The following is a 285,970-nucleotide window of genomic DNA, read 5'->3' as shown; positions in this document are numbered from 1 at the left end:
AATTCAGCTAATTCATGCTGAAGATGTTCCCAGGCGCTTTTTAATTCATATTATGTAAACAATCCCAGCAGCAGCTTTTTTCCTTTGTTCCTATTAATTTGCTGGGGGTGTGCATGCGCAAGAGGCAAGGATTTCTGTCACAAGTATTCATGTAGTCTCCTTGTAAGCTCTTTGGCTTCTCCCTTTCTATTTTAAAAGGTATCCCTGGCCTAGCCCAGATGCAGACCAATGCTGCCTGGGAACAAAGGAATGGCTGGGTGCTGGATCAGGCCATTGTTCTGCCACTCTCAGTGCCCATCCCTGCCAGTGACCCAGACCAGCTGCCCCTCAGGACAGTGCTAGAAACCCCCTATGAACCATCATGGGATGATCTGCCCACAGAAGTATTTTCTTACTCCTCACCAGTTAGCTGTTTCACAATGCCATGAAGAATGAGAGTTTGCATCCCTCATAGAGTTTTTACTCTTGTCTCATTTAATTCTTCTTATCCATACAAATGCCTACCTAGTCCATTTGGGATCCTGTTAATCTTTTGGACTCAGTGATGTTTTGTCTCAGTGAGTTCCCGGGGTCAATTGAGTGTTACATAAAAATATTTCCTTATCAGTTTCAAATCTTTTTTCCTCTTATGCTTCCTTATTGAGTGGCTCTTATTAATGAAATTTAAAAATATGGCTGAGATAATCTTTTATAGCCTTTCCAATACTTCTCACTGTCTGCCCAGTTTCTCTCCTTTTACTGATATCATCCATGAACAGAAGCAGGAAGTGCCTTTTTGCCTCTTGTGAAGAGCACTTTTCAGGAATGGGTCGCACCCCTTTTTTATGTACAACACTAACAACCATCCAGCCCATTCATACAGCCTGACCCCAAGAGCCTCAGAAAGTTTACATTGCCCTAAAAATAGACCAGAGAGTCTCCAAAGGCAAAAGCTTACAGAGCTGAGCCACTCAAAAGCAATACACCAGGCTGGACAACATCCACTAAAAGACAGATCGTCGTTCATTTTGGATCAATTAGCTCAAACCCATCAGAATCAACAAGTTTGCAGGGAACTTGCAAATCCAGCAGCCAGAAAGGTAAAGCCACCTATGCCCATCAATAAATCCAGTGGGCTGGTTCACCCAGCTTTCCTTTGGTCATGCAGCCTCACTGGGCCGTGTAATTGCTGCCTTATTGGAGAGACGTGAGCCTGCCCGTCGAACAGATGCAAGTTTCCCCTGCTCTCATTCAGCTGGGAACCCGCTCGGCAAAGCAGAAATAAATCAATGGGAACTTGCTGTCATTTCCCCACCTTCCCGCACACCCTCTGCCGCTGCCGCCTGACTGGCTCGAGCTGGCATAGTTTTTAAATGAAATCTGTGAGATTGGCATCAACAGCCTTGCCTAATTTTTAGCTAATACCTTGGTGGGTTCTGCATTCGCATCTGGCCGGCGCCGTCACGCTGAGCCTGATGATAACAGGCTGCTGCTCTTTCCGAGCAGAGCCCTGTCGGGGTACCGACAGCCCGAACAGGGGCTCGTTCCAAGCACAACAGCACATCGCAGCCAGCCAAGGGGCTGCAGCACAGGACTTCTCCCAGGGCATTAAAAAAAAAAAAAAATAAAAATAAAGGGGAGGGGGAGGAAGAGAGAGAGGGAGAGAGAGAGAAATGTGTTAACTGTGCTAACAGTGCCAAGTAATATGCTTCGTTAAAAATTTAATCACCTGCAAGTGCAAAACAAGTGCAAAGCAATCATGTTGTAATTAGCACAGCAATTAACACCTCCCTTTTCGATAGCACATGCATCCTAGGAAGTGCATGATTGCAAGTGTTTATGCTGCTGACAGACTAAGTTCCTATAGAGAGGGAAAAATTGCTTAAATAGATTTTTTTTTTCCCTTCGTCTTTTTGGCATTTGGGCTGTTATGTGTCCACGAAACCCCAGCACCAGCTGCCATGTTGGTTTTGTGTGAGTGTTGCTCTGGTGCACAGCATAACTAACAACTCCAGCTTGAACTGGAGCCTCCTGAAAGATGGCTGCAAGCCTCTAGAGCCCAACTCTGAAACAAAGATGTGAGTGTGAAAATTACAAGATGATTTTTTTGCAGACTAACACTTGCCAAAAGGGAGGCACCGGGCCTGAGCTGAGATTGTAGGTTTTGGAATGCGACAGCAAAGGGGACAGGACAAACAAGAGCTGTGGCTTCGGGATGGGTCTGCAGCTAGAATACACCAAGTCCCATAGTACTGAGGTCTCTCTTTGACACATGCCCCCATTCAAACAGCTAGTTCTCCCCATAGGCTGTGCTGGAAACAATTTGATGCAGTGTGATAAAGTGGCAGATGCAGACCTGGCCTGAGAAAAGCCCCTGCTGCCAGCTGTGTCCATGTGACTGCTGCTCTTTTACCCACGCACTGGGGTGTCCATGCTTATCCATGATCTTCTGTTCCTTGTCACCCCTAAAAACCCTGAGTTCGACTGTTCCACTCACTGTCCCTGTCCTAGGGCTTATTGCCAGCTCCTTGTGAGATCACATGAGGAAGGAAAACTGGCTCTCAACATTGGCTTAGGGAAGTTATATAGACTTAAATACTCACATCCCATGAAATACTCCTATTTAGAGGCCATTCAGCTTTAATAAATGGACTATGCTTTTACTGGGACAGCACAGTCAGCATCCTGGCAGAAACTCAATGATTCTCATGGTTGCTCAGTAACTGACAAAGAGCTGTTTTGGGAACTTGGCATCCAAAAGCTGAGCACCAAAAGGTAAAAGTCACCTTCAGAAAAATAAACCATGAGGCCAGTCTTGAAGTTCCTTCCCTTGCAGACACTGAGATTGTTGAAAGGTATTTTCATCACATAGTTCAGTTTTGGGATTCCTATTTGCCAGGTTAAAAGCCACAAACAACATTACTATCAGGCCTGCACCAAGCAAATAACCCTTTAATAATGGCAGCTCCTGAAAAAGTTACTTCCTTGCTGCATGTCCTCAGAAATTCACATTTTACACACCATTAATTCCATGAATTAAGACAAAATTGGAGCACAAATTCAGCAATTACTGTAGAGACAAGTAGAAGGCAAGTGAAAACAAAGCTGGGAAAGAGCTGTGGTACCTTTGCTATCCCAATGTATTTTGCTATTTCTCAAGCTTCTTCTGAATTAAGGCAGAAGCCAAGTCTGACATGATAGCAGTTTAACTATAATTTCAGCACAATTTCTGACAACACTAGGGCCCTACATTAATTCCTCTCCCTCCAGCCAATTGACTTGTGTTTCATTACAGACCTATGGGTGTCCCATTTTTATTTTATTTGAGGTTTTGTTCCCAGCTCCCACAGGCCTGCTTGAACCATTTTCTGCCTCCAGTGAGCAATTCCTTGTAGCTACAGGACTTGGAGATGGTTTCATCCTCATCTCTGTTAGGGGGTGAGCACATATTTGTGGGCTTTTGGCACAGTCCCCCTATTGCCTTCCTGTTGTTCAGATGAAACAAGAACCTGCCTAGTCCTCCTGAATGCAGTTCAGGTATCCAGGTTTTGACACTTTCCATTGGCAGCAATGAGCACTTACCTCTAGCACACAACACATTTTATGCTACTTTTATAGTGTTATGGTGTGGGCTGTAGCGTCCTGAAGTGCATCCCCTAGTCCTGCCTGAGGCTGTGCTGGAGACGAGTGAGAGGTTCTCAGGACCTGCATTAAAAGGTCTGCCACCACCTTGGTGAGAGGTTTGGGGTGATTTCCCTGCCTCTGCTGGAGTTCACCTCCTCAAAGGCGTCCTGTTAAATCTTCCCTGCCAGAGATGACTTACCCTCGAGGCTCATAAAAGTACTTCAGAAAAGCAGTCCAGTTTGTACTTGAAATGCACTGAAATAAGCCATGTGTGAGGGTTGGGGGGAGCAGGGGTCCTGAGGAGAATTCCCCCTGGGATACCGACCCAGGGTCCTCATCTCAGATGGCAGCACATTTCCAGTGACACAAGCACAACATCATGTGTAATCATATCTACACACAGCATGTTTTGCAAGAAGATCTCGTACAGTGTGCAGTCCACACCTACACTAATTAGGCATGGTTGGGTTCTGTGGTGTCAAGGCCCCCTCTGAACACTAAAATGGGGTCCATCAAGTTGAGGGAAAAAGGTTTGCACAAGTTCCTTATTAAAGTGTTTGCAGCACAGAAGAAAGTTTAAATAATGGGAGCCCCTGCTCTCTTCAAACCATGAAAAGCTGATAGTTATCACCAATAAAAGTTAGGAAAACCACGGGGGGAGAGGAGAACCTTGAACTCATAGGAAACCACAAGTTTGTGTAACTGTACGAAAGCTCATGGTTCAACATGTATGCAAAATACATCAGAAATTTCTCATCCTGGGAACAAGCAAAACAATCTGTGCCCATGGGAGGCAAACATAGGGGGAGAAATCCTCTCACGAGCAAGGGCCACAGAAGACTGGGACCTATGATCTGCTCAAGGACATGATTATCAGGAAATTTCCAGGTCCAGGTGTTGCTACATTGAGTATGGAACCACCCAATGGTTTTGTTTGAGTCTAAAAATTTTTTAAAAGGGAAAAAAAATTAAGAAAGAAGAAAAAAAGAAAATGGTGGCTTTATCAACTAGGAACAGAACAGCCTACAGCCCTGGACCAACCTCCCGTGAGTACTTCCTCACAAGATTGGTCTTTTTAAGGCAGAAAGGTTCCTCAAACAATTCTTTACAAATGGACAAGCACCATGGCCAAGCTTCACCAGCAGGATTCAGCTGTTTCCAGTGCCCCTGTTCCCTGAACTGTCCAGCCAAGTCAAGAGCACCACTGTGTCCCTTGAGGATGAGGGGGTCATAGTTCTCAGTGTCATGTTATAGATGTTGTGCTCATGGCTTTCAGAGAGGTGAATGTGGGTGGTGAAAACTCACAGGGAGTTGTAAAGCTTTTTCAATTAGCAAGGCATACGCCTTAAAAATAACACATGACATGGAGAGGAAAGTATCAAAGCACTGAAAGGAGACAGGAAACCCAAGTGTACCTGAACTGCAGATACAGAAGCCTTGGGAGGTATTTAGGAAGGATAAAATCCTGCTTCACTGAGCTACAGAGAAAACTTTACAGGGTTTTTTTGTGCTATGATGATGAAAACAACCTCAAAATCTGTGGCTTTTCTCCCACTTAGTGGGAGTTTGGAGAGAATAAGAATCCCACCCCTCACTAATAACCCACCTAAACTTGACAGGCACTCCTCTCCCACAGTTGGGGAAGATAACCTTTCTCACTGATATTTCTGAGTCTGGAATAAAAGAGAGTGGAAAACACAGAGAAAGAAAAAAAATCTGAATTCCCACTCATTTTGCATATCCAGGTTCCCAGGCACCCATCCCTTTTTTACTAAAGCAGGGGGAGAAATATATTTAATAAAGATCTGGCAGGAGTATGATGAAATAATGAGTAGGATGAGACCATGTTACATAAATTGGCAAAGCTCCAGCTTGTAAATTATTAAAACAAAAGAAAAAGGGAGTTTCCATGAAGACTAACGTAAAAAGCATTTTATAATCAAAAGGCCTGAAACTATGGGGGCTGATGGGAATGTCTAGCAAAACAAGCCTGTTCTGAAGCTTCCAGATGATACATGGAAACTTAATCAGCTCATCTCAGTCGACCTTAAATCAAAGAAAAGACTGATTGGAGGTTCAAAGGGAAAAGTTGGTTTGTGGCTTAAGAACAAGAGAAGGACACTTTCCTGATTCTGCCACAGATTTCCTTTGAGATCTTGGGTAAGTTACTTGTGTGATATTAAATTTCATAGTTATTGAGTACAGTAGTTTTCCTTATATGCATATTACAGTTTGTTTCAGAAAGTGGACTATTTCATTTATATGCCTGGCTCTTTACACCTGCCCATACCATCCACTGTTGCTAACAGGCAGACCTTCAAATTTCTTTCAACAATTTTTTCCTCTCTAAAATGTGGAGAAGCCCCATATACCTTTATAGCAGTGCTGTCATGCTGAATTAGTGGATAATATTTCTAAAGATCTTTGAGTAGAAAATAGTATGGAAGTGAGTTCAAATTCTCTGTAATTTACTGCTGTAAGATTAACAGGAAGTACTTTTCTCTGAGGTAGACACCAAAAAACAAGAAAGAAAGAAAAAAAAAAGCTTAAATGGTTGCAATCTCTCTGCTGTCTGCTATTAAGAAAAGCATCCCTTTGCAGTTGTCCAACTCTTGCTTCTTCTTTAACCAAAGTCAGAATTCAGTGACATTAAACCTGAAAATTATAACATCAAGAAAGGCACAGATCTAATATATGTTGGAAAAGAAAATTTGTTACTCAAAATCAAATGCTAATTGGCTGCAGCCCTTTAAACTACTCAGGCTAAGAGGCTGTGGAGGACATACAGGTCTTCAAGGGGAGTTTGCTAACTAGATGCAGTCAGAGCCCAGCCTTAGTGTCTTTTTATCTTCCAGGTTCTCAAGTGTATGTGTACGTGTGTGCACATTTCTGAAAGTCTGTTCTTCTGTACACTGAGAATTCAGATGAAAGTCAAGAAGAGGAAAGTTAGATCAGGGGATGAAGACTTCTTTATACTGTTTCCAAGCTCTGCCCTGATGCATTGTGTAACCTTGGGCAAGTCATTTAACTTGTCTTGCTCATCCATCAGATAGAAAGATGATGCTTATCTGTTGCATGAAAATGAGTTAATTGCTGTTTGCCAACTGCTTTCATCTCTTTGGATGAATCAGATTGAGGCCATATATGTGAGTGTATATAATTTTGCATGTGTATTTTTATTTGGAGCTTGCTTATGTCTTGGAGCATAGCTTCTTCAGGTCAACACTGGTTATCTGCTTGGCAGGGAGCCCCTATTGTACATTTCTGATGTAATGCAAATCATAGCAATGAGAAATACATAAGTGAAAGGTATTACACTTATCATCATCATTAGCTGTTGTTGTTGTTGTTATTGCTGTTGTTATTATTATTATTATAGTCTCACACTTGGATGCAGAGATAGGACCACTTTAAAAAAATATGGCCCCAAGAAAGAAGTCTTCTGTTCTTTAGGGAATAAGTCTCTAAAAATAAAAGGAATGGGAGAGGCCTGGGCCTGGAGCTGCCTTTACACAAATGTGTTGATGCAAAGTTTCCCAGGGGCATCACCAAATCTCTAAATTCATTTATTTATAAGCTTTACCACTCAGGAACTGACCTATGCAAGTGCTTGGCCACTAGGTGGTTCTCACCAAAACAATAAATCTCCTCCCTCGGGGAGGAGTCATAGCACTCATGACTTGTTTGATTTTGGGAAACAGAAGGAAATTGGTGTGAGAGGGAAATAATGAGAAATTCTCTAAACCATATATGCAGCTCTTGAAAGAAGTCCAAGGGCTGTACAATGCCTGGGAGCAAAGTCTGTTTCTCAGCCAGCCGTGGAGGTACTACGGACTGTGCCTTGTCTGTGACACGTGGAGCTGACTCTGCTGCTGAAGGATGTGGAGTTGCCTACAGAGGCCAAAGGGGTCACCATTGCTTTGGGAAGCAGGGCTGGAGCAAGCAGCAGTCAACAGCAATCTGGTGTGCTTGAAAGGTATCTAAGTGTTAATTATAAAACCTTGTAATTCTTTTGTTCAAGGCACTCCACCACCAGAGTTTCTTCAAATGAGGCCAGATTACCCAGTCCTGTCTGGCCCATGCCTTCACTACCCGTGCTGCTGCCTTTGTTGTGTGGTAGCAGTCACCTTTGCCTCCCTGGAGTGGTAGCACCAAAACCACTACCCCTGCAGCTCTCAAAAAAGCTTTACCCTTGTGGCAATTCTCATCAAAAAGAGACTCAAAGAGTTAATGGAATGAAATCCAGATTTGCTGGTGTCTCATTCTCTGCTCCAAGTACCAGGTTTTCTTTTCTCGCAGTTGATGTCTGAGTAGCACTGCAGAGATGTTCCTCCCCATGGACAGGCTGCAAAGCTTTGGAACTTCTGCTCTTTCAGCTGCAAAGCTTTGGAACTTCTGCTCTTTCAGTCTCATGGACTGCAAGGACAACACAGCATCCTCCATATCAAGGTGTTGACACTTGTGTCTGGATTCATTCCCAGGCCCCATGGTTCTGCCATACCTCTTTGCCTTGGAGAAACACACATTTCCTACCCAGTGGCTCTTCTAGTTCCTCCTTCCATAGGACTGAAAGGATAGGGGAGATTTTATCCAGGCTTTCCATGCGTGGTTGAATTTTGCCCGTAAGGACTTGTTTTTACTCGTTCCACACTTTCGTCACACCAAGTATGAAAGATCTAATAGACTGGGATGCAAATGCTGTTAAAGTGTTAGCTTGTGTGATTTTTTTGTTCTAGATTGCAGTGCTTGTCATTATTTAAGTTAGATTGGTTATCTCATTTTGTTGTTTCACTCTGCTTGCTTTACTTGCTATTTATTGGTTGACTTATATAATGACTATGATTAAATTAATAGATTTTAGAATGTAAATTAGTTTCCAGTAGTGTTTATTAGATACATCTACAGATAGGGTTTAAATAAAAACACTGAAATCAGAATTACAGTACATTCTAATCTTTATGGGTGGCATGGACCTAACCTGCTCTTTGCTAGGTTTGGTTTTCTGGAACAACTCTCTTCAGTCCACCTCTGAAAACCACTAAGGGCAGATGTTGGCACAAATTAATTTTTTTTTCTCTTTCTTACAGGGGCCCAACTTTGTTCAGACACCACAGTGATCAAGTTTTGCAGGCCAAAGAGGACGAATTCACTGTTCTAACAGCTCCATAGGAATGCTAATCAAAGACAAACTTTCAGCACAAATCAGAATGTCCAGAGGCTAGCAGCAGAATTTCCCCATCCTTCCTGTGCCTTCAAATGCCTTTTTACTTGCTAGTACACTTTTCTCCTGCTTCTTTTTTACAAAAGATCTTTATTAACTGACTGTCACACACATTTTGGTCTAAGCTATTTTTGGCAGCAAACAGGTTAGTAATATTAAAACTGCACCAGGTGAAGGGCATCTGAATGTCTCCACATCTGCATGTAGTCCTCCATGATTACTGGTGATGATTCTTGACTCCGTGGAGCTCTTGAGAGTCACATTCACCTGGCACTTTGTGCTGGAACGCATCAGGAAGAAGCAGTCTTCCCAAAGCATATTGCAATTATTCTCAGTTATTGGTATGATACCAGATCTGCTGGGATTTTGAGAAGGATCGTCCTGGCTTGCCATACAGGACCCAGTCCTCCACAGAATCAGCTCACCAGCTCAGAGGGCAGCTACCATCATTGAACTCAAAACCATGATGTCTTTCTTGTGCTGCCCTGCTCGTGAGGAAGTAAGTCCTTGCTCTCGACTCTTCCTGTCCCTGCCATCCTTGCCTTTTGCACAGCCACATGTGCCCACATGGTTCTTGTTTCACAGCTTCTTGTGCTCCTTTAAAAGCAATTACATGGGGAATGTTAGTGATGGAAACTTGTTTAAACCTGAGCGCACAGTTAAGTCAGTTTTGTAATTAATTGCCTCATCACTGCAGTCATCCATCAGGAATGCTGTGCTGCTGGTTCAGGATCAAGCAAGAAAGGGCCAGATCCCCAGTAGAGATCCCTCAAAGTGAATGAAATAATGAAAGAGGTCAGGAGGTCAGGTGTGACCCCCCAGAAATTATGAAGAGGGAGTGGCATCATCATGGACCCAACAACGCAGCATGCAGAGGTGGGCATGGGTGGGCTGTGAGAACCCCCAATGCACACTGGGTTTGTCTTGGGGAAAGGACTTGTTTCCCCAAGGCATGGCCTGTGCAGTCATCCCCCTGGGGTGCTGTGTGGTGGCAGGACTGCCTTCCACTGGGTCAGCTGCCACAGAGCCCTCTGGGGCTCACACCCAGGAGAGAGTAAGCAAGGAGCACAGCAGCATGTGAGAGCTAGTGGCAACAGCGTGGCACTGAAAACAAGTCACTGGAGCCTGTCTAGAGACACAGATGGATGATGTGGAGGGATGGTGGCAGCACCTTCTCCCTCATGTACCTGCGGTAAGAACTAACAAAGGTGAAGCCCATTGAAGCCATAAAACTCCAATTACTATTATCAGCTCTCCTCTCACATCTAAATGTGCCAAGGTAGAGTATGTTCAGAAGGGGGTTCCACTGACACAGTTTCTCGTTGACACTGGGCTCTCCTGTACATATAAGTGAGGAGAAGGAAGAAAAAGGAGAACCAGCTTCTCAAAGAGTGACAAGAAAGTGAAGAGAGGGAGAAGAAGAAAACTAGTAAGTGAGAAAACATAGGATGGAGGGAGCTGTGCCTACAAGGAGAGAGCAGTGAGTGATGAGGACAAGGGGTACCGAACTGAGAAGCAACCTGGACAACTTCTGGATCAGTTAATGGTCATCTCTTCAGCCCTTGTACCTCTTAGAAGGCTGCTGTCCATTATGGGGGGGGGGAAAGGGCTGAAAGATAGCTATTTCAGATAAGAGCTATTCTTAATATTTGTGGCAACTTTTAAATTGCTTGTTACATTCCAATTAAACAACTACATAAAGGAAAAGACCAGGGTTTGAATTGAAGGTGAGAAGAGTGGTGTGGGTAGCAGAAACTTGAGCACAAGTCCTGCTGAGAGAGCAGCCCAGGACACACAACAGCCCTCATCCCTACGTCTGCCAGTGACCAATGCAGCCCCTAGATTTGATGCCTCTTGTGAAAAGAAGACAGCTCTACATGTATTTCTGGGCAGACTTCCCACTGCTAGGGGTAAAGTGAGTGCTTTTGCCAGTTCTCCTGCAATGTTGTCAGCTACTGCAGAGATTAGGTTCACAGTCCCTCTCCCACACCATCAAGCAGCTCTTCTGCAGGGTTCTTGGGGAATTCTAACACGAGAAGATAGAAAGGGCAATCAACGCCTATAATAAGATGCACTTCAGCAAACTGTTTATAATTTTTCTCACTGGGTTGCAGATGACCTAATAGGCTCTTTTCCCATCTCTAATTTCTATGAATCTGCAATCCTATTATTTATATTGTATCTTGAGGGTTTCTTCCAGAGTAAATGATGTAATTATACCCTGCACCATAACATTTCAGGTTCTGGTGTAATAGAACTAAATATGCAATTATGTGGTTAGTAAATGTAACAGTACAGAACTCAAAATCTGTATCCATGTACTGTAGCTTCATAAGAAGAATTTGTTTCCTGTTCTGTACACAGCAGATGTAATGTAATTATTGCTAACTGAAAAGTATCACCAGACATTCATATGATACCAGCAAAAAATGCCCCTCCAGCCAATTCTTCATTCAAACATATGAAAATGAGAGAAATCCCACAATTCTATCTTATCAGTGAAGTCTAGGCACATACATCTGATACTTTGCAAAATCAATACTTTCCAGGCTTTTAGATACATAAAACCCTCAAATAATATACATCTATACACAAAGGGAAATATCAGATCCATCCCTGATGTTAATCCAGCCACTTCATCTGGATTACAAGACAGCAGAAGACAATTCATTATGCAACTTGTGTGGATTATGGTTGGAAAAAATAAAACTGGCCTCCAACATTTATACAACACTGTGTGACAAAAAGAAAACAACATGAAAGGAACCACAGCCTTGTGGCTAAGGAGCTAATCCTGGACTTGGGAGATACAGTTTCTACTCAGAGGTTTGCCACAAGTTTCACATATGAAAAGAAAAAAAAACCTAAAAAGGAAAAGAAAAAGGAGAAGGAGAAGGACTCGGAGAAAGAGAAGGAGAGGGAGACCTTTACTGTGGGCCTTGCCTGCAAGAGGACACCTTCCCAGTAAAAAGTGTGATTTCACACAGGGTACAAATGCCCTGTAAGTTCCCCTTAAATCCAAATGTGAAATTGGCCTAGCTATACCAGGGAAAAGTGCCTTCACTAAATAATAATAATTTTAAAAAATTGTTTGAAGAGTTGGGACAGCTCTAGCTTTAGAAATCGTGGGATTCCCATTTGCTTAAGACAGCTACCTGCTGGTTGGATGGGTATGGTGGAAACCCTCTAGACAGGGCCTTCAGCTGCAAAATTAGGCATGAAGTGGGAGTCACCACTGAGCCACGTGTCCCACTGCAGCAGCCTCACTCCCTCTTGGTGGAGGTGTGTCATCTCACCAGGTTTGTCAGGTCCAATATGACAGAACCTGAAGAAGCACAAATGTTGTTTTCCTGTAGAAACTGCACTTCAAATATACAAGTGTAAAAAAACTGATGATACTTCAAAAGAGTGTTCTGTTGCCAGGCAAATATCCATCAGGTTTTCAGCGTTGCATGTTACCTTGCTCCTCAGAAGCAATCTGCACCGTTTGCCAAAGGTGCTCAGCCACTATACTCGCTAAACCAAAATACCATAACAGAGCTCCAAACTCTGTTGTGTTCTACTTTCATCTACACTTCTTTAAAAACTTCCCATTTGCCAGGAGAATAAATACCACACCATCCCCACTGCTGAGTGACAGGTCTGTGCCTGGATGCCTTACAGAATTGCACAGTTCTTTCTTGCCTTCTCTACAATCAGTTGTGTATTCTACATCATGTGACTGAACAATTAAGATAAAAATTAACATGGTGCTCTGTAATGATGTGTGGTTGCTTTCCTTTGAGCTGAAATAGTTGATCATATTCTCCCACCCTGTATTTGTGTCATGTTATTGGTAGTGGAAGCGTTAGCTTTGTAGTCACAATTACATGAGAACTAAGTAAACTGCAGAAATTTGTAAACTGTTGCATTGCTAAATTAAATGCTGTTTTAACTAACAGTTAATAGTGTTTACTGCTGTGTAATAGTAATTTTCATTTTTTACTGTATCTAATGACTTTCTGATGACTCAAATTCTCTGTAGGGATACCAAATCATTACATTAAGGATGAGTGATTTTAGTATGCAATGACTGATCAGTACAATAATATGTAGACTCATGCTTCAGCTAGTAAATTAAATCATTTACACCAGAGTGTTTGTCAACCAGAAGAGTTCTATTACATTGCTGCATTATAATGTAGAGTCTGCTCAAAATAAAACACATGCTATATTAAATCTGTGCCACTTTACAAACAAAACCCTTAAGGAGCAACAATTCAGCATATAGTAAGGCCATGGAGAAAGACTGTTTTTCACACAGAGTGGATAAATCCAGAAATTTTGTCATTCATTTGGAAAAGTCCCGTGGCAACATATAGGTATGAGCCTACTAGTTGCATTAAGCATCCCAAATATCACTTGAAGACTTAATTTGATACTAATGGGACCTGTGGAAGGGAAAATGGCCACAGCCAGAATTTGTGAGCTTTCAGTCAAACATACAGTTGAGCCAGCCTCAGAAGTTGATGGAATCACCACATCATCCTGAGCCATGAAGAATAAAACAGCAATTTATTTTGGGATGCAAACACTCAACATGTCTGCCGAAATTGGGTGGTAGAATGTCACTGTGGTCAATAGTTCATGATTATTGTATTTTAAGAAACTAGATAAATTCTTTCTTTGAATAGGACTTAAAATGCAGCCTCTTACAGCATTTAGGAATTTCCTAGTGAAGGCTTTGGTTTGAGCCCATTTTGATGTCAAAATATTCAGAAGAACAGGAGATGCTTTAGTGCTTTAGTGTTTTAGGAACTTTTTGTTTCAGTGTTTTGTTTGAGACACCAAGGAGCCTAATTTCCAGTAACATGAAAGCATTGGAGTTTCCATTCACCACAATTAGAACAGAAGGTTCTCTACTATTTGGAAAAAATCAGACCCCACAGTCTCAAGGTTATCTCCCAAAGGCCACACACCAATGTTAAACCACTAACTCCACTGACTTTGACCCACTCATGCTCATGTAAATACATGCAATGATTCAGAACTCTAGCTTCCACCAACACGTAATTATGCCATCCAGAAAATACTTGTAGGGACATAATGTTACCTTGGATTAATTTTCCCTGTTGTTTTGGGACACATCCTGAGACACATTCAGTATAAAGCCTTGGAGGACAGTAGGAATTGCTTCATCATGTTTGCTAAGTTCATCCCCCAGAAGTGGCAGCTTTACTGTCAGAGAAGGACTCTGAACTTCTCATAAGGGGAGAGAGTTGTGACAGGGGGAAAAGCTTGTTTTGCGAACTACTTAAACCCACATGAATTTATTGCTTTTCAGGAACTTAATGACTCATTCAATTTTTTACCCTTGGGATATCAAGAGTCACGAAAACAGTGGTATTTTGACTTGTGAAATCTTCATCATAAAAATGTTTTCTGTGCTACTGTGTGGGAATTAGGTTTCTCTGGCAAGAGCTAAAAAGGCAGGTTTACCATGACTAGTTTATTACTCGGCATGCTTCACTGAAAGCCACTTAAAGGATGAAATTGGTAGCAAGTCAGCAGTGTTCAGTGGTGCCTTAACACCTGATTCAAGGGGGCATCTCCTGTGCAGAGCAGACCACATCTGAAACTTTACGTGACACATCTAAGTATAACATACACTTTCTCCTCAGCAAAACATCCCACATGAGCCAACTCAATCAAGATCGGCCCCTTGCATTTTTTGTTGCTGTTGTCTGCTTAAGTAGACTTAAAAAAAAAAATCACAGCAAATGCTTTAGATCTTTTGGTTAAAATATGAGTGTCCTAATAATCTGGAAGCTTGCCAGCTTGTAGTCAGGCACTAAGTGAGGTTTAATTTCTGCACAGAAATCGAATATTAGCAAGGGGAACATGAACATATACAAAAAGACTGCTCATCCGGCCAACATCTGGTTTGATGTGGCCATTATTTCAACAACTACTTATAGGCAGGTTTTTTTGTTGTTGTTGCTTCCTCCCAGAGCAGCAACAAACTAGTAGAAGAGATTAAAATTTCCATATCATTCCCACACACAGAGTCATGTTGTACAAGTTGCCTAGAATGCCTAATTCTTGCCTTTCCCTTTTCATTTAGTTTAAAAAAACACTATTATATTTAAATACATGGGAGGGAAAAGTGAGAGTAGCAGTTAAAATTGTTACTTTCCAGTACATTCTTGCATGGCAAGTTATGACAGTGTTTATAACACATGTTTAATGAAAGAGCTAGAATGCAAACCTGAAAGCAGGTTTGGATTGGGAAGTGAAATCTGTCTTCTTAAGACTTGGTAGCTCTCAGTTGCTCAAACACACGTGCATTTGGAAGATCATGTCTCACTACTCATGATGAGCCTATTGATCTCCATCTGGAAAGGTGTGTCCTCCTTTACCCCATCGGAAGAGAGGCATTCTTCCTGGAATCATTAAAGATAGTAGGCAGACATAATTGCACATACAGCATTTATGGCTATACATGCAGATGTACCTGTGCTTGTTTCCAGAACCCCTCTTCTGTGTCACGGCAGTGCTGTGTACCTTTCAAGGTAAGATGGGAGTCATCACCAGTCCTGTGGTTAAGTGATGGCCCCATGTGCTCTGCTGGATGGTATCTCCCAGGCCTTCCAGTGCTGCAAAACTTCCAGCAGCTTCAAACAATAGCCATGCTCTTGAAGTCAGTCTACTATGGGGAAGCAACCCTCCACATAAGGAAAAAATATAGAACCCAAGAATAAACCTGCCTTATAGATTGCAACCTAGTGACAGAAAGGCAGCCAACGCTGGAGCACATCTGTATGCAAAAACAGAAATGAGGGATTTATCTCCACCACTGCCTTGCTTAATCTGCTTTTCACAGTAATAACATTCCTTCTGCTTGTAGCACCACCTGTCTTTATGTCGCTTTTTCTCTCTGGCATGGCTGTGACCATCTCTGAGGTTTCCCGAAAGCATAAGTCAAAGTTATGGTTAGACTGCCCCGGAAGCAGTTGCATGGTAAGTATGAGCATCTATTTACTGCAATCAAGCCAGTCCACAAAACTTATAGACAAGAAGGGTGATGAAAGCTGGTCTGCGTTGCCACAAAAGATCAGGATTCTAGTTTACACTTGAACTGAAGCTCTCACTTTCTGTCTCAAACTTTCATCTCACCCAGAGTGAACCCCTCAGAATGTGTTGCACTCCCTGCACGTGGTGCAGCCTGGCCATCAGGCCTCTGAGGGTCTCCTTGCCCCTGGGCTCAATTCTGCTGGCTGCCTGCAAATGGCTTTCTCCAAAACAGTAGCGATTAAGGTTCCAGCATGGTTTTTGGGTGGGGAGAAAGGAGACAGAACAAAACTGCACAGCAATCCTTGTCCATTGGTTCGAGATCATACATAAGCTTTCCTTCTGAAGGTGTTGCTACATCTCTAACAGGTAATAAGTAGTCTCAGGTTTGGGGGAATACCTGGCAGGTGCATGTTTATATGGAGAGGCTTGGGAAGGAGACAATATGCTGCTGCCAAATAACATGAGCAAATAGTGCCTTCTTCCCCCTCCAACCAGAGCAGTCATGGAGTCAACCAGGAACACAAAACCAAGTCACTATGTGGCAAATCACACCAGCAGCAGGAAGGGGATAGTGCTAAAGCAGGGCTGAAGTTTAGAAATTAACTTAGTGGCTCTCTGTGCAGGCCTGGGTAGGGATCTCTGCTGCAGGAAAGTCTTCTTTCGGCCTCTTCTTGCATAAATAAATTGCTGACACAAGTGGTCCAGAGCACACCCGGGAATCAGCTTTTCTTCAACTGCCTTCACACAACTTGCTGCCCTTCACTCCCTCCCTGTGCTTTCAGCAGGCTGCCTCTGTGCTCACAGCAGCTGTGGCAGCTCCATCAGCGGCCAGCTCTGTTTTCTGTTCATGCCAGGCAATAATTAGTTGGTTATTTCTTGTCTCTGATTGACATAGCTCCTACTCCAGCACAACACAGAACTTGTTTTCGTCACTTTGCGACTTTCTCAAGATGCCATTAGTGGGCAAGGTGACACAATGTGAGGTAAATCACACAACAACACAAACACAAGGGCAGGGCCAGACTCACAGCTCTGTCCTTGCAGTTTCACTCTATAGGAACTCTGTTGAAATGTATCTGTCACACGTAAGACCAGAGTTGCATATTCAGCCCACAGTGTGGCCATGAGACAGTGCAAAGGAAGAACACTCATCTGTTACTAGAGAGCACTTGTGCCATATGATTGTTTTATGTTCTGTGAACAAGTAAAGATAAGGCAGAAATACATGCACAAAGAGGAACAAAGATGGGGTTTCTATGGAAACACAGAATTTCCTGACTTGTATAATTAAAATTAACCATATCCCTCGTTAATGGAGTTGTGGGGAGAAAGAAATGTAGATTTTTTAAGTTTTTTTTTTTTTTACTTTATTATATGTGAACACTTTCAGTTATCCTTGTCCTTTTACTTCATCCCTCTGACACGTACATGTTCATGCACAGCTTTTTACTTTTATATATGTTTTATACACAATGTGCACTCTGTAGGTTCCCTAACTCCCAGTAATATTAACAAGAGTTACTCATGTAAATCTCCCATTCATTGTTGGGACAATAAACCTCAACGAGTGTGAAAGCATTGCACTAAACTCATTTTTCTCAGTATTGATATGCCTGCAGGATGCTAACATCCGGATGAAATGGCACACATAAACCTAAGGATCCACTATTGTTGGATATTGTGCATCATACACTTATCTCTCTGTCTTGTGCAATACTGAGGGAGAATGTTCTCAACAAAATACATCTGTATTTCCCACAGCAGCATCTCTTGCTAGGACAATTGCAGCAGCACCAGTACTTAAAAGCTTTCCACACTGAAACAGAGGATGACTGCTTTGGTTCAGATTGTGACATATATCACATGATAAGTAGGAGTGGGACTGATCAGAGCTTGGATAGAGGACCTCCAAGGAAAGCTTTAATCTGGCAGAACATGGTATCAGCAACCCTCTACATGGTGTGTATCCCTAAGACTTAATATTGAAGCAGCACTCCAGCTGTGACCTGCTGGTACTGATGGAGGTGTTTGTTTTTAAAAGGAAAATTTAATCACAGCTCTAACCCTTTTTGAGGAGAAATAATAATATATTGCCTCCATTTTGCCCAGTTTGGCCTGAATGTCAGTGCCATGTGTAAGTCACAGAAACAGTCCACAAAAAGTCTTATTACTAGCTGCAAAGTACTGTCAGGTAAGAAGTGAACTTAGGGACACCATTGTTTCCACCCACAAATAACTGACAACTAAAATAATAAAAATTAAGAATTGGGAAGATTTTGATGCCTTGGAGTTGGGAAGGAGAAAATTCTTCCCAGTATAGTTACAATCATGATCCTATTATCATAATAAGGCAGGATGATAGCCTTATTTCAACCTCAAATGGTTTATTTCAGCAACGGGTATAAAGCGAGCCCTTGTTGTACCATCTGCCAAGTACCTTTGGGATCTGACAGCATGGAAAGATCATTAAAAATGTAAGAAGTTGCTGTTTGCATTAATAAAAACACGGGATCAAAAATTAGGTTGAAAAAGCAACAACATTGTAAACGTGCCTTTAAAATGAAAGTAATTTCCTCTTTGTAGTGAAAGGCATGTTTTATTTTCATTTGTTACTTAGGATGTGACTAAGCCAGAATCCAGCTTCAGTGTGCTCACTGTGCCACTCTCCAGTGGAATTTACACTCACAGAAATTAAGTGCACTGTATGTGGGACTGTCTCTGCTCTTTCACCTGGACAGAAATAACTGCGTTTCAATCCCTACACCATTACCTCCAGAATTCTTCTAATGAGGGTTGGGTAAAATTGAAGCCTATAATAATAGTATACAATTCCTTTTTTAAAGGCTGACCTGCAGTTCTGGTTTACAAACCAAATGACTGTAGTCAGGCATATTAGTGCTTTAACCTTTTTATTACATTACATACATGAAAACAATTAAGGCTGGGATTCTTTCCAATGTATTATCATTTTCTGTTCCCTCTGGCCTTTTTCCATCCATTTCAAAGAATGTACATAGCATCCACTGAACATTCTCTCATGTTTTATTTTTTTGTTTCTTTTCTGCTTAACAACTGTCATGCTTTCAAGATCAGCCAACTACAGAGTATCATGCAACAGCAACAGCCGACAGCAGCGGCAGCAAAAACAACAACAAAAAGTTTGGGAGTTTAAAACTCCTCATAAAATTAAATCTGAGATTTAAATTCTCCCTCATATTTTATTGTCTTTTCTTTTCTTTTTCCTGTGGTAAATGGTAATTAGAGTCAATAATCTTTTGCTGAGAGAGCACCTTGTCCTCACAGTGTTTATATCATCATCATCAAAGATCTGCCTTAAGGCCCTGGCGTGTTAATAATTTAAGGTGTGCACAGCCTAGTTATAGCAGGAAGCCTAGTTATTGAGTTTGTAAACCAGCTGATGATTTATGGGAACACCTTGCATGAGTCATGCTCATTAAATAAAATACTTCAGTTTAATAAGGAACATGGGGTAAACAGTTCTTCCCGTTACAGGGTGACTGTGCAATTGGAAATTGCTGAGTTTTGTCACCAGCTTTGCCACTACTATTTTGTCTTAATTTTAAAGTCAGGGTCAGCTTGTCTGTGTGTGTGTGCAGGCATGTGCATGTGCACACACACATCCCCTTGAAGTACAGATAAAATGTCTTTCACCAATGCTTTTTTTTCCCCCACCCTGTGTCTCTCCCTCTCTCTCTGTACAGCTGTTTCATAAGTTACCCTCTGATAATGAAGATGTTAAATCTCTCTTTAAAAGGCTACTAATTAAGAAAACAGAAATGTTCACAGAAATAAAATTACACAGGAAAAAAATCAATATATGGTTGTTAAATGTAGCTTGCATCTGAGAGCCATAATCATATTTTACTTTTAAACACTGGAGTTAACTCAGACTCATTAGAAATTCCTTGGGAAATTGAGGCAGTAAAAGCCCTACACATTGGCCTCTTCTGTTTAAGCAGAAGCAACCATGCTTTGCCCACTGCTTTAGAAATCCACTGTCTCTCCAAGAGATTTCTGTGGGATAAGGTAGTGCCAGCATCTATCCTCAAGGCTGCAAGCATGCAGACAATAACCTCCTCAGGATCGACTACATTGCTGCCATTTTTCACCCTTTTAGGAACAGGGGAATGTTCCCTGAAATCACCCCCCATTCCCACCAAAAGCAGTGGCACTTGAGCACTGGGAGTGGAAGGAACCAATGCAGCTGTGGCTGGAGTCTTCACTAGGCTGGAGGCTGTTCCAGGGCAAAATTACCTTTGTCTTCACTGGGAGGAAGTTGGGACTCATGGAGTTACAGCATGTCTGTGGAATAAGGGGAGAAACAAATTGAGTAATAACATAAAAACTCCCATATACTTTTCTTGATGGATTTCAGTCTTACCATCCCAAACCAAAGGCAACTCAACTGGGTTTACTTAAACTCTTAAACAAACAATAAGAAATTAGTTTCCAAAAAACCCGGCTAAGTTTTCTCAGCAACTGAGTATTAGAAAACATGCCATTACCCCTGCAATATTGATTTTTGTGTTCTTTATGGTTCCTTTTAGATGTACTTTTCTGTATTCTTTTCACATGGGTGATACAGCTGTAAGTTTAATTTTCTGACTAATAACTGAACATCCCCAGATAAAGACAGCCTGTCAGGCATCATTAATAAATTTGTTAGAGAACATTGGGCCAGGCCCACTTGTGGTGTAACTTTTGGATTTAACAGCACCACACAAATGAGTGATCTGACTGCCAATTTGTAAACAATAGCTTGAGTCCTCCCTTTTTTTCCTGGAAAAATGATGCCTGACATAACAGGGTGTACATAATACGTGGGCCATCTCTTTGAGGCATCTAATATTTGTATTTTGCAACCTTTTGATTGACACTTGTGACAAGGTAGGTGCTCTTGTGATCTTGTTTTGCAGAGAGAAGGCAACATGGATACCATATGCTTCTGGTGAGACCCACAAATAAAACAAGGCATCCCAGTGGTGTCTCTTTTTTTTGGGGGGGTGGTTGTTTTGGTTTTTTTGTTCTTCTTATTGCACAGTCCCCTGGTTTAGTCCAGAGGGTGCTCTCAGCCCTGTTCTCCTCAGCACATTACCTTGCATGCACTGAGGTGTCCAGCCTGCAGCAGCTGCACCTAAACATATCCTTGGGTGCTTTCAGATTTCAGTTGTCTCCAGGCAGCTCAGAGGTATTTGAGAAGTATGCATTTTACAAGTAATGGGAGTGGGGCATGTCTTCCTCACCAAAAATGTCCAAGTCACTGAGACAGAGGCACACAAAGATCCTGGGGCAGACCAGAGTGAAAAAAAAAACAAAACAAACCAAAAAAAAAAAACCAAAAAAAAAAACCCGTTTCTTCAAGGCCCAGAATAAGTGCCCTAATTCATAAATTTGTCTTCTAAATGGGAGAAATCTTTGCAATGTCTCAACTATGACACTCCTTACTCCTGGAGGCTATAGCAAAGGTGATGTGGGAAGGAAAGACACTGGACTGGGGGAGGGGTATCATTCTAGAGAACTGTTTGGTTGTTTTTCTTCAGCTTTATATAGTACAGGTTGTGGCTGCCTCTTCATAACCACACGGAAGGCAAGAAACGAAATGTATTTCCTTCTTATCTTTATGATGTGCTTAGTGAATGCAAGAATTGCATCAAATTCACCTCCATTGGAGTGACCACCTCCCTCCAGAAAGTCCCCATCTGATTGCACTTAATTGCCTTCTGTGCTGGGAAGGTCCTAGCAAAACACATTGCTGATGCTACTGTGGAGTCCCATAGAAACTACCACCAAATTCAGAAAAGCAGTTTTATGGAGCTGTTCCTACCAGTGCACTGATACAAGGGCTTAATAAGTTATGCGAGTTCGCTCAGAAAAGGGACCAGGAAATGCTCCCAAAATCTGGTAATACTAACCCAGACTGAAATATGATGCTCTTGACTCCATGACCACTCCTTGTGCACCCCCTGTCTCCTCACTGGGGGTGTGTGAGGAGCAGAAAAGGCCTTGACACTGTGCAAGCCCTGCTCAGCACTAATGAAAACATCCTTGTGTTATCAACACTGTTTTCAGCACAAATCCAAAACACAATCCCATACTAGCTAATGTGAAGAAAGCTTGCTCTATCCCACTTCTGTTGCAAAATTCGGGGCTCCACTTCCCTCTTTTTAGCTAGACTCAATGGCCACAAGTTTGGATGATCTAATTGTCAGTGTCAGCCAGAAAGAATGGTCATATATGAAATAATTGCCACCCTCTAGAACTTTGGTCCCTGCTGCTGTGCGCTCTTCACCCATGTCATGGGATAGAATATAATCTCTGATCCTGCCCCATATCAGGAGATCAGAGGCATGATTAGTTCCTGGTCTCTCTACAGACTGTCACCCATTCTGGTCTTGTACCCAAAATAAGCTCATTTTTTTGCAAAAGTAGGCCAAATTAAACAATTTGCATCCATCTATGTAGAACTGGTAAAGAGCAGCAGAGGATCCCATGCTGAAGCTGCACTAAAGAGGAATGCTTCCAGTTCTGGAGGCCAGGAAATGTCTTCAGCCAATCTGATGTGCCACAGGAAAAACACACCATTGCTTCTACCCCTTATGGTAGGTGGGCAAGTGGCTTCTTTTTGGAGATGGGCAAAGTGGCAGTTATGATTCATTCACATTGGAATAGTACCTAGAGACTAGATCTCTACTGTTCTAAACTATATACCAAACTATCTATTCAGCCAAGGTAAAGGATTTTCAGACTAAGTGTAGAAACATGGAGTTTCAGGTCTTGGAGGTTTCAGATGAGCTGATACAATTTTGGATGATCCTTTGAATTGAGGTCAAAAATAGTCACAAAGCATAGAAAAAGGAACAAGCATGAATATGGAGTTGAAAACATAAGGAGAGGAAAAGCTAAATTAGGCTATTAACTTATAAAAGAGGTATTAAGTGGAAAAGGAATTTGGTTGGCAGGATTTTAGATTATATAATGGAAAGATACCAAAACAAGGCAGTCTCCTATACATTTGCAGGCAGGTTAACATACCTAAGCGAATTCATCCTGTAATTGGCTTCAGTTAAGTGCTCTATTCAGAGTATCTTTGGGATAATTCTGACTGCCACTAGGATGCCTGGCAAATGAAAAGCTTCTGGGAATTAAGCAAAAGAGTCTCAGAAACACCACTAATGAAACAATTGCAGAGTAACAAAGAATGCAATGCAACCTCACCTGGTTTTTGAAGGTTGTTTGCCATCAAGGCACAATGGGACTCTACTCCAACTGAAAACTGGAAAAATAAAAAAAATAAAAATAGCTTGCTGATGAAACTCTTGCATTCATGAATGTGGGTAGAAATAAATCATGGTGAACATGAGTGAGTCCATACAGCACTAGAAATCAGAAATCATATTAAGGATACCATTTATCATATTCTGGCCAAACTGCACAAGTCTGTCCAGAAAATTGCAAAATAAGCTCATGCTCAATATAAAGGGAGCAAGGAATTTCAAAAGACTAATATGAAGCAAATGTTAGCCCTGCATTTCCTCATGTCCTATTTGAACTAAAGTCAAACTGAGTTTGCATCTGTGTTGAGGCACACTCAGAACTTGACCCAGCCTGACTGGATTTTGAAAGCATGGCTCCAGATGAGCAGCCAGCACATGGGGTCTGGGTACCTCCAGATAAGCATCTTTCCTTGGATAACAGAAGATAAAGACGCTGGATAGCACATCATCCTAAAACAGTCAGAAATCTTAGTCATAGCCTTCAGTGTTCAGCTGAGGCACAAGAACAGAGCTGGAAATATTCCTTTGTAGATAGAAGTGCGCCCACCAGAGATGAGATAAGATAACCGAGTGATTCTGTAAAAAACAGCAGGAGCAACACCCAATAGAACTGGAGAAACAACAAGATATTTCTGAAAGTTTTTGTAACTGACAGAATGATACCTATGTGATTTAAACCAGAAAGGTCACTGAGTAAGCTGCCCCTTATTTGCTGTCTTCTGGCTCAGTTTTGAGCGTTTTGATAAGGTGTTGCCCAGCATATACTACTGGATTAACCAATTATAAATCCTAGCTTGCTGCACATGCATTTTTATTTAAGTTAGAAACAACTACCATGGCTTATAAGAAGCTCATCTGACCAAATTATCTTTGAAATTCAGTCAGAAACACCATGCCAAGCCTACACGATGCAATGTCAAACAGCTTGGCAGATGGCTAATGATAAAGGACTTGATAACAAAAAGTATTGGTTGAGTAAAAAGGTTGATATTTGTCATCATTACAATATCATAACACACCTCACAATGTTTTATTAGGCTCATCATTTTGGGGCAAAGAGGCAGAAGGCAAATCACAATCCTGCCAACTTCTTGAGCAAATACAATTAATTGAGGTATAGTTACAGAAGAAGGTTATGCCAGGACAAGAGCAACATCCAAAGTTGCCAAATAGCTACTATCTAAATAAAAGAGATTTCAGCAAGTAAGTATTTGGGAACCTGACATACTTACAAATGTTGTGTCTGTGCCAAAGTCAAATATGAGGAGCCTGCATTACAGGAAGGCCTGCAGGAGGACCTGGAGCTGCCGGCTGTACCTTGAGGACATCCAAAAGCAGTTGGCATGGTTCTTGTGCTGGCAGAAAGCAGCACATGCTCACCCTGCCACTGACGACAAAAAAACAGAATGTGAAAGCGACACAGATGCCAGGTGCTGCTGAACAGATGCTGGAGATGAGGAACAAGAACATGACGGGAAAGTCCCAAGAGGTGCTCAGGATGTGGCTGTTAACCCAAGCCCTGTGCAGCTCAAAAGCCTCATGGAATCAAGTGGGTGCTGGTCTTCCCCTCCACCCCATCCCCACATGCACAATATGTGCATTCACCTGAGTGTGTGTTTGGGGGGCAATAGGAAGAGGTTGCTGCTATTTTGTCATATTTGCTTTCAAATTCTTTTTTACTCTTTTAGGGGTATGGTTTAATAGCAGTCACCAAAATAAAGATACTGACATCTGCCCTGTGGAAAGGACATAGTTCTCTTTTCCCTGGCCCAGTGCAGGAGCTCAGGGCCAAGCTTAGCAAAGCTCCTCTCTATCAAAGCTACAAACAGTGGCATCCTCCAAAGCCTGGTGAAAAAGCTCAGCTGGCAGAAGTGGCAGTGCAATGTTTCAAAGCCTAGAAAGGTTCTTGCATCATTTCCAGATAAAAGGGACAGCAGTAGTCATCAGCAGCCAGGGAATTTAGCTTTCAATTAATGTTATTTTAAAGGACTTGCTTATAATATGACATATGATGTAATGAAAAGCAAAATATATGGAGTTGTTTAGAAAAAGGACTCTAAACAGGAAACACAATGGCATGCAATTGGATGTGGCTTGCTGCTGGGCAAGCCTCTGTCACCCAAGCAGTGACAGAAGAGAGTGTCATCATATTGGCCATGTCATGGACAGGGACATGTCATGGACGTGTCTCTTCACGTCTAGAGAGACACACACTGAAGTGAGTCTGCACAGCCGCACCCACAGAAACACCAACTGTGTTGTAAATCCCTTTGATTTATCTGCCTGGAGATTTCTGAAGAATTGAATTTTTCTGGGAAGGATGAGCAGAGACACAGTTAGCTCAGAGTCCTGCAGGAAGAGCAGCCACAGGGCATTGCAGGGGGGAAGCTTTTAGAGGAATCCAGATGGCGGAGCACACCAAAAACCTGACACAGGAACTGTGCAGGGACTGCCCTTGCTGTGATCAGAATACAGAAGAGAGAAGCGAGAACCCCAGTAGGTGCAGAGCATGTGGTTGGGAGGATGATGCCCTCACTGCTGCCATGCCTGAGTAGCTAGGGACACTCCAGATCACTAGATTAAAACCTAACACACAGTACTTGTGCTGAGGTCAGACTCCTCATTGCAATGCAGATAGACTCAGGCTGGGGAAATAATTGACATGGGAACAATAATGAGAAAATCAATTGCTAAGTCAGATATCATTGACTGCAATGAAAATTTTGTGCATGGAGGATTTGCAGGATAAAGACCCAGTTTTTCTTTTAGGCTAGGCAAGTTGGTAGAGATGTGAGGAAAGGTAATGTTGTTAATAGCACTATCCTTGTTACCCTACGCTTCCAGATGGAATTCAAAAGGAGTATGATGGCAGGGGGATTCTTCAGCCAAAGTTTCAGGCTGTGCTTCTGTAGGTGTTCAAGCATGTGCGTGATTAAGACCTTGCGAGGCTACAGCATTTCACTAATGGGATGGGCCACTGCACAATTTCATCAAATTTAATATTAGTGCAAATGTATCACCAAAAAATATAGCCCATATTTTATCACCCTGCATATCTCTGCATGTGTGTGGGATACTTCACTGGGTAAGGCCCACAGTGCTTTTGCTGTTATTTGCAGCAGTTTGCAGCTCTACTCAGTGCTTTAATCAGTGCTCCACTAATGCAGGCAGTGTTCGAAGTGTAAAAAAATCCACAATGCTATCTGAGAATACTTAATACCATCATGAGCCATCCGCTGTTTGGCATGATGTTATCTCCACCTTCTGTCAACAGTATCTGCTGAAAGATCGATAGCAATCGTAAAGTAATGTTTATTATCACCTTGCCCCTCACACCTGCCCCTCCGAATCGTCACTCTTTGTCTCAGAGGCTGTAAAAGAGCAGCAAACTAAAGCAGAGACATGCCTTCATCTTACAATGATGCATGTTTTTCTTGTAGGATTACAGTGCTAATTAAAGACCACATGTACATCACTACCATTACTTCTTGATCGGAAGAGTGGAGCACTTTTCCTTCAAGAGCCCTCTCCAGAAATACGTTCATAGGTACTTCTGCACCAGGCACGCTTCTAGCCTGGTTGTATGAAATGCTCGGATTAAAATCTTCCCCGTGAAACGAAACGGCAAAAAAATTTCAGGTGTGAAGGTGGCAAAAGCAGGCTGTGTGCGGCTACTCTGGACGGCGTTAGCAACCGGCCCATGTGGATGCTCCCTTCCTTGCCCCATCTCTCCCTCCAGAGACGGGTCCAGCCCCGTTTGGCAGCGGCTTCCTGCCGGCGGGTGGCCGTGCCGAGGGCGATGGTCCCCGGGCGGCTCCCGGCACGGCGGCGAGGAGTCGGGAACGTGTCGCGACAGGACCGCTCTCCCCAGGGCGGGCGGCGGAGCTGGCGGCACCGGAGAACAAAGCGGGGCCAGGCGGGGAGGGCGATGGGCACCGCGGTGATCGTCCCTCGGGGAACAAACCCCTGCCCGGCCGCGGGAGGGTGATGGGCTCCTCCCTTGGCGGCGGGGGGGGCTGCAGGGGGGTGGGGAGATGGAGGGAGGGGCGGGCTGCGATTTAACCTGCTGTCGCGATTTCGTGGTTGTCACGACGCGTGACGGGACGGCAACCCGCTCATGGACCTACAGGCAGGGGGGAGTTTGTTGTCTCCTGCAGGGCCGAAGGGGAGCAGCGGGCAGGGCGCCCCAGATCACAGGCACCGCTGTCCCTCCGGTCAGCAGCGGGGCGAGCCGCGCCCCCGACATCGGCAAATTCTGCCGCTGACGTCATCTTATCGCCGGTATATTTTTTTAATTAGGTGGCAGCTAAATGAAGAGTGATGTAGAACATTGTGAATGTAATTATCCATTGTGCTTCAGAGAGACGCCTATAGATCTTTTTTCTTACCCCCCTCCCCTCTGAAAACTATCAAAAACCTGGGGAATTCAAATAATCTTCCGATCCCTGTGCATGGATGGAGCCTGTCAGACCCTGTGCAAGGGCTACTGACAAACACAAAGGAGCAACAATAACTGCACACCACTTACAGCACTGCTAGACTTATTCATTCATTGTAACATAATAATTTTAGATGGTCATTGAAGAGAAGCATATGTTTCGGGCAGACATCAAAAGAACAACCAGACATTTAGATAAGACAACTAAAACTCAGTTTTAAAGTTTCAGATCTAATCCTGGGTAAAGACCGAACAAAGAGTCAGAGAGCAGAAATTACGTTATTTAAACTGACACCACCTAAATCGGATCCTTTCTTCTGCGATCCCACATAAACACAGTGCGTTCATCACATCCAGCCGGCTTCATTACTATTTATATTACCGTACGCTGGCTGTGTGCAGTCGATTCATAATTGTCCAGTTTTTCTAATTAATCACAAAAGATTTTTGTTTTGCCTACAGCTACTTCTGGGGTGACTCACAATGGCAAGCCAAAGCTCATACATCAAACGCAGCCCTCCTTTACTCCAGCCTGCTGCCGGAGGAGCTGCTGGGCTCCCCTCGCCTCGCCGCTGCTCAGCAGGCATGCGCGGCCCCGGGCGAGAGAGGAGCCCTGCGCTCTGTCCTCTGCCGTGTGACTTGTTATTTTTATCTGATGCTCGCATTCTCAGCCCAAACTCGACCCAGAGATTTTTTGGCAAGATTTCTCAATTCAGAGCGTTTGATTTCCCTCTCTCTATGTGCATGCGCATGCTCCCCGCTCCTGCTCCGGCAATCTGTTGGGGATCTGTGCGGCTTCAAAGGAAGCGAGCTGCATCAAACATTGCTCAAACTTCTGCCTGATCAATATTTTCTTAATGAGCTCAACGTAACCAGTGTAACCCAGCCGAGGCTGAGGCAGCTGCTGGATCTCTCGGATAGCGACAAAGCTGGTTGGTGACATTTGCAGCAGGCCAGGTTGCTCATGGCTCCTCTGCCCACACCATGAAGAGGACCTACTCACAGAAGTAATAATTTTTGGCTGCAAGATAGCTACCTTCGAAAGTCACAGCTTGCCAACCTGAGTCAGGGGACAGTGATTTGACCTCTATTTCTTGTGCTGCCAGAGGTGTAAGTGTACAGAAGCTATTCCATGAACAAAGAAATGGGGCAATTTGGCTGACAGCTGCATGACAGTATGTTCTTTCTCCACACGTTAAAAAACCCAAACAAAAAAGCCCAAACAAAAACACCCCCACGCACACAAGCCTTGCCCCCCCCCCAAAAAAAAACCCAAAAAGAAAAAAAACCCACTTTTTTTTATCATTGATGACACTGTAATACTGAAAGTCAGCCCAATTAGGATCAGTTGAATTCACATGAAGAGCAGAAAGCGATAGACACACACTGCCTCTAAAGTCCACTGTAACGTAAGGCTGCAAATGTTGTTAATTATGTGGAAGCTTTCTGGTAAGATGCATCTATCAATGCATCTTCCTTGATCACATTCTGCCCACTGCTGGGTTTCCAAGGAGTCAGCACAGTGGTGGGAGAGGGGTGTTTTATTAATAAACCCTGCACAGAACCCTGCACTCACCCTGTGCATTTTGGAGTGAAAATGGTAGTGAAGCCAAAGCTGGTTTCTGTATGAGGAAGCACGGGCAAACAAATAGCTACTGAGAGCAAAATAAATTGGGGTTTTAACAGCACAGAAGAGAAAAACGTGTTTTCCTATCTGATGGCATAGAGGAAAGGGTATCTCTGATTTATTGCAGGAGATTTCAAGTGGAGTTGTTTGGAGAAAAAATATATTTAGAAAGGCTGAAAAAATATGAATTAGGAAAAAATAATGTTTTCATAAACTTCTGTCATGTTGATTATTTAGCTGACAGCAGACCGCTTTCTCTGCAGACTAAGGAGTTCAGAAAAAAGGGGAGTGGGGTGAAGGCTGCTTTTCTCAGGTCACCTGGGACATAAACTGCAATGTACAATCTCCGAATGTACAGCTGTAGCTCCCAGTGTGTTCCAGTTGAAGACGTGCTGGTATCCTTGCTTGGGAAGTTAGAGCATCCCCAGTGACACACTGCCACTTTTTAAGTCATCCAGGAGAAGAATCCTCCACAGAAACTCCTGCAGGACCAGAGTGAAGTTTACACCTCTGCAGATAAGATAATCTGTCAAAGAACAGGTTCAAAGGATAGTCCATGAGAAATATTTTGAGGGATCAAGCCATACATTCATTCCAGTGCCCAGCCCTAGTTTTCCATCTCACTGTGTGCTGCTCCACATGAACATGCACAGCCCTGTGCGTGACAGGAGCACACACATCCCATCACAGTGACTCTCAGATACTCTGCTCTGACGCCAGGGATGGCCTTTCGGGAGCCACCACTGGCCCTGACAGTACGCTTTGCCTTCCCTGTTCCTGCCCTCCAGTGCATAAATTAGCAATAGCAAGGTCCCCTGTCCTTGCTGTCAGCCCCTCGCTGGGACTCACCTTTGCTGCGGCATGTTGGCCACAATCACAAGTGACACTAGCAACCCTGTCTGAGGCTGCTGAAGCCTTGGCCATAGCAAGGCTGAAGATCCTGTGCTCCCTTCTGGCTCTTTTCAGTTGCAGGGAGCCAGATTCAAAGCTCATTGAGCCCAGGGGAATATTTTTCAACTGGCTTTGTCAAGCAGGTGAGGCTCCCCTGGTCTATTGCCACCTTGCTGTAAAGACCATAATTTTGCTGGGACAAACTGCTTATTACCCACTTGCAAGCTTAATAATAACCAAGGGCTGTGATTCCTCCTAAGGAACTGAGGACCTGAATTAAGTGTTATTAATACCAACAATATTGTGCTAACACTGGAAAAATAGCAGAATTAATAATAATGTTATCTTAATGACAGTGTAAATATAAGGTAAGTAGTGTACCTGGCTTCTGAGGAGTGTGAAACCAAATGATGATTTCCTCTCAGGGCAGTGATAAACAACTCAGTCATACTGAGTTTACAGTTTTAGTAATAATTGGCTTGGAGGGAAAAAAATTATATAAAGCACAGTCACAGGTTAACTACATTATAATTACATGGTATAATTTCAGCCCCTTCTCCCAGAGTGGAAGGCACAGTTGTTATCTGATCAGCCTCAGTGTGTAATTCCCTACTAGGTTTGGGGCTAAGCATTGTTGTGCTGGTTTTTAAAATGACTAAGCGGATATGCAGAGACTGCAACGTGCCCCAGGTAACAGCGAGCTTGCAATAGGCTCAGTCAGGAGTGCAACCTCCAGCCACAGCCATGTGGGACTGGAGCAAGACATGGTGACAGCAGCTGCATGGCCATCAGTGTGTGCAGTTCCCCGTGCCACCTAGGCAGGGGTTTGGAGCTAAGCCTGGTGGTGGTGTTCAGGTTCACTCTGAGAGTGCCCAGGATCTCTGTGGGTATGGTGGTCTTGAGCAGCAGCAATAACAGCTCCTCATCATGCTGGAGCTGGAACAGGATGTCTCCCAACAGCTTAGCAAACCCTGATGCCTGTTCACCTTCCCACTCTGCCAGATTTCTCCCAAAACCAAATAATAACTGGTCACACCACATGATTGGAAAAGGGACCTCCAAAAAAGACTTGCTTATGAGTAGCTGCAACAGACAAAACTGGAAGCTGAGAGCAGCATCAGGTACCAGTTGTGACTTGAGTGGCGTCTTCTGGGGAAAGACAGGGACAACCAGAATCATTAGGTGGCTTTTCTTACTGTCCTGTATACAAAGCCTCAGTTAATTTACCCAGGCTCTCATGGCTTGCTTGCAGGTGACAGTAGATGCTGAGCCCAGGACACTGGAATATCTGATTATGCTCCACTTTCATGAGATTGTCCCATGAGTTAACTCAATACACTGAGCAAGAGTGCTGCACATTTTCTCCATGCACAGCTAATGCTTCTTCTAGGGGAAACAGAAATGTCACAAATCTGTGCAGTGCTGCACCTCTCCCATCCAACCTGAGACCCTTGTGCAAGCAAAGTCCCCTTGTTCCTCACTACTGGTGCCTCACACAGACTGCAAGGCGGGTAGGAATAACTTTCAGCTTTGCTTTCCAAGAGGTTGAAAGGCACAACCAACTCCCTAATGAGTGGAAATGTGGATCCCATGTTGCTCACTATGCAATACAAGAAACATGAGAAGGGTTGAGGGGGGGAAAAGGGAGCCCAAAAAGGCAGAGCTGTCTTTTGGCCCTTATTAAAGTGAAAGCATCTCTATCCTAAAATGTACTTCACTGCAGATGGAAAGCTTACTTGGGAACCAGTGTAATTGCTTCCCAGTGGCATCATAGCAGCTGCAACATCAAGCTATTCTCTCCCAGCCTCCATGAATTGGCTCAGCACCCTTCTCTGGGATGCCTTGGCTCCCCTCTTGCTTGGCCAAGGCATGTCCAGGCATGGAGGAGCTCTTCTGGAAGTGTCAAAAGGTCCTGCTTGCTGAATGCTTGGAGATGGCTGTATTGGGTTTGCATGGCAAGGTCTGGGGGAGGGATGCCACGCTGGAGCAGGGGAAGAGGCTGAGAAATTCTGCCCCTGAGGAGGAAGGAGTGGCAGAGAGCACAGTGTGATGAACTGACTGCAACCCCCATTTCCCATCCTCCTGTGCTGCTGTGGGGAGGAAGTATGGGAATGAAGTTAAGCTTGGGAAGAAGAGAAGGGGGGGCTGTAGGTGTTTTAAGATTTGTTTATATTTTCTCATTATGCTATTCTGATTTGATTCGTAAAAAACTAAATTAATTAATTTTCCCCAAGTTGAGTCTGTTTTGCCTGTGACAGTAATTGGTGAATGATCTCTCCCTGCCCTTATCTCAATCCAGAAGCCTTTCATTGAATTTTCTCTCCCCTGCACAGCTCAGGAGGGGAGTGATAGAGCAGCTGGATGGCCACCTGGCAACCAGCCAGGGTCAAGCCACCACATATACAATGAAGGAAAAAGTTTCTCCAAGAAAGTCATAAAAGCAACTCTACACATCCAGGCTAGCTCTGGCGAGGGAGCACACTGGGAGTTGGAGCAGGGACAGGAGTGGAACACAAGCAGCAGCAGGAGAGAGCCCCACAGGTGAGCAGAGCTGTCCCCCAGCCAGGGGAGAAGACTGCCCAGAGCTTGCAGAAGGACCTTTGTGTAATTTGGGAATTTCTGCCACAGAGTCACATGAAGCCCACCTTCTTACATTCTTGACTAAAGCATTCTTGGTTTGTGCTCTTTAACTGGGAGCAACTCAGTATATACAAGCTGATAATAAGTGCACTTGGTCTCTAACATCTGTGCCTGTAAATTTTTTTTAACTCCTTCTTGTACATGGGTAAGTCTCCAGGCATTTCCTTACCTCCTCTTTTCTTAAAATAATTTTTCTCTCATTCATCATTTCTGCTACAGAGACTCTCCATGAAAGGGATATCTGTGCCCTGGTTATCATTACCCTTGTTAGCCTGTTTAGTAAAAGGGCTTCGAAGAATGACATAAGGACAGCATTTTTTTGAACAAGCCGAGGCTGGGTGAGAGCAAGGAAGCCTACAAAAAATGTCGGTATTTGCCCTCTTGCAAAAGGCTCTCAGGCACCAGTGGAGCCCCACTCTGCCATAATGCCGCCAGAACCGAGGGTTTCCTCATATTTCTGTGAAAACCTTTCACAGGAATCCAGGTAGTACAAGCAGCAGGGGAGGTCGCTGGAAGTGACTTTCTGTCGCTGGTGTATTAATGGAGTAGTAAGGCAAATGTAACATCCTGACATGCTGAATGTTTTTGCCTGCTGATGCTAAGCTGGCTGCTCTTGAAGTTGTGCAGGGATTCCTGCTGTGCTGTGTTTCTGCCCCCATGCCCTCAACCCCTCCCTAGATAGTTGTCCAGCTCCTCTTAACTGATTCTTTAAAATCCAGCACTTCAGGAGACCCTTGGTCACACCTGGAGCAGATTTGTGTTGCCAAACATAAATAATTGCGTATAGGTGGGGTGACTCAGGAAAAAGCCAGGAAGGACTTCAGATGGACTCCAGAATATTGCTCCCATTATGGAGCAATGGGGCAGGAAAGCCTCTTTCCTCAGGATGCTCAAGAATAGACCAAGACTGATGCGTTGCCCACAGAGAGCTGATTTCTGCCCTAGATGCACCCCATGAGCAATGGGGCATAATTCTGGTTGACACCACTTGCAGTGCACACAGGAGGATCCTTGCTGCATTTAGTGTCCTTCCTTGGAGAGTAGGCCCTCTGCTGTGGATTTCTGTTGATTTTTTTTTATCAGGCTAAAGAGGATATATTTTATCATAATGGTTTCAAATCCAATGTGTACAGGCCAACGCAAATAGGGTATTACAAGTTGAAGAACTGTACCTCAGGCACCATTTTATTAGAACTAGTGTTTACATCAAACAATACATCCTAAGTACTTCATATTAAGCTTGGACAAATCATTTGCCTGAGGATTACGGTGTTGTGCCACTGAAATGTAATCCTTCTGTGGATTTTTTTTCAAGCTGCCAAACCAAACATGGTAAAATCAGTAACTGTTAAAAAATCAGAAGGGTGAAAACCTTAACCTCAATTAGACATGTTAAATGAAACAAAGGAAAAATTGTCAAGGTGGGTTTGCAGACAAGTATCCAAACAGCAAGTCAGATTTTCACCAGCACAGATCAGCAAACCTCTGCGGGGTTATAAAAAAATGTAATTTTAGGGTTCATTGTTCCCCCATGAGGACTGAGGAGGGAAGAGAGGGCAGGTCTGGCTGCCTCTTATAAGGTGTAGATGACCCTCGCATGTGTAACTGAGTGGAAAATTTGGGGAGCGGAGGCAGGAGCAGTGTCCAGAACAGGCTGTGTCCCACAAGGCAGTGCCCTCTGCCCCTGTGCAGCCCAGCCAGCATGCCCTGCCCCAGGAGAAGGGCAGGATGGCATGAGGGAGAGCCTCACTCTTCTGGCCTCTGCTCCCAAAAAAGGAGGAGCGGGTGCTGAGACATGACACACAGATGTGTAACGCCAGCTGTGAGGGGTAGTGGGTCACAGGGCCACAGCCAAAATTTGTAATGTTATGTGAATTGGAACCAGGCGAATCCCTCCTGGCTCCACAAAAGCAACCTGTGCTCCACAAAAATACCTCATGTGTGGCTAGCACAGGTCTTTCTCGTGAGAACACCCTTCTGTGTTTTATAAACAAAGATAAAGTTTGGATGTTTTTTAAACAGTGTCTCGAGATTTGGACAGTTCAGGCTTGGCCAGTCAGGCCTAGGGGGAGGTTTCTGGCTGACCAATCTGGGCGACCTCTGAAAAGTCTATATATATTGAAATCAAAATAATAAATTTCCTCTTTCTTGCCACACTGAGAACTCAGGTCTTTGCTAGCGGCTCAACAGCGACACTCATGCCTTTCCACTGCCCAGGAAAGCACATTTCTCCCTGTGTCTTACACAAACATGACATTTGTTTTTACATGCTTGGGCCCCTTTTAATAAAAAACACCCCCAAAAGATGAGTACTAACAAGGCACACAGGACACCCCTGATGGGAGCTGCCATTGTGAACTGAAAGGACAAGGTGGATATCGAGGTGAACACAAAATACCTCCTGTCTCCTCAAAGGGATTTAAGCTCAAGTCAGAGGCAATAGGAGTATTACAGAGATGCCATTCCTGAACCAAAAGCCATAGTAATGCCCTGGAGACTGTTCTTGATAGAAGTCCATAGCAATGGCTGTGGAGGATACATTTCCATCCTAGGTAAGAAAATACCTAGATATAATCTTTTGGTTGTATTGAGAGCAAGGAGTGGGACTCAGTCTCCAAATGAGGCAAAGAGAAAACTTTCCTAGGCTTCTACAGGACCAGCATTTCACCTGTGATTTCTCTCACCTCCAGCAATGTGGTGGTTCTCATGTGATCATGTGCACCTGGGGCACCTCCTCGCTGCTGTTTCTCCCTTCCCTCCTTCCAGAGCCAAGTCTCACTTCCCCTGTGGGTGCCCTCTATCCTCCTCCATGCTTTTTCCCTGGCTGGGCAACCCCAGACATTATTATCAAGCTTCTGGCTGGCTGAAGCTTCAGGAATCAAGAGGGAGCAAAGGGGGTTACCAATGCTCTCTACCCACCTCTTTTACTCCTTTGCCCAGAAGAATCAGGCTACTTAATTCCCCAGTTTCTCTAGAAAATCAAGAAGGTGGAATAGGTGCAATGTCAGAAGTCAATACCTTAGTTTGGGTACAAGCTTGTTGATAATGACTTTTGGTAATAATTCCAGAGGAATCTGTATTTGAAACATCTAGCCCTCAATACCTTTGAGGAGTATGAGATAAAAAAGAAATGAACTGGGTTGTGCAACCACCAATGAATGGCAGTAGCAGCATGTGGTGCACTGGTCCCTGGCCCTCATCTCTAAGCACTACTACAACTAAGGAAGGCAAAGTCCTGCTCAGAGGGAACTGAGCCCGGTCTGATTTTGCTACACTACTAAAGGCACTAACCTGCACTGTTGGGCAGTCAGAGACAGTGAAGTGGATAGCAATCCACAGAATATGCCTTGGGAGACACTGATACTTGGCATTTAAGAATATGTGGGTTTCTGTAAGACTTTACAGCCAGAATTCTCCAACAAAGTGTATTTCTATGCTTTGATTTTATGTGTGTGTCTGTGCCTATTAATTTATCTACATCTGTATAATACTGCATCTTTGGGAATGACACACAGTAGATCTACATCTTGAGAGAGATGTAGATACAGATATAGATATGAGAGATATCTGTGAAGAGGTTACCCAACACTGTGACAAGTGGTGGTATGCAAGCACATGCGTAATCCATGGGTCTGACCTGACAGTCAAACAGGTAACTCCCAAATTTAAAGCTAAGGACAATATTAAGTGTTTGTGAATAAAGAATTAGGCCATCACTGGAGCAATCACCTCCATTCATTGGGAAAGAAGAGTCACTGAAAACAGCATAAAAAACCCCACAAAGACTTGTGCACTTGCATCACTGGGAAGAAAAACAGGTATTATATCTAAGAAACTAACTAGTAATTTGCTAATATGCTCCCAAACTTGTGTGCACACACATGAAACTTACTGCTTGTTTTACCACAGTTAAAAAAAAAATTAAACTAATTGGTATTCTTTTACCAGCCATGGGTTACTTGCTAAGTAAACTCAGCATCAGTTCTTTGCCTTTTGCGGCTGCTGAGATGTGTCACAGACTTGTGAGGGAGCTCAGCAGCTCAAGCCAGCTGTGAGAGCCACAAAGGTGTGTCCCACCCTGCAGCCCATCTATCCTCTCATCAGCCTGATGGGAAGCTCGTGCCTTGCCAAAGGTGGGTGGAACACTCAAAGTTGTGTCCATTGCTGAGAGTCCATGGTCACCTACTGCATTCCCGTGCTTCTGTCTAAGACTTCTGGAATCACCAGATTTCGTGCAGGGGCAGAAAGCTGAGAGTTTGATTGAAAGTTTAAAAGGTTCTTCCCAGGCAATTCTCCCCTAGGACATCGAGGTTCCCAGGCATTTGAAAGTCTTGTGAGGATCATGCTTGCAGGGTGTCCATCCATGTGCCTGGTTTGAGGGGTATCCACAGGATGTGCCATAGATGATGCCCCATCCCTGCCCATAAACAAAAATTCATTGCTGAGTATCAGGGCATAAAAGAACTGCAGCAGTGGGAAGTGTTATGTTTTTCTTGGAAACAGCACCATTAATACTTTTGCAAACAAGTATTTGGCTCAAAATTACACTCTCAGACTTCAAACATTCTTCTGCCAAGCCGGAGCTGCTGTGCATTTTGTTAAACCAAGCCACGTACTGAGAGGTGTCTTGATATTTCCTCTCCTTATGGGCCCATTCTAGAAAGCCATGGTTCCTGAATCAGCAGAGGAGAAGGGGAGTGCTGACTTGCTGCAGCAGTTGTAGTAATTGAATGTCCCGGTAGGTCCCATCCTATCTGCAGTCTCCATGTAGCACCCCTGAACAAGGCACTGCTTTAAAAGCTCTGCTCTGCCAAGGCTCCAGGTAGCACTGATGAATGTTGCTGCCTTGGCTTCAAGCAGAAATTTCACAGAGATCAACATGTGTGAGCAGGTTAAAAAAAAAAAATTCACAAGAAGCAGAACCTGAAAAATTAGGAAATTATAAGCAAACAGGGAACACAGGCAGGAGTATTGCACACAAAGGTCAATAAACATATGGAATAAATTAGGGGAGTAGGCAATGCAAGCAAAGCATGTAAATGAGTTCCACAGACACCTAGGTTTGTTGCTACAGAAGCAGGGGATGGGGGAGAAGGACAGAAAAGCAGAAAAGTGGAATTAAAAGGCCATTCTCCGGTTCCCATGGCCTTTTCTTATGATTCCTAAACTCTCTGCTTATCAAGGTATTGCTGAGACCCCAGATTAATAAGCATGTGGTATTTGTTGGTACCATGTGTACAAGCATAACTGGACATAGTTTCTCTTGGTTTACATCAAACACCCAGCCTGCCCTCAAAGAATAGTGTGAGGGTTTTTACTGCAAATTGAAATACAAGTGTCTTGATTTCCCTGAACATTTGAACTCTCATATGTACTGTCCTTCTAAGAGGACAGGTGAGAGGATTGAAATATTAAAAAAAAAAAAAAAGCAGAACAGAAAGAAATTCATGAAAGCATGTTCTGACTTGAAAGAGCAAAACACAGTATGCCTACACATGAGAGAGGAACAACGGATTTTATAATATTAAAAGTAGCTTGGTCACGAGCTGGAGCTGCTAGAGTTAATCCTATTGCACTGGTTTTACTGGCATTTTAATGTGTTACCCAGGACTTAACACTATATTATTCACTAGGAGGATTGTTCCCACCGCAGGACGTAGAAACATCACTGCTATTAGCACAAAAAGGGGAGCCACATAAACACAGCAAAGAGAATAGCCCCTTGTGCACATATCCTTTTAATGGTAATGCTGTGGAGTTAACTCTCGGGGGTTTTTCCCCTTGATTCCCAGTGTGCTCACTCGTGTTGACGGGATTGTAGCTGCACCAGATTTGGCGCCCAGCCCTGGGCTCTTGTGCCAGGACCAAGGGGCTATTGCCCCACCAGCAGGGCAGGGCAGAGCAGAGGCAAGAGAGAGCTGCTTGCTGCAACAGAGGAGATGTTAAATACAAGCTTTCTCCTGGGTTGTGCAGGCTTTTTAATTTATCAGCTTTATCCTGGTGCTAATAAAGCACCTACTGCAGCTGAAGAAGTAAACAGGTCTGGGGAATGGAGGTGGTGGCTACTGCAGGCAGGAAGAGTCAGCCCAGACTGCATAAATTGAAGGTTTCACATGCTCTGCAAAGAGTCTCCTTGAGAGGTACAAAGAGGTAGGAGACCATCACAGACAACCTGATCCACAACTTGCACAGGAGGGCTGAGGTTGTCCAATGCCCTGCCAGCCTTTCCCAAGAGAGAAACACTTCACTCAGCATACAGGAGGCTCCTTGCCTGCAGCACTTACAGGGGCAGCTCTGACACTGACCACAAGGTTGGACCCTTCCCTTCTGCAGCACCAGCCACCAGTGCTTCAATGCTGCAGCTAACACAAGCCTGCAGGTGGTACCTCTTCCCGTGCATATTCTTAGTTTCTTTTGCTACTTGATGGATTTGGGATAAAACACAGGCGATTATACAATCTCATTTGAAATGGACCTTTCAGAGGCAAACAGGACAAAAGAAAAACCCACTACCACCATTTAGGTGCTTCAAATTCACATATCAAGAGTGAATTAAAAGTTGAATGGGAAACATCTATTCTCAGCTTCTGCATTTGCACTATCCTTATATTTAAGTCCTGCATGTATTGAGCAGTGAGTTTATAAATATAGCCTACCTCCTGATGTCAGTACTACAAGCACACAAGATTGGCATGTGGGTGAGATTTAGTTAAAACAAATTTTGTTCATGTTTCCATCCATGGATACAGGATAAATCTTTTTTTGCACCCAATAATCTAAAAAAATAATTACAAGGCACCTGTTTGTTTCCTGAAAAGCCACATCCTAGTACAAACTTTTTCATGTCTTCCTTTCATTGTGTATGTCTATACAATGCTTATTTCCTCCAGTACACTGGAAACTCTATACCACTCTACAGGGGGAGTAGAGAAAAATTATTTACACAAAATTTTGAAAGGCAAGAGGCTTGCATATCTTTCCAGTACTGTGTGGGGTGAGATGTTTGGCCTTGAACAATGTCCTGTAACAACTTAGTGCTTCAAATCCCCTCTCACTAAAGGACTAACATCACACTGTCCTTCAAGTCCACAACAGAGGTGTTGTGCAGTGTAAATGCACAACACTTATACGGCTTTTGCTCCTACTGAAACTGCTCTACTGACAAGTGAAACAGCAAAAGTTCCTGCTCCCTCTGTTCAAGGCTGCTCTTTGCCCCACAGCCCAGACAGCCTGATCCCACGGCCTTTTCCTGCTAACAAGAACTGCCCAAATAGAGGCTAAGTTAGGGTATGTCATCTGAGTGAGGGCTGCGGGCCATGCATTTCCCAGAAAAATTGCTTCTGTCTTTGTAAGCCCCAGCATGGGTGAAGATCATCAGTTCTCCTGTCTAAGATGCATTATTCCAGTGGCAGAAGGATGAATGGCATGCTGAGTCATAGCCAGGGTTAATCAACTATTATGGTGGACACTTAACCACTTAAAACCTCTGCCCAATCACTACGCAAAATGCCTAGCTGGAGGATTTTTTTTTTAATTTGTTTTAGGAGAGGATAAGATATGTGTGTCTTCTGCTGCATCAAAAGCAAATAGTCAGGAAAACCTCATCCTTTTTTCTCTGACTTGTTTTCATAAAATATCCTGGCCTGTGCTTAACAGACAATAAAATAAAACCCAGTCTTAATAGGATTCCTGTTGAAATGTTAATTGATATATTAAAACAAACAAAAAAAACACCAGTGGAAAAAATAATTCCTTTTTTTAGAAAGGCCACTTCATAGTACTGGCAGAGGAGTCACTTCTGGATTTTGTCATTCTGTATCTCCAGATATTGGCACTGTTTTAGAAGGTACAGATAGATGCAACCACTGTTGTACTTTTACAGTCAAGGGACCCATAAAAATCGCTAAATTCAGAGCCTACCTATCTTCTAGCCCCAGGATGTCAAAAGTACTAGGGACAGGAACACTGGACTATAACCCTAGACCAGCACAGAGAGGTCTAGATAGCCACGTCTAAAAGAGGACAGATACTTGTAGTACTCATTCTTCAATTCATTTTAGGTAAACCCAGAAAGTAGCAAAGTCTCCTGGCAGCAAGGCCCCCCTGACATCTGTGGGGCCATCTAGCTAATTTCCTGGGACACACACTGGAAAGGAAACAGGAGCAGTTACAGAGCCTGACCACCTTATTCTCCACAAGCTATGATCTCAGATGCTGGGGTGGTGGCAATGCCTTCCTGCACCCCAGAAGCACAGGGGCTCCTTGGGTGCATGGCTCCAGAACTGATTTTCCCTCTCCAAGCACAGCCATGAGGGGCACATGAACACTGCAAGCCATTGCTGTCCCCTGGCTCGCAGAGCCTCTCCTTGCCTAGATGACTTATCTGACTCACTCAGAACAAAATTTGGAGAAGAAGGACTGATCATGCCCTCACTTGCCTGGGAGGCATTGCTGAACCATCATCAGAGATGGCCTGATTGCTATGAACAAGGGGAAGCACATTTTGAAGAGGCCTAGGCAGGGATGCCAAGACATATCACGCTGCTCAGCTATGTTCAGAGTCCTTTTGTGGAAGTTCACGGGAGGCACTTAGGGACAGGACGAAGGGCAGCGGTTGGGGAGCCACAGGTCTGCCTGTCATTCAGAGACCCTACGGAAAAGGCCGCCAGGATGCGTCCTGCCAGCAGAATTCATGTCGAATACCAGAGACTGGGTCTGGGGGAGGCCATCGAGTTTAGGGACAAACAACCCCTTTGAGGAGCAGCCACAGAAATGTGACACAGCAGCGGAAGAAACGCAGCAGTGGATGCATGCAACTGTTCCCACCCTGGACACTGCCAGGGCAACAGCGAGGAGGGAATCGGAAGTGACAGTACTACTTTCTAGTTCAACAGGGTGAATCCAGGACACAGGCACAGCTTAAAATGTGACTTCCTCATCACTTTGGGTTCAAACCTTGGTGTTATTTATAAGCAGGGTTGTGGAGTTTGCATCCTTTCCATGAGAATTTTTCCTTCTCAATAATTTTATGGGTAAAACTAAAAGAGAAGTATCAGTAAGGGTATGAGGGGTGACACGATGCTATAGCATCTCAACCTCTTTGTCCAGATCTCCGAATACCAAGGCCTGGGAGCAGCTTTTCCAAAGTGACAAGACCCCCTGAACCCAATGGGTGCAGACTGTCCCATGTAGATGTCCCATCTGCAGGATACAGTTTTCCATATGGCTGTATTAGATGCTCCCCTGACATACGTAAACTTGAAAGGCATAGACCTACAGTATCCTTTTTGCCTTTATTTTCTAACTTATTCTTAGAAACAGGCCAGCAAGTATTTTTAGTAAAATATTCACCTGCTTCCAAGTCAGTTAGGCTGATCTTAAGATAAGGACATAGACACAAAGCACACAGGGATCAGATTTTTAAAGCACTGAAGTACCTGAAAGTGCAGAGAGACACCTAGCTGTTTCCCATTGCTCTCAGTGCAGAAGAACTGGGCATGGCCTAGTGCATGTAATCCCAGTACCTCTATACTGGAAAATGTGAAGAGCAAATGGCAGATTACAGAAGGGACACAGTGCCTTTCATTACTCTCAAGTGTCAGCATCTTGCGAGTCATATCTTACAAATTAATCCACAGCTGACAGCCACGTGTGTTGGGGAAAATCATAGTACAGGAGCCTGTGCTAATCAGTTGTAGTCAATTATATTCCTCAAAAAGACAACAAAAGCATAGTACTTGTGTACTGTGTTACAATCCCACCTCCTCCTACCTATTTCCTATGACAGAAGTAATAAAAAAGAATGTAATTCCCTCAGGTCCCAGTCTGGTTCCCAGTCTCCCCATCATCATCGCCTACATCCCCAAGCCAGCACACCATCAAGAGACGAATAAGCAGCCTCACTAAAAATGTGCCCATGGAGACTATGCTGTGATTGTTCACACTATTAGAAGTGAAAGACAAGTTTGGGCCCTATATGTTGTCAGTGTTTATTCTTGTGGCTTAGCCAATTACTGTGTGTAATGCTGGTTAAAAAATTTACACTTCGCAGTGAGTAATGTATAAACCAAGACTCACATGAGGGCAAACTTTTACCAAAAGAAATTAAATGCTTCAAAATTATATTGTTGTTTGGACTGCAACCAGCATGGTAATTAGACACAATGTTAATCAGATATGAGCAATATGAACTAGATTATTTTATTAGCCTGGGAAATATGGTCATGCTTCTTCCAGCTCTCATTTACCTTTTCCTTTAAGATGATGATGATGATGATGATGACGACAATGATAATTTTATTGTTAGAATAAAATTTCTCCTGTTGTTTTCATCTAAAGAATCCAGCTGACTTTACAACAGGGCTGTTATTTAAGTCCATCTCTCAAGGAATTGCTGCTCTCTCACTGCTACCCTTGCACTGAATTGTTCTTATTTTCAAATCCATCCATCTGTTGCTATTTTTAATGTACTCATCCTGATGAGAACTGCACTCACACCACCACACTGAGCCTCATGCAAAGGGGACTAAGGAAACATACCTCATCTTTTCCAAAATCAGTGGTTTGGGCTGTGATCTTTACTTTAATCCTGTCTACAGAAGACGGGCAGAGCACTGTGGGCATGCTCATAGCTTCCTACTCAGCTCCTAAATCTCTTGGGCACCATGCCACAAAGTAAACTACCATAGCGTCAGGGCTGTGCCCAGCACAAGGATGCTTGGAGCCCTGTCTGAAGCAGGACTTCTTCCCTTGTCAGACCTGATAGCATTTCTTCGATCGGCCCTGTGCAGGAGCCCGCAGTCCCGGAGGGATGCAGAGCAGTATCCATTCCAGGGAGTGCATGGGAAGCACTCCTGCAGTGCCAAATGGGGTTCAGCTCCCACGGGTGCACTAGCCAAAGACCACTATGGGATTAAGTAGCATAAACTTACACCTGCAGGTGTGAAAATGAGCTACAGCATCCCTTCCTGTCCTGTCCTGCCAGCGTTCCCTGCAAGTGCAGTGGGATCACTCTCCAGGTGTTCACTGAAAACAGCACATAAATGTTTCAAACACCACTTCATAGGCGTCAATCCAAAGCCATAAAGAAAACAGAAGGCAGAAAGCCTCACCACAAACCCTTAAATAACAAATATTCTTCTACCCTCTACATGATTTTACAGGCTGAGGAGCAACATTAGCTGAAACCTCTATTTTACAGCTTTTCCTCAGAAACTCAGCATACAACTCAGAAGTGTTAGTGATGTTGGCTGGAGAAGACCTCTTGGATTTACGAGCAATAATTAATACTTAATCTTTAGGTCCAGCGAGGCATCTGTGCTGCAGGGCTAGTAGGAGTCACCATGTTGGTAAACGATGATTGCACTGCATATACAGCCCTGAGCTGAATACCCTGCAATTACGGGGAAAGGTTTCCTGAGCCTCTTGCAAAGGCCCTCAGGTTAGGAAGGTCTCACCAGACAAGCTGGAAAGACCCTTCTTCTCTGTGCAAGACAGACTTTAGGGCAGACCAGGGTGGTCTGGGCAGATGAAACCTCTGAGGACAAGGCATAGACAGAACCTAAGAAAGAGGGATTCATCAGTTCACCCATGTCTTGCTGGCAGCAAGAGTCAAGGTTGCTCTCTGCTATGTCTTTATTCATTGAATTGATACATTTATGCTTTCAGTCACTCTGAATTGATCCATTTGACCAGTTGAGGAGGGATAAATGGAACATTTGAGCTCAGGTGTATTTTGTTCCCTGCAGTGGCCATGGGATGAGAGCAGCACTGTTCCACTCCCTCTCTGTTTTGATTTCTACCTCAATTATGTCCCTTCTCTGGTGTGGGAGTGCCACTCTTAGATCTCAGCTGTTTTGGCTGAAGGAACTGCTGCCCATCACTTGCCACGGGTGTGTATGGGAATGCCTTGAGTGCAGCCCAAGATGCCTGCAGGCACCAAGGAAGTCTCATTTGTAAAGGACAAATGGAGAGTGGTGACACTAGTGACTGTAGACCCACGTTCACTGTAGACCCCTCTTCCTGACATCTGGCCAAGCCTGGCTCCTCTGGAAACAAAAAAGGCAAGCGTTTAAAGAGGTTAGCTTTCATACAAGCCAATGAAAAGACAGTTTCCCTACTGTTACATGTAAGTAACACCAGCCCAACATCAATACCTGAAAATAGCACTATGGATATTTGTAAGGGGCCAGATCACAAAATCTTACTTATTATTCATAGCTTCGAGGGCTTCATCAGACCTCTGTCATTCGATATGCTATGTGCTATAATGAGCCCAACCACTTGGATTAGACTCAGTCACATCATCTGTGGGGACATCCACACCTCTGACAAAATACAGAGGGGAATAGGACCGGTGCTGCCCTCAGTAGCTTACTCAAGTGGTGAATTGCCTGCCTATGCCTTATCTTGCATTTGAATTTGTCTGGCTTCAGTTTCTGGCCTTCTGTTTTGGAGAAGATCCCTTCTCTGCAAGGTATTTTCTCCCCAGGAAGGTATTGTCATGCAGGACACTTGTTGCTCACCACAGGATTCCCCTCGCAGTTGGCAGCACCAGCCCCAAAGGCAGAAGCCAGAGTTATACAATCTGACACTAAGTAAACACCCCGGCTCCATTTGAATGGAAGGGCTATCCAAGTGGCCTCAAAGAAAAAAAAAATCCACAAAAAACGCTTGCGGGGCTCTGCTGTATTTGTTTTAGTCCCCCTTTGCTGTTTGGGGGAAGGGGAAAGGAGAGAATAAGTGTCCCTCAGCCCCCTTCTCCAAGCCCTTTCAGTCCCGGTCGGGTGCATATGTCCCCCTCACTCCTGCACTGGCTTTTGGCTCCCCTGGAGCTGAAGAGTGAATAAGACCTCTAGGACATTGTCTCTAAGCTGATAATTGCAGCCTCTTCACTGGCACAAGGCATCTCTCATGCCATTTTGACCCAAACTATGTCTTTTTTCTGTATATTTTTAATTAGACTCAAGAATGCAGAAAACCCAGCGTGAGATCCTTTCATTCCCCTTTGTTTAATATCTGTTATTATGACATTAAGTGTAGGCTTTTGTTGTGGTGGAGAGTTCAAAATCCCCCTCGGTTCTGCTGCTGTAGCCATGGGTTCATGTACATTAAAGTGGTCATTTTCGGATTAGCTCTTGCCTTCCCTTTGATGCATGTGAAATGCTGAGCCAGTTAGTTGGAGAAGGCATTTTACCTCTTTTGTTGCCCTTCCTCACAACCAACGGCAGGGAGACGACGAAAGCCCCCTGGCTCTCTTAAACCAGAAAGGAATTTCCAAAGGGTTTAAAGCTTTTTTGCCACTTCTGTCTGGGGTTGCCTGACGAAAAATAGAGCGGGTTTGCTTCCAAATAGAGCAGGCAGTGAGGAGGCTCCCCTTTGCTGCTGTTGTTGTCATCATCGTTTGTGTGCCTGTTTCCTGGGAATCTGGGAGTCCTGAGGGCAGTACCAAGGCTGAAGAGCTGCACAACTCAAAACTTTTCTCTGGGATAAACGTTTTAGTGGTGGGAATCAGAATTTTGCGGCTAAGGTTTTTTTTTTCTTCTTTTTTCCTTTTTTCTTTTCCCTTCCCCCCCCCTCTTTTTGATTTGGCAGTTAATGGGAAGCAGAACAAAGGTCTGATTGAACAAATGCTAGATTTCACGTACACTTCACATTACACCGGCAACCCTATGATTTCTATCCATTTACATAAGACCTACGCTCTGCACCGCTGTTTCTGTGGGATGTCTGATATTTTCTTCCAAGGAGAGAGCATTCTTGAGCCTTTAGCTCTTCCCACTTTAACCATTCATATCATAACAACTAATCCTAAGGGCTCTTGATTAAAATAAAACTGAGTCAATTGAAAAAAAAATTGAAAAAAATTGTAATTACACAAAAAAAAAAAAGAAAATACACATGCACAACTTTGCTGCTGCCCTAGAGATCATCCCAAATATTCGTGTGAAAGTCGGGCAAATGGGGGAGAGGGAGTAGAAGGTCGGGGTGGGGGGCAGGGAGTGTTTATGTCAACACGGCTCAGTGATGGAATAATGTGCTCCAACGTGAAGTCAGAGCCGCGGGGCATGTGAAGTCACAACTTCTCCAGGTGACAGGTGCTGCAGCAGTTCAGATGCGAGGCAGCCGCTCCTGCTCCCCTCCCTCCCCCGCCCCGGGCATCGGGAACCGGGGAGCAGGGGCTGCCCCTCCAAACGCAGCTCCTCTGCTTGACATACGGATGGGAAACGGGGCTCATGAAATATTCCCGATCCACCAGAATCATTTTTACCTTGAGAAACCTGCTTCCTTGTTTTGGGTGTTTGTGGGTTTTTTAGACCCTAATACGTGCCTAATCAGCGAGATATGTTTTAATTTAAAAACCAGTAGACTGCAGCTGAACTGCTCTACAGAAATCCGATGTAAGGATAATTTGGAGTATTCAAAACCGCTGAGTCAGCGGTGGAGCCCATCTCCATGGCTAGAATATTGTTTTTAACTCCCGCTGCTGTGTTTCACTTACTGTTATACCGATTGTATCGTGTAATTATTGTTTGTTTTCCAAAAATGTAATTACTTCTTTTTCTTTGTTTCCTTTGTAACGTTAAATCTGCCAAATGCCTGACTAAGGCAGCTGCAGAAAACTAAAAAAAAAAAAAAAAAATTAATAAATAAAGTGCAAGCTACTGAAAGAGAAGGGGGTCATTTTCTCTAGGGGGACCTTCTTGCATCGACTGTTTAGTAAAGATACCGACACGTGTAGAGCCCCAGCCTGGTTTGAGGACGACATCAGCTCCGGGGCTGTCCCACGCTTTGCTCGGGTGGCTTTCCCTCCTGGCCGCGGGCGTGGGATGCGGTCGTTCTTCACACAGCGATCTGCCGGGGGGTTAATAGCAATAATACCAATAATAACGATAATAACAATAAAACTGTGGAGGTGTTTCCAGCCTGGTGCTGGGGCTAAGCTTCACGACGAGCCCAAGAGGCCCGGAGCTAGAGGGTGGTCTGGGAGAGCCGGTGGAGTCTCTCCGCGGGCAGACAGCGGGGCTCGGAGATCTGCCCGCCGGCGGTCTCCGTCCCCAGGTGGGAAGCGGCGGGGATGCTTCCCAGCAGCCGGGAAAGAGGGTCCTCGCCCCGGCACCGGCCGTTTGGTGGCAGGTTTGGCCCTGGGGCCGAAAAGAAGAGATGATGGAGAATGCTGGCCTCCCGCTGAAATGTCGCGTTGCTCTTCTTAGGGCAACTTTAAAGGTTCGGCCCGGAGCGGTGGGGGGCAGCCCGGGCGGAGAGGGCTGGCGTGCTAAAATGCGGGTCACGCTTCAGCTTTCACGGTGCCGGAGGTGTCCAGGCCAGAGCCGGAGGAGTCAAATGCTCAGCCTTGTGCTCAGCATCGCGCCAGGAGAGGTTACTCGACTTTCCCCTCCTTTTTAATGTAGGATTCGGGAAGAGTGACACCGTGTGAGATCGGCTCCCCCGATAAATTATACCTGCTTTAGTCAAAACGGTGCAGAAGGGTCAGATCCCCCACACGCCAGCAAACCTCCTCCTGCCTGCCCTGGCACGTCCCCCCGAGCAAGAGCTTGCGGGCAGCACCGGGGAGGGAGCGGGCAGCTGAAGACACTTTTCACCGCGCCAGCGTCAGACATTGCTGCCGGGCTGCTTCTGGAAAAACGATGGATGGGAAGGGTGGGAAACCTCGCCTTGCCTGTGTAGGAGGATCAGCCGCCCAACTCATGTCCTCAGGAGCGGGGGTCTGGGGTTTCTCAGCACAGAGAAACAGATAGTCCCTGAAACCGCAGATTTTATTTCTGGCAAACAATGCTCCCCCAGCCAGCGTTTGTGTGCGAGACAAGTAATTGTGCTCCCTTGCTTAAATAAATCATTGATGGGTGAAATTACACATGCTCACTTAAAATGTAATGTGATTAAGAGATTATGGGATCGCAGTTAATATGTTGCCTCACAGCTTCTGGACCCAATTCCTGACACCAGAAATCCATCAGCCACAACTGTCCCTCCTTGCGGGGAGGCAGCTCCTCCTGCCACCGGCAGCCGTGAGGGCTGGCCGGGAGGGGAGACCGGGGCTCTCCCGCCTCTGTTCCCTGCGGGGGGTCGGAGAAGGTGCGAGAGAGCGTCAGGTTTGCGTTCAAATGAATAATAACTTCTTGCCGTTGTTGTATGGGGGGAGGAGGGGAAAAAAAAGTTAAATGGAAAGGCAGGAGACGGGTGGGGGGGCGGGAAGCGAAAGGCTGGGGCTGCGCCTGCAAGCTGATTACCTCTCATCTGAAAGCTGCTCCATTTCCTCACACATAGGGTAAGTCCTTTATCATGAGGTGGCACAAGCCCTGCCGGGGGCTATTGGTCGCCCCGAGGAAGAAGCCGGGATGGCAAGCGGGATCCTATCATCAGGCTGCATAATAACCCCGGGCTCGCCACAGCTGCGCTGTGACCCTTTGTGATGGAGCTGATAGCGCTCCCGTGAAATAATGTCCTCCTTTTGGGTGTGAAATCACCATGTTTATTAATTGAGCTAGACATGAGGGTTACCTTTTTCTTTCCAAGCCATGAAAATTTGTGATTCAGGGCAAATGGTTCCCCCTTCCCCCCAAGTTGTGTTGCCAAGGGGTCGAGAGAGAAGGAGCAGCTGGGAAGAAGAACTGTTTTGGAGGGTCGAGAGGGACTGAGCTCTACGGCAAGTTCAGAGTAGATTCATGCACAGACACCCCACACCTCGCTCAAACGCAAAAGCAGCCCCCCACTCCGGGCAAGCACCGCGGGGAAATACCAAACTCATTCCCAAAGGATGGAAGCCGGGGTGGGGAGGGATGCGCAGCCTGCCCTGGCCGTCCCGCGTGGGGATGAGCGGCGCCCCAAGCCGCGGTTACCGCGCGTCCCCACGCACGCAATTTAGGAGGTAGGGGCGTCGTGCCGAAAGAGCACGGCTTCTCTCTCCACACGAATTTTTCTTTCTTTTCTTTCCCCATTTTTTCCTTTTTTTTTTTTTTTCTTTGCAATTAGGCTTGTAACGAGCTTACTGCAGTATGTGCTTCTGGGCCAATAATACTTGTATTTAACCTAATTAAAGCCGACCTTTAAAAATATCTGAAATATAAACACGCCTTTTTTTTTCCTTTTTTTTTTTTTTTTTTTTCTTTTTTTTCCCCCTTCCCTCTCCCCCCTCCTTTCCTACTCTGGTTTAACAATTTAACGTTTGACTCTCTGGGCTGGAACATGCAACCTTTCACCAGAGCACGGAGAGAGAGAGGGAGGGGGAAAGTAGCAAAAACCTGCGAATGAGGCGGAGGGACTGACTGTGCCCGAGCATCCGCGACACGCTTCCAGGTAGGCAGCTACCCCCAGCCTCCCCCGCCTCCCGGGGCGAGATTCCTTCTCCCCTCACCCCCCCACTTCCTCACCCTCCTCCGGTGGGCAGGGGGCGGGAGGCAGGGAGCGAGCTGGGTACCGCCCAGGAGCCGGGGTGACAACCTCTGCCCTGCTGGGGGCCGGGACCCACGCGGGGACAAGCAGCTCCCGGGGAGGGGTGCGGAGGAGCGGGAAGCGCTTCTCCCTGCGCGCCGAGCAGCCGCGCGATTTTCAGCCGAGCGCTGCCTGCCGGGGGGCGGGCGCAGCTGCGTGGGGCCAGACACGAGCCTCCCACTGGAGGCAGCGGCACTCCCGCCTGCCTGCCGCTTCCCGGCCGAGGTGGGGCTGCCAGGCTCAGGCAAAGCCCCTAAAATAACTCGGTAACGAGCGTGTGCATTAATGCCCTCTATGCCCATCACACAGGAACTGAACGAGTCTATTTCCCGTGAAAGCCCACCCTCGCACAATCTCAGCGAGTTTTTTCCAATCAATGGGAAATTTAAACCGGTTTTTTTTCCCAGGGCCAACCCGAATATGCTAATTTTAATATTTTTTATTTTAGGTTTGGTTTTTTTTAAACTGTGTAATCAGAATTATCCTGGGATTATTTTTTTCCGCTGAATGACATTACAAAGAATTTTATTAAAGAAAACCAGACTAATTGCTGCCAGAAGAGTCTTTTCATAGAAAAGTCTGGTTTTCATAAGGCAGTTTCTGTGGATGTTGCACTTAAATCCAAACGCAGTGGAATAGTGGAAAGGGGATTTTTTTTTTTTTTTTAATATAGATAAGGCAATTTTTCTCAGCAGCAGTAAAGACCCACGCTTTAGTAAAAAAAGAACTATTCAAGGCTTCACGAGGCACACACTGAGAGGAGCAAACGCCGGCACACTCTCGAGCGGCCGCCTGTTTGCTGGGCAGCTCTGCCCCCGCAGCTCTCCCCAGTGCCCTCGCACGGCCCGTGAGTCGCGGCAAAGCCCCTCGCATCTCCCGGGGCAGGTTCGCCTGGGTCGGGGCTCTGCGGGTTCTCGGGGAGCGCAGGGTGGGAAAGGTAGAGGGACGGCAGGGTGTGAAATGCGGCCACCCCGTCGGTGGTCCGATACCCCGTTCTCTTGTGAAAAGTCTCGGTCCTCACCTGCTGCGAACCCAGCAGCGCTGACGGGGGAGGCAGGAACCCCACCTCGAGCCCCCTGCTCCTGCCTCCCAGCAGCAGCAAGGCGGGCAGGACAACGGGCAGCCTTGGGGAACGCAGCGGCCTTCCCGGGAAAGGTGGGCCCGGGGTCGGCAGTGAGGCTAGCCCGGGGAGACGGGAGGACTGCCCCCCATCAGCCAGCCCAAGCAGCTGCGCAAAAGCAAGAAGTAAGAAAGACTTTAACAGTCCCGCAAGGACGTAAAGATCGCACACATTTGTTTTCTCTAGGGTTTGGTTTTTTTTTTTCCATTCCTCTTTAATTTTAAATCTCCCTCTGTTAACCATCCTGCCTTCCTCTTCTTTTCCTCTCTCAGCTCGGGGGACCTAGGAATAATTTTTAACACCCTTCGCAGCATCCAGGATCCCCTCGTCTGAAGGAGAAGAGAGTCAAAACGAGTAAAAGACGGAGCCTTTCCCTGCCGCGGGGCAGAGCCTGCCCCACCGTGCCCCTCCAGGCTCCCGAGCCGGCGGGGGAGGGCAGGAGCATCCCGGCTTCTCTCCCATGCCCAGCCGCTCTGTCCCACCGGGTTGTGGCTGACCCCGCTGGGGAAAAGGGGAAAATAGGGATGAAGGCAGATTTCTGCAAAAATCTCCCATTCCGTTGGCCACAGAGACTCGCGGGAGTTTTCCAGCCGCAAATTCCCAGACCTTCCCCTACCACCAGCAGCACAACCACAGAGAGGTGGGGGTTCCGCACACCTCTGCATAACCTAGTGCCCGCTTTGACTACCGGAGCTCTTGAGCTCTTCACCGTATCAGGGAACAGAGTTCAACCACCCCGCGGGATGGCTTTCCTTTTTTTTTTTTTTTTTCACCACCAACAAAAACATCATACTCCAACGCCTTTGCAGACAGAGCAACCTCAACCCGGTGCTGCTCGCCGACTCTTTTGTTCCCGGTGGGGAGACCTGGTCTGGCTCGGCTCGGCCCGCCGGGGCTGCGGGGAGCCCGGTCCTCCCCTCCCTCCTCTCGCCGGAGCGGGGACGTGATAAAAGGAGACAGGGCTCTGAAAGGATTTGATTGAAATGGCGTGTGCCAAGCTGATGGGAGCCAGCGAGGGACAAAGCGCCGAGGAGCCATGGACACTCGAGCAATTATTCCTCCACGCTGAAGGTGGATTAGTGCAATGGAAAGAAGCATATGTTCGGCCTGGGGCGACACTCCCCCTGGCTGGGTTTAGAGAATGAGAGCGGAGAAAGAGGCTGAACCTGGAATATCAACTATCCGGGAGACAGCCCTCCCCACCCCCTCTTATCCCAGCCTCTCCAAAAGTCTCAGGGATGGAGACATAAATATACACGCCCATAAAGATAAACAGATAGATACGAACAAACACACAAACACCCAAAAATATAGATGCACACACAGCTCTAGGTACAGCCGCACACACACAGAGCGCTGCACACCAGCTCTGCACAGACAGGCAGGAGCAAGAGGCGCCCTAGGTGGAAAACCTCCCTGTGTATGACAATACGAACAAATAAACAGCCAGCCTCCAAGAAGGTCACAGCAGCAGCCAGTTCTGCTGGAGGCTCCAGTTTCCCCAGACCTTTCCCAGGAAACTTTCCAAAAGCAGCTGCAGGAAGGGATGGGGTGATCTCCATACCCCCTACCACAGCCGTGTCCAGGCCCTGTAGAAACACAAAGCAAAACCTCGATTGCCCCTTTTCCATCTGATTTTCTTCTAAGTCACATCCACCTCCTGTTCTCTCCCCCTTTCCCCAGCTTCCTGCAAAACCCCATCCTTTCCAGCAGGATAGCTGCAAGCACTCACAAGGGCATTGGGTTGGGAAGAAGCCCCAACAGCCAGCCTGCCAGCCCCCATCCCAAACATCGGCATGCCAGGAACAGTGTGTATCAAGGCTCTGTGGTGATGGGACACCCATCAACTACTGTCCTGGATCATCTACATGCCTACACAGGCTCTAAAACCCAGTCAGGATAGCAGGAGCACCTCTTTAGCACTAATATAGTGTAGCTCATTAGGCCTAGTGAGGAAAGAGAACACTGAGGCCAGGCACAGCCCCTGCTTTCCTCCCAGCACAGCCCCACTTGTCTTCCCCTGCCTGGGTGCACCACCACGTGCTGCAGAGTGGGGTGTCTCCCCAGCTGTTGTCCAAGCTGTCCTGCTTGCAGGGCAGAGAAAGAAACTCCACCACAGGAGAGGAGGAGACAGGACAAGCACAGGGAGCAGCAACCAGCAGCAAGGTAGAGGGCAAGGAGAACAAGCTGGAGGGACGGGTACCTACCAGCAAACTCTAAAGGGAGGGAGAGAGGGAAGGAGAAAGAGGGAAGAAAAGGGAATGCAGCTCTCTCCTCCTGGGAGCCCCGAAAAATGTGCTGCTCTACAACCAGAAATGTGCCCCTAATATTTCACGTCTGCTTCTTTATCCTTAGCTTTGGGGAGCAGGATGGAACATATGCGGAAAGGAGGGGGTCGGCTCTGCCCAAAGCAGTGCTGAGGCAGGAAGTTTTGCAGGATGAACGAGTGCGTAGGAACCAAAAGCACTGCATAAAAGTAATATACATCCCTCAACCTGCAAGTGTAACTGCACAGCTCACACTCCCGCTAGAAAACAACTCTCTGTTCAGAGTCCCTGCATCTGCTTTCAATCAAATATTACAAAGGGAATTAACTATACCACAGGCAACAACAGCAGTGGGGCTTGAGAGTATCTCTGGACAGAAAAGGTCTTCATGTAGATGCTGCAGATCGCCTATAGATACTAGGATGTGTGTGTGTGTGCACAATATGCTCGAGGAACATGGTGAAATGGCTTGCACCTCACACCCGACAGTCCTCCACCTTCCTGCTGAACACAAGACAATTTCTTTGTCACCTAGGCTATGCTTTCCCAGTTTACCCTCCTTGCCCCGGTTTGAGGATTTCCTGTGTAAATGAGCTCTGTGACCACAAGCAGGACAATAACCATGGAGCTTGGAGTAACCTAAGGGCCCTGGCTTTGAGAGGGAGGGACTCGTGGGGAACCCACAGGCTTTGGGCGCAAGCATGTGCCTTGCAAAATCAGAGCCTGAAAGAAAAGTGCCACAGGGAGCCAGCGGATCCCTCCTACACTGCCAGAAAGCTCTCAGTAGTCTTATCCTGATTTCCACACTTCATTCACAAAGTGAAGATGCTCTAACCACTCTGTTGGTATGATAAAAATTTTGGCCCTTTGGGCCACCAAACTTGAACTCAGCATCAGAGAGACATGACTACAGTGGTTGTATGAGGGAGTAAAAAACCACAGATTTGTCACCTTCATATCTACAGCACCAGAAAGGAATAACAGTTCAAGGATTATAAATCTTCACCACCATCATAAGTTATATATCTGTTTACCCTGCCTGAAATATCAGCTGTTTCATCCACCCAAGAAAGCCTAGAAACTTCAACTAGAGGAAGAAGAAGAAAAGCAAAGCTATTTTGATATTCTGTAGTCAGTAAGGCTCCACTAGTAATGGGTCATAAAAGACTTTCACTTTTCCTCTATTTCCAAATGCTTGTTTTAAACTATTTCTTTTCAGGAGTTTGGGGTTACTGAACTAAATACTGCAAATGGAGAGGCTGCAGCCTATGCAGAATAAATGATTTAAATACTGGTCTTGGCTGATTTATTTTTCGCTCCGTATTGGAGATAAAATGAAGGAACACATTCTAGTAATCCCTACTCATTTTCATGGCCGTTCTTGCACCTGTAACTCAAATAATGAAGCCATTTGTTATTTATATTGCACTTTCCCCTCCATTCTAGATTTCTAACGATCTGACCCTGCTTTATGGCCCTGACAAAGTCTGAAACCGGTGTGGACTTCCAATAATTGAACGATATAAGGAAAAATCTTTAACTGGAATGAAGCAGATGTTAGCTTCATGCAGTCCTCTAACTTGATTATTCTTTGGACACGTTAGACAAGCATTAGTGATTGATAATGATGCTAATTAACCCCTTTCCTTTCCAAAACAGTAAACCAATGCCAGCAGGATTCTGCAAACAACACACACAGAGTGTATACCAGTATCTGTTCAAAGTGGATCAGGGACACAACTTCCTTGCCCAGTGCTCGACAAAACCTTATCCTGCTGACACCAGGCTTGCTCCAAATTCTCTCTAAGAGTTAACAGCTCCAGCTGCTTGCAAGGCAGGGAGCAGAGACATAGTTCTTTCATGCAGAAAAGGTGCGTGGGACAAAATCGAAGGCACCATTTATTTTTTATACTCCCAACCCTTCACGTTTGATTATGGAACCGGTTTAAATCACTCTGCCCTCACTAGCTGGGATGGGCTTCACGCTGCTTGCCGTCAGAAGTGCGCTTGTTATTTTAGCTACACTTTCCTAACATGAGGGCTGAGGCTCTGGGAATCTGGTCTGGGCTGAGACATGCACATACCAAGGAGGGAAAGGGAAGTGCGTGTTCTGGAATTTAAATGGGAGGTAGAAGATGAGTAAACAAACAAGGAGCTGATCTGATTATGCAGTTGAATTTATCATGGACAATAAAGAAATTGCCTTTAAATGTAAGGGTTTGGATAAATGAATACTCCTAGCAAGTGAATAAAATGTATTCAATTAGCTAAAAACCTTGTGCACTTCTGAACTGAAGTGGAATCGACTGTAATTGATTTATTTGAAACCAGAGGTTAAGGACTGAATTAGCTAAGTACAACTGGGTATTTCAAGCCACTGACTTCTCAAATGTCAAATCTCTTCTATTTTAAATATTATTTCAGCTGCGGGGCATTGCTGTCCTGATGGCTGTTCCACCAGTTAAATCTCAAATTATATTAATATTTGATTTTTGGAGGGTGGGGTAAAATACGGTACAAAGAGGAGGGCTGTCCTTATTCACGGTGAAAGAGCACCAAGCTGCATTTTAGTTCACATGTAGGAATTAGCTTAGCGTGGCAGCAACAGTCTAACATTCAGCCACCACTCACCCTCATTTCAACAGATCTGGAGAAAAAAAATAACAACAGATTTTTGTTTAGTGTATAAAAGCACAACCTAGAATTTCACTGCTGCACCTCGATCATAACGTTAAAAACACATCCAAAGAATGCTGAAGTAATTAGCACATTTTAGTAACTGCATATTGGTCACAGCAGAAGAGACTGAACCAAACCTAGTCTGATTTCCATTATCGCCTGTAAAATCCTTCCTTAGAAATAATAGTAATAAAGAAATCTATGCAAGGTCATTTAATTTCTGGTTTTTGGTGGCTTGCTAATGCAGCAGCAGGATACTTAAAATGCACTCTCCTAGCATGAAGTAGCTAATTATATCTTTAAAACATTATTTATTATGACCTTATAATGTTCTAGCATAAGACTGCTTTATTCATTGACCAGTATAAAACGATTATATTGGGTACAGGTTTCAAAAAGTAACAAGCATCTGTAAATCCAGATATGAATGAATGGTATTTAATAAGATTGTTTTCGTTTAAAAATGAGTATTTATGTGTTGCTGTAGAAAAGAGCAGCAATGTATTGCTGTTTATGAATGCTATTGTGCCTGAGGTTAGGATCCCACACACAATCTGAGATGCAGCCAAGAAAAACAGCCCTGATAGACAATGCTTCACTTCACCTGCTACAATACTGTGCATTTCATTTATGTCAAGAATATGTACAGTTAGGGTTCATTCACCTCATTATTTTGTTACATCTACTTTACGGTTAACCAGTCTCTCTTGGAAATAATAAATAACTGTTTTTAAAACAATTGCAGCTTTGCATTCAAAAGATCCACTTTCAATTTATAGAAAAAAATATTCACCATTTTTATAAACTAGCTGGCTCTCGAAAATAGAATTTAGACTCCACCAACTCTCTTTCTGCTTGGCAAGATTGATTTTACACTGCCTTCCATAAGTAGATTACCAAAGCAAAATGAAACATCTTGGGCTTTATCTAATGCTTTGCTTCACCAGCTCTACCAAACGTGAAAATATATGAGTAAACGTTAATTCTCTATGCAGCTTTATTGTAAACACCTCCTTCTTAACCTCCTCAATTTCTGCCTGAGCAAAAAGGGAAAAAAAGGGAGAGAGAGAGAGAGAGAGAGAATGTCAGGGAGGGAGGGAAAGAGAGAGAAAAATCAGCCTCCACTACCAAAATACCATCAGCACTTAAAGGAGACCCTCTCTTTAAAATGCCTCTACATTCTAAACTGCATTAAGTCTCCCTTCCTATGATATAACATAATCCAGCCTGATCCTGACTTCACCTACCCCCCGGGCCAAAGAAAATAGATTCAAAATCTGAATTCTCACATGTTTTTATAGCCCATCTTCAAGACATACACTCCATTTTTTTAAAGTGAACTTCCATATTTCACAACTGGTTTCCACAAGAAGAAACTCAAAATAAAAATTTCAGTCCCTTATAAACTGACACAGCCATCTCAAAATGTCAGTCTGTGCATTCCACTAAAACATGAACCATCAATCAGAAATAATCTGTCTCCTGCAAGATTTCACTAAAGTTCACAACCGTAAGATGATTTTGTTGGCATGGACTATGGAGCTTTTTTTTTCTTGAGGGGGAGGGAGCACCCAGCTCTGATTTATCAGTATATAATTTTTTCATAGCATTAATTTTCAATATTTTCTCAGTAATGCTTTTTTAAATGTCCTTCTTGAGATGTGTTTCTTAATCTCTGCTCTCCGTTAGGACAAGTACATGTACAAAATTTTATAGGCTTATAATTCTCTATGCTATATATAAACATAAATAAAAACCTAGAGGTCAACATAAATAAAATAAAACTTTTATTTTTAAATAAAATTATGTTTTGGTTAAAGAAAAGATAGTGTGTCATCTTTGTTAGTAGTACAGACAATTTTTTATCCAAAAGAATACATTGTGCTTTATTGTGTCATTTGTCTGAATACAGACTCAGTGGAATATCTAAATGATACCCTGCTCTGAACTCCAAGTTGAAAGTAAGTTTTTATTATACTTGAGGGAAACAATGGGTTCAGCTGCTTATTGCAAGGAGCAATTGTCAAGGGAGAGTTAAACTCAATTACTGTAACCATACTGAATAAAAAATACTGCCAAGAACAAAAATACGCCTGGGTAAAGACAGCTACTGAATAAAAAAATCGACATAAAGCGTATCAAATATTTATTTATCTGGGCAACAAAGGACTATGATACATTGATAGGCATGGAAACTACTGCCGGCACAACTCAATACAATACAACTATAACTGCTTCCAATATGGCCAGTGGAAATACAGGATACCAGGTGGTCCCAAATGTTTGAAGTTCTTTGGGAAAAAAAAAAAAAGAAAAAAAAAGGAGAAAAATAAAAACAAAAGAAAGGGAGAAAGAAAAAATAAGGGGAAAAAAAAAGGAAAGTAAAGCTAAATGTTGTTTTAAAAGACAATATTAATTTATTGCTCTGTTGGTGCTTTCGGGAGAAGAACAGTGGATGAAAATAAGTTTTTTCATTTTCCACAACATATAAGGGTTGTAAAACCACTAACGTTTAAAAACCTTGCCAGGGTCCAACATCACTTTATTTTATCTTCAATGAGAAACTAAATGTCATACTAATTATATATAAAAATTAATGGTTTTTTATTTGTTCAGCTGCTTCATTGTCGCTTTTAACATGCTACAACAGGGCTAAAAATGATGAATCCCAGAGAAAAACCCCCAAAAAACCTCTGATATCTAAATAAGTACCATGAACCACATGATGAACTAAGAGGGGAAGATTTAAAACCCACTAAACAAGAGGTAAACGAGATCACCAGATAAATAAAAAAGGCTTAAAACAGACTCACCATATTTACAATTCCCATTAAATTACACATAAATAAATATATACATACATGAACACTGATTCCCTTATATAATAACCGTGAATCGTGTTGCAATAGAAAGTTCAAGTTGGTCGCTTTACCTTGGACAGGAAAAAGTTCTACAACTGAAGATATGACATGGAACCGCTTGTGTTTTGTGTTCAAGTTTATTCACAATACTGATAAAATGTCATCAGTCCTTTTTACCTTTTGTATGTCTGCTGTTGCTGTTGTATTTTTTCACTTTTTTTTTCATTTTTATTATGGCTACAATCTTAACTGAAGTTTATGTAAGGGAAGGTGGTGATTCAGTCCGGTGAAGCTCATAGAATTTTTAAGTATTATTTATTTCTTTTTGTTTGGTTTTTTTTTTTTAATTTTTAATATATTTTTAGAAAAAAAAAGTCCTTTTCTTTTTTGTTTTATTTTTTGTTGGTTTTTTTTTCTCCTTTTGTTTTATTTTAAAAAAAGTTCACAAACTCAAGACAGAACTTTTTTCTTTGCTGGCTCCGTCCCCCTGTTCTGTTCTCTTAGGCTCCAAACTGGGGTAAAACGATGGTGGCAGCGGGAAGAGGGGGGGAATTTAAACGGGAACAAATGGAAATGTGGATGGCTGGGAAAGGGTGTGGAGAGAGGGCAGAGCAGTCCTGCAGAGTCAGAGAACAGGACTGGCAGAAGGACGCTCATTCTGTTGCTGTAGCCTGGGGTGCTGGGTGCCGGGAGAGGGAGGAGGGAGATGAATGGATCGATGGGCTATGAGGGGGAAGGGAGAGGAGTGTGTGTTGGGGGGGATCCTCACTTTCGGTGCTTCTCCTCTTTGTCGCCGCTTTTGGTGCTGTTGTCTGTGTGGCTGTTGGGGTTGTTGCTGAGGTACATTTTGTCCATGGCCTTGAGCGCCTCGGTGAGATAGTTCTGCAGGGCGGTGACGGCAGCACACACCGCCGGGCTCCCAAAGCCGTGCGAGATGAGGTTGAAGTGGGTCAGGCAGCTCTGGATGCCCGGCTCCAAAATGGGGTTGGGCCGCGAGTTCCCCAGGGGAGATCGGTCCTGAGCCAGCAGGTCGGTGAACTCTTTACAGATCTGTCTGTAGCACAAATGGAGCAGAGAGACAGAGGAGGGAGGGAAGGGAAGAGAGAGGGAGAGAAATGAACCATCAGTGGCGGCAGCAAAGCCTGTGCATTCTCCCTGCTGGATTGTTGCACAAGCCCCAGGATCAAGGGGGCTCCTGCTCCTAAGCGCACACACACCGTCTCACTTCTCCCTCTCCTCTCTATGCATCCTTACCCCTAATTCCCACACTTCCCCAGCACACACAAACCTCTTCCCTTCACCTTGCATGCACACATGACTGCACACCATACACCACACCCCAGCCCCATCTAACACACAGGCAGACAACAGGAACACAGAGACACATGCCTCTTGCCCCACTGATCTCCTTAGCTCAGCCTCCAACATTCTCCATAAACACTCATCCCTGCCCAGCTGGGGTTTGGAGCACAAACGTAGTTTAAAGTTCCTAAGCAGGCTTAATAGATGAGTTGCAATATCCAAAGTTTGGTTAGGGCATTTATCCACATCTTGGAAGATCCCTTTTTTGTGGGGGAACCGGAGAGACCCGTGGGCCTCTTCCTTCACAAGGCTAAAACACACCTGTGTGTCATGCAGAATGAGTGAGGGCAGAGCAGGGAATTGATGATTTAAATTAGGGTATCCTGAAACATTTCTGTATGTAAATCTCTTATCTCCAAATCCAAAGGGACCTTTCCACAGAGGGGAAGGCTGACGTTAACCAGTGCCTGGAAATTTCCTTCCAGGGAGGTGAAAAGGGAGGATACGAGGGCATGGTGTAGAAGATAGGTTATATCACCCACTCACTGCACAAATGGTTGGAGAAATAACACACCTTATAGCAAGAGAGCTCAGAGGCGTGTTGAAACACTTGGTATTCTAAAACCCACTTTAATGTCTTCCAGCCATAAAGCGGCTCCCATCTTCTGTCTGTGTCCTCTGGCACTGTGCCCTTTGGTGACACCTCCATTGGTAATTAAGGGCCACTAAACAACCCTTTTAATTTCCAGCAAACATATCAAAACAATAATTTTCTTTTCATGCACCACCTGGAAGTCTAGGCAGCCCCACCAATGATAAACTCTGCTAGCATTTTAACTGCGTACAGATTGTAATTTCAAATATATTTTTAATATCCCTGTATTTGCTAAGTAACAGAGCTGCTTAGGCAGGAAGAACCATTGCCGATTTTAATGAACTGAAATCAGTTTAACGTGCTAGTTTTATTTTACTGTCAATGGAAAGCCTTCCGTTCTACTTAAATTGATAAGCTAAGTGAATAGGCCCAGAAAATGTTTTGCTTTGAAGAATTACTGCTTTTTCTGTAACTAAACATCCACCCTCAATTTGTACAACTCACATTCAAGGTAATCTGAGCAAACTGATTTGATGGAAACCACACTGGGTTGTAGAGTTCTCCTACACCAGGAGGGCCAACACACCCCCATCACAACTTGCAAAATCATCAACCACTGGTTATATGGCAAACAAATACGTTCACAAATAAAAGCCCCAAGCCCGAGTTTGTCCCCCTCCCTCATTTCTAAGCAACATGCCAGAAAGTTAAATGTCTCACTTTGTAGCTAGAAGCATGTTTTTTCTTGTGACTTGCTCGTTTGGATCGGAATGTTGTCGGTTGAGAAATTCAGCTACTGCTTTGGCAGGAAATTCTGTCTCACAAACGTACCCAAAATCTCTAGCTAGATGTACTGCTTCTCCTGAATAGGGAGGCACGGGTGGGGATGGAAAGAAACACACAGCTCATCAGTACACATTTCACAGAGGCAAAAATCCATTTGAAACAAAAAGAACAAAAAACCCCACTACATTCTACTTGAGCTTTTCTTCTCAAAGGCTTGGACTTTTTCTCTTTGAAAAAGTTACGGCAAGAAATGCTAATTACATCTTATCTTGCAGTTTTCTTTGCTTCAGTTCAAGGCAATGCAAATGTGTATTTTCATGACAATTGTTTTAAGTGAAATCTCGCATAAGGATTTTTAAAAGTTCCCATTGACTAACAGATACTTTTAGACAGACTGGCTCCATCCACCTAGAATGTGTGCTTCGATTTACATCTCCATACCTTATAGAGAACCATTTATGTACATTTTATTCACAGCTATTTACTCTGAAAATGTGTTTGCCTCAGCCACATCTCTATATTCTTTTGCAATGCATCAATGATTAATATTGATCATAATTACTCCTAGAGCTCTTCTAAATAAAATGCATTAAACAGCTAAGTGTTTAAAATTTAACTTGATCGCATATAATTATATGTTCACCCCCAAACGATTAACCATGAGAATTTTAGGGTCATTCCACCGAGTCTGTCTGTTTTGTTGATTTTCAAATCTTTGGTTTTAATTTCCTGAACCAGTTGGTTTTTACTGCAGGGCTTCCTGCCATTAGCTCTAGCTCCGGAAGAACGCATGCGCCAATTAGAGCTTCAAAGCCCCAGTCCAGTGAGCTTGTTTCCATAAAATGGAGCGGATCATAAACAATAACAGTACTCTAGAAACTGCCTCATCGCTACAGGACTCAAAGCCCCGGCAATGTTTATACTATCATCTCCCCCAAAATTAGCCACCATCACTAAGTTATCTGAAGATCGGGCCTCTGGTTTTATTTTTTTTTTTAATCATTCTTTTCAAAGCCATTGTATGTGAAAGCCAAACAGAACAATAGATTACCATAAAACCTTCTCCATATTCATTAAGATCACAAATAATGTTAAGTATCTACCAGATCTAGACTTTTTACAAGTTTTCCCGTCGTGATTTTTTCCTACAAAATGTCAATACAATTGCAAAGCCTTTTCAGAAACATGAAGACGCGGTAATTTTCATGCAGTATAAATATAGTTTGTTCACTAATCCCGATGTTTAAAAAAAATGACACCTGGCATCATCGCACAGCGCTTCTTTCCCCGTCTCTTTGAACGTGAAACATTTCTCACAGAATGCAAAGCGACAACAAAACAAATTCCCGCCTACATAACCAAACTTAAGCTAAACTGGACAGCTCAGGCTGAGCTTAAAAGTGCTTTACAAACTGAACCAGCCAAAAACGCAGTCGAACCTTTAAGTAAGGGGAAAGGAGAGGGATCTATTGGCAGGCCTCGGGCATATTTTGTGTCAGCCAGTGTGACACAGCCACTGCTTCAAAACTAAACAATTGCTAACTCTTGAGCTTCCCACCTCCTAGTACAGACAGCATAGGACATCCCAAGGCATAAAAGTAAGTTGCACCTTTTCTGGCCAAAGCAAAGCAGAGGAGAATGATATAGCCAAGGGAACACATGTTCTGAAAATGAGAACCAAAAGGGAGTGGGGGCTGGTGGTGGTGCAACTTTGAGGCTTTCAGGACACCATTAATTCATGGTTGAGGTCAAGGATTCCCAAATTAATTCAGGAAGTAATGGTCACGCATTTCTCAAATGCAGATGTCAGAAAAGTTAAATGATTTACTGTTATGTGACTGCAGTCTGGGAGGGAGAACAAACTTAAAGTAGCTGCAGATTCTGACAGTTAAAATTGCTTTGCTGTCCACCTGTGGCAGAAGAACAACAGTGAAGTATTAAAGGCTCTGCTGCCCATAACTTCCAACTTGATACTCAGGGGTCTCTTATGGGGCTAAGCCCGCAATCCCCCTTCACAGGGATCCTTCCCATGCTGCTCCCAATGAGATCTGCTTACTCCGTAAGAGGGATTATTCATTTGAATGAGTGAACAAGATGGGGCCCTGAAAACATCTAACTCGGAAACTTAAAAGCAAATAAATGGTAGAACGCTTTGCTGAGTCTGCAGGACTCGCACAAACCCGTTTCAGGTTATAACAAAAAGCAAAGGCACACAATTAACCTGATCTTTTTTTAAGACATAGAAAATAACGCCCTGCCAAATGCCAACGAGCAGCACTGACTCTGGGAAAGGAGAAAAAAACCCACATGACCCAACACCAAGTCTTCTCCCGTTTGGCAAAAGCAACAGGCACATTTTCCAAACAAGCCCTCCCAGCTCTTTGAGTCACTTACCCTCCACGAGTGATGTGAGCAAGGTAACGTTAGCAGCTTTACGCCTCCCGGCTGGCAGGTTTAGTCCTATTTTGTCCAGTTTCTCCCTCAGAGATCGCCCTCCGTTTTTAGACTTTGCCCTGCTCCGCACAGAAAAGCATTGAGAAATGGCGCTTGAGGGAACACCTGCTCCTACTTTGGCTCCTGCCCACACATGCCCCCAACACATTGCCTTCCCAGGGAGGGGAATAAAGGGTTTTGGCACAAGGGATGGGATACGTGGCTGTGGGTGGCTTTCGACCAACTGTTGCTGAAAGCTGAATCCCAGATAAGGGACGGTGCTTTGGATGTTTCCACGTCTAGAGAGCAGGGGCCCTCGCTAAGCTCTGGATCACCCCCAGGGCCAACGGGGAGCTCTGAGGTGGCTGCCTGAGCTCCCAAGGTGCCATGGACATGGGGCAGCTTCTCCCCAGGTGGTGACAGGAGGAAGTCGATTTGTATAGCCAGCAGCCCCAGAGCATCACCACCCTCACACCAAACTCTACATGGCCCATCCATGACTTCTCAGCAGAGCTGGGCTAAGCGCGGCTGCAGAGATGGGAGCTGCCTTAATTAATCCTGGATGTTACTCCCTGCCCGGGCACTGCCTAATTGCCTGGGTGAGGTCACAGGGTTGGGATCCATGGCAGGATGCCCACCACTAAGGCGCTCCTGGGGGGGGGGGTGTGTGCCCGCGGGGGTGTTGGTGGCCGCGACAGGGACAGGGACACGCGGGGCCCCCGTGGCGGGGCTCGGGGATGGCGCAAGGCCGCGCGTTGCCATGGCGACCGCGCCCGGGTCCCCTCCCGCTGCCCGGCCGCTCTGCCCCGCCAGCCGCGCACGCCCCGCCCCCTAGCGGCGGCCGCCGCACTCCCCCCGCGCCGCCGCCCCGCGTGGGCGCGCGTCCTCCTCCTTCCCTGCCTCCATCCCTCCCTCCCGCACGGCACGGCCGGCATCCCGCCTCCCGCGTCCCCCCGCCCCTCACCTCCGGAGCACTCCGCCCAGCAGGGAGGCGTTGAGGCACTCGGGCGGCGACAGGCGTCTCTGCACTTCCGCCACCGTGACCTTGTACTTGGAGGTGGAGCTGAGCAGCGAGAGGCGGCCCGGCACCGAGCAGAAGACCTCGTTGGGGTTCACCACCCCGCCGAAGAGCGCGTCCTTGTTGATGGGGATGGAGGAGACGGCGTTGTTGTTAGACTTGGAGAGGGACACGGGGCCTGCAGGGAGGGAGGAGCAGGGAAGTGAGGGTGAGGAGCGGGCGGGGAGCCGGGGAGGGAGGGGGAAGCACCCGAGCCGCTCGCCGCGGCCAGCCCCGGCCCCGCAGCGCCTGCGGAGCAGCGGGGACGCAGCGGGGGCACCCCTCCCCTCTCTCGTGGGGAGGCGCAGGGAGAGAGCCGGACAACCCTCGAGTGGCAGCAGGGACATTGAAAAGACCTCGCAGCGGCCCCCCGCAGCCCCTGTCGGGTGCTGTGGCTGCCGGGTGCCGCACGTCCGTCCCGCCCGTGTCCGGCGGGCAGTGCCCGGGCAGCGGCACAGCCGGCAGCATGTGCGGCAACCCCGCGGCCCCGCCAGCGAACAAATTTAGACGTGGAAAACCCGTAACGCAGCGAAGAATTAGCACCCCAAAATATAGCCCGATCCCTGCCCGGCGGCGGCTGGCGGGGAGGTGCCGGGCCGTGCCGCAGCTCGGTGCCTCGGGTCGCGGCCGCCTTCCCTTTCTCCTCTGCCTCAGCCCGCTCCGCTTGGCGGGCGCGGTCCAACCAAGCGGGGGGCTCTCTCCGTTTTGGATAGATCACTTGTGACATTAATAGCTCTGGGAAGGCTAATAGATACAACAGGAGTTAAACGAACTCTTGAGATTACTAATAAAAGAGCCAATTATCATGTCGACTTGGAAAGAGCATCTCTTAAGATTTATCCCTTGCACATCTAATTTGACGTGACAAAGGCTTTACAGGCGGGGGGTGGGGGGGTATGAAACTTCAGGTTCGCTGGCTGTACAGCAATTAGGGTTAGAGAGGAGAGTGCCTCTACTCAGCACCTCTCTCCAGTGTGTGGCCAGGCTACCCAAATTCCAGGCGGACATTCAGCCATGGCACCCCTCAGAGCAGGCAGGAGTTAGCTACACCTTCAACCCTGCCAGTTTTACTCCAACAGCAGCTCACTACACAGCATAGCATCCAAACGCAAAACTCATCACTTTCCACCGAGAACCTGCTTTGCAAAATGCCCCGTGCCACCTTTCCCAATCCATTGGTTGTCCAAAATAAGACGGGAAATGAAAACCGAGTGAAAATTTGCAATACGTATTTTGCACGATTTGGGTACCAGCTTCCAAGCAATTCAATTCCTAGTGAAGCAAGCGCACAAAGCCAACGAAAACCAAGCCACCCTAACCACCGACAGACACCAGTATCCAGAAACTCGCCCCTTGTTCTCCACCAGTCCACCTCATCACCACCGTGATTTAAATAAGAAAACCCGAAGGAGGGGGAACAACGATTTCACTTTCACAGCCCCATTTACCAACAACGATTCAAGCCCTACACTCAGCCAGATGCATGGGGCAAACCATGAAACCCAATTGTTCGCTAATGCACTAAAAGACGGGCTCGGATTTTCTAGATCATCTGCTAACATTTTTCCTCGTTAACGACAACAATAATTAAAATACCCGGCAAACGTGGTCATTTAAGGGGGCTGATTTCAACCCCATCGCCCGTTTTTCTTATCTTCCAACCTTTCGGCCAACAGTACATGCCAGAGGAAGGAGCCCGGGGCCGGGGGACTGGAGGGGAGGGGGGGAGGCCGGGTAAGTCCTCCCTGCGAGCAGTCCCCAGCCTGTGACGACATGTTTGGTATGCGCAAGGAAACGGCTTACCTTTCTTAATTACAGTTTGATCTGGGATGTTAATACCGGGGTCTTCTACGTGCTGCAACAAAAGGAACAGGCAGGGATGTCAATGTACAGCCACAACAAAAGGCAGAGAAGGCTGAGGTGGGATGGGGTGCGGAATAAGTTGTGTCTCCCCCACTTCCCGGGCACGGTGTGGGGAGGCAAAACAACAGATCCTGCATGGAGGGGGGAAGAAGGGAGGAAGGAGATTTGGGGGAGATTTCCTTTATCGAGAGGAATCCTGCATCCCTCCCAGCTCTTCCCCCGATCCCCAAGAAAAATACAATAAATCACTCACACACCCCCGAGGCCCGAGTGGCCTTAAGCTCCTGACTGCTCCCTCCTGCCGTCCCTTCCCTCCTCCCCGGCAAGCAGCCCCGGCCCGGCCCAGCCCTTCCCCGCCGCTGCGCCCGCTCCCGCGCCCGCGGGAGGGAAAGCACAAAGGAGCGCGGAGCGGTGCGGGGCTGGGGGGGGCCCACGCACCCCGCGCGGCCCCGGGCTCCCCCACTATTGTCCCCTCGCAGGTTCCGCGGTCGCGGCTACAGCTGGGGTTCGCGCGGCGGAGTCACGACGTGATTAGAAAGTCAAATGAAATCATGTTTTCTAATTCCAAAAACTGACAGGCAATATAATGTCTGGCTGTGTTTACAAATTAACACCAGTGCTGCTGAGATAGAAGATTTCGCAATCGTTACAAAACCCAGGCATTACCATTTAAAAAACTATTACTTCCTTCTCTAGTCTTTGTCCAACAATAATACTGATTCTAACATTTTCCATTCTGTCTTGGATTTATGCTCCTGTTAATTGTGCCTGATCTCAATGATTCCGGGTGGATGGTACTAAGTTGCTTTATTACAGGTTTTATTATACTCAATGCTCTCATTTGTAACTTGCCTAAAGTGCTTCTGGATTTAAGTATAATTAAATTGAGAAATGTTCAGAAATGACTACTGCTGCAGTTCTTGTGTTTTAACTATATGGGGAAATATGATCCCTTTATGCATGCACCCTAAACCCATAAAGTAAATGTAGTGTGGCATAATACTTTTATTTGTGTTATTTCTACACATATTCCGTACAGGGAGGACTGTTAAGTTTAAAATCCCACAGAGATATTTATGATTAAATAATTTTCACCGTCTACTTGACTTTCTTAAATATTAAGCAGTCTTTTTTATTAAAGGTTAACTGTTGCAGCAACGGGAAAATTCAAAAATTACCCTCCCGACTCAGATTTCTCTAAAGGGTTATTTTTTTTTAACTAGATAAAATACGCTTTAAAAGATGCACCCTATTATTTTATACTTTCCTTGATGAAGCCTGCTGATTCAGTCTTACAGAAAAAAAATGGCTAGCCTGGCTCAAGGATTTAAACCAGATGGCATTTGGTTTTCACGAAGTATAGCAATGCTATTAATTCATAGATCTGCAGAGGAGGCTTCCTGAATCAGCCCACTGCCATGGAGCACAACTGAGAGGGAGAATTCAAGAGAACATTTTAGGTCATGCTCTTCCTACAGCAATCAGGCACTTGCAGTCAACAAATTAGTTTATTCTTACGATTGCCTCCATGTTATTTTATATCAAGTTTAAAGAATCGACCTGCTTTTAACGGATCCAAATTGCTTACTAAATCCTCCACTTTGGAAAACGTATGCGTTTATTGCAAAACTGCTAAACACAACCAGCAATTTTCTGTGGCTAATTTAGCCAGATGAGGGCTGTAATAAATTCACTATTTTCCCTGAGTATAATTTACAAAAGATTTCAAAATGACCCCCAAAAATAGGTAAGTTCATCTGAACATTATCCTTGCAACACGAAACTGTACTCATTAAACTGTCAGCGAATATATTGTTGTAATATTTGATCCTGTAATTTGGGATGGCATTTCAGCAAAAATCACATCCAGATACCACAGTTCCCTCCTCCTCCTTCCTCCTGCAAGTCGAGCAGCTTCAGTCCCTCAGCATGAGCTCTGTGGGCTTTAATAAATTTATTGCCATGTTCTAATTCCATTTTCAGGGAGAAACCCAGAAAGATGAACTTTGATCACGACCTATCATGTTGCATAAGGCCACTTCCCTAACTGAACAATAGCCCTGCCTTGCTTTGTAAGTAGCCTGTGCACTAATGTCATGCTTAATTAGAAATCATTTTCAAAGTCTGTACTCATCGATAACAGAATTATGTCCCCCAAATAATACATCCTCCAATAGGCTCCCAACATTTAATTTAATATAGGGTGTAGCAAGTCTGACTCGAATTCGATAACCTATAGGTAATGATTTATGAGGTCATCCCTTAGCACCACTACTAAAGGAAGGCAGCAGCATTTTAGTGTACCTCTTCCTTGATTTGTCAATTAATTCCTTTAGAGAAGAGGATCTGCTCCTACCCTCTTATAACTTTGGATGTGGTTATCCCATATGCGAATCCTCTAATCATGGGAAACCAATTTTTCCTTCTTAGGCCACTTTCACCCACTTCCCCCCTCCTTACATTTTCGAGATCTCGTTAAATGTCCTCACAGGCATTTCAGACTCGTGTCTTTCCCAAGGCAGTAAGAAATCCCCAAATGCACGGCCCTGTGGTGATATTATATATTCTTCCAATCGTAACAGCTTATTGTCATTGAGAAGGAAAGATATTGTTAACGATGACAGTAATTTGATTTATTTATATTTTAGTGGGCGAGTTAGCAGAGAGGCAGCGCGCAGGGACGAGCTGTGAGAACCTTTTGTTCTAGGTGGGGGCTTCACTTTTCCCTGGGGGGGGGGAACCTTATCTTCTTCGCTCCCCCTTTTTATTTCTTTTTTTTTGGGGGGGTGGGGTGTGTCTCCTCGCTCTCTCTACTCCCGACGTTGAGCTCCCGTGGGAAGAGGGGATGAGTGGGCCCCGGGGCAGCCCCTTGGCTTACCGGCACGTCCTCGATTGCGTGGGGGATGGAGTGGAGGGGCAGGTCGGCCAGTCCCGAGCCCAGCCCGTGCGGGGCGTGCAGCAGGTCGTCGTGCCGCCGGTAGTCCCTGCGTGGGTCGAGCCCCGAGAGCTGGTGGGGCAAACCCCGGTGCGTGTGGAGCAGCCCCGTCTCCTGGCTCTGCCTCTGTCCCGGCCATCCTGGGTGCTGGGGCTGTGGCTGGGCATGGAGCGGGTTGAGGCTGTACGGGTCGTTCACGTGGGAGTAGGGGTCCTGAGACTGGGGGTAGATGGGCTGGTAAGGGGGGGGGAAGTAAGGGGGCTGGAAGTCGGCGTTGGGGGTGTGGGAGAGCGGTGGGGCGCTGGTGTAGGGAGACTGACCCACGGTCCCCAACTGGGGTAGCCGGGCTGTCCCATTGCTGGTACTGTCGTGGCGCTCCTGAGGTGGGGAGCGGGGGGGGGCGGGGGGGTGGAGGGGGGTAGAGGAGGGGGAAGAGGGGGAGGGGAAAGGAGAAAAGAAAAACAAAGATAATATCAAACTGATTCTCTTTAAAATCGGCTTGAAAATTTCATCTACAGTGCAATGATGGGCAAATCATCGTCTCCGAGGCGGAGAAAAGCAGATCTGGAGATCTCTCTGCCTCTGATTTCCCTTCCCAAATAATTAGGAGGCAGTCTCCCTTTTTAGAAAACAATAATAACGGCAATAATGATAACAGCAATAATAGCAATAATTACAACAGGACTGCTTATAATAATTAATAAAACATTGCGGCGATACACCGTGGATTCAGAACAGATCGCGCCCCGGCATTTCAGGAGCAGGTATTTCCCACAAATAAAAAGAATAATTCACAAGCGGGCATTATGGAAGTAATAATTCTGCCACAACGTAAAATCCTTCCTCTGGCCCTCAACAGAACAGAGATAAATGCTGTCGCTGAGATTACCGATAACGCGTCCCAAGAAAACCCTGGAAAATCCAAGCCCACTGCCATTTTGTTACCAGAAGACTCCGAAATAGGCTCCAAACAAACCGGTCGTTCCCCCCAAGAGTTTTAGAAATGTTTCCGGGCGAAAGCACTGCCATGGTCCCCAATGTACGGGGAGAGCCGTCCCGATGCCCGGCCGAACTCCGGGCTCGCCAGAGTGCGATTTCGGAGCGCAGCGGGCAGCGGCGGCACGGCCGCCGGGGAAGCGGAGGAATGCAGCAGGCAGCCGGGGGAAGCGCCGCGGCCCCGACGGGCGAGCGGCACGGAAATACGACCGGGCGTTTCGGCACGGCTCTGCCGGCTCTCGAGGCCGGGCAGATGAGCTCACATGTACGTCTGGGGAAAAAGGAATGGCCTCCACGGAGGAGGATTCGAAGGAAAGAACCACGATCCCGAAAAAGGGAAACTAGGAAGCGAAAATATTACGTTTGCAGGTGGCAAGGTGAAGGAATCGAAGCGGTAAAGGTCCAACCAAAGCCTTTTGCCGTTCGCTCGTAGCAGATTAAAAAAAAAATAAAAGAAAGAAAGAAAAATAAGAGGGGGGAGGGGGAGGGAAGAAAAGGAAAATAAAGAGAGAAATGGAAAAATGTAAACCACCGAATTTCTAAAAATGAAGCAAAGGAAAAAAAGCCCTCTCCGGAAAGCTGGGTGCGAAACCCCCACTGCCACCGCCGACAACAATAGCAACACCCAGCGCGCACCGAACCCCCTCCGAGAGAAACGTGAAGCAACTCACCATAGCCGAAAAACTGTGCACTAACATCTGCGAAGAGTCGGGGGTTACAAGTCAAGGTAGAAAAAATAACAAAAAGGCAGAGGAAAGGGACCGGCGAAGCGCGCAGCCCCCGGCGGAGCCCTGCGGGTGCGGGCGCGGCGCGGGCGCGGAGGGTGCGCGGCCGGAGCCCGGCGCTAGGCGCGGGCGGCAGGACCGGGGCGCCGGGGCTGCTCCTGCACCGCGGGCGCGCCACGATAATCCATCAGAACTTGCACCGATCTCTGCTGCCCTTCATCGGGTGTTCCCAAGGCGAGCTCTCTATCCTGGCGCGGTGTGAGGAGTCAAAGTTGGTTGCTTTTTTCTTTTTTTTTTTTGTTTTGTTTTGTTATTTTGTTTGTTTGTTTTGCGCTTTTTTCCTTTTTTTTGTTTTGTTTTTTTTAGCGTGTGTGTGTTTCTTAATCCTTTTTTTCCTCTGACTCTTTCTTTCTTTTTCTCCTTTGACTTAGCCGCTGCTTCACTTGAGCTCCTAATAACAGATCTGCTGCCTTCCTGGAGACTCCTAATAGCAGATATTCATGACTATTAATATTACACGAACACTTAATAAGGGAAGAATGGCTGGAAATCGAGCGTGAAGCGAGAAGGCAACTCAAGGCAGAGCCTGTTCTAAATGACGTCCATTGAATGAAGAATCAGTGTATCTAATCAGAGATGGGGGAGAGGGAGAGAGAGACAAAAAGGGAGAGAGAGGGAGCGGGAGAGAGAGAGGGGGCACATGCTGCTGCGTCTGACGAATCACAGGAAAGGGGCAACATTTTAAAAGGTTGCAGGGCATGCAAAAGTGAAAGAGAAAGAGATCCGGAGAGAGGGAGAGGGTGGGAGCCTGAAGGGGGGTGCAGAAGGGGGGGTGGGGAGGGAGTGGGAGAAACGGGCAGGAGAGAGGGGAGGGGGCGCGGGATCCCCCCCCCCCCCTTCCTTCCTCACCTCCGCTTCGCTTCGCTTCCATTCCCCTCCCTTCCCCCCCCGGCTGCCGCCTCCCCGTGTCCCCAGCCCCGCGGTCCTTAGCGGGCGCACCTCGGGCTGCGGCTCCTGCACGTAGCCGGCCTCAAAGCCCAGGGAGAAGAGCGGCTGCTGGCCTCCCGCTTGGCTCTTGCCGCCCTCGGCCGCACCGCCGCCGCCTTTGCGCGGGGTGGGCTCCGCGGGACCGCCCGCCGCCGACGCCCCGTCCATGCCTCGACGGCGCCCCGCCGAGGGGCTCCCCTCGCCGCTGCCCCCGCGGCGGCCGCCCCGCGCCGCCGAGCCGGCTCGCCTCCGTGCCCAGCGTCCCGGAAACCGGCTGGGAAAGTTTTTTTGGGTGTCTCCCCCTCTGGGTGTCAGCCCTCCTACTCCTCCTCCTCCTCCTCCGGTTCGAGCCCAACGCCGAGACCAGCGGGCGCCCGGGGCGGGGGGGCTGGGGAGCCCAAGGAGCATCCGCCGGGCTCCCCGCGGCCCCCCTCTCGGAGGATCCGGGAAAAGACGGGGAAAAAGGCAGGAGGCGGCAAGGCGGGGAGGGAAGGAGGGCGGGAAGGACGCAGGGGGGAGCGGGAGTCGGGAAAAGAGGCAAGGCGAGGATTTCTCCCGGCCCAGACAAGCCGGGGCTCCGGCGCAACCCGTCGGACTGGCTGTGCAACTCCCAAACAACTCCCTTAAAACAGGCACCGCTCCGCTCGCCGCCGCCGCTGCCCCGCCGCAGCCGCCGCGCCGCCGGCGCCCGGCCCCACGCTCCGCCCGCCCGCCCCGACCCCCCGGCGCTCCGGCCGCCCCGGGCGCTGAGCGCGGCTGGCCGGGCTTTCATGCCCCTTTTCTGGTTTTTTTCTGTTTCCTTTTTTTCTTTTTCTCTCTTTTTTTTTTTCTTTAATTTCTATTTTCCTTAAAGGCAGGTTCTACCCCCAGCAGGGTACAGCCACCGTCTTTTCCATCCTCTCAAAGTGTCCTCGTACCCGTTTCCGAGACAAACACGGAGAGCCAACCCCACACGTAAGCACAAAATCCGGCGGGTTCGCGGAGCGGCTGGTGCTCCCTCCGTGTTTGCTAACACCTCAGTGCGAAGTTCCATTAACGCAAGGCAACAAAAGCCATTTGCGATGAAATCCACGCGTTCGCACGTGTGCAAACTGGAAGACCGGTCCTGAGGGGAGGGGGGGGGAAGAGGCACGCTTTCCACCCGAAATGCAGCTGAGGAATATGTGCCTTTTTTTTCCGGGTTGAAAAAAAACAAACAACCTCCCCCCAACACGCACAAAGGAAAAAAAAAACCAAAAAACAACCACCCAACCAAAAACAAGAATTAAAAAACCCCTAAACAACCCACAAACCTAGGGTGTGTTTCTCAACACCCCTGACACCTCGTTCATGGAAATCAAGCACCCGCAAACGGGTGGATCTAAAAGCTCAGCTCCCGCATCGGGAGACAGCTTCAGCCCGAACTCCTCGATCTGGGACTAGTCACCAAAACAGTGGGTCGGTGCTGAGCCTGCCGAGTCCTTGGTCCCTTTCCTAAACTACTGCATCGCTCAAAACAGCGTCAGGGTCGGACGGGAGAGTGCCCCCTTCGACCCAGGGATGCATGTCGGCAAGGCTCCGCCGAGGCTGAGGGGATCTTCCCGCGTGGGTCACGACCAAATAACAGCGTTCACTTGCAATGTAGTCTTTTATTGCGCGGTTTGAACGCACTGCACAGGCAACTTTATCGAAACGGGTGACAATAGTATTCGTTGGTTTGAGACTAGGCATGGGTCCTGGGCATCGCTCTTCATTTTCCTCTTCTTCTCCTTATTGTCAGATTTAGAGACACTCACCTCTTTCTAAAATATGGATGCACACACAGACACATAGAGAGATGCGCGCACACAGTCTGTGCTGAACGGCTCCAAACCAGAATGAAGTGGATTTAATTTTTTTTTCCAAGCGGTAAAATTACTATGCCTCAAACCCATGGGAATGTGGCCCTGAAAATTAGGAGGATGGGGGAACACTGCTCCCAAACCCACGATTTCAGTTAGACAGCTGACCCCTGTAAATTTGTGCAGCTCGGTAAAAGGAACCCGCAGATATCTCGAAAAGGCTGAATTTGAGTGTCGGTCTTGAGCCAATTTATTGGGATGCCTCGGGTGCCTAGAGTGCAAGAATAATTCTCTTCCCTTTGTCTCTTTGCTCTTTCATTCATTCATCTGTCCATTCATTCAGCCAGCCGCCTATCCATCCATCCATCCATCCATATGGATGAGTGTAGCATCCTACAAGAGCCTTATCTACGGAGGATCTACCTATAGACCAGGCTGCTTCTGGATCCTGTTTGCCTTTCCTCACACACTTCCGACAAAGCCGTGTTTCCACAAGCCCCGAAGTTCCTGGGGAAGGACCCCAGCCCCTCTCCGGCTGCAGGACCGCAAGGAAGCCTGACGACGGAGCAGAAGTTTTCCTAAACGAAATTGAGAGACGGAGGGATGCTGAAGGCTCCCGCTTGCAGCTGCGGGGCCGGGGCTCTGCCCGGGCCCGGGGGAAGAGCTTACCTCACATTCCTCATACTTGATATTATCCGTCAGTTTCCAAAGCATTTTCATGGATTGGCGTGAGAGAGGATTTGGTTCTCCCTGCCTTGCCTCTCCCTACGGTGGCGGTGCCGGGCGGCGTGGGGAGCGCGGCTGGCGGAGGCTCGGCAGCGCTCCCGTCCGCGCTCGGAGATCTCCCTCTAATGGTGGAAACTTTTCCCTTTTCCAGCTCTTTACCCACAGTCTAATCGCCTCATTAGCATATCAACAACAGCCCAATTGCTCGCCAGCACAACAACCTGCAGCGATGGACACAGGTAGAAGGCACCCACGAGCAAGAAAAGAAAAAAAATAATAAATTAGCGACAAAAAAAGCTTTCTCCGACCTGCCAAGCCCCGGCGCGGGGGGGCAGCGGGCCCTGCCTGTCTGCCTGCGGGCCGCTGCTCCCCCCGTGCCTCTGCCTGCCAGCGGGGAGGAAAGTGGCCAGCGAAATCAAAGAGGCTACCGTCCGATCTGCAGAGAGTTTGGGGCTAGCCATGAAGCCACCCCATGGGATTTATCTCTCCCCCCCACCCACTTTTTTTCCCCTTTATTTTTTTTCCACGGGAGTTAAAGAAAGGAAAGCAAGGAGAAACGAGACTCGAGTCCTGCTCGAACGAGGTTATTGTCTGCGGAAGCTTCTGTTGCCCTCTGGATTTAGCCTTTTTTAGTGGATATTTGAAAACCTTCTTTCCTTCGCAAAACTATTTTTTTTTCCTTCCCGGCTCTGTCGACTATTGCTCCTCAAAAAAAAAAATATTATCCCAAACAAATCCAACATAACCTCCCAAACAGAAGTGGGCGAGCAGTAAATTGAATGTAGCAGGAGCCAAAAAGTCTTTTGCAAGCACTTGAGCAAAAGGACAAAACAATGACCACCATAAAACTTTGGTACTTTCTTAGGTGGAGCGCTTCGTTTGCTTAACAATGTGCCGCTAAGAGAGCGCTCAGGCCGCCCTCCTGGGGGGGCTGCTTCTCCACCCTTCTCCTCTTTTATTTCCCCGAGTGCCCAGATTTGATACATCCACAGAAAACCTTCGCTTTCCTCGTTTTTCTTCTTTTTTTTTTTTTTTTTTCTTCCCCTCTCTGGGTGATCCCTCACTGCTCCAAAGGGCGAGGCATTCCCCTTTCCGTGGGGCTGGCGTGTCGGGCCTGGCGCAGCTCCCCACGCTAGCCGTGTCCCCAGGCGTCCTCAGGAGCCGGGCATCCCCATGGCTGCCCGTGCACCTGGCTGCCCTGCTGCTCACCGAAACTTCCTTTTGCCGACGGCAAAATCCGCCTGGTCGGCTTGGAAGACCCTCCCGGGGCCACCCTCCCCCGCCCTCAACGTCGGAGGAAAATTTACTGCCTCCAGGAGCAAATGGCCCCTGCACTCCGATGGGGAGCCGCAGTGCGCCCTCGGGGGCCTGGCCCACGTGTCGCCACGCCGGGAAGGGTGGCAAAGCCTCCGGGCTCCCGGTACTGCTCCTTCACACACACAAACATCCATGTCTCCCAAACGGATTTAATTTTATTTTTTTTTCTTTCTCCTTTCCCCCTCCTCCACCATACTCCCACCCCCGATGCTCTTTTTCACCAGCGCTTTTGTCTGCCACTGGCAGGAGAGTAAATTGTTGTTTTTACTCCCATTGAGGTTCAAATGGAGCTGGCAGATTAAGCCTAGTTAATGCCCCGGGGGGGTGGGGAGGGGGGGCGTTGGAGATGAGAAAAAGAGAAGGGAAGGGGGTTGACGAAGGGGCCCATGGTCCCTTAGCGCCGTGCTGTCTGAACCGGGCCGGTCGGGAAAGCCCAGCCGGGACAACCTCCCACCTGCGGCTGCTCGGGACTCCCGTGGGCCAAAGGCCCGACCCTTTTGCCTTCTCTCCGCCGGCCCGGGCCGGCGGAGTGCAGGGCTGCGAGGGGAGGGGGTGGCTGTCCCCGAGAGATGCACACGGGGCAGCGGGAGGCGGGTCCGCTCGGCCCGGCCCCTCCGGCCAGGCACGGTGAGGGGCCCCGCAGCGCCCGGGAGAAGAAGCAAAGAAGGCCGGGGTGTAAAGGAAAAGTCGGGAATAGATTTCAAAGCAGATATCCCGTAAATACCATTGCGCAAGAATTGATTTCAGTAAAAGAAAAGAAAATAAAATCCTCTTTTGATCGCTTTTTCGCACCAATAAAAATATGTTAGCAGATGTAAAAATAATTTAAAATTATTTAAAATATATTTTTTTTACTTATTTTGTTCCCCCACTTTTTTTTTTTTTTGACGACTTGCTGCTACCCTAAAGAAATTGAAAAATAAGGTAGTCTGGAAAGTCGAGAGATTTGAAAAGTTGGGAGCAGAAAAAGAAACTAGGCTCCCATCTGGAACTGGACTGAATTGTCCTGGGGAAGAAATAATCTTTTATAAAGTCCTTTTCTCTAAGAAAATCCCGTGTGCTTGAGCAGGACAGAACGGTACATCATCCCTTTCATCAGCCGGCAAACCGCGGCCATCCGGCCCGAGCGGACGGGTATCAGGGAGCTCCAGGGTTTTTCAAGTGTCTCCCGGTTTGGGAGCCTCCGTTACTCTACACGTGTAGAGTCGCCCGTGGTGCGTGAGGGTCCCTCGGGTCCGTGGGGCCGGGCGAGGCCCGGGCGGGCCGCGTGCTCCCCGCCTGGCCTCTCGCTGGTGGGTTCTGCTTTTCCCTTCAGCTCATCCCCGCGGGAGTGCTTTCCACGGGCGCCCCCGGCGCATCTGCTGCCGGGTGGGACCCGCCAGTGTTATTTTTCTACAGGACAGGCTGGGGCGGGAGCTCGTCGAGAGCTTTCAGCTCCCGCGGCACGTCCCCGATGCGCGGCGGGTTACGCCGGCGGGCGCGGGCCCTGCTCCGCATGGGGACCGCCGCGTTCCGTGGGCAGCCCCAGGGCTCCGCGGCGGGCCGGCCGCTGCCAGCCCCGGGCACAGGGACGGCGGGCGGGCACACGCCGCCCTCGGCCGGCCCACGCTGTCGGGCAGCTCGCCCTCGGGTCGTGACACTCTCTGCGGCGGCGGAGGAGCCCTCGCCCCTCTCGACCCTAGCCCACCGCTCTCTACCTGTTGCAGTAGGGCCTCACGAGTGGCCGCGGGCAGCCCCCAGTGCCGAGAGCCGCAGAACACCCAACCCCAGCGTCAGGTTTGCCCCGGCTCCCTCCGGGCCCGTCACCTTTCCCACCCCAGCCCTGCCTCCCGTCCCAAAATAACAATAACCCCCCCCCAGGGCAGAGGGTCACCTTACCTGCCAGTCCCCCATTTTGGCAAGGATAGACATCCTGGCTGCGGGCTCCGAGTCCCCAGGTCCCTGCTGGTCATGGACTGCGAGGGCAAGCCACTCGCCTGGGACGCCTGTGGGTAAATCCTCCCCTTACCTGCGCCGGGACTCTCTCACCTGGCCATAAAGAGCTGGGTGCTCCCTGCCCGCGCCTGCGCGCTGCCTCCGCGCTGCCTGCGCGCTGCCCCCCGCCACCGCGCTCCCACCGCGCCCGCCCGGCCCCGCCGCTCCCGGGGGGCCGGCGGCGGTGCCCCCCGGGAGGCTCCCCAGCGTCCTGCAGCCGCCGGACTCCTGCCCGCTTCGCCATGTTATCCTCGCCATCCCGGTCCTCCCGCAGCCTGGGTGAGCGTCCCGGTGCTCCCCCACCCGCGAGCTGAGGGCAGCTCTGTCCGCCCCGCTGGCCGCCGGCTGCCGGAGTGGGGTCGGGCGAGCCCCTAGTCTTCACTTTCCCCCGGGGGCCCGGTAGGTTGCTTCGGGGGCAAGTTGCCAGGGAGTACGTGGTCATAATAATAATAATAATAATAACAACAATAATAATAACAACATCAGTAGCCCAAAAAGGCAAAGCACCGACAGGGCTGAACTAGCCCACATGGGGATGGAGGAACTGCAAATGGCCAGGGGAGTCCAGGGAGAAACACAGACACCCCCAAAGTGCAGACTACCTTCCCAGCCCTTGGTACGCGGGCCAGGGGGGCTGGCGGCAGCGGCCGGAATGATGCGAATTCGGCTGGCCGGGATCTGGCCCGCTGGGCTTCACGGGAGCGGCGTGGGATGAGGGATGCTGTGTTTCCCCCGGGGGAACCTGGCCTGCGACAGGCCGTGGCCCCTGGACCTCTTCGCGTCCGTATCTCTTGTCCCCGCCCACCTTTTGTTGGTTTTTTTTCCCTCCGGGACTCAAGTGCCGAAATGCCCTGGAAGCTCGCAAGTGCGTCGGGCTGCCCTGACTTCACACCACGAAAAAGTGAGGGAGCACGGACCCTGCCTCATCTCCAGGGGCTGGGCACTGGGAGCGTGGGCAGAGGCAGTACTCCAGCTAAAGGAGTTTGGGGAGGGATGCAAACAATTTCCACTTCGCAGTTGCACAGCAAGTCCTTAGCGTTTCAGAGGCAGGTGAATGGGGCATCATGTCCCAGGTATGGGTCGGTTTGAGTCTTCCTGGATGCCGGGGTGCATTGTTACCCACCAATGAGGCCATGTTGAACCCAACATGGTGAGGTGACCCTCTGCCCTGGGGGAGGTCCTGGGCTGATCCCAGTCTCCAGCAGAAGAAAGGGAATCACTCCTTGCCCCACCATAAGAGCTTGGGTACAAGGACCTTATAGATGGGAGTTCGAGCCCTGTCTCCAGGCAGGTGGGAAGAGGGAAGCGAAAGCCGGCACCCGTAGCCATTGGACTCGAGGGGAACCCCGGGGCCGCAGGTATTTGAATCGTCAGCTCCTGTGGGTCTTCGCGTCTCATCCGCCGCCCCGCAGAGCCGGGGTCGGCGGAGTCCGGCGTCTCCTGCGCGTCGGCGGGGCGGGGCGCGGGCAATGGGCCGTGCGAGGCGCACTTCGCACCGCCGCTCCCAGCGCCGGTCCGCGGTGGACAGTTAGCGTCAAATTACAGCAATTAACCGGGCACCGGAATTTAATTACACGGCCCTGCCTCTTTCCCACCCCCCTCGGTCCTGGGGAGGCTCCTGCTCGGAGACGACAAGGAGCAAAGACAGCCCCGTGCAAAACGAGAAAGGGATGGGGAAGATATACGGAGATTTCGTGGCTCCGCAAGGCTGCCGCCTCTCCTTTCCCCTCTTGTTCTTCGTCCTGCCCCTTCGAACCCTTTCCAGGGGGCGGCAATTTTGGCTCTTGTAACGATTATTTAAAATGCTGGCTTTTATTACTACTTTGCGGAGGGGGGTGGGGAATTAATTCTATTTTAAGTTGGCCTTCAGCGAAATGTTTCCAGTAAACTTGGGTGCCACCTTTCTCCCGGCAGGATCTTTCCCTTCTCCCTTACTCCGGGGCTCCCCACGCAGGATTAAATCTCCGGTCTCAGGACCCAGCTACCGCAGCCCTGCTCTGCCCCGCGGTACTTGGCAGAGGGGCGGCCCGGACGCATCCCGCCCGCGGGGCGGGAACCGGGCTTTCGGGACTATGGGCAGCCTGGCTCTCACCGCGCTCATCCGTGCTCTTTTTCTTTAGCCTAGGGGTGGAGGACACGGGCTGGGCGCGCTGCAGAGCCCGGGGTTGTGGGGCGCTCCTTTTCCCGTCCCTGGGGCATATGGTGACCGCACTTCGGAGGTGAGTTCGACTTCCCTGACCCGGGCGTTTAGAGGACGCTTTTCCCTCGCAGCCTTGAGGGCACACTCGGCCCGTGTAGGGGACTGAAAGCGCCGCACCCTGAGCTACTGTCATCCCTGAAGTGCCAGCTCTGTCTCGCCCTGCCGCCTGCCTCCTCCCTGTGCACAGGGAAGCTGAAGCTGAGGCACCTTCTCTCCTCAGACAAAACTGTCTTTTGGCGCAAAGACGTGCAGCTTTTTTTTTTTTCCCCTCTTTTCCTCTCCCTTCTATGTCACACTGTCTGGTTCACAGCTTGGTAGCAATTTTGGCAGGTGCCTCCGCGGGAGTCATCGCGGAGCTCTATGCCCTCTGTGTTATTTCCGATGCGCCGGGTCCCTCCCCGTGTGTCACTGAGCGGGTAACACATGGGGCAAAGCCCTACCCGCTTTCCTTTCCCTCCACCGGCACCATCCTTATGGCTAAGCCCCGCCACGGATCTCTTCCCAATGAGAAAGAAGGGAAGAGGTGCTCTTGGGGAGCGTTCTCCTTCCCGGGGTCGAGGTTCCCCAGCCTGTCTGTGTTACCGACCTCACCCCTGGGTATCCCCACCAGCCCGGCCCCCAGATGCCGGACAGATATTTCCCACTCCCTCCTGCCTGCTCTGTCTGCCCCCGGGGCGAGCCGCAAGAACGTTTAGATAAATCTGGCTCCTGATCTTCTGCGGGGAGTTTAGGCTTGGGTTATTCTTCTCACTGTTGTTTTTCACTTCTCGCTGCCCCAGTGCCGCCGGGTTGGGGAGAGGCTCAACGCGGCTCATTTCCGCCAGCTCACTGACACATAAATAGGGTTTTTTTGATTTGTTTTTTTTTTTTTTTTTTCTACTCTAAAGTAATTTTTGGCAGTGGCCGGTCTGCGGCGGGGGGACACTCGCAGCCCCAGGGCGTGCAGAGGCGTCGCTCCGCGCCGTGCAGGACGGATGCTTCACGGTGGACGAGTGGCTGCGGCCGGCAGCGGGGTGGGCTGGCCTCCCGGCGGGGTCGGAGGGAAGCATCCCCCGCCCTGCCCTCTGCCCAGGCTGAACTCACGGCGTCGGTATTTTCGGAGAGAGAGAGGAGAGGTTCAGGTTGGTGTGGGTATACCTCGGTTTTACGGGGCTGGGGGGAAGCGGGACGGCCGCTGTCCCTGGGATGAGGGTTGCCTTCATTCTGGGCACGGGCAGTCTTCCCGGGCTCACCTTATAGCAGAGATGGGAGCAGAAGGAAAGAGGAAAAAGCCGGCAGGACATAAAAACACCCCAAACACCGCAAACCCATGACAAAAAAGTGGGGGAAAGGAGAATACAGATACTCCCCGCCCTTTCTCACTAGCACTTTGCGGTCCGACATGATTCAATTACTTTTGGGAGGCCGCTGCCGGAGAAGGGGAGGTGCTTTGTCTCGAGTGTTAGCGGAGAAGTTTTTCCTCGGTTGATTTGGGGTTTTATGTCTTGGTTCTATGCCCTGCCGTGGGGTAGACGAGCCAACCCTGCGGCCAGTGGATCCAGGGGGAGCCTTTCCGACGAGCCACTTGGGATGTGGCAAAGGAGAGAAAACAGAAGAGGAAATGCGTACGCGTCCACCTGTGACTGCCTTGTCCACTCTGCTGGCTCCCGGCTATTCAGTTTAGTAGAGTTTGGGTTTTTTTCAAGTCCATTTCCCACAGGAGAGAAGCTCACCGAGTGCAACAGGTCGCTTCAGCTGCTCCCGGGACCTCACGAAACCAAGTGGCCTTTCCCTGTCCTTCTTCCTCCGGCTCCCCCCGTCGCGACTTTGCTCCGGGATACGTTTTGAAGGGGGATGCGGGACGTTCCGCTTGGACACGACGCGGAGCCGGCGCCCCTGCGCAGCCTCTGCGGAGGAGCAGGAGGAAAAGGATGAGGATGCTGTGTCCCTGAGTTACGACACTGTGGTACCTTTCCGCGCGTCTCTGCCAGTCCCCCTCACACCCCCTTCCGAGACCCCTTTTGTCCCCGGCCCGGTGTTTGGATCCCCAGAGTGTTGTTAGGAGGCTGATCAGTTTGGAAATCAGCATATAAATAGTTATAAATGCATATAAATAGCAACTTATTTTCAATGCCAAATGACGGTGTAGGTGAGGTGTCTGAGTGCAATTTTTTTGGAAGCGAGATGAAAACTTTCTTTTGGAGGAGAGAGAAAAAGCGAATTTTCTTTTCAAGGAGCACGTGGGTCTCATCTGCTCCTTTAATATTTGTTTGCTAAACTAACTACACTAAACCAACTAAACAAGCAAAACCGGCAAGTAATCGGGAATTAAAACTGAGCACACACTGCGGTGTCAGTGCAATCCAGCTACCGACGACTGGCCGGTGTTTGCATGAGCAACCACATGGTACAAATTCCCATGCTGTAGATCTCAGCAGGGAAAGGCAACAGGTACATTCTGCTTCACCACATACCTTTCTCAATCTGGGCCCTTAAGGGCTAGCTACTGTCATTGCCATCTCCAGAAAACGAGCTCCTAAAAAGATTATGCCTATGAATAAAGCATTGGTGGGGTATAACTCTGCGCTTCATCTTTTTTTGGATTCGTCAGGGAGTAGTTTCATGGTCTCAAGTACAAATGTAATGAGGATTTTTTTTCCCCTTGCAAAGCATAATAAATTCACGCTAGATACCAAGCACTTTTTTCTTCAGAGAATTTGAACTATCCACTACATGCACGTCAAGATCTGATTATTTGTTCACTCCAACCCAGATGTTTTTTTTCTGTTGTATATTTCATTTTCTAAACAGACAAAACACACCCGGTGTTAAGAAAAAAATTGCATTTGCAGCTTAGATATAAAATTGAAGTATTTTCTGGGCAATTCTGACTGCTCACATGTCCTTCAAAAAGCTTTTGCATTTGAAACACAGGCAACTATTTTGCCAACAACCTCATAGCTGCAATAGATAGCAGTTTTACTGACCATGCCACCCCAAAATAATTACAAATAACTTTTATTTTACATTTCTTTTCAATTTTTCATCAATAACATTGTCAGATGAAATCGAGAAAAGGGTATGCTGCCTAAGGTCCTTCAACATGCCCTGTTTGATCAAAGGGTTAATACTAACTATAAATGTTCTAGGAAGGGCTGCTTTTCTCTAGGCAAACCTTCATTGCATTTTCTACCCCCTTGCCCTGAAATCCACTGATGCAACTGCACATATCCTGAGTACAAAACAAAAAGTTACGCTCCAGCATTAAGTCTTCACATGGGGAGTTTTGCTTGGATTAAGATTTCGAAACTGAGCCCATAATGAGATATGCCATAAAACCTCAAACAACCCTCCTCCCCCAGGGATATTTATCTTACACATTTAATTGCCCAGTAAAATAAATTCTGTATGTGTACACTTATATGGGAAGGATTTTGGTCTGGTAATGTCAGTGTATCTTCTGATCTGTAGCAGCTTAGAATGACATCCTTGAAAACTGTGGAGAAGCAGAAACTGTGCCCTGCTAAATAATGCCTATTCAGCTGCTAAATATTTACACATAGGCAGGAATGAGCTTTCCTTGTAATGCTATCTCTTAACTCTATATTAGCATTCAAGAAGAAAAACAAATGCAAGTCATTTAAGCATAGGCCAAATCCCTGCTTCTGTTAAAGCAAATAACAGAGCTCCACTGACTTGCATGGAGCAGAATGGGGCTCCTTCATTTTGCCTCCACGTCATATTAACACTGTCTTTTTTGTAATGAGTTCCCTCTTAAAGCACTCACTGCTGTATTATAAGCTTCAACAAACCCTTGTGAAGTGCAGTGTTATTAGTTTATCTGCTTTACAGATAAGTAAACTGATGCAAGAGGAAGATAAGGAATTTCCCCAAGGTCTTGCAGCTGGTTTGCTTGAGATCAAGAGAAGGAAAGGAAACCAAGAACTGGGACGGAACTAACCACCAGAACAGTATCCTCTTCTCCTGTTGCTGGTGGCAACATAGCCCATAGCCAGGAAAGTGATATTAAGAGGAGTAGGAGCAGGCAGTCAGAATCCCCATAAAACAGGCTAATTCCAGTCAGATACCTTGCTGTACTTTTTGGCAGCTAAATTTGGGCTCTCACATTTGAAACTCTCGGCTTCTCCAATGATACTTTGGTGTTGTATCCATCCTGGCACGACATGATATAATGGAAGTGGAATTTCATTCTTTAGTGCATTGAATAAAACACCCTAATAAGACATGTTTAGAAAACAAAGCCTGGTATTACCCACAGCAGAGTTTTAATAAAATCTACTTTGATATTTCTATACTAACACTGGAACTGCTGTCTGCAAGGCATATATTTTAAAGTGTCAAATAATTACAATAAGACATATTACTGGAAAATGACTGTTGGAGGCTCTGACGTCCAAACCAAAATTAATCTGCACCAAAAAATGTCTTAAGTGATTTTTTTTTAACAAGAAATTTCCAAAGCTCTAGTCTTTAATCTAGCCCAGCTTGTATGCAGCTGCAATACATTTAGCCTTTAACATTAGTTCTAGCCATTGTCCTAGGACATGTCTACACCCCATGACACTTTATGGTATTAAAAGCAGTGCTGTGTGGCTACAGCAACTTGTCACTAAGATATATTGCTCAGAGGAGAGCAAGACAAAACAAAACAGTGAACAACATGGCTTTTTTTTCCATGGTAGCTCTTACTATGCATATAGTTTGCTCGGCTCTGCTGTGTTTTTGTGGTATTTTATACCAAAATGTCCTGCCTCCCTCCCTGACAACTATGGAGTAAAAGTTCTGGAGGAGAGTGAAAGAGCAGGCTGTGCACTGGATAATCTGGTATAATCGTTCCAAATAGACATTGAAGCGATACCAACCCGCTATATGTATAATCTATCTGCAGTCAGGGGCTGATGAAATCGCTCTTGCGCCAGCCTCCTCCCTTTGTCAAAGGGAAACGAGGGTGCGGTTGGAGGTTATGGCTGAGGAGCACCCACTTTACAGCTGTCCTGGGGATTTTCACCTCGGTGTCCATTCCAGCAGCTGCAGCCACCACCACACCAGGTTCAGCTCATGGGGACAAACTGACCAGACAGAGGTGTAGACCATCATCTTCACACGCACGAAGGCAAACAGTTCATTGGACACTGGATAAACTTTTCATTTTCCACTGATACAATGGCACCTTTCCAAATTCATCTGGGAAGTTTGTGCAGAACAAATTTGAGGCCGTGCTTGCAGGTGCCGTGCAAGAAGGACGAAGCGATGCACCAGCTTCCCACAGGAATGAAACCCCCCCTACACACACCTGGGAGCATCCCAGCTCTCCTCAGGACTCCCCCTGGGAGAGGCACAGAGCTATTAGCAGCCAGCAGCCACCCAGCCTGTTTACACCAGGCAAGTGCAAGCGATTGCGAAGCCCTGGTGAGTTTGCAAGTGAAATCAGTCTTAAGCTGATGAGCTGCTCCCTTAACGCTGCTCTCGCCGGAGCAGGAGCGAAGCCCTCCGACTGCACCGGCTGAGGAGCCTGCCCCGAGAGAAGCGATGCAGGAAAAGGCTTAGGCTTGCGGTTCTTTTCCTAAGACTTTGGCGCCCCTGTGTGTCTCCTTTTTGGGAAATTCGGTTGAAGAACAACCGCAGGCTTTTCTCCCTTTAACTTAGCACCAGCAACTCTATGCTCCAAAGGGGAAGAGCTCTGTCAGGACAGCCTGGACAACACCACCCAGCAGCCTGACTCTAATTTGAGCTGTGCCATTTCCACTCCTTAACCCTCCTCCTTTAGACGCTGAAATTGCCTCTGTGCCAACTCTTTTCAAAGTGACTAATGTCCTTAGAATACCACTTCCTGGAGTCAGGACATTTATCATTAGCTTTTCTACATCCCTATATCTCCCAGAACGTGTGAGGTCCAGACAGGAAAGAGCCTTAAAGACAAAATGTTAAAAAAAAAAATTAATTGTGTGTACCTTAAGTATCAAAGTGTCAGATTTATAAATTAGACAGGCAATACTTGTGAAATACTTGTCTATATCTTTGCATCAGGGTTGCAATAGAATCAATTTTTCTTCAAAGGTGAAGCCAAAAGCAGAGGAAATTCGACACAAAAATTTAGCAAGATCCTAAAATGAAGTGTAAATATTTTTTTTCTGTGAAGTAGTTGGCATTATTTATTCCGTATATTCAAAATAACTGTGACACAGAGGAATGAAGCGAGTTGCCTAAGGGTACAGAGATGTGGCAAGACAGCTGGACATAGAGAAAGGAAATCCAACTAGCCTGAGTTCTGGCAAGATTTACTCTGGTGGAGGTCCTGGTACAAATGGGCTCTGCAGAAATGAGTCTCCTAAGTCTTTGTTCCCTTTCGTGCCTTCCAGCTGTCGGTCCTTATTTCAAAACATGTAAGAGATGTGCATGTCTGAAGGGCGCGGTGTTTATTTGGGGCTATTTAGAAAACACACACACACACATACTCTACAAAGTGTCACTGGAAAAAATATGGCATGCAAAGACAGGCAGGCTATCACTTGCCCCAGAGTCAGCATCACCTGCTTTGCACTCAACCTCGTTAACCTGGAACAGGCCCTCCTTTCCTGACACCCTTGCCTGCCTTTAGACAGATGCCTCTAGCTGTAGGAAATGTAGAAGTAGGCCTGCCCTGGCTATATTTATGGGCGGGTGGTTCCTGCGCCTTTGTTTCCCACCTGGAGTGCTTATTACTCCTTTCACCAGCTTTTCCACGATAGCCTTCCTTGTCAGAAGCAAATCTGGCCCCTAAGGCAACAGCTCCCCACACCAGGGCAAGCTATCCCAAAAGACTTCTCCCACCTGCTTCCCCCCTCATTTCTTTTTTTATTTCTGCGCTTCCTTCACACAGTATGAAGTTGCCCCACCAAAGCTTTTGGTAATGCACACTGCCGAATTCAGGTAACCAGCCTAAAAATAACCCCAAGAAAAAATTAGGGAGTTGCCTTATTCACGGGGCTTGTCCTGTGTTAGGACCCAGGATATCTACCTCAGTGCCTGCTCCCTTGCTGGATTTTGGCATGTCTTAACCCCTGTCTGGTCTTGCATGCTGTGGGCTGCATTTCAAAACCTAAGAACAAGATGCTACTTAATCTTCTTTCAGACCCATTAAGGAACCCGAGCTTTGTTAACAGTCTAGTGCTTATGTGGAACTTTCCCAACAGTAAAAGCCTTCCCCGTATTCCTGGGAATCCTGCTCCTGGCAACACAACCAGTGGGGTGATGGTCTTTATCTCAGTGGGGTGATGCTCTTTTGCTTACCTCAATTTTCTTCTCTTCCCTCATGGAGAAAAGGTGGTGCTTCTTCATTTTGGAAGGCTGGCGTTGGTCACAAAAGCTACTGGGTGAGTGTGAGGTCAGACTCATCCTGGGATTGTATGAAATTTATTTCTGGAGCAGGAAAAGTGTTTCTCTGTTTTTCCCCTACAACAGGGCCCATTAACTTAATAGGGGATATATCCCACTTGTGAGGGAGCACAGCACAAATGCTGCTCCTAAGGGCTGTAAGCCCCAACTGCCTTCACTAATGGGTCATGTGTTGGTTTGACCAGGTTTACAGGCTGTTGATTGCACATAAGAATTTAGAGCATGAACAAAAAATTGTCCCATAAACAGGCTGGCTGCGTTTTAAACTAAATTAGCCCCATAGTGAATGGCCTCCTCTACTGTATTACACCATGACTGAGCTTGCATTGGGGATTGAAAGAGATTCATGTGGCTGGTTAAGAGCAACATTATTAAGATTATTACTGGAGGCTGGATCAGTCCCAATAGGAATGCAATTATTCAGGACCTTTGAGCTACAATTATGTGTGACAGAAGGAACCAAAGTATGATGGCAGAGAGTATTTGGGCCTTTATGGTTCTGAAACTCACAAGCAGACAGGGCTTAGGGCTCTGACAGATGAGTTGTGGTGAAGCTTGCTGTACTGGTTGTAGATGTTTCCATCTCCAGCCACTCACTCCAATAAAAGAGCTGGCAGAAGGGAATTGGTTCCTCAGCTGCTCTTGGTAGAAGCTCAGCACCTCAGGCTGTGGTTTCACACCACGGAGAGTTCAATGACAATAGCAGCCTTAAGGGATTCACACCCTCTTCCTCAGCCTCCTGTCAACTTTTTGCAGACCTGCTGGACTGATTCAGTTTGCTACAGGGAAAAAAAAAAAAAAGGAAAAACAAAAGAGGGAAGGCTTACCTTTCCCTCCAAATTTAAGCAGATCAATGCCTGAAACTACTTATAGTCTGCTCCAATCTATCCAGTCAGCTGAAGGCATAGGATTGGAACAGTCACCAGTTTGGAAAAGAGGGCCTTACCTTAAAGTGCTGCCAAGGATGGCTTTTTTCCTGCCTCCCTTACATTCCTGTGTCCGGAAAGTGGCTTGGCTGCTGCTGGAGGGGCTGCTTGCAGCCTTTTGGAGGACGGGAATACTAACCCTTGCAGGCAATCTCTTCTGGTTGGACCTTGCCCTGCAAACAAGGAGACAGAAAGCATGTATGATATTGGAATGGAAGCAGCGTGGACAAGAGTGTTTGGAACAGCATGAAATTTTGCTAATGTTTTCATCTCCGAGTTCGTCCCAACCGATTTACACGCGGCAGAAAAAAACTACCTCTTTGTAATGGGTGACTACCTACAATTTATTGGAACGGAGCTGTTGCTAAACACATGGAGTAGCGATGTATTAACACATTGTAAAAGGCTGTTTGATCACCATGGGATTCCAGATGAGCTAACAACAGAAAATAAGCCGTGATTCACAAATGACTCATTTCAGCATTTCTCTTTGATGCAGCAGTTCAAGCAAGCCCTGTCTATGCACATTCAAATGAGTTCACTGAATAGTCATTGAGCCCAGCCATGCCGTGCTTGCAAAGTCATTTTTTTACAAAGTGTAAGTACAGTTTTTAAGTATAAAAGTTGGGCAATTTCTAGCAAGTCGCGCCAATGTGTAATGCTCACTCACTCCTGCAGACAACCCCGTCCGACGCTTAAAACCTCGACACAAATACTAGTTTTCCGTGATTCGAGCCCTCCAAGTGCGGGGGTCCTGAGAAATCCCGCCCCGTGGTTCGGGCATCTCCTTTCAGGTTGAAAAATTGCAGCAAAGGGTGCGATGTCCCAGCGGGACGCTTTTCCCACGGGCTCTCCACGGCGGCTCCCGCTCCTGCCTTGTGCTGTCCGTACCCTGAGCTCTTCCTCCTCCTCGTCCCTCTCCCGGCTGCGATACTTTAGCCAGCATTGCCATCCAGTGGCACAGGTGACAAATGACAGCGCAGGCTTGCGGAGGAGAGCGGGGACTTTCTGCAGTTTAACTGCTCTCTCTACCCGGCGGGGATGCGGCTCGACTGGTTGGCCTGATGGCTGGATGGAACAAGTCATTTCCTGACAGCCTGCAACACTGCTGGTTTGTACCAGCTGGCTGCTGACCGGGATGTTGTGGAAAAGGTGGTGGAAGTTTAACGTAGGAAGGGAATGGAGTACTAACTGCAAGGTACCCAGCCCCTTTCAGGGAATGCCTGCCAGTGGATCCTGCTTATATTTGAAGTTTTGTGTCGTGTTCCTTTTGGATTTCTTCCCTGGTGTAAATTCACTGTGTTTTAACAGTCAGAAGTGTGCTTCAGTAATCCTCTACAGATTGCAGAACTGAGTAAATTATAAATAATCACTCTAATACACTCATCTAGCCATAATTTATTTCTTTTTCCAAGATGTTGCTAGCCAGGTTGCTCCCCAAAACCTCGTGTTAAGTAACAGTGCAGAAGACTATTGATAAAAATTACCTGCAAAAATATAGGATCATTCTTTTCCCAAGAAGACTTTGCAATATTTACATTGATTTAGTCTGAGCTTTGTAACACATCTATCACCCACCCACTCTTCAGGGCTTAGCCATGTGCCATTTCTTGCCAGAGAGAAATCATTCTGAGTCAGCAGGGTTACAAAGAACAAAAGCCCAACCCAAAAGAGCCATTGACAGCCATTTTTCACCACTCTTTGGATTAAAAAACCTGAAAACCAACTGCTTATATTTAAATTATATCACATATCATCAGTCTTGCTGAACTGGGGAAGCTCAAGATGACTGAAAGTCGGTCAATGCAATGCCCATCTACAAGAAAGGCTGGAAGGAGGATTTGAGGAAATACAGGCCTGTCAGCCTGTCCTTGGTGCTGGGAAAGGTTATGGAACAGATCATCCTCAGTGCAGTCACATGGCACACACAGGGCAATCAGGGAATCAGACCTAGCCAGCATGCATTTATGAAAGGCAGATCCTGCTTGACCAACCTGATCTCGTTTTATGACCAGGTGACCTGCCTGGTGGATGAAGGAAAGGTTGTGGGTGTTGTCTGCCTGGATTTCTTCTATGGCACAATCCTGGACAAGCTGGCAGCCCATGGCTTGCTTAGGGGCACTCTTCCCTGGGTTAAAAACTGGCTGGATGGTCACCAAGTGTGGTGGTGAATGGTGCCACATCCAGCTGATGGCCAGTCACCAGTGGGGTTTCCCACAGCTCAGTACTGGGGACAGTCCTGTTTAATATCTTTGTCCATGACCTGGATGAGGGAATCGAGTGTACCCTCAGTAAATTCATGGATGACACTAAGTTCAGCAGGAGTGTTAATCTGCTGAAAGGCAGGAAGGCTTTGCAGAAGATCTGAACAGGCTGGACTGAGTGGTCAAGGCCAATGGAATGAGGTTCAACACGATCAGGTGTCAGGTCTTGCACTTTGGCCACAACAACCCCATGCAGCTCTACAGGATGGGGAACAGAGCAGCTGAGAAGCTGCCCACTGGAAAAGCACCTGGGGTACTTGTTGGCAGTGACTGAACATGGGCCAATGTGTGCCCAGGTGGCCAAAAAGGCCAATGGCATCCTGACCTGGATCAGAAATAGTGTGGCCAGCAGGACCAGGGCAGTGATTGTCCTCCTGTACTTGGCACTGGTATGGCCACACCTCAAATCCTGTGTCCAGTTTTGGGCCCCTCTCTACAAAGAAGACATTGAGGGGCTGGAGCATGTCCAGAGAAATGCAACAGAGATTAGAGGGTGAATCCTATGAGGAGTATCTGAGGGATCTGGGGATGTTTAGCCTGGACAAAAGGAGGCTCAGGGGTAACCCTATTGCTCTTTATGACTACCTGAAAGGAGGGTCTAGTCAGGTGGGGCTGGACCTCTTCTCCCTATTAACAAGAGACAGGGCAAGAAGAAATGGCCTCAAGTTGAGACAGGGGAGGTTTAGATTGAACATCAGGAAGAATTTTTCCCCTGAAAAGGTGGTAAAGCATTGGAATGGGCTGCCCAGGGAAGTGGTGGAGTCACCATCCCTGAAGTGTTCAAGAAATGGCTGGATGTGGCCCTTAACTCCATGGTTTAGTTGGCATGGTGATGTTCAGTCAAAGGTTGGACTCAATGATCATGGAGGTCTTTTCCAAACTATTCTTTGGTTATATAATTTTATGGTTAGTAAAATATAAGAGGAGTCAAAAGGACTGCCTACTTTTTGCAAAAGCCAGGAAAAAGAGACAGCACAGAGGTTACTCTGCAAGTCCCAATGCAACTGCTGGCCCCACATCATGAGGCAGATCCTGTCCTGCTGCCACAGCAGAGTTTATCACCACAGATCAGAAGGTGCTGATGGTGAGCACCAGGGACAGACTGCTTGGGGACAGTATGGTGGACTGCACCAGATTTGCCACAAAGAGCTGATAAACAACCCCAGGTGTCTATGCAACTGAAACCAGGTGGAATATGTGATACTTAATACCAGGCAGCCAACAGGAAGAGGACCACACTCCTGCCTTTCCCTTGGAAGCATTCAGGTCCCAGAAGAAATTGAGAACATGCAGAAGCTACAGCTAGCTCCCCAGATGGCTATGTAATTTGCCATGTTGGTGTGGCAACAGCAGGACTGGCTGAAGGAAAAGAGAGTAAGAACCCACCTTTGCAAGAGAAAGGTAAAGCAAGGAGGCATTGACAGACATGGTGTTCTTTTAGACCAAATCAAATAGGATGTAAAACACCACAAATTTCATTCTGTACACACAGCAGCATCACTAGAGCTTAGTCCCTGAGCAGGCTGGATATTAAATTGATCAAACTGGTAATGAAAGTGGGAATTGTTCCATCTCAGCTGACACAAGGCAGGTGACCTTATTAAAAAATATGCCAGTGTATTTAATGGGGTAGGGCAGTTTCTTGGGGAATTCATGATTAATGTGGCTATAACTCTGGAGATCCCATAGCTAATGCCCCTGGAAAAAGTCTTACTTCCACTATGACATGGCCCAGCTGAAATTTTTAATATGGTACTGTATGAATACAGGCACATAAATCCACAACTGTTTTCTGACAGAGAAGCCAAGTTACTCAAGAAGTGCTGTATTGATTAGAGGACATGGTGGCCTCATGCTGGACACAGCAAGCTGGATATGTAAGAAACCTCAGAGCCTGCTGAGGGTGTAATGTATCTCTCTGTGGTCTGTTCAAGCTGACCACCAGGAGCAACTCAGACTCCTGTACTGTTTAGTAACAGCAGAAGCCACTGTTCAAGACACTGGCTTTGTGTAATGTCCTGAGCAAGACCTGACCTGGTGTAGTTTTGGAATCCATGGACAACCAATGGTCTGGAGCAGGACAGTGTTTGCAGCTGAGCTCTGTGTGTGTGAGTGAAAAGGGTCTGAGAGTGAGAAAAGCAATTTGCTGTGCACCCCTGAGAGGGAGAGGGAACTCAGGAGGGTCACAACATCCCAGACCAGTATTGTGTCCCCAGCAGGTGCTGAAGACTTTGGAAAAGCAAAGATGGGCAAGCAAATGTGGTGCTTTTCCTGGCACCTGTCCAGCCTACAGCCTTTTGCACACCAAGATCTTGTGAGATGGACATAATTGCCATGGATCCAAAAATGGTTCTCTGTCATGAAGTTGTCCAGTCATGTAACATAGCCCACACAGAGATGGAGTAAACAGGGGCTTAAAGCTGCCAGTTTTCTTCTGATTGCTGTAGGTACAGGGAAAAGTGTACATTCTTTTCAAATAAAAAGTAGTATAGCAAAACCTAAACCTAAAGGTAGGCCTGGCGTTCAGGCCAAGAAACATTTTCAGTGTGAGCAACAGGCAAGAAGCTGTAAGTAGTTCCCAAACAGAAACTGAGTTAAACTGGAAGAAAAGAAACAAACCCTTGCAGAATTTTGAGACTCCAGAGTAGAATTGCAGTTCAAAGCAGGATCCAGGAATGCTGCAAAAGGAAGGTTGAAGAAGGCACTGTGAAATAACCCATCACTGGACAGAACACTGATATTAGGACTCCAGCTGCCAGGTGTGTATGGTGACTGGGCAATCCAGCAAGAAAACCTTGGCCTGAGAGAAGCTGTTTAGCAGGAAAAGACCAGACAAGACAAGGCTGGCTGCAGGAGCTGAGGAATGTTGTGCAAGGCAGGAGATTTCCAGTAGTTTTCTAGCCTCTTTGCCCCTTTATAACCCTCTTGACGACTTTCCAGTGAGCCCACATGGGAAGACTAGATTGTCCCAGCTTCAGTAATGCCATCAGAGTCTGTCTTCAATCCCATGGGGACTGGTGATTGCAGCCACGCCCCTTCCCGTAAGACAGCCATAAAAGGTTTTTGTGTGAGCAGCCAAACAAGGGGCCAAAACATAAACATGAGCCTCCACCCTAAGCAAAAGCAAACACTCAGGAGTGGAGTTCCAGGCTTTTGCTGAGCAGTTTTGAATGTGTGTGCATCGACAGCTCCAGAAGATAACGGGGAAAAAGATGATGTGAAAAAAGATGATGTGAAATCTTGATAGAGCCTGAAGCAGGGCTCCGTCTAAAAATGGTGGTACAGGCATCCATACGTCTTCTACAGGCATCCAATTCCCCTGTCTTCACATCAGAACTGTGATAACTTTAAGTGCAAGTTTGTGGCTCATGCAGTGTGAGGCAGAAGGCTCAGCAGCACAGAGTGCTTTGCCCAGACTGTTGGTTACACAGTGAGGAAACCCTGGCACACAGTAAAGCCTCCAAAGGGAAAACAAAGTTGCAAATCTTAGGCTAAATCTTAAGGAAAGCTTTGGGCTACAAATGGTGGGAAGAAATCTGCAGCTGTGCAGCACTGGTCAACTTCTTTCCCCGACAGCCAGTGTTTGTAACAAATCACTTCTGCCAGTGATTCTTCTCACTCACAAAGAACCTTGCAGGCTCTAACAGTCGAGGATGTCTAACATTATCTCCTGGGCAGACCTGGAGTGAAGCACTATGAGGATGCTTTCGATCCTAAAGCCCTTTGGGAGAGTCCAGAGCCCCAAAACCCAGGTGGCACCCCACAAATGGTGGTGGTGAGGAGAAAAAGGCTTTTCCAAGGAAAGTCATGGCTTGGTTCTACCTAAACCTAATGAAAAATCTCTCCCAGGCAAGAAGACATTAAGGGCAGCAGATACGTACTACAGTACTCTGAAAGAGAATCCAGATAATTCATTGAAGGACAAAGGGATGGAACAGGCATCAAGCTAATTTGTGTTATGATGATATAAGATGTGAGAGGTGAAATACTTGTCCATAGGTAAAGTGTTACAGATTTAGCATTTATTACATGATTTTATATGCTTAGGATGAATCACAAAAGTATCACAAATGCTTTTTTCTTCTTGGATGGTGCAGGACTATCCTGATCTTAACCAAATTGCAATGTTAATAGAAATTAGTAGAGATCATGGGCATATTTCTAAATGATGACAAATTCCTCTTGTTACCATTGCCGAGTGTAACAGGATCCCCAGCCCAGTTACAGCCAAGATATGGTACTGTAATATAGACCATCATAGGAAAGAAAGCTGGAAAAGACCTAGAAAGTTACCAGGTCTGAGCCAGTATGACCTGTAAAACTGCTGAAAAAGCTACACCTAACCTGCCAATGAAAGCCATCATCAGGAAAATTCCAGCCTCTCCAGACAATCTAATCCACATTTAACTGTTTAGCACTACAAAGCTTCCCTAATGTCTGATCTGACATTCACCTCTTCTGATGCTATCTAAGGTGATTAGTTCTTGTCCTATGTACAGAGAACAGGGAGAATCAGCTACTCCCTCCTGTTTGAATCAGAATTTGCTTCTAGTTTACCTTTTTTACATATTTGAAGACTTTCTGCCCCTTTTTTTTTCCTTAATACTGTAATAAACATGTATATTTTTCAGTCATTCCTCACAGTTGGTGTTTCCTAGATCCATATGGGCTCTCTGTTCATGTCGTACCTGGCAACAAGTTACACTGTCAGAATAAAGTGCATGATAATTCTCATGTTTAGTGGAGGCATTAGAAGTTATCACAGTGATCTGATCCGTATTCCTGCTCTCTCTGACACAGCCAGTCACCTGCACCAGCCGGCAGGGCTGTGGTCAGGCTTGCTTAGCAGAGCAGGTGACTCCCAACTTGCAAATCGAGTTACTTTATTCCTCTAGCTGCTCACACACCTGCAGCTGGGAGCAAACCCTTGGCCTCGCAGAGACCAGGCTGTAGGGACACTGCCCTGACCTGGCACTTTTCTGAGGGTCTGACACCAGCTGCTCAACTTCACAGCGAGGGGAATACCTTGGGTTCATGTTCATAAAGTTAGCAAGTGCACAAATGTTTGCAAAATCCAGTGTAAGCTGCCTCTGGACACTCCTTCAGGGCAAATAGTAGCTGCACGTGTACATTTGTACTTTACTGTACACTAATGTGTATATTAATCTGCAGTAAGAAAGCAGATCTCTATCCATGCCTCAACTACACCAGTGTCAGCTATAAGATCGAGTCATATTTACAGAAGAAAACCAGCTTCACCACCACAGCCTGCCTGTCCTCTATTAGGACGTGTTTAATTATGTCTTGCTTTCCCTGCGCAGGAGGATAAATGAGCAGGGAAGAGAATGCCGTGCTGTCGCTCCTGAGCAGCTGATGAGGAGTAGCTTGCACAGAGGTGAGTACATGTCCCTGTTGGAAATTAATTGGAGAAGGGAGCAGTAAAGTGCTCAGCTTTGGACCACTAGTAAGCCTGACTTGCAAAACATGCTCTGCTAAGAGACTAGGCAGCTTACCTATTATTCCCAAAACCTTTATATCTAAAAGTGTACTGCAAATGCAGACAAGCAGTGAAGTTCCTGCAGGGTAAGAGGCTCTGTGTCTGGAGCTTGAGAGCACAGCAAGACAAAGGCGGATGAGATGGCGCATTGTCTGGCCCCTGCTGTTTGTGCAGACAGATGTGCTCACTGACTGTGTACAATTAGATTACTCGATGGTTTTGGTGGACCATGTGAGCTGAGCTAGCATTTGCCTCAACGTGTCATTTCATCTCTCCTCCCATTTGCTGCCAGTGCTGCTGCGTTGTGACTGTCCGGTGTCAGTGTGTCTGCCTGGGAACTCCTGTTCCAGGTAGGTTTGGATTTTCTTCTCTTTCAATAGTCAGATTATGGCTGGCTGGGAAGTGCAGGAATGGCAGGGACTGCTTTGAACAAGAAAAAAGGGAGGGCAGAGGAGAGATAGGAATAAGTTTTGACTGTTTTTGTGCTCTTTGAGAGTCTGCTTTCACTTCTCCTGTGCTGTACAGTGCATATATTTGCCTTCCAGCTCAGACAGGGCATGTGAGTAAGGCATGTGTTAGAGAGGACCCCTGCCAGGCAGGGCTGCTCCAAGGGGAGAATTTTAGAGAGACCATGCACGTTGTACGACATCCCAAACCAACACAACACCAGAAAGGTTTCATCTGGGTGCAAGATGCTGTGAGGGATGCAGAGATCTTTTACTTGAGCACAAAACAGCACTGTGCTGACCTGCACTTCCTAACCAGAAAAACCACACTGATGAAAAATTGTTTGCTCCCTACAGGCTCACTGTGAATTTAACAGTGGTGCCAGTTCAAACTGACAGCTTTGCATGAGAGGGTCAGGAAAAGGAATGTCATGATACAGATGGTTTTGTCTTAATAGAAAATGCCAAGTGACTCCAAATAAACATGAAATGCATAACATTCATCACTACTGACTGAGGCCAAACAGGAACTCAAAACCTGTGCATCTTGCTTTTTAATTATCTAACAAATTAGCTGAGACCAATTACCTGTATTTACTAACGCCAGAAGCAGTTTACTAACTCTATTCCTTAGGTAATATCCTCATTGTCTGGAAAGGTCTGTTGCCATTCATCCACAGGGAAGACATTTCAATCCCCAATCCTACTGGGGAGTGTGTTCCCACTACAGGAGCCACACCAAAACCTCCTCTCATGCTAAAATGAGAATTGCTTCAATGCAGGTCCAGGGAACAATAGAAAGGAGTGGCACTGCAAATCTCAGTCAGCAGCAGTTTTAGTTCTGCCAGCACAGAACCCTTTTACACAGCCTATTTGTTAAATTGCACAATAAATTTGATCTTCTATTAATTTTTTTCCAATAACTCTGTCATCTGTTCTTGCACAGAGAATATGCAGAGGTCTAATACAATATACAACAGAAGAAGCCAGGAGCATCATGATGTTTCCTCACACCTTGCTGGTCATTGGTGCCATAAAATGGTTCAGATGTACATCTAGATGTACATCTAGATTTGGCTGCTCCTTGAATCTGCACTTTTGATGAGCCTGTAAATCAACAACTCACCAATACCTGAAAAAGAATTTGACATTGACCCATGTGACTTACACACTGTTTTTTTTTTGTTTGACTGATTTTGGTTTGACTTTTTGATATGGTTTTTCGGTTGGTTTGTTGTGGGGTTTTTTCTGGGATTCATTTGGTTTGGTGATTTTTGCCTACAGTTCAAGCATGGATCTTATTTCACACAGAGCAGCATAAGGTAGAACTAGTGCTAAAAAAAAAACCCAAAAAAGTCCCCCAAAACCCCAAAGGGTTTGACAGCTTCATTTTCCACAGGAATTATTTATATATATGTTTTCAGGTTTCTAAATATCAACTGTGCCAGAGAATTAAGGCACTGGGATTAAGAAGTAGCATCAAGCATGCAACCTTCCTTCCCTCAAGGCTATTGATACCAAAGGACCACAGTCAGTCTGGATTTCTGCAAAGATGTTGCAGCAATGTCTGTGCCAGGAAAAAAACCAAATCAACAACAAAACACACTAAGGAAAAATTAAATCTTTCATTGCACTCCTATGAAGAGCAGACTCATCTTGTTTTCTACATGTAGCTTTGCTTGTTTCATACGGACCATGCTAGTAATGCAGGCTTCAACAACTAAGTGTCCTTACAAACATATGTATACAATGTATATATTTTGAGATCCTAGAGGTTTTCCCAGCTGTGTAGCAGATTGCATTGTGCTTAATGCAGTTTTAAAAGCATCTGTACAGACAGTTTTGAAGACATCTAAATGCCTTGAAAGATATCAGCTTTTGGTACTTTGCAAAAACTACCTCTGCTCTCTGCCCCCAGCAGAGATTCCCCTAGTGAAATCCTGACTCCTGCAGGAATGCTGACATCTGTCCCTTGCTTTTCTTCTTCCACACTCTCCTAACTCTAGCTGGATGGAAGTCTCATGTCAAGACTATGACAGAAGGGGAGAAATGGTCTTGCAGCCAGCTGACCCAGTGACAAGGTAGGAAGGCTATGAACTCCACAGTCTGTGGAATGCACAGAGGACAGCAAGAGGCTGCTGGCCTTATAGTCACCAGCTGTCATGGCAATCTGGCTTTCTGAGGTGTCAGACAGGGGACTGGTGTTTGTTTCTGGATATAACTCAGTGTAAAAATCAAATCAGGAATGAGCATTGGTTTGAAGCACTCTGTGCAGTTCTGTGCTCCCTAGGACAGCAGTCACCAGTAACTGAGCTGGGACATGTTTTCCCTTCGTGGTGGTGTTTGTTGTGCATTTTTTTGCTAGACCTGGATAGTGGTTTCAGCTCAGGATCTGCTCATCTCTCTGAATCCTCTCTCTTTTGCTGCTGCAGCATCATTTTCCAGATGACTTCTCAGCAACACCAAGTGAGTCTCTGTTACTCCCTGGGACTTTGCACACCTGAATATCTGCTCCTCAGTTCCATTGGAGTTGCTCTCCTTCTGAAAGCACTGGTGTCCACACAGAACATTGTCCAGGATCTCCAGTGTGGGACAGCTATCCCTAGCTGTCCCTGCTGACTGCCCAGTGGGGATTGGCTCTGCTGCTTACTCTCTCCAGGCAAGCTTGACTGCCAGATCTGTCCTGCACCACTGCCCCTTTTGGCAGATATTCTGGCCATAAATCCTCACACAGCTTTTCCAGTGCTCCTCTATTCATTACAGCTGGTGACTGTATTTGCTGGGCTGAAGCCACTGCCAGCTGTAATCTGTTTGAACAGAGAATCCTGGAGACTGTTTGTGGCCAGCATGGGAGGGACGTGCAGCTTCTGGGAGGGACCTGCCAGTGCCTGAGCTGACTTTTCTGCAAGAGCTGGAAGGTAGGTGTTGCTCTTTCTCCCTCTGTAGCACAATGGACTGCCCACCCAGAACATTTACTGGCATAATCTCAGATCAACTGGTTTTGCCTCAGCATTGTTTCACATTTGAGTGAAAGAACATAATGCTGGAGAAAAAAGTTTACATGCCCCAAACATGATATCTCATGGCAGGAGATCCACATGAACAGACTCACAGCTGTAATAAGGAGACTTACCAAGGATTTTACTTTAGTCAGAGCCATGTCAAGCTCCCATTGCATACGCATGTTATACCAGATGCATACCAATTCTTAGAAATACAAATGTCTCATCAGAAAGCCTAGGGTTAGTTTAAGTAGTTTAAACACCAGGTTATACTAACCTAGCTCCTTGTGATGGATTTATGCTTGGAGCTCATTACAAATCATCCATGACTCTTAGCAGAAACTGTTTGTCAGATTTGAAATTTACAAAGGAGGAAAACATTGCTGAAAAAACTGATAGCTGTGATATAATTATACACAGAGGCAAAAAGGATTCTCTTGCTTCATATATGAGTGTAGGTGGCCTTACCTGAGAAATGAAGAATAGTGAAGACAGGAACACAGATGTGGAAGATGGATGAGTGGTTCTTCTCCATATTGTATTGTTTGGCTGGAAAACTATATGTATTGAACTGGTTTTCTGATACTGGCCTTTGAGAAATTGTATTAATCCAGGATATCAAAAAGCAGAAAGGCCACAATAGCTTATATATGCTTCATCTAGTAGTGTAATTGTCACATATTGAAGTAGTATTTATTTCATGTTACAAGTCTTTCACAATTCAGAAGCAGTGATGACTGATACCCTGGGGTGGTTAAAAAGAATCCTGCAAGTAAAAAAATAGAATTATATGTGGTAAATATGAGGTTTTCCTGTCACAGGGTGCATGCACATAAGTTTTAACAGCTATATGATATATGCAGGGAGAGTGGGGAGGGAGCAATGAAGAACATACCCATAAATTGAATTTGGGGACACAGTGAAATACGTGCCAGCTGCTCATTGCCAAGACAGTAATTATGCAATATGTCTGTTTAATCTTCAGGGTGCTGTGGAGCAGCTTCCAAGTTGTTCTTTACTTACACTGCTTCCACATCAATGATGACTGTGCAACTATTTATACTGAAAGCAAGGGCAGCAGCTGCACACTCTGCACCAGAAGGATCCACGCGTCCTCCAGCAGGAAGCAAGCACAGCCATCAAAACAAGCTGTTGGTGGTGTCTGATATTGTATTTCAAGAGAGATTCTTTACCAGAACAGCAATGAATACACTGAGATATTACTTCTTTGCTGTTCTGATCCTCAGTGTTTCACTTCCATTTGTTTTCTGCACTGTTAATTTGCAAACACAAGAACCTCATAAGAGGCTGAGCTTCTCAGTGAGTTTGATTTTAGCAGCAGCCTGTAAAGCTCTTATTGAAGATAAGGTGTCCTTTCTGAAGGAAGATATCATTCAGAGAATCTAACTGCACAGAGCACATCACACAGAACCACCACATCATCTGCACCCTCTCAGCTGAGGCCAACTTCACCCTCACATCATGACATTGCAGAAAGAGTTTGAGACCTCTGAGCTTTTCTCCAGGGAGCTGTTCATGCCCTGTTGATGCCCTGTTCATGCCCATGTTCATGTTGATGTAATTCAAGGAGCCATTCCCCTTCCAGCAGGCAGTGCTGCTTTCCCAGCAGCAGGTCCTCCCTCCTTGTCTGGGCAAAGGGGGTGGTTCTGTGGCAGCATCTCCCACCCGTGGATTGACCTCCACTGCATGAGAGACCTGCTTGGCCTTGGCTGTGCCCTGGTGCTACCTACTCAACCCCTGTGTTCAGGACCTCTCCTTGAAGAACAACTGGGATCTCCTTGAAGATCCAGCTGCTGATGTTCTTCTTGGAGGGAAGAACATCACACCCAGGATGCTGCCGTCTTCCCATGTCACCACCTGCATCAAATACATGCACAGGGACCAACTTCACTCTTCTTTTTCTTTCATACCGTGGACATTGTGTACAAGATACCCTTGGCTGCACAACCTGACCATCTGTTTTGACTCTGCATACATGGCCATCACCCGGCCCTTTGTGGAATTCCTTCTGGAGGACCAGCATGTTCTCGATCTGCTGGAGTGGCCTGAGGACACCAACAGCCCTGAGGGGCACTTCTGGATCCGGGATGACCATGCTTTCATCTGTAGACACACACACACTCATGCTTGTTTCACACATGGAGACAGCTGGAGAGGGACTTCTTACAAGGGCATGCAGTGATAGGACAGTGGGGAATGGCTCTAAATTTAAAAAGGGTAGGTTTAGCCTAGACATAAGGAAGAAATTCTTTATTGTGGTGGTGCTGGTGTGGCAAAGGAACACGCTGCTCAGAGAAGTGATTAATTGCCCATCCCTGGAAGTGTTCAAGGCCAGGTTGAATGGGGCTTTGAGCAATCTGGTGTAGTGGAAAGTGTCCCTAGCCATGGAAAGGGGTTTGGAACTACAAGATCTTTAAGGTCTTTTTCCAACCCCAACGATTTTATGATTCTATTTCATAGGTGCACAAGCACGTACGCATGCAGGAGCATTATCTGAGGTTGACTTTGTCAGAACCTAGATGAAAAATTTAGTTGTTATAAAAGGCTGATCTAGCAAATAATCTTACTGCTCCCTTGAGCATTGAGGGAGAGGTGACTGTGCTGTGCAGAATGTGCATGATAGTTCCACGTCTGAGCAGGAAGATGCCTGGGGATGTAAGTTCAAATGGAAATCTTTGGACATTTTGGCTGATTTAAGCCTTTCACCTGTAAAATTAGAGATGATGAAAAGAGAAGTACTAAAGATTAAAATATGCAATCTGTGTAAGCATTGTAGTGAAGAGATGTTCTACAAGATGTTAATTTTGTTGTGGGGAATTTTGTTTTTCAGTGAAGTGAAGTCAATTCCTCTCTCTTTATTGCTCCAGCACCAGAAAATCTAACTTTAACCTGGAGTCTCCTTCTGGTCTTTACATGCTTTTCTATAGGACCACACACAACAGCTCTCCCACAACAATTGCAAAAAATCCACATACTCATAGGTACTGCCTAAAGTCCATTGTATTAGGTCAAGGATTTGTGCAGAGAAGCAGAATAAGAACGACTATTTTCATCTTTACTGTGTGTATTTACAATTACTTTAACCTTGTTTGCCTGACTGGGAAAAGGTTGGAAGATGCACAGGATTTCACTCTCACGCATGTTGCTTTTAGAAGCACCTGGTAGGACACTACTGCTCCTGATTCCTTAAGGCTTCACTGCAGCCCAAAGCAGGGATATGAGGAATGGAAGCACAGGTAAATTTCTTCTCCTGTCTTTTTCTTTTTTTCCACCTTCTCCCTGCTGTAACTTGTGGGAAACAAACACAGGGAGCAGTAAACAGAGGCAGAGCATGTTTACTTTAGCTTTCAAATTATCACATAACTTGATGAGAATAGTGCTTGCTCTTTTGATTACTGTATTTTACAACTTGCCTGCACAAGAAGCACAAGTGATTAGTGATCAAGATATTTGTGGTATAATCATCAACATATGTTATTTTCAGCTAGATCACTTTTCCAGGAAGCTGGTTGCTGAGATCTTACTATGGTCCATTATCTTGGAAGCCATAAACCTGGGACCAGATATGTTCTCCACAGTCAGAAAGCTTTAGGTGGCTGACATTTGCTGTACTGCACTGTGTAGCTTACATAGGCTGCAAATTCATTGTTATTTCCATGATAGCCACTGCATGTTTTCCAGTGTTAAACAGTGGCATAACATTTTTTTGCGGTTGTTCTCGTCACATCTGAAAGACGCAACAATTCCACAGCAAATATGTTTTTTCTCCTCTTCCTTTTTTTCCTTGCCATCACATTAGACTGCCTGGCCAAAAGTGGCCATGTGGTTCTGACAGATGTGCTCAGACACTGTGGTTGCCCAGGATTATGAATCCAAACGTACAAGGATAGCAGTCAGATACTCACCTGAATGTATCCAAGTCAGATGAAGAGCGCTGAGCAACTCTGGGGTGAGAAGTCATCCATGTCGGTGCATGGGATGTTAGTTCTGAAACTGACTGCCAGGCTCTAACAAAAAACTCCTGTCCAAGTTTGACCAGGCCAATTCCTTTAAGTTTCCAGGCATATCAAAGGGAGGTAATGATGTCAGGCCAGTGGTCCAGCTGGTAGAACAAAAAGTTGGAGGCCTCCAGGCAAGCAGAGGAGTCATTTAAGGACCAGTTTGGATGGATAGCATACCATGAAAGAACTAAACCAAACAGAGATTTGTAGTTTCAGTATCAGCCATGGTAATCTCAGTTCAGATAAAAGATAAAAAAAGACTTGTCCCCAAATCTTAAAATAACATGTTTATTACCCAGAGTCATGTAATGGAGACCAAGCCTTTTTCTTACCCTCTTAAAAGCTAAAGACTTTCAACTCCCATTTAACTGGTTTTCAAATAACAGCCTTAGCTTATCTTTGGTATTTATCTCAGGCCATTTATCTTTCACATGACTCCTGCATGACAGAAAATTCTTGAAAGTCACCTTTCAGATAAGAAAGAGAAGCATGGGGAAATTAAGGGAAAGTATTTCCAAGGTATGTAGGTCTGAAGCGTCTGGCCCTTAATGACTCCCCAGGTCTCAGGAGAAGCCTGCACCATCACAGTGCAGGTCAGTGGCCACATCCCTGGGCCATCCTTCCTGTCTCTGCTCATAAAAAGCAGAAAGTAGGTTCTGATGGCCACTGGAGAGGTGTGCATCCACAGTCCAGGCTACCGAGCCCCTCAGGCTAACTTTACTTCTTCAACCCCAAATTCCTGTCCTCACTTTCATGCAGTATGGTCACAGCATATGAATGATTTGGGACATAGGCAGTCTGAGGTGAAAACAATCCCTCAGGGTGTGCACGGCTGTGTCCATCGGCATACACCTCTGCTGGTCACTAGCAATTTACACCTTGTTCAAGGGGGAAAATAAAGGCCATGAGAAGTAGTAGCAGCACTTATTCAGAGACACCAACACACCTTTACGAGGGAGATCAGTGCTTTTATTTCCCACTCACAGAAGCTAGCAGAAAAGTGTGAAATGATATTCCCAGTGTCTTAAAGCAGACCATGGGCAAACCAGCACTGGTGCACTGACACCTGACTCTCAGTCTAATGCACTGAACTAAACTGCTTTTTCAGAACTGGCTCACCTGCAGAATAACAGAGTGTGGCTTCTTCTCTTGGTTTAGTATGAGTGTGCACAAGACGGCTGAGTACTAGAAGCTCTTAGTTGCCAAAATAAACCCTTTCAGGAGTTCCTCTTGACAGCTTCTTGACAGGTTAGCCTCTGTCCTCTCTGCAGTTTTACAAAGATACCAGAACAGTTACTGCAGTTTGGGAGACACACGCAAGGCATTGTCTCTTACCCGTTTGAACGGGATATGTGCAAGAGCTTCTGCTGTTGTGATGGGGACAACAATGTTTTAATAGGTCCTGTCTTAAACTTAAAACTTCACCAATGCCTGTAGATGTGACACCACTGAAAAACTAAATGGGGTCTTAGCTATTTAGTCAAAAAAAAGATGCCAGCCAAGCATCCTCTTGTCCACAGAGCCTCTGACCAGAGCCAGCCCTGACGTGCCCTTCACTCTGTTCACTAGTATGTATAAAGGACCTGTCTGTTTCCAGGAACAGGAGCTGCTACGTCTGGGACAATGACTACAACTGGATTTAGAAGCGAACTGCAGTCAAGACTCAAGAAATTGGGTGAAGAAGCAAAGAAATTTGGGAACTATTCTGGGAGCACAATGGATGGGCACAGTGAAGTGTTGTGCTGTGATGCCCAAGCTCACCACAGACCACAAGCAATCTCGGCACAGAGGGGTTTGCACCTGCACTCTGATGCTTTTGGGGAAGGATTATTCCTAGCTGGGTGCTGCAGTTCCCCCAGGGTTTACTGCGCAGCTCTGTAGAAATTACATCAGCACAACCGAAGGGCCTGTGCGGAGCCATGAACAGGAGGAGCAAGAACTTCAGAAATATGCTTTATGTGGCATTGTCACTGAGAGAAATGGCTGAGGAATCACCACCATGTATGCAGCCAGTGTGCCTTCAAAAGGCACTGCCTTTCTGCACAGACAGAGCACAGCACTCTGGGACACAGGCCTTGCACGGACTCATTTGCTTTGCTGATTGTGGTTACACAATCCATGTCTCAGCTGGGAGCAGAAATGTGCTGAAGTGCTTTCCATACAGCTGTTCCCCTCCTATGGCAGGCTGGATTTATCCAGATAATGATCTTAGTGTGCAAGGGCTGGATTCATTCTCTGGTGGAACCAAACCAGAAGATTTACATCAGCAGCACATCTCGTCCTCTGCAGCAGCTAAAGAGGGGGACAAGGACTGTAACCAGGGAACAGCCTGCACCACCTGAGCACAGTGCTGGTCCTAAAGTACATGCCAGCATTTGTGTGCCAATAGAACACTTTGAAATGTCAAGGGCTCATGTTGCACAAGTAGCTAGGTGGTGCTTGCTCTTCTAGGGTTGCTGTCTCCTACCAGCTTGCCATTTGTATTGGTTCTTCCCTAGCTCCTTATTTTCCCCTACCTCAATAGTCGTTCCTTGCTCTCAATCTCTTTCCATTTTCCCCATGCTGAACTTCACCAGTTTTCCAATGTCCTTCTTTCCTATTGCTTTCCTTCCCTCATGGTAAGTGCAAGAGATAGTAGGTTCTGGCACTTATCCAGGACCCTGCTCCTGGATACCACAAAAAACCCCAGCATGAGAACATTCACACCCAGACAGGCTGATTTTCCCATCTCACCCCAAGCCCAGCATCAATAACCTCATCCCAGTACCCCTGTCTCCGCGGATGCCCGTATTGCAGGGAGGTGTGGGAACACACCAAGGCTACTGCGAGATCACTCTTCTGAGGCAGGGATTTAATGATTATTACCAATCGAAATAGAAGAGCTGCTAAACTCTTGGCAATCCCCTCAGGCTATGAGCTGCGAGAGAAAGTTTGCCTGTAACAACCGGCTGCCACAGCAATCACCCATTCACTCCCAGAACTCCGTAACTCCATCAGAGGTTTCTGGAGCCTACACCTGGAATCTTTCAGTGTATTTTTTGTTGCTGCTAGTCTGACACAGAAGCTAGGAATCAATGGAAGATGATGTTGCATTCTATCTTGTGCTTACTTTTCCAAGGACTCACCCAGCTGTGTGCCAACCAAAATTCTGAGTGGTTTTGACACAGTTGCTTATTGTGTCTGTTAAAACTCAAAAAAATCAGCCTCACCTCAGCTCTCAGGTAAGAAGAAAGTTGCTAATATATTAATTAATTTTCTCAATTATCACAAAGGAATGAAAATGGTGGATAGTTTTGTTTGTGGGTGGAGTGTTAAGCCACTCCTAGACCTTGAAAGTATACCTGCATCATCCTGATGGCAAGTCCTCAGTTAGGAGCTGAAAGGTATACAGAAAAATAAGAAAAATAGCCAAAGGTATGTCTCCAGTAGTGGCAGGTAATGCTGAAGTCAAACCAGTAGGATGTCAAGAGAGATGGGAGCTGTCCTTCACTGCAGTTTATCTAATGCAGTAGCCTTATTTCCCAGCTAGAGCTGTTAGCTCTCAAGAAACATCTCATTCACATCCCTTGGATGTGAGCGTGAGATAAAAGAGAAATACCAGAAAATTCTGAGTAGCACTGCCAGTATATTAATCCACACATTAGCCATTTCCTTATTTTTAAGGTTTTTACACTGTCATTTGCTTGTATAGACAGACCTGTGGTTTTTTTCAGATGCTTTAGCTTGTACTGAACTTTTCACCACAGCAACTTAATAATTCAAAACCATTTTGGTACCTCTCCATCCCACTGTTGTTTGTAGACAGGCTTTTGGAACAACCTTCCCTGCAATGCATACGTCATACCGATATACACTAATGTGCTTCTGTTCTGCCTGGTATAATTGTTAATTTTCCTTAGCTTAGTCCACACCCTTCAAAAGTCAGACAGACAGACACACAGAAAGTTTTTTTAATATGATTCCCGACAGTGATGCTGGTTGAATAACCATGCTCTAGAAAATTAAATATTTCATGCCTATGTCTGCATCATTAGTCATATAACTAATCCTCATTCTTTTGTTCCTATTCTCCATTATTTTAATGAGACTTCCTGCTTGAGCAAGAACTTCTCATAGGAATAAAACATCAAAAAAATAGGGATTTTCCTCTGACTGTTTTTGAGTCTCATGCCCACAAAGTTGTTGTAATCTCATAATCAAACCTTCCTCTTTTGAGAAACCTGCTCAAGGGAAAGTGTTGCAACACCATTGCAGCAATTACAAAAACACCTTCTTAATTGCAGAATTTTATGAAAAATTGCTCTTGTCCTCTATCCACCATTCAGATATTATAGTTCTTCTGAGAAGATGTAACTTAAAACAGACTTTGCTCTATATGCAATTAACCATCATTGGAATTTAAGTACTACAAAGAAATAATACTTTTCTTCACAACTAATTGCTTCTCACTGTAACAACACTTGGTGATGATGGGATTAGGAAGGGTATGACTTCAACAAGACTTCTTGGAAAAACACAGTTACTAAATGGGCTTGTGCTCCCTCTCTTGGTTCTCCTTTACCTTTTCACCTATTAGACATTGGCGTAAAAGGCTTCAAAGAGCACAGCTCCTTGAAGAATAGAATTAGATGAGAGTAATTTAAGGACAAATTGTTTTTCTCTCTAAATACCAGGATCAGGTAACACCTGTGATAACTCATGCATATAACCAACTAAACTTCAGTCCAGCTGTAACAGAGAGTTTTCTTGACATTCCCAGATGCTGAGTTGCCAAGAGCCCTTGGCTTTTTTGTGGGGTAATACTCCAAGCCTGTCCCCTCCTTTCCCCATAAGCAAATTCATCTGACCACACCTAAATCGTTACACATGTTGAGATACAAACCCTGATGCCAGCACACTGCCTGGGCAGCCAGGGTGGAAGCTGGCAGAACCATGCCTGAATGGGTGCTGGGGTTGGCCCTGGCAGCTCCTGCGGAGCAGCTCTCCCATTGCCTGTCCTTGGCACCCAGCATGTCCTCACAAGTCCAGCTGACACTCACTGTGCGAAGCGCTTCCTGAACTGCCCTCTAGAATTCTATTCCTTTAATACTGTGACTCTCCCAAAGACAGTGGAGTTAATTTATGGGTCAAAAACAGCTCAGAAAAGCTTCCTCCAAAACATATCAAAGAAAGCTCCTAGAACTGAGACCCTTTCCTTATTATCCATCAGATGTTTCAACACAGGAGGTGCAGTTTAGTTCTCTTATGACTGTCAGCAGCCTAATAGCTCAAGAAGATTACACGTATTGCCTTAAAATAGAGCACTTTGTTTTAAATAAGCTTCTTGCTTCTTTTCTGAGTTTTAGTTCCTTCTTTCTAGGTTCTGAGGTCTGCTTTGAAGCTCAACAATCTTGACTTTATTTTAGTTGAACCTTCACCCTGCCACACACATTTTTGCATTTGCATACCCCACTGAAATGAAAATTTCTGGTGGCAAAATATGAAATTGAGTCTTTGTGCATTTTTAAGGAGGGATGTTGGGGGTTTTTTTCCTCCATTGTTTCAATCTCATCTTCAAAGAAATTATTTTCTTCTGAGTTCTGCCCCCCTATCTTTACCAGCTACCTCCCTTCTATTGGCAGGTGGGATAACTTGTCTTGCTGGGCAAACAAGAAAAGAGGCAAACCAGAATTTTAGAGCAAATCATTCTTTCATGCTGTCTTATGTGCCTGGCCAGACAAATTTTTGTTGCTGTACAGGGTTAAGAGGTGGCATAGGAGTGTAAAGAAATTGTCCCTTTGCCTAGAGAGAAATGATGAAGGGAAAGCACAGGCTCTTTCAGGGGGCTGTTGGAAATGAACCTGTTGGCAGCTAGGTTTGACCCTGGAATCACAGGTATGACACTTGGAAGGTCAAGGCAAATCAGGCAGCCTTTTATGCTGCAAGATTTCCAGCCTAATGTTGGTTTATGTGTGCATGTTGCAGAAATGTGGATGCAGTGAATCATGTTGTATAAGCTGCCTGTGTTTGTGTTCATAATCCGTGGTGGTGATGCAAGGAGGAAAGGGAATGGGCTGCTCTTGGAGCCAACGCATGCAGAACTGCTCACCCTGGAACTGTAAAGCTAAAACACCAGGAAGGGCTCAGAGGGGATGTTGCCTTTGGAGTTGTGCTGCCTGTGCCCTGTGAGGGAGGTCCAGGTACTGAAGCAGTGTTTTTCCTCCCTAAAAATCTTCACCACTAAGAAAAGACATGAAATTAAAGGCATCAGAGGGGCTGACCTGCCTTTCCCGAGGCTGTCTCCACACCTGAGCAGTGCAGTGCTGTCCGTGGCTGCTCCTACGGCCTGCTGGCAGCAAACTGGTTTCCAGAGCAGTGCTTGGCATTGCTGCCCACGAGGTGGCTCTTTCCTGTTCCTGGTTTTCAGGGACAAAACTCTGATGACCTTGATGGAATGGGAGGTAAGAGCTGAATAAAAGTAGAGTGAGCAAGCCATGACAAAACTTATTTCAACTTTCATAAGCAGCGCCGCTTCTCAGACAAACTGTCTTTTTAAGAACAGCACCCCAGGAAATTTCTGAATCTGAAATCAGTCACTCAGGCAACTATTTAAAGAAAAATATGATAATTTAATTTTTTCCCCTCACATTGAGCTACACTTTACCCTACTTTTTAATTAACTTACAAAGCTGCCTAGTTTGCTCAATTTGGGAGATGGTGAATAATGTGAAGTCAGTAGTTTTGTATTCCTGGAAGACAGTGCCTTCCAGTATTTTTGTGGATGTCCTGGGGTCATTCCTGTTTTGTCAGATATCTTTCTGCCTTGCTATTGTATCGGCATTTTCCATAACTTCCCCTACACCATATTTACTGCCATCTGTTATGAACAGGTTTTTAATTTTGGATGCTAATGAACATCCCAGACTATTTAAAGCATTTATCCCCTGCCATCACTGCCTCTTTTTGATAAACTGTTCTCTCTACCTTAATACTTTCTGTGAGGAAGTAATATTTTTCTGAATTTTCCCTGGGACAAAACCATGCTTTTTGACATGTTGCTTTTCTTGATAAACCCAATATACAGAGGGGGGGAAATAAAAGTCATGAAGTTCTGGTTATAGCTGCCACAAACCTCTGTTTATGGCAAAATGCTATGTTGGGTCTGCAGTTGGATCATACTGTGTTTTGCATTTGATATAAAAGTCATGAGTTGGTATTTGTGGCACTTGGTGTGAGCTGGTGTGGCACTTGGTACATTCCATACTGAGTGGCATTCCTCAGGGGTCGCTATTGGGACTGGCACTGTTTAACATCTTTGTCAGTGACGTTGAGTGCACCCTCAGCAGGTTTGCTGATGATACTGAGCTGTGTGGTGCAGTCAGCACGCTGGAGGGAAGGGATGGCATCCAGAGGGACCTGGACAGGCTGGAGAGGGGAGCCTGTGTGAACCTCATGGAGCTCAACAAGGCCAAGTCCAAAGTCCTACACCTGGGTCAGGGCAATCCTAAGCACAAATACAGGCTGGGGGAGAATGGATTGAGAGCAGCCCTGGGGAGGAGTTGGGGGTGTTGGTTGGTGAGAAGCTCAGCACTGCTCACCCAGCAGTGTGCACCTGCAGTCCAGAATGCCAAAAATATCCTGTACTGCATTGAAAGCAGCATGGCCAGAGGGCTGGGGGACATGGTACTCTCCTCTACTCTACCCTTGTGAGAGCCCAGCTCAAGTGCTGCATCCAGTTCTGAGGCCCCCAACATGAGAAGGACATGGATCTGTTGGAGCAAGTCCAGAGGAGCACTACAAAAATGCTCAGAGGGCTGGAGCACCTCTCCTATCAAGACAGGCTGAGAGTGTTGGGACTGATCAGCCTGGAGATAAAAAGGCTTTGGGTTGATCTTAGAGCATCTTTCCAGTACCTAAAGGGGGCCTGCAAGAAAGATGGAGAGGGAATTTTTACAGCAGCATGTAGGTATAAACATGGGGGAATGGGTTTACACTGAAAGAGGGTGGGTTTAGATTGGATATTAGGCAGAAATCCTTTACTGTGAGGGTGATGAGGCACTGGAACAGGTTGTGCAGAGACCCTGTGGATGCCCCAGCCCTGGAAATGTTTAAGACCAGGTTGGATGGGACTTTGAGAAACCTGGCCTAGTAGAACGTGTTAGTGACAAGCAGAAGGTGATAATTAGCGACAAGCAGAGGACAAACTCTTCCGTGTTAACCTCCTGGATAGGTCCTGTGATCTGCCTAAATCTATAAATATTATTATATAACATGATAGGCTATTACTGAGTTTCCACAACTCCTTCTGATTATATTGTGCTTGAATTTGTTCTGTTAGTCTCTTTGCTTAAACCAACCAACCAACTAACAAACAAACAAACAAACAAACAACAAAAACCAAAGCAAAGATCCAGCATTTATCACTAAATTCATGTGAAGGTACTATGTGTTAGTGGCCCAATGTTCTAATAGCACTTGGAGAGCAGTGCTGGTTGGGAAGGTTACATGAATGAGCATATGCAGTATCATACTGAGGCTGTTGCAGAAGAGTGATTTTATTTCTCAAATGAAATCTTTAGCTCTTTTGGGTTGACATCTTGTCTGTGTCATGAAAGCTGCTCTCAGCAAAGAAAATGGACAACCATGTTAGCAGCCAGGCAACTTTTGATGTGTATTCTAAAGCATTTTACCCCGGTTGTGTGGAGAAAGGTACCAGAGAGTGGCCATAAACCTGAACACAAGGCTGTTAAAAGGATTAACTATTTGATTGTCTGTTACCTAGTTTCAGGTGTCTCAGGATCCATGCCCAACACATCATGGGGAGGTGACCTGGAAGTGGTGAAGTGGATTGATATGAAAGAGAGCCATGGAGGTTGTCATGATAATGTGTAAATTTTTCTCCATTTCTTCTTCCTGTGCTAGCAATAAATATCTAATTTCAAGAATCCTTAATCCATAACATAGTTATTTGTGTTGATGAAAAAAAATTAGAACTTCAGTCAGTGTCAACAACAGCAATTTCACATCGACATAACTACATTGAAATCGGTGAAAATACACAAATATGACCCAGAATTAGTTTGTGGGAAATCTAGTGTGAGTAAAAGTATCAGTTTCTCTTCACTGAGAGAGGAAATTCCACTGGTATTTTCAGGCAACAATACCCTAGCCTACAAAATCACTAAAATCGGTCAAGAGAATAGCAGCAGCAATATTGATTTCTGCTGTGTCAGAGCATAAATCCATGAGACAGGATTTTGGGATGCTCTGTAAATGCAGCTTGGGTTGGATTGTCTCACACTGTCTGCAAATCTCACCTTCCACATAACACTTGGAGGCCAAAGTACAGGAGATCCCAAAGAGACACCAGGGCAAAGCTCCTCTTGCAGCTGGAGGAGCTTTCTATTTTTGTCATTTTTAATGGGCTGTTTTCCAGCCCCAACTTTTGTCTTGCTACCCTGTCATTGCTATCTTTTTCCACAAAAACACAAACATTAAAAGACAAGTGTAATGTCTAAAAGACAGGTGTAATGAATCACAATCAGCAAGATCTTAAACACAGGAATACAACTGCTGGCTGTACATACAGATATGGTTGTTAAAGATACCAATATTTACAGCAGAGAACAAAAGAAAAGCTACTGGAAATGGAATAAAGGTGTTGCTCTTCCCAGATCTTACCTGTTCTTTAAATATCTGTAGGGACAAGGCTTGTAGTAGCAAACAGGATCTTTTACTAGATCAATGTGTGTGGCTAGAAAAACAAGATAGGATTTCAGGCACAGGAGTCCATGTCAGAAAACCAGGTGCTTGCATATTTGTCTTACTTGGCCAACTAACTGAACTGGAAAAAAAAATTAAAAAGAAAAAATGTGCATGCAGATTTTGGTCCTCCAGTGTCCTTAGATCATCATGAGTAAAGACAGAGAGGGAGAGGTGGAAAGTGGGGAAGGTAAGTATTTTCAGGGCTGAAAAAGCAGTAACTAAGCTTTGGCAATAACGAAGTGATTCTGTGTTGTATTTTGATGTGGCAAAAGACTTCTTCCCAAGTTTACTGACTTTCATTTCATACAGTGGCTGATGGAAACACTTAACATTGGTTTCGCTCGATCACTTCCCTACTTTTATTCCACAGCAGCAGCCACTAGAGGGAGGCCATCCAACGTCCGAGCAGGTTTTCCCTTCAAACTCTTCGTAAAGCACACAAAATCTCAACAGACGAAGCATGCTGCAGAGGAAAAAAAAAAAAAAAAAAAAAAAAAGGTGAGGGGAGGACTTGAGTATATTTTTGTGTGGCAAACAGAAGATAAAAGTTACGTGTATGAGTCATCATGTCCAAAAAAACAAAGCAAGGAAGCAAACATGCGAATGATTATTTCCTGTAGCTACTGTGGTGGAATTCACATGGCAGGTTAGCAGCACTGTTGCACAAAAGCAGTAAAAATCGGGATGCCTGAATCTAGGGAGACTGTGTGCTCCTCTCCTGCCTTTCTTCTGAGAAAGCAGTGATGGCTCGAAAAATACATCTTGAATAACAGCAATTTACCACCAACTTTATGAAAACATTGCTAACTTCAGGGTCTTTTAACGAACTGGATTGCAAACTGCAGCAGTTCTGTAATAAGAACACTACACCTTTAGATGTCCTGAAGCGTGGCTGGTAACCCTCAGGGAAGCTTCTGAACAGACAGGATCTGCCTCAGTCAGCTTATTCTGCTTTTATAGCTGCCAACGCCAAATCCTGCAGAAAGGCACCAAAAGTTTACTTCCAGAGAAGAAATTCTGTTTAGTATTTTGAAGAGTGGAGAGGAAGACGGCTTTGCTATCTTGCTGTCACGGTGGCAGCTGAAGAGAGAAGTATTTCAGAGTGAGTAATTATTTTAAAGAGGGAGTTTTAGGAAGGTCTAGAGACTTAAGAACTTAAGAAAGGTTTAGCCTGTGACTGGCCCATCCCCTCCTTGGTCTAACAAGAGGAATTTCTCCCAAACTGAAAAATCCCAAAGAAAATAAAGGCATGCTCACCATTTTGTGTGACTATTTATAGTGGCCCAGAGGACAAACATTACATTTCATTGTTCAGACTCCAGAGGTGGATAGCAAAATATCACCTAACAGCAGAAGCAGTAAGCTTGGCAGTTTAGAACATAAAGATATAACAGCATGTTGCAATCTGAACCTGAAGAAATACAGATATTTGAAAACTGGGTTACATTGCCTGTTTAATTTAGAATTCAGAAAAACATCCTTGTCTCCAGATGTTATTTGAGGGTTTGCTTTATTTTGTTTTGTTTTGTTTTGATGAATGCTACCCCAGGTTATGCTTTTCTGTAAGTAAACTAATCTGTTTTTACTGTGTAACTGATTTTTGGGTGCAACACCTGCCTCACCAGTCCTTTGTTTTTTGTAGAAAGAACAATACAGATAATCACTGTAGAAAAGAATGATTTCTGGCAGCTGAGCTGAAGAAGTGTGTCAAAACCAGTGAGACCTTACCTTATTGGTGTTACTTTGAAATAACAGCAAAAGATGAGGAAATATGAAAAACTGGAGGAGATGGCTGGTAGGAAGGATATAAAGGAAGGTTAGACTCCCCTGCACAACAATAACAGCAGTGGTTCAATTCAGCAACTGTGGTGCACCTCCACAGAGAGAGCTTGGGCTCCTGCATCTGTACCTCCTTGTCTTCTCTAATCATGGCAAAGCAACAAAAAAAAAATTCTTTCTGATTTGAGAATGCCTTTCTGAATCAGTATAAACAAAGAAGCAAAGTTTCCAGTTCTGTTCAGTCACTCATTGAAGCCCTGACTGAGATGGGACATGAAAAGGACATGCTGCTCTCTCCAATGGGATTTCCAATCAAGTCAGACTTTCCACTGAAGTCAGTTTGACTTGTTTAGACAACCCACTGAGTGCCTTTCTGCTTATCGAGCTGCTAAAGACTTTTTGGCCTAAAGAGCTGATATCTCACTGTAAGATCTAAGGTATGTGGAACTGAAGCCTTTTGACTCCAAGAACATTAAAATGAGAACAGGAACAGGCCAGTCCAGGGAAGCTAGGCAATCTCCATCCTTGGAGGGGCTCAGGACTCTACTGGAAAAAGGTCTGAAGCTCTGACAAGCACATCTGCAAAGGCTGCCATCACTTTGGGATTAGGATTCATGAATGAAAATCACCAGTTCCCTTCCCTCAACCTTTGTGCACTCCTAGCAGCAAGGCTGTTTTTACATACAGTGTGATGCTGTACCAGCAGCTTCATGACTGTGCAAACTTCTGTACCTGGTGTAACGGCTACAATGCTTTTCCTTAATTCCCTAGCATAGAGATATTCAATACATCAAAAATGAAAGAGAGAACCAGCATGCATTCCTCTTTTGCCACTCCATGTGTGAGGTAGGGAGGAGAAGACATTTGGAGGAGCTAGCATTGTACCTGCTGTCAGTGGCAGGAAGGAGACATCACCATTGCTTCACCCCTTGTTCTAGACTTGTTCCCAGCCTAGAACAGACCTTGGACTCATCAGGGTTTGTTTAAATGTGTATTACTGCAAGTAGGCATCACACAAGGCATGGAGTACTCTGCTGGCTGGCTCTGCAGTACAGGAGCTGCAATAGGATGCACGATTTGACAGAGCCAAGACTTGCTATGTCTCAAATTCAGTGTAACTTTCTCCTACAGAGGTTCCTATCTGTTAGATGTGGGAGCTGAGAGTTTCTTCACAAGCCTTTACTTTCCTAAGATACACTATTCCTCCAGGTGCTTTCAGCACCATCAGGTGTTTTTTCCCACCCCACAGCACAGTGCTGTGAAGTCAATAGGAGAGATGAGACATGAATCAGCTGCCAGAACCTGATCCAAGACAGCAGAATAACTTGCAGGTTTCATGTAATTTCCCTTTTAAGTTGAACACAGCCAAAGACTACCAAAAATCCCCATCCCTGTGAAGATGTATGTTCTGTGTGTGCCTTCGACATCAGAGGTGTGCACAGCAGCCAGAAACGTCATTCACTAGATCAGGGCCCCATCCAACCTGACCTGGAACTCTTACAGGGAAGGGGTCCCCACAGATGCAGAACAGAGCAAAATCCAAGCACATTTTACTCTCTTGCAATATCCCATTCCTCTGTTAGAGTACACTGCCTTGTCCTTCAAACACTGTCTCAATTAATTTGTGGGCACCACAGCTGCCACAAACCTATCATTTTGAAACCCACAAATGCAAGGCTGAAGCTTTGATGCCCATGAATAAATTAGTGCATAGCTATGAGAGGCATAATTCTGAAGTAGCCAGCAGTATTGTCTGCTCATTGGCTTCTGAGTCACTCACCAGCTTCTAATTCAGTTAAAGCATCAAAAATTCTGGTTTATGTGAGCTGTGAGGACATCAGTGACATCAGCAACACAAAACGATGAATTAGGGTGCTGCAAACATAATGAAGGATGATGGAAAATCGAGCCCATTAGGACACGCTGATTCAGAGGTCACCATGCTGTGTTGTCACATGTAGGAATAGATTAATGCCTTCAACTTCCATCAGGAGCCAGCCTGTGATCACGCAAATATCGAATGATAACAGCTTGACATAAGGCTTGAAAAAGTTCTACTGGCATTGCTCCACAGCAGAGGGGCACTTTTGATGACCCTCTGCAAATCATTCTTAGTGGATTTAAACAAAGACCAGTTTTCATTGGTCTGTAGCCATACCCTATAGCTATGGCTTTGCTTTCCATCTCCATCCTCTCCCCATGCTAGGAATCCAGAGAAGACTCAGACCTTTGGTAACAGAGGGTCATCCAAGAAAAGGTCTTTGCCTAGCAAATCCTGCTGGCTCATGGCTGGTGACTGCCAGCAGGGTGGTGGTTTGCTATGCGGGCATGAAGCCTCACTCATGGGAATGACAAACAACTGACTGCTGTGTAAATGTCATTTTTGTGATGGGCACATGAAGAGACTGCAAAATGGCATTAGAAATAGGCCTAGAAATAGCCACTCAAGGCAAAACAATGGCATCAAGTAGGTAACACCAAACCTTTCTATCTGATTTGATTTGGTACTTAAACTGAAAGCAAAGGTTCTGCTTCAAACAAAAGAGACAGCTTGGTTTGATCAGCAAGTCACTGCTGACAGACATTAGCACTGTGTTAGCTAGATGCTTCAGGCCATCTAATGGCAGAAAAACGCAAATCGAGCTCTCTACACAAAAGAGTGCAGACTTCAGCAAATGTGATCCATGGTCTTAAGTCTTTTCCAGGCATGAAGCTCTGAGAACACGGGAATGGGAGGACAACCAAGGAAACAGAGAAAGTCTTAGGACAAAAATGGGGACGAGGCAGTAGGAAAACAAAGATGGGAAAGGGAAAACACAGCACATGAGAGAATGAACTGAGAATGTGAAGGGGTGATAAGCTAAAGAGGGTAAAAATATTGTTTTGGTGTCATTTGTTCAGTGTAAGTCTGCTTTCCCGGACAACCTGAGGCAAACTGCTAGTTTGACACAGAGCTTGTAAAACTGCAGTAGATGGTTCTCTTTGGTTATGTTTTGGAGTTTTTTGTTTGTTTTGGCTTGGTTTTTTTTTTTGTTTTGTGTTTTTGGGTTTTTTTTGTTTTTTGTTTTTTGGTTTCATGAAAGCCTGACAACCATATTAGCTTTCTTTCAGTTGAAATACATTGCAAATCTATTCAGGCTCAAGCATAGCTACCATCTGTGGTGCAGTTCACGAAAAAACATAAAGCAGAAAGCACAATTCAAGAGGTCTTTTGTGTTGCTCTGTAGCCAGGACTTGAAACTTGCCAAGTTCAGTAAACTTGGTCAGATTACAAAGATTACAAGTTCAGTAATCTTTGGGTACCCATTAATGCACAAGCCCTGCCTGAATTTAATAGATAATTTATCAGAAGATAATTTGTCTCTTGTGTCATGGGCCTAAAGACATATTCCTTTCTGTAAAATACATAAAAGATTTTGCCACAAGCACAAACCTCAGTGCTCAGTTCTCAAAGCACCTCTCGGAAGGGAGAAGGAAGAGATCAGCTGAGAAATTTGCTTCAGTTTCACGGTGCTTGTGTCACACAGAGTCACAGACCAGCTGAGGTTAGAAGGGACCTCTGGAGGCCACCACGGTCCACCTTTCTTTCTCAAAGCATGGTCAGGGCTGTGTCCAGTTTGGGGAAGAATATCTCCATGGATGGAGACTTCAAAGCCTGCCTGAGTGCCTCTTCTGTTGTTTGGTCACCTTCATAATGAAAATTATTTTATTTATGTTTGAATGAAGTTTCCTGTATTTCAACTTGTGCCTATTATCCCCTGTCCTGTCAGTGGGTACCACTGACAGAAGATCCTGGCTCCACCTGCTTTACCCTTTCCCATCAGATACTTATATGGCTCAATAAGGAAACCCTGAGTTTCTTTGCATTCAGACTGGACAGTTCCAGCTCTCTCAGACACTTTCACATGGAAGATGCTCCAAGCCCTTAGTTGTCTTCATAGGTCCTTTCTGGGCCAGCTTCAGTATGCCCATGCCTGCCTTGCATCAGTGAGCCTAGAACAGAATTCCCAAGACTCCAGCTGTGTCGTACCACAGAGCTGAGGGGAAGGATCATCTGCCCCGACCTGCCTAATGCAGCCCAGGGTGCTGTCTCCTACCTTTGCTGCAAGAGCACATTGCTCCCTCATGGACAACTTCTTGTGATGCTCTAGGATGTACAAGACCTTTCCTGCAAAGCTGCTCTCCAGCCAATCAATCCCAGGCACCTCTGCAGACCCAGACTGGGAGAGCTGCACTCTCCTTCAGGCAGTGGGACTGATACCCCTCAAGATTTGAATAGGTGTTTGAGTCAAAATTTGCAAATTTTTTTTTTTTTTTTTGGTTAATCAGTAGCTGTTGCTGGACAGTTATGATTAAGCAATCGTATTGTGAGCATCATATGCTTGACTGATCTTTTGCTTTAAGGAAAAGAGAAGACAATCCCAAGATGAAGGGACTGTCTGGACAAGAGCCACCAGGAGTGAAGTCAGCAGAACTGAGCAGTAACTGGCAGCAATAAATTCTGGCAGTGGGCAATCACAACCACTGACTCAGTGACCAACTACTCAAAACAGACCCCAGACTCAGGTGGAGAGAAGAACTGCACCTGTGGACTAATTAGCATGAGAAGTGAGTGATATAACTAGCAGATAGGAAGGGGGTTAAGTACTAATTATAGAAAAGTTATGTACATTGCAACCAATGAATGCTTCTGCCTTAGTTTGTTAAAATGTGTAAGTAGCGTAATCAGTTTGTTAAAATGTAAAGTTTTGGTGATTGGTGAGCAGACCCAACTCCCTACTTTGTGCGAACTAGAATGACAAATGGAAATACTTGTCTCAGTGTGTGAGGTGGCACAGGGCACCAGTTAGTGAGCCTGCCTTTGGGACAACAGGACTGCACCTGGTGCAGTGCTGGGGAGGCTGCTCCACGGGCATTGTGCCCTGTAGCACATCACCATCACTGTGCTACATGTTTGTGGCGTCCTCAGCAGAGCTGCCGAGGAATCCAGGTGCCTGCTTTTGACATTTATATTGGGTTTACAGAGCAAGGTTGGCTTCTGAGAGAAGACACCAGGATCTACTCTCATGTTGGGCAGTAAGCCAGCTCCAAGACAGACCTGCTGCTGGCCAAGGCCAAACTCATCACGACACTGGTGGCACCTCTGGGATAAGGTATTTAGGAAGCAGAAAGAACTTACTGCACAGCAGCAACAGCAGCTGGAGTGAGGAACGAGAACATTTGAGAAGAACAGCACTGCAGACACCAAGGCTGGTGAAGAAGGAGGGGGAGGAAGTGTTCCGCCTGCCAGAGCAGAGATTCCCCTTGAGCCCATGGTGCAGACCACGGTGAGGCAGGCTAACCCCCTGTGGCCCATGGAGGTCCACAGTGGAGCAGAGATCCCCCTGCAGCCTATGGAGGAGCCCACACTGGAGTAGGTGGAGGTGACCCCGAGGAAGCTGCAGCCCCTGGTGAGAGAAGCCCACCCTGGAGCAGGTTTGCTGGCAGGGCTAGTGACCGCGCAGAGACCCCCACGGGAGCAGCCTGCTCCTGAAGAAGTGCACCCCGTGGAAGGGACCCGCTCTGGGACAGTGTGTGCAGGACTGTCCCACGCTGGGCACGGCGAGAGTGCGAGGAGGGAGCGGCAGCGCAGAAGAGGCGCTGCGGACAGACCGCAACCTCCGCTTCCCAACCGCGCCAGGCCGGGGAGATGCCGAACCCGGGAAGAGAAGGGGAGGTTGGTGGTTTTTGCTTCATTTCTGACTTTCCAACTGCGTTACCGACGGGCAGTCAATTAAGCAAAAGCCCCCGGAACCACCCCAGCACCGCCGGCGCGGTCCCTCCCCGGGTGCAGTCACGGGCGGCGGGCGGGACCTCCGGGAGGCGGCACCGGGAGGGACGGACGGAGGGAGGGCCGGAGCGAGGGGAGGGCCGGAGGGAGGGCCGGAGCGAGGGGAGGGCCGGAGGGCGGCCCAAGGTCGGCGCTGCCCTGCCCGGCGCGGCTGCCCGCGGCTGCCCGCAGATGGAGTACGACTGGCTGGGGTTCGGCTACGCGGCGCTGGTGGCGGCGGGCGGTGTGGTGGGCTACGCCAAGGCAGGTGGGTGCCGCTGGCCGTGCCCGTGCCCGTCCGGGCCGTGCCCGCAGGCAGCTCCGCCCCGCCCCGCTCCGGGCCGAGGCTGCGGGGCGCTCAGCCGCAGAGTCCCGGCCCGCTGCCCGCAGTGACCCCGCAAGTGCCGCTAGGTCCTTGTTTGCCGCCCAAACGGTGCTCGCGGAGCTCTGCAAAGTAGCTTTAAAAAAACCCCCAAAGTTCTCAACCTAACCCAGTCTGGTGCGCTTTGCTTAGGTTGTTCTTGTGGATTTTCTAGTACGGGAAGCTTGTAAAGTGCTTTCGTTTGGTGTGTAGGCTGACTCTGTGTGTTCTGTCGCTGACTGCTTTATTTTTTATTCAAGGCAGCGTCCCTTCCCTAGCTGCCGGTCTGCTGTTTGGCGGCTTAGCGGGACTAGGCGCTTACCAGCAGTCCAAAGATCCAAAGAATGTGTGGCTTTCCCTCGGTAAGTTTGCTCGGCAATCGAATACTGAGTGTTACTGGTAGCTGTGGGAACAGTAACCTTTTTTTTCTAGCGTGTTTCAGCTGCCCTGTGCCCTTTTACCTGTACAAATGTTGTAAGTGGTGGCAGGACCTCCTGCCCACAGCCGGGAGGTATTTGTGCAAGAGCATGGTACCAGATTCTAAAATCTGGGTTGAATCCAGAGTTGGTGAGAAATACCGGTGTCCTCTGCCGGATTAGGCACTGTGTTAAACCAACACAATAGGGGCAGGAAACACATGTAGAAATTTTTTGGTTGTGAAGCGGCGTTTCTAGTCTGTGGTGATGGAATAAGCACTATTTTTGCAATAGTGACAGCACTGTGACAGGTGATATGTGGCCTTATGGAACCCTGGTTTGCACAGGCATCTCAGAGGAGCAGTACATGTTTCAATGCATCATACACTCCGGAAGAAACAGAAAGTAAAAGAAAAGAGGGAATGATCTATTCTGCTTGCTTACAGTAGAACATACAAGAAGTTGTGGGTGTAGCTTGCAGTTAACGCTTCAAGGGAAGAATGAAATCACTGTGGAAAGTATTATAGGAAGCACTGAAAGAGATCAGGTGAACCTCAGGGACTTCCATTGCTGTAGGACTGTAATATCTGGTTAAACCACTATCAGGATCTGATCTTGCCTTTGGGCACTAGGGTGTCCTAGATGACCTCTTGAGATTCCTGCTAGTTCTGTAACTACTCCTTATTGTTACTAGTATCATGATACTATAGCTTTACTGTGATTTAAGACTGTTTCAAACCAATTGGACTAATGTGCTGAAAGGCTCTATGAAGCCACTGTATAGGGCCGAACTGCCTTGTCAGTAAGGAATGAAATGTAGAATGCAGCTCAGTGTGAAGCACAATTTCCATTTGTGAACTGTACTTCCACTTTGGCATGCTGCAGAAGTGGCTGTGCATCTCTGGCACAGGTTTTTAGGCAGAGTCATGGGAGAAGGATGAGCAGCTTTTACATATCCTGATGTGGTGCGTGGAGTGCTTCAAATGGACCTCTTGAAAGCAATGGTGTGTTACAGCCTAGTACAACTCTTCATTCATCTATTTTTCCTCAGCTCTCCTTGCAGTGTGCAGCTGTGGCTCCTGCAAAGTTATGAGTTGGTCAGAATACATTACAGGTAGAAATGCAGAAACAAAACCTTGACAGAGTATCTCTAGAATATCTTTTGCCCTGTCTGATGCAAAACAACTTGAGGCTTTGGAGAAAGGTACACAGCACCTTGACCTGCCTTCTTCAAAGAAACAACAACCCCGTAAATTTCATGTGAATGTTGATGGAATTCTTTTTCTACATTCAGAAATTAAATAGTTTGGAGTAATGTCTAAGATCAAACTGCACTTTCAGTTTGATCCTTTGGATTGCTTTCTGTTTTCTAATTCATATTTTCTAGGGGGGTTGTTTTCTTTTCAGTTGTAGTATTTAGTGTCACTTTCCAGTTCAGAATGTTGCAGAGAAATGGGAAGTGTAAATAATATTTACCTCCCACATAGTGAATGCTGTCTCCATTCCAGCTTTCTGGCAGTTTTGAGCCTGCCTGTATCATTCTTTTGCAAATAAGGGTTGGGGGAGAATTAGTGGTCAGAGGATTGGAGTTTGTGGGTGATCAGACAGTGGTCTCAACCCTGATGAGATCTCTCTTCTGCTGAGCATTGGAGCACACTTACCAAAGGTGCTGAGAAGGCTGTGACAACAGCTTCACTGTTTAAGAAAATCCAGTGAATTGTTTACTCACAGAGGGAGGCATTCCTGCCTGTACCTGTAGGTCTGTTTGGTTGGTGCTGCTCAGTGTCCAAGCAGTGCTGAGCTCTCATTTCTGTGTCAAATGGTTCTGACTGGGCTTTTTTTCAACAGTGGCATCTGGCACCTTGTCTACTGTTATGGGAATGAGATTTTACAACTCCAAGAAGGCAATGCCCGGGATAATTGCTGGTGCCAGGTAACCACCTGTCCTTTGTTCTTGTCTGTGTTATTAAATAAACATTTGCTTTAACTTATTTGTGGATTATGTTGTTTTAAAAATGTTACATGGTAAATTCTGTGAAAAATGAAATCTTCTAGTGGAGCTCAGCTAAATGAAGTTGTGTCAATGTTTTCTTCCTTCTTGTTCTTTACGGGATTTTTGCCTCCACCTCCCTCTTTTTATAACAACTGTTCTGTTCAACAGTTTACTGATGGTTGGACGGCTTGGATTGCAGATGATGGAAAAACCTATTAAGCCATAAATCTGCATCAAGTGACTTGAAGATACATGATTAAGAAGCCTGAAAATGCAACTGCCTAAATGTGCTGCACAGAAGTGGAAAAGGCACTGCTACGTGTGCATTGTATTTTTCATATCCTAATACAGATGGGTTGTGTTTTTACAGGACTGACATAGAGAGACCTTATTATGTCTTCCAAAATGGTATTTGGCTTAACATTTTCTGCACTGAAAGCAAGCAAGAAAATATGAGTAGAGAATTAGTTTAGCCTTTGGTTCTGCAACTGAGTGTAGGCAAAGACCTCTTGGTCCTTGCATTCAGACAGCTGTAGGATTGAAGCTTAAATGTACATCCTGATTTGTCCTTCTAAAATCCTCTGAAACCAGGGGAGAGGAGTTGCCAATTTGTCACTAGTAATTAATATAACAAACGTGCTTATGATGTTCCATCTCCCTTTCCTTGCCAGTTTATCTGGTCACAGTATTTGTCAGTCAGGGAGTTCATTCTCTCAGCACTGCGTGTTAGAACCTGGTCCCACAAAACGGAGTCACGGAGCTGGCTGTCAAGGCTCTGCTATAATGCAATGTATGCACACCCATGGCTTGAAATTACTTGTATGCAGCAGTACCCAGCTATATGTTGTTCATTTCACTTTTACAGATTATTAATCATAAATCAAAAAAATGCTTAATTACGTAATGCTGAATTATTAGCACAGCTTTATGAAAATGTTATTTTAAATAAACTAAAAAATTATTATTGCAAGCTTTTGTGTTTTACATGACTTTTGTTGTCTCTAATGGTTCATCTAGATTGATACACTTTGGTGCCTTTCCTGCAGGGTGTCTGGATAGATTTGTGAGCATGAATTGTATAAATAATCTATTCTATCTCTGAATCTAGTAACTTGTAAATATAAAAATCAGAACTCAGGGGGAGGTGGAGAGAACAAAAGCATGCAGACCACATATTCAGACAAGTATTATGTTAAAGTTTTTTAGTTTGTTTTGGTTTGGTTTTTTTCCTGAGGGAATAATCTATTTTAGATTTAGAAAATGCTGTATGAAAGTTTATTTAAAGACCAAAGGGCTTATTTGATCAGTCTTTGTCCTCAGCTGATTCCCTTAATGCCTGAAATCATTCTAAATATAAACCCTCCGTAGAAAAATATCCTGGGAGATACTCATGGACAGTAATGTATCCCTTTTCTAGTCTCATTTAACTTAGGTCCCTTTTTGCACAGATCCTGGGTTTTGATTTCCTCAATCTTTTTTCTTTGGTGCCTGGTGCTGAGAGATGGAAGCAGCAGGGTTGGTCCATTAGATTGGTGAGACTCCAGAGTTGCTCAGAATTCCCTAAGTATCATGGTAGTACCTTGGCAGGAGGGTGACATCCTGTGGTATTCCTTCCCTCGTCCCTCCTCATAGCAGAACAGGCGGGGCAGTGACCTTGTGCTGCCTGAGCCAGAGGCACAGAGCTGGGCCAGTGGCCATAGCCAGGCTCTGCCAGCAGGGCAGTCCTTTGCCAGGGATGAGGCAGGGCTGAGGTCAAGCCAGGTTGCCAGGTCAATCAGACTGGCTTCCAGATCTGCAGGGACATGGCCAGAACAGGCTGCAGCTCCAGCAAGGGTCTCGGCGGCCTGGTCCCAGGCCAGACAACTTGGGTTAGAGCTGGGTTGAGCACAGGCAGATCTGGAGGGGGAACTCTACTCAGCAAATCTTCTTAGCACCCTCATTCATCATCATAGAGTTCAGCTTCAGGTGTTCATCTGTATTTACATTTCCCTCTTGCCTACCTGCACAGAAATAAGGGGTGTGGAAGACAGCAGATGGTTTGTTATATGCCATCCTTATGAGCACCTAATCCCAGCTCAGAACCCAGCACTGGTGGGCAGGTGTCTCAATGTATTTGTTCTAACTTGAAAAAGTTAGTAAGCCAGACATTTGCATTTAAGACACTTCTCTTTAAACTGCTTTATGTGGGTTTTTTGCCTCTTCATATTGCTGTTGAAGCAATATTCTTCTGCAGAGTAGGATGCAAACGTAAATGCATCTCCTGCAATAAACAGAACAGCCATGACCGAGCAGTTTTCTGGTTGTATAATGCTGGTCTCAAATCAGGTAACTTGTAAATTTGAATTGCAGTTGTCTTTAACAGAATAAAGACAACAGAACTCAGAGAATTGGACTGATAAGCTTTTAAACTTTAGACCAAAGTGTGAACGAACCCTTGCTACTGTTTCATGAGCTTTGGAAAGCAGTAGCTTGAATTGAGAACTGCTAGTAGAAGTCATTTAGAACTTGTGGTAGAACTCACATGCTCAGGAGAAACGCAGTAATATAGGCAAAGGGACAAGAGAAAAACCTTAGTCTTACATACTTTTTACCCCTTTGAAACTTTATCAGTGTAGACTAAATTTTTTAAGCATTTCTGCACTAGCAGTCCAATGTGTACCAATGAATCAGAGTCAAGTGAGCATACAAAGCCTGTTAGCCTTTTCTTGCTGTTCGCAACGAGAATTACTTAATACTTGTCATGCTTTGCTTGTGGACAAGTGAAGACTGATAGAGTTATGTCAAAGCCCTTGCAATGTTCATTAGCATGTGACAAGGACAGCATGCTGCTTCTAACCATATTTAGTGCCATGAATAGTACCTGTTTATGTTTCTGCCCTAAGGTGACTCATGGACACATGAGCTATGGACACATTATTATTTGATTCCTTGACCAAGCTGTGATTTTAACTGCCATTGGCATCTTGTACTAGAGACGAGTGATTAATTTATCTTGTTTTTTTAATTATGAAATCATTGCTTTTATGCCTGTTACGAACTCTGAGGTTGTCCTTCAATGCCATAGCTACTTACAGGTATGTTCTGTAGTTAAATGAAGGTGCATTTAAGTAACACAAGCACATTTCTTAGTACTAAGGGAATGACAAATACTTAATCCTAGACGAATGGCAATTGAATTAAACTCTAGTGTATAACTAACCAGATAGCCCTATCCTTATTTCTGTTTGCATAACAACTCTTGCAGTGTTAAAAAAAAAGTGGCATTTTCTTTAGGTGCAATTTTCATAACAAAATATCTGAGTTTTTGGTACAACTGTTTTAGATTAAATTGCTTTCCAGTAAGTCAACGTAACCCACATAATATGACACATTCAGTCAATAACAGGAAATTAAATTTTAATATCCATTTATAAAAGCCATACAAATAAATTTCTTTTTTTACAATGCTTTAAGTCATCATTAACAACTTCACATCTTTAAAGAACATATTCAGTTTGTACTTTAAAATGGCAAGTTTAATGTCATTATTAAGTCTAAAGCATTTATTCTAAATGCAATTGTTAACAGAAGTAGCCCATTTCAACATCCTAATAAACAATTTATTGTACATTGCAAAGTCCTTTGGGCAATATTATTATAAAAGTTAACCTAAAAGCTGGGGAAAGCACTGAATGAACATATAAGCAGTGACATACTGAATTATTAAAGTTTTGTGTGTGTTTTCAGGTACCTAAATTGGCCTTTAAAATCTAAAACAGAAAGCAGTGTCTTTGAAGAACAACAAATATCCTTCCTCACGTAGCTTATTCAAATTCTGTAGTTTAGTTTGATCACCAAATAAAGACATGTAGGAATAAGAGTTTAGTGTGTTTTTGGCTAATTCACCCTTAAAATGACTGACAGACTGCAGTGTTTTAGACTCCTTAAAGGGTCACTGTGACACTCCCTTGTACAGGACAGCGATAAATCTCTACAGATTTTTGACCAAAACTGACAATAAGTTAATTAAAACAGCAGAATCTAACACTTTACATCTTGATAAGTCTAGCATTCAGTACTTGTTCAGCTATTCTCCAATATTGCTATATCATTCAACAGTCCTGTATCAGTCAAGTTTCTAGACTCTCCTTGTGTAGTGTCTATCAGTGGATTGCCTATGTCCTAATACAAGGGTGTCAGTTCTCATCGCTACATGAGTATTTGCACCTTACAGACCCTGAGTAACTCTTAGTTACAAATGAGTTCTGAAATCCTTGCAGAAGACTGAAATTCTTCAAAAAGCCAGATCTATGTTTTCACTCTCATCTTCCTGCTAAGGAACCAGCCTCACACCAGGAAGCCTGTGCTGCTCTGCTTCAGCCCTTTGTGCTGCTTGGGTGCTTCAAGCACACACCAGCAGATGCTGCACTGGTTGAACAACCCTAACAGTTGTTCTAAAGAGTTCAAGGATAGCAGATCCATCTAGAGAAAAACATCGGGTGAAATCTACTACTCAGTTTTGGCAATATGTGTGGTACAATACTTCATAGCATTCTACTTTACAGCCAATATTTTACATGGTATTATATGTACTACACAAGTAATATAACACAAGGTCTTTTTTTTCTTTACGATTGCATAGTCTTAGGAAAAGTTGGAGCAAAGAGGCATTTCAGGCTTCCAAGTGCAGGAGAACTGAATGCAGTGCACATAATATCCACACAGGATGGCATTTTCTATCTGTTCCCTCCATATTTGGCCACCCAGTCTGTTCTCCCATGGACTCGCTGGATTGTGGGGGGGCGAGTTAAGATACTCATGTTTTTTGCTGCTGAATTGAAAGTAGGACCTGGTAATGTAGGACGAGCAGCTTTGTTTTTCCAGGAATAATCTGAAAGGAACAAGAACTCAGAATTAATTATGACTAAAAAGGTATTTTACTCATCTACAGAGAAAAGAATGAGAGCTTACAGATGACTTATGGTACTCACGGATGCTAATATTAGCAGGATGCTTTCATCTCCTACATGTCACAAAACATCCTGAGTTGGAAGGGACCCATAAGGATCATTGAGTCCATCTCCTGGTCCCACACAAGACAACCCCAAGAATCACACCATGTGCCTGAGAGCATGCTGTCTTTGCTTGTTTTCAGATAAGACTATTTTTTCCTATAGTTTGTGTGTATTATTCTCACCTAATGAATAGTTGTTTCGCAGCAATCCCTCAAGGAAACATTGAGAATGAAATTCAGTGGAAAAACTGATGCAAATGCCTACAATTCTGTATCTCCTATTACAAAACTGCTACAGAATGAAAGTGTTCTTTTTCTATTGCAAATATTTTAAAAAGCATGTTATTATAACATCGATAAACTTAGTAAGATTCAGACAGCTTAGCTTGAAGGACAGCTTCTGGAGACCCTCTTGTTCCTTTTGAGATTTTATGCCTTTTATTCCACCCTTGCTTAGGCTCAGAACTCCTGGTGTACTTGATGGCAAGTCTTCTTTGCTCCATTGTCCATGTCTCCATTGCTTTAATAGGATTTATTCCAAGCCTGAAGGCTTTTTTTCTCTCTTAATATTGGCATCCACCTGATCTCTAGGCACTAGCAGTAGGGCACTACTATATTCCAGGCCTTCCTGTTCAGATTTCCCCTTTTGGCATTTCAGATAGTTGCTATTCCCTCAAGTTTCATGTGATTAAAGTAATTGCCCTGCTGCAGGAGCTGACATTTCTTCATGTTCATGACCAATTCAGCCATTCTTTCAAACCTTTAAAATCAGCCAGCTGGGACCTCTTGTTTCCTTAGCACTCCAAGGGTAGGTCCTGCCCCTTCCATTCCTACTTTAGTAGTTTAGTCTTATTTTATTATGTACTGATACTCTTTAAAACAAAATTAATATTTAAACTGAATGGGTTTTTTAGTGCCTATGTATCATTCTGTTTCTTACAGAAAACCACCTATTTTGGTAGTATTTTTCAACAGTGGATTGAACCTGTTAAGGAACAAGTTAGGATCAAGACATTTAAAAAGGAGAAACATCAAGAAGCTGAAATTTGGGGTCAGGTCACCATCTTTTTGAAAACTGTTTCTTTTTATTGTAGGCTGGCATTCCCTATCTTTCATCAGCAAGTCTGTTTCCAGCCTATACTACCTTGGCAATAAAGGTCACTTTTGCTGGCATTTTCCTCAGAAAAGTGAATGTTATATACTACACTAAATTACTTAAAATATAGCATAGAAAAACTTAACAGAAAAAAAATAAGAGAGAAAAACCAATTGAGAGCATAACTTGGTACATTTTGGATAGTATAAAGCAAAGGGTCACCAAAAATGTTCATGTTCAAATACTGACATCTAGAAGATAAAACCTGCCATTTGCTTTCTCCTTATCTCTCTTCCCTTACAAGTCTGAAGACTTTAAACTAAATATGAGGGATTTAAGCAATAGGATTCTTGTTCTTCTCCAGGACGTGGAGGAGTCTCTTAATTGACTTCCATCTGCCAGCCTTTCTGACTTCTACTAGACATTTTCCCTTTCTAATTACAGAATAACAGTGAATTTATTTCCCTTCACAACACCATATGTAATCCCTTTTCTTTTGCACTATTCACAGCAGTCTAGAGAGAGTTGCAGATTTTGTGCTCCTGTGAACTTCTTGATCCATGCATTGTGACAAATCAACTCTCACAGTTGTGTTTCAGCAGTGAATCAATAAGATAATGAAGTGGGCTTCTGATCAAGTCAGACACAGAATATGCATACATCTAAGCATATTATATATAGGTATGCCATCTCCTTCCTTCCCTCCCTCTCTGCTTCTCTGAAGCCACTTGCAAGTTCTTAAGGAGAACAGGTAACTCAAAGGAACATGTCAGCAAAAAGACAACATTATTAGGCAGGACCATATCAGATTGGTCTGCACGGACCCTTTGTTTAAACAATTCACCATTAGTTCAGGTCTTTGCTGTTTCTGCTGAAGTAACTAGAGAAATGTGCTGCTGGGTTTGGACAACAGCTCTAAATCTTCACTCACAAACCAGTTGCTCCTGCATCCTGAGCACTTCTGTTCATCTTCTCTGAATCAGAAACTTACCAACAAAGAAGGTGCTCAGAATGTCACCCACACTGCAGAGGATCCAAGGTAACAATTACATTCAGAACAGATTTCACATTGTTTTTAACAATGAATGGAGTCCCATCTACATGACAATTTACTACAGAGTTGTGGAGTTACGTTTTTACAGTTTTCCTTAGCCCATCACCACTAACAAACAGTAGTTTAGCAAATTATCCAAATCTTCTTTGCACTTCCTGTAATTATTTTCTCTTTTATCTAAAAAATATTAGTAGTAATGGTATCTCTTAATTATCAGGACTGCCTCTAAACACGTACATTCAGTTCACTTATGTTAAGAAGAATTTATGTCTAACAATTTTATTTACAAGGCTTGAGAAAAACCTTATCAAGGAGTAATAAATCTCTTTGGAAGGATGGAAAGTGAATACTTCTCTTTGGCTTGGATATGAGTAGTAAAAGAATATTTCTAACCTGAAACAGGTGGACCAAGAGGTGCTAGCTGTATCCGTTGTCCAGCTGATCCAACTTCTTTTTTATGGAAGGAAGAGGTGTATAGTCCTGATGGGTTGTAAGCACCAGCACTTACAAAGCCAGGATTTCCTGTTGACATTACAGAATTTTAGAACTTTCAGCTGCATTCAGAAAACCTTGCCTACTTTTTATAGTCACTTCAAAATATATTTGCAGTACCACAAGAGTACCAAGTATGAGTGTTCTTTAAAACCTCCCTAGTGCTCAGCTCTTGAAAAACATTCCTTCATTGAATTAATTCTTTGCTTTGTGTATTAGTTGGAGCCTTTTCAGCACTTAGCACACAGAAATTCATCAGGAATATAGAAAAAGAGCAGGATGAACATTTCATTAGTACATCTATTAAACTTAAGACCACATAGAAAGGTTTACACTGAGTTGCGAAGAATTGTAGGATCTTACCTTTTGTTTATATCTGCTTGCTTTACTGGAAGCTTGTTTAACTAGTGCTCAGTACTACTCTTGTGCTCAACTTGTTTGGCCAAAATCTATGTAAAAGAATGGAACCTAACTTCTCTTGTGGAAAGGGGTGCACCACCTGGAAGTTGACTTTGACAGTTCCCACAGTTAAAGGCCTGCTATGAAAGTCAAACCCAATTATCCTCTCTCTTTAACCCTGGTCATAATTCTGTTTGTGTTTAGTTTTAGTCCAGATCTTTCTTTAAAGCAGTGCTACCCTGGGAAGGTTGACATAATCACCTTCATTTGGAAACTGTGAAGCATTGTGCATGTACACACAAAATTAGTACTGAAATTAGTGTCCAGTAGAAGAGTGATCTAATACAATACTTTCACTCTCTGATCCAAGAAGATTTCTTACGTTCCTCATGTCTGTCATCAGTAGGGACAGTGTTAAGACTGTGCTGGCACAATGTCCAGAGAGAAATGTTTTTCTCTAAGTGGTATGGTTCTGTGTTCAGTAGTATTAAATTTGTGAAGTAGAAGGCTACACACAGCATTTATTTTGACCTTTATCAAGTGTGAGTATATTCATCACAGCTTCACTGGTAGTTGCAGCAAAACACAGTAACTGCTTTGACAGTTTTTCTGTCTCCTAAATCTTTGGCCTTTGTGCAATCCTATAATGCTCCTCTTCACAGAAACACTCCCAGACCTCTGTGATAATTTCAGAGCTAAGAGCAGTGGAACTATAAGGCACACACTAGGCTGTCTGGAATCCTGAGTTTCCTCCCTTTTATGCTAAGGTAACTCCACCAAAACTTGTGCAACCGTAGCACTTGTAAGATCAGTGTAATGCATAGAGAATCCAAATGCAGGAAATGGTACAAGTCCTGAGTGCTCTCATGAACAAGCTATCCCTGAGGGAAGATGCATGTGCTGCATTAGGATCACTTCTTCATTATCCAGTGACCTGCTGTGGATTATAATGAGGGTAATAAAATATTCTCTGCCTTTTAAAGCACTGTAAGTTCCAAGAATCCAGAAGAAGCCATAATGAAGAGAGCAAAGTTTGACAAAACAGATTGCAACTGAAAATGGAAGTGTACAACCATCAGGAATCTACATTACCAGTGTATTTTTTTACAAGAAACTGTAAAACATAACTAGGAAATGTACAAAGAACCAGGCTATAATTGCTATAAATTACCTTTTGGATCCTCTAATTTTTCATTCAACCTTTCTTTGCACGATAGCTTTTCAATAGGTATAATTAAGTTCTCATCTGTAGACAAGGAAAATTTAAGGAACAAAAAGATGGAAAGACAGAACTTTAGAGGAAGGGTATGAAGAAACAATTAAGTTGATGTAAAAGAAATGAGGAGGGAAAAAGAGCAAGCAAGAACGAATGTCTGACACATTTGTAACTATAAAGTCTTATCCTTGTTTTCTTCAACAAGAAGTGTTAGTCTAACAATTTACTTTACAAGGTCCACTCTAATTACGGAATAACGACATGATTTATGAACAATGCAGTCACATTCCATTCACAATTTTAAGGAGTTGGTCATATCTGCAAAGTTGACTGATCATAAACTTACAATCCTTCAAAAATAAAGCATTTGTAACTATTTGCTCTTATTTTGCCTTAGAGAAATGTTGAGGCTGATAAAAAAAAGCCCTCTTAAATAAACTACATGTTCCTAATGTTCTGAAAACAAAATACATTATTTCGCATATGAAAAAGTTGTTATTTTAAGTCTTTTCCTAAAACAAGAGGAAAAAAAAGAGGCTAGAGCTAAGTTTAACGACAGAAATTAAACCAGATGGTCTTAACTAAATTAATTTAATAAAGTATGATGAGATATAATGTGACCATTTTCAGTGACACTTTTACCTGCAGCATTTCTGCTGTAAGTCAATCCTCCCCCAGCATTTGCCAGTGATTTAGAAAACAACTGGTTGTTCCAGGTTCCGTGTGATCCTTCTTTATTGACTGCTGCTAAAGAGACACTCTTTGGGTTTACACCTTAGAAAACAAATGATGGAAAATGCTATAAATACCAAATTTTAAACATAATTCAACCAATGAATGACATTTCTAGAACAGAAAACCAACACCAAATTATTTATCTTATAATGCAAACACCATTAATGTAAATTAACAGTGTCCATTGATTAGGCTAGATTTTTAAGCAAACCATGAAGACTCATGACACTGATTTAAAAACAATTCTCTTCATGCTTTCAAGAGAGCTTTTAAAAGACTTTTTAGTATAGTTCCTTGGTTTATAGAAAACCATAATATCGTAATTTATATTTGTCTGTCAAAAAAGGAACACAAATTAAAAATACCTATCAAAACCTAGGGTTCTCTAGGCTGAAAATAAACTATTTCTTCAAGGGTAAAGATATAAAGTAGGACAAAGAGGGTCTTGTTACTTCAGCATGTTACAAGTATTACAGGAGTTAATGAGATTATACCTCATGAAAGCAGCTCCCAGATCCACTGGTTGTAGAACTAAAGTAAAATGGATAAATAACAAATATGTTCCTTAGGCCTATTATTCCCTTAAATGTGGAAATTAATTATTTTTTTTACATTTATGCCTTTCTCACAGAAAACCAGACATTAGAATTGTGGTTTAAAAAAGATAAGAAATACAGATAAGCTTTCCATTTGTGTTACCTTTAGAAAGGGAAGCTCCTCGCCCTTTATTTTTTTTCTTTTTCTTTTCTTTTGGACTTAAATTGTTGAGCCTCTAGGAATCCTATTTATCATTCAAGAAGTGATTTCATATTCAAAAGTCATCACTACCCTAATGAATTCCTGACATATCTTGTAACAAAACAACTTGCCTGACAATGAGGAATTCCTCTGTGAGCCACCTAAATTCTCCTACCTAAACATGGATTACAGAGGTCATGATGTGATTACTGTAATTGTACAAACCACCATGGTAACAAATAAAGGATACTAGGTGAGACATCAAGAAAATAATTTTATTATAGAATATATTCAGAATACTAACTAAAGGAAACCTTCTCTCTGCTTTCCCCTTGTTTCCATTCTCATTCCTAGTAATTACATAATATCATATTATTTTCCTGAAAAAATTACCCAGATTTAGACTAAGCTATCTATCTCTACAGAAAGATGACTTCCTTGGGAAGGGAAGTGAGCATGTAAATTCCTATCAGTGCCAGCGGCTGGTTATTTCTAAACACTTTATACAAAGAAGGGGACTGTGTTTATCAGAACTTATGTTCAGAAACCCCAAACATCCTGACACTGCAAAATTGGTAAATATTCACTATATAAAATCATAGAGTCATAGAATTGTTTGGGTTGGAAGAGATCTTAAAGATCATACACTTCCAATCCCCCTGGCATAGGCAGGGACACCTTCCACTAGAGCAGGTTGTTCAATGTTCCATCCAACCTGGCCAGGAACACTGCCAGGGATGAGGCATCTACAGCTCCTCTGGAAAATCTGTCCAGTGCCTTACCAGTTTCACAATAAAGAATTTCTTCTGTATATCTTTTCTAAATTTCCCCTTTCAGTTTGCATCCATTACTCCTATCAATGTTGTTCCTGATGAAAAAAATGGATGTAGTTTCTTTAGTCCTCACATACACTTGCTTATGGGTTAATCAGGATATATTCCTAGTAGTTCAAGAGATGTTGGATTTATATTACTGGGGATTTTTTGTAACTGGTCATAAGAGGGCCTATGAACTTGTATGGTGTGCAAGCAGTGTTGAGGTCTTGCTACATTTACATAGCCAGGAACATCTGCATCAATTGTGATATGTTCAGGGAAAAGGCGTTTAGTCCAAAACTTGAAAATTTAGCCTGGTTATGAACAATAAAATTATCCAGTGAGAAATCTAAAATTTAAATGTACTGTATGTAGATTGTTCACAGCTTGTATTTTCTCTATGTATTGACTTTTAACCTTACCAGGCAGATATCTTGATTGGTTTATATAGTAATCTTTTGCTGATGTATTTGATCTTCCAGAATCATTTCCCATCAGAACCTTGTTTTCCCCTCCTGGCTGTATACAGAATGAAGCTTTTGGTTCTGGCACACTGAAAAATCAAAATTTTCAAATAATGTGACCAACAACTGTAGACCAGAATACCACAAGCTGACCCTTAGCCTAAAGAATACAGTGCTCTTCACTTATCCTACTTTCATCACTAGAATCTATTTCTACAAAGTAACAGCCAAACCTAACACCTCACCAGAGCCTGACCTGGGATTTGAAGAAAGAAATGCATCCAACAGTGTGGAATAAAAAAAAATGTGGCTAAATGGCAGAATGTAGCACCACTTAACCAACAAAAGAAATTATAGTAGTATGTCCAATTTTAGTAAAACAGACAGTTTCTTAAAAATACAATGAACACCTAAACCACATAGTACCAGAAAGCAAATTTGATTCTCTTCAGTTATTACTGGCAATATAACAATACCACACCCAAAGCTGATCTCTTCACGCAACTCTTGGCATTCTTGCAGAATTTTGGTGACTTGAATTTTAGTAGACTTGTCTTAATCAATCTATAAATTTACTTCTGGATACTGTTTGCTAAAAGAAATAGTGATTTTATGATTGTAGGATAGGACCTACCTAAAAAGAAATTCCTTGTTTTTCTTTTCTTTTAACAGTGCAATGCTAGGCTTCTTTGAACATGACATTCCAAATTCAGGGTCATCCAAGTCATCCCAGCTATCCGCAGCCTTTGCCAAAGTCTGACCCCACCGTCTTCTGCAGTTTTTAGGACCTAATACACCATTCAGAGGGCCGCTAGCTGCTTGTTTCTATTTAAATTATAAAAAAACCCCATTAAAATAATAAAAAGTTAATAATAAAAAAGCACTTTAATTCAATTCTAAAATTTTATATTTTGTATCTAATGTAACTCATGACTACTGCTTACAGACTTCGAGGGAATTTTTCCCAGTGTGTTGTGCCTGTTCTAGTCAGTTTCATTATGATTTAAAGCACAAAACCATAGCAATAGCGCCAGCATGTATCTGGAGTGTAGTTCTTTTGGACTGTCATCCTTAAATTGCTCGAGTCTACCTGAAGTAGCAAGGTTTACATTCTGTTTGCAAACCCAGTTCAGTGCTCAGCCGCTTTTGCTGGCATCTTGCTGGACTGTTGCTCCAAACAGTGGTAGATGAACCATCAGAAATAGAGCACAGTGGTGCAGAACACTGCTGTGCCCCCAGCATAAATACAGCAAATAAAAGAAACTAGTTGGGTCTTTCTTTAACATTTTGTTCCAATGAAATTACTCAGTTTTAAAATTGTCCTTCCATCTGACTATCATTTGCTTTCCAGTATTGTCTGAATACCTATTATTTTTAACATACTTTGCATTTCAATTAAGTGAGTACAAATCAAAAGTAAAATGAATGTTACAAACCAAAGTTTTCTTAAACTTTCTTAAATCTTAATTGCTGAATTCTTAGAAGGTTAGGAACTGGATGAGCTGTTTTGGGTATTTTCCTACATGAGGCAAGTGAAGTTCTCCTTTCCACTTCTCTACTGTGTAGTGACAGTATTGGTGTGAGTTGTTTCTCAAAGGTCAATAAGTGATAGCTCTTTCAACTCCATTACTGCATAACATGTCAGTGAGGGCTGTTATATATGAACATTGCTGTTACAAGCAATCTATTCTTCTGACTTGCTGTAAAATTTTAATAAGAAGGCAGTTATATTCTCAATTAGTCCCTAGTTATCTATCTGTGTCTCTTCTAATAAAACATATGACAATTTTCAAGGGATCACTTGGCTGAATATACTAAGAACTTTTAATAAAACCATCTAAGTAGTTATTAAAGACAACTTACAGGCGATGAGTTTTTATTGATAATTGGAAAAAGAGGTTGTGCCTGTGGCTGCTGCTGCTGCTTTGGTACTTGCTGGTTAGCTGTATTCTGAGGCAACTGAATTTGCTGGAGAGGCTGGTGGTTAACCTTTGGCAGGGGCTGTGTCTGTGTTTTGTCAGATAAATCAGGTGAGGACAGAGGTTCTGGCTTAGCTTCCAGTTTAGGTAAAGATGGCTTTGGCTCTGTTGGCTGAACCGATTTAACAGGAGTCTGCTTCTCCAGATACTGTGGAGGAGGTCCTAAAATTTGGCCAACTTGAAAGTAAGGGTACTTCAAAGCCTGCAGAAGAAGATACAACACGTTAATTTTACTTCAACAAGTTGGTTTTTGGTAACCTCATCAAGGATCTAAACTGTTTTCTGAAACATTTGAGCAATCTTTACAGCGCAGAGAGAAGATGGATGCATAATGAGATCATTTGTAAACAGAATGTATTGAGAACTGGCAGTTCTGTATTTCAAACTCTTCCTATCATATAACTTAGTAGGATTCATCCACTTGTACATGTGACAGCAGTCATGTCCTTTTGTTCCCTTCTTTAGTGCTAGGTGGAGTCTGTGTTTCACAGTCAACACCTTTCTATACTTCTGCAGTAACAAATTTCAATTTTAAAACAAGTAGGCCCCACTGCCTTTACCACATGCTTTATTAAATTTCCACTGCTGACTGCGTCTTGGCAACTCAATGAACAACTTGGGGATTTTATTTAAAACAAAACAAAAAAACCCAACAAAAACATCCCCCCCAGAAGTGAGACGATTGCCATGTATGGGTTCTACAATTAGAGGATGTTAATGAGCAAGGTTTCTCCCCCATTTTTCTTATCACCAGCTTTTGCTTTTCTTTAAAATACGTTCCCTGTGCTTGCTGTGCCTTCACAGTGTTTATTAAGAAAATACAGTGTCTGTATTTTCTTAAGGCAGATGTTTATTTCATCCTTTTCCTCTGACCTTTTCACATCCACTGCTAAATGCATGGACATACCTTAGTAACACACCTCCTCCTATGTCCAAACAACACACTGTGCTAATCCTTCTGGGTAGGATTCTACTCTTTGTTAGTTCTCAAAGAGATGTTTTGCCTCAGCTGCACTCAAGAGTCGCTGTCTTTGAACACATTGCCATGTATATGCATTAAACTCTTCCTTTTGACTGTGGATCGCACAACTGCTGCAGCTGCTTCCTTGATAACTCACTTGGGTAAAAGCCTGGTTATTTGCTTTTATAAAGCACCATGCAGTATTTTGTGTAGAGAAACACAGTAATGGACAACAGATAGAGCTCAGTGACTGTACAATAGACATGCTTTATAAAGTGGAAAGAAATGGTTGTTCTATTTGGTACCATCTGCTTAACTGCTTCTGAATCACTTGCATTACATCCACCTAGAATAACCTGCAATATGTCCTTTCTCTCCCAATTGTATTCCTCTTTTATACCTTCTAAATAGGATTACATTAGATATGAATAATACAAAAAAAAAAATCCACAGAATACAACCATCTTTGGTCCTTGCAATATGTTTTTTTTTTAAATTACCTTGGAGAAAAATTGTGACCTTTGTGACCTATTGGTATGTTCTTCACAAAGTTCTTTCCTTATTACTTGGTAAAGTTTACATTCTAAGTAAAAATAGTCATTAGTTCTTCCACACATTCCATCTGCAGCTTCACAAAATGCAAAGCTTTCAAAGTTTTCAATACCTCCCTTTGTACAGATGGGGGTGAAAAACTAAAGTGGGAGAAGTGACTGATAGATACAATAGAAAAACTTGCACCTCAGTTATTTCTCTGTCCTGTACAGAGAGAGTTTTAAGATACACCAATACAGAAGACAACATTGCAGAAATAACTGAAGAGTTTCTGATGTCTGTTGAGCCAGGTTTACAACTTTCTCTTCTCACCACTTAGTCACATTCCCACCAAAGCATTCAAAAGAACAGTTTGTGGCCATCACTGTTATGACAAACAATTGGTTTCTGTATCTCCAATTATTTAACAATGCAAGAAAGTTCAGTCTTATACGTAATCATTCATGTGCTCAGACCTGACTTGCTGTAGGTCTCTTCTTTGGATTCCAGTTCAGCATATCACTCATAAGCTGTATTGCTTCATTGCTTGCATTTGGGATGAGAGTTTTTAGGCTTATAGGGACACATTGTGGGAAACGGAAATTCATGGCAGAAGCGAGGTGGTATCCTTCTGCCCAGTCACTCTGTTTCAGAGGAAAGAAAAAAGAACACCATAAAAGAACAAAGAGGTATTTAGATAAAATTTAATGCAGCTTGAGTCATGATTGGTCTGCATGGCTCCTTTCTATAGAGTTGAAAACAAGCACTCCTGTTTTCCATTACAATTATTACAACACCAGTGAACATCACCAGCAGCATCAGTGAAAAACAGTGAACAACACCAGCAGCATCAGTGTCCAATGGCAGCCCTCCTCCAGCTCTCCTGTAGATAAAGGTGGAACCATCACTGTGAAAACCACACTTGGACACATTCTATCTGCAGCAGTACCACGAACAGTACTGAACATCCCACCTACCACTGAAATTATCCCAATGGCTAACTTCAACATGCCCTCTTTATGGAAATGGCAGAGGTGAGGCCCTTCCATCCATTGTGCTGCAGTGGTATAACCATGATACAGCCTATCCAATATAGCACTGATCCCACCATTACGACAGTCAATGATTAAGTTACAACTAGACAATATTGCAACATTAAAAAAAACATGATCACCAGATAAGAACTATTTAAAAAAACTGTTTAACTTTCCAGAAGTAAACCCTGAAGTCCTTTGTTGCTAGATAACTGCATTCTTGGAATACAGAACTATAGGATTACCAAAGACCTCAAAAGATCATTTAGTCCACACCCTTGTCCCTTCCTGACAGGCATTAACTCTCAAAAAGCTTCCAGTTTCTGACAATCCACAACCACTCTATACAGACTATTCCAGAGAGTAGTTTCCTCAAGATTAGAAAAATGGAGGTTTCTCATATGAAAATAAAAGACCATTGGTGAGTGTCCCATCATTCACAGATACCAAGAAAGACTATTTGCTTCTTTCCTCTTGAGTGACCTTTCCATATATTGGAAGGTGTATTTATTTTCCTTTCTTCCAGTCTTTCTTTGTACAGGCTAATGAAACCTAAACAATTCCTAGGGTCTAGGCTTTTAAAGTTTTATTTTCTCTCTAGACTCTTGATTTTTCTCTCTTGAAAAGGAAAGCTCTAATAGAATAATAGAAAGCTGGATAGACTATATCAAGTGAAACAGAAAGATTAGTTCATATGTTAATGGGTAATACTCCTTTCTCTACATACTGGTATGGTATTTGTCTTTATTGCAACAAAATAGTGTAGACATACAACACACTGAATAGCCCCTACACCCACTCCCACAGATGTGCTTGCTGGATGGTTATCCACAGCTATTTAGGTAGCTGATTATTTCTGATTACGCAGAGCAGTCTGTGCACTACTGAAAAAAATATCTTTAAAGCCACTTCTCTAATTTTATACATAAAAAACCCCTCTAAATTCTAATCTTGTTTTTTAGCATAATCCTTCTCAGCCTGCCATCTACCAGCTCAAGCAGCAAAATCTACTCCATCAGACGGCCTTCAATACAATTTTAAAAATTTCATCAGATGCAGAACCACTCAAGTTCTACTCAATTAATCTTTCTTTTTGAATAAGTGCCAGTGAAGCTTACTCTCTGTATAAGTTTCTCCAAACAAGTATGCTCTTATCATGCAGTTTGTATATAACTAGTCATGAATTTTTTTATTAAATTCATATATTACAAATGCACCACCACTGCCAATACTTGAATGGTGCAATTTAATTTGTTTATAAAATAAATAAAGCAAATTAATTTATAAAATAAAACAAAATAGTTTCCTGTCACTATTTAAAACACCCAGATTCACAGAAGTCATTGGTATGGTGTTATGGACTTAAACAGAGGAAGGTAGACTGGAATGAAGATAGCTTCTGGGCATAATTCCTGTAATTCATTATTGAAGGATAATGGAATAAATGAAAATGCATGTCTGAAAAAAATAATATTTGTAAAATTACCTGCAAATCAGACTATTAAAATAACTGATTACATTTTTTAGAATGCAGAACTTCGCATGTAATAAATGCATTATTTGTTGTGATAATTCCTATCACAATATTTAAGTACTCCTCTTACACAGTAATCTCCCTGAAGAATGCCATAGCGTTGTTGTAAGGACAGAAAATTCCCAAATCTGCCCAGCAGATGACAGGAGCACAAAGTAACTAATTACTGTTTCCTGATCCTAGAAGGCTGACTTACAGTGTCCTTAACTCTTAGGGTCTTTAGTGGAAGCTATAGTTTTCTCTGGAATACTCAGCTGGTAATGCTCCCTGCTTTCCCAAGCAATAAGCTCTCTATTCATGGAATGACAGACTCTAAACAGTCATGATTTGCTTCTGTTAGCTCCTTGTAAGGTTAGAGAAAAAACACAGCAGTCAGCTCAGTGCTGTTCTGCTACTGCACACAGTGCAAACTTCTCTCTGATCTCCCTGCACTTCAGAGCTTGTTTATGTTGCGCATTGAAAATGTTCCAGAAGCCAGCATAGTGCTGTCTTTCAGGTATTCTTCATATACATCAAAATGTTCTTCTTACTATCCTAGACTTGTGATCTGCTTAAGAAATTTCATATCTGCATTTGAAAACAAGTTTTAACATACTGCTCCTATTGCACATTATTTCTGAGGCACAACTGTGTCATGGCAGACACCGTTTTACACATCATACCAATTTTCACAGAGGCCTCTAGACTCAATTTTCACTTCCACAACATGTCATCTATAACTCTCCACCTGACATTTTCCTCTCTGCTCTGTCATGAGTTTGCGCCTGTTTCTCAGCATGTTCTCTTGGATGCCATCCCACCACTTCAAGCTCTGCATATTCCTAGCTAAACTTAATCTATTTCCAAGTTTTCTGTTCCTTACTTCTCTATTGGTAACAGCTCCTTTACTGGACAAGAATTATACTATATTTTATACCAGTAAAACACTAATTAAACTGATTTGGCTTTTGCAGATCTTGAGGGACTGAGTTGGGTCAGTTATTCCACCAAGCTCTGTTTGCCCCCATAAAATACTGATATACATCTGTATATATATTTCTTACTTTAGTCTCCAAAAATATTGAATCATATATGGGCTTTTTTTTAGTTCATTCAAATTTTTGAAAGTAAGCTTATTCTTTTATTGCACGTTTTTACATCTATTTGCTAAAACAGCTTTTAAACTGAAGTAAGTATAGCTGCATCCATTCTTCTATGCATTACCCAAACCTTCCTTGTAATTCTAAACAGTATTTAGCTCATCCGGAAAATAACTGAATTGTTTCCACTAAAACACTGACCATTTTCCCTCCATTACTCCTTATAGCTAATAATATTTATGAGACATCTGTGTTTGAGGTTAAATGTTTCTTTTATGCCTTAAAAATAAGAAAAACAATTTGTCTTATTTATGGTAAATTTTACAAGCTCCAAATTCTGAGTGCCAGCACATAAGAATTACACTTTCAGGAAAGGAAAGCAAATTGGCTGGGGCATATTAAATCCTAGGAGACTTTTGATTTGCTTTCCAATATGAATAGCTTTAAATAACTAAATTAAACAATTTTATCTGGCTTTCATCAGGGAAGAGCAAGGCTACACATAATGGTATGATTTACAACAGATGCTAGTATACATAAAAGACTAGCATTACATGCCTTAATGGAAGCTGAAAAGAAATACAGTTGAGAAAACCAAAAGTCTGCAGGAAACTTATTGAAACAATAATTTAACATGTACATTCTCAAAGAACACTTAATATTTTGTAATAATTTGATTTAATTTTCTTTGTAATACAATTGTGTGAGGTTTTTAAAGTCTTACCTTCTTTGGAGTCCCTAGTACTTGGCAAATTTTGAAGATTTCATCTACTTCACTTGTGCCTGGGAAAAGAGGTCTGAGTGTGTATAACTCAGCCATTATGCTGCCAACTGCCCATATATCAATAGGTGAGCTATAGACAGATGATCTCAGCAAAACTTCAGGAGCACGGTACCTGTGAGGATGGGAGGAAATAATAAGTAAAATGGGCATAGGAAGGCAATTAGTTAAGCTAATGTATTAAATTCTTGATATACTTACCACCTGGTAGAAACATAATCTGTGTAAGGTGGCTGAGATCTTAGTTCTCTAGCCAATCCAAAATCTGCTATTTTCACAAGTTCTGGTCCACTACAGAGAAGGTTTTCAGGCTTCATATCCCTATGAAAAAATCCTGTAGAAGACCAAACAGAAAAGAATGGCAAATTATCATGGAATCATTTCTTAAGCTGCAACTTCTAATAAGACTAATCCAATATTTACTTTGGGATGTTTTGGAATAATATTTTTTATATAGTGGTTTTCAGTATCTTTTCTTTTTAAATTTTTTTTAATATAAATTCACAATAAAAATAATCAGAACCCTCTCCCAACAACTGCACACATTTTCTCTCCAGTGATTATTACACCAAGTGTTCTTAAATTGACAAATGTAAACTGTCATTAGCACACTAAGGAAAATGAATTGGCTGTTGCAGCAACATCAAATAACAAACCAATTTCAGAATGAAATATTTTGCAAAAACTACAAATGCTTTGTCAGTTTTGTAAAATGAAAAATTGAGCATCTGACATGCTTACTTGATATATAAAATTCCTTGAATGATTTTTAACTAGTTATTTATCATTGTGACAACAATTTGGAGATGCAGACTTATAAGTGATATCCAAATCCTGCTCAGAAACGCTAATATTAGTACTGCAGGCACATAAAGCTTCTTCAATTCTTGCTGTTGGCTTGAGGACCTCTATACCTGGGCAGTGGTTAAGTCACTAAGCAAATTAATTCTGCTGTTTAATTGGAACACTCAATTTGTTATGTTATATATTAATTTGATTGAAATCCATTTGCTAGAATAAAGCATTGAATTTCTGCATGCATATGTTGAAAACAACTGCAAGAAATTGGCTGAAATTATTACAATGAAATGTAAATGTTCAAATTTATCATACCTGTTATTCCCAAACACTTATGATCCAATCAAAATATTAATATTGTAACTTAAAATTGGAAGTTTTTCTTAAAATCTAATTTTCTCATTTATTTCATGGAGAAATGAGGATGGAAAGGAGAATGCTACCAATCAGAGAACAGTGTATGATCCTGATTAGGAGGACAAGAAAATGGCAATTTCTGGGTATTTAATAATACTGAAGAGAACTAATGATTCATTTAATTCATCAACAGGCCTCTTCAGGGTACATGAAAGCAAATCAAACCTCACTAAGAACACTGGTTCTTATTTTATTTTCAGCTAATATTTTATTATCTTTGGAAAGTCTTAAGTATAACAATGTGATGTGAAGAACTACAAAATAAAAAAGTGAAGCATGACAGTAAATTACTACCTTTTTAAATCCAAAGGAATTTGATATCAGTATTTTAGAACACAGTTTGCAGACAGATATTAAACATGAACATTAGGAGTTTTGCAAACACTGTGGAACTTTTTGTTGTGAGTACACCTCACTTCTTGTTTAGACTCTGCCTGTAATTCCTAGAAACACCCCATCTATTAAAATATTTAAATCCAGGTTGTATTCGATAAGGATATCGTTTGAATTTCTTAGTGAACAAGTTATTTTTGTATTTTTTATACGAAGAGTATCACATTAGTTATAGTATCTCAATACAAGGGTATTGATGTATCAATGCTGCTCAATTAGATCCTTTTGAGGAAGCAGAAGTGTTTAGTATAGCACAGCATACAAGTTTCTTTAGTCTGTTTATTCATGTGCTAACTAAAGTAGAAAGAACTACTGAACAGTGTATGAACAACATCCAATGCTTTCCAAAAAGAAGAAAATGAAATGAACGAAGAAAATCCTATTACAGGAAAACAAAGAGTAACTTCAGGCAAAGTTTAAAATTGTACCACACTTAAAATATGTAACCATGATTTTATTAGAGAGGATTAATAGCCCTTCCTAGGTTATTTTATTAATGTTATTTCTGTGCATGACCTTATTTTCTAAAAAAGCACTACACAGTTAAACTCTAGTAGGAAACCTACCGTGTTTGTGGATAAAAGCCAGCCCTTGCAAGATCTGATACATCATGTTTCTGATGACTGACTCAGGGAAAAACTTGTTTCTGTGAAGACACAGGGTAACAACTTGACATAATTAAGAAAAATAATGTATCTTCGAGACACACTTTTCTTCATTTTGCGTAACACATAATGAGCAATGAAAACAGACCCATCAAGTCAAATTAAGAGAGATGCAACTAATTCTCATTTCAGAACTCTACCAGGCCTTAATTTCACCCACTTTAAGTGCCCTCAGATAAGCAGGTGCAGCAACTCCTGTTCACATCAGTGGAGCTGCAAGAAGAGCCAAACCCAAAAATTCCAATGTGTTCTTCAAGGTAGTATGAGAATCATCAAATAAAGCATGATAACACACTACTTTTTTGTAGAAAAAAAGACATACCTATCCTTCATTAACTGATAGAGATTTTCCTTCATGTATTCAAATACAAAGTAAAGGTGGTCATTTTCTCGTATGACTTCCTTCAATTTTATTACATTGGCATGGTTTAGCTTTTTCAGAGACTGCAACAGAGCATAATACAGCTTCAGATAACTCCACAGTGACCTTGATTCCTTATCAGAACTAAATTTTTAACATGTAAGTTTCTAGCACAGGATCCACACAACATGTTCATATGATACCCCATTATTTATCTTGTAATCTGTTTTAAAGAAGAAAAACCTAGCAGTCTGAATAAATTTCAAAGTACAAGCAACAACTATATTAATAGTAGTTTAAACCTATTTCTAGGGATTACCTCAGAGCTGGAGTAAAGATTAGCACAAAAACCTAATTCCCTGCAATGACAGTCAAATCTGAAGCTGCAAGAGCTCTTGCTCACTTAACTGAGTAAGAAAACCCAGCATTCTTTTTTTTTTTTTTTTTCTTTTTGGCATGAAACTTTCATGAACAAAGATTCTCTTACAGATGTTCTTTTTGGATATACTGATTTTGTGAAATTTCCAGTAAGTTAAATCTGAAGTCCTTTAGTAAGGAATTTTGTATATGCAGAAAATCAGATGACCAAAGCATGGAAAGACTTGAAATTTAAGCCCAGGATTTTAAGTGTTATTCTATCGCTTGGCGAGCCAAAACTCCCAGTGCTTTCAACAGATGCCCCAATTAAAAGATATAAGAAATGGATACACAGCTAGAAATCTGCAAGTAAAATGAAAGAGCAGGATGCTAAACCACAGAAATACACAACTACAAAATCAATTTCTTTTTTTTCCCCTCAAAGACAAGAGGCTTGGCTAGGAGACAGGGCCACTGCTTGAGAATAGTGGGATATTCCACAAATCAGCAGGACCTCTAGGAGTGCCAGCAGCCCATGGTTTTGTGAAATCTGTCACCATTTAAGGAGTTCACAGAGTCTGACCTTATGCTTGGACAAGGCAGCCACCCCCTTCCCTCATGCAAGCCTAACAAAACACTTTATTTTTAAATGTGGTATGTTCACCACTTTACCTTGACTTCTCTCAAATTCATACATTCATCCCATGAATAGAACTTTCTTTTCATTCTGAAATAAAGTCCAAGATAAAGCATTTTCAGTGAACAGTACAGAATGTTTTAGAATAAGACAACCCAAGCAATGTTTTCTAAGTCTAGCACTACCTATATTTTGAACTCAATTAAAAACATACCCATCATCAATATAACTAAAAACAAACTCAATGCTTATAATTGTAATCACCAAACACTGAGACCTATTTTTAGAAGAGTACAGCCAGAGACCATGTTACTCCAAAGTAAAAGTCTCATAAAATCACTTTCTATCATTTGATTTGTGCTTTTAATAATAAGGTAAGCAACAATGACACTGCACATAAAACATGGAAAATCATGTCCTTATGCCAAAAACAAAAAAATTATATTCTTGAAATCTGCAAAATACCTGGACTGCTTACTATTATAATTAAGCATCTGCTTTGATTTTAAAAATCTGTTCCAAGATATTAATTAAAAAAGTTTCATTTTTTTCAAGCAACATCATAGACTCTAACTGTTATACACAAAAGTGTAATACATTTATTTGTACATCCTGCATAAATCCAAATGTGGATATTTGGTGTTGCTCAGATCTTGGGATGAAGTTGTGAATGTCATTGTTGTGTTTCTGTAAAGTTCTAGCGCCTAAAATTAAGAGATTTAAACCCAAGACTTTCATTTAAAATAAAAGTATCTTCAAGTCCCTTCTCAAGTCCCAAATTTAAAAATCACACAAAAGAATTCCAAATCCTGAAATCACAAGAATGAAAACCACTTACACAAAATACTGTTCCTTTTGCTAAAAATAATTAAAATAATCAACTGGAGATTCTTTCTTTAGCTTATATTAATATTAACTTCAGTAACAGTACCAGCAAGATATGGAGAAACCTGAAATTCTCAGAAATTCTTAAAGAAAAAGTCAATCAATTATATTACAATTATCTTACTGCAGTAAGAGAAACAAAACTCTCAGCAAGGTACAATTTTTGGTATTTCAACTTACATTTTATGTCCTGCTTGCAATTCTCTAGGGATACAAGGGGAACTTCCCCACTCCTTGAGTAACATTTTTCTTGCTTTGTAATCACCTTTTAATGCAAGTGTGACCATGTTCTTGATTACACAGAACACAACTTTATTAGATCCAAGGAGACAGCCTTTATTTACGTGACCAGATTGTTAGTGTTATCACTGTAGCAACACAAGAAACTTAAGGCCGTACTTACAAAGATTTGGGGGGCTGGGATGGAATTTCAAATCTACCAGCTAAGACTGCTATTCCTACAATTCATGTAAATGAACTTCCTAATTAATCACATTCACTCTTGCTTCTCCTTTGGTGCTAGCCTAACAACATTTTAGAAGGAAGCAGGTTCAAACTGTACAAAAGCAGCATGCAATTTTACAGGCCAATGTAAATCAGTAACTTAAACTGATGTGCCTCTCTATTGATCAGTTACCTGAAATCTCACTCACAATCACCTTGATAAACATCTTAACTAAAAAAAAAAATTGTTACATTATTCTACTATTCTACACAAATGGAAGACAACAACAAAGTCAAAAGTGAAAATCTTTAGGATTTTGCAAGGCCTTTTACTGAATTGAGATGCTACATACCTTTTGATAGCCACAAGTTCTCCTGACTCATTGCTCTTCCCCATCAACACACTGCCATAGGTGCCATCACCCAGTTGTTTCATAATTGTGTAACGGTTCATTTTTCTTAAGACTCAGCCAAAAGCTTGTGGAATTCTAAATGTCTTCTGTTTTATTAAAGGGTTCTGTACCCTTTGATTTTCTTAAGAGAAATCTTCTTCCAGATTGTTTTACTTTGGTGAATGTTTCTCATAACTGAGCAGGATACTCACAGCTCTCTTCCAAACTACAGCTACTTTGAGATCCAGTTATGAAGAACGGGAGACAGAAGAACATGGTCATTCTCACACAGATCCTAAAAAAAATAATAATAAAAAAAGACTAGGTCGGTTTACAGTATTTTAGGAAAGAGACATTCTACTATTTGTATCAAACAACATACAGATCCAGATCTGTATGTGCTCTTTTAAGTAGAAGACTTAGATGTAATTAGTTCCTTTAAATCTTTCAAACCACAGAAGGTGCCTACTGTACAATTATGGTTAGAGTAAGCAGAGACTGGAGAGTCAAGGTTATTGTCGTAATTCCCTAGAAAAAGAGAACTGTTTTTAAAGGTGGTGTATTCTGATGGAACCCCTTACTCTGCATATGCAGATAGCAGCAGCTTCCTGATCTGTAACAAAGGCACAGTTGAAGTTTTGGAAAATAATAAGAACACAGATTTTGCACAGGGTGCCATAGTAAATCTAGGGTCTGAACACTGTTTTGGGTTGGTAATGCAAGTAGATTTTCTATGCTTAAAAGATACTGAGGAAAGGAGGTGAAGCAGCAAGATAATTGCTGCATTCTTCACCAAGATAAACTGATTTGTTATAAATATACTTGGATATCTTGCTCTGAAGTTCACTTAATTCTTAGGCACAGTACTGGCAGAAGATTCAAGTTTATTCTTCAGTTTTATAATGCCTGCAGAGAGAAGCACAGAGCTAACAAGCACTGATATGGAAGATTGAATCTGAATTGTCATTTGGAAAAGAATACACATTGAACAACGTTGAATCATGATATTTGAATACATGCAAATCTTAATTTGAATCCAGATCCAAATTAGAATCTGAACCCCAGCTTCCATTACACACAATACTGTCCCTCACCAACACTTCAGATGAAGGCCAGTTGCCTGATATGAAACACACAAACTCACAAGAGTCACCCACTTATTTATGCAGGACTAGGAAAAACTAACTGTACCATTTACTCACTGTAACCCAAATGCTAATACACAAACAAACCACTGAATGTTAACTGAATAACAGCATTATCTCTACCTTTTGCTTCTGCTGTCTGAAAATACAAAATAAAACTCAAATCAAGGGGAACACACTGTCAGTCTACCTTATAGGAGATGGAGAACTCAGCATGCAACTCTGCAGTCCTTATCCTTATGCTAGAATTAGCTACAGTCTGGTCTGTCCAAACAGATTAAGGAACGCAAATTCAGCTAATAACAAGACTCAGGCCTGAGATTTGCAGGCCTGGCAAAATTCAACAATAAAATTTGCTTCTCAAGGAGAGTGAACGATGCATTCTCAAGCAGACTAACCTGCTGTGTAAAGGAAACATCTGCCTGGACAATAGACCAACGTTTCTAAATTGTTCTTAGTTGAAATGCTGCTTCCTCAAAGAAGTTACAACACAGAATGTTACTCCCTGTTGCTTCTGTTACCAGGAAAGAATCTCACATCACCTGTCAAGATCCCAGTAACAACTGACCTAGTGGACATCTCAATTTATAATCTTGGCACCAGACAACCACCAGTTTGTCAGGGAAAAATATAAAGAAGTTTTTATCCACACCCATCTACACCTCCCCTCCCCTAAAGCCACAGCTATTCTGGTCAATAGCATCTTCTGAAACAAAGCTAAAATCCAGCCCTACCAAAAGGTAAAACAGGCATCTCAAATTATGACTAGATTTTAAATTGGACTTTCATACTTAATACTTAAGCCAATTGTTTTTCTCAGAGTTCAGCTTTATATCTTATTGCCCAAAATGCCTGCATACACTCTAGTCTTTAATACCATCAATGCCTTTTTTCAACAAGGCTGGTTTTTCACTCCAGTAATAAGCAGATGATCAGGTGTGTTTGTTCCAAGTTAAGACACATTCTGCACACGTATCTTGCAAGTTGTCAATTGCTAGCTGTATGTATATATTAAAAAACAAACCAACACAAAAACTGAGGGTATTCTTATACTGATTTTAAAACACAGCATCACATCTAAAGCACCTGCAATGACAAACTGTGTATGCATTTTGTGTACAGGTGTACACAGGCACATCATATGAAGGTAAATGTAACAAGTTTTGGGTGCCTGTGTTTCTCTGTTTCAACAAATATCATTGTACCTTGTTTAAGGTATGTTTTTTTTGAGACGATTCAGCAATATCTGCCATAGATGGCCCTAGCTTGAACTCCCAGAGTTACATTAAAAAAAGTGGAGAAACTGCATGCATGTTCTGCTAACAAAGTGGACCAAAAACAACATGAGGAAAACTTATATTTGCAATAAACAGAAAAAGACCTAGACACAAACCTCAAGTTTTGACCTTTAAATCCTCCCATTTTGTTGCCTAAATCCTATCAGCTCTCCAAGTAGTTTTCTTTGGAGTTTACATTAATCATATACTTTTACAATTCCTTTTGTCCAATTCTAATATTTTGGCATGTGCAATTGAAACAACCTCACATAAAGTGTTCCTTCCCTCCAGCAGTTCTGTGTAATACAACACATCACAGACCCAATTATGCATTTTGTCTGTTCTGTAATATATTTTATTGCCTTATTCCTTTTCTGCTGTATACTTTAATTTTTAGGGTATGAAAACACCTGATCAAGTAAAGTACAGAAAAGTCAGCACGTTCCTTCAATAATCAAATGGAAATGTCAAAAACACTCTATGGAAATGCACAAAACAAGGTGTGAAAACCACATATCCTGATAACAATGTCTGTGCACCATCATACAGACCCCACACTGATGTATACTGGCATTACAGAGCACAATGATTTAGAACATAAATGCTCTGAAGATTCACACTTCACTACAACAGACTTCTACATACTTTGTACTTTACACTACCCATACCCAGCTCGAGTGCAATTTTTTCTCAGTGGTCTCTCTGTATTTTCTTTTTCTAATTTGTGGTTCAGTTTTGTCTTTTGTACCAACCTGAGGAAAAGCAAGGGCTCAGACTAGCTCTTCTGGTTAAGAAAAGCTTCTGGAGTTGCCTTTTCCATACTAATGCTTATATGATATTATTTCCTCAGTGATACAAAGCTCTAAAATGTAAAATTGTCGTAATAGTCAGCTACCAAACAGAAAGAGAAATCCTAGCCTAAACAACAGCTTGTCTGAGGTTCCTAATGACATACTGCACATAATCTCTTTACATGGGATTAAGGGAAGATTAAAGCCAGGGACAAACAGAGGACAAAATACAATAGATTGAGAGAATCTATAATTTGTGTAAATTTAGTGAATCTGAACAAGTACTGAACAAGTAGAGAATTGAAGCAAAACTTCGCTTTTACTATATTACTGGTGTTTTAAGCACTAGCAACAATTTTAGATTATTTCAGACGTCTGAATTACATTTCAAAATGTAATGAATAGCAGCAAATCACCTACATTTCTTCATTTGCATCCTAAACAAAATACTCTCAAACAGATAGATATATAGGATATATGACCCAATAAAAACTTCCCACACAGAGAGACAAAACACCCCCAACCAAAATTTACCAACCTGCTTACAGTAACTGATGAAATCACCAAAACTGTTCCGTGGCACAGTACTGTTCGCAATGATCAGAACTGGCAGCATTGCACAGCACAGAATGTATGCTGATACACATTTTAAAAGTAAAAAAAAACACCAAAAACAAATCCCAAACCAAATCCAACCACAAAACAACAGACAGATTTTGCTACAAGAACCTTCTTGGTAGTGACTGCATATTACTAATGCTGCCAGTAATCACGTCTCACAACAGGTGGATCCAGTTCTTGAGATTAACCTCAAATCCATTACTCTAATCAAAGGCCAGCAGTTATTTAAAAGCACGACTCTCAGCTGCAAGAAAGAAGTCAATACATTGACAATAAATACTTGTACTTTGAAACAGATCTAATTAAATTATTTTTTAAAGTCCCTTTAAAAATCTAATATATTGTTTCACTTGTTTGTATCAGGCATTCAGGAAGGGGCATATCAAATTGAGAACTCCAGTTTGCTCTAATTATTTTCCTCTGTTTTGTTCCAAACTAGCTTTGATTTCAAACAGAAATGTTTCACACCAACTTTTTAATGACATTTCCACCATGCCAGCAAGGCTACCTCTTCCTACCCCCACAAAACCCCTTCCCACAATGCAGTACAGCAAGTTTCAGGACAGCAGTGGCTTCAGTGCTGCTGGACCAAGTCTCCAGTTTTGGGCAGCATCCAGAAGAAACATGAACCACTCATCTTTCAGCACCTGCACCACTGTAAGTTTCAACAAAACACAGAATCATTATGGTTGGAAGAGACTTCTTGAGATCATTTAATCCAAAGCCCCTGCCAAGGTAGGGTCACCTAGAGCAGGTGACACAGGAACACATTCAGGGGATTTTCAATGTCTCCAGAGAGGTCTGGAGACTCCACGACCTCCCTGGGCAGCCTGTTCCAGTGCTCTGCCACCCTCAATGTAAAGAAGTGCTTCCTCGTATTGAGGTGGAACTTCTTGTGTTTTAGTTTATGTCCATTGCTCCTCATTCCATCACTGGGCACCACTGAAAAGAGCCGGGCACCATCCTCTTGTCACCTGCCTTTGAGGTATTCATGTGCTTTAATGAGATCCCCTCTCTCTCTTGCGAACGGAAACAAATGCTTGTTTCCATTTTAGTTCCACGGATGACGTTCAGTCACCTCCCAAGAGCGCCCAGGTACTTTCCTTAACACGCTCACAGCCCAAGGGGAGCACAGCGCTCCTGCCACTCATTCAGGCTATGAGACCCGGCACCGCCCGGCCTGCCAGTTTCACCCCGGTTCTCCTAGAAATAAAACTTCACCTCCCTTCTTTATCCGCGGAGCTTCCAGGCCGCCGAGGCCCGGAGCCGCCCCACCGAAGCCAAAGCAGGCAGGTCCCTGTCCCCGCAGGCTCCGCACCCACGCGGCACCGCCGCTCCCCACGCCCAGCACTGCAGCGGGGCAGCTCCCCACACACGCGAGGTGACCCCACCGGTGACCCGAGCCACCCCAAACCACGCCGGGGGCCGGCACCAGCAGCCCTCCTCTCCAGGGACACACCGCGGGCTGCTCCTGCTGCAGCCCCAACCAGCCCCTCCTCCATGCTGGGAGGACCCCAGGGAGGCCCAGCCCCCGGGCACGGCCGCTCCCAGCCCTGCTGAGGGGCACTCGCCGCCGTCCCGCCGTGCCCCACTCACCGCGGCGCTGCGGGCGGAGCCAGCCGAGCTGCGCCGCCGACCCCCGGCCCGCCCGCCCGCCGCCTCCCTCCCTCGGCCGGGCCGCTCTGCCCCGTCACCGGGGCGACGGGCGTGGGGCCGGGCCCGGGCTGGGCGGGCCTGCCGCCGGCACCGCCCCTCCGGCCGCGGGAAGGCTGCCGGGGAGCCCAGATGGAGCGGGGGAGCTGCCGGCGGCGGATAAGCAGCGCTGTGGGCAGCGGGGACGCGACGCTATTGGAAAGGGAGTGGTGCGCAACGGAGCTGAGCCTGACGGCGAGAGCCACATCACAGGTTCCCTGAAGGTGGCCCTGTGATGCGCGACATCGTCTCTAAACTGTCTTTGCTATAGTTACTGGTAACAGTAATTATATATTGAATGTACATTTGGTGCTCTGGTGAGACCCCACCGGGAGTGCAGCATGCAGCTCTGCTGTCCCCAGCGCAGGAAGGACATGGAGCTGTTGGAGCGAGTCCAGAGCAGGGACACGGAGATGCTCAGAGCGATGGAGCACCTCTCCTGGGAAGGCAGGCTGAGAGAGTTGTTCCACCTGGAGAAGAGAAGGCTCCGGGCTGAGCTTAGAGCAGCCTTCCAGTACCTGAAGGGAACTTTCAGAAAAGATAGACAGAGTCTATTTACAGGAGCATGGACAGAGGGAAATGAGTTCAAATTGGAGGAGAGTAGGTTTAGATTAGATACCAGGGAAAATTCTTTACTGTGATGGTGGTGAGGCACAGAAACAGGTTTCCAAGAGAAGTTGTGGGTGGCCCATCCCTGGATGTGTTCAAGGCCAGCTTGGATGGGATTCTGAACATCCTGGTCTAGTGGAAGGTGTCCCTGCCCATGGCAAGGGGGTTGGAACTAGATGATCTCCAAGGTCCCCTTCCAATCCAAACCATTCTATGATCATATGAAATTGAAGCCACCAGCTAAGACACAGGATTTGTACAGAAATTAGGATTTGTACAGAAATTCCCGCCTGTAATATTCAGGCTGTAGTGAAACCTGAGGGATTTTTCCCCTTCCATTAAAAAGAAATATTATTTATTGTAAGCAATTTATTAAAATGCATGTTGCTAATACTAACACAGGGGAGAAACTTTGAGTGCTTTATGTATTCTAAAATATATGTATTTCTATTACAAAAATAATAATGAACTTTCTTCTTGGTCCTTTGTAACCTTGCATTTTTCCTGTGTTTACAGAAAGCATGGTTAATAAAAGTGGCATATTTAGGGTCTGATATGGGGGTACTTTTGGCAGGGAAGTTTCATTTTAAGCTTCAATTCTCAAGATTAGCTTGAGTTTCCTATTTTTTAATGTTTTTGAGAGTTGGAGGCAGGAAAGGGAGGAAATAATTTCAACACAGTAATTACTAGAAGCACCATAGAGGGAAAGGCAGAAAATTGTTTTAGAAATACAGATTTCTATCAGCTTTGCCAAGCTGGCAGCTCAAGCTTGCTGAACAAAATGGGAAGCTGTCTTCATTATACCTTTTTTTTCCTCTCCCCTCCCTGTTCCTCATTAATTGGTGTGATAACTTTGTGATGGTTTAAGAACTGTTGACAGATTAATTGATTCTACCTCAAGTCAACTGGGTGGAACGTGGGGCTATGGGAATCGGTTTTCTGGAATCCAAAGGATTTGACCACTTGCACATAGCTTGCTGTAATGAAAGTACAAGAAAATAACATATTTTCTGAAACAAAATATGCCTGTTTCCTTTACTGAAATAAAACATCAGAGGTGACTGCCAGGTAAAATAAAGTTCAAAGGTGAGACCTGGACATGAGAAGGAAGAAAGTGCCATAATCCACACTGTAGAATTCAGGCAGAGATTCAGCAGGAGTTGATTGTACATAGAAAAAATTCAACCATGCATTAACCTCTAAGAATGTGTTTGAAGGGTACTACATGTATACATCCCTACATTACATGTGTGAAAACACCTCTCCACTGTCAGTGGAAATGATGCACCAGTTGCCCTGTGGTGTCCCCTCTTGGCCCTTGTGTCCTTTTCACTTTCCACAGTTTAGCCATGTACCATGACTGTTGTTCCCAGTGAAGGGCTCCCTCCTCTTCCTCTGTTGCTGCCACACAAATTCATAAGATCATGGAATGGTTTCGGCTAGAAGAAACCTTAAAAATCATGTAGTTCCAACCTCCCTGCCATGGTCAGGGACACCTTCCACTAGACCAGGTTGCTCAGAGCACCATCCAATCCGGCCTTGAACAATCCTAGGGATGGGGCATCCACAGCTTCTCCGGCAACCTGTGCTGGTGGCTCAGCCCACTCGCAGTGAAGAATTTCTTCCTAAAGGATAACCTAAACCCACCCTCTTACAGTGTTAAGCCACTCCACCATTTCTTATTCCTGCATGTCTTTGTTATATGTCCCTCTGCAGCTTTCCTGCAGGCCCCTTAAGGTACTGAAAAGCTCTAAGGTCAGCACAGATCCTTCTCTTCTCCAGGCTGAACCCCAACTCTCTCAGCCTGTCTTCATAGGAGAGGTATTCCAGCCATCTGAGCGTCTTAGTGGCCTCTTCTGGACTCACTCTAACAGATCCTTCTTATTTTGGGGGCCTCAGAGCCAGATATAGCACTCCGGGTGGTGTCTCACCAGAGCAGAGCAGAGTGGCAGAATCAACCCCCCCCCCAAGCCTGCTGGCCACATTGCTTTTGAGGCAGCACAGGATTCCACTGGTTTTCTAGGCTGCAGGCACACATTGCCAGGTCATGCTGAGCAACCAACACCCCAAGTCCTTCTCCTCAGGGCTGATCTCAATCCATTCCCCCCAGCTTGTATTGTCCTTGGGATTGCCCTGACCCAGGTTCACTTGGCCTTGTCAACCCCATGAGGTTTGCACAGTCCTTCCATTTGAGCCTGACCAGGTTCCTCTGGATGCCATCCCTTCCCTCCAGCGTGCTGACTGCCCCACACAGCCTGGTGTCACCAGCAAACATGCTAAGGGTACACTCAATCCCACTGTCCCTGTTTCTGAACAAGATGAAAATTCTCTTGGTTGCTTGTGGGGCATTTCCAGTCTAATTACAGTCACTTATAAGAGATCTGGCACAGGCAAGAGGTCTGATGCTTAAATTATTTCTGTATTAGTTTTGCACAGGAGAAACACTTAAGTCTAAATTTTGTTACCAGAACCTTGTGTCTGTCATTTGTTGCTAGTTTTTGTAACAATTCCCAGTATTTCATGTACGTGAAAACAGACTATAGACAGAACTTGCCAGAGTTTAAGGCTGCAACATGGTGTGGAGTTTCAGTACAAGCACTGCAAGCCAGTCACTTAACACTTCATTTTGTCATAAAGACAGGAGAGAGATGCTGTCCTGTGCTCTTGCTTTGAACCAGGAAAATGAAGGCAGCAGGATGGAACGGAGAGACCCAGGATGTTTGTGAGCCCTGCTAAAGCACCTCTGAGAACATCCTCATGCACCTGCTTCCCTGCTTATTTTACAAAACATCACTGGTAATTTTCTGTTGAAAGGACCTACTTTGGTTGTGGTCCTTAAAGGTGTTGATGCTATGCTCAAGTGCCGGCCAGACTATCTGAAACTGCTTTGTCCCGAACACCATCACAAGTGCCAGCATGCATGTTGAAGCTTAAAGGGATTGTGTAAACTTCATTTTTCTGTTTGTTTGAATGAGGTTGAGCCAAACTAGCGATGTTTCTCTGTGATACTTACTCGCACCTGTGCCATACCACTGACCTTCGTGTCTCATGTAGACTCTTGCAAACCTAGAGAGATGCTCTGTTGAAATACACTCTCCATTTTGCATGATCCCAGGTGTAGCACTACATAAATAGTATCTGGTTCACTCTATGCTTGTGAGTGACTGGCAGATACTTAACTTTAGGCAGCTAGAGCACCAAAGGCAGTAATCCAGGCATGGATAACCACTGTTCACCAGTCTTGTTATTTCTCAGGCAGAGGGATTTTAACAGGCCTGGACTAACTTTTCACTCTGTGTGTTGGGAGGAACCACTCCAACACTAAATCCATCAGTTCTTCCTTTTTTTATCTGCATGTGACTTCTACTAATAAGGGAGGGAATGACATGAACTTTCCTAAATGCATCCCTAGAGCTGCACTGAGCATCCTACTAAATCATGTCTCTCAGGAAACATGATCTACTTTGGTGAAAGCTATCTCAGTTGTATTAGATAGCTTCCCCTGAAAAAGACACTAAGAAAAGCCCCAGAAATCCAGAAGAAATACCAGAAAATCCCCAGGAAGGAAAAAGTCTCAAATCATAGTCTACTCTGTTACAGTGGTGGTTTTCACCCATAGAACTCAGACGAAAGCTTGTTTATCTTTAAAGCTGGTAGTTTGTACCCCCAAATGAAGAGATCAACTACTTCAGGCTCAATAAGCCCAAAACAACAAAGTTCCTGGATTCTTTTTTGTAGCATTTAGTGCATTTGAAAAGCCCTGAGATAACCTGCTTCCAGAAGAGGAGCAAGAGCTAAGCAAATTGCTCAGACTCTCACAGGAGGTCTCTAGCAGGACTGGGCAGATACATGTGGTTGTGGAGCAGGACAGTGTGCCTGGCTCTGTCCACCCCCCACAAGGAGATGCGACCATGAAGTGATGCCCATATGTATCGGCATCCATCAGGCATGTGACACATGGCTGCATTTGGTGGGTACACTGTTGAAAAGCATTGTCACAGGGCTTCTTGCCTCTGGGAGACATCCATTCAACATTTGGGCTTTTAACCTCCGTCATTACAAGGCTGCTGTTTTGGTACAAAGGGCAGCCTCAGCCTGGGGACAGATGGTACTTTAGCTCAGTAGGGTCCTCATAACCCATGTGAAGCTGAAGCCACAGGAGACTGAGATTTGAAAGCACCTTCTCCTCCTCTCCCTCTGTGATTTTGCCATAACAGCTGCAGTTTCTTATCTGAAAATGTCTGTCACGGTACAGGATGCAGGCTGGTGAAGGGCTCCTCTCAGGTGCTCAATGCAGGACCAGAAACCACGCTTGAAAGGGACAATTAATGGAAAAGGAATTGCTTACTCAGGGACCATCAGGTTTAGGATGCTGCTTTGCCTGAGTAACATGCTTTTAAAGTCAAGCCTGCAGCTGTATAAACCTACAATGAGGCTTTCAATTTCAGCTTTTTTTGTAACAGAAGCTCCCATTGCCTTTATATTTATGTATTTTGAAGAGAAAAACCATCTACAGCTCTAGATTTACCCATTTGATCTTTTATCTGAAAAAGGTAACATATAGCTAATCTCATCCCAGACACTCGTTCATGAAAGGAAGCAAAGTGAAGAAAGGCTGCAATAACCTTTAGAGTGGTTTTATTTATTGTACTGCTACAGATGATGAAGCAAGATAATTGCCACCATAGCTTTTCACTGTGCTTAAACAGCTGCCATGTTTATTATAAATAAATCCACACCCTAAAAGTAGCATCTTAACACAACTGGCTGCATTTTATTTACTGGTGTACAAAGTTGTGGTTAAAAAGGCCATGTTTAATTGCATAGCATAATGATTTAAGCATACAACTACAATTACAAGTTTTATGTCAGTAATGTAAACAGCATGCAACCCCCATAGCTTGTCTGTTTTAATAGCATGTAATATTTTAATAGCTTGTGCTTGAATTGTGGTTGGCTAACTCCTCTAAAATCAATATAAAATAGACCAATTTACAGCTTTAGTACATTCCTTGATTTTCATATCTGCGGTGGGAAAATCCAGCTTTTTCAGTCATTTTATTTGGCCTTATTCCTCTCTTATTCTTTTTTTCCCCCCTTTAAACTTATAAGGCTGTAAGCCTTGATTTTTATTCTAGATGTCAAATGCCTCAACATGATTTAGCCTACAGATGAGAAATCCCAGTTCTATAAAACAGGCACAGTGTTATGTATTCCTGAACTCTAAAATTTTGCCTCAGTCTTTCTAGGTAATAACTCACAAACCACCTTTTTTTTTTTGTTGTTGTTTTTTAAAAGTTAGCATGTGGGCTAATTATCAAGTTGTTGTTCACCTGAATCTGTTCTTATCAGTAATTTAAAACACTTGTTAGAAGTATTGCTGTAAGAGTCTAACAAAAGCCGAGGGAGATATACACCAAGTACACAAAAGCTAAAAAACAAGGTAAGCTTGCTGCAGATGAATTAATTTAGTCTTTTTGTGAATTCCATCTTTGCCTGGCTGGAATTTTAAAAATGCTGAACAATCCACTGCTGAAACAGAATGCAATTAACTAAATTCCTGTGAGGCTCAGTTTCCCATCTCAGACGGAACACATTGTTTTCAGTAAAAATATGAAAAGAAAGAAAATATACTACATCAGAAATAATTATTTTTAAACCTCAGATATTTATATGCTGTTCTTTGAAAATAAAATTTATCAGTTCAATGATTGCTTCAATGCACAGAACCTTATAATTCTAACTAACCAGCTGCTCACATTACATGGTGCCTTGCTTCTAAGTGTGATTTGGCATTCACTGAAAGAGTACAGTACTCAAAACATAGCAAAAATATACATAAGACATGCAAAAAAAAAGTGTTCAAAAAGTTAAAGCTACTTGGTAACTTAATAATAATGATACCAAAAGAAATTTTTTAACCCTGACCAATCTGCTATGTTGACTTAGCTCCCTTGCTTGGCACATGCATTTTGGGTGTAAGTTCTATTCCCCAGTACTGGGCAGCTTTTAAAATATCTTCGTTTTAAACCAGAACTGCTCTGGTTTTTCTTCTTTCCAGATTAACTGTGAATTAGTTAATTTAGGGGTGAATTTGGGATGCATTTCCTTACTTTTTTTCTGTTTAGCTCAGTTTGGAGATTTTGTTTTGTAACATCTCTGTCATCTGATTGTTTACTTTCCAAAGTAGTGCTGTCACGGGGAGCTATGATTGCAAAGAGAAGAATGATTAGAAGTCACTTGGGAGAGGGAGAAAGACCTGATTGAAATGGACTGCAGAGAGGCAGCCGGGAAAGGTGCGTTCAACACTGACCTGTACTAGTAAGCAGCTAGGATGTTACATTCTTAGGCAGGATGAGTTGCATTCATAGCTAAAAAGAATTATGCAGCAATACCCATGCAGCATCGATTTGACCAGCTTGCCAGGGCCCTTTAAGCAAAAACCAGTTTCACTGCAAGTGGTTTTCAGGACCGTGTGTGTTAACTCTGACACCCATGCGATGCTGAGCAGGATTGGTGGAGGTCACCTGAGCCTTCCTGCCTCCAGGCTTAGTGTTACAGGGCATCAGTTCCTGGTGTGGCTGTGCTGGTCTGTCCTCCTTACGTGGAAAGGCTGGGTAGTCTCTACTTTTGATACAGGGGATCAAAAAGCAACATGAAATTGGCATGTTTCATTTCTCAGGTTTCAGGTTTTTTATTTCTCGGTTCAGAGAAACTTAGCTGGTCTTTCAATTCATCAAAAGGATCATGGCAGGTGAATTACATTCAGGTAAGTTATTCTGCAAATTGTCTTGCTTTCACATTTCTTTTATTTCTTTCTTTCCCTGCCATTTCCTTCAGTTGACTATAATCTATAGCCACCATCCTTCATCTTTTCTTCCCGGTACCTGATTAGCCTTTTCTTTCTTAGAGATGGAGCATTTTCTCTCAAAGCTTGAGGCATCTGGCAGGAATTGTAGCTATAAGTGGATTGCACTTGCTGTCAGAGGAGGCTGTTGACATCCAAAGGAACTGTGCCTCCATACTGCCTTCTTCCAGGTGTGTTTTGGGCTCAGCTTCTCATATGCTGTTTTAGACATTGTGTGGGGCTTCTTTGAAATTAGATGCAGAATATAATTCACTCAGCACACAGCTCCAGAAAGGTACTTTTGGGGAAAAAGCTGTCTTGATGTACTGCTTCCTTACCTCTCCTCAAATCCCAAACCACTTGTCTTAGCACCCGCATGGTCAGCACAATAATCTATTCTCCCATCTGCATATATTTGCCATTTAGGCACTATTTAGTCAGTATTCAGTACTCTCAAACCTTAGGGTCTGGCCTTCATGCTCAGCAAAGCTGTTCCCCAGAGGGGGCCCATACCGATAGCTCTCCATGCTCTCAGCTGGTTTGGCCTTTGTGGGGATGGAGTCATGCTGGTAAAGCAACGCTGACTTTATCATCCCAAAGTCTTCCTGAATCTTCATCCCTGAATAGATGGCACCCGAGACATTTTCTGCCACGTGGGTGTAGCTCTGGAGGTTTTTCATATCGCAGAGGTTGTCGCTGTATTTCAGCGCGGGTGGCTTGTAGGCCTGGTAGGACACCTTGGTGGTGGTGGTGATGACTGTCTGCAGCGGTGGGGCCATGGGAGCAGGGCTGGGGCTGTACCTGCACGGATAGTCCCCGCTGTAGTAAGGGTGGGGAGTGCTTGTTGCCATCTGCCCGTAGTCACTCCGCTCTCCGCTACCAGTTTTCCCCCACGCTGGTTTCAGTCCGTAATGTCTGCCAGGGTTATCAAAGCTCTTATCATGGGCAGCCACAGCGTTGTAAGGAGAGCTGTTCAGACTCAGGGGGTCTGCATCAATGGTGGGATCCTTGTAAAATGTTGGGTAAGGGCTGGAGCTTATAAAGGTGGGAACTCCAAACTCATAGCTGCATGGCCTGGGGATGTAGATCCTTGGATTTGGGCACTTAGGGTATGGCGATAGCTGGTCCTCTTGGAAGCTGGCTGAGTCATAAGGTGGCTTGTAGAGGTCTGCGTTCTGCAGTGAAGGGTAAGACTGGGCTGGAATCGAAAAACTGGTGTCTGTGAAGATACCAACTCTTTCTGGGCCATCCATGCAGTGAAAATTCTGTAGGTTATTGGTGTAACTACTGCTGTCATGGTACCTTCCTGCCTGACAAGGAGAAGTAGATCTTTAAGATTCAGGAGCCAATACTGCCCACACATGTCTCAATACTTGTACTATTGCTCGTTTCAGCCCCAAATTAACAGATGTGTAGGTGTAAAGCTTTATTTTGCCCTGGGATCCCCAGTACAAAAAAAAAAAACTTCATTTATGTTACCTTTTTATTTGACTAATGACTTTGACTTACCTCTGAGTTTAGAGGTCTCTTTTTCTGGGAATGATGATAAGAGGACATTTGCTTCTTAATTGCACTTCGTCTTGCCTCTGCCTCCAGTTTACTCTCTGGCCTGGGGTGGTCATGGACTCCTTTGGCCTAAATTAGGATTAACAAATAGTTAGATGTGAACTGGAAAGGGGGTAAGATAAGAGAAAATGCTCTAAGTGGTATGAGAGGTAGTCACAGCACGGTCTGTGGTTTGGCACAAGAAAACAAGAATGAGAAACTAAACAACAAGGTCAGATTGTGTCGCTGTTGAGCAGCTAACAGAGTAATGAAAGCACCAGTTCTCAGTGGCAAGAAGAAATGACCTTTATTGTTTTGATTTCATCACATATATGGAGTTCTCAAAAGTCACCCAGATTGGTCAGTCAGAAGCCTTCCCCCAGGCCTGATTGGCCAGGCCTGCACTGTCCAAGCTCTGGGACACTGCTCCAACAACACCCAAACTTTATCTTTATTTACAAAACACAAGAAGAGTTCCCGTGGGAAAAACCTGTGCTAGCCACAAGATTGATTGTAAAAAGAAATGGATAGAATAAATCATGATTTGGATGTAGATAGAAGGAAGAAGTGAGGAAGAAGTCAGTGAGGACTGTAGAGCTGATGAAGGAGCAAAAGTTTGTTACATTCAGGAATAGATAATTAGAAACAAGGGGAAGAAAATACAAAATTAGTTTGGTTGATTTTCTGCAGTGCAGTATCTCAGTTCTGTTTTATAAGTACGTATATAAATAGTATAATAGGCTTTAAAGAGGTTTCATGCCACAAGATGGCTAATATTCTCTTAAAGCAGTATACCTTCTTGAATAGGACTGAGAATTTTATCCTGGGAAACCATCTGAAGATGCTCTGCTATTGAAACATCTGTGGGTATGCAGATCTATGTAACCAAAGTTATGTTGGTATATGGTGAAGTAATATATTCTACACATCCTTACTCTTATGTCTGAACAGATCTGTATATAGTCCCTAATACAAAGCTAAAAATTGCTTTTAAAACACTGTCCTTTCTCAAGCAGAAATTAACTTCTAAGCAAGGATTTATCAACTTTTTTGATAGTAAACGTCTTCCCATTTTGTGTGTCTCTAAGAGAATGTTTGAATAAGAATAATATATGTGGGAATCTGGGAATATGGCCAGTTTTCTTCCATTTACTTACTGGAGAACAAAATTCACTGTTGTGTGAATCAGGTAAAAAACTTATCCAGGAGAGAATGTAATCTCATAGAACAGAAATTTTTTATTTACTTTTTGTTTTAATGTTACTTAAAAAAAAAAAGTAACATGAAATTTCAAATTTTAGCTAAGATTCTTCTTGGGTTTTTTTGGCAAGATTTTAAATCCTTTAAGATTCAAAGGCTAGTTTCACATAAATTAGAATTTTCACATTTCAACACATGTAGATTAAATAACGCACTTTTTTCCTATTTATTTTAGTAGGAAATAAATATTTGGAAATGAACATTGGAAAGATTCAGTTGTCAGCTGCACAAGGGTGCACAACAACTATTTTGTTCATATTTGAGTTCTGTAAACAGAAGAATTTTAGCAATCAATGATATTGTAGTTAAAATTGAATACTGTCAACCACTAGGTACTATTTTTAAAGAGATAGCCAAGTGTTATTGTTTTATTGGTTCTTGACATGTTCATACTAAAGAGAAATTCAGTCATGGACCAGAACTACTCTGTGCTTATCATGCTCTGTTACATAGAAAAGGGGAGAGGAGGAAGAATCTCTCTTTACGGGTATTATTTTATAGACAGATATAATTTATATATGTGTGCACAAGTAAATATGACTACTTTTTACCTGGAAAAATATTGCTTTGCCATCAAGCCTCCAGAAGTTCGTGACTGGATAGCCGCTGTGTCCTCGACAAGGAATCAGCTCGAGGGCAGAGTTACAGTTTGGGCAGGCTTTCTCTGTGAACAGAGAGAAAAACTACTGAAGAAACTGGCTAAAGTCAAGGATGTTGCCTGAGAGTAAGCAGAGCTCAAGAGCAACATGATCACACTTCTCCAAAATTCAGATTAAAATGTATTGTTCAAGGAAATGCAACATAGACTACCAAGCATAAATGAATGATATGAATTAGAACTGCCTACTTGATATAAAGGCTTATAATTTAAAAGTTTTTAAGTCTATTTCCCCTTCAATATGTGCAAACAGACATTGATGAAATTTGGAAGTAAATCAGTCATTGCAATTATGCCTCAGTCTGCACGCAAGTAAGGGTGACTCCAGTTTAGAAATCAAGCCCAGCTGAAAGAAATGGGGTCCCTCGGGCATCGCGGCTCTCCCGGGGCGCCTCTCACTTTGCTGCTTCTGCCGAGCCTTGTCGCAGATGGCGGGGCGGAGCTGCAGCCTGGCCCCGCCGGGCAGAGCGCAGCTCCGGGCGCACACCACCACCCCCAGGCAGGACTTCTTGAGGATCTGGCAGTTGTGGTTGTTGGTGTTGCGCATCGCCCAGCCGCTGAGGTGCCGCTGCGCGTTCTTCTCCTCGCTCGAGTAGATGAGCCGCACGTAGCCATCCGGCCATTCCTGGAAGGCATCGAAGTGCTTGGGCTCCTGCGGCAGGGCAAAGCAGCAAGGAGAAGAGCGAGAGAACATTATTATTGTATTCCAACCTGATTTTTTTTGACTTGTTATAAAACACATAGCGGGAAAAAAAAATTATTTTTCTGTGAATACCCAAGCAGCAGAAAAAGAAATATTGAAAGAGTAGCTTGTTCAGAAGTACACTCCAAAAGGGCTAGGGCAGTCTGGGGTTCCATATCTCAAGAGAATGTCAGAATCCTTTTGTCTTTTGCATTGCGATCCATTACAGCATGGTCTGTCGACACATGTGCCTTTTACAGTGAAGTTACCCAGCTATAAGACATAAGCCTAACTACCAGAATTTATAGTCTACTACCATTGTGCCCAGACAGGACACAAGCCTCCCTGATCACGACTGCTATTAAGTTCTCCTTGTTGTGGGACCATGTTGTGCACCTGCAGACAGGAAACTAGATGTTTTAGATACAGAATAACTTCTTAAAATCCATCTGATTTGAATAAGGCATTTCCAAAAAATAGAGATAAAAAAGATTTGTCATTGCAAATGAACTTCTAATATATGTATAGTGGCTCAAAGAAAAAACATTTCAGTTTGGGATTTCACTGGCTTTTTGGAGTTCCTTACTAAAACGTAGTTACCAGAACTACAAAAGAAGAACTAAGATTTTAAACTGCAAATATTTACAATGCAACACATATTTAACATATATATGTACCACACGTGAGAGTAATCCCAGCTAATTGAAGTAAACTACCAGCATTTACAGCATTAAGACATTCTATAATAGCACGGGCTCTATAAACTCACACAAACTCTACGATGAAAAAGGATACAAATTAAAAAATGCATTTGTCACAATTAGACAAAAGTGGAGTGCTCATTGACATTAAAGTGTCACATCAATAAACCGAGGAAATATTTAGAAAACTTGGATTATAATAGTAAGCAGTCAATTTAAGCTTCTATTCAACATTTCTTGGACAAGGAAGAGGGGGATGAGGGACATAGAAAGTGGCCAAACAGAGCCAAAGGTGATTTTAGGAGTTAATACACAGCTAGTCAAAGCTGTGTGTCAAATCCACATTTTTAATACAAGTCATTTTGTAAATAAAAGGAAGAAAAGAAGGAAATTAAATAAAGGAAGGAAAGAAAAAGAAAGGAAAGAAAGGAAGGAAAAGGTGAAGGAGAAATAAAGCAGAAATAAAACAAAGCTTGTCTTAGAGGGAAGGCTGCTCCCCTGTTCCCCCAGCTGTCCAGTTCCCTGTTAGAACTGGACGAAAACTTTCCCCTGCTATCTTGCTGCCCACCGGTTACCTGTGGCAGCTTGGGGTCGTTGATGTCCCAGGTGAGCTTCATGGCAGACAGCAGCAGTGGGCAACGAGTCCCGCTTTTTTATGCCTTCGAGGCGTCGCCGAAGAGGGGAGAGGCGGAGCAGCAGCACCATCACCATCAGCGAGCTCCACCGAGGTACTTGGGCGGGCAGGGGCTGCGCGCTCCCTTCACTCCACAGGTGGGTTTCGCTACCCTCACCTGGAGGTGTGTGACGGGGGATAGACACAGGGGCTTTGCCGAAATCCACCCCTCAGGACCGGAGGCCGTAACCTCAGCAAATTTGAGCAGGGTTTGGATATCTAACCCGGCTCTGCCTCTCGCTCCCGCGGGTGCTGGGATGGGACAAGAGATGGGGAGGTGGGGTACCTGTCTCCGCCTAGCCTGCACACCCCTCATCGGGAATTTTGAGCGTGGCCCGGAGCTGCCCGCAGCTTAAAAAGCCCCCGGACGGAGGCAGAGCTGCTGAATAACCTGCTCCTTGGATGGGGATGTAAACGAAATCAGCGTTATTTGGCAGGTTTCCCCTTGGCTCTGTTCTCTATAGCACCTGGTTTAAAATGCAAAGTTGGTGTTGGTGCCATCGTATCGATCGGCTCATTTTAACTTATTTAAAAGTTCGAGGCTTTTTTTTACCTATTTCCCTTCGAAAGAATTAGGAGAGAGGTGTGGTACTTGGAGTTTGTTGGTTGGTTGGTTTGGTTTTCGTGAGGTTTTTTTGTTTGAGGGGGGTTATGGGGAGGGTGGAGGGAGGTTGATTTTTGATGTGAAAAACAGAAAGATAGAACTTCTCCACGACTGCATAGAGACCGAGCCACTGAACGCCGAGCGCAGTTATCACCCTTTAAACGAAACCTGCTCGGAATGGTTTTCTCATTCTCTTCCGTCCTATGTGGTCCAAAATTTACTGAGCTTTACCTTCAGCTGAGCACAATAAAGCCCATCGGGCAGCAGCAGACGCCGGCTGTGGCGCCCCTCGGCCGAGAGCAGCCCCGGGGAGGCTCCGGACTCCTCTTTTGCACCCCTGGGCTCGGCCGGGGTCTGTCAGCGCTGCCACGCCGGGCGGGGAGCCCGTCCCAGCTGCCGCACACCTGCGGCTTTTTAGGGCGAGGGCGAAACCAGCTGGTTTTTTTCCCTTTTTTTTCCCCACCCAGTGCTGGAGTATAGAGTCAGGAGTTGCTGAGGAAAGGAGAGCGCTTGGAGCTGTGAGAAAGGCTGGTGAGGGTCTCCCTCCACCTTAAGCGCGGGTGTGTCCAGCAGCAGCGGGTCAGTGTCGTGGGGAGGGTGGGAAGAAGCCCCTGACCCTTCTGCCCCGCTCCATGGCCCAGGTAAGCGGCGCTCCCCTGCGGAGAGGGGGACACATCGAGCTCCCTCCGGGGGACACCCGCGGCACTTCCCCACGGCTGCCAGAAACCTCGGGCTGGAAGGCGGGGGGTGGCTTTGCAGACTAGGAAATAATGAACACCAGCGTTCTGGGAGAGGCGGGATGAGTAAGTGTTTTTCAGCTTTGGGGCAGAAGAAGTGTTTGGGGTTGTTTTGGTTGATTGGATTTTCCTTTTTTTTTTGGAGGGGATGGGTATAGAAGATTTTCTTTTTCCTGTATTTTTATCTTATTTTTAAAGGAAGAAAAGAGTGAAGAACAAAGTGGAGCTGTGAGTGGCAATATGGCAGACAGAGGAGAAGACTATGTAAGGATCTTTTAAATGCATCCTTAGCTCTGTCTTACAAGTTGTTATTTATATACATATACATTTAATTGTGCATTTCTTAAAAGGATATGGCATGACCTGGAATTTTTAGTAATTTAGTTTAATGTGGGAAGTGTAGCAGTTCCTTCTTTTCCTTAGTAAGTGGAAAGAAATTACTGTAATACCTGTGTGTCTTACCAACTGGGCATACTAAGTTTCCTGTTTTCTCATTCACTATCTTTTAAGATCACTCTGTTTCAAGGGTTCTGTCTCTTTTGGAGATTAAGATTGATATTTCACTTTAGATGTAATAGTAAAATGAAAGTAGAGAAGCAAATGAAGTCAAACAAAAACAAAAAGTTTGGAACTTTTAAAATAGCATTGCAAGTATTTTATCGTAATTCCTTCTGCAACAATTTCAATGCCTGTTTATTTTACTCACAAGTTGTTTCCTTCCCCTCCCTCTGTAGCTTAAATCACTGCTCATTGATGCCTTTAAAGGGAAGGGATTTCAGAAAATACATGAACTGCTTCAAGAGAGAGAAGTAGAACCTCCCCAGAAATACAGTGAATCTCTCTTTAACCAGCTGGACAAAGCACTGAGAAAGGCCAGTAGCATTAGTAATCTCAACTATCTTAAGAAACAACTGGGAGGGTATCAGACTGACAATGCATTGCACTCTGTGTTTCTGCAGGAGCTGGACAAGAATGAATTTGAGAATGTTTCACTGCTGCTGAAATGTATTCAGCTCTATCTCAAGAGTGATCTTCAAGAAGGGAAGAGTTTGTTTATTGAGCAAGGACTGGTAGCAAAGATGAGTATACATATATGTACATATACTGTATGCAAGTTGCTAATGTGATTTAAGGTTGTTTGCATCAGAAAACAACTGCTAGGAAGTGAAAACTAGAGAATGGTTTGTTGGCTGCACAGTAACAAAATATTTTTTAATCTATCACATGAAATGAGTAGGGAAAAATGCTTACTATCTCTTATTGTTTTTGGTGTATCAGCCAGTATTACGGCTTCACTTATTACCTGGTTTAAGGGGTTGTGGGTTGTTTGGGTTTTAAAGCTGCTAGTGGAAGGAGAGGATGAGTTTTGATCGTGGTGAAATGATAAGAACTTTCTAAATGCATTTTAAATGCTCCAGCAAAATACAGTTTTAGTAATAGAATTGATGAGAAATTTGTGCTTTTGTATTTTTAAAAACTGAGATACTGTTTATGAAGGTCCCTCTGTAGATATGTAGCAAACCAGATGCATTTAATCAGCAATTGCATTTTGTCTTCTGACATAACGGCACTATACTGATTTCAGCTGGTAATACTTGCAGAAGCAGAAATGCAATTGAGCTGAAGATGAGTAACACCTGGATCTAGCACAGCTCTCAGGGAACAGTTAACTCTCTTAGCAGAGTTCTGCTGAGGAGTCTTCAGTCCAAAATGTTGCATTCCTGCCTTGTAATTATGCTTTTCAGGGATACAGTTGCTCAAAATTCCTGTATGGAAATAAATTAATGAAGTTTTTTTCAACTTGAGCTCTGTGCTTCCATTGGAGCATGGATTACTAGTTCACCATTTTTGTGTGATGCTGTGCCATGTTTAAAACTGTGAAGGATTAAAATACTAACCTTGAAAAAGCTTTAAAATCTTTAAAGTACTTTGCTGTGAGTTGATGTCCTCTAGAAATGTCTATAAGAGTTGTGATGCCACTAGCAGCACGTATCATGTCTGAGCACCAACAGTGGGTGCCTTGGACAAGAAAGGAGGATAAGAGAGGGGAGGGGGAATGGCACTTTTCATATCCTCCTAGCAATACTTGAACTGTTTATTGCCATGTAGCTTTTGAGACTGTACATTACTCTGAAGTTTAAAGAGTAAAAAAATCGGTCTGTAAGGTTTCCTGCAGACATATATAGTTTAAGGATTATTAACTCTTTTCCCCCGTTTTTAACTCATTCTTTTAACTTTTACCTGGTATCATGGTTTGAAAGAGCAAGAGCATTTTTGAACCTCATCGACCCAAAGGAGAATAAATTTTTGATGCTACTGTTCGAAGACTTCTTTGATTCTGCATTGGTATGTTTGTGCATTAAGGGGACAGAAGGGTTGTCTTTATTGGACAAGAAAGCTATTCACAACCAATTTACTGTTAGAAAAAAAATGATTGCATGGACATTGTCCCCTAGGGCTGACCTGGGATGCAGCCTAGGTAATGTGGATGGGCAGTGTCCTGGGATGTGCTCCAGGCTGGCATCAGGCTGAGAGCCAACACACTTGGGAGAAGCTGCTACAGGGCTCCAACATTTCCTCATTTTCTAACCTTAATATTTGATTTGCAGAAAAATTTTCAAGACGTTCCGATGTATTTCATAAATAAAAGTTTTTGTACTGGAGCTCTCTTTAAAACCGACAAGTTACTGACACTGAGCTGCACCTTATGTGCAAACATGCTTCCCAAGGTGGTCCAGGCAACTCATACCTACTGTGTTTGAAACAGATTATTTAACTCTAAAGAATGATCTAAATTGCTTACAACTCTCATTTAGGTTGGAACTTTAAATATTCATGACTTTAAGGATACTGGATGCCTAGTGATGTAACATTTGTAATAGAAACAATGCTTTTTAGCTTTTTTCCCCAAGCTGTTGTTCCCAGTCTTGTTGTCTGTAGCTTACTGGAACTGTGTCACTTTGTGCATCAGAATTCATACAAATACTTGTGACTCTTTTTAGGAGTTCCCGTGAAAGATATTTGAGCAAAATCAAACTTTCTTCTTTCTTTACTAACCACTTTAAAATATGACATGCCCATTTCTTTTCCCAAAAGTTTATTTGTCTTCCTGGTGCATTTCTTCCACATACTTTCACTGTGAAGGAACAAGTATTTTACATTGTGGAGTTGTTTTTAATTTTTAAAAAATTTTTATTTTTAATTTTCTTCCAGGGACTCCTAACACCCTTCAGATATACATTGTGATATCTAGTACTGTAGTGTGTAAACATAAAATATGCTTCTACATAGGCTCATATTTGTATTCAAAGTAAGGGAATGATGTAATTATGTGGGTTTTCCAGGGAACCTGTGGGCACTGCACTCTCAAGTGCTGCTGAAATCCCTGGGGGAAGTGGGTGCTTGGCTACCTTTACCCTCCTTGCATAGTGCTAACCTGTAAGATCGTGTGATCCTATGTGACATACCTGTATCAGGTGGCTTTTCCTGATGTGGGTACACTACTGTTTTATGTTATTTAGCCCCTGGAAGTTGTGGGTGGGGTCCTCATAAGTGCCTCAGCACTTTGAGTGCTGCTGTTTGTGGGTGATAGTGTGTTAATGAAGGCTTCTTTTACCCTTTCCATCAGGTGATTTGCAAATGCAGTAATGAAGGTCAGTATTTTTTTCTTCCATTCCTCAGTATCCTGAATCTTAATCTTGGGAACACATTTCTTAATTCTGCTTGAACTCTGTCCCCTTTCTCTTTTTTCTTCTGCTTCCTACCTCTTCCTCTCAGCAATATATTTTTTTAATCCTCCTGCTGAATTCTCTTCAGTCAATTATAGTTAACATTTACATCAGAGCAAAAAACATTTTTCTGTTTCTCTTTGTTTGCTTGTTTTGTACATGCTGAAAAAGTCTATCTCTTGTATCTTGTTTAAATGGTCAGCATCAAGTATTTCACTTGATCAGAGTAAGTGGTGCCTGTGAAAGGGGTTCAGGCTAGACAGTCTGTTCTTGCACATCCATTTGTTCTGGCATCAGATGTTATTCCCTTGCTGAAGGCAACCATCTCCACAAAATAATATGGTAACCCCTTCAGCCTTCTCAGCTTGACAGAGGGATGTCTGTCCACCTCTCATTTCAGCAGCAGAATTTTGTTCTGTGGCTGCAGCAAGTTTTCCATTAGGGCAGGGGAGCAGGTGCTTTCAGAAAATATCTGTATGACCAGACACCCATGTTCCCAATCCATGAAAATATGAAGCATTTCACTGTGAGTAAAATGTGTGCTTATATGTCCTTGCACCTTATTCTAATGGGAGCACAGTGGTGCAAGCATCTTCTGGTTGATACTTCAGTGGTTTGCTCTGTTGATTTTGAAAAAACCTGTATATTCAAGTTTTCTCTTGTGGCTAGTAATTAGCTTCTCCTTTCTGTGCCTCTTTATGTAGTAACCCAGGTCAGAAGTTAGTGTATCTGGAGCATTTTGCTTTTTTTAGATAGAAGTTACCAGTTCCCCTTTCTGTCTGGGATTAGATGGTTGGAAGCCTTTTTTTAAAATGAACTTATAGCTGGGATGTTTTTATTCTTTCAACACAATGAAATGTAGTTGTTTGAACTATTTTAATATGGGCACTAGCCTGTTTCTAGCTGCAACCTCTCAAATTATTTTTCTAGGGATGAAACAGCTAGTGAATTTATTTTTGCCTGAGCTAGGGCACCTAGTGATAGAAGCAAACCTTTGCTGTGCTCTGCATCTGGAGGTAAGATTTTCACCAAAAGAAAATTAGATATATTTGTGCAAAAGTTTGTGTAATTAGAAAAAAATGTGAAAAAATATTACTGATTAATTTCCCTTCATTTTCTGCCCCTCACTTTGTGGGGGGAAAGGCCTTAAGGACCCTCAACTCTATACTCGACAGTCTGCCACGGGAGGAGAGAAAGAAGTTCCCTCTATCTGAGGAGATGTGCTCCCTCACGTAAGTGGTTTTCCCTCCAGTTTCTGTAGCTAAATACCCTCTTCTCTGCAATAGGAGATAGTTATTTCCACTTTAACTTGTGGCATTATGTTGTTCCAGGAAAGACCTTGCAAAAACTCTGCTGGAGGTTGGTGGTAAGAAGTTCTCTGGTTTTACCTCATCTGCTTGTTTATTATAGATGAATTATAATTAAAATTGTATCTCCTTGTTAAGAGTTGAGTGAAATCTGTTTTGTTTTCTCTCAATAAAAACACTTTATAGAATATTGCTATGGTATATAGAATGCAATTTATACCTGGTGAGTTAGTGAAGAGTCCTTGCTCTCATCCCCTTCCCAAACCCCAAGAACATCTCCCAGTACACTTGTGTGTGTTGTGGTTTGCAGTGCTCTGTACCTCCACCTCACTGTGCTGGGGGACCTGAGGGTGCCTGAGCCAACACTTGCTGTTCTCCTCCCCTATTCTCCTAGGGGAAAGTGAGTCTAGAGGGTGAATATGACTGTGTTGTATAAAATGGCAAGACTAGCAGTGCCATAACCCTCTGTTATGCTGGAGGGATGATATTTATCCTGTGCTTATGTTTCTCTGGCAGATTATGACCTTCAAGTTGCCCTTTCAGAAGCACTTTGTAGGTTAATGATAAAAAAATGGAGAGATGACCTTGTTCACCACTGGTTTGAAGATAAGTATCTTGCTGAAGCTTTCAAAGAGATCAAGGATCGAGAATTTGAGACGGTGAGGGTCCTTATTTTGAAAACAACATACTTGACAAATCTGTATAGGGGCTAGTTTTGGTTGAGTTCAGCCAGGATGTCCTTGCAAGAAGGTCCTACAAAACTGATTTTATTTGTTCAAAGTTATTTGTGGATGGCATATTTCACTTTTTTCCCCCTATAATATGGTGAATATTAAATGACACATTGTTGAAATAGCTTATACGTCTAAGTTATTTTACCTATAAAAATAAAATAAAAATACAATAAATAAGGCATAAATTAATTTGGGGGGTGGTTTTTATTTGAAGGCTTACTGGCCTTAAGTTGGGTCCAACCTTTTGTAGTAACTTGAGTGTTTCTTCCCAGTGGTCTTTGGCCCCCCACTGACCAGTTTAAAGCTTTTAACTGAAGACTAGAGGTTACACAGCAAATAGTTATTCTACACAATAGAATAACTATTTGCAAAGGAAATGTACCCTGATTTTTTTTTTTAATGTGTCATTTTTCTTGAAGGACTGCAGAAAATTTGTTAACCTACTAAATGAAAGGCTTGGAGATAAAAGAAGGTAAACTGGGAACCAGCAGTATAAACTGGTGCCATCATTACTGCAGAGGGGAATAAACAGAATTGTAAACTGGATTGGGTTATATTAAAAAAAAGCACATCATATGTGAAGAATGAAGTTGTTCTTAAGAAGGAGATTTTATTTTATGGTGATTCTTTCAAATGTAAAATCAAAGAAGATAATGCATCACTACTAAAGTACTGTAGTCTCTAAGCTTATCTAAGATTAATTTACTTTTAGAAATTTTTAAACTATTTTTGAACAACAAGATTAGTTACTGATGTTAAAAATAGAATCATTGAAGTCAGACTCTGATGTTAAATGTATCATGTGAAGTTTGCTTTTCTTCCAGAGTCTATTCATTTCCTTGCATATCTGCTTTTGCTGACATGAATGAGGTAATAGCCCCTAAAGCTGTAACACATTATGGCTGCTAAAATGTTGCTTTCTGTGGTAAAATTTTAAGTCTTTTTTTTTCTCCCTCCTTTTTTTGTGAAGAGCTCAATTTCTTGGAGTGTAGAGTGTAACCTTATGTTCTAGTTGGAAAGTTTGCTTGTTTGTCACTTAGCTCCCACCTTACTGCTGCTGACTTTGCTTTTGTATCAGCCAAGTGATAGAGGCAGCACTTCTCTTCATGGTGATGACAGAAGAGAGTTTTAAAAAGGAACAGGAGGACAGGACAATGCTGATTCCTCTGGCAGAACTGTTCCCAGACTGCCAGAAAACAAGATTAGCCTGATGCAAATGTAGGAGAGGTTGCAACTGCAGATTCTGCAGATTGCTTTGCTGGTCTTTAAATAAATGTACTGTGGTGCCATTCCTGACAGTCATATTGGATCAAAACCATGTAGATGGAAACTGGTTCCACTGCTTCTGCTTATTTTAAGTGCTCAGAAACAGAGAGAGGTTCCATAACCTCTTTCCTGGCACAAAGGTGAGCATTTGTGCCTTGCCTCTCCCTTGGCTGATGTAGAGCCATGTTTGGCATGGGTGTGGTTGGGTGAGTAGGGGCTGGCACCTCGCAGGATAAACTCTTATTTCTGTCAAGGTATACAGATGTTTGTGAAGGGCAACACTTTCCAATTTTGTCTCATCAAAGAAAATTGAGACTGATACAGCAGTTTTGGAGCTTTATGGGCAGCAAAATTACCACTCTTCTTCTCCAGGTGAAGAAGCCATCGGATGAGAAGCTGGAGGAGTTCTGGATTGACTTCAACACTGGTAGCCAGAGTGTGACTTTCTATGTGGATTGTGATGAGGTAACAGCAAAGCCCAGGTGGCCTTGGGTTTGCCTAGGTCAGTGGGCACTCCCTCAGCCCTTCTGACACGATGGTTTTGGTTTCCACAGGGAGCTCTTTGGGACTCCGTGAGGCTGTCGAAAGAAGCTGTCAACAGTTACAGCCTGAAGGGTAAGACTTTCCAATGACATTATCCTGTTTGGCTGGTGGTCCATGAGACACATGAAGTAAACCTAAACTCTCACCATTACTCAAGTATTCCTGTATCTTCTCCTCCCTCCCTGCCTTGTCCTTTGGTCATCCTGCACTAGCTCTGCTTGTTGGACTGTGTGTGGGCCCATTCTGCACAATAAACCACCCTCCCTACCCAAGCAGGACAGCCTGAGGCATCAGCTTATAGGTGTCCTGAGGAGCAGTGTAATCAAGACCCAATGGGAAAGAAGTGAGTGAATAGAGTAACTGGAAATGCACGGGAAAGATTTAAAAGAAACAGTTTTAAAAATCCCGAACACTTATTCAGACAATTTTGGGTTGACAGATGTCATGATCTAAAACAAATTCAATTGATTGATACGTTTGTTGTTTTTTTTTTTTTTAACACAGAGGAGGGTAGACAAAAGATTGTTAAAATTTTTATGAAGATACCTGCTGCTCTTAACAAAACAGAAGCAACAAAATTCAAACTTATTTTCAGTGCTGAGTTTGAAATCTTAAGTGTACTTAGAAAAGTCCTGGGAGATGAAAAAATGATGGTAAGCTCTAATATGTGTTTCTTTTCTAAATTATATTTTACACTGGGCAAAACCATTCAGGTTTGTGGGATTTGTGTTTTGTGGTTTCTTTATTTTCTCCATGTTTCTTTAGTATATATTTATCTTCCTGTTGTGGATTTATGACCCTCAATATAGATGTTCTTAGCTTTGGCCTGGAAGAGAAATTAGGTGTTTTAGGAAAGAAGTTCCAAGGTACTCAAATTTATGTTTAAAAGCTGGAAGGTCAAACTGATTTGTTAATGAATTCCTTGTGTTATTTCTTTTACTGAGTTTCTGAAGTAGAAAATAAAGCCTATGGCATTAATTGCATAATTTTAAGTATGAACATGCTCTTACATATAACATGAACATGCTCCAAGTGTTACACGAAAACCTGGAGATGCGCTGAAAGATGCAAATCTTAGACTGGTTTTATAGATAGACGCTCAAGACAAGGAGTACTTCTTAAACCTCAAGGTTTTTTATTAGTTAATATAAAAATATAGAAGATGTATGTGATTTTCTTTTTTTTTTTTCCTGTCTTCCCCCAAATGTTAATATAGTTAACTTTTGATTTGTAATTCATGCACAGTCTATGGGGTTTGTAGAAAAGCTTATGTGACAGTAAATAACCATAATGTAGTGGCTGTCATTTGTCCTTAAAGGAGCCAAGACCTTTGCAAGTTATCAACTCAATTAGCATCCAATGATTTGTTGCTGGCAGTTAGCAACTGTTACTTTTGTTATTAAGTAGCTAACTTTACTAGATAAAAAATACTCTTTTTAAGATCACTTTCACATGAAATTAATTCATACCAACAGGCAGCTGAGTCTGAAGAGGAGACTGTCCATGCTGGGAAGCAAGCCATGCAGAATGAAGCAGGTGATTTTTTTTTTTTTTTTAAATTTCATTTTATTTAGATATCTGTTTTCAAATTACCATTTTCACTTGCAGTCCACAGCTTGCAGTTAACCTCACTTAAAACAAAAAAAGAAAAAGGTAAAAAAAACACAACAAAAAACCAAGCAATGCCCAAGCTCAATCTTCCTGTCCTGTAAGCAGGGGAATGCTCAGGGAGACAGGATCTGTGTGCTGGCAGGTAGCCTGGCAAGGCACATTTCAGCTTCTGACTGACCTCTGATGTGCAGAGTATGCAGTACTCTTTCCCCATGTGCAGGTGCAGTGGGATGCACCTTCCTGTCCTCCCCTCTTGCTTGTCCTATGCCTGGTTTCTGGTTTGTCCATTCCATGTGAGTGCCTTCCCAAGGGGATGGTGGCATCTGCCCTCCTGAAAGCACAGGTTCTCTGATGGGTCAGTGCTTGCACCTTGGCACTTAACAAGCTCCCCTCTGTGCAGTGGGGTGCATATGGTGGGGCAGCCCTTACCAAATCTTCCTGTAGGGAGGCAACTTCTGTTTCTTCTGAACAAGGGGATGTGTTAGTAAATGGTGTGCTCCAGTCCCTTGTCCCCAAGTGGAATGGATGATGCCTTGGGGATGCCTGGAGCTGTTGTGGAAGAGCAGCTGGGGAAGCAGAAGTACCTTATTTGTGGGTAAAGGTCAGCTCCTCTGCCAGAGGTGACCTGCTGCTGTAAATACCTTGTGCTCCAAGGCAGTATCTGTGTGTCCCCCAGCTACAAATGGAGCTGTCTGCCTGAAACCAGGAAAGGCTCTTTGCTGGACCTGGAATAGCCATTATTTCCTTGTTCTCACCAGCCTACAGCCAATGCTTTGTGTTGCTGTGACTTGGGCACATTAAGTTTTCCATTATCAAATGGTGGTGTTTCCTGTGCTGCCGGTGAACATCTCCTGCAAGGCGTCTTCTTCCAGGATCATTTGGCAGAGTTTTATTATGTTCCAAATTTAGTAGTTGTTGAGGTAACTTGGAACCTGAAGTACAGATGTATAATTTCTGTGTCTGACCCTAAGAAAGGTCTAAACCCAGCACTTGCCAGAAAAAAAGAGAAAGTAACTCCTTTCTTTCCTTCTCATGCGCTGAAATTCTTCTGTAAATCCTGACCAAGGCTGTGATTCACAGTAAGAAGGAAAAAACTTCTTACAGCAAAAAAGCCGGAGGTATGCATGATCAAAATTGTTCTTAAGCAGGAAACCCTTTCTCAGCTTAACTTCAGTATCAAATCTTTTTGGAAGGTGATTTTTTTTTTTTTTTCTGTACAGTGATCTTTTATCTTTGAAGGCTTGGATTTATCCTTCTTCCAAAACTGGCTGTACATCAGGTCTTAGAGTGATTACTTTATACGTGCATTCCTCGGTGTAACTTGCTTGACAGACATTGCCACGTCTTCTAAGGCTGTGAAGTCACAGCTCTTCTACCACTACCATCCCATCTCAGAAACAAATCAGGTTCAAAGTGCTCTTAGATAGCATTCTTTCTGTGACAATACTAAAAAGAAATTTTTACTTTCCTCTAAGTTCCTGTGCATTTCAGATTTCTCCAGGTGAATACTTGAAAGAGCTACTTCCAGCTCTAAATATCTGAGGAAGTAGCTTTTCTTCAGTAATCCGTCCTATTTTTCTCCACTTACAATCTAAAATAAGTTAGAAGGGAAGTCCTCCAGATTGTGGAGGTGCAGGTGAGGTAGGAGTTCCTTTATCAGTGTCCATCATGAAGCACACAGAGGTGCAAGGTGAGGACTGCTACTTGAAGCAATCAAGGAGTACAAAGGGCAGAAGGTAGTATCTGTAGTGAAACAATTTTTGCAGTGCCTGATAGAGATTCAGTGGAGGGAAATGTAAATGGTGGAAGATCCCACTGCTTTAGTCAGACATGAAGGACTCTTCTGTGTCTTTCTGAGCTTAGGAGTCAGTGCAGCAAGGTAGGTAGTAAGGTGGTAAACTTGCATATGCTCATCCAGTATTGAGGGGCTTGTATGTTGTTTATTTGGCATTGCAATTCTCACTGGGTGATTTGCAGATATTTGGGTTTGCTGTATTCTATTAAACACGATCTTGAGATATTTGGGCCTAGAAAGTTGTACTATTGCAGTTTATGCATTCCTGTGTGGGAATGGAAAGAAGGGGTAGTGATTGTTTTCAATTACTGCAATGACATTCTCACCCTGGTTGCTGTTCTGCAGAGACACCTGTGTCCTCTAATGCACAGAGGAGGAAAGACCCTTCAAAATCTGAAAATGTGGAGGCTAAAAAAGACATTTTAAGCCCTCAGCCCAGAAAGCAGTTAACAGGCACTGTAGCAGTAAGTGTTTGGTGTGTGGTGGAACAGTCCTCATGCCCCTTTTCCCCTTCTCCAATCTGCTTTTTTTACAGCTGTGACTAAAACCTTCTTTCAAAGAAAACTGGTTTGTATCCATTTAGCTCAAATACTTGTCTCCAGAGCTGCAATTCTGGCAAAACTGCTTTAAAAAGAAAAAAAAAAATTTACTTCCTCTTATAAGAGGACAGGACAGTGGGATGCTCTTAGTGAGAAACCTGTGGTATCACTTACATGAGCCTAAAAAGTTTTTTTGTGTGTTCAATGATGAACCTGTCATGCAGCTGTTGCCACAGACAAGCACTAAAACCCTGTTTCTAAAAAGCCCAATTTTTTCATTGGTCATATGCATGTTTGTTCATGGTTTCATGTCTCCAAGCAGAAAATGGCCAACTCTGGTGTTGCCGTGGTTGCAGTGAGCCAGCAGACTGACCCAGAAGATGCTAACCAAGGTCAGGCATGGCTCCCTTCAGTTCTTTAAGTCTGACCCAGTTAAATGTCACCCAGGTGACATGCTGAAGGCTCTGCTTTTGTGGGCCTTACAGCAAAAGTAGATAAAGAGTTTTATAGTAGCTCCAGATCTCTTGGCATCACAGAGGGTAAAGCTATTGTTTCCTTAATTTCTTCAGGAAAAAAGTCCAAAACTCCATCTCCAAGGATGAAAGCTAAGCCTAGGTGAGTTCCTTGCAGACAGAAAGTTGCAAAGTGGGAGTTTTTTGTTTGTTTGTTTTCTGTTTGTTTGGTTTGGCTTGGTTTTTATTACTTGTTTATTTGGTTTTGTTTGTGTGGTTGGGTTTTTTGGGGGTGTGTGTATGTGTTTGTATTTGGGTTTTGATGTCCTTGTCCCGGGGTTTCAAAGCATGTAATTTTGGAGTTATTCCATCAATTGTTAAATTGAAGATTCTGTTTTGCCACCTGGATATCAAGGCTGGTTGCCTGGAGTTGCAGCATTTTGGAGTTGCTGAGCAGTGATGTTTCATTACTAGATTGGCAGCTGCTTTGGTGTGACTTTTTTTCTCATCATGGATTTAGTCCAAATGTAAGATGAGCATGCAGCTGATTTACAGAGAGTTGAACTTCAGCTGTGTAACCAGAGCTTGCCAGCTGCTCATAATGGGGACCATGACTTTGTGAAAGATCATGACAATTTGACTTCACCTTGGCTTGAATTCACCTTTTTTTCCCAGACCTCTGCAGGACAGAATTTCTTGTAGTTAAGGATTTGGACTTCTGTAGAGCTGTTGATTACCTTTCTTTCCTACGCATTAAATCATTGCTTTGATGCTAATTGGTGCAAGTTTTTTGAGTTTTTTTCCTTTAGTACTTCACAGACATTTTGTTCTTTCCATGAATTGCTCCCTCATGTGTCCTCTTGTCCCCAGTGAGAAGCCCCTAGAAGAAGAGCCTCTGGATGAGTCAACACCAAAGGTATGTTTGCCTTGGGGTTCTCCTGAGTGAGGGGATACAGGGTGGGGATGAGACATTCTGGTGGAGTTGCAGAGGAAAGCTGGGGTGGGCTGACCCCCTGGTGCCATTGAGTGGTGTCCTGAGTGGACAGTCAGTGTCACACTCTGTGCTGTGCCACTTAGCACCAGGAGCGAGCTGCAGTGGCAACAGCTGCCAACCTTATTCTAGAGGGGCTCAGCCAAGTAATTCAAGCTCACTGGAGTTTATTCACTGCATATACTCCCCCAGAAGCAGTGCGTTGTGCTTTTGTCCAGGAGTACAGTGGGGTGTGGGACAAACCTGCATGTCACAAGACTTGCATGCTGTCCTCAAGAGGGAATGTTTGCTTCCTGAATGGAAGCTAGACTTTTAAGTCTACAGATGTGTTTATTTAGTTTTGTGTTCGTGCTTCAATGACCCTCCCATGCTAGATCTGTCTCTATATTCCTTGTAGAGGAACTTGCAACTTGGGTAAATTTAAGTAACTGAGAGTCACCTGTAGTTGTACTTGAGAACTTCTATTGGTGTGTCCATGTATTTAAAAAAAGTTAATGCACCATGTGAGAAAAATTAAATTCCCAAAAAAATGTTTTTGGGCTAAGGTACTTCACTTTTATAAGAAATCACATTTTAGACCTCTTGGGTTTACATTTCCAGGTGCTACTTCTAGATTTTTATAAAAAAGAGTTTTTATTGCTAGTTCAATTGTTTGGTAGCACTTGCCCACTGGACAGTGAATTAATTCAAAGCTTTTGAACTACTTTCTCTACTCCCACCCTCTTGGCCCCAGAATTTCAGCTCTGTGAGTCCCATACTTTCTGGTAGGAAAGTACTGCAGGCAGCAGTTGCACCTGGACAGTTGTAGTAGGAGGAAGTAAGTTTCCTGGCACACCTTTTCTCTGCTTTTAGCAGGCTCTAGTATCAGAATGTGACTTTGTTGTTTTAGATCCTGCGACTCTCTCCTTTTCCAAAGGAAGTTACCAGGAAAAAGAGAAACAGGAAAGCCAGTTTGGCCAAGAAGAGCCGTGAAGACAGGTATGACACACAAGAACTGTGCCATGCAGGAGGTGGCACACCAAGCGATTTTTAGACCTCTTCTAGCACTCAGGGAGGGAGGATGTCCCCATGGGGAGCTCTGTCTGAACTAACAAAACAAGCACGAGGGTATCAAGTGTTGTAACTTGTTCCTGTAGGACCCTTTGGGTCCCCAAAGTGATAAAGATGTCAGAAGCTAATCCTAGTCTGCAAAAAAATGCCCTCTGCCTCTGTGATACTGTGTCCATTGGCTTTTCCCTTCTTCCTTGCCCAACCATAATACTTCAGTGAGTTATGCTCCAAGTGCCAGCTTCTTTCACAAATACTCGTGACAAATATTGTCCCAGTTCCTTGGTATCATGTGTTGTAGGGTTTCAGGATGGCCTCTTACTCAGTTTGTCCCCTTCTCTTGCACCCACACATATCTCTATTTGCATTCAGAGCTGGGGGCACTGCAGGAAGAAGCACTCGAGGGTTTGGAGGCTGTATGCAGCCTGTGGCACTTGAAGTCTGCCTTGTTGCACCCTCCTTCTGAGCTCTGCTGAGTGTTGTGTTCAAGTTGATGCCTGCTGCTGGGCAGGAGGGCAGATGAACTGTGTGTGAGGATCTCTGCTGCTGTTCTGGGGCTTCCATGGGGGCCCTGCTTCAGCCTACTGTCTCTTAGCTCAAGACCTCCCAAAACCCCAAGTGCTTAGATTAATTTTTTGATTGATTGTAGATAAGAATAGGAAAACTTGATGCAGGGCTTCATCAGGACTAAAAGTTGTGTGTTTTAAAACAAAATAATCTGATGCAGTAAATACAGGTTTTAAAACAGGAGGAGCAGAGTAGAATTTAGAGGTGAGGAACTTAGTTTGGTCCTTCTGCTCCCTCTAGTGTTTCATCTGGAAATGAACTTTTCCTTCCCTCGGGACTCTTTGAGGACCTCAGCTATTTACTCCTCCCGTTCTTTTACGAGTAAAGAGAAGGTGTACCTTCTTGCATGTTGAGCAATGGTAGTTGGATTTTTTTTAAAGGTAGTTACAATTTGGAGGACACCATAAAGGTACAGTTAAGTTTAAATATTGGAAGACATGGAAACAAATTCTAGGTGTTCTCTAATCATTTCTTGGTGCACAAATATTAAATACTAGAATTTTCAAAAGGGACATGCTTCCGATAATGCTTCTGATATTATATTTCCACTTATTACTTCTTCCTACCATGTTCTATTATGGGAGATGTGAGAAAGAAATATCCTCTACATAAATAGGCATAGTTAAATGTCTATGCTTTGAATATTTCTTAAAACAGTTACAGTTGAGAGTAAGAATCAAGACAGATAGCAATAAGACTAAGTAGGACATAAGCAAATATGTTTTTTTTTTTAGAAGCTTAGAAAACAGTATTTTTAGGCATATAAGGTATCTGAGGTGATGCCTTAAGAATTTTTAGCTTCTATTCTTCATGTATTTGTAGCTTTGGTGGATAGTTCTAGGCATCATATAATATGCTAAAAACCTCTGTTCCCAGCACGTTTAGCCAAAACAATTCTTCAGAGTGGAAATCCAAGGACACTTTTGCTGCCTCAGGGCCCCAAATACGTAAACAACAGTGAATTAGGGGGACTGAACTTGGGGTGACTGACATCATTACCTCTAAAGGTGTAATTGGAGGATTAAGGGCTGATATGATAATTGGACAGAACTTATAAAATGTGAAAACCTCATGACTGGTTGTCCATTTTGGGTGTAGCCTCACAAGTAAGCTCTGTCTGCCCTGAATGTACCTAAAGGCTTTAATAAATTTGTCTGCTTTTTATTCTCCTAACTCTGTCTGGCCTCTGTTTCAGATAAAACCCAGTTAAGGCATCAGAGGAGAGGGAGATCAAAAAGAAACCATGTTATCATCCCCATATTCTTAATGAAATTCTGTCGGGTGATTCTCCACTACTATGTGTCACTGCTATATATATGTTGTCTTGCAGGAAGGACGTCTATGACTATGAAAATTCAGACTCCTCAAGTCATGAAAAGGTAAAGTTGCGACAGAAGCCCAGCACCCAACGGAAGAGTAACTTGAAGTAAGGGGTATCATTTGCTGCAGAAAGGCTGTAAGGATGGACACATTTATAGCAAGACAGGCAATTGGGAATCTGAGATTGTTAGTTTTGTGTTCTTTGTATGGCAGAAATGGAATTTTTATTTGAGTGTTAAGAATGCTCATTACTATTTGAAGTTTCTGGTGTGTAAAGCATGACAACATCAACAGACATTTGAGCTGTTGCTTCAGTGAGGCCAGGGGGTATCTCTATTATTGAAGGCCAACCTCTGTGTTTTACTGAATATCAAAAGCAGATTGCTGAGCATCCACTTTGTCCTCCTAGGATAAACAGAAGAGACTGAAATCCCTGGTTAAAACCTGGTCTTTAGAAAACTTTTGTTGGAAATTCTGCTTGACTTACATTTGCAGACTCTTCAAAAAAAAAAGAAAAAGAATAAAAATTAATCACTTTGCCTGCTTTGGAGCTTTGCCCAATGTGGGTTTTCCCAGGAAGCTGTGAACTTGCTCCTGACGGCTCCCATCAAAGTAGCTGTGCTGAACATCCCAAATTTCTCTTATAAACTGGACATGGCCCAATCCTTGCTACTGCCACTGGGTGTCAGCATGAATCCCTGCTCCATGGCACCCTGCCCTGGTTGCAGCAGCCTGTCCCTGGGCTGTCCAGGGACCCTGCACTATGCTTACGGTGCTGGTGCCAGCAGTGCTATTGATTCAAAAGACGTGTATTGTGACCTAGGTGCTTAAAATGAGCATTATTCATCAACCAAGGAAAAGAGAAATGAGCTCTGTTTAAGGCTCAAATGTTTGTCTATTATAATTTACGACACATTTCAATCAACAAATCTCATTCCATTGGAAAGTGAAATTTCTCTGTGGGACTTGTAATCCATTTCTGTTCTGAGTTTTGATACATTTTAATTATGTGAAGTATTTTATGGGGCAACTGGATTCTAAGACAACTCTGCCTCTCTTTCAGGTTGCTGAAGCCAAAGGAAAGATTCTTGCTCAGAACCTTTCTTCAAAAAATCAGAGGTACAGGATTATACAAGCAGTGTTTATGAACATTTTGCTATGTGAAAAAGAGTTCAAAGCTTTGGTTGAGCTCTTTTAAGTTAGGGTTCAAAAGGCTGTGGGATTTTTCTAATGCAATAGTTCCTTGCTAAGCTACCAGAGTATCTATGAATGTTATTGATACCAATATTTAAATAGTGACTTCTGTCAACTTGGACAATAATAAGACTTTAACTCTTAAACATTATCCTTTCCTGACTATATGCCAAAATTACTGATCTATTTTTTGAAAAATGCTTGTCTGCCTTCTAGTCATAACAAGCTGCCAGGGACTTGCCACTTCTAAGTATGCAGGTTAATTTTTATTTGAAAAAGTGCTGATTTCTAGATATCCCTGAATTGCTATTTTCAAAATCCAAGCAAAGATAAATTTGGCAAGTGACTACACTTGAACAGTTTGGTTCTTCTGCTGATCTCTTAAGGAGCCTCCTGCCACTTCTATTTGGCTGTGACCATTCTGCAGTGTTGTGGTGTTTTACTGCAGTGTGTGCTACTCTGATTTCGGTCTCTGTGTTACTTGGCAGGACTTATGAAACAAGAAGCAAGACCAAAGAATCAAACAGTCTTGAGAGAATGCAGGTAGGTTGCCTATGCTTTTTCATCCCTAGAGCCTTTGATTGCTGTGTATTTCTATCTGTGCAAATCTGTTGCACCCTTAGAGAAGCTGAAGTTTAAGGCTTACCCAGTGCAGAGGTGGAGGAATGTGAACCTGGCAACCTCTGAATACTCTGTCATTCTGAGAGCAGAAGTGAGGATACACTATTACTGCCAGACCAGCCAGTGATTTGTGTGTTACCTCTTTCCCCTGATGTGCTGTTGGATGCAGCTCAGACATACCAAGGCTTTCCTCCTTGCAAGAGTACTCTTATTTTAGGCAGAGAGATGGAGAGACAAGGAAGGGGGATACTGTAAAAACCCCATGTTGGTAAAAGGCAAACATCTGCCTCTTGGTGTTTTTGTACTGCTGTTTCAACAGCTGGCTGTGGTTGTTTTGGCAGATTTCACAGCTTTACCTGTTGTACTGTAGGTAGGAAGAAATGGGATAACTTGGTAGTAGCTGAAGAGGAATGGCTGAGGGGCTTCTGTGTGAGGTGATTGAGCAGGATTTGATAGTGTCTTTAGTCCAGTTATAGGAAACATCTTTTCTCTGAAAGCAACAATGAGAATACAAGCACTGGTCAGAGTGAAATAAGCTGGATCCTTGACTCTCAGACCCCGTTGGTGCGAAAATCTGCTGACTATACCCGGAAAAGACCCAGGGTCAGAAGTAAATTAAAAGGTAAGCTTAGTCCTTTATTGACACTTATTCATGATGTACTGTGCTGCAGAAAACAAATGCTGATGATGGTTTGAGAAAGGAGTGTTTGGCCAAATCCTGGCTCTCCTGAGCCAGAGGTGCCCCATGGAGGAAGTGCATTGCACACTTCTGTGCTTGAGTGGGGCTCTGGTCCCCTACCCAAAGTGGGCTTCAAATGTCAGGGTGGAAATTTGGCACCTGAACATCTGTGGGGGTCCAGCCCTGTGTGTGATGATGCTGAAGAGCCCATGGGTCCTGAGCTGATGTTGGTGCTCCTGAACACAATAGGAGGAAGATCTCTCTGAAGTTACCACACTTCCTCCCTGCAACTTTCCCTTCCTCATCTCCCCAGAAACATGATCGACCTGACAAGTAAGTTTTGGAAATCATCACAGTTTGCAGACCAGGGCATTCTGCCCCTCTTTTTATACAGTAATAAGCCAATTTTCCTCTGAGTGATTTACAAAGTCAGATAAGATTATCTCTGATGGTATTCTCTGCTATGGCCTGGCCAACAGCAAATGTCCCTTGCAGCCATGCTCCAGGGCTGTCGGCTGCTGCGACCACCAAACGCAGACCAAACTGCCCTGAAGGTGGTAGAATGTTTGTGTCCTACTCATGGAGAAATGCTTGGTCAGGTAGCTGTTGGATTCTGTAGGGATGAAAAAGTAAAGAAAACTGAGATTTGAAATTAGGCTTTACACCAGGTTTCCAGGGGAGTTGTTTTCACTCCAGTGTCAGCCCACGTCTTGCCCATGACTTGGGGACTGTCAGACAAGATGCTGAGCCTGCCTTTTCTTTTTCACTCTTTTGACTCCTCTGGTTGCAGTGACCTGTGTATATTTGCATCATTGCATCTGGCTTTGTTAGAGAAAGGTGTTTTCTTGAAACTTAAGTGGTGTGATGTTTTATCTTGTAAATGCCCAGAAAACCAGGCTGAAAAGGCTTGCACTGTGGCTACCTCAGTTAACTGGGTAAAGCACACACTTACCACGGCTAGTAACTGGGTAAATTTTTCTCCTTGCAGTGCTCCCAGTGTCTTCTGCAAGTAGTGGCAGTGACTACGAGTCAAAGAAGGTAAGAAGATGTCATGCTTTGCTGTCCCAGATTAAAGAAAAATATGTATGTAAAATGTGTACAAGTGAGTGAGAATTTTATAAATTGGTGTATTTTTAATTCTCAAATGTCTGATGGACAGATTTGCTTAAGTGTTGCTGAGACTGTATTGGTCTAATAGAGGAGATCTTAGGAAAACTTGAGAAATTTCATAAAGAAAACTGTGCATGAGCCCTGAGCATGTTGTCTTGAAATGATACTTATCTTCAACAAGTGAAATAAGGGTAGGAATTCCTTGGTGTGACACTTGCTTTGAGTGATGCAAGTGTTACTCCATGGGAGTGAATTCTCCTGTAGGGGCCTATCAAGAATGAGCGCCTGTAGGGCCCTGCCTAACCAAATAACTGCAGAATTCCCAGTTTGGCACTACCAGGATGCATCCCTGTGCTGTCTTCTGGCTTGTACTCTGCAGTGCCTTGGGAAAGCTCACATTCATCTCTGCTTTGCTGGCAATTTTTGCTGGCTTTTATTCCAAGTCCTACAATCACACTGAATCCTGGTTCATGCAGCATCCTTTTCTACTTTCAGCTATACCCCTGGGAAAAATAACAGTGGATTATATAACAGTGGAGGAATTGGTGGATCAGACATACATCAAGCAAATAAAATCCAGTTTAGCAAAGCCAGGCTTTTCCCGTGCCCAGTTATTAAATGCTGCATATCAAATATATTTATATATATTATATTTGAAATACAGAAAACTTGGGAAAAATAATTTCCAGAACTAGTAGTTCCATGGAAAGCTTTTATTTTCCTCTAGAAAACTTTTTCTTTTGACTATAATGCTTGTATTCTGCTTATGAATAACATCATCAAATATACAGCTGTAATGCCTGAAGGGAGAAATGGTGCATGCATTGAACTTCAGGGCACAGGTCTCCTTCAGTGTTGGAGAGAGCCATCACTAAGTTTAGGCATATTTCAAGCATATATTTGCTCTTAGTATTGTTAGAAAACAAACCAACTATCCAAAATCCTCTCTCCAAAACAGCACCCAACTCCCTACTTCTGTAGTAGTGTTTAAATAATGCTTAGACTTTGTTTTGTTTTAGCAGGGAGAACCAAGGCAAAGAGCTGAAAAGGAGATGCTAAGGAAAAAAAGCACATTTAGCTCCAAGGGAGATGATTTACCCACAGTGGATCTTGCTGGTATTTTTCTTTCAATCTTCTTCAGTGCATTAGAAAAGTTTTGATGTGTGTTGGTCTGTTGGGTTTGGATGGGTTTTTCTTTTTGATTTTTGCCATTTTCCTTCACGTTTTTTTTCCATAAACATTCGCCTTCTGATATTTTTTACTAATGGCTATGAAGGGTAGACACTGTCTGTGTAAATAGTCTCATGTACAAGGAGAAGATAAACTGGTGCTATTGAGAGGTGAAGGAATGAAGCTAACTGACAACCAGCAAGAAAACAGCCTGTGGACTGAGTTTGAGCCACCACCTTTCCCTGCATGATGAGATAAAGAACAGGGTAGAGGGCTTGGGCTTTGTTTTCTGTGTCATTAAATCACGATTTCCAGTCAATACAGGATTCAAACTCTATTGCCTGTGTCATTTTCTAATCTCTCACACAGATGAAACGCTCTCAGAGGAGCCTGGAGGGAGTCCACTACCACTTGGTGTGTCTGCCAGGAGCTATTCCAATGATGTGGAGAAGGCCACACAGGTGCAGTATGCAGTGCTTAGGCTCCTTCCTGCTAAGGCTACTTCACACCTAAAACCAATATATCACTTTACTTCCTCTATCTAGACAGGTCCCTGCCTGCTTGTCTGCAATGCAGGGTGGGTACCTTCTTATTTTGTTTTCTTTCTCTCCTTAGAAGTTTCATAGTACACCTGGCAAATTATCAGGAGAAGAAGAAAGTACCAAGCGGAAGGACTCAGGTTTGTTACTCTTGATAACATTGAGTTGGTTAAAAGCAGAAAGAGGAGGTGCCAAAGCTGTTATTTTCTTTCAAAGACAAATTAATAGTGACTTTTTTGGAGATACTTCTTTTTTTCTGAATTCTGTTTTGTGTATTGCAACAGACAGTGGTAAGACCCTTTTATACACATTCCTGAATTTGTTGCTAACTCTTGAAACCTGTCTGTGGTTACAGGGGAACTTGTAGTGTAGATGGGGATTTACACACTAGTGACCCAAGAGACATACAAAAAAAAAAACTTTTTAATGAAAAATTTGGAAGTTCACTGCTATTTCAGTTCAAACAAAGCAAACATCCCTTCAAGTTGTTGGTTTTTTTTATACCTGAGAACATAGCTATAAACCATTGCTATAAGCATTTGTTAAATCATGACTTGGATAATGCTTCTACTGCTGTAGCTTCTTTGTAGGGAAGTGGCAACTCAGGATTTTTTTTTTTAATGATACTGAACTTTCATAAACTAATTCAAAACTGCAGCACACTCTCTTTGTGGTTGGAAACAACTGAATTTCAAGAAAGTCGAACAGCAATGTGCTGTTTTCATCCTGATAATTCTCAGTGCTGATGTAGTTCTGAAAGACTAAGTTATTGTGACTATGAAGAGAGTCACTGGAGCTTTGGTCTTGGACAAAAACATCCATTTTCTCTTGAGCTGGCTATGTCTATGTTTATGTTCCCAATATATTTCCTACCTGTCCAGCATTTTCAGAATATACCTTCATTGCACCAACACATCTGCTTAATTTTGGGGGAAGATATGTTCTGAGGACTTCATTTTTATCACTGTTTGCTGTACAGCCTTACCACAGGAGAGGAGTTGCTGCCATGCAAAGGCACAAGGATTATGCTCAGAAATTTCAGGTGTGGTCTCTGACTGCATTTGAACTCTCTCTGTGAACCCTAAATCTACCCCAGAATGCTTCTTTTGGCCTGACTGTCCCCCTTGTCCTGGGCACCACCACCTTTCATTCTGCCCTATGGAGACTCTAGGGAGATCTCTTGTCAAATAGACAACTTGCTGAGTTCAGAAAATGTGCACAGTGAGACAAAAGGATGGGTATCTTGTTAGTTTCTTTGGTTTATAGCAAATTTTCTTTAAAGTAGAGTTTATGGCTTTGATTTGGATTGTTTGGATTGATTAAATTTTCTTTTTTAGATTTTATTCATAAATTGAGAGCTTGGGCTGGAAAAGGGAATGGGAAGAAGCTGGACACCAGAGGTTTTTGATGATTAGAGTAGCAGGCCATGAAAGGAAATTTTAAGATAGAGATGTGGACGCTTTCCAAATACCTGTGTAACACTAGGCAGGCTAGTTCCCTGCTTTTGCAAGGGAAGATGCTTGCTGATGGAGTCTTATCCTGTCCTGTGTGATGCTAGATCATAAAATGAGGCTGCCTCCTTTTCTGAAGCATTAGTTATTCCAGTGGTGGTTTTTGCTTGAACAAGAACTGTGATGTATCTCATGCAAAAGAACAGACTTTTTCTTAAACATCTTCTATTCTCTTTCTAGATATATTAAGTGGCACTATCGTAAAAAAGCTGAAATTTTCCAGTTTGGAGAAAAATCACTTGCCCTCTGAGACTAACCATACACCAAAGAAAATTTTTGATTCAGTAAAAGAGGAAGCAGAGATCCAAAAAGGTAAACTCCAACCAGCAACTAAGGTGAAGTGCTTAAATGCTTTCAGCTTTTCTTTTCTTGTGGTAGAAGTCATAGTCACGTGGAAGCTTGAAGAGATGTATCTGTAGAGAGGCCAACTTTTCCAAAATCCCAAAGTCAAAATTATCAGAAGGTGTGTAGTGCAGCGCTGCCAATGACAGTGAATACTGTGTATGTAGAGTGTGAATAAGGAAATTTGGGTTCCACTTGGTCAGTTGCTCCATCATGTCCATGCTTTCTAGTCTATCTGAATAGTGATTTTTCCAGAGCTGTTAAAAACCATCAAACACAGGAGCTCAGAAAAAAATCATACAGGTGATAGACAAAGTAACTGCAAGATGGTGCTAACTCTGAGCACCGGGAGATCAGGCTTTCCCTGCAATGAATAAATAGAAGACAGAAAACAGTGGTGGCCTGACTCTTTTTAACCTTTATGCTGTGCTTTCGCCCCACTGTCTGTACATATATTGCTCTTTGTGTTGCTCTCTTGTGCCTATTCTTCCCTGCTGCTCTCTAACAAGTATTTCTCGGGATTTTAAGCCAGTTTCCCTCCTGCTTGTGACCTCTAGAGGAACAAGATTCAAATTGCAGCTCTATAACAAAAGTTGTTGCTCACATGAGTGACAAGCCCTTCAGTAGCAGGAAGGTTTATATTCCAATAAGTCCCTCCAGCATGATGCTAACTGGGCATGTACTTCCTCCTAGGTCAGGAAATGGATAGCATAGATGATGTGTTTTTTGCCAAGATGCTACCTGAAGACTTGAGTGATTCAGGAGTGGTTACTGCCTTTGAAAGCTTTATTGGACAACTGAAGAAATTATTCTGGGTAATGTGAGCTCTTTTAACATCTGTGGCAATTTATCATGTGAAATTACCTTTTTATCTCAGGGGGTGTTGGTCCAAATATCCCATATTTATTTTGTGTCCAAGAGCAGGGCTTTGGTGGCAGTGTCTGTTAGTCTGGAGCTCTTAGATGTATTGTATAGAACCTCTATATTGCAAGATGGGTTACAGAGAAGGCATAAAGGAAGTTTTAACTAAGTTTTTCCTAACGTCACGCTGCTCTGAAGTCGCATATCTCACATAGGGGATTTTTGGTGTAACTACTGTGACTGAATTAAATCAGTTTGTATTTGCAGCACCTGTGTAATCTCACTGCAATTTAAATTTGCCTTAAGATGGTTTTTGCTAAGCTCAATGGCAATCTTCAGAGGGATTTGTGTTCCAGGAAAAGGTTTTGCAAACTAGGCTTCTAGGTTTTGGCTTGGGCCATTGCCCGTCCCTAACTGTGCATCATGTGGCTAGTCCCGGTACAAAAGGATGGAGATCAACACACAGAATGCCCTGAGGTCTTCAGAGAAGAACTTGTCTGCCCTGCTGAACCAGATACATGAGTGCAGGTAAGCTGTCTGGTGCTGGCTGAAAACAGCTTCAGTTTTGTGTAAATTTTGATTGATAGGAAAAGCCAACCTGGCAGGCAGCAACTGCAATTATGGTTTGTAAGGCAAAATAGCTTGTGTGTGTCTTTTGTTTTTCTTTAACTCGAGAAGAGTTTCAGAAGTATTACTCCTGTGATAGATCCTGATTTTCCTGTAGGGGTAGAGGATGGATTAATTCATGCAAAGCAAGTTTGAGTTACAAGCAGTTGATGAAGCAGTCCTTGGACTGCCTTCTGGTTGTCATCAATGTTCAAGTATCTGTTTAAAAATTCTCTTGTTACGCTTAGTAGTTTCTATTTCTAAATCTTTTAAGAAAGAAGTCAGGCTGTGATTTATTTAATGATGTGGAGGAGAAGAAGAGACATCTGAGATCCTGAATTTCCCAGTTAGGAGCTAGATAAAAAAATCAATTCTAACATTCATGGATTTGTTAAAAGTGAGGTACTTACATCTTATACTGTACTTGTAAGTCTATCAGGCCTCTGTATCTATGATGCATTGCCTTTTCAGGATTTAGATAAAATGTAGTATGAAACAAGAGCCTTTAAATTGAAAAATCCCAGGTATCAATAGGACTTCTATGAGCAGATTTTGCTGTTGCAGCATCTCACTACCATTTCCTCTTCCACCACAAAACATCACTAGGCTGAATAAATTTGAGACCTTCCAGAAGATTGTTGTTGAAGAGCTTGCCAGCCTTGAGAAGGAAACTCAAATTCTGGCAACCATGGAGAAGGATGCACTGGTGGGTACCACTTCTCACATGCCAGCCCAATGAGGTTCCCCTTCCCAAGTAACAGGGGTTTTCTTTGGGGGCCTTTTAGGATTTCTGGAATGTGCAGCTGCTCAAACTGAATACTTTCTGCAACCAGCAAAAGCAAAGGTATGTCTCTGCCAACTGTCCTGCATGGTCACAAGTCTTCTGATGGTCAGAGAGGGCACTGGTTAAGCTGTTGGTACCCTTGCTTGTATATGGGAAAGGATACTAAATCCAGTATGGCATCTCCACTTGGTGTCCATTGACTGAGCTTTTGCAGCCATGTGAGGGTTTTCAATTGGAATTAGCATGCAGTGAGGGAGCTCTGTATGAGAAGCTGTGCAGGAGAGGAATATAGCTTAGGAGAGCTGTACCACAATCTGGAACAAGGTGCAACACACCCTCTTGACATGACTGTGTCTAGGGGTCAGAGGAGATGGAAGGAGATGATCATTTCCTGTATAAAAGACACTGCTGGTGCAAATTCTGGGCAAAAACCTGCAATTCTCTGGTTTATTTTTGGTGGTAAATATATCTATTCATGCTTCACCAGTAAGAACTAATGCTTCATGAAAATCCAGCTAAGCTAACTTTCCTTTCAGAATTGAGTCTGTTGACTCAGCCCTGGGTGAAACAACAAAGAGTTTTGCCGATGCTGTCCAGAATACAACGGTATGTGTGATACAAAAGCAGCTCTCTGTATGTGGGGGACTGAGCTCTGGCCTGACTGATTGGTGTTGGAAGTGAGAAAACAGAAGTTTTCTGCAGTCCTGGGAGGGGAAGCCTTTGGTTAGCTGATTTGTGGGGCTGGTTCTTTCTGGGACCTCTGGTCCTGATGCATGGAAAGCATCAAGAAAGACAAATGCTATTGGTGACTCCCCCTAGTCTGCTAGCTGGGCAAACACTTCCAAGGGAGAAGATAAGGACAAGAACCACCAGGCAGTGATGTTTGGATTTGCAGTCTGGGCTGGTTTCTGTGTAGTTAATGGCCTTCAATGCATTTGCCCTTGGAGCTGTGCTTGTTTAGCTGTTAAAACTGGAATCCTGAGCCTTTCCAAAGAGAAAAGTTTCCCTTAGGAGCACTGAGTTGGTGAGGAACGCAGGTGCTCCAAGTAAGGACACCGTAAGAGCAGCAGGGCTGAGAAAGGAGCACTCCCGTCATGGGAGCTGCTCACCCTGCAGCACTTGTTCTGGGGAGGGTGCTTGAGAATTAAGAGCTGAGTCTAAATGTGCTTTTGGGATCTTTCCAGTTTCTTATCTTGTACAACTTCAATGTTTGTATAAATTTTTGCAACGTTTTCTCTTACCTCTTTTTTTTTTTTTTTTTTTTTTTTTTTGTTCTTCCCTGCAGTATGAACACCCTGTGAAGAAGGCAGAAGAAAACAATGTGTTTATTGTTCCCTCTGACTAGCAAACCCCTGGATTCATTACTGCTCTGAACATTTGAGCGCCTTGTGTACAACATAGAGAAGATGGTTATGTGAAGGATGTTAGCCTATTTTAAAGGAAAAGAAAAAAGAGGAGGAAAAAACATTGATGTTGAGCCTTTTTTTGCCTAAAAGAATATATAGTGCTAAGTGGTCCAGTTGTGACCCGAGTGTTGATAGTGAATTTTTCTGAAAAATTGCGAGATGGGTACATTATATTTCAAAGAAATTTTAAAAATGAACTAAGGATAATGATTTAGCCATCAAATTGATGGATATATTTGCTTTCTTTGTTCTGCCAACATCTTTATCAAGTGTAAGAGTGCTTAATGATTGATTCAAAGTAAAAAACTGTTTGCATGGGATAACAATATCATTCTTTCCTTCAAACTGATGCACTGTGAGCGTCTGGGAAGATATTCTAGAGTCCTGTGTACCTTACACAGGATGTATTACGCATAGCCTCTCCTATGTGTACATAACTGTGTGGGAATTGCTGGCTTGACACCATTGCCACTCAATTCTGAATGGCAGAGCTGGAAGCAGAGAGGGTTTTATTGGCCAGATGCCTGAGAGCAAGCTGGAGACTGCAGAGGGCAAGAAATTTGGAGACTGGAACAGGAAATGGCAAGTGAAGCTGGAGAAATTGTTTTTGCAGACAGTCAAAAATAATTTTTGACTTTTGGCTCCAAGGAGAGTTTAGAGTACAGTGAGCAATGCTAGGATTAGACAAAATAGCATCACAGGTCTCTGGAAAGTAAGCAGCAGATAACCCATGCTATTTAATATTGTCCTCTGTTTTGACAGAGTTCCCCAGAAAATAGTTGCTCTTCACAAGAGTGTGTGTTCTTGCAAAAACAGCATTAGTGCTAATGCAACTTCATGAATTTGTGGGAACGTGGTAGTTTTCCAGGCTTTGGGTTTCTATCTCCTTAACTTATAGAACCAAACTCAGATTTCTGTACAAGTTAGAGTCAAGGGAATCCTCCCCTGCACACAATGTACCTTCATAACAAAAGCCCAAACCCTGACAGGGTTTGTTTCATTACTGAAACAGGGCTGGTGCTGTTCCTCCTTGAGAAGGTCATGCAGGGTAGCACAAAGAACAGCAAGAAGCTGCTGTTGCCATTGCTTTACCATTTATATGCTCATTCCTTTATCTTAAGTAGTCCTGACTGGAGTTGGCATGAGATGAAGCTTGTTCATCCACACCAAGATACACTTGGAGCTTTCCTTCTGGGGTGGTATAAAAAAAAAAGACCTCTTCAACCCTGCCCTTTCCAAAGGTTCAGATCCACTGATCTGCCTCATCCTATTTCCAATCTGAAGGACTGAAACTTTGATTTCACATCCGTGGCTGGCTTGTGTTTATTACTTTGAGGGCTGGCCCTGGTGATCTGGCTGTGCTGCATCGTCCTGCTGCTCTTCAGTGTCCTTAGAGCTGCTGTTTGACTCTAGTCTCTCAGCACTCAGACAAAGCACTGTGACTTTGGGGAGATGAAGCTGTAACCTCTGAGCAGCTGTCCTTGTGTCTGGTAAAACTAGTTTTGCATCTCAGCAGCAGAGTTTTCAGCATGCTGTGGTCCCACTGGTGTGGTGGTATACTCTGATGGCACCAGCAGTGTCATTAGCCTAGACAGGCTTTCAGATATCAGCCTGAATAATCTGATCCTATCACTATCCTATTGCCTGAATGTGCCAGGTGCTAAATCTGGAGCTTTTATTACCTGAGTAGTAACCCAAAGTTCCAGCTGTTAGGAGGGTGGTAAGGCTTTGAACTGCCCTGTTGCTTCTTATTGTGATCCAGAGTTCATGCTGGTGAATGTTAAAGGGATCCTTTGTGCTGTGCTGCTCTCACTCCTATGTTCTAAGGTGAGCCTTCCAGTAGTTCCCATGTAAATGCCTACATTCCATGGTTTTATTCCCCACTGCCTGGCCAAACATGATGATGCAACCAGGGATCTCATGGTGCTTGTTGTGAAGCAGACCTAAGAACTGAGATGAGCTGTCCACACTGTGGCTGTTGCTGTACACTGAACAGAAACACAGAAACAGTGTTGAGAATTCACACCCTTGGTGTACATGCTATAACCTTTGGAATGGCTGTTGGCCTACTTAGTCTTGCTCATCTGCATCTGCAAGCAGTTTACTGCCCAAAGGGAAGTTTGAAATAGGAAGAGGATGAGATGGGATGGCTTTCTTTGGTTAAAGGCTCTTTTCAAAAAAAAGTATTTTAATTTTTTTTCCAAACTATGACAGTAATAGTTGGGTTTTTTGTATCTGAGGTTTTTGATGGATTCATTGCTCTCTAAGTTCAAGCTGCTAAACATTTAAGTTTTGTCAGCACTGTGAAGTAGATGTGTGGCAACCCTTGTTTTGCTATGTTTCCTCACCCTTCATATGTGTTGGCAGAAGGCTCTCTTGTCTCCTCTAACTGTAAAAAGTTAGGAATGCTTTTCATCCAAGAATCTTTGCTAAATAACTTAGAGTACATCAGTCTTGTTCCTGTATCTCTTATTATTGAATCTCTGCATAACCTATAACTTTAAAGCTTGGAAGGTGAGTGTTGAGCACTTCTGAGAGCGTGGATAAAGGAAAAATTTGGTACCTTACTTAGTAAAAATGTCCATAATGTTACATTCACCTACACTTGCTTTTAACTGTTTTATTGGAAAACTCTGAACCCTAAAAGTCTGGTTTAATGATGGGTATGGGAGAGAAGAAAAGGCTATAACACTGCTTAGATACCTTCTACCCTTGTACTTATCTATCCCTTCATAACATTTTAGCTTTTGAGAAGCCCAGTGCGCTCCAGCCTGAAAATATTTGAACTGCCGAAGGTGAAAATTTTGTACTTTATTAATGGTCTCTCCATCTGTAGGCAGTAGAAATGTTTACAGACAGCATCTGGGACAGAAATGACATTTCCTGACCTTGGGCAGCCCAGCTCATTCCACTTCCTGCACTGTTGGATCAATGTTTAAGTTAAAACCTCCTGAAGGTCTGAAGTCCATTTGGTTTCTGCAACAGACCTGTAACTGGGTTATCCTAATGTTACCTTTTGGAAGGTAGGTAGCTGACCTTAGCAGGTTTCCTTTGCCCTTCTCACTTCATGCTTTTTAAAGTGTTATTAATCCAAATATTTCTTTTATTTTCTTCCTTTCTGTGCAAATATATATAGCTCAATTTTCAACCTGTTATGTTTCCTTGACGCTTTTGAGCCAGAGCAACAAAGATGATGTGGATGTTGAGGTGCAAAACTATGCATAAACACCCAGAAGAAGAAAAGGTAATTATAAAGTTCAGGTTGGGGATAACTGTTTTATGCATTTTAAGCCCTGAACAGGGTTTAATATTAAACTGGCTATAACCCCTGCTGTCTGTATGCTGCATCTCTTTCAGGGGATGATGCTGTGCCAAGTGCTTGTTTACCTGCACATTCTGTGCCAGTGCAATGGCCTATCCAAGGTCTACAGGGCTTTTGGATACCTTGTGTCAAGGCTAAATAATGCCAGAAGAAAGGATGCCCTCTGTGGCTGGATATGGGCAGAGGAGCTGTGTGTGTTCACCCTGGCCTGGGAATAGCCCACCCTGCTCTCAGTAAGGTGTGCTGAGGTTGGCTGGAGCTCATGGGGACAGGTCCTGCTTCTGCAGGCAGTAGAGCTGGGTCTACGAGAGTAATGCACTGGAAAATAGGCATGTTTCTAGGAACAGCTGAGAGCTATTGTGCATTGGAATTAAACACAGCCACAGAGCCTCTCCTGGTCATATATTACCATGAGCAAGAGTTGAAAAAGCATTACTTATAACCAGACTGTTAGAAGAGCCTTGTAAAGCCAAGCTTTGAGACAACACATCAGCAGCTTGCTTTATCTCCTTTAATTCCATTGTTCCTGGAAGGGTCTTTAGTAAAATTCATTCAGTCCTCCTTCTTTCCTTGGGAAACTACTAACATCCCAAACCAGTGAATGAACCTCGATAGTTTTCCTTCTGCCTGTCCCCCTACAACATGCCCTTTGGTGAGCAAAAACAGCAGAGTCAAGTGTTTGCATATCACCCAACTGTGTTTATATTTTCAATCTGAAAGAAATATTATTTTTGAGATTTGATTTCTCCGTTGTCTCTCCCCTCTTTTCTACGATCACTTTTCAACTGAAAACAAACCGATAATCAAACAAGGACTTGGTGGGCAAGTGCAAGCTTTGGAAAAACAAGTTATTGCAATATTAACTTTGTTTAAAAGCCCAAGTTTTTACAGGTAGCAGGGCAAAAAAAGCCACAGGTAAGCTTTACACCAACACCAGTGAAGGTGTAGTACAAAGTTATGGAGGTTGTTTCCCAATCTGATGTGACTGTCCTAAAACACTTCTGTTCTGAAAAAGTTGGAGAACAAAAGCAGCCTTAAGTAACTAGTTACCAGCCCAATGTGATCCTTAAAGAGGAGTGGAGACAGCCTGATAGTAAAATTTGTTTATTTACAGTGTTATGTATTACAGGAAAATCAGTTTAAAAAGTCAATGCTTCTCTTTCTTCAAAGTTGCGGCATTTTGAAGATGTTAAGACATATCTGAAGAATTTTAAACATACCTGATTCCTGCCTTCCTGGCTGATCTGGATCTGCAAGGTCTGAGACCATCTTGGTTTTTTTCCTTTTTTTTTTTTTTTCTTTTTCTGTTTTTTTTTCCCCAGCCCTTTGAATTTCAAGTAAGGCATTTATTTATTTCCTTTTCTTTTGAAAGAGGTTTCAACAAAACAACAGACAATATCTGTGGGTTTGATTGCTGTAGTAAACTTTAACACTTAGCACAGCTGACGCTTCCACCTTGATAGTCAAATGCATGCTTTGCCATCAAAAGATTATGGACTCCACTCGGCCTAAAATTCATGCTGGGCTACACAGCGCTTTTGTTGCCTGCCTTAGATGAATGGCCCAGCTCATTGCCTTGTGCACTGTCTTGTCAGCTCTTTCAAATCCCTCTGTCTTTACTCTAGCTTCCAGTGTCAAGCTGATTCTGCAGAGCTCTGATGCTCTCCCTTTACTTAGGGACATGTGAAACACCCTCAGGCAAACCCAAAGATTTCTTACATCTTGGGATTTTTACAGTATCAATCAGAAACACCTGTAAAGCAAAGGTTCTGCAAGGGCCAGTGAGAAATAGTATATGCACATAGTGTCAAGGCTTTGTGACTTTGGGGTTTCTGTTTTTTTTTTTTTTTTTAATTGCTGCTTTCCCTCCTTATTGAGTGTTAAATAAAACAAAACACTGACTTTCAGTCAGTGATGTTTTGTGACCAGCTTCACTAAGAGAGGGAAGCAAATGTGAATATGCACCAGTTACATCTAAGTTGGTGCGGTGGTGTGAAAGTGTTTGAATATTGCAGTTATTTTGGTTGTCTGGTTCATAATGTAGTTGAGCAGTCAGGGTGCTCAGATGTACTGCTTCTGCTGGAGCATTTTGGGAATTTCAGTCTTTTGCTGGAGCAGAAAAGTTCTGTCTGTACTGCAAGGGAGCTGGCTGGAGACAGATGGCATTCAATGGGACATTCAAGCAGAACTCTGACACAAAACAGCCTTCTTCATGCCATTTTCTCCTCTTGCTTTTGCTGAACAATTCCATCTGTTCTTCTTCCCCTACTGTACCACTTCCTCAGCCCCTTTCCTTCCTATCCATGTGCCCTCATGGCTGCAATTTCTCAGGCTGCTCCTGTGTCCATACTGCTCCCTGGGACAAACCTTCTTCCTGCCTTTGCACCTGCAGCTTCCAAGATCCCCTGATGGCAGATCATCTAAATAGGGATATCTGGAGGGGATAACTGACCCTCTAGAGGTGGAGAAGAATTGGACAGCAGGATATGAGACAGCCTCCTCTACATGTGGGCCCTCTGTGGCTGCTTGGGCCCTCTGTGCTGGCTGGGTGTGTGTTTTGTCCTCCTCCTGCCCTGCAACTCTGTAAGGTGACAGGAGAGGACAAATTTCCTTTAGAGAACTGCTTCAGTCCATGGGGCTTGCTGGGCTGGAGTGACTCCAAAAGGTGTTTTTGTTGAGAAAATCTTATATATGAGAATGGAAGAGACTAGAACTACTTCAGTGTGAGGAAAAAAGTCTATTTTTGGTAGAGAAATTAAGTGGGCTAAATGAGAAAAGGGTGAGGGCAGATCCATAGAGCTAACCCTGGGTATTCTTCATTTCTAACCATTTAAGTGGGGGGTAAACGCAGTGAACTGAAGCAACAAAGATGGTGATGGGCTGTTGTGAGACACCTTTACAGCTGCAATTATCTTCTCACCTCCCCTACAGAGGATTGTGTCTCAGTCCCATCTGTTTCTCCAGCCAGACACCAGTCTGAATAACACCTGGCACAGAAATTCCCTAATAAACTGCTTTGCTCATTGCTGAACTCACTTTTCAAATTTTCTGTGTCTTCCTGTCTATTAACACGTGTCATGTCAGTTTGTCTCAAATTAGCAGTGTTTGTATAGGATTAACTTTACACACATTTAAACTCAAGGATTTATCTTCCTTAAGTTGCTAAGATCCTATTTCTTTCAAAATCCATTTACCTAGTAGTTCTATTAATTTAGCATATCTTAAATGACTTGTTCTGCTCTGTGTTCAGAATACCATACTGGGCAGTGCTAGGGGCTACTAGTCCAGGGCCCTGACACAGAAAGCTCTGCCAGCCTTCCTGGCATTTGAATCAGGTTGCATGTGTGTAATGCGAGTGAGCATGGTGCACAACTGCCTGCAAACTATGGGATGGTGCACCTGGGCTCTGCCCTCAGTCGAGTCCTTCCCCGGGGCTCCCACAGGATCAAAGGGCACCTTGCTGGTGTCCAAGGGGAGCGAGTGTGCTTTGGGGAATTGCTGAGAAGAAGAAAAGAGGGGTATGGTGATGGAAAAGGTATGATTCTTACCCTTCTCCCCCACCCGCCCTTTGATTTTCCTGACCTTGGCCACAGTTTAGCTGGATGCACTGGGTGCACTGTGAAGCCTTGCCTCAAGACCTCTCACGTGCACAGAAAGTGCTCACCATGTTAGTCTGAACAGAGTCCTAACCTTTTGAAGGCATTGACGGATTTATCCATCAAGAGTTTCATAAGGCGTTTTCGTGTCAGCATTAGAGATCAGAAAGGTTTTCTTTTTTATATGAGAAAGATCTTGGCTTTCTTTGTTCTGATGGTGATCTTTGACAAGACAAGTAATTCTACTCATTTTGTTAAAACCTAAATAGCAGTACGTTAATAAGTGTCTGGTACAAAGAACTGATAAATGTAATCAAATAGGTTTTAAGCTAAAGCTTGTCATTCAGTCTTTTTTTTCTTATTTTTCTCTTTAGAAAAAAAATCATAGGAAACACTATACTTATTGTGCCTTCTTATTATTCTGGAATCCATTGGCAGCAGCAAAGTAGTCCTTATGGAAACCATTCTTGATTTCTGTTGTGACAGGGGTTTCCTTTACAGCTGTTCTTGAAGGTGCTTTCCGGTATGTCTATAAAAGCAAAATCCAAAGTAAACACTTGTACTCATTTAGTACTCCCAAAACACTACTTATGGTTAACTGTAAATGGATCTGTCTGGTGTTTCTTGATGCAGATGTATATATTTGCTTCAGACTGCATTAAGGGAACTGTGGTCTTTTCACTGCTGTGAGTGATGGTTTTTTACCAGTCTGACTGTAATAATTCTCAATGTCAAAAGAGATTTCAAGCCTTTTACACTAAAAGCTTTATGTGTGCAAGCAGGCTGGAGCAGGGACGTTGAGATAAATAAGGCAAAGACAAAGCTGTTTCTTTCTTTTTTTTCTAAGGAGGGAGAAAGACTCAAAAATTTGCCCACCAAAGCAAATTCTGACCTCCTATGTACTGAATGCAGTACCTGACTTGCTATACATGTGTAGATGACCTGAGCTTCAATGAGGTCATCACTACTGAATAACTTTCTCTCTCAGACATGACTATATCTGTTTTTCTTAAATGAGATGTATTTTTTAAAACCAACATATTTTATTCACTGATGATCATTCTACATCTGAGTCCATCCAGACTGCTATCCAAAAAGTTCTATTTTCCCCACTCTTGTCAGAGAGCTCCCAGAAGACTGCTTACCTTAATGTAGAAGTTGATGAAGAGAATGACCAGTGTGGCCATGTAGGAGGACTGGAACATGAGGCAGCCAAAAGGGAATCCACATGGCTTCACAGCTGCACTGAGTGTGTGCACAATAGTGAGCAGAAACTGGATCTGTTGGGGGGAAGATAATGCAGGAGTATTTACTGAGAAAGGGTCAGTGCTAGCTAAATCAGATACAGCAGTGTCCTCTAGTCCTGCCCTTTGAAAGTTTGACTACTCTTGAAAACTATCCCTTTCAAACCTCTGAATGTATTGTGAGGATTAAGTTAAATTGTGCTGTTGTGAAATTAAACAAAACTCAAGGGGTCAGAGGTTTCTAAAAGTAAGAGTTTATAGGCCTTGCTGATGACAGGGAAGATTTTTTTCTCTCAGATGTAGTAGGTGTTGTTCTATCTTCCAAACCTTGTTGTGATAGGTGAAGTTGTTGTCTCTGTTACTGGGCGGAAACTGGAGGAAACTCTGAAGACTCCTGGCGATAGCTTTAGAAGTCTGAACAGAAAATGCACAACTCAGGAGTTCAAATAGGCTGATATTTGCACTGATAGAGTGAAGGAGAGGACAAATAAAGCAAAAATGAGATGGGGAAGGAATTGCAGAGACCTGTCTGTATTTAGAACTGTGAGCCACAGCCTATGCTGTGCACCTGATTCTCCTTAGCCAGCTGACTCTGCCCTCAATCCAGGGTACTGAGGTGCATTTCCACCAGGGCAGCGTGCTTCACATGCAGGGATGGTCTCAGCTCAGAGAAGCAGCTCCTGCTAAGCAAATTTCTACACAGGCATTTTCAAGCTTACTGAAAACATCTGAACATCCAAATAATATGAACAAGCCCTAAGTGGAAAAAAGTAAAAGGAACTTTATTTCATATCAAGCCTTATATTTTGTTGATGGGAATTTTTGATGTGGCTCAGCTCTTCAGGTACAGCAACAGGTGGAACAAACTTTTAGAAGTCAGTCGACTTTTGTATGGCCTGAGAGTTTGTTTACAATATTTTGCATTTTGTATTGGTACCATGGTATGGTGGGTTAACCTTGCTTGGCTGCCAGCTGCCCACCCAGCCGCTCTCTCCCTTTTTCTCCTCAGTAGAGTAGGGGGAGAAAATAAGATAAAGAGAATTTGTGGATTGAGATAAGGATGGGGAGAGTAATTGATAAAACTTGACTGTCATAAGCAAAATAGACTTGACTTGAAGATAAATTTCAGTTTTTGCCAATTAATAGCACAGAAGGATAGCAAGAAATAAAATTAAAAACACCTTCCCCCAAGCCCCTGTTTCTTCTCAGGTTGGACTTCACTTCTGTCTCTTCCACTCCCTTCCATGTGGTGCAGGGGGATGGGGTTTGTAGTCAGCCCATATTGCTTTGGCTTTGCTGCTCCTTTCTCCTCACACTCTTTCCCTGTTTCAATGTAGGTTCCCTCCCATGGAAGAGGGTTCCAATGCATGTCTTTCCCACGGGCTGCAGTTCTTCACAAACTGCCCCAGTGCGAGTCCCTTCCACAGCATCCAGTCCAGTCAGAAACAGGCTCTTCCTGTGTGGGTCCCCATGGGGTCACAGATTCTGCTGGCAAACCTGCTCCAGGGTGGGCTTCTCTCTCCATGGGTCCACAGGAGCCCATTTCTCCATTGGCAGTACCTTTGTTCTGGACAGGCACGTCCATTGCTGCAGCATGAGGTCCTCCATGGGCTGCAGGTGGATTTCTGCTCCCCTGTGGACCTCCATGGGCTGCACCACAGGCTGCAGGGGAGCTTTGGGCACTAATTCCCTCCGTCTGCTCTGACCTGGCTGTTTGCAGGGTAGTTTCTGTCGCATTTTCTGTCTCCTCTATCAGCTGCTGTGCAATGTTTGTGGTTTTTTTTTTTTTTTTTTTCCCTACCCTTAAATAAATATGATATAACAGAGGTGCCCACAGCTTTGCTGATGGGCTCAGCTTTGGCCAGTGGTAGGGAGGTCTGTCTTGGAGCTGGCCCTGTCAGACATTTTTTGTGACTTTTAAATCAGTTTTTTCCACAATTAAGGAGCAGTCACTTTCTATGCAATGGCTCAAAAATAAGAGAGTTTTGTGTCCTGAAGATCTTCTACTGCATTGTAGAAAACATTTCTGAACGTAATCTCCTTCATTAAGTTACATCAAGCTGCACTAGTGACTTATGCTGCATGATAGTTTTGTCATATTTCAATTCTAACTGGTCTAATTGTGTAAATAACAGTGCTTCTCTATAGTTCATTTAGTCCTCTCTCACATTTTGAAGGATCTCTGGCAGTTAAAAATGAGAGTAAAATAGATACATACCAGTTGTGCCTGAGTGAGGTATTTCTTCCACCAGAGATACTTGCGCATGGATGGGATGACTGACAGTCCATAGTAAGAATACATAAGCACATGGATAAAGCTATTCAAAGTGGGCCCAAAGAAACCTATAAAAATCCAGAAGGAAAAAAAAATCATATACCAACTGCAAAAAAGTGAGAAAAGATGTTACTGCTTGTGATATCTCTTGCATATGGTAAGTATACCTTTCGTGCTTATTCCTTGCTCAAGACATTCCTGATGTGTAGAGGTGCTGTCCTAGGGACAACTGACAAACCAAATCGTAATTACTAGAGGGTTTTTCACATGTTGAATATTGTATTTTTATCTCATATTTTCCTTCTCCTCCACTTTTTTCTATTGTGCAGTTTATAGGCTATTTTTTTTCCCCTCTCCTAACCTTCTTCTTGCTATGAGTGTTTCCATTATTTGTCTAAGCTTTAAACACTTCTGTGGATGACTTTGCTGTTAGTATGGCATCTTAGGAGCCTAGGAGACACCTATACTCCTGCTCTCTGATGCAGTAGCAAGGCTTTACTCTGAATTAAACCAGCCTCTTGTGGCTGTGTTTGATCATCACTCTTGTTTTCTTCATTGGCTCTTCTGCTAGATGTAAACTTAGAGTTTCATCCCAGATAATATCTTGCTACTCTTATTAGTTATGTTTAGTGAATGCTAGTTCTAGAGGAACTTAATTATCCTCTGTACTTTACAGACTTTGACGAAGTAGCAGCACTACTCTCTGCTGTGTGCTTGTGTTTGATGGCAGGGCTACAACTGCAAGATGGTCTCACCACTCGGTCTGATTTTGCCACTGATTAATTACTTAGCTACTGATTTAATTGCAGCACTGCAGTGCTAGTGCAAAGTGTGGGGACTAGGTTCAGACATGTTAGCACAAACCCTCGCTGATTGGTTTAAACCTCTAGAAATAGCTCCTAATTTCTATGAAATCTCTGATCCCTGCTTTTACCTATAAAAGTGATTTAATTTGATTTTGTGCTGTCCATAGTAAGTGCCACCAAATGTGGATTCTGCTTTTGGTTCTGAAAGACCTGCAACAAGTTTCTTTACAAAATGTTACAATGGGCAGAGGTGTCTCGTTTTAACAGGTTGAAATAAAACTCTTTTTCTTCTCAGTTTTGAAAGCAATTCCACAGTAAGCCTCTGGCTGTGTGAAGCCCTGGAAAAGTGTGCATGTTGTAAGACAGCTGAAGTAGTTCTCTGCTGTTTGGACTCATACAAATGCCAAGTGGTCAGCCTGTGGCATCACAGACCACCTCCTCAACAGGGAAGATGATGACAGTTACAACATCCTTCTGAGGATGTATTCTCATACAAAACAGAACAAGCTTAAACTGGTCCTTTAATTAGTCGCTATGTAAGTAAAGTATCTTGCTAAAGTAGAGTGTCAGATGAATGCATACAGGAGTTGAGCCTGTAAAAGTGATTTAATTTGTTACCAGGGTCACGAATTCTTCCTGCATCTGCTTTTGGAGTAGGTCTTGTATGTGATAGCTCTTGTGTGCTGCTCAGTACTGTTATGCTTAAAAGAGGTTTGAAGAAAAGGAAATACATGAGCTTGTGGCAGCTAAGTGGAAACTCAAGGCCCTAACACTCAGGTATTTTTGGCCTGAACTTTTAATCATGCTTTAACTTCCTGTGTTCTGCAGGTGGTCAGCAGTTCTGAAAGGCTCTGAACCCTAAAGGTGCCCTCATATCACACAGTGACACAATTCCTTCCTGTGGTGATGTGATTCCTCTCCAGCTGCAGCTGACTTAGACCCCAAGAGATGAAGAAAACAAAGACTTACTTTGCCCACAAGGTATCCAGTTCAGAACACACCACCAAATGTTAAACATAGTGGCATGGTGATACACGTGAAGGAAGGTGATCTGGCTGCTTTTCTTTCTCAGTACAAAGAAGATAGTGTCCATGAATTCAATTACTTTGGAAAAATAATACCACCACAGCACCTTGGCTACCTGTACAAGCGAAAACAAAGGAGCAGGAGATCAATATCTGTCCATACATACACTTAGATATTACTGTACTTCTTCAGTCCCTAGCCATGCAACTTCCCAGAAGGCATTAATATGCTACTGAAGGTGAAGCATGGGCTCTGGCTTCAATTTTATTTCATCCTTCAATGAAGCAGTTTGTAAAAAACCACACATCATCTTTTATGCAATAGTATAAATATATAATTATTAAAATATAACTTAAGAAATACAAACTTTGAGGAAGGGTTTTCTAATTTTTTTTCAAAAGTACCCTCATTTGTGAGTGGGCTTTTGTTTCATTTTTGTTTCATTTTTTTGTTTTTGGGTTTTTTTTTTGTTGTTGTGGTGGTGTTTTTGTTAAGACTGCTACCAATTTCTTGACACTGAACAGGTTTTGCTTCCAGATTCTTCTTTTGAAAAATCTAAATTTGATACTCAATACAATGAAATATATCCTTCTCTAGAGCAAAGATATTTTATCAGGGCTCAGGATATGTCCTAGGATAGTTAAAGACAGTTAAAACAGAAAGGAGAAAAACATTTTTTTGAGGGGGAAAAGGTATTTAACTGACCTTTTCCTTGCCATGACACAGACAAATTTTGAGAGTGGGGGAAAATTATGTAAGTTGACCAGTCTTTCTGTCCTTGAGCTCTAATATCCTCTGGAAAGTAAACCTGATGTGAGGAGTGACAGAGGTTTAATACATGCAATTTTTGTGATGCAGAAGCAAGGGCTGAAACTACACATGAGTCTAGCCAGAAAAATGTCTCTGCAGTTTTCTAGAGCTTATAGTTGGGCTTAAATCCATTTCCAGCTCCAGCCCAACAAGATTTATGTTTTAAATGACTGATTTTTGTTCAAAGTTTTTAAATTATGTAATTCTCAGTTTTAATAGTCAGGCAACATTGTTTTGACTACAGGTCTTGATATGTGGCTTTTCAAAATCCTTCCTGTCATGCTTTCCACTGCAAGGATACATCTACATTGAATCGAAAACATAACACTTCTTGTTTTCTACCACTTGTTAGGCAACCTGATTAAAACCCTCATGTTAAAGATGTTGTTGACAACATCCTTCTAACTGCCATGAACGCAGAGGTGTTGCATGAGGGATGTGGAAGGAATGCCTGCTGTGGATGCTGAGGGCTGAGCTGCTGTTGTCTCTCACCCGGATATCAGCCTCCCCTGCACTGTGGAGGTTCTGGCACTGCAAGTTGTATCCACCTTCCCATGTGGCAAGGATGAGCTGGAACAGAAAACAGAGGAATTACGTTCATGAGAAGGAGGAATGGTTTTTACCCCTGCAGTTGTTCTGTGCTTATTGGTAGGTAACCACTCCTTCCATGAGCAGATGCTCTTAAACCAGACAACGTGCTAATACCTTCTATTTTGGAATGGGGAAGGCATCAGTTAAGCTGGAGATATGAAATGATGCATTTCTTCTCTTTCTCTGGCTTTAGAGCCTTCAAGGCATCCATTAAAATCTCTCATTATTTAATGCATCTCCAAAGCCAACACTGGAATATTGTATCTCTGTCCTGAAGCAGTATGAACAGAGCTTAGCACAGCTACTTCTGCGAGCTGTCCTTGGGAAAAATTCCCTGATGCCAAGCAAACAGAAGGCAAACGCGAAGTAGTGCAATAGGAGAAAGATCTCCTAATGCCATACACATCTCTTTATCCTCCACTGTTAAATGCTGGAGGAAGTGAAGGAGAGCAGGCACAGTGCTGAATGGAGGTGTGAATAGGTACACAAACAATTTCTTAGATTCTGCACATGTCACACGGGGAAGCAGACAGAGCAAGAAATGTCAGAGTGCCACGTGGGGATGGAGCAAGTTTCTAAAAAACCATATGGTGGTTTTTGATATGGAATATTTTTATAGTAACAGCCACCTAAAGCGCTCAGTAGACCTTTTGGAAGAGGGAGCATCATCTCTTGCCTATAAATGCCGTGTAGAATCCATTGATTTTGTAAAGGTCTTACTCATTGTCAAATGAGTACAAAGTGGGTTTGGGGACAGCCTGAGCATGTTCTATGGTCTGTCTCACCCTCTACAGACACTGCAGTGAGTGATGGTGGGAGAAATGCCTTGAAGTGTTATGCTGTAAGCACAATTGCAAGATGCTGAGAGAAGTGGGCTGCTTTCAACTCTGGAGCTACATTCACAGGGATGATGTATGTCAGCACAGAAGGGATGACTTTTCCCTCTACTTCATACTGAAAAGAAGCGTCCCATGTTGAAAGTGTGACAGTCTATACAAAAGTCAAGCAGAGACATTCATTCCTAGAGTAAATACATTAAAAAATTATTATTGGTAATATCTGGAGGATTAGAAGGTAGCCTAGAATGCTTATTATAAATACACATTAAAATGCAGTAAAACCTGGAGAACCAGGTCTTCTACTATTTTTCTTCTAAATGCCAATTCTGTAATTGTCCCTGTAATATGAACTTCACTGTTTTATGTGGCCAAAATAACACATAGAAATTACAGAGAGAGAAGACAACATAGTGAATGAATGTTTTATAAATAACTGATATGTAACAATTGAAACAAACCTCGTTTGCAATCAACCCATTTTTCTGCTTTGCTGAAGAAACCTAATCTCAAAATTTTCTGCTGCAGTAGGTAAAATGTTGGTTCACAGAACTATGCTAGGAGAATACACAATTTCAAATATTTTGATTAGGCTATTTTATATAATATATAATTACAGTGGATTGTTTTTTGAAAGTTCTCTTTTTTGTGTTGTTTCCTTGCATATTAAAGGTTAGGAGTGAGGGCTGATCGATTGCCCAGCAGGTCCTGGGGAAAGCCCTGAGGAAGGCAGGTGGTGTCTCACCACATGCCAGGAGCTGCTGTCCTCCATGCAGATACTTTGGGGTTTATTTTGGTCTGGATTGATTGATATTGGTTTTTTGTTTGCTTTTTTTAACCATCTGGTAGGTAGCAGAGTGAACCTTGCCAAAGAACCGTGTCATGCTTTCACTTCTATATTAATCCTGTTTCTGATGATACCTTTGCCAGTGATTTGTTACGTGACCTTAAAACACGTGTTCGGTGTAGTCAGCAGGTTTGCAAGCAGTATCACTGACTACTAACAAAATCATGGAAAAAGTCCAAGTCCTAAGTTCTCAGAAAAATGGATTTGGGAAAACTGGTGTGATTGGAAAGCTGTGGAGGAACATCTAGAAGTCGCTAGGAGGGGTCGTATAAAGGCTGGGAAAGAGAAAGTGATTATTTGCAAAGTGTTAGGTGCTGTCCAGGAGCTTCCTGCTACTACAGAAAAGATAATATATTAAAGAGAAACAAGGATGGAAAACTGAGCTGGAAAGCAACCAAGTTTCTACTGTCTTTCAAAACAGAAGAGCTCCAGAGACAATTACAGGAGGAACAGAAAGAAAAACCAAAGTTGAAGGAAGAAGTGGACCTAATGCTTATGCAGGCTCCAAATTTTTCTGACATTGTGCAGATCAGGACATGTAATTAGTTTACTAAAGTTTGAGAGGACAATGTATGCAGTGGTCCCTGAGATAACAAACCAGGGTTCTGCACCTGGGACAGAGCAACCCTGGTGATGTGTAGAGACCAGGGAACGAGAGCCTGGAGAGCAGCCCTATGGAAAGGGACCTGGGGGTCCTGGTTGGTGGCAAGCTGAACATGAGTCAGCAGTGCCCTGGCAGCCAGGAGTGTCCTGCGGGCATCAGGCACAGCATCACAGCTGGGCAAGGGAGGGGATTGTCCTGCTCTGCTCTGAACTGGGGCAGCCTCACCTTGAGTGCTGGGGGCAGCTTTGGGTGCCACAATATGAGAAAGATAGTAAGCTCTTAGAGAACATCCAAAGAAGGCCCACAAGGATGGTGAAGGGCCTTGAGGAGAAGACATATGAGGAGTGACTGAGGTCACTTGGTTTGTTCAGCCTGGAGGAGACTGAGAGGAGACCTCACTGCAGTCTACAACTTCCTCACAAGGGGAAAAGGAGGGGCAGGCACTGATCTGTTCTTTGTGGTGACTAGAGACAGGACCTGAGGGAACAGCATGAAGCTGAGTTGGGCGAAGTTTAGGTCAGATATCAGCAAAACGTTTTTGACCCCAAGGGTGTTCAGCCACTTAACCAGGCTCCCGAGGGCAGTGGTCACAGTGCAAAGCCTGGCAGCTCAAGAAGTGTCTGGGCAATGCTCTCAAGCACAAGGTGTGATCTTGGGGTGTCCTGTGCAGGTCCAGGAGTTGGAGTCAATCATCCTGATGGGTTTCTTCCAACTTGATATGTTTTATGAAATATTCCTGCTAGTGCTGAACAGGTGAATTCAGTGGCATCTCAAGGTTTTGTGGTTTTTTTTTTTTTTCTCAAGTATTTCATTCATAGGTTCCATGTTGAAAAATGAGATGAGAAAACCATTAGAGGCTCATAGAAAAGTATTTCTTTCAAAGATCATAATTTTTAAATTTAGTAATTAGGAAATTTCAAGTCCTTACAAATGGTCAGCATGCAAATGGAGAGCAAGCTTTGGGGTAAGAATACCACTCTGACTGCACGGGTTTTAATTTCTTTTGTTCATTCTTCCATGATTCTGTAAAATGCCAGATTTTTTCAGATCATTCTGTTTGCATATTTCCCAATTTACTTGGAAGAAGAATTTCCTCCGGTTTGTGCCTGCATTTCAAGAGCCAGCAGCCTAGATGGAAGATCTTTTTAAACTTTTTTAAACCTCAGTCTTTCACATCAGCTTTTCTGTAGCTCAGCATTTCTGTTCTCTGTTGTAAGTGCCTTCCATACTATGGTGTCCTCTTTAGGGAAGAGAAAATAATTCACTTTGAGTTTTGACTCCTCTTCTTTGAAAGATAATTTACAAGATTGCTGGCTAACTTTCTAATAAAAAAAAAAAGTAGTATGTAAACTTGGAAAGAGAAAATACTTTTTATGGATCCTGGTGATCCTAGGTCATGACTTTCCTGTAGGCTATCAACCATGTGGAAGGTAAGGAGTAGTGCCAGTAGTGCCAAATGAGCCAGCTCCATATCTGGAGCAGAAGGTGTTACCATGACACGAGACATTTTGGTACCAGGTCACTTTTTTCTGATACCTTTTTCTGATGTATTGTTACAGTCACATTCTCTTCCACACACAGAGCACTCACAACTCCACAGAGCTCATGATGTTATTAATCACTCAGAGATGGTGCTACTGCAGTGTCTACCAATAAGATGAGAAATCCCCTCTCTTTTTCGAAACGGAAATTCTCTCCCCTAGAAAACAATTATTTGAATTATTTGCATTCTTGGCAGCCTATCCTGAAAATAATATTAAAACAAGTATTGTTTGAAGCTATTTGGAAAAACAGATCACATAAAGAGCAAAGTGCTGCCTAGTGAAAAATTTCTGCTAAGTAACAACATCCTGTTAATTAGTAGAGTTTTCATATTTTGCTGTTGCCCTAATGTTGTTCTTAACAGATTGCTGTTTTTATACTAATAAATTACCTCTATTCACCTATTCAAGTATAAACAGCACAAGGACTCACAGGAGTTGTTTTGCCACATCAGTCCAACTCATGCCTTATTTTTGTAAATAGGGAATCAATTTGCTCAGAATTGAAAGCTGATTTCTCTGTCAGAAATTTCAGTGGTGGGGGTGGGCAGCAGGTACCAAAAGATGATGTAATCCTTTCACCTCACTGAGTAGCAGGCTAAGCACCAAGAGCTTGACCTAGGGGCCTATGCCCTGCTCATTTCAAACTTTCAACTTCAAAAATCTCACAGCTGTAGCTTCTCTTTCAGCTGTTCCCCACAGATATGTAGAAAGGAAAGTGATGTAATTTTCTGAATGGATATTCCAATTTCTGCTGACTGCAGGGTCTCTGTGCTCTTTGAGTTGTAGAAAAATCTCTGTGCATGGTTGAACTTTCTCAGAGAGCAAATGCTTAGAAGCAATAAAGTGTTGGCCCTTGTCCCAGGGCAAGAGAAAGGCAGAGGGTGAGGCATCAGCATCTGATGCCTGTCTGGCTAGGTGACAGGTCACCAGCAGTGTTCCTCAGGATCAGTTCTAGGGCCAGTGCTGTTCAAAATATCTGTCAGTGATCTGGAGGCACAAATTGAATGCCTCAATAGCAGGTTTGTTGATGATATGAAACGGGGAGGTGCTGTTGACTCTCTTGAAGGAGAAGGGTCCTTGCAGAAAGATTTGGATAGATTGGAGCATTGGGCACTCATCAATGGGATGAAATTTAACAAGTCCAAATGCTGGATCCAGCTCCTGGGATGCAGTATCATGGACACAAGTATGATCTGAGGGAGGAATGGCTGGAGAGCAGCCCTGTGGAAGGAGAGCTGGGGGTGCTGGTCAACATCAGCTCTATGTGAGCCATCATGTACCCTGGCAGTCCCAAGGGTAAATCTCATCCTGGGGTGTATCAAGCATGGTGTAACCAGCCTGTCAGGAGAGGGAATTTTCCCACTGCATCAGCCTCACCTGGAGCACTGGGTGCAGCTCTGGACCCACCATTTGGGAAGGTTGTGAAGATCCTTGAACGTACCAGAGGAGGGCAAAAAAGCTGGTGACAGGGCTGGAAGGAAGTCCTGCGAGGAGCAGCTGAGGACTTTGGGCTTGTCTAACTTGGGGAGAAGGGGGCTGAAGGGTGACTTCATTGTTCTCTACAGCTTCCTGAGGTGGGAAGAGGGAGGGAGGTGCTGAGCTCTTCTCCCTGGGATGCAGTGATGGGATGTGTGGGAATGGTTCCAAGCTGCACCAGGGGAGGTTTAGACTGGACATTAGGAAGAATTTCTTTGCCATAAGGGTGGTCAAACCCTTGAACAGGCTTCCTAGAAGGGTGGTCAATGCTCCCAGCCTGTCAGTGTTTAAGAGGCATTTGGTCAGTGCTACTACCAGCAAGCTTTAACTTTAGGTCAAACATGAATTTGTCAGGCAGTTGGACTAGGTGTTTGCTGTGTGTCTCTTCCGAGTGAAATGGTCTGTCTATATGGAAACAGCTAAGAAGGAAAGCTAAAAACTAATAATGAAGTTAGTATTTAGAAAAATAACATTCTCCTTAAAAGTTCAGAGTAGGAGGATGAGCACCAGCATCCTTCTTGTGAAAAAAAAAAAACAGAGCAGGATGCCTCTTGATGTTACTATGGGTGTGATGTTTTACTGGGTTGTTTGAGGCACTCCAACCCTTTGACCAATTAAAGCAACTTGATCTGACCACTGTTTGTTCTCAAGCAACCAAGGTCTCACCAAAATAAGTAAAGGAGACTAATCTATCTACATAGCACAAAGAAGAGTTTAACTTGTAATGCTGTGAATCACTTATTTCCCTTGGTCATAGGAGACTTTCATTAGTCCTTGTAGGTGAGAGCTCCTCCCTGGATCTATAGACTTGGATAAAATAGTCCTAAAAGCAGTTATCTGAAGGCCACATCCCAAGGAAAAGGAGTCACTCAGGGCAGTGTCTCAGGAAGAAGAGAGAAATGACATTTTCTTTTTTATTTTAAATGAATTTTAGAATGGAATGCCTGAGGAGATGATCAGCATCTAAAAACAGAGACCAGATATTAATGATCTCTTATGATTTTCCTTTTTTTAGTTTTTAAAGAGAGAAATCAGCTCCTTGCCTGTAACATGACTCACTTCCACAAGCATGCAACATCTGAACTGTCTTGCTATACCAAAGAGGCTGGAGTGAACCACAACACAAGGCTACTGAGGACATCACACTTTTGCATGATAATGAAAAGAGGAAGGTATCATTAATCATCTTTGACTTGTCATTAAATCAGTCTTAAAAAATACCTAGAAAGCTTAAAAGCAAGATTTTGGTTAGGTTTTTTTGGGTATTTTTTTTTTTGCTAGAATGTTTAATTGTAAAATCATCTGTGAATAGTATTTATTGATGGATATCTCTCTATAGAGGTTGCCTATCTTTAGACAAGACTCCAAGAATTCTGGCATAATCCCGGATTTTATATGGATAGCTGAGATGCAGAACAGCCTGTGTTTCCAGATTGATGCTCTCATGCCTAGAAAATCACAGATAAGATGTAGTCTGGCATAACTATAAACCCTATAGGGAAGCAGTGTGGGCTCAGTTGTTCAGCCCGTGGCTGGGAGATTCCAGAATGTCCCAGCCCTGCCACTTGGTCAGTGCCACAGTTTCCCCAAATGTGAAAACTTAGTGGTGGTGTTGTGCCAAACAAAAAAAGGTTCTGAACTGGAAACACTCCACAAGCTTTATCACAAGTGAAATATTTTGTTGTTTCTCTTTGTGATATTTTTCATGGGGACAGAACTGCGAAAAGCATGCTTTGGGCTACTGCTTTGTGAGGCTCTCCAGCTCTCTGTGGGTCTAGTTAGAGGTCAAATAATTGCATGCATGGTGTCTCCCCAAAAAAGATTGGCTAATTCTGTAATACACCAACTGCAGTTTGCTATCCTGACCTACAGCACATAGCTGGACCCTGTGTTGGACATCTCATCCAACTGGAGCATTGTAACTAAAACGATACTGGGTATTCCAGAGTGGAGGAAATATGTGATCCCATGTTTTCCTCCTGTTTTTAGGTCAGAATGTTCATAACAGGGTGACAAATATAAGTGCCCTTTCCCAAGTGAAGCTTTGATAAACGTTTGAACTTTTTTTTAATCAACAAAAACTCTTTCATATGTAAAGCCATGTTGTTGAGAAACTACTGGCCAGTCCCATTTAGCACTCTTTAAGTAAATGGGAGCCTGATAGAAGGATTAGTGAACTAATGACTTCAAAATTAATTCACTAAATCAGTTATGAATGATAATTACGTTGAGTCTTGCTGTTGTCTGGGATAGAAGAATAGGCAAAAAGAAATCCTGCCTAGGCTTATTTTCCATGAGTCTTTGATTACACCTGTTCTAAATAGTTCCCCTATGATATTTTGTGGTACCAGTGATGGTATTAGAAGATTTGCACATGTGAAAAACCTCATCATATCAAGTTTTTTTCTTGATTTCCAATAAGGTTCTACTGAATTCTATTTGAATATGCACAAGAGATCCAGAGAATTGCCTTTTTCAATGATCAGGTTAAATGTTCTACTGAAATGCAGAGCTCAGAAAGGTCAGCGTGAAAGACAAGGAGAACACAGAGGATGAAAACTGAGATGAGAGGACACCATGTCCAGCTGGGATAACTGCAGGTGAGGACAGCAAAGTCAGCTCCTCGGCTCTCCAAACAAATTATTCTATTAAGATAGAGGAACGCCTGGTAATTTAACTCTATTCACATAAAGTTCTCACTTGACCAAAAGAGTTGTCTGCTCTTGTCCTTACGTTTCACTGCTTTACAATGCACTCTCAGTGACCTTTTACTGTCTAGGTTTTTTTGTATAGACCTTTTACTGTCTTTTTCCCACTTCTCCCTTCTTCAAATGATAGAGGAGTGCACCTGATCTCTTCTGGTTTCTCACTTTTTTCTTTTTCTCTGGCTGCCCTCAGGTTAAAATAGTCTCTCAGTACTCAATAATTACTTCAAAGGAAGCCTTCACCTTAAGCACCAATACTTATGGATCTAGAATAATTCCCTACTTCTGTACTTAATTTACATTATCTGAACAATTAATGAAAGAGCAGACAATATTTTATCACAATCTTACAAAAAAACCCCCCAAAACCCAACCCAACAAAAAAAAAAAACAATAGCAACAACAAAAAAAACCCCAACAAAACAAACAAAAAACCCCAAAACCAACCAACAAAACAAAAAACCAAGCAAAACCCCCAAAAAACAAACAAACAAAAACAGAAAAACAAACACCAAAAGCACAACTATGTTGGATTTCTACAGTAAAATTCCAGGATATTTCGAACTGATAAGGATCTTTTTCACCTTTCCTCATTGTCTGCAAGGTTAAAGATTTACTAAGAACTTCTGCTGCACAAGTTCCATCTTTGTAACACTTGCACAGATAGGAAGCAAATCTTTCTTATGTCAGCTATTACATTGATGGAATAAAACAGAGTTTAAGTGCTCCTTCTGTTTTTGGTTTGTTCCTTTTGTTTTGCCCCATTATGCCAAGTTCAGGTGTCCTACTTGGCTTTCTAGTAATGTGTGAGATGAAATCTCAGTTGCAGTGTGTAGGGCTAAAAGTGGTGGCTGGTGGCTTTGATCATTCTGGCGCTCCTGGGAATTCTCACACCATCTTGGCATCTACGGATCTGCAAGTTATGGCTATAATTTAGAAACTGGACTTCATGTGGGATGACTTTTCAGCTCCTGGAAACAGATACATTTACTGCTTTTTATTTTATTTAATACTGCAAGGTAGAAGACTTTCTGGCTGCTCTAGAAAGGCTAATGCACTGGACTGGTAATATTTGTGAGTTGTATTCTTTCCCCTTTGTTCTGACAGGAGGGGTCTTCACATGCAGGTCCTGCTTCCCCACATGGATGTGGTTGCTTGCTTACAAATCCCATGGATTTGTAATAAGTCTGAGAAGCTACCTGGGGATACAGGCAGCTTGAGACATCACGCCGCCTCTCTGCTAATGACACATATCTCTAGATCTCCTTTTTAATCTGACCCAAATGGTGCCAGTGTCCTGGTTTTCTCAGTGCCTGATCAACAGAATGACTTGGGTGAGACCTTGATGGCCAGCTGAGATTTATTTAAATAGGGCAGAGGTGATACTTACTGCTGGGGAAAGCAGCCTAAGACTATGGCAGAGATTATGTCTATTCCTATTAGTGAGAGAGAGTATCCTCACCTGACTAATTTCAGAATTCAGAGATCAGCACTAGTCTCCTGTGTTTCCACTTTTAGTTTATCACTGGACTTGTGACAGTTTGGCCTCTGGTGCTTCAGACTGCATCCCCGAAGTGTGGTTTGTAAGCACATGAAATTTTAAAATATGCACAAATGTGCTGGTTTTTCACAGTAAGCTGGTTTACTGCTTGTAGTTGGTACTTTTAGCATCTTAGGCAGAGATTTGTGTAGAGAAAAGGCATATATTTCTTAAGGGAAATTGTTAAAGGTTTTGATGTTTATAAACGTAAAAATGTGGTGGCTGTTTTTCCTTATGCAGAATTTGGCAATGGTCTAGAAACTGTTGGATTGCTAGAGTTGATCTGGGTCTATGAGCACTTACTGTTACAGAAAAGTATACAACAAAAGCAAACTTCTGCTGCAGGTTTCTTTGGTGGCAAGGGTGGAAGGAATTATCTTCTGCCTCCCCAGCAGCCCACCTGCAGCCTGCCCAATTTAAGCACAGGACTTGTGTCTAAACTTCAGGTACTCAAAAAAACCACACTCTGAAGCGCCAACTTCTCCATCATATTAAAATGGGGAAAGTAAGCACCTTTGACCATTTCAGGAAAGCTATTTGCCTAATTCAGAAGTCTAAATTAAGGTCTAACAAGTTGCCCTTCTGGGAGGCTTTCAGAGGCACCTAACTCTTTGTTGACTCAAAAATTTTGAGACATCTCAGTAGGATGAGGGCAGCTGGGCAGAGCAGTTTGTCTTTAGACCTTGTCCTTCGGGGGTAGTAGGGGTATCTGAACTTATGCTGATGGCACATCTTAGAGTTGTCCTGGAACTGTTCCTCCAAGTACTTTGCAGATTGGTTGACCTCAGAGCTCAGAGATAAAATCGGCTCCCAGATAGTTCATGCCCACGGTGCAGTGCATGGAGCTCTGGCTCAAAAGAGGAATCTGCCCTTGGAGATTTAAAAACAGCACTTTTGTTGTGACTCTTTGCTATAACCTTCGTCTTCTTGCCTTGAGGTTGTACAGATCAAGTGCCATGAAGTGCCAACTATAACCAGTCAGGAGGTGAGGGTGAGGAGATGAAGAATTGAAGCACAAGTACTCCCATCAGCAGGTTTACCATGTTTCTCATTAAATCCATCATGTGGGACAGTCTGTATTTGGAGATAACACCCTTTCTTGTGTTGGAGGTATTTTTTTCTTTTGAATGTCCAAGAAGCAACCACTACATTCTGGAGCTATTGCACAGCTATTGCTATGTGGCCCCTTATAAACAAAAGAAAGAAGGATGGTTGGATATGGGGTTTTTTGGAGGGTTGTGTGTGTAAGGAGTGGGGGAGGGAAGCCTGGTTTATCTCCATTGTAGAGCTTGTTATTTTGTGATTTATCCCCAATACAGAGACCAGAGGGGTTTAGATGCAGTGAGGATGGAGTAACAAAACAACACTTATAAATGTGTCTAATTAGGAATTGATCCTGAATCATAGTCACTGGAAGGATCAGCTGTGTTTACATAAGAAACCCCTGTTCAGAATGTGCTAAATATAGGTAACTCTTGCCTTAAAGAGCTTACTGTCCTCAAAAAACAGAGAGAACAAGGGGCATAGAGAGAAGCTCTGCAAATCAGACATTTTGAAATATTAAATCACCACAACTTTATTTGGTACTGAAGATAATTTTTGCTCTCCCATTTGCCTGTTTTTCTTCAGCAGGGATGTGCAGGCTAGCTCAGGCAGGACTGCAAGTCTTAACTTCCATTCTGCTCCTTCACAGGAGAAGCTGTGATAGAGCCAGGCAAGTAGACTAAGAAAAAATACAGAGCCATTATAATGGAACTGTGTTTTGTTCAGTGTAAAACCAGCCTGGCTGACAGTCCAGAGCCAAAAGTGAAATCTGCAGCAGAACAGCTGGTAGTGCAGATCAGCTGTTGTGTTCCCTGGGTTCCTGAATTTGCAGTATGTGGAGCTATGAGCTGGCACATGCCCAGCTGCAACCTGGGAGGTGTAAATCAGCAGCTTCCAGCCTCAGAATCAGAGTCTCAAGGGACTAATCTGAGGACTAAAGCAACTCAGCGACTGTCTGCAGAAAATTTAGCCTCAGGAACGACAGGGCAGGAAGGCAGCTGAACAGGAGCTGGCTAAATACGATTCCTGTCAGGATGTGAAGGTGGCTAAAACCAAATTTGCTTCATTCATGCAAATGAGACCCGCTAAAATTTTCTTTGTTCTTCCATTTATTTACTTGTGGCAGGCCAAATCAGGCTGCAAGGGAAGCTGGGCAGCTGTATTGTTTTCTATTCAGTTAATCCTTTTTGCTGAGTCTTGCTACTGCAGCCAGTTATCTGTATACCTTCAAGCAAAATGGGGATTTAAACATCAAAGTGCTAATTTAAATTCTGGAGGACAATCACTGTGGACTCATCAAACCTTCCAGCAATTGTGCTGGTTTCCCTTTTGCTCTAAACCTTATCCTGCACTCCCAGACACCCGCAGCAGCCTCTGAAGCCAGCTGGAGCACTGACCAGGACAAAGCTCTGTGTAACACAATCAGTCCTTTGCTTTGCACAAAGGCACAAACCTAAACTGCTTCTCAGCCATTTGACCAGGCCAGTCACTTGGTGTTTAGCTCAAATTAATTTAAAACTTGGAATCTTTGGGGGCCCTGTTTGGCTTCTGAAACTCTTCTTGTCCAACCAACAGAAATAAGGTGGAAACTGTGGCCAAGAGCCCCAGGAGTGAGAAATGCCATGAGGCTGTGGAGGCAACACAGCAGTGTCAGACCATACCATGAAATCAACCACATTCTTCCGCCAGGGTTTCTCATGCCTGGGGTCACATCTTCAGCCAAAAAAAAAAAGTTTTGTGCATTTTTTCTTCTCATGTTTGTTTTTAACAGCTTTAAGTGATGTATGCTAACACCTTAATATCAAAAGTATCTCAATTGTCAAATGGCTGAGAATGGATAGCTTCCAGATAATAACCAAATGGTAACTTGTAGCTTGCATTCCCCTCTGGGAGGCAAAACCACACATGTCTGCTGAGAGGCACTGTTTGAATCCTCAGCTGTTGCAAAATCTTTAGATGCATTCAACCCTCTCTTCTGGTACTAAATGGATCCTGATTTATATGAGCATGTTCCTTCCTGATAAGTACTTGGGAAATAATCTGTGTGACCATATTCAGCCTCCAAGCCCCATAGCCCTTGCTTTTGGATGAAGTGCTAAGTTTTTAACATCTGTCTTTTACTGTCTGACTATATGAAAAAAGTTTCTTAGTCACAAGAGCAGAAAAATAACACTGAATTGCCAATACCATAAATAAATCAGTACTTGCTCTCAACTATAAATCTGTTCATATTTAAGCATGGGCAGGGAAAAATCATTCCACGGACAGTCATATGAATAAAACCCAATCTAGGGCATTTTCATGGTTGCTGAAGAACAAGGTGTAAGCACATATGAGCTGAATGACTGTTGCAGATTCAAATTTATGGCTGTAGACACAGTTCTGGCAACAACCAGCTGTCTCCAGGTGCGGACTGTGGCTCAGGGAGGACAGTCAAAACATGCCAAAATCTAAGATGAGAAGGGACTATTTTTATTTTTTTTAATATTAATTTTGCTGTTGCTTTTAACTTTTCTAGCAAAACCACCTGTCACTTAAGTTATTTCTGCTAAAAACTGCATCTGGGTTAGCTTTCTCAGCTGTGCTGCATGGAAGAGCACTTACCTCTATGAGCATGTAGAAGGAGAGTAGTGTGATGCCCAGGTTATACACGATGAGTTGAGGCCTGAGAGAGAAAGGAGGTCTGTTCTTCATGAACTTGGTACCCAGCCATATGCAGAGAAGGTATGCTCCGGTAAGGAAAAACGTGGGAAGGTAAGAGTCCAAAAGGAACCATCCTCTAACCCTGGTATCTAAAAAGAAACACATGGACAAGGCAATTAAGAAGGCTATGGTAAAGTATTGCTAAAATAAGGCAGAACACATCATGAAAAGAATCTGCTGGAAGTGTGAGAGGGCCATTCTTTGCTCACGAGAGCTATCCATTGCTTTTAACTCACCAAAACTGCATGCTAAGCCTCAGAGAATGTGGGCTGAAAATTGCATGGAAGTCCTGAATAATTTAAGTTCACCTACATCACCCCATTTTAATAGTAGAGATAAAATAAAAAGGAAAAAACCATTCTTATATGCTTTTTAAAATTTCATTTAAAGTTTTAACTTAATATTTATTTAAATCCTATCTTAATCTGCTCAGTGGACAGTTTGCAGATAGTATTAAATGCAAAGTATGCATGTAACGTTGCCAGCTCATATGTTATTTTAATGCTGCACTTGCCATACAGGTAGGAAGGTGTATAACATTGGCTAGAAAACATTCATAGAAGGGGAGGACTTTTCCAAAACATTAAATATGGAAACCAAGTGGCAAACATTTACTTTGACGGTTTTTAAAGATTTTTTTGGCTGGGTGAGGGCTTTCTTTCTTACAGTTTCTGCCCCACTTGCCTGGTCCTGAAATGAAATATTAAGGTCAAATCCTGCTTGCCTTATTCACACAAGTAATCCCATTGGCAGTAATCAGATAGTTCAGTGTATATGAGCAAAGCCTAATCCCAGATGCCAATCTGGAGGCACCACTTTGTTGTCATATGAGCAACTGGATGTCATGAGCGAAAGGGGTGTGCTTTCTTTTCTTTTTTGTTTTTCCAATATGGAGCAAAATCTAAAGGTAATTTTCCATAGCAACATTCTTCAGCCAATTACCTATGAAAAGAACCAAGGGGGCATCACCACTATCTTTTAGAATGACTTATGGAGTAAGTGAAAAAGAAGTCAGTGAGGAGCCATTGTGCAGGTCTCACAAAAAGTAGTTCATTCTGCTCTTAGAAAGATGCTCTTGGAAAATGTTTTAAATTAATTAGGTTATTTTTTTACAAAGGCCAAGATTATGTTAAAAATCGTAAAAAGAAAAGCTATTCACTCTGCATGAAGAAAACATTTTATTGTTTTTCTACCTGTGTTGAATTTGGAAATGACTGGACAATGGATAATGCTCAAAGAAAATGTACCCAAGAATTTAGTAATTGATTGCAATTTTGCTGTACTCTATTCTTTCCAGCTATTCTTTCCTCAGAAATACATCCATACAGGTAAAGCAAAATTTTAAATATGTTAGATTTGCCTGCTTATGAGCCAGGCTTTGAACAACAGCTTTCTTTCTAATTACATTTTTTCTCCACTTCCCCCCTAGCTTCCATCACAGTGGCTGTAACATTCATCTGTTGAATCTGGATTCCATGAGGGATTCTTTTGCGGGAAAGACTTTTAACCAGACCCCCACTACCATGGAAGTCAAATGCTCTCAAAAACCTCAAGGAGCAGACAGGTGTAGGATAAAAGCAGTCACAACAGCACAACCCTTTCTTTTAGGGCAGCCTTGCTTTGTTGTGTATTACCAGCTATGTCGACTGTCTTTGGATCTCAATGCTTATTAGGATCACCTCAGTGTGAGAAGGAAACACTTCCAATGCCCTCTTAAAGCTCACAAGCCACAGCTGAAGCACTGGAAGGAATGTTTTAGTGGTGATTCTGCTCCCACATGGGCTCAACACAACACAGGAGTCGTAGGATAGGTAAAGGTTGTGTGTGTAAATGCTGATGTCTTAGGAGTCTGTGTTTTAGGAGCAAAGGGATTTAATTTATTTAGTTGGTATCCTAAATGATAGATGTAGAAAGCAGTCATGTCAGCAAGACTGCTATCTAAGGAAAGGTCTCCCATCTGAGGATTGCAACACTTGGTGCATAAAGGTTACATGCACAAGGTTACATGGCATCAGTAGATAATGAAACAGCATGTTTGCTCAAAGAGGAAAAGTATACAAAATACAAAAACAGAATACAAATTAAACTACACAGAATTAAATTTTGCCCCAGTATGCCCCCAGAAATTTTCATTTCACTGTGAGTGGCCACAAGCATGTGGGCTGACCAACACAAAAGCAGAACTTGCGTGCTTCTTCAGGTCAGCATGTCAAGTATTTTTAAGTTCTATACTATTCCAGTTTCAAGAGCAATTGTTAAAAAGTGTACCCTTCCTGAATATTTTCTGCCACGACCTCAATACCTTGAAGAGTAAGTTTCTGGCAGAAAGTGCTTTATAAAGGGCAGCCAAGGAACGTGACTGTTTTGTTTCCACTTCCACTTATCCCTGAATGACAAGCAGAGGGAGGTTTTTATGTGTCAAGAGGGGGGAAGAAAGGAAATGTATTTCAAAAGAAGTTATCAGAAGAATGAGAGATGAAAAGTATTTCTGTTGACCGACAGTTAAATCTCCATGTTCAAGTACTATAAAGGTACACTGTCAATAGGAGAAAGGATTATTTTTACAGTACTGAGCTTGCACAGCATCTGAAATTGAGACCAAAGCCATTAATAAAGTCACAGTGGGAAAGCACTGAGCTACAGCAGGGGAAGGAGCAGGCGCCTACAAGCTCTGATTGCTCCGTGAATAAGCTCATTCACGGTCACTGGCCATGATGTGCCAAACCCTTGGGGTGAAATCTTGGCTCCTTTGAAATCAGTGGCAGGCCTCCCAGGCTCTTTAAAGGTATCAGGCTTTTGTCAATGAGGTTTAGAAACATTTTGATTCAAGTTTCTGTATAGCTTTGGCCAGTCAGTGTCTCAGTAGATTCAGGCCTTTTTAGGTGCAGAGGACAGATGGATTTGCACCAGTGCCTTGCTACTGATCATAGTTCATTAATGAAAAGTGCTTATTGCTCTATCATAACTTTAATAAAATACCTCTCTTCTAGACCACCTCTGTTTCTTTCACAGATAAAACGAACAACCAGTTAACTCGACTTAGCAATTCAGTATTCTTTAATTTTCTACACAGCAAACAACACTCTGCAGATGAAGGGTGACCCTGGAAAAATGATCTCTTACAGAAGAAAATTGCTATTTCACTTGTTCTCAATTTGCCTTGAGCCTAAGGACAACATGGACCAAAACCAAGACCACCCCTTTTTAAGAGAGGCAACCAATGGGCAGGTATATGGCTGCTGTTCCCTGATCCAAAGGACTTGTTCTGCTACTTCAAAAGCAAATATGGAGGTCAATTTGTCTAGAAAGCCCAGCTGACAGCAGAGAATGAAGGTACAAAATACACCAATATATATAAATCAAATTCAGATCTTTGATAGTCTGTCCCTTATTCTAGTTGGGCAGCAGTGCAGCTTGTGTTAACCCTGTACTCCGAGAGATTTGCTCTGGGAACTAGAGTGTGGCTTTCTGTCTCTTCTAGTGCCCTCAGACACATCTGGTAATGATGACAAAGACCTGCATAGTAATACAAGTATTTCAGGAGTTACTGCCTAAAATATAAACCATAAATAGGGGATTGGTTTCTAAAATAATAGAGCACTGTTGGCTATCCTTTGAATCCATCTTGCTGCTGAATGAAGTGTGTGGATGAAAATCAGTGAAGAGAAGAAGAATGGTTTGTGGGTTTAGATGTTTGGGGAAGATCTCAAATTCATTAGATATTCATCTGTGGGGTCATTCAATTTAAAACCGTTCACAGTTTATTGTGAATTATTTATGTGAATTATTTATGTGAATTATTTATGTGAATTATTTATGTGAATTATTTATGTGGATAAACACACTGGAGGGAGCTATGCTATGGAGGAAACATGTGATACTGTGTCATTATACCACCAGTTAAATTAAAGATCAGAGTGAAGAGGCATGGACAAACAAAGCTATCTTCAGCACTCATTTCTGGAGAAGGATGGTGAGGTACTTGGCAAGCAATACAAATAATACTTGTTTAACTGAAGAGCTTTTTAAAAGCCCAAAGGGATCTGTGTGCTATTCAGAATTGGATCAACTGTAGCTTATTCCTTCAGACAATTTGTCTGGACCAACAAGGAAGGAGAAATGAAAAAGAACATCATGTCCATTTGTTAAAAAAAAAAAAAAAGAAACAAACCACCAAATCCCCCCAAAATAGTGCTTTTATTCTTCTGATCACATTTCTTTGTTAATATAAAATGTACTACTGTAGAAGCCATTAATAAAACCTATTCTGTTTTAACCACTTCTGCTGCAGTTCCCAAGCTGTTCAGTGTTTCTCCACTGGAAATCTTGCTTTCAAACTTCACATCTACTGTAGAGATGATGGAAAAGATTTTGTAGCCATCCAGTCAGCTAGGAAAAATTATAATTTCTTGTGTTTAAGAACACTACATCTTTCCATTTTCCTTCCAGTTAAGCAAGAACTGTTTCTGTGACATGGCAAACATTACTGTAACAAATTGACAATCCACAAGCATGCATCCATCCACACAAGCAGGAGGTCTGGATTTAGCCTTGGGGAAAAGTTTGCAAGGCAGTTCCTGAAGTTAAACCCAACCCTATCAACAGCAAGGTGGCCTTGCAGGGACCTCCTCTGAAGACTGTGTGCTGTCTGAGTTCCTGTCTCACCCCTTTCCTTTATGTGCTTCGCTCCCTTAGCTCTGGTTTTGATGCTTCATCCTGGTCTACAGTCCTATTTTAGGTTTGGGGTTTTTTTTACTTATTTGTTTCAGTGCTAACAGAGCATGAGGCATTTTCAAGCTACTATTATTTAAATTATTCTTGTCCAAACTATTCCAGAAAGCAGTAATAACAAGTAAAAAGATGCATCTGTTCTCCCATCCAGTCTATTGGTTTACTGAAATTTTGGATGTGATCCTGCAGGTTGCTTTCTCTCTGAGCATCCTTCTGAATTAGGCAATTTAATAAGTAGCTGGACCAAACAAACTGAGTTATGAATGAGAATCAGTCCCAAATCAGATCTTCCACTTTCAGAAAGACCCAGGCTTTCAGGTTTTTTATTCCATGTTAGCACATAAAATTGAATTTCTTTGATATTCTCAGAAACAAAGGAAACACAAATGATTGCATTGACAGATTTCCTACAATAATGGTGTGTTCCTGATAATACTGTGCTTCTGCCTAGTTTGCCTTTTTCAATAAGAAGTTACTCAGAAAATTTATTGGAAGTTTTTTGGGTAGTAATTATTTCCTAAAAGGGCTATAAGTGGAGCACCTTACCTCGAGGTCCAAACATATAGTCCACAAACTCATTTACTTCCCGGTCAAAAGCTTTCAGGGTCTCCTAAAAAATATGGAAAAGGACATGTGACAAAACATTATCTCATGGGTCACAGAGAGAATATGTTTAAAAAAATTCCAATAAACTTGTAAAAAGTTTGTCATGCACAAGTATTTCCAAAGTACGCAACATCATGTGTGCTAAAAAACCCCAAACCTCTTTAAAAATTAATTTAGGGCAGATTGTGGTCTAGATAACAATACAGTTTCCTCATAGCTGGAAACTGCCCAAACCAGAACTCTTTAGGAAGGGAAATGAAGGTTGTACAAATGAAAATCAGCAAGTTTCACAGTAAATCCATCTGTGATGGGTGCAGTTTTCACTCTAATAAAGATGCGTCTTTGATATGTTTCTTCAACTGAATATCTCAGTGCTTTACCCTTAAAAAAGAAAACCTTTGAGTGATTCAAGTGAAGGTGAGACTACTGAGATTTCTTAAAATCAGGCCCCATGTTCCTATAAAACAAGCCTACAGAAGAACTTAGAGGTCCAGTAACGATGTTCAGGCCCTGTAGGGCAGCAGGAAGAGGAGGGTTACATTACAGAGACATTGTGTTTTGAGCTCTAAGTCAATGAAGTTTCTAAGCTGGCAGGTTTAGCAAATTTGTGTCTGTTTTTGACTGAGCTGGGAGATAAGCCATGACCTACACAGTCCTTCCCCATCTTGATGTGGTGATCTCTCAAAAAAATTTCTTCCCAGACTCCATTTCTGGGCAGTGGCTTCCTGCATGCTGGTGCCTGAACAATTCCTTGCCACAACCTGAGGTCAGCCAGGTTCTTCCTCTCTTCTTCCCAACAGTGCCCTACTGTGCTTGATGAACTAATTTCAGCACTGAGAAAATGCAGACAAGCTGAGGAGAGAGAGACTGATGTTAAACATCTCTTCAGGGCAAGAGCTGCTGTGGGCTGTGGGTGCATTTGAATGCCAGATATCCCCACACCAGCCTGGACTGCAGACACCATTAACAGATTTGCCTTATGAAGAACCATATTTGCACCCTGGCAGGTCCAGCCCTGGCCTCTCTATTCCTCTGCTGGCACTGGGTTGTGGTCTGGGCCGGGACAAGCTCCTGGCACTCCCAAGCCCCTTCCTTGTGTCTCTTCCACTCTTCATTTTACTCCTCAGATTGTTTGAAGGGGACAGATTTTGTGTGAACATGTGGCAACGAGAGGTTCTTTCAACACCTTAGGCTGTAAACATCTCTCTCTGCAAGATGCTGCTGCATTCACCTTATCTAAGGGAAAAACACACCTAAACCCCAGCACTAAAAGTGTGTATTTTTTTAAAAACAACAACAAAAAAGAAGGATTTGATCAAAAGAAACTGATGATTCGCGATGCAAAAATATTTCTCATACTTCACAGCACTGAGGAAATTGAACTAGCTTTTAGGAAAGTGTCCTGGCTGCAGCCCACGAAGAAAGGTATTTTCTGAATTTCAGACAATTGCCTTAGCAGCCTAATGATGGCTTTTGTCACTGGATTTCCAGGTACAGAACTTGTGCAAAAGATCTGCTTCCATTTTTACCTCATTGACCTATGCAGTAATTCTGTTATTATTTCATGACAATGATACTGCCTTTTGGGAAATGCCACACTGCTGTTTGTCTGTGATGTGCCCACCTGCTGCATTAATTTGAAACAGACCCACTCTTGTGCTTGATGGTTTTGTGGTTAGACTTAACAGACTGCTTTGGAAAAAATACTGAAATGGATTCGAGTGACTTGTAGGAATGAGCATGCAAAGTTATCTGCTTTCATGCTTACATTACATAAACAAATCTTACACGTCCAGAACAAAGTAAAAACCCATGGATATTCCTTTTAATTTAAAATACTGTAGACAAACCTATTCTCAGCTGCATTGAAATGGAAATTAGATACTGAATGCTTCTAACAGTTGGATGGAGGAAAAGGAATTGTAGACTATTAAAAAGAAAGAGCAAGGTAAAAAAAATCATAGAATTGTTTAGGCTGGAAAAGACCTTTTAGGTCATCAAGTCCAACTATAAACCCAGCACTACCAACTCCACTTCTAGACCATGTCCCTGAGTGCCATAACTACATCTGTCTTTTAAATACCTCCAGGGACAGTGATAAAATTACTTCTCGGGGCAGCCTGTTCCAGAGCTTAACAACCTCTTCAGTGAAGAAATTTTTCCTAACACTTAATTTAAACCTCCCGGGGCACAACTCAAGGCCACTTCCTCCTGTCCTGTCACTTGTTACCTGGGAGAAGAGGCCAACCCCCACCTGCTACATCCTCTTTTCAGGCAGCTGTGGAGAGTGGTAAGGTGTCCCCGGAGCTTCCTTTTCTCCAGGCTAAACATCCCCAGCTCCCTCAGCTGCTCCTTATAGGACTTGTGCTCCACACCCTTCCCCAGCTCTGCTGCCCTTCTCTGGACATGCTCCAGCTCCTCAATGGCTTTCTTGCAGTGAGGAGCCCAGAACTGAGCACAGGATTTGAGGTGCAGCCTCACGAGTGCAGAGTATAGGAGGACAATCACTGCCCTGGTCCTTCTGGCCACACTATTGCTGACACAGGCCAGATGCCATTGGCCTTCCTGGCAACCTGGGCACATGCTGGCTCCTGTTCCACCCACTGTCAACCAGTCCGGGTCCTTTTCCACAGGGCAGCTTTCCAGCCACTCTGCCCCAAGCCTGTAACCTGCCTGGGCCTTGCTGGACCTCAACCATTGGCCTCAACCCATCGATCCAGCCAGATCCTTCTGCAGAACCTTCCTGCCCAACACAGCTTAATGTCTTCATTGATCCAACCTGTGACCTCTTACACCTGGCTGGGATGAGCAGACAGCGTGCTGAGTAGATGAGCCAGTTTGAAGTTAAACCTAGCTCCTTATGAGTGTGCTTAAATGACACAAGGAGGACTGGCACCAGCTGACAACCCTGTTTCCATTTAAATAGTCCTAGAAAAATACAGTGCCTGGTTTGCATTCATTGGTAATTTGAGAGTAGAATTTTTTCTAGGAGGTGCAGCGGAGAAACAAGTATTCTACTTAAGAATGTCCCAGCCTTTGCCTCTTTCAACATTTTACAGCTTATTTTAGTTTACAAGAAAAAAAAAGAGATTTACAAGATATAGATTTGCAATATTGTCATAGAAAATACATTTATTTATACGCCTAAAATTAGTTGAGTTCCAAATAGTTTGAAAAAAACAATCCTTACTTAAAAAAAATAGGTAATTTTGTGTCACTTCTCTTGTCATCTTCATGTCAACACTGCTACAAGAGACTATACTGTACTTCTGGGTTTTAGAACATGTCCTTAATAGTACCTCCAGGCAGATTAAATGCAAATGTCTTGCTCAACATGATCTGTCACATTTCTAAAGAAAAGCAAATAAAATCAGTCTGAACAAATCTGTGTGCTCAGACAACTCACTTCTCTCTGGCAAATCACTGTGATAGCCTTTATCAATGAAGGTATTTGAGTTACAAGGCTAAAGATTAACATGTCTTTCATCTTGTTTCTTCTTTTGTGCAGGACATTGCTCTGAGTGTTAGCAATGTATATTCCTTGGCAGGATTTTGGACAGATTTGTGGGAGATCTATTTACCTAAACCTATTAAAAAGACAGTAGGTTATGTGAGGAAATCAAATCACCCCAAATGGAAAGATGGGGAGAGACCATAATCATGATAAAGCAACAGAGATCTCTCTAAAGAAATATTTCAGTATTTTTGCACAGAAATATAAGTAAGTGAATAGGTAGCACAGTGCACATATATGAATTACTTTTCACACCATTGCAACTAAAACACAATTTCAAAGTCAGCAGGTATGCAAAAAATATATCACTTCTTGTTATACTTTATAGATCTTTGTTAGTGTTGGTCTTCATTGAGAGACCAACATCTACTGTTTTTCTAGTAGTTTTCATAATAATAGTATAAGCTATGTAAAAAATAGGTAAATGCTATCTAAACAGTGCAGTTATCAAAATACTTTTGATTTGTCTAAAATACCTTTGATTTCTCGAAATAACAATGATTTGTCATTAGGCATTATTTATTGCCCACTGAAAACACTGCTCAAGTGATTTAGGTTTCTCTTTATATAGCTCTATAAGCCAGGTTATTTGTATCCAATAGAAACATGAAAAACTTTCTGAAATAAACTTCTTACAGATGAATAAACTGCATTCATTCTTACTTATGATTTCTGGAAACCTTTTGTATTACTGTGCTGTTGGTTTGTTTTTTTTTTTTTTTTCATTCCAAAGCCTTGAATGTCATTCAGTATCTCAAAAATCCAAGATAATTTGTTGCTTGTTCTTACACAGCTACATAGAAATTAGAATACTCTGTACAAAAAAAGATGTCATTTCAGACTTCAATGAAAAAGTAGAAATGGGTGCCAGCCTCTGCTCTCTGATACAGCTCCTGGAAGTAACCGTGATATTTTAAATGACCCTGATAGAAAATATATATATTAACTATATGATGATTTTTATTAATTAAATGGCAATTTTTCCTTAATTCCCTGAAGAGTCCTGCTCTGTATATAGTCAGTGACTAAGAAATACTGGAATTAATCCAAATTCATCAGCATGTTTAAAGAAACTGATCTTAGATGTGACCCTGCATATATTTAAATATATAAATATTAAAGAGTATTTTGTAAGCGCTAATGTTGGCTTTAGAATGGTTAAAACAGTGGATGAAATGAAGCAAAGTGGAGTCAAAGTAAAACTCAGAACTGCCTATAGATTAAATTGTTTAGTTTTTCATTGCCTGAAGCATTTTAAATTATTCCTGAACAAAGATGTACAATGGGGGACAATTCTCCATCATAGATTGCTTCAGACAACCTCTTAGGATTTTGTCATCTTTACCTTCTACGATTTGTGTGTTATACCTGCAGGGGAAATATGTGTAAAAAAACCCCTAAGGAATAACTTATTTAGAGATTTATATGCAAACCGCAGAGAAAGATGAAGCTGAAGGCAGAAAGGCGAGCCAGAGTTTGCTATGAATTGTGTCTTATAACAAGGGAGATATTCAATAAAATTAGGAGGCAGGACATCCAGGAGCGGGCAATAAACTGTCATTTTGTGTAATTTATATTTAATATGTGGATCTCACTGCCAGATAATCTCCCTGAGAGTAGGAACGAGCTGGAGTGACCTCATGAGAGAAAGAGGCAATTAGCTGGGGGATGAGACTGCTATGTCCCATGGATGTACTGGCAGGGAGGGAGAGAGGAAAGGGAAAACATAGCTAGAAGAGACATTTTCTCAGATTCTCTTTATTAGCATTTTAGATTAATCATTTGAAGAGACAGAAGCTGGAGTCCTTACCTGACGCAGTAATTTCTGTGTCCCACATCCTGGGACACTCTCTCTACTCTGATGGCTGATCAAGACTAGGGGCTGTGCTACAAAAGCCTCACCCAGCACAGTGCTGTTGTCAGAACTTCTAGAAGGGGCATAGCCCTCTGACTGTGGTGACCTGGGCTCCCCAAAGGGCTCTTTTGCTAATGATGTAACATGGATCCATGGGCGACATCTTTGCTGCCCTAGCAATCCCACTGCCTGAATCCTTCTGTCTGTCCTTCAAAGGCATGTGATTTGGTGTGACAGAAGTGACTGAAGCTAAGGGAAGTGAGGGAAGTTCTGCCAGTGGTCTGGGTCTGGAGTGGTGCACATACAATATGTGGACAATGCTTGGTAATGCTCCTATTTTGCAGAAAATAGCCAAGAATAGCTAAGAAAAGAACTACTAATGAACTAATCCATCTAAATATACAGTCATTCTTTTAGAATTCCAAGAAAAGAGAAAGCTGTATCTTTGTTTTGGAAATGCAAGTTGTGTAATACATTTTAATGTAATGCAAAAATCTCTGAAAAATACGGTATGGTGGACAAAATAAACAAAAGAAGGCTGTTCCAGCTTTATCACAGAAAATAAAAAATGACTGCCGTTTGTATGTTTCTTTTGTCCTCCTATTTATTCTAAAGGCTTTCACATTAAATTGTAAGCACTCCAAGAAAGAAAGTTGTTGTTACTGTGGTCAGTAAGTTATTAAAAAACTTCAAGAGCAGCTTTGAAGGTAGCACAGAATAGCACTGTCTACATATGAGAAACATACAGTACTTCTAAAAGACTTCAATGAGAGCCATGTCTGGTCTGAAAAAATTTATTTGATTTTCAATGTTTTTCAACCAAACCATATTTTACTCTGAATAATTTTTCATACTATGCTAGATATGATTCATTCCAATGCTAAGGCTTACATGCATATGTGCAAATGTCTGGATATTTTCCCAGTTGATATTACCAAATTCAGCACTTTTTGTGACAGTTTTTTTGCAGCTGGGGGCTATTTTTTGCATGTATTTGGAAATGACTGACTGCAGTTTGGCAGCCTATGTGAGGCTGGTATCTTGCAGGTCTGCCTGTTATCTGACAGAGCAAATTGGTGGGGGAACTGATTCATCAAATAGGTTGGTTTTCTCTGGAAGGAATTGAGAACAAGTGTTTGAACAGGGATTACAGCCAGAAGTGTTGAACACCTTCTCTTGTGCTGATTTAGTCACTGAAGAGAGAGCTGAGTTGATGATGGTGTTACTGGGGATGTAAAGATAAGGCAAAGGTAGCTGCAAAGCAAAGGGAGGCTTACAGGTTTTCCCTCAGTAGCTGCTCAGGTTACACTACCTGGAAGAAACGCAGTTTTCAGTGGACACCTCAACAAGAAGACTGGCTAGCCATTTCTGATTAAAAAAAAAAAAAGGATGTGAAGTTTGGTAAGCATGGAAAGACACAGCTAAATGTAGCCAGAGGTTTTATCTGGCATTTGGGCTGTCTAGATGGCTTCACTTCAGATTCTCTTACTTTATTGCTGCTCTGAGCAATTTTACCGCAGGGCTTAGCAGTGCCTGCAGGGAAGCAGGAGCCTGCCATGAGTATTTGCATCAAGCCTGAACCAGAACGTTTGACTGCCTGTGTTACCTGGAGCATACAGAAGCAAACTGAATTTCTTTAATTTCATTTTCATTTTTAGTTCTGTGTCCTTTCTACTCAAACAGATTTCTCAAGGAAGAGTTGAATCTCCCAAGAGATCTGGGGTGTAGCAGTGTGGTCTGTGATGTTGAGACGTCTTGATGAGTTCTGTGGTCCCAAGGGAGATGTGGAAGCTCCCTATTCAAGGCACAAGACTTGGGTACCTGGCTCTCTGCACTGTGCAGGCAGATGGGCTTGGAGAGGGTACAGGAGGGTGGTAATGAAGCCCTCCTTTCTGGAGGGTGGTAATGAAGCAGCTGTGGCTGCTTTCCTCTGCTTGCCAGTGGCTGTTTCCAGAGCTGGGTACCTACACAAGTATTTCCCCTTGCAAACACAGCAAAGATAAGCAAGCAGCACCTGGATACAAGCAGCAGCCAGTGTGCCAGGTGTGCCGGCAACACCAGTGTTCACGCTTGTTCTGTTTAATCTGTCAGTGGACCTTCAGTTTGCATTCTAAATCTGCAGAGCCTCAGACTAGCATTCAACTCTGGAATTTATTTTTCTTCACTACAACTCTTGCCTCCTTATGAAAAACTTAAGTATGTGTCTGAGCAGGGACTAGAATCCAGATGTTGAGATGAATCAGTTCCAATTTTTCCCTTTTCTTTGATGTTGGTGATGGCTGACTACACTCAAAAATTGAGGCGGATGTGCCAGCCCAAGCAATTAAGAAAGTAATAAAAAAGATGTCAGATATGAGTTCAAGTTAGGTACAAGAGTAGTTTGACCTTAAAGATCATTTAGTTACAACTCTCCTGCCATGGGCAGGGACCTTCCACTAGGCCAGGTCACTCAAAGAAGAAATCTTTCCACTTGCTAATATGACTCTGCTCCTTGAGGAGTTAGAAACCAATTTTCTAGCAAATGTGCACCTAAACCATGTTTCCCTGCGTATTCCATGTATCTCTGGTGAATAATGTCACCTTTATGCAGTTCCATTTGTGCCAATGGCACATTTTGTGGATGTTTCCACACGCAAACCAGACCAGAATATTAAAGGAACAGGAGCTGTGGACCCAGCAAACATCCCCTATCATTGCCCACAGTGGAGAAAGAGCAGAGTCAAACCAACAGCTCCCAACAGGCACCAACAAGGCAGATAGAGGCTTCCACAGAAAAGAGCAAGGCCAGAAGGGACTTGGCACAGACCTCCCCTGACTTAACTCCCATTTTCTGCTAAAGCAGCTGGTGGCAGAAAGCCAATCCCATCCTTCAGTGTCTGTTCCTGTGTTACGTTTCTTTCTGGTGAAACAGAAACAGACGACTTTGAGACTTGAAGGTTGAGAAACTTCCACACTTTCCTCTGTGGAATGTGAGTTTGGGTGGCCTCCACAGGAGTCAGAGCACACTGCTCTCTTAACAACCCCTCCTTAAGCATCTCATGGCTCTCTGAGTTTTATTTACAGGGGGCATTAAGAGAAATTGTGACATACTAAAGGCAGAGCCTTTGCCTTGCTGCGCACTTGGCACTTGTGGGTGCAAGTGTTCCTCACCCTGAGGAAGCAGATCCCTTGAGTGAGCTTGCTCACTACCCCCCAAACAGCTGCACACTCTGCTTCAAGTCTCTGAGCTCCAAGCCAGGCTTTAGCTGGTCACCTCAGAATGGCAGAGGGACTCAAGGAGACCTACTATGTTTAGTCTTTCCCAAAACACACCTGCATCCTATCCTGCTCATGGCTGTAACCACAGCACATGCACACCCCACACCAGCTGTAATCCCTCTCATCTACAGCTGCAATATCCACCCTCACTGCTGACTTTTTCTTGGTTTTTACAGGTGTGAATCTATAGGCAACCCTTGCTGCTGCTGCTGCAACGCTTCTCTGAAACAATAGCTTAGGGAATGATAAAATTATCTCACACATAAAGGAGTTTTGGAAAATGTAGTGGATGATAATCCAATGCAACGAAAGGTAAAAAAAAATTAAATTTACTTTTGGATCTTCCTAACATTCACTTTTCTAAAAAAATGTGATACAAAATGAAGATCAAACTGTAAAAGTTTTGTTTTTGTGTTTTCATTCTCTCTTCCTAGCTAACAAAAACCACCTTGCTTTCTATTTTTTCTTTCTCCATCCAAAAGGCTTGGGTTTAACTCGTGATATTGTAAGGTTTCACAAAGAGAGCTCTTATGGCTCTCTGAAAATGCCAGATTTTAGCTATAGTGAAGGAGTAGGGCAAGATCTGTGTCGTACTGCCAGATTTATAATAATGCATGAAGAAAGCCCAAACCCCAGCACATATTGCTTTAGTGCAGTTATATTTGTGGAGTAAGTTGTGCAACACTTTACTTGGTGTAAAATTTCTGAAAATTGATTGCCTGGCTTTAGGGGTTGCAGCCAAAAGCAGGCACTTTGCAAGCACCTCAGCTCTGTGTGACAGGCCTTTACAACCAGGAGATGCTGGAGGAACACTTTTCTCTCAAGCCTGATCAGTTGTGGTTGGTGACTCACACTGGAAATGGGAGTTTGAGCTGTGTTCAGCTGAGGAGCCAACATACTCCAGATTTTTCACTTCTGGAGAAAGGCCATTAATGCTTAGCTTCCTTCTGCTTGGGATTTTTAATTTTGTTTAACAGGAGGTCTATTTTCACTTAGTTTTGCAGTCCTGCTCAGCGCTGCAGCTGCTCATCCCATGGGAATAAGAATGGAGGAATAGCTGCTTTATGGTTTCTGTCAGGATTCAAATCAGGTTGAAACACCATCAGTACCAAAGGTGAAAAAGCACTAAGAGGCAGAATAATTTTAGTGAAAGCATTGTAAGTATGTGAGCTATTTCAGACATCAGTCTTTCCTCCGGACTATGCAGCCTGCTAGGAGTCATAGAAAATATTAACAGCTCACATAAAATGAGGCAAGAATTATTTTACCAATCACACTATTGTCAGATCAGTTATTGTGAGATAAATTGCTTTTGCAAAATTTATCGGCTGTTCAAGATTTTTTTTTTTAAGTACAAGGAAAGGGAATTTGGAAGGTTTCTGCACTACAATTGCATGTCTTAGAACAAAAGTGATTTAAGAACACATTAATATTTACTTGGTTTTGCAAAACCCTTTCATAATTTAAGCGCTTGAAAGCATTCTGCCTTTTACACATTTTTCATTGTTCAATCTTATCAAAGGCTGAGGCTCACAGTGTCTCCAAGATGAAAAATTCCCTTTCTTGAATCACTGCTTGCATGATTTCCCTTCTACAATTTCCAAAGCTTTTTTTTGCTCTATTCCTTGTGATCCTACTAAATAGTCATTAAAATAATGCAAGCCAATCACAGCACTTAAAACAGATCTTACATGGCCTTAAGAGAAGAGTGGAAAGGAAGAGCGGCTGCCGTGGCCCAATTTGCAGCATGTGTCAGTCGTATGCACGCCCAAGAACCGTATCTTTATAATCTGTCCTCTTGCTTGTTATCAGAATTTCAAAATGAAACTGTCACCAAAGCAGATCAGTACAATCCTTTTAAAAGTAATCCTGCTCAATTCTACCTGCTACACAGGGGAACATCAGCTTAACTTATAATTAAAGAAGATTTCTCTAGGGAGACCTCAGATGAGGCCTGTCAGTTCCCAAAAAAATGGTAGCAATTACTGACCTCATTTTTCCTTTGCTCTAGCAATGAGATTTAAAATGACAGAATGACCTGAGCTGGAGCAGAATTCCTGTCAGTGAGGATGTGACAAGAATGTATGACTGTGAAGGAATAAACAAAAAGGAAACCAATTAAAAATGAAAGAGTAGATAAAAATTCAGCCTCTTTCTAACAGTCTGAGTGAATACATCGCTTTCTCAGACAAAGCAACAATCCTTGGGAACTGGTTAAATAACAGAAAGTTTCCTTTGGAGCAGGAAGGTTGTGAAGTTACAAGCAAAGAACCTCAATGAGTTTTTTTAGAGGCTAATTCTGTTACAGTTGCTTTCTTAATGGTCCGTTCAGCTCTTGTTGACTTTACAAGGCGTTGGGAAGAGAGATCAGTGTCAGAATTAATTTTACATCAGCAATACGAAAGCCTGCACAGCTTAACTCACCTGCTTCCAAACAAATAGGCTTGGTAAAAGATGCCTAACCAAACTGCATATGAAGAACCAGGATATAATTTCTCCTTATTTAAGAGCAAGATGGGAAGCTGCACTTTAAGGAGCACAGGAAAATAATTCTACCGAAACAAAGGAGGGAGTCACCCTTATAAAGCTTTGGATTTACCAGATGGTTTGGTTTTGGAACAGAATATTCCCCAAATATATACCCCTGGGTATAGAGTGTTTGCCCAAAATTTGCCACATGTCAAACTACACGGTTTTTGCTGCAAAGATCTCGCATATTACATTTAGACCCATAAAATAAATAAATAAGAGGGGTACAAGGAGCAAATGAAATGGTAGTGGAGAATTACTGCAACAAGTTTGCATGGCAGCTCAGTTTTCTCATTATGCCATATCTTGATAAGTTTGTTTTCCTTGGTATTTGCACACAGATTTTGTTGCTGCTAAGAAGCTGATTTCATAAATTAGTATAAAGCATGCAGGGCTTTATTTTGTACTTGGCATACACAATTGATCATTTTTCTGGAGAAAGAAAGGGACAAGGTGACAACATATCCTTTCTAGTACTGTGAAAATGTCTTCATTTTCTACGGTAAAAAACTTCATGATCTAAGATTAACAGGAGATCCTAAGCCTCTGCACACAATCTCATGGCTTCTTGGACAAAGAACCCTAAAAAAAAAAACCTAACTAAAACAACCCCCCCCAAAAAAAACCCCAAAAGCAAGAGCTCTGGTTTTCCCACAATCCTGGCAGTGCAGGAAGACAAAGGGCACTCTATGCCAAAGAAGTAGGTTTCTTGGTTGCCGTCCCAGATGTCTGCAACTGTGTCCCCATGGCAGGGATTAATGTGCAAGAGACTGCCTGCCCCTCCTGATACAGGCAGGGGGGATCAAAAAGGATTTTATAAAATGTGTTCCCTGACTGGGGCTCTCCCCAGCTGAACAGTTTTGCCTGAGTTTCTTAAACAGCTCATGCCAGTGCTGGGGGAAGCTTGGCTGCTGGCAGTGGAGGCAAGGCAGTAGTATTTGAAAATCTGTGTGGGTAGCACTTCTAGCTCCTCTGGGCAGACTTAAAAGTAGGACTGTGTGTTTTTCTCTTTAAAAGACAGGAAATTAAATTAAAGTATCAAAATATAAACATGAAAATTAAATGAAGCCTTAGAGTGCTTTTTACACCTTGCACTTTTTGACAGGCAATTACCAGCAGCCCTTCAGAAAACTGTAAGTCAAAAACTCAACTTGTAAAATATTAGCTAAATAATTCCTTAATTCAGACTTTACAGACACACTTTTGCTAAGGACAAGAGTGGTAGAAGACTGAATACAGCCTGTGAAGCATGTAACAAAAAAAGAAAACTCAGAAATATTGGAAAGACTGACAGGTCCCTAGAGACATGTAATTAAACACTTGTTTCAAACTAATAACAAAGTCACCTAGTCAGGATGTATGAAGTAGAACACACTTCTAATATATAAAATTCTTCAGGTGCTGTATGTAAGAAAATTAATGAAATGCAGCAGATTTGGTTTGCATCACTTAACAGTGTACAGTACATATAGTCAATATATTATGAAATTATTAAGTCCACTACAATTAATTTCATACTCCTGAAGTATTTTAAAGTTGCAATAGCTACAGAATGTGTACAGAAGCATGTTTTAAATATAGAGGGTTCCATGAATAAATAGAAAATTATAACATAGGATACCTTATTTTTCCTGAATAAAATAATGGTCCTGAAAATACTTTCATCCTGGTGAATGAAAGAGTTCTCCAGTTGATGCAAGTATTTAACTGCCCTGAACTCCTTATAAATATACAGAAAAACTAAATCAGAGCTAAAAATCTTTGGCATCTTAAGTACCATGAAAGCCACTGTGCTGGTTGGAGAGTTGGATTCCTATGCACTGGCTTCTCAGCTGTACTTCCCCTGAGCTGGGAATGCCACTGCAGAGCTGTTGGCAGTACTGGTTGTACAGCTGTTACCTGTTCCAGATAAAGCGACTCTAGTTAATTCAAACTATCCAAACAGGAGCTCTTAAAATTCACTCTACCAAGTTCCTGTGAGTAGCTGTGCAGGACAGTGACCTGCAGCAAAGGAATGGTGAGGTGTCACTGGGAGATGGCACAGCTGGAACAGGAGCAGAGAGGTGTTCACATCCTTGGTTAGGTTTTGTAGTGACTACTTTAGTATAGATGCCCCAAATCAAACCCCCTGTGCCCTACATTTTACTGAGCTTAACCACCAAGTTCTTTTTTCCACAAGTTTAGACAACCTAGAAGTTAAAGTCATACTTTCAAGCTTTTCACTGTAACAGTAAAACTAGAATTATATTTAAAGGGGATACCTGTAAATTAAGGTTTTTATTGACCTCTGTAAATTCAGAAAGCCCAGAAAGGAACAAAGTGGGATTAAAACCCACAAAGGTACATCTATAATAATGCTTATGTGTTTGCTTTTTCCCCCTAAACCCTCTACTGAGTGTCTTATTTATACATTAAATCTACTAAGATTAATTCTGCCCAGCTGTATTTCCTTTGTGGCAAACTGCACCTATAAACACTGAGTCGAACTGGGGTAAATACCTTCCCCCAGGCAAAATCTACATGATACGTACTCTGCCTAACCTGCTCAAGTTGTTGAATTACACAAGGTATAAACCACTACAAATTCCCATCCCCTTGCCCCTGGAAGAAGCAGGAGTTTTATGAGGGGGGCATGATCATAGCACAATTATAACCCAACATGTTATGGGTAAATGCCATGCTGGCTGCTGGAGAGACCAGCAGAATTCCACATGGATATAACAGTCCCATTGGCCAGAGTCACTGGACCCACTGCCAGGAGTGGAGCCCTTGTATCTTAAATAATTTTTGAAAACAGGGAATGAAGGCTGCTGGCAAGGTAACTCAATGCTGCAGTTTAAGGTGTGTGTATACATGTTTTCTGTCTGTTGCTCCCAGTGCAGGGACTGGTAAGATAGGTCATGTTGCGTCCTGCTTTAGCCACATCCTTAAAAGTAACAGCACTCAGCTTACAGATTTGTTCCTAGATCTGGGAGTGTTCTTTTGCCCACTAGAGAAATGGTTTTTCTTGGTTTGCAGTCATTTCTTGTGCCATTTCTTGTAGTTTCTGCCCAAATGGACAGACCATTTCCTGAGCTATTTATAGGAAAGTAAGTGGAAAAAGGAGAAGCTAAAGAATGGAAGAGGGGGAGGTGTTTGTAGCATGCTGCTGAAGATTAGAGAGTTCACATCCCAGCTTCTAAGGTTTCAGCCTTAATCTTCCAACACATGCAAAGCCTTTCAATTTCACTTCGAGGTCATTACCCATGTACAAAACAGTCTAACTGCTGTGTGACAAATGTGGGCACAAAACTCAGTACAGGAAGCTTTTCAATAAGGAGTATAAATTGTTCGGGGAAAGAAGCATGAAGTTTTAGGTAAAAATATCTGCTTCTAAAATCTGCAGATTAAATTTGAAATCAATCAGATTTCAGGCTTGTGAGTTTTAATGGACATTTATCTTCTAATGTATCATTTGATGCTAGATACCATTTACCAGTAACTGCTGATTGAAAGAAGAAAAGTAAAACCTGAAAAATGCTAAGGGGTAAGCATGTCACAATACCTAATAATATGTAAAGAAAATGTGACTAGAAGACATCCAGTACTTCAGTGGGTATTGCAGGTCCTGCAATACATCTTGTGCCTTTGTGATTATGTCCAGTATTAGAAGATCGGCTTTCTTGGTGGAGGCTTTTCACACAGCTAGCTTTCTTCAGCATTCAGGAAGATCATCTGATAGGATCAGCCTAAGCTGACCTGTAAAGTCAAGCGCCATCAAAGTTGGGAATTTCCATGTGACATAACAGCTCCCTGAGAGCACTGCACTGCAGAGGCTGTCACACCCATCAGGACTGACTGAACTGGTTCTCAAAAGAAACAGTTGTTAGAGAGACCATTTGGAAAAATTTTGCTTCCCTTAATAGTGAAGCATTGATGGAGTTCAGTGCTGCTCTGTAGTAGACAGATAGCATGTGGGAGGAAAATTGAGTTGCTGGCAAGGTCAACTTGAAGCATCTGAGACCTGATATATATCACAGGCACTGATCAAGTACCGCTTTCCAGAAAATTAATATCCTCAAGAGCTCAGGTTTCTAAGATAAGCATCACTTCCTACTTTGCATTAAATGTGTGCTGCTAGGAATAACTATTTGAAGATATGACAGTTTCTTACAAGTAAATATAATAAATATATTTCTTTTACTGGAGAAATTAGAAGCAGCATTGATGGCATTTGCAGCTGATTTAAATTTCGGCACAGATAACCTTAAAAACAGATGAAATGAGAACCTTTTATACTCAAAAAAACCCCCCAGAAAACAAGTACGGGAGAAAAACTAACTAGCAGACACAAAATAATTGTTTTCCAGTGAAATGCATTGTCTGAAATAGTGGCAAAGATGATAATGGTAAATCTAGTTATTTGATATCATAGAGTAGTAAGATGTTTCAGGCAAAAAGGCAGCACTAAGAAGCTTTCTCCTGGAAAACCAGCTATAGCAAGAAATACACACCTCTGTTTAAATATATATGATCTATATACATGGTGAGGAAGTAAATGTGTGATAGCTGTGAGAGCTAGGTAAGCAAGCAAAATAAAAGAATTGCAAGAATCACTGGTTTTAAAGGAAACCCATCTATTTCAAATGATTTCTTTGATGAAGGTTATAAGAAGGAAACCAGGAGGTGCTGTCTGAAGATGTCCTTTGGTACTTTCCCCAGCTAGGTATAAGCACTGTGTTATTTGAGGGCTCTAACTGGAATCGAAAGTGTCCTTCATTCTGACTGTGCATATTCCTTCTTCCTAATTTAACCTCTGTTACCTGCAGATTAAGAGGTACTCCTCAACCTGAGGGTCAACTGTATATTGATCAAAATATATCCTAAACTGGCTTATGGAGTCAAATGCGTTGATCATTTCAGGTAGCAAATTCTCAAACCCCTTCTAATTCTGGATTGATGAATGAAGTATCACAGGTTCAATGATTTAGTGATCTCACTTTGTGTGGCTAGCACAGGTTTTTCCCATGAGAATTCTTCTTGTGTTTTATAAATAAAGATAAAGTTTGGATGTTATTGGAACAGTGTCCCAGTACTTGGACAGTGCAGGCCTGGCCAATCAGGCCTGGGGGAAGGCTTCTGACCGACCAATCTGGGTGACTTTTGAATACTCTATATATATGATGAAATCAAAACAATAAAGGTCATTCCTTCTTGCCACTGAGAACTGGTGCTTTCATTACTCTGCTAGCTGCTCAACAGCGACAACTTTGCTTTCTACTTTGTTACTTAGTTCAGTATGCTTAATTTACATTAAATAAGTATTAAATATAATATTGTATCCTCTTTGCTTAAATAACCACCTTATTGCACCCAATGAGTGTGTGAGAATTACATTTACACCAGTGTTTTATCAATGGTGCTCATATTTGGAGGTGGAACAGTGGGAGGACGCCTTTGTAAAAGAAGCAAGAACATATGAACTCCAAAATTTGCTGAAGACCTGGGAACTAGTGTGGGTTTCTTGTTTTCAGCTGATCAGGGAACACCCTTTGGTGCACCCTACTGAGTGCTCAGGAGTTGTTAGGTTTATTGAGTGATTGCACTATGCATGTCCGACTTCAGCAAGACCTGAGGTTTCAACAAGCCAGAATATCGAAATACTCACACTCCTTTAAACTCAGAAAAACACATCTGGGGGAAAAATGGGATAGTGTTGTCTTGTTTCCCTTCTTCACCTGTCCTAATGACATTGCTCTCTGTCTTGGCTTTCAATTTTGTACCTTTCTATGAAAACACTTTCTGATCTGAATTCCAACATCTCCCAAAGGTGTCTAGCAAACAGAAGAAAATTACTTCCTGATTGATGAAGAAGAAATTATTTTGTGGAGAAAAATTATATTAAATATAGTCCTGAGGGGACATTTTAGTGATATTTGATTTGAAATAAAATTATGCTGCTAGTTTTGTAAATGTAAAAGAGGGAAAAAAGTGTTTTTTCCTCCAGCGTATGAGGCATATTTTTTAGTTTTTCTTTAGATTATTGTAAGCAAGGTAACTCTCATCTAGCCTTTTACGTTTCAAGGGATTTTCAGACACTATTAAAATGCAGGCTTACAAAGTCTATACAGCAGTAAGGAATAGATAAGTGCAGTAAAACCAAAAGGTATTCAATATTGGTTTTCACTGAAATGAAGAGCTATTTGGATTTTGCAGAACAATAAAGCTAAATGCCACCTTTTCTATTGCTTTGCACAAATTGCTAAATTCAAAGCCAAGCTTCCAATGTGTTTCAGCACCAAAAAAATCACAAGCTATATCTCAGCTTTCAAAGGGGAGCATGAAGATGGTTGTGACGCTTTTGACACATATCAGAAAAAATATCTTAGAGAGAATATGTATCTAAACTTCTGCCAGAAAACAGAGCCCTGGAAATTGAAAAGAATGCTATAATGCTAGAGGTGGGATGTACTTTATTGGTCTGGTTCTGGGGAAGGACTGATTGAGCACTACCTTCTCATGGTTCTCAATCATCAAGCTTCCAGATAAAGCCAATAGCTCCAGTATTTGAACATGAAAAATTTCCAAGAGTGCTTTTAAGGGTGAATTCAGATTCTTCTAGCAGTTTTTTCAGTGGAAGTGCCTAATTTTTGGGAGAAGATTTGGATTTCTTAGGTAACTCACATAAATAAGCTGTTTACTATTTGGAGACTGATAATCACTACTGGCGAGAAGACATTTCTCATTTCTGCTTTCAGTAGCAGTAGGAAGTGGGAAGACAAAAGGCACCTATAAACACCTTGCTAATCTGAACAGGTTTTAAATATGTTTGTTTCCTATTACTTTGATTTTCTTTTTCTTCCATTAACTTGAAAATACGGAGTTTTTTTCTGGCTTCTTGCATAGCTTTCTGTCAGTATTAAAATATACATCTTGGGAAGAAGTCAAGTCAAGGTAAGAAGGAACTCCTAGGTAAAAAGGGCTGATTTTAAGATTTAAACCCATAGTACAATCTCTGGTGTCACAGCAAAGTAACACTGAAATGTTACTCTAGGAAGGCACATAGAACTAACAGCTGAGATGACAGATGCAGCTGTTCCTAAAAGCATTGCATGGGATATTTTTCATATCACACAAGCATCTGAATTTGTGGAAGAGGATAATTTTGAGTAGCAAGCCATAATGCAAATTGTTTAAACTACTTAGTACATATAAATATTTGAATAATAAATTGACAAGCATATAAATATAAAAACAGACTTCATGTTTTCCCCCTGGAATTGCATGGATTATTGACAAACTCTGAAAAAAATCCCCAAACCCGCGTGCACAGTAAAACATGGTTCTGACACAAATACCAGCTCCTACCAGACCAGAACTGGCACAACCTCACAGCTAATCCTTTAAATGGCAGCAGAAGTAACTTGGCTAGCTGCAGCCAGAAATCGGAGAGAAAGCGGGTGTGGATAGTAATATTCAGAACTGCCTTACCAAGAGATGTGCCAATTCCCCGAGAAGGAAATCGCTCTTGAAAAGTTTGCCAACCATTTATTCCTTGCCAATTTGAAGGCACTTTGCTTTTTGGAACAGTTTTATCCATGCTCATAGCAAAATGCAAGAAACAAAGTATTGTTTTACTTCTAGCTGGATGTGAAAATGCTAGTGTAATATAGGGAAATAAACAGAATCTGATGCCTGTTTTCCGAAGTGTCACTTGAGAACACAAAACAACAATTAAAGAGGGAAATATCTTCTTCTGGTAACTGGTCCTTAGTTTTTTTTTCCCCTTCCATTTCTCCCTTAAATCCGTGAGGGCAAAACTCTGTATTTCAAATGCTAATTCATGTTTTGGACTTCAGTCATGTTTAAAGAAGACTGGGCAAGGAGAGGAAAGGAAATGACAGTGGATTTTCAAGCTTAATAAAGAAGAAAATAGGGAGTATGGAAGTTCTCTTATGTCTCCTCCTCCAAAACAATTCTAAATTTGCCTCTTTTAAAAACCCAGATGAACCCTAATGAACTCCAAGGTCACCTCTCCTTAAAAGTGTATGGAACCCAAATAACAGAGCACTGACTGCTGGCACAGGATAAGAGGGTCCACAAGCTAATTAGCTCCCTTTCTCCATCAGGCCCAACACTGGGTATCCTAGAGTTTAATCCACACATAACTGGAATTTTAAAGCCCAGACTCTTAAACCCATTACACCATGGAAACACCCAGACTGACACTTTTCTCAAATAAAAATGCTAATGACTGTGCTGCATGGTGATGCCCTAATGATACAAAATGTCTGTAAACTGCATCAGTCATTGTCACATAGAGGAAATAACAACAGCTGCAGATTTTTTAACATGTGTGTAAGTCAGTCCCCTGTTAGGTTGCTGTACCACATTGTCTTTGCTGACTGCAAAGTGCCATGAATGCTGACGGCTGACAAGCATCCTGTAGGAGGTTATTTAAGAACTAGGGGAAGAACAGTTTGGTTGTGGCTCCTTATGCTTGGGTTTAGGATATTTATTTAACCCTTGGATACCCTACTTCTAATTTCCATTTCTTGCGGTGTTTGGTTTTCAAATGATGACACAGAATATGAACTATTTCTTGCTTCATTTCCATATCCATCCTCCTTAGGGGGAAAAAAGTCAAAATCTCTCCAAACAATGATGAAAACAATCTTAATTTTTTATTCTCTAATTATACATTTTTATATACAAATTTCTACCAGAGAGGGTTTGATTTGCTTCAGTATGGGAGAACTGATCTTTACCACTTTATCAAAGGAATTTTTGACTGAGGAAAACGAAATGCAGTGCAGTTTAGAAGTCATTAGTTAGATGAACTCAATATTTAAAATTATCCCTCTGTTGTTGCTAGACTGACATCAAGTCAGGGTACCTTCAGTATTAATGCCAATTTAATGCTAATTGTTATTTCTTGAAGATGTAAACAATTCTACTTGCCCTCCTAAATCTGAATTTAACTAGTCCTCAAAAATTAGAAGTGGCTTTTGCTGTTGGTTAGGTAGATAAGAAGCCCCATAGAAGTCATAATTATTCACTTCATTTCATTTTGAACTCTACTTGCCAGCTGTACAGCAGTCCCATGGGTAAAGATGCAGTCACTCAGATATTGAGGCCCATGTATTTAGAATATGATAAGGCAAGCCATGGAGGGTGTGTGTAGGTAAAGGATTTACAAGCTCCACTGTTGCCAGGCACTCACAAATTGGCTGATAAATTTGATGTACTCCAAGTCTGAAGCGTGGCATTTAAAATGTGACAGAACTGCACATCCCAGAGTGTTTCTTCTCTGTTACAGTTGGGCAATCCTTCTTATACCTTTCTATCACTGCCTCACAAGGCAGGCTCATCCCACAGCAGCTTTCTGGCTGGAACAATCAGTGGTACACTTAGTTTCATCCTCCTAATTTCCTTCCCTTCTCCATCACCTTCTGTAATTACAAGTCAGCCTGCACTTGTGACATATTTCTTTATCCTTGAATATAAACTACAGACTCAGTTTGTTTGAGGCTTATCAGTGCCTCAGCTTCTAAATCAGTTTTACAGGGAGTGATTAACAAAACTCTCATAGAGCATGGCATGAAAGCATCAGAAAGAATTATGATGTTACTAAATTTATTTACACTTGAAGTTGACTTAGGTCAGGTTTATTACCAGCCCTTTATATTTTCCTTACTTTGGAGTTTACTAATACCTAAAGAAAATATTATTGCAGTTTTTTTCCCCAGCTTTTGATTGAGTCAGAGGTTCAGTTTTAAAGTGTTTACATATGATTATTTTTTTCCTTTAATAAAATCAAGAGATGCTATGAAGTTAAATGAATGTAAAATTGACTGCCTGATGAACAATAGGAGTGTGCTTCTTTTCACAAGTCAGACGGCTTGTAATGAAGATACAATGATCAGCCTTGAAAAATCAAAGGACCTCCCTAGAGATGAAAGGGATCAACACCAAGGGCAGCATGCAGGTTTTGGTAAGCAGGTATCTGTAACTATGCAAATGAAACGGTGGACTCTTACTTCAGTTCCTGGAAGATTTTTTTCCTAATCAATTCCACCACGTGCAAACGGCTTCAATGCCTCTCCTTGAGTTTCTATGCAAGTAGGGTCTATTATTTCTATTCTAAATGCAGTTTCTCAGCATGTTTTCTCACAGCTTATTAATTCTGTGTCAGCTGGCAAACCCCTGCCTTCCTGCTGTACTTCTGGATGGCAAGGCTGCTGAAGTCTACTCCTCTTTGCTCTCTTGGAGATGGAGAGATCTTGTGGGTGCTGTAGCACTGGATGTTGTGTCATCAGGGATTTGTGCTGAGTTGATCTCTGTCTGCAGAAAAATGTTCTCTTCCAGTTTGTGTGTCACTGTTCAGCGGCTAGAACATTGTCTTTGCAATACCCTTTCTCATGCAGCATTCAGAGAAACTAACAAACACAAATGGACAATGAGATAGGGGTTTCTTTTGGCTACTGTCAACAAAGAAAAGACATTTGTCACTCTCTCTGGGGCCCTTTGTGTATGTTCTGCAATCAGTGCATGTCCATTCCAAGGTCCATATCCTGATATGGTGGCCATGATGCTAATGAATACTTAGAAGCTTTGGGTGTGTTTCTGTGTTGACTTCAGATTGCAGGGGTATCAAAGCCTCTGAAGGAAATGAAAAACATATTCTAGCTTCTGTCTATCCCTTTACTACTAGATTCTTGTAGAGGTGTAGGCACTGGAACCTATTAAATACAGTCCTCATGTTTATGCTTACCTTAGTGCTACCTAGTCTCTTTGTAAGCAGAAGTTGCCACAACTGTCCAGCGTTATACACTCTCTTACTCCATAAAAGTGGGATTTGACCCCATGGAAAATACACTGACAAATCAAAATGTGTAATCGGTTTAAAGTTCAAGGGTGCAGCCAAATCCTGAGCCAGTGTAATTTGACCTAGATTCACTGAAGCAAGGAGAGCTGCAGTGAACTACACAAACAGAAAAGCTAACCCACTGTGGTTGCCCTCATACAGTGAGGATGCTGAGGAAATACTCAATGCTCTACGATGGCAGTGGTTTGCTGCTTCAGCAAAATGTAGTTTCAAAACAACAACAAAAAAGTTTATTTATGCTATTTTCTACAAATAATAGTGATTGTTGAACACTCAGGATGCTGAAAAAACTCTCAGTTGAGTTTAAAGAACACTAGCAACATACACCTACTTATTTCTATGCCACTAGAGAAAGGAATGCCTAGTCAATGTTCCCACCACCTGGGCCAAAAATCTATTTGTCCTACATTTGCTCCTGATAACTTTGGTAGTATACTCCAAAGTCCTCATGACCTCTTGCCCCAAAGCTCCAGGTCCACCTAGAAATCGATGTGATGTGACTTTTAACCCTGCATTAGCATCATTGCAACAGCTTTCATCAATAGCTCAGGTTTTTGTTTCAGTAACTATTATTCCAAGGACACTCTTTCAAACTTTTAGAGCCAAAGTAACCTTTAGCCTTTATATCACTTTAAGGATTTTCTCAGATTGGCAATTCTTTCTTCAGAACGCCTTTATGTATGAGTAACAAAGCTTGGGAAATGTCTGCAACTTTTGAACACTAAGGTTACTGGACATACAGAAGAGCAAAACTTGCTAATCCAAACACATGTGTAGCTCTGAATGGTGATTTCTGGATATTGCTTCCACTCATTTCAAGAAAAATGTTGAGGTTAACTGAGCAGCTCTAAGAACCAGAAAGAACAGGTTAAGAGTAGGTCTCAGCGATAACTTCCATTGATAGAAAGTTGCCAATGCCTATGTTACCAATGCTTCGTTATTTTGCGCTAGTATAACTGACTTCGCCTCAGTCCTGGAAGTAATGAAAATGAAACATTTTAACTAGTTCAGGGTATTTTAACTTTCTTTCTCGTTGCCTCAGTACTCCTGAGCACCTGGGAATTAGCTGTACCAGTTACTGATAAATAATGCACATTACCTTCTGCAACACCAGGTATCCTTGTAACCTTCTTCCTCTATCACAAGGAAGACATTATCAATGGCTGGTACTAACTTAGGCTTTGTGCAGCTATGGTAATTTAGTCATATTTTTTGTATTTATATTCAAAATTGATAAGAAATAGGAATTCAATTGTGTAGTGGGGGGTCACTCTAGGGGGGCTTAGGCAGCATAAACTACTGCACCATTTCCGGTCTTTTCAATAGGGTCTTCTCATGTCTCTCCCAAGGTTGAGTTGGTGGCAAATACAATACATAGGAGAAATGGATTCAGACTGACAGCAGGTTAATGCATGACTTTTAGAAAGAGGACTCAATTAATAGAATTACTATTTGAATATTATTCATGTCTGGATCTACGCAGGGAGGAAGGGTTCAAATGGATTTTTATTCAAGGAAGGCAGAATTTACTCTTTATGATGCAAAGACTTTGGGGGGAAAAATATTTTTGTTGTTAAATTGTATGAAAGAAAAACTAGGCTCTGTTGTTAATCGTGTCTCAAACTTCTGATACAATAAGTTTTGCCAACTTATTCATCCCAATGTGCCTCAGAATTTAAGGCTTCAGAACACTTCTTTGATACTGTCCTACTTTGTGAAGTCGGCATTACACTTAATGCATTGCTGTTTATAAACAGGATGAGCCCCTTTGGGAAAGTTACTATGACTGCAAAGACACAATGTGCTATGGGGAATCGATCTTGCTCACTAAATAGGTGACTTCTTTGTTCCACTTTAACTCTTTTAAATGCTGAACCGGAATCTAAAGCTCCATTGTTCATTCATTACATGGGAAAAAAGAAGTGTTCCACTACAGACTGCATGGCTAACGCAAGAGCTTCTATTAAGAAAACAAATTAAGGGGAATAATCGGTTTATGTAACACGCTCAAACCATCTCGGAGTAGAGCAGAATGCACCTGCTCGGAGCGGGGCAGGGCGCAGGGAGCCCGGAGAGATAGATGCCCGGGGGCTGCGCATCTCTTGCTCCCTCTCTTCATCCCTCCCTCCACCCACGACCCCGTTGTTCCACGTGCCTTCCCCGCACGCCGCCCGGCTCCCTGCGCTGCGCGGTGCCCCCGGGGCTCCCTCTTCCCCATCCCTCCTCCCCCGCTCCCTAAGGTCCCTCTCTCCCTCCCTCCTTCCCTGCAATATCCAAGCTCCGCCGCTCGACCCGACCTGCGCGGGCGGCTCGGGTGCCTCTCGTGGGAGCTGGGGGTCAGCTGGGGCCACGGCCCCCCTTCTCCCCGAAAAATCGTGTCCCTAATGTGGCCCGAAGGAGCGGGAGGAGGGAGGGCGGGCAGCGGGGGCTCTCATCGAGACCCGGAGGAGCGGGGGGCAGGGAGGCAAGGGGCAGCGGCGGCTGGGAGGCAGCCGGGCCCGGGAGGATCGGTGTGTGTGAGCGGGAAGGGGTGCAGGGGACACTCACCATGGCGGCGGAGCGGCGGCCAGGCGCTGTCCAGGGTATCGGCGGGCTCGGCGCGGCTCTGCAGGCGCGGCCCCGCGCCCGCCCTATAAGGCACCGCCTCCTCCCGGCTGAGGGCGGGAACGGGGCGGGAGGGAGCGCCGCGGCTCCGCCGAGGGAGGGCACAGTAAAGGCGAGGCATGGGGAGGTGGTGGCTGAGTAGGGGGCGAGGCTGAGTGGTGCTGTTCCATCACCGACCCAGATGTCACAGCAGATGGTGGCCTTGTTGGAATCTACCCTGTTGGGAAGATTCAATTCACTGTCGGGCCGCTTTGGGAGCAGACAGGGTCACTGAATCTGTTGCATTTAACGTGGGTTTGGTCTATGGCCCAGCACTCGTATTTGCAAGCAAAACTTCTCTAACCTGAAGCCCTGAATCCTCCACACACTGTGCCAAGGTGAGATCCACCACCTAATGGTTACTGGTTGGACCCGATGATCTCAGAGGTCTTTCCCAGTCTAAATGATTCTGTGATTCTAACTGTGGCATCTCCCAGGAGATCTGTCTGTTAGGGAGGCATTGATCAGCAAATGTTTAGGTTGGCTAGGAAGGAAACAAAAGTCACTCAGAACAGGAGATACTGATCTCATCACAACTCAGCCACTGATACACAGTAGAAGAAGAGTCAGGGAAGGAAGTGGCTTTGTGCTTGGTGTATCAAGCACAAAAACTCCTGCCTTCAAAACTCATTTTTGTTCTTAGTGCTAACAAAGTCTTACAGCTCCTATAAAACATTTATTTAAACTGTCATAACTGATTGAAAATTCCCTGCTTCTTTATCCCTGCTTTTGATAAAGAAATATTTGGCATGTGAAATCAAAATAATATTTTTAAAATCTATATATTTTTTTTTCATTTTCTAAAGGAAAACTTGTCAAGAAATTACATATCCATACTTGCACTTCCATTGGTGCCCCTCAATTTTGTGTGTTTATAGTTTTTTTGACCAGAGCTCAGACGTGTGCTTCCTGGTTTCAATGGGACAAACAGTAGAAATCAGTTAAGGGGACCATACGTGATACATCACCTTCACAAACTAAAGTGTACTTGACGTACAGACATATTGTATTTGTCCAAGATGTAGCACTGATGTTCTGGACCTCAAGACTTCCTTCCTAATACACTGTTTGTCCATGTATAACTTCAGCCCTTGCTTTCCTTTGGACCTAGACACAGAGGTCAACCAAAGGCTATCTTCCTGGGGCTGCCTCTCTGCCCAGAAATGATACTGCCAGGACATTCACGTGAAAGTGTGTCCTTATGTAATTTCTAACCCACTTTTACAGGCACAAACTTGTTTGCTCAAGCTTCCAAATTGCAGCATGTCAGTCTACACTAACTGCCGCAATTTCTGAGGCTGACTTGCCAGCCTTTCCACTATTTCATCTTTTCCATAGGTTATTCATTTAATGCTTTATGTCTCACTACAAACCATCTTGAAATACTGAGGAGAAATACTTTTTGATATCCATTCTGTCCCCAGAGAAATTGTTCCCTAAGAAGAAAATTGTCTTCTATGTCCAAGAGACTCAGCACTCTTTTCGTGCTATAGAGCAGGGAGCAGTTTGGAAGCTGATTGACAGGGGAACATAGTAGTGACCCAGTGCATTGCAATGCTTTGGCTTCACAATTTTTATTCCAATTTCTTTATAGTTCAAAACAATCTGGGTTAGTGTGTCAAGCCAAATCCAGACCTAAGAATATGGTAATACAAAGTATTTTTGTCTTTATTTTTTCTTTCCTTTGTCTAAAACAGAAAGGAAACATATATTCAAGTTTAGTAAAGATGTAACATTTCTAATTTCTTCAGTTCCTTGTTCCTGACACATATTTGTACTAATTATTAGTTTTCTTCTACTTTCTTTTTTATAAAAACAATAGTGTCTCCACCAAAGAACAAATAGGATTCTGGTGGCATCTAAGAGAAGCTGTAATAGCATTATGGATATTTTTAACACCTATCTAATGACCTGAATTTGGAGATTTAAGAGCTGTGGCAGGATTTGTATTCATCCATTTTGTAACGAGAGTGATGCCATGCATTTAGTTGGATCCCAGGCACCAAGCACAGCAGACCTCTGCTGGTGAGCTTTCAGTGATTGTTGAACAGCATATTGTCCTGAGATACAAGGCAGAAAAATAAGTTGACATATGGACAAATAGACTTGCTTAGTTCCAGCTGAAATTCCCTGAAAACAAGCAGAGCGAGAGGAGGCAATTTAAACAGCACTTCATTCTGGGGCAATGCTGTTACACAACCACCACTGTTCAAAGTGCAATACCACAGGGAGTTAGCTTGAGCACTGCTGGTCTAGGGGTTGCTCTAGGTTGTACCTTATCACACACTGCTTAATGTACAGAATCACAGAATGGTTGAGGTGCAAAGGGATCTCTGGAAATCATCTGGTCCAACCCACCTGCTCAGGCAGGGCCTCCTACAGCCAGCTGCCCAAAGCTGTGTCCAGTCAGGTTTTGGATATCTCTAAATCTTAGGAAAAGCACCTTTGAGTTGCAATGACTTCAGAGCTGACAGGTCCCACAGGGCTTGCAACTCAGTAGGAAACAGGGTGGACAAGGTACCACTGATCAGTCAACTACCAGCAACTCTCAGTTCCCACTAAGTTTCAATCAGCAGGATGAAGTTTTTGCTTGGGAAAGAAAAGTCCTTCTGTCTCCTGTTACCATGTCACCTATTAGCAGTCACTACTCTTGGCCATGACCTCTTCCAAAGTTTGGAATTTAAGCTCAGGACATGTCTGTTTCACAAAATTGTTCTGTCAGCACCATCTATCTAACTCACTGGTAAAATGTCTCTTCTGTCTTTGAGCACCTAGCTCAGATGAAAGAGGATATCTTTCTTCTGTTATCCATTCTTTTTCTAAATTTTCTGGCCCAGGACAATGGTCATGTACTGCAGATTTCGATTTTGCTAGTGACACCATGGGAAGTTACAAGGTCAATGTGACAGAATTTTATAGAATCACAGAATCATTTGGGTCAGAACGGACCTTAAAGATCATCTAGTTCCAAGCTCTCTGTCATCAGCAGGGGCACATTTCTCTAGATCAGCTTGCTCAAGGCCCCATCCAACTTGACCTTGGCCACTGCCAGGGGTGGGGCATCCACAGCTTCCCTGAGCAACCTGTTTCAGTGCCTCACCACCCTCACAGTAAAGAATTTTTTTTTGTATATCTAACCTAAATTTCCCCTCCTTCAGTTAACTTTTGTTAATTTTTTAAAATTTTATTAACTCAGAATTGTCAGTAATAAAACTGCATGGAATCAAATCTGAGTAATCAGGCTAAAGTGAAAATTTGGAAGTTTGTTCCCTTGTTTTTCTGAGGTATGATTAGTTCTTTCAAAATGTCACTTTCGGTTTTGAAACTACAGCTGGTGTAATAGGTCCACAAAGCCAAAGCTTGTATTAAATTGCCAACTGCAAGCAAGTAAAATAAAAACTAAGTCAAAATAAATTTATGCTGGAGGAAGCATTGAATTAAGCAATTGTGGAGCTCTGAAGTTTTTGTCGTAAATATTTTGTTTTAGCACCCTCTCTCGGACACAAACCAGCACTGCTGGTGTTTGCACTTAAAAGGATAGGCTAAAGCTGGAAAGCATTTGCAACCAGAAACGTCCTTGGCTGCAGTCACAGATACAGTTTAGTTATGGATTTTTGTATTCTGTAAATTAGTGTAAGTAGAATTTTCTCATCCCTGTTATGCTTATCATCTTTACACAAATAATCTATGTTGTTCATTTAAGTCAACCAAGAACTGGGAAAAGCATGATTGCTCCAAAGCAAATACTAAAGGTGAGTTGTTACGAAAGACTGTATTTCCTTGCTGTTCCTCACTGTATGCACGTCTCCTGTGAGGAGCCTGCTGGCGTTAACTGCTGTGAATTGTGGATGGACTTTAATGTTCTCTCTGACAGTTGCTAGTATTTGGTGTTAGGGTAGCATGTGAAGGTCCCAGTTTGGGGCCATGGTCTTGCTGTGTTGAGACATACAGCAAAGAGCTCACATCTTACATTGATGAGTAACAATGTAATGCAGAGGGAAAGGGGTAGAAGGGAGCTCTTTCTCAGTTCTCCTGCCCCAGGAAAGAGAAGTGTATTAATGCCAAAAGAAAGCCAACAGTGAGAAGGTTGATGAGTATATTCTGAATGGCAGAAAGGGCTATTCCATTCACCATTTGCACCTTCTGCACGAACTATCACTACCTGTCCAGCTGCTGGGGTACTACTGATAGGCAGTCAAGCTCCTATACATTATTTTGGCCAGAGTAGTTGATGCAGTCGCCAGTTACCTTCAGAGATACTGTATGTGCCAAGAGAAGGATTAAAAAATTAGGACACTGTAGAACAAAAAGTGCCTGGATTACTTTAACTTGTTCTTCCTGCCCATATTAATTTTACTAAGCCCTATTTGCAATAATAGCCTTCAGCAACACTCCCACTTCATCAGTGCAGGGTGCAGATGATAATAAACAAACACAAGGCCATGAATGATGCAAGGGTCTGTAAAAGGACAAAAAAAAAAACATTTTAAGTGAATAAAATTGCTTTTTCAGGACTAGAATATAGGCCTTATATAAAATAATTTCTATGATATTTACATACAGGTTTGTTTTACAGCTAGTCAATTATTTCATTCTTCTTTCTGCTGTCTCACTCTAGGGAGTGTAGGTTTCTCGAAGTGCTGAGCACTTACAGCAATACCTGACATCAGCAAAAGCTGTGCTACAAATAAAGGGAGACATGAGATTTTCCCCATATGCCAGCTCCAAAGGAGGCCAGAAGGGGCAATCAAAAATCTGTTGATACTTTAAATGTGTGTGTCTGCCTCAGCCCTCTCCCTGGTGAAGGAGGGATAATAAGATTCCTCCCCTTGTCTTGCTATGCAAACACAAACACTGGTTAACTGGCTGCCATGAAACAACTGGTTGGTCAAGATGCATCAGCTCTCACACCCTGAAAGTATGGCTTATGCTGTCAGCATCTGTACCCCTCTTCTCTGAGCTAAAGAGTCTTCAGCTCTCTTATTCACAGCATTGTGGGGCCTTGGTGCTTCGTGAAAACATGTCAAATGCTGCTCTGGGCCACCCTGTGGTCTGGTGCACTGCTGGCAGAGGCCCTCTGAGTGCCTCCTCACCAGTCTGGTGTTGCAGTCCTTTTGCTGCCTGAAGGCCTGAGAATCCTCTTTTCCCCAACCCCAAAATGTGTCTCAGTGTGTCCGTGGCTGTACACAGTGAGAGAAGATGTGAGAAGATTGATCAGTGTTGAGCATCATAGGAAAAAGTGTTAAATGTAGAATATTGACAGTATGCACTGAGCATGTAACAAGAGGGTGGATAAAAGGTCATAAATGTGTGAGTTTTTCCATCCTCCTCAGGGAATGGATGCGCTGTATCCAATTCTGCAACTCCACTTTACACATATACACTTATGGAATTGGATATAACAAGATTAGATTTGTATAACCAACCTTATATCTGAAACTTATATCTGAAATAGAAAACCCTCTTGTGTCCAACTGTAATTCTGTTTTCTTTTGTGTGATTTTATGGGGTTTTGAAAAATAACAAAACCCACATTGCAGTTCAAGTGCATCATCACCGGTAGTGTACAATTTTTGTCACATTAGCACAAGAAATGATATCTAGTGGGATGGATGTGTATTTATTCATATAATTTAACTTTCATCTGAAGAAAAGTCTTAGGTAAAATACATGTAATATGTTTGGGTTTTTTCATTCACATGAAAATCTGCATATAAGTCTCAAATGACACAGTCTGTTTCAGGTGGCTCAAAAGAGAGGCTTTATTTCATGTATTGGGGAAAATAGAGTAACAAAGATTGTGTTGGCCAAATGGTTGAAGGAAGAAGAGTTTCTTCTTATATCCCATGGCTTGGTTATAGTGTTACTCCTCACCTACACATATATCTCCTATTTAAGTGCTTCAACCATTATACCAGAAAGTCCTTTTTATGTCTGTCGTGAAGACAATTTCAGTAGTTCACCCATATTGGCATTCAGCAGTCTCAGCAAGAGTTTAAAGGGAAAGTCTGGAGCAAGGAAGACTTATCCTTGGTAGAGGAAGATCAGGTTAGGGGACACTTAGACAAAACGGAAATACCTTAAGTTCCCAGGGCCTGAGAGGTTGTGTCCTTGACTGCTGAGACGGCTGGCTGATGTCACTGTGAGGCCATTCTCGATTAGTTTTGAAATACAGTGTTGATTGGGAGAGGTTTCTGGAGACTGGATGAGACCAAGCATCTCTTCCATCTTCAAGAGGAGCAAGAAGGAAGATCTGGGGAACTACAGGCCAGTGAGCCTCATCTCAGTCCCCTGGAAAGGTCATAGAGAAAATCCTCCTGGAATTCATGTGGTCTCTGAAAACATGAAGGTCAAGGTAATTGTGACTAATCAACACAGATTTATGGACAGGAAATCATGCCTAACTCACCTGATGGCCTTCTACAACAAGGTGGCTAGCCTGGTGAATGAACTAGAGAAAGGGACACTTAAGTAAAATTAAGATTTTCCAAACTGAACATACATTGATTAGTAGGTCTTTACCTGTACAGAACATATGAGAACTCTTAATTGCTACTTGTTTTCATTTTGTACTTCCTAGTCTATTAGAATCATAGAATATGCTGAGCTGGAAGGGATGCATCAGGATCATAGAGTCCAGCTCCTGGCCCTACACATGACACAGGACATCCCACAAATCACACTGTGTGCCTGAAATGCCATATTGCCTTGAACAGTACTACATTTGTTTGATCATGTATACATGATCCGTGTGTGTGTGTATATGTGTGTATGTGTGTGTGTGTATATCCATGTACATCCAAGGCCTATATACATGGATCACATATACTTACCACTCCAAAATTACTTGATTCTAAGATTAATTCTTTCTTCAGTTCTGAATGCTGTATGGTTCTGCAATACTTGGGGATGTGACTTGAATTAATCTATTATTATTATTATTATTACCGTTTGGAACCACAGGATGACATATACAAAATATTTCAATAGTCCTAAAATGTGACAGCTATTTTACAGGAAAGAGAAGGTAGCAGCCCCATATCCTGGGAACTTACTCTAACTGCAGATGATAAGCAGAGAATCAGAGAAACAGAACAGTGTAGCTAGGAGGAAGCTTATTTTTCAAAAGTTAATATGGTAGCAACTGTTACTACTTTGCTTTGTTTGCAGTACCAAAGAAACCTTTCTTAAGTATATGTGACAACTGCTGAGGGGGGAATTATAAAAACATTTAAAGATCTGGAGATGTGTCACAGTAAAAACTTGAAAAACAACAGAAAACATGTTTCAAATTAAATGATACTCGCAAAGACATGCTAAGTGGTTTAGTACTCCAGACAGAATATTAAACAGGACTGAGAATGTTGGGAAAGAAGGCTAGGATCAGAAAGAGAAAACTCTAGTTTGATTTGGTGAAGTGACAGCAAATCTAAGGACGTGGATGGGGGACTGAATGCGCAGGCAATTTTGGTTTGCAGGTATTCTGAAAGGAGGGCGCATGTGGCATGCTCAGAGCTCAGGAAAACAAAGAATTTTTAGCTTCGCTTAAATCGGAGAGATTTTTAAATACTTCATAAAAGAAACAAAGAACTGGACTAGCTCTCTCTGACATGCCACTGCAATGCTGTCATGTCAATGGGAAATTAAGCTTCTGTAGTATTAGATTTACACACATTTCCAGTAGTTTTAGAAACATTAACCACCATCTTTTACACTACAAAAGGAAAATTATAACTTCATTCCAGTGCTAACAGCAAAGTCCGTATCACAATCAAGATTATCTCACAGTTCTGGGAGACAGCATTTCCTCAGATTTCTTTTAAGTGGGACGGGCCAGCTTTGATGTGCCGCTGTCACGCCAGCAGGGTCAGGGGCCAAGGTCAGCTGGAATTCGAACCACGTCGGGGTGGCACAGGTGTAGAATCGCTTCCTCGGCTAAGGCCTGGATGTTCCTGCTGTCCCTTGTATCGATCCCACTGGGGGGACGCAAGGGCAGGATGGCAAGAGGGAGAAAGAGGATTACGAGATCGGGTTGCCCCATCCCTAAATCCAAGTCACAGAGTGACGGAATCATAGAACGGTTTGGGGTGAGGGACCTTAATGATCACCTAGTTCCAACCCCGCTGCTCTGGGCAGGGACGCCTTACACCAGACCAGGCTGCTCAGAGCCCCATCCGACTGGCCTTGAAGCCCCTGTCCGTGTGTCCTCCTGCCCTGCTCAGGGCTCCGGCCGCCGCCGCCGCCCCGGTGCTTTACCACACCAGCCGCTGCCCCTGCCCTCACACAGCCCTCACCGCCCCCGCCATCACCGCCGTGCCGCAGGGCACACCGGGACTTGTAGTCGTGGCTAGCGGGAGTCACCGTCCCGCTCCGGCCTGTTGGGGAAGATAACGAACTACAACTCCCAATATACCCCGCGCACCACCCGCGCCAGCGCGTTTCTCCGGGAGCCCCGCCCCGCCTGGCCGCCGGGTCGATCGGCGGCGGGAGGAGGAGCAGCAGCGGGGCCGCCGCGGCCGCCGGCCCGGCCCGGGTCCTCTCGGCTCCCCCCCGGCCGCGCCATGTGGCAGAGCATCGGGCTGACCCTGCTGGTGATCGTGGCCACGCTGGCCTGCGTGCTGCTGTTCATGCTGTGCGGTGAGTGCCGGGGCGCGGGGGGGCTGCTGGCCCGGCTGCCGCGGGCGGTGCTGGTGCTCCCCGCCCGCCCTCGCAGCGCCGCGCCGGGCCGGGCTCGCAATCCGTGCCGGTTCCTGTCGGCTCCCATTGACTGAGGAAGGAAAAGGGCACCGTGCCCCGGCGTGCTAACGGGGGAGCGTGTGTGGTGCGCAGCGCCCTCTGCTCTTTGTTCCCGAGTCCTTGCCAGCCTCGATGTGCTCCCCGAGCCTTACTTCGGTGTTGAATTCGGTGTTTCCTCTGAAACTGAGGGCTTTTCTTAGTGATGGGACTCCTGAGCAGTCACCCTGTGCGGCTTCTACATGCCCGGGTCTGAAATGCCACTGAGTGCAGGAAGTAAACTTGGGACTGGCATCCCTCAGATTGTGACATCTGTTTGCTAGGATCGTTTGAAAGTAACACTTAGGAGTTTGTTTCTTATGTTGTTCGAGAGGAGGAGGCTCAGGGGAGATCTCATCGCTCTCTACAACCACCTGAGGTCAGGCTGTAGTGAGACCTGGGCCTGTCCATCTACTGTGCCTGCAGTGAGAGGACATTGGGAAATGGCCTTAAACTGAGACACGGGAGACTCAGATTAGATATTAGAAAATACTTGTCAACAGTTGGGCTGGTCGGGCATTGGAGGTGGTAGAGTCACAATCCCTGGAGGTGTTCAAGAGATATCTGGATGTGGCGCTGGGTGATGGTTTAGTGATTTAAGGGTTACAGTGGCAATGCTGGGTGAATGGTTGGACTCGATGGTCTTAAAGGTCGCTTCCAGCCTTGATGATTCATCCACGGCTTGCTTTTTTTTTTTTAGTGTGCAGAGAGAAGGGTTATTTCAATGGGAGACATGACTTGCAGGTCTGTTGGAGTTCTTGAAAGGAATCAGTAGTGCAGTGTGTGAATGTTCTGACCAATATGCAGAGCTTATGCAGCTCTCAAAACAAACAAACACAAAACACACCATCAAATTAAAACTATAATATGCAATGAGAGGCTTGTGAGACTTACAGCCACCTATAAACCCACCTGGCACCTTGGTGGCAGGTGGGTTTTTAAGTGGTTTCTGAAAAACTGAGGGAGCAAAGTGAAGACTGATGTTTAATAATTTAAAAAGTGCTAATTTTGTTGTCAAAACGACAAAGCATTGTGAGAAGATTTTCTATTATCGAGGGACTGGATAGTGAAATAGGAAGTGAAGTTCAGAATTAACATGTATGAAGTAATGCACACAGAAAGTGTGAAATGTATACACATGTAATTTATATGGAGAAATATAATGGAATCAAATGGAGCTGTTATTATCCCAAAGAGAGGATTAGCTGAAATAATTGCAAGCATTTCTCCAAAATATCCGTGTAATGCTTTGTAGCAAGCAAACAGGCAATTCAAACATTAGAAGCCTGAAAGAGAAGAGAAAATGTCATTATACTGCTATAGGAATCATCCATGTGCATGTGTCTCATACAGTGTATTTTCTTGTTAAAGTGTATTACCTTATTAAAAAAAATGAAATCCTAGTTTCTTTTTAAAAACATAGGGTTTTCTTATTGATTCTGTGTTGAGAGCTGTGAAAATATTTCTGCACGAAGAAACTCTGAACAGGTTAGATCTGTTGAGGCTAGAAAATAGATGACTGGAGGAAGGGTGATGGCTATACCATTGAGCAGCAAGTCAGAGGTGAAGTGGGAAGCGTTCTGAAATGTCGTCATTGCAGAGGAGTTGGAGTACGTGAAGTTAAATGGTCAAGCCACAGGCTGAAAACAAAAAGTTTTCTTTTACAAAATGGGGAAATTGCAAGCCCATTAACAAGGAATATTTTGGATGCTGAAACTTCTGCCATTTAAAGTTCATGGAAGAAAGGTCAACATCTTGGTCATTATCTTGGGTGAGGAAATCTGTGAAATACTGATAACTGGAACTGCAAGGCTATTCTTTGCTTGGTCTTGTGCTCTTTTCCTGCATGTCCTTTACTGTCCCTTGAAACAGACTAAACAGTGACCTAAGTGGATATTTATTCAAATTTCTCTACCCTCATTAGGTGTTGACTGGCCGTTGTCAACTTTTAGAGGATGAAGCATGGTACTTGCTAGGATTTTTATATTTTCAAAGTATGCGTACAACATCTTTGTTTGCTGTCTTGCTGAAAGAGTAATACAATTTTGCAACATGCTGTTCAAACTCAGAAACAAGGGGCGTTTTTCTTGGGCCTTTCTGCTTTTGTCTGTATATGACAAATGGAATTGAAATGCTAAGCATTAACTTTGCCTGCTAAGTTCCACATCACCATTTGCCTAGTACTTTCTTGCTTAAAGAGAACAGAAGTAATTAATAACTTTAGGTGGCTTGTAAATACTTAGCAGTTTGGAGTTATGTATTGTACATTAATCTTGAATTCCATTAATGCTTTGAATCCTTCATTGTATTTTACTTTAATCAGTGTCAAAGCTTATAAAATGATTGCTAAAAGTCACCTAGATTTCAGATGTACTAAACACAGAAAGCTGATATATTCACTGGGTTTTTTGGGGAGGGATTTGAACTGTTACCCTGTTAGAAGTGACTCAATAGGATTTGATAATGATTTATATATTTGTAATTATTTTTTCCATCACATAGCATTTATTAATTAATTAGTATTGGTTATACCTCTTATCCTTCTCTCACCATGGAAAATATTCAAGGAAAACAGTGTTATACCACAACTGGAAAAAAAACCAGAGCACAAGCTACTTTGAATTTAATTGTTTGTCTATGCTAATGGTAGGCAGTTTCCCAGTCCCTGTGAGGGCTGTAAAGAATAGAGACCTGTAGGTGAAAAGGTGGAAAAGAAACTATGCAAGTGCTGTGTGTGACAGGATGTGAGACAAAGCCAGCCAGTGAGACAAACTGAACAAATGGACAAATCTGGCATAAGAAGGGCTGGATATAATCTGAAGTAAGCTTGATCTGATGATGAGAATATTTTCCAGCCATCTGACAAGAGGTATTGAAAGAGCCTTATGAGAGGAACTTAGAGGGTCAAGAACATAAAGAGCTATGCCTTGGATTTTGACTGGCCCATAAAAAAGACTCATGGTGTGGTTGCCTGAAGAGAGCGATGGACTGAAATATCCATGAGACATCCTAGGGTCACGTGGATTTCTGCTGCCCATCCACATACAGTGTGGTAGGTCCTATCAAAACTTAAATAATGGGAAAAAATTCACTTCACCATTTTTTTAAAAGTGAAAAGACAAAATTCAGAGCACAAATTAGTAGAAGTTATTTGGGCTGGTTCTTTGGTGATGTGAATAGTGAATGTTTATGCCTGAATTAGGCATTTATGTCTGTTAATGTAGTTTGAATAAATGACCTGATTTCTTTCTCTTTTAAGCCTGTCTGGATGCTGGCAACTGCCACTTTCAGTGTTAATCTGAATTAGTTAGGAAGCATGGAAGGCTTGCAGCTAGCAGTGTCTCTATTTGTAAACTGATCACATCTGACATAGAAACCACTAAGGGACTGTAAGCACAGCAAATTTTCAGTTGCTCTTTTAAAAGTGGGACTAAGATAACTCACTTCCACCTTTTTTTTTTCCACACCTTTTCTGATTTTCTTTTTCTGGTGGTCTTCTTGCTGCTTTTGTGTATTCCACATACCTCTGAAATGGGAGGAACTCATGCATACTTAAGGATACAGGATAAAATAAAATACCAGCCAAGGTGAACACAAGTACTGCTTACCTCTGTGTATTTATTTTGTTTTCCCAGTGCAGTAATGCATGGAGCCATGTGAAATTGCCCAAGTGCCTTCACTGGAACAGATGGAAGCATTCATCTTGTTTGGCAAAAGAGGCTAATGAGATGTGGTTACAGAGATACAACCTTAAAATAATGTCACTCTAAGTGCTGAAGTGAGTGTGTGGTTCACTTCACAAGTCTGAATTCAGTTGCAGATGGGAAAACATTTGAGCCCAAAATTCAGCCTGAATAACTTTTCTTTAATGCTTTGTTCAAACAGTTTTGTAACTATCTTCCATGAGTGATTCTTGTGAAATACCTCAACAGATGAGGAAAGTCATGCTTGATTAGACCACTCTTAAAGACAAAATATCCTGTAATTTGAAATTGAGTTATGAATCTGTTATAAATGGGAGATGAGAAGAGAGCAAGTTTCCTTTTGATCAGTCAGCAAGCAGCAAGTGGTAGTGTTGCATTAAATGGGGCTTGGTTTAAGGAGCTGTGAAGAGCCAAGTACCGTGTCACCTGATGTCTTCTGTTATCCCAGTGTCAGAGGAGTGCTTGCTTCAGTCTGATCCTCTCCTTAACAAAGCTGTCCAACAGGGCAGTATATTAGTGCTGCACTGTTTCAGAGATGTAGATGAAGTGACTTGTTGTGCATGGTTGCAGAAGTTATCTGACACAGAGCTCAGAGTGGAACCCTGTTCTCCCAAATCTCAGGTTAGTGTCTCAAGCTGCCATGCTCATTTTTTTGCAACTGTAGATGCTTAGGATTTCCTGTGATGGACACTTCAGCATTTGAATATAGGCAACATTCACCATGGTGATACCCCAGTTCTAAATTAGTCCCCATGTTCTGGACTGGTAGCATCCTATTTTCAAATCAGTAGGGACACAGAAGTAAAATGATCTTGCAAGACTGCACAGGAATTTCACAGCAGGGTCAGAACTAGAAGCCAGATCTTCTCGGTGTTGTGCTGTTGCTGCATCACTGTCCTTCCTTTCTTGGTTTCATTTGTATTTCACGTAAGAAAAATTAGGTTGCTTTTCCCCAGCACTTTGTATTAGCCCTGGCATTTTTGTTTTGTTTGCTTTTCCTGATTCCAGTGGAGAAGGAAAACGTGCTCCAATAAAGAAAACTCTATTAGCTGTTGCATACAAGCCAGTGAAAGGTGAATGAAATAGATGGGCTTGAGACTTGTATCCCTCACTTTTGGCGTGGGAGTAACATTGTAGTTGGATCAGTGTTTCTTTCCCCTTTACAAAGAACCAAGAGCTGGTGTGGGAAGTAAAAGAAAAAGTAGTTTCAATGAAGTCTAGTCAAATCATAGTCTGTTTAAGATCTGAATTGCATGGATGTTACATACATCTGCTATGAGTCAGTCCCATCTTCACAAACACATTGCATCGTGATTTATGAGATGGGGGTTGACATGCTGGTGGCACGGTACCAAATGTAGCTTGAATGTCTTTGCATGGCATCTGGCTGTGGCATTTCTAAGTGAGATGGTGGCTCTCAGTGTTTATTGAGTACTAAACTCGGCAAGGCTGGGAGCTGCTGGGAGGTGCAAAACTCTGGTAGATTAGATTCTGCAACAGTGGATTCAAGTGTCTGCTACATCAAGAGCCGGATCCCCTGCTTTGCACTGCGCTAATGTATGTTTGATCTGGCTTACTGCTTTGAGAGGCAACTTCTTTCACCAATTAGTGAAGAAATATTATGTATTATAGTCTGCATGTCATCGCTGCTTGTTTGCTGAAGGCGTGTTGTGGGTGTGCTGTTTGGCTTCCACAGGCTCAATCAAGCTAAGGGTGATTTTAAAAGGTGAATCAAATAGCTAAAGAAAACAAAGCAAGCACTGAAAGACTGATTCTTATCAAATGTTTTGTGTGTGGTGAAGCTAAACCAGTAGGACTTCTTTGAGAGCAGCTTACCTGAACAGAGTGGAAGTGTTAGAGATGCAAACCAATGGTATCAGTTACCTGTCCAGGAAGAACTCTACAGCAAAAAAGCTGCAAAGCTAAATGGAGTCACATACAGACAAAAATGCATAGAAATGCCCATTTTCCTTCTTTGTGTATGTATAATTTAAATTACTTTACAATTATTTTCTTTTAAAAAATACGCTGTTATGTAACTTACAGTTCTTCAGTGTGGCACAGTGCCGGGTGTTACCATTTTGCAGTGTTCTTAAGAGAATGAGAAATTAATAGAAAATTCATTGTCTTCTGATTCAGAGGTAACTCAGTACTGTGAATCTGCCTTCAGGCTTTGTGTCTGTGTGTGTGGTTTTGTTTAATGATGTATTTAGTTGATATTGTTGCTGGAGAGATTTTCTTCTTACCCAGAATGACTTGTTCTTTAATAGTCTGGTTATTTCCAAGAAAATTCTTATTTAGTAACAGTGAGGCGACAGAGAGGCTCAGCTGAAGAGGCAATCTTAACTTAATTCAGACAAGTGTGTTTGTCTTGGGATTTTTTTTTTTTTTTTTTTTAGCTTTCCATCCAAGCCGGCACGGTAACTAGAGCAAGCGAAAGAAAGATTGGATTACTTTATACCTAAAAGTCTCTGGTACAGGCTGGGAGATCTTGTGAGGTTTTGAAATTCTAGTTCTCAAGGCTGGTTGCCCTCCCTCCCACTGTTGTCTTTGGCTAACCCTGTTGTAATTTTCAACCTGCTGCATTGTGGTTTGTTTCACCTGCCTGTTACCACCAGTCTGGTTGTTTGGCTGCTATAACCAGTCTCGTTGGCAGATTATTTAGACTGTCGTGTTTGTAGTCTGGAGCTAGAGAGCTCCAAAGTTTGTTTATGGTACTCAGGGTTTTGGATACTTTGAGCATTCTGCTCTGCTCTCTAACTCAGACTAAACACTGAAAAGAAATTAGTGCTGTTTTTCTTGAGAGTGTGAATGAACTTTGTGCATTCTTTAGTATTTCCCCAACACACACCCCATAGTTATTCTGGGTGTTAAGTAGCCTATTTGCAGTGATACAGGAAGCTTGTGGTTTCCTTTATTTAGCTTAAGTTAAAATACCTCTCTTAATGGAATGTTTATTTGCACCAAATCTGTTCAAGTCATGCTTCCATAAAGTTCCTTAAAACTCTTCTGGGAATGCCCTGAATGTTTTTGGCTCATCCACTTCTCTCCCTCCTCCATTTGTTGTTCTGTGGAAGTAATGTCTCTTAATAATTCACTTTGCAGGTGAGGATTTTAAACAGCCAAATAAAACGCAACCCCAAGAAAAAATTCGTGACTGAGAGTTCCCCCACTATGTGTTCAAGTGAATTTAGTAAAATGCACTTCTCATGCATTTCTAACTCAAGTATCCCAAATTTTGTCAACAAATTGGGGAGTTGAAGACATTATTAAACAGCTTGTAATATTTGCACTTTTTTGCAAGTGTCCTGTATTTACTTGAAATATTTCATGCATTTCTTTCCTTGTGAACTAGAATGAACATAGCTCTTGGAAATTTAATTATTTCTAATGATGTTTAGAGCTGTAAGAAAAGGTCTTCAGAATGCACAAAGCATTGAAGGTCTCAGGGACCTGAAACACCTTTCAATGGAAACAACTTTCGAAGAGCTTCTACCTCAATTTTTATTTCTAGTTCTGAAAGAAAAGAGGAGCCAAACCCAGCCATCTACCATAATTTTTTTTTTCTGGGTGCAGGGGAATGTGATGCATTTGTGGGATGTCAGATTCAATTTAATCACAAGTCATTTAAGGGTTTAAGTATTCATGGGAAAGGAAATACTTGTGTAGGCTTTTGGAATTAATTTAGATTATAAAAGGTTGTCATATAAAAAGCTTTCCTCCAACTTTCCTCAGGAGCAGAGAAGTTACTGAAATAAAAAAACTGCTGCAGGATGTGAAAGGTATTCCAGGAAGGAGGAGAAGGGTGGGGCCTTGTTTTTGTCATAAGCAATGGATTGCCCATATTGACACTGATTACAGACGAGGAAGAAATGTAGAGGTCCTGTGGTTGTGGAAGTGGAATTTATTAGTCTTTCTCTCCCTTCCTAATATGTCCTGTTATCCATTCTCAGAAGTCTGCTTCTGCTGGCAGCTGTGTAATTGGGAGGATGGTTCTCCCTCTCTCTGTAAAATAGGGCTCTTAATATCTGAATAGTTCAGCAGTATAGGCTTGAATAGCTGGCACGACCTTCTGAACAGAGAATGGGTCTATTAATACATAGATCTATGCAGGACAGGTGGCTATTGGTGTTGCAAATGATGGTTGTATAGCATTTGTTTCAAAGAGCTGTTTAAATTTTGCTCCGCTTAACTGTATTTCATAGAGAAGTTGTATTCCTGTTCTATTTTTTTAAAATGAAGATTCTTGCTTAGGTTTAATGTATTTATATCTGCTTTTTAAAGTATTTTTGGCTGCCTGTTACAGAAACACTTAAGAGAGAGGAGGAGGAGGTGGATCTTAAGTATTTTTAAAGAGAGATTCTAAAAATGTGGCCACCTCAGTTCTTAACTTGTATAATTTTGGGAGCTAGAGTATCTTAGCAGTGGAACAGAACATAAATTTATCAGAGAATGTGAATTTTGCTTCAGTGGGATTTGGGACATGGTGAAGGGGGCTCCTTGAATTTGGACAATGTGGTCTTTTAGTGAACATAAGGAAGACATTGTCCATTTCAGAATAGGATTTATTATAAAACATGGTATTAATTTGAAGTTCTCAGCAAGTATGCTTAATAGTGATTACGTAATGCAGCTTTTCAAATGTGATTTACAGAATAAAGTGTTTGCTGAGTGTAGAAATTCTAGTGCTATCTTTTCACAGTGTCTGTGTACTGAATCCCGTGTCCTTGTTTGAGATACAACCACAAGACTTCTTTTCTCCTAACAATTAAGACCTTTATCTGTGTGATGGCAATGGTGATCACCCACCTACTGCTTGCTGTGGCAATTCAGTTTGGAATATGTAAGGCTTTTCCTGGAGCATAAATGTTGCTTCTGGATGAGGACAAACTTTGTGAAGTTGAATGGGTATTTATAAGACTGTAAAAAGGAGTGGATGTGTTGTGGAGGGTTGTAGGGTTCAGCAAATAGAGGAAGGGAGCTGATCAAACTTTTCCCTTTTCTGATATACTTTGCCTGAGAGCTGACTATCCGTTTGTATGAAGCAACTAAGCAGTACCTTTTTTCTTTCTCCTGCAGGGTGGTATGTGGTCTGGCAACTGTTTTTGTCTAAATTCAAATTCCTGAGGGAATTAATAGGCGATACAGGGTCCCAGCAGGGAGACAACGAGCCTTCAGAGACTGAAGCTGAACAGGAAACTCCACCCTCGCCTCAGAGAGGGAGACAGAAATCTGCTCGGCAGCGAAGGGCACCTACAGAAGACACGACTTAAAGTACTCCATTGAACTTCTGAATAACCGTGAATGGTTAACACAAATGGTTAGCACCTCTGCACTGTGTCCTTCAGTGGTGTGATCTTACTGAAAAACTGACCTGAGAGGTAATATTGATCACTGTGGACCTTTGCTTCTGGGCTACCAATGGATGATGCTACTGTGGTAGAGGTTCAGGAAGGGCTTCAGCAGCAAGTCAGATAATATTGTAAAAATGGAGGGGTGGAGAGAAGTCTTCATCACAAAAAAACTGAGCTCCTGTATCTCCTGTCTCAGTGCGCAGATGAAAAACAGATCCTGGACCATAGGCTTAGCCTTTGCATTAGTCTGAACATAGTAAACATTTCAGACTTGAAATAGTTTATAAATTATTTTTTCTTTACAGCAGTGTAACTACATATAGTGAAATTGAGTTTTATTTCCTTAGCTGTATATGAATATATATATTTTTTCAAACTTGAGAAGGCACGTGAATTTACAAATCAGTTGAAAGAATATCATGCTTTAGAACGTATTCTAAAGTAAGATTTTTGTTAGGTTCCTGTATATATAAAAAGTATAAGTGAAATATAAAAAATTAATATTAGATGCACATGATTTGGAGGTTTTTATTATCTCCTCCTTTTTAAAAAAGAAGGAGATGCAAAGAAAGCCATTGGGAGGCAAAGCCTGTTTTCTTGGTTTTGGTATGTAAGAAGGGTTACAGGTTAAACAGTCCTGCTAGGCTTCTGAATGTTTTTCCTGGACCTTTTGCTCCAAGTCCAACCTGTGTTGGAGATGGGAAGGTGCCTGGGTTATGCACTACTCACTATTTAGTATTCTGAAGTGTCGTCTTTGGTGTTTGGACACTAAGCACTTCTCTAGCTCTCCTTGTACACCTTTACATCAGGTATTTGGTATCTGACGTAACTTTTTTCCTGGAAGCAGTTAAGGTTCTCTGACCAGTTTGGCAGATATTGCTGTGACACTGACAGTGTTCCACCAGGGAATTTGGTACCTCATGTTTGCTGGAGGGCTTACAGATTTTTACCAGTAATCAGCAGTTGCTCCAGTTTTCTCTGAGAATGAGTTATACAGCTATTTTGACATTGCACTTCAGAATGAAGAGCTCCACTTTGTTTATCTAGCAACTCTGAAGACTGATGCATGAGATTTCGGAAAGAGGAGGAACATGCATGTACCACCTCTGATGTGTGTATGAGAGAGAACTACCAACAGATCTTGTCTTGAACAGCTTCAGTTTTCAAAGTTTGGATATGTGGTAGTGTTTGGATCATTGTTCTCTGTATAAAAACTTAATCAGGACTATAAAATTGGTCTATTGGTCTTGTATTTTCAGCTGTTAAGAAGTTTAAACCTATGGCTTCTGAACTTGTGGTTTGGTTCAGTTGTATAGCTAAAATCAGCAGCATTTAGGTTTTTCATCAAGTAGGCTTCATCTGGGAAAAGTGCACTCTTCTAGTGCCTTCATGTTCTAATTTGTCAGCTGTGTATAGTGTTCAAAATCCAATGAAGGGCATTCACTTCTGAAAATCATTTGGATGTTTCGGTATTAAAATACGTAAGATCAGCCCTGAATTCCTTTGCCGTCTAAATTTATTTGCAAGCATGTATGTATTAGGCATAACATAAGGTTACATTTTGAAGCATGATTAGGCAGTGCTATGCACATATCCTGCAAGCACATGTAGAAATTCTGATTGTCTTCTCTGTCTTGTGTGCTGGCAAGGAAATGTCTAATGAGGGTTGATTTTTCTTTTTTTTTTTATATTAGTAAAATTCCCATTTATTCAAACTGAGCAAAAGCAATCAGATTCTATTCCCTGCTGCTTTCAGTTTGCCTCACACAACTTAATGTCACAGTTTTCTTCTGTGCTAATGTCTTGTCACATGGTGAGACTTTCAGTCTAGCAGTGCTAATCCAGTACTGGTACATTTTTCTTAAGAAATTAGCATCTTTGTCTTAACCTTTGCTAATATAGGCATACAAATAATGATACTTATTTTGTACTGACATAGGGTATTGACACTCCACTGCACTTCCCTTTGCCTAGACTTTAGTGCCCAGAAGACAGCAAAAGGCTTATGCTTGTGGTGTCTCTGGCTAAGAAACAGTAACTTAGTCCCTGCTTCTAGGAGCTGTGAAGAAATGTGAAGTTACGGCAATATACATAGCTAGTTCAGGGTAGCTCTGAAGGTGCAACAATCAAGACTCTGGAGCAACATAATGAAGGAGAAATCTGTGTGGGTTTGAATGCGGACACTCATCAAATATGCAATAAGATGGACATGGAACCTCTGGGTAACTCATCTGCTCTAGCCAAACAACTTCCTTCTCCTTTCCTTGCTGTCTGTAGGTGTACATTTCACTCCCCAAAGTTGTTTTCAGTCTTTTTTTTTTTAAACAGCTAATGCTATTTTTTTAATGTTGTTGTGATGTAGCTGCCAATAATGCTGTCTGCCTAGTGTATAGCTTTAATGATCTTACTAGTAGCAGGCCAAAGGTATATTATATAATGTGGTTTGGAAGAATTTTGGAATGCTAATGTCTTCTGTCAATGCATAATTTTTCTTGAAGGGAACTGTAGTGAAATCTTTGTACAGGGCACTTCATGCAAATGTGTAAGAGCGAAGCTGTGTGTGTGGGAAATGTACTTTTGATAAGACCTGGGTTGTGATTGCTGGCAGTCCAATATACTCATGTCTTCAGGTGTTCTTACCAATGTCCTTCTGAAACAGTTGTGGTGGGTGAGCACTTAACTTTGAATTGACCCATCCAAATCAGAAACTTTATGAAGGCAACAAGTGACAGCGTTGGTCTTGTTTTGTTTAGTGGGATCTATTTTTAAAACTTGCCTTATTGTTGCAGCCATTATCTTGAATGTATTTTAGATTTGTGTTTTAAATATAGTCATATCATCTTTGTTGCAGGGGCTATGTAACTATGAATAAGCAGTAATTAAATACCTGTGTTGTATGTGACAGTGCTGCAATTTGTGATCACCTTGCTGCTTAATATCAGGATTTACACTGAACTAGACTTGTGTATGTCCTTCTGTTTCGTTTGGATATGACCAGCATAAAGAATGTGTTCAGTGTGGTCATTTGCTTCTTCAGTGTTATGAAACTGTACCTAAAGCTTCTGTGGTTGTCTGTTTTCATCATTAACTGTTCTTTTAACTGACTGCACAGATGGAAAATAAAGTAACAAGACTTGATATGAATATTTGACCTGAGTGATTTTTTGACTATTTTTTTTAATGGGATTTTGTCTGTAGAATTAGACTGCTTGTTTGAGCGTGAAACACTACAAAAGAAGACTTGTGAGAAGTCACATTCTAGCTGGTGTAATAGCTGTAGATTACTTCATTGTGAAGGGCAGGTTAGTGTACATCTTTTAGAGCTCTTGTTAGTAAAGGTGTTTTTTCTGTCTTAAACCTTGAAAGTTGTAATTTCATTTTAGCAATTAAAAACCTAAACCAAACAACAAACATGAAAAAATCAAGCCATCTACCCGCTCTGCTTTTCTTAATAGTTCTAAGATCAGTTGTAGACTAGTTTTTCTAAAATAAGTGTCTTGGTGAAGTAGGAAGTTCTTATTTTGGAAAAATAAGATATACAGGAGAAGGAAGTGAGAACATGCTTCATCCCATACTGCTTCTGTTAGGTAAAATGCACAGATTTTATCCTGGGTTATTTTATTTAATAATCAGGCATTCAAAGAAGATTTTGAAGAAAAATCTGAAATATTTGAGAGAGCAAACTGTTTTGCTGTTGTCCTACTCTTCTGACTTGTAAAACCAGGCTACTAATGGAGTGCAGCAAAATGTCCTGGTATTATGTGACTTGAGCACCTGGCTCTTTTCACCTCAGGAAGTTGTATTTATATGTGATGGTGCATATTGAGGGCCAATATAAATGAGAAAACCCAGTGATGGGCAGCAGGTGTCAGGTGCTTGTGAAACACATGCTTGCTTTTCTGCTTTTATGCTGATCCCAAGCACCCACTTTGTGGTCTGTTCCAGTGGGATGAATAAAGGTGCCATTGTACAAATTTGCCACAAGTTCCACCAGAAGCTGTTTGAACTGGTACCACACCTTCCCTGTGGGTTCTCATGTGCTGTCAGGGGTCTCCTGTGGTTCTGTGTGGTTAAAATACACAATCCTTGAAAAATACAAACAGTGTTACATCTTGCTTGGGTTATATTTACATGAACACATTTTATCTGTGATCAGACTGGAAGCTGGCAGTGTGAATATGCTAGGTTTTATATTAAACCTTTAAAACATGTATATTGCTGTATTCTTAATGTCAACCAGAATCTCTTATGTTTTGATCATCTGTGTTATCCCTGTGGGTGTTTGTAATCACAGCGTTATCTCTGAAAGCTGGATGGAAGGGAGACTTTCTGGCACTGCTTCAAAGAGCCTGGGAAAGACTCTCATCTGCTCTAGGGCTGATGTTGATGTGTATCAGTACTGGACTCTTGTCCAGGCAAAGGAATGGCAAATGGAACAGCGCAGCATTATGGAGTCAACAGAAGGACTAACCAGAGCAAATGTCTGAGGGTGTAATCACGTTTAGAGGAGGCAGAGCTGTGTAAATCTGAGGGAGAAGTCTTTTAGTGGCAGGAGACCTCTTCTCAGTAGAAATCAAACCAAGACTAATGTTCTTATTTCACAAAGGGGAACACTGCAATCAAGTGCATCTTGGGCTTTATTTTCCTTTGTTTCTATTCATGGGGGTTTTCAGTTTCCACAGTGGGAAATGAGTAACACAAATGTTCCTCTAACTTTGGTAGCTGAGAGACTAATATGGAGGGAAGGATGGGATGGGGCCATAATGTGGCCATTGTGGGCTCATGATCCAAGTATTGTACGCAAACTATTGGTGCTGTACCTGCTTCTGCTGGCATTTGTTTGGCGTACTGCCACCGTGACTCATCCTGAATGCTGGCAGTGTACTTAAGCTGAGAAGGGTAAGAAGATGTGGGAGCTCTGAATCCTCTCCCTGGGTCTGGGTGTGCTGTACAATTCAGGCAGCTGACTTCCATCCACACTATTAAAACATCCAGCCTTCTATGCAGGTACCAAGTTTCAAAATGAGAAGTTACATGTGACCTGTGACTTCCTCAGAACACTGCAAAGGAGAATACCTTGCTCTATGTCATACCAATTTCCTCTCCTCTGCACTAGAGCACTTTAACATCTTGTATGGGGAGTTGAAAGCCTTCTACCAGCTAATTTGCTACTACTGTGTGGTAAGTTGAACCACTTGGGCTGTGTCAACACTGAATTTTTGTTAAAGTCAATCTTGAAATTCCTAGCACAGTGACCTGCTCCTTATTATTTAAGAACTTAATCAGGAGCCTTCTGTGTTTGTGAGAACTTCGTGCTTATTTTGAGTTAATTGCAGTTCCTGCAAAGGAACAAATTTGTCCGTCAAAGGACAAATCAGTCCTTTGATGCCAGATGATCAGCTGTTAGCCTTTTTCGTGTTTAAAAATGTTAGGCAGTTTCATTACCATGGTGAAATGCGTCAAAATCTGTCTCTTGCACGCCACTTGTTTCCAGCACGAGTGGTTTCAGCTTTTGGAAGTATAAAGAGTTGCTGCCCTCAAGTTCTGGATAGACCCTGCTTTGAGAACATCCTCAGAAGAAGCAGAAGATGCTGCCTGTATCTGGGTAGTTGTAAGGGGGCTGAGTTTGGTGCAGGGTGCAGGTGTTTGCAAAGCGTAGGCAGAGGATGTGCTTAGCTCGGACATGCCAGGTCTGCAACATGTCTGCACTGCTGATAGCCCCTAAGGCCCTCTTGGGTTTGTGGCTGCGTGGTACTGCATCTGCTGTGACTTCTGATCCTGGCACAACTTGATTTTTGGCTTTCCAAGAGCAGAACCAGTCTGATCAACCTCTGATGTCAGTGGGTTGGGGCACACTGGCAAACATGAGCCAGCACAGGTACTGCAGCCTTGTGGGGAAATGCTCATCTTTCCTCCAGGCCAGCAGAAGAGCCATGCCAAGGCTGCGAGCTGTGAATTTCACTTTGTGGCTCTGATTTGCAGGTCTTTTACTGACTTGCTGTGTTGATCTCTTTATTTTCCAAAATCATAGAATCACAGAATGGTTTGGTCTGGAAGGGACCCTAGAGATCATCTAGTTCCAACCCCCCTGACATGGGCAGGGACACTTTCCACTAGATGGGGTTGCTCAAAGCACCATCTAACAGATTTTCAGGGATGGAGCATCCACAGCTTCTCTGGGCAAAATCACAAGGCTTGTTTAACAATTGTGACACTGAAGTACTAGCAATGACATTTATTGCAGCCTTTGTTTTTACATTTTCCAAAGGATTCTACTGAGGGCAGCCTTAATTTTGCTTTTCCTTGTCCTTCCTTCCAGGATGGCCTTGTGTCTCTCCTGAGCCCTGGGGTGACTTCATGGATAGGGGAAAACACTTATCCCTGAACCGGCTGCTGTGCAGATCCAATCTGAAATACTAAAGAAATAGCAAAATCCTGGAGGCTTCTAGTATCCAGGTTGGATGGGAAAGGCACGTTGGGACTGGCTGTCACCACTAGATGGCACGGGCCGCCAGGCTTTGGGGACAGACCCTCCTGGCAGGGCCGATACTGCTGAGCTCCTTTGCCGATGCTGTAGCGCTTTTATTATTATTATTATTTTTAATAGTAGTTCTGCTATTATTTAGTGGGTTTGGGAAGTACAAGGGCAGCTCCTTGTAGGACTTGAGCTTGGTTCTTGTTCGGCTATATGCTGTGTGCCAAAAAAGCTGTGGGAATGCATGGAGCCTTGTGTCTAGGGGCACTCATGCATTGCTTTATTTTGTAAAGGAAAGTGACCTCAAAACTATCTGCTTCAATAAAGGAGGTGTCAAAAATGCCAAGAGGAGTCTGCTTTTCTTAACTCTCCTCGTACTTAAAAACAAATACACCACAGCAGTTCTTCTTAGGGTTACAAACATACTGTACTAGTGTCTACAGCAGCTTAAGAAAATGGTAGGTGTTGTGGGATTTTTCCCCAGTCTGATGGCAAGGGCAAGCTCCCTGCTGTCCAGATCTCTTCCAAACCAGTTCTTGATGGTGCATTCTCATGCTTCTCACAGTTTCACTGCAGAGATGTGAGGTGAAATTCCATCCCATCAAGCTGGTCTAAACCCTGCTTGTTACTGAGCAGGTAAAACAAGGGCTTATGATCAGCTTACTTTAAAACCTTCTCCCAAAGTCTAATATTAGTATTAGTCCAATAGTAGGCTACTATTAATGCAAAATATAATGTTAATAGCATAATATTAATATTAGACTTGGGGACAGAGAGTCTGTGTAATGATTTCCTTGCATTTAAGGCCAAAATCCTTGAGAAAAGCAAGGGGATAGTGGGAGCCTGATTGAGTTACACTGCTGATGACTTTGTGTTCGGGCTGGGGGAGGAGGGAGAACTTTGTTGCACAGGGCTTTGGAGAAACCTGTTTTTCCTTATTGACTCCCTCATTTGTTACCCAAGACTTACAGTGAGTCCCCATTAGCAAATTTAGCACTTACACTTAGAGGGTTGCTGGCATTAAAAACAAACAATTTTTTCTATTTTTCAGTCCATATGGCTTGCCAGGGGAATTCAGGTTTATTCCAGCTGTGGAGATGTGTGCCTGAGGAGTCTCCATCTGCTGTTTGGGTCTGGAGGGCTGCTGCTCTCATGTTAGTGATCTCTAGTGCTTGCAAGACTGTCGAAGTCAAAACTGAGATGAAATGCTTGGATTAAAAATTGGGCTGTCTGTAACACCCAAGCAAGGCTGAGGGTGTCACTGGCTCTTACACCATTCCTCTGCCTGCCAGCAGGCAGCTCCATGGAGAGCACAAATGCCATTGGAAAGGAGGTGCTTGCCAATGCACTGGAGCACTGCAGCTGTGGCCACCCACCCATCCTGTGGGAGCCTGGACAGGAGGAAGAATCCTCTGCCCTGTGGCCAGCAGAAGGAACAGCTGAAGCCAACCTTTGTATGTGTGGTGTTAAAGTGTATGTGTGGTGTTAAGTGCTAAAAAAGACAGGGCTTCTATTTTTCTCTTGTCCAGACTCCAACCCAAGGCTGACTAGCCAGGATCCATCTACAAAAACAGGAAATACTTTAGTCACGCTGTATTGTCTCCCTTCTCCAAGACCCTTGCTCTCAGTTCATGTTGGGTGAGATGTGCTCCTCATCAACACTTTAACCAGGACTGGAGAGTGCTTCAAAAGTACTTGTGATGGACAGTGGGATGAGCCTGTCCTGGGGAAAGGAAGAAAGTGTGCTAGGATGAGGGGAGTGTGGGGCTGGTGGGGTTCAGTGCATGCTTCCCACTCTGGGAGAAAAACAAAAGACACTGTTTCAAGATACATGACGGGAGCACTGTCTTTTCTAGGATCACCAAGCAGTTCAGTGGTGGCTGCAGCAACAGGTTTCTTGGAATGTCCCACATGTAGATAAACACTTCACACAGTAGGTAATGAAAACCTGAAATCTGCTGCCACAGTAGGTAACAAAGATAAGGTTGTGAACCTGCAGATACTGACTAATGAATACTTCCATGGGCAAATCCCAAATTCATAGGATAATGAGAGGTTTAGGCAGGGCTGTGTTTCCTAACATCCAATATCCAATGATTGTGAGCAGTAGGGAGAGTCGGCTCATGAATGCACCCTGAGCAGAGCCACCTGCCCCATCAGAAATGGAATACTGAGGCTGTGTGCTCCATGGCCTGACCCACCCAGGCAGTTCTTACTTTCTTAAATGTTGGCAGGCTGATAGCCAGAAATGCTCAGAGAACAAAACCAATGGAACACACGCTCATTCCCTCAACTGAAAAGGTCTCCAGAGTCCAGAATTAAGAAAACCCTTCCTTTGTTTCACAGATAGCTGTCATGTTTACAGCTATGAACCATCAGTAAGAAGCCAGCATTCAGTGCAGCACATGAGAGAAGATGGTAGCCTTTCCTGCCTGGGATGCCCTGCACGCTGAGCAGGACCAGCAGAGATCAGAGGTGGGCTCTGCCTTTGAGCTTTGAGGTGAAAACAGCTACAGGAAGGTGGGACAGTCTCACACCTGCTGTGTAAGGAAGCTGTGAAGATCTAATTAGTTCTTACTTGTGCAAAAGGTATTATTTGTTCTTCACCAAAAGTGCAAGGGCTAGAGAGAAATGGGGCCTGGTGGACTCACTGCTGTGTGCATGGAGTGAGCTTTAAAAATAGCTATCAGCTGGTGATGGAACCATAGCTGTGGCTTTTCTGTGTGCAAGTCTTGTGCTTTCGTTGTTGTGCCTGGAAAAGCAGCATTGCCAAGGAACAGAGCCTGCTTAAATGGTCTCCTAGCTGCTTGTCATACAAAGTCCTCCTGGGAAGCCATGGATGCATTCATGTAAGAAACACCGGATTTCACTTTTCTACTTGATTGATATTTTTAGAGGATCAGAAACTGAGCAATGATCACTGGGCATGGAGATTTTATGCTATGTTGCCTTGCCTGGAAGTAGAGGTAAGCATTTTCTGCTGAAGTTATTACTTGTGAATAACTTATGTGGATCAGATGGGCTGCTCCAAAGGTTTTGGTTTGCTGTGGAAGAGATGCCACAGGCTCCTGTGTCTGCCTATTATGGGAATTCTAGCAGAATAAGTGAACTGTAGCAGATCCCCTCTGATAGATAGCTGATGACCTGTAATGGCTCCATATGAAATACATGAATAATGGGACTTCCCCCCGTGCTAGAACAGCCTGAGGCAGAATCACTTGCTGGAAAACCGTCCAGCTGCAGGAGTCTGGATTGTATGATAGTGCTTACGTGCCATACTGGCCTCCAAGTGGATGCTTTTATTTACTCCTATAATGTCCTGTTGGTTGGTGGGACAGAAGGAGCTTAGGGGTATGTTGACACTTCTCTCTCTGGTTAACAGCTAATGAGCTAAATGACTTAATACCTGACTCTTTATTCCAGTGCTGCCAGCTGCCACTGCAGGTCACTGCGTAGGCAGTTCCTTGCTGATACAAGGCTTTGCTTCTGTCATTAGATACAGCATTGAGAATAAGCTCTTTAAAAGGTTTTTTTTTTCTCTCAAATATCACGAAGAGAAAAAAATGTGAAAACTCTTTCAGCTGGATGTACATATTCACCATGTAAGGTACTTACTGTTTGCAGTTGTGTCATCCTCATTCCCATATGAGGAAAAAACCAGACAAAAATGGGACGAGGCATATGTGCTGGTAGAGGAGAAGCAGTCAGAGTAAATTAAAAAAGACTTTCACATTTCTGACTAGAAGAAGAAAGCAAATTCACTTTGTCAGAAAATAATTTTGAAACCAACACCTCAAAACTAAGGTTCTATTGTTTGACTCTCCTTTAGCCTCTCTTGATGATTCAGCCCTTCCCGTGCCAAAGGCCACTTGACTTGGCATCTGGTGTGTGCTTTCCCTGGAAATGAGTGTCTGAAACTGCATGTTACATTTTTCCAGCAAGGCAGATATGTGCAGGATTACTTATGGAGAAGATCTAAACCTCATCTATCAACCACCTCTGTGACCTTAAGGAAATCTGCCTTATTTGCCTCTATTGATGTGTTTCTCTGCTCCAGCGCAAGGAAGAGCAACCTACCACAGGAATGCCTTCAGGCTGGGAGCTCCTAAGCAAGGAGCTCTGTGACCACCTGGCCTTTGTACCACTACAAGTGCAGAGCTGTCAAGAGAATTGCTGACAGAGTGGGGGCACAGAGGTGTGGTTACCTGCAGCATTTCCCGCCTCTGGCACAGAGCATGTTTTAGTTTATGGGACTTTGGAGCCCGGGTTGACTGCAAAGCCTGGAGGCTGTCTGAGGGCAGGGGGAGGTGGCAGGACTGGGCATCCTCAGCTTGACTGTGGGTTGTGACATTTGCTGGCTCAGGCTCCAGGACTACCCTGACTTGCTGAACCCTCAGTATCAGTGCTTTGATGGAACAAATAGCAGCTTCAGGCTTGGTGAGCCAGGGGGAGTTCATGAGTTTCTAGAGTGTTTTAGTGCTCAGGTTGTGACTTGAGCTGTGTATGTGGCCCCACCACATTTCAGGAGGCAGGTCCCCAGGTAGTATTCATCATCCTCAAAATTAAAGAATGTATGATGTTGTCATTTGCACCTGAGCTGCTTGTCTTGGCTGACCTTGAAGACCTAAGATGTAATCTTTGGAGCCTGGAGAGTATGTCATCCCAAAGTAGATTTAATAATATAGATTGGATTCTAGTCAGTTTAAAGAGCACTCTGATGACTTTCACATGCAAATGTCTTCAGGTAGGCAGGATGAATAGCATCTGAGGTGTCTCACACAGAGAGCAGATACAGGCTAATCCAAATTGCAGCATTTCTGAACATCACCACCCACATGGAGAGGAAAGGAAGGAGTGAAGAAGCTGCTTTCTCATTTGTGTATCTTGGTGTTTTCAGCAGCTCTACTCCTTGGATGGAGCCAGTTGTTCTGTGAGTTGCCTGCATTCAAGGGGCCTGTGGATTTCCACTTGAACTTGCAAAGGCAACTCCATCCACTGCTATTTCATGGTGGATTGAGGTGTCCTGTGCAGTGCAGCCCTGCTCTAGGAATGTCCATTTGGTCATTTTAGCAATTCCTATGAAAGTGATAGAGGTTTCCAGCAGGGCTGTTGTGCTTATTCCTTTAGTACACCTGCGAGTGGACAAGTGAAAGCTGTGTCTAGAACAGCAAGGCCTGAAAAGTAGCTGCAGATCAAGCACTGCAGAATGCACATGCTCATTCATCAAAAATTAATTTCCCTTTGAAATGCTTCATGAAGAAAAGCCAGGTAAGTTAACTTCTCCCCTTCTGGAATGCAAGTTAATTACAGGTACCTGTTTCCAGCTCAAGTCACCTCCTGAGATAAAAGGCTTTTGGGTGGGCTGCTCCTAAGATCCTTCATAAAAACAAAGCATAGGGTGAAAAAACAGTAAAAGTCTATTTTTTCTGTTTCATGTTCATGGCCACTCACCCTTGTGGCTTTTTCTCTCTGAGCTTGACTGGGAATAAAGGAGGACTTGAATCACTGCACAGCAAAATGCCCTGGGGTCCTCTAACTGCACAAAAAGTTTTAAGATTTATTTTGATTCCTTTCTGTAAGAAAATTTAATGCTGGAGCAGGCTTTTTTCTTTTTCTTTTCTTGTCCTCTGCTCTCCTCCTCCAGATTTTTCTGCTTGTCCTTCACTGTAACTTTCATTTAACCACAGTTAAGCCTGCCTTCATAAAAATAGCAGATGCTTTTGGGACATTGTTATTGTGCTTTCCTGATTGGCAATGGTTTGGGCAGCCCTGGCTGCAGTGTTGAGCAAGATAAAGCTGGCTAAGTAGGAAGCTGTGAAGGGCCTCTTGAATTTCGTTTCCTGCAGCTTTGCATCAAGGAAAGAGCCCTGATCACTTTTGCTGTAATTAAGGGAAATTACACGGAAGGAGAAAAAAAGCCCTCCTGATCTCAGAGGACAGCTCCCCCCACCCAGCAGCAGGATTTTTACATCTCTCCCTTGGCTGACAGAAGGCGATACTCCGTGGGTGTGAGCCTGCATGGGACCAGAGCATGGTGATGTTTGCCTGGCCTTATGGAATGTGGAACCCTCTGGGAGCTCGCTGCGGGCAGCCGCTGCTGTTCCTGCTGCAGAGCTGAGGCAGTGCAGGGCAGATGAGCTGAGCTTCATGGATCTCCTGGAGACCCTGTGCTCCCCGCTCCTGCTTTTACCACAGTCAGCCTGGTGTGTCGAATTGCTGCTTGTACAGAAAAGGATATCCTTGCCCTTGGTGTTGAGCAGAGAAAAAGAAACCCCTGTCAGGGTGGTGATGTGGATGCTGAGTCCATTGCAGCTGCAGCAACACTCCTTGGGCACTGGTTTCCCAGCCTTCCCCCTCAGCAGGGACTCGGAGGACTCATGGAGATGGAGAGGTCAATGGCAACAAGGTGAACTCCTGTGAGGAGCACTGACTCAGACTTTGCTTGTGGGGGCCTAGGGCCAGGAGTTAAACCCAGAGTGGTGCAGACAGAAGAAAGCAAACTGCAGCATGACTGTGTGTTGAGCAAAGCCTGATATTGTCTGCTGAAAAGACTTCTAAGAATTGAAGCACAAAGTGTTATGGATAGGTTACTATTGCAAATTAAACCCCAGGGGAGATAGGAAAGTGCACTTTCCTGGCTCAGCACGGACTCTCTGAGCATTTCAGCTTCTCCTGTTGAGGAATCCACAACATCTGAGAGCAAAGACTGAGCTCCTGCAGAAACACGGGTTTATCAGGAGGCACAAAGGGCTTTTGCCTCCTTACTGCTTGCCATGGGATGGGCTACTACTGATTTCCTGCTGCCCTGAAGAGGCCTCTACAGCAGCTGGCACTGTGCCTGCCCAGACTGTGCCCTGATATTTTTACTTAAAACTGTCCTTGTTGATCCTTTGCTCTGGGAAGCTACCCCTAAGTGGTTCTGGACACTGACCTCGAAGGTGGTGGAATAGAGCAGCACCCTGATGTGAACCCAGCAGTTTCTCAGAGGCTCAAAGCAGTGCCCTGGGGAGGTGTCTCTTCCAAGGTCAGGCAGCTGACTGGCTATTTCATGCCCTGCATAACTCACAGGCACTGAAGGCTAAATATTTGGGTTTTAAATGGAGAATGATGTACTTGGCTTTCCTAAAGGATCCCAACAGCCAGCAATATGTCCAGCATGGTCAGGCCTTGCTCATGATGTGATCTCCACTCCAAATTTAGCTCTAATTTAATCAAAGTAAAATTGCCTCTGGGCAGTACATCAGAGGGAAAATGAAGTGGTACAAGTTACTAAGAATCTTTGCCACCCTTCATGCAACCTCCCAGGAAGTCAAACATCATTTCTGCTCTCTCTGAAGTCAGCATGTTTATAATAGGGCTGGATTAGATATTTTTCCTGCTGCCATTTCCTTTATGCAGGTGCTCTCCAGCCTGGGATTCAATGCCCTCTTCGAGCCAGAAGAATTTCTGGGAATGACTTGGCAGCACTAGATACAACTGTAGCTTGACTGTGATGTTAAAACGCCATACAGCTACATCCAGGCTCTTAGACAGAGAAAGCTGCTGTTGTAGGTGGAATTTGGGTGCAGATAACAAAAATAATTATTTAGAAAGGACCCCAAATCCACATTATTGAGGCAGTCCATCTCTGAGATGAGAAAAACTTCTAGCAGAAAAAAGGCTCCATTGATTTAAGGAAGATGTGCACATGTAGATTTTGAAACTGCCAGTGTAACAGGTTAAGATGAAATGAACACACATATTTTGGAGTAGGAAGGAATGCTCTGTGTCATCTTCTGAGACTGGCATGACCCTGTCTTTGCTCTGGAAATGTTTCTGTCTAAATGTTGACAAGCTGTGGACATGGTGAGAGGCAAGGGAAGGTTAAGAACTACCTTTGGAGAAAATCCCATGACCTTCTAAAGCCTTTAGGTTGAGATTGAGGCATGTTGAGGTAGAGCAGGCAGCCTGGAAGTGAGGGTTCAATAAGGAAAAGCTGGATTTGGATCTGAAAAAATATAGAGGCTTGGCTTGTAGGCAGAGGGAAGGTGTCACTGGTGTGACAACACTCTGAAGAGCTGGTGATAGGTGTGGGAGGGACACTTCTGAAATGCAGCCCAGATGTTCATGTCAGAGAGTGCCAAAAACTCCAGGGCCTAAAAGTTATGTGGGATGTGAAGAGGCTGGGGTGTAATCTGGCATCAGGTGATGGTGTGGGAAAGTGGGTGTCCTTCACCCATGTTGCCTGTGCTGGAACAGCAGGCAGTGGCTCTGTCAAGGCTGCAGCAATGCATGGCTATGGAAAAGGCAGGAGCTGCACAACCCTGGTTTGCAAGAAATGGCAGAGGCAGCAGCAGGGATTTGTGCAGTATGGATTATGTCCCATGTCATATCATTATGAATT

The 285,970-nt window shown here is 43.1% G+C and overlaps 8 protein-coding genes and 4 long non-coding RNA genes across 28 annotated transcripts; 6 read left to right on the top strand and 6 right to left on the bottom strand.

Moving 5' to 3' along the window:
• Window positions 1-58,055: 58,055 nt before the first annotated feature.
• Window positions 58,056-78,705, bottom strand: TFAP2A (transcription factor AP-2 alpha). 5 transcript variants are annotated; one of them, XM_085051935.1, is made up of 8 exons: window positions 72,838-72,926; window positions 71,785-72,322; window positions 70,061-70,495; window positions 67,123-67,174; window positions 65,227-65,458; window positions 64,224-64,342; window positions 61,764-61,905; window positions 58,056-60,200 (listed from the first exon to the last, which is right to left on the bottom strand). In XM_085051935.1, the coding sequence occupies exons 2-8, from the start codon at window positions 71,809-71,811 to the stop codon at window positions 59,912-59,914; spliced, it is 1,296 nt and encodes a 431-aa protein (XP_084908061.1). In that variant the 5' UTR covers window positions 71,812-72,322; window positions 72,838-72,926; the 3' UTR covers window positions 58,056-59,911. The 5 variants fall into 5 exon arrangements, with proteins under 5 accessions (XP_084908061.1, XP_084908060.1, XP_084908059.1 ...); XM_085051934.1 differs by lacking the exons at window positions 71,785-72,322; window positions 72,838-72,926 and adding an exon at window positions 78,567-78,705; XM_085051933.1 differs by lacking the exons at window positions 71,785-72,322; window positions 72,838-72,926 and adding an exon at window positions 75,315-75,636.
• An 18,499-nt stretch (window positions 78,706-97,204) lies between these two features.
• LOC146441533 (uncharacterized) lies at window positions 97,205-100,543 on the top strand. The gene is made up of 3 exons (XR_014850452.1): window positions 97,205-97,273; window positions 99,291-99,450; window positions 99,802-100,543. It is a non-coding gene; the product is annotated as an uncharacterized LOC146441533 (long non-coding RNA).
• Window positions 100,544-101,023: 480 nt separating this feature from the next.
• GCNT2 (glucosaminyl (N-acetyl) transferase 2 (I blood group)) lies at window positions 101,024-103,137 on the top strand. Its single transcript, XM_085053950.1, is given in 4 exon segments — window positions 101,024-101,759; window positions 101,761-101,840; window positions 101,843-102,090; window positions 102,092-103,137. Coding segments are annotated over 4 exon segments (1,161 nt in total). The 5' UTR covers window positions 101,024-101,409; the 3' UTR covers window positions 102,575-103,137.
• Window positions 103,138-121,764: 18,627 nt separating this feature from the next.
• On the top strand, window positions 121,765-125,465 carry LOC146441531 (transmembrane protein 14C-like). Of its 2 annotated transcripts, XM_085051930.1 has the most exons (5): window positions 121,765-121,815; window positions 121,862-121,993; window positions 122,347-122,448; window positions 124,351-124,435; window positions 124,664-125,465. In XM_085051930.1, exons 2-5 carry the CDS (start codon window positions 121,918-121,920, stop codon window positions 124,719-124,721), a joined length of 321 nt encoding a protein of 106 aa, XP_084908056.1. In that variant the 5' UTR covers window positions 121,765-121,815; window positions 121,862-121,917; the 3' UTR covers window positions 124,722-125,465. The 2 variants fall into 2 exon arrangements, with proteins under 2 accessions (XP_084908056.1, XP_084908054.1); XM_085051928.1 differs by lacking the exon at window positions 121,765-121,815 and having other exon boundaries at window positions 121,834-121,993.
• Window positions 125,466-127,870: 2,405 nt separating this feature from the next.
• Window positions 127,871-155,416, bottom strand: MAK (male germ cell associated kinase). Of its 6 annotated transcripts, none has more exons than XM_085051923.1 (16): window positions 155,176-155,416; window positions 152,920-153,029; window positions 149,707-150,040; window positions 148,060-148,114; window positions 146,992-147,113; window positions 146,571-146,650; window positions 144,598-144,730; window positions 144,340-144,511; window positions 140,445-140,612; window positions 138,361-138,678; window positions 137,132-137,322; window positions 136,456-136,586; window positions 134,388-134,519; window positions 133,701-133,775; window positions 132,032-132,160; window positions 127,871-129,365 (listed from the first exon to the last, which is right to left on the bottom strand). In XM_085051923.1, the coding sequence occupies exons 3-16, from the start codon at window positions 149,805-149,807 to the stop codon at window positions 129,211-129,213; spliced, it is 1,962 nt and encodes a 653-aa protein (XP_084908049.1). In that variant the 5' UTR covers window positions 149,808-150,040; window positions 152,920-153,029; window positions 155,176-155,416; the 3' UTR covers window positions 127,871-129,210. The 6 variants fall into 6 exon arrangements, with proteins under 6 accessions (XP_084908049.1, XP_084908053.1, XP_084908048.1 ...); XM_085051927.1 differs by having other exon boundaries at window positions 149,958-150,040; XM_085051922.1 differs by lacking the exon at window positions 152,920-153,029.
• Window positions 155,417-159,874: 4,458 nt separating this feature from the next.
• GCM2 (GCM transcription factor 2) lies at window positions 159,875-169,243 on the bottom strand. Of its 2 annotated transcripts, none has more exons than XR_014849954.1 (7): window positions 169,082-169,243; window positions 168,149-168,713; window positions 166,590-166,842; window positions 166,084-166,196; window positions 164,237-164,362; window positions 162,194-164,037; window positions 159,875-162,085 (listed from the first exon to the last, which is right to left on the bottom strand). XR_014849954.1 is itself a non-coding variant. In XM_085051921.1 (7 exons), the coding sequence occupies exons 3-7, from the start codon at window positions 168,188-168,190 to the stop codon at window positions 163,165-163,167; spliced, it is 1,407 nt and encodes a 468-aa protein (XP_084908047.1). In that variant the 5' UTR covers window positions 168,191-168,364; window positions 168,533-168,713; window positions 169,082-169,243; the 3' UTR covers window positions 159,875-163,164. The 2 variants fall into 2 exon arrangements, 1 of the variants encoding a protein (XP_084908047.1); XM_085051921.1 differs by having other exon boundaries at window positions 159,875-164,037; window positions 168,149-168,364; window positions 168,533-168,713.
• A 72-nt stretch (window positions 169,244-169,315) lies between these two features.
• On the top strand, window positions 169,316-197,002 carry SYCP2L (synaptonemal complex protein 2 like). 4 transcript variants are annotated; one of them, XM_085051919.1, is made up of 36 exons: window positions 169,316-169,491; window positions 169,786-169,851; window positions 170,322-170,459; window positions 170,547-170,666; window positions 171,829-171,933; window positions 173,216-173,240; window positions 174,246-174,331; window positions 174,459-174,547; window positions 174,647-174,681; window positions 175,139-175,281; window positions 175,776-175,828; window positions 176,181-176,226; window positions 176,995-177,087; window positions 177,177-177,237; window positions 177,670-177,818; window positions 178,641-178,701; window positions 180,917-181,035; window positions 181,430-181,502; window positions 181,680-181,725; window positions 182,433-182,478; window positions 183,443-183,531; window positions 185,498-185,546; window positions 186,551-186,606; window positions 187,170-187,224; window positions 187,858-187,924; window positions 188,970-189,019; window positions 190,111-190,207; window positions 190,631-190,722; window positions 190,877-190,940; window positions 192,492-192,623; window positions 193,347-193,468; window positions 193,948-194,042; window positions 194,727-194,826; window positions 194,906-194,964; window positions 195,441-195,510; window positions 196,190-197,002. In XM_085051919.1, the coding sequence occupies exons 1-36, from the start codon at window positions 169,483-169,485 to the stop codon at window positions 196,247-196,249; spliced, it is 2,820 nt and encodes a 939-aa protein (XP_084908045.1). In that variant the 5' UTR covers window positions 169,316-169,482; the 3' UTR covers window positions 196,250-197,002. The 4 variants fall into 4 exon arrangements, with proteins under 4 accessions (XP_084908045.1, XP_084908044.1, XP_084908042.1 ...); XM_085051918.1 differs by having other exon boundaries at window positions 187,768-187,924; window positions 190,114-190,207; window positions 196,190-197,001; XM_085051916.1 differs by having other exon boundaries at window positions 187,768-187,924; window positions 196,190-197,001.
• A 3,718-nt stretch (window positions 197,003-200,720) lies between these two features.
• ELOVL2 (ELOVL fatty acid elongase 2) lies at window positions 200,721-253,350 on the bottom strand. The gene is made up of 8 exons (XM_085051915.1): window positions 253,187-253,350; window positions 228,557-228,620; window positions 223,181-223,368; window positions 209,882-209,959; window positions 208,523-208,694; window positions 206,691-206,815; window positions 204,374-204,508; window positions 200,721-203,757 (listed from the first exon to the last, which is right to left on the bottom strand). Exons 1-8 carry the CDS (start codon window positions 253,187-253,189, stop codon window positions 203,629-203,631), a joined length of 894 nt encoding a protein of 297 aa, XP_084908041.1. The 5' UTR covers window positions 253,190-253,350; the 3' UTR covers window positions 200,721-203,628.
• On the top strand, window positions 206,771-208,673 carry LOC146441527 (uncharacterized). The gene is made up of 2 exons (XR_014849952.1): window positions 206,771-206,904; window positions 208,382-208,673. It is a non-coding gene; the product is annotated as an uncharacterized LOC146441527 (long non-coding RNA).
• On the bottom strand, window positions 221,093-222,291 carry LOC146441526 (uncharacterized). Its single transcript, XR_014849953.1, has 2 exons — window positions 222,238-222,291; window positions 221,093-221,255 (listed from the first exon to the last, which is right to left on the bottom strand). It is a non-coding gene; the product is annotated as an uncharacterized LOC146441526 (long non-coding RNA).
• Window positions 253,351-254,904: 1,554 nt separating the features above from the next.
• Window positions 254,905-261,588, bottom strand: LOC146441524 (uncharacterized). 3 transcript variants are annotated; one of them, XR_014849951.1, is made up of 4 exons: window positions 261,391-261,588; window positions 261,069-261,258; window positions 259,362-259,617; window positions 254,905-255,412 (listed from the first exon to the last, which is right to left on the bottom strand). It is a non-coding gene; the product is annotated as an uncharacterized LOC146441524 (long non-coding RNA). The 3 variants fall into 3 exon arrangements; XR_014849949.1 differs by lacking the exon at window positions 254,905-255,412 and having other exon boundaries at window positions 259,020-259,617; XR_014849950.1 differs by lacking the exon at window positions 254,905-255,412 and having other exon boundaries at window positions 259,020-259,573.
• A 140-nt stretch (window positions 261,589-261,728) lies between these two features.
• On the top strand, window positions 261,729-274,256 carry SMIM13 (small integral membrane protein 13). The gene is made up of 2 exons (XM_085051914.1): window positions 261,729-261,919; window positions 270,838-274,256. Exons 1-2 carry the CDS (start codon window positions 261,844-261,846, stop codon window positions 271,029-271,031), a joined length of 270 nt encoding a protein of 89 aa, XP_084908040.1. The 5' UTR covers window positions 261,729-261,843; the 3' UTR covers window positions 271,032-274,256.
• Window positions 274,257-285,970: the final 11,714 nt, after the last annotated feature.

This window comes from Lichenostomus cassidix, chromosome 2 (genome assembly GCF_008360975.1).
Source record: "Lichenostomus cassidix isolate B80296 chromosome 2, HeHo_3.0, whole genome shotgun sequence".
In the NCBI taxonomy this organism is placed as follows: domain Eukaryota; kingdom Metazoa; phylum Chordata; class Aves; order Passeriformes; family Meliphagidae; genus Lichenostomus; species Lichenostomus cassidix.
The sequence above is the reverse complement of the archived record's forward strand: the minus strand, read 5'-3'. Positions and strand labels throughout refer to the sequence as shown.

Bases quoted from the DNA above. Each gene is read 5' to 3' on its own strand.
- ELOVL2 (XM_085051915.1), bottom strand. The intron at 206,816-208,522 runs GTAAGTCTTTGT...GGATTTTTATAG, and splicing joins CTGGATACCTTGTGGGCAAA to GTTTCTTTGGGCCCACTTTG. The intron at 204,509-206,690 runs GTATGTATCTAT...TCCCCCCAACAG, and splicing joins ACCTCACTCAGGCACAACTG to ATCCAGTTTCTGCTCACTAT.
- SYCP2L (XM_085051916.1), top strand. The intron at 187,925-188,969 runs GTAAGCTTAGTC...TTCTCCTTGCAG, and splicing joins GGTCAGAAGTAAATTAAAAG to TGCTCCCAGTGTCTTCTGCA. The intron at 192,624-193,346 runs GTAAACTCCAAC...ACTTCCTCCTAG, and splicing joins GGAAGCAGAGATCCAAAAAG to GTCAGGAAATGGATAGCATA.
- TFAP2A (XM_085051931.1), bottom strand. From the start codon at position 73,233: ATGCTCCTTGGGCTCCCCAGCCCCCCCGCCCCGGGCGCCCGCTGGTCT. The intron at 65,459-67,122 runs GTAAGCCGTTTC...CCCTCCCTGCAG, and splicing joins TCAAACTGTAATTAAGAAAG to GCCCCGTGTCCCTCTCCAAG. The intron at 60,201-61,763 runs GTGAGACATTTA...TTTGTGCTACAG, and splicing joins AACATGCTTCTAGCTACAAA to ACAGATCTGTAAAGAGTTCA.
- MAK (XM_085051923.1), bottom strand. From the start codon at position 149,807: ATGAACCGTTACACAATTATGAAACAACTGGGTGATGGCACCTATGGC. The intron at 147,114-148,059 runs GTAAAGTGGTGA...GCTCTGTTGCAG, and splicing joins TGAATTTGAGAGAAGTCAAG to TCTCTGAAAAAGCTAAACCA. The intron at 133,776-134,387 runs GTAAAAGTGTCA...CCTTGTCTACAG, and splicing joins TTACAGCAGAAATGCTGCAG to ATGAGAACTTAATTATACCT.
- GCM2 (XM_085051921.1), bottom strand. From the start codon at position 168,190: ATGAAGCTCACCTGGGACATCAACGACCCCAAGCTGCCACAG. The intron at 166,197-166,589 runs GTGAGAGGCGCC...CTCTGTTCACAG, and splicing joins GGCTCGGCAGAAGCAGCAAA to AGAAAGCCTGCCCAAACTGT. The intron at 164,363-166,083 runs GTAAAAAGTAGT...ATCCTAATTTAG, and splicing joins GCAAAGCAATATTTTTCCAG to GCCAAAGGAGTCCATGACCA.
- LOC146441531 (XM_085051930.1), top strand. From the start codon at position 121,918: ATGGAGTACGACTGGCTGGGGTTCGGCTACGCGGCGCTGGTGGCGGCG. The intron at 121,994-122,346 runs GTGGGTGCCGCT...TTTTTATTCAAG, and splicing joins GGTGGGCTACGCCAAGGCAG to GCAGCGTCCCTTCCCTAGCT. The intron at 124,436-124,663 runs GTAACCACCTGT...TCTGTTCAACAG, and splicing joins GGGATAATTGCTGGTGCCAG to TTTACTGATGGTTGGACGGC.
- SMIM13 (XM_085051914.1), top strand. From the start codon at position 261,844: ATGTGGCAGAGCATCGGGCTGACCCTGCTGGTGATCGTGGCCACGCTG. The intron at 261,920-270,837 runs GTGAGTGCCGGG...TTTCTCCTGCAG, and splicing joins GCTGCTGTTCATGCTGTGCG to GGTGGTATGTGGTCTGGCAA.